This window comes from Dromiciops gliroides, chromosome 4, assembly GCF_019393635.1.
Source record: "Dromiciops gliroides isolate mDroGli1 chromosome 4, mDroGli1.pri, whole genome shotgun sequence".
Lineage (NCBI taxonomy): Eukaryota > Metazoa > Chordata > Mammalia > Microbiotheria > Microbiotheriidae > Dromiciops > Dromiciops gliroides.
Window position 1 is genome coordinate 411,610,579 of NC_057864.1, and position 235,517 is coordinate 411,846,095.

Here is a 235,517-nt window from a genome sequence, read left to right on the forward strand (position 1 = left end):
CAGTAGCATCCATTAGACACATTGTATTAAACAATGTAAGACTTGGTTAGATATAACATTTTATTCTTAAAATGTTTAATATTTAATTATTTATTTTTAATATTCTTTAAAAAATTTTTGAGTTCCAAATTCTCTCCCTCTCTCCCACTTCTTCCCTGTTCACTAAGAAGGCAAGCAATGTGATTAGAGACTTTAAATAACAATACATAACAAAACCAGGGTGTATGAATTCCAACCATCTAGATGAAAGAGGAAAACTTCTGTCAATCACCTGAATTTTGCCAAATATCTGAAAGTTATTTTTCACATAGATAACTGGGTATCATGTAAATAGAACCAGAATATAAAAAGCAATTAAAATATTTGCCAGTGTTGTTTGAAACCTGTACTATGGTTCATTAAAAATTATTTGCACTTTTCCCTCTCTTGGTTTCAGCCCCTCCCAGAGTCCCAAACTGAGGCATACTTGGTCAATATAAAAGGGTGCCATGAGTCACTAACTCCTAAATTTGCCATGACTTCTATATTCATTGGTTAGAACTTTATAATTCCAGAGACATTAAAAGTATAACATTGTAATGTCTCACATTACAGTTTTATTATCCTCTCTTTTTAGCAGATATAGAAAATGAGGTAAGGAAAGTTTGAATAGTAAGCCAATATCATAGAATGAAATGATGGCAAAGTAAGGATTTCAGTTCACATGCCCATACCTTACATATTCATCTTATATAGCACCAGCCTTTAGAAACATGTAGTAAATCCATGAGTACTCCTTCCCAACCCCCTCAACTGAATCATCATTGCCACAAGATTGGCAGTCTACATTTATATAACTATGGTTTGCAGAAAGCTTTAAATACATTATCTCATTTGATAGCAATCAGAACCTGTTCAGACTGGTACTCTTTGGTGCTGGGGTCACTGAATGATATTTAATTTGAACAATTTGCAAATTCAAACTCTCAGTTAAAATGAATGAACAAAGTTGGAAAATCTCTCTGTCATCAGTAGGTATGTCTGCAGATGTCTTGACAGAATAAATCAGTGTTTTAAAATTGCGTTAATTTTTTAAAATTTAAAAAATGTAGATAATAGTGTTTATAAAGATTCTGCATAATAAACATTTTCATTTCATTCATATTTACTTCTGAATTGTCTTAAAAATGTTCCTGTATTATATATGTATGTGTGTATATATATACATATGATATATACATGTGTATATATACACATATACATACATGTGTGTATCTATATACAGACACACACATTAAAATGTGGAGCACAATTGCTAGGGTTAGGTTTCTAAAAAGGATCAAGAAAAAAGAAAAATAACCAGATTTTTACATAATTCTCACCACCTACAAAAGTAAAAAACCACAACAGGAAACCACAGTGACCAGCTGCACGCCATTTCCTGTACCTAGGGGTTAGGTTTGCAGATGGGCAAAATCTTGATAACTAGTTACAATAACTAAAACTTTTTTTGAAGTCTTCATATTAAAGTTTCTGTGGCTTGGTTGTGAAGTTTTGTATTTTTGATTGTATAAAAATGCAAAATACCACACACTATAATTTCTTTCCAGAGAAGTTAATGACATACACAATTATAAATTTTACACTGAGAACATATTTTTAAATATATAGCCACATTTTACATAAAATTAAATTTGATTATTATTTCTCAATTAAACAAATGTTTATGGACTACCTACTCTGTAGCCCTCGTGCTGGTTACTGGGGAGAATACAAAGATGTATAAGAAACACAGAGCAATATCATAGATTAATAATGCTTTAGGAATATTAACTGAATTATCATGAAAGGCAGTACGTAGACTGGATAGAAGTTTGGCCTTGGGAGAAGGAAAACCTGGGTTCAATTTCTGCTTCTAACACAGGCTAGCTGAATAACCATGGTCAAAATACTTAACCACTAACACTGTAAGTTACAAATTAGTTGTTCATCTGCAAAGGTGAAGAGTTTCCACACTAGGAATTTCCCAGACTTCTAAAATCATAGGCCATGTGAGGTTAAGAGCTGTTACACTAAATCTTCAGCCTAAATTATTACTTGAACATTCCCAAATAGATAAATCTCTATGTAATCTAAATATGTACTTGTATGTGTAAATGTGTATGCATATAATTATAAAATCTGGATTTGTTAGTTCATGGTAGAGGGAACTCCTCTGTGTGTGTGTGTGTGTGTGTGTGTGTGTGTGTGTGTGTGTGTGTGTGCTTTTCTCTGTGTATATGGTTAAAAGGAGGAAGTTAAATCCAATCTGGGACTAAAGCATACCTTTTGGCTAAACCAAGTTCATTACCATCCATTATTGTACTCTAAGCATAGTAATTCAGAAAGGCTGTGGAAGCTTACATACATATTGGTTTAATCAAAGAAGTATACAGCTAAATTTAAACTTAATTGCTAAAGATTGGGTTCTTAGTTACTTTATTCCTTTTATAAGTTAAAATCCATTCATGAAATGATTACTTACATCTGGGATTAAAAATTGATATGTTGGTCTCAGTCATTGGAGGAAGCTTTCTTTATTAATTTTATAATATTTCCACATATAGCAATTATTAGAAGCAAAGTTGTATACACAAACAACTCCATCAATATCTGGTTAATTACTTAATGGCACATCTATTGTTAAGTTAATTCCCCTTTAAAACTTTTTGCTACCATGTGATTTATTTATAAACTGAAATTCAAGTTGTCATTTTACTCCGCTTTCTTTAATATGGGAACTAGAGCTTAAAATAACTCTCAGGAAATATACACTGATTAACAAGAGATCAAAAGTTTCCTGGTATCACAATGCATTCCAAAGTGAGCTATGGAATTTATATAAAATTTTTTTCATATCTAGTTGCTGAAATTATATTTTTAAAAGATACTAATGAATTCTTAAGTTTCTCTTAGAAAATACAAATGTAAAATTATTGAAACTATGTAACAGTGGATTTCTATCACTTTATTTCTAACTACCAGTCTAGCTTGCTGATAACCTAATGGAAAATAATCATGGTACTATGAGATAGTATAACATTATGGATAAGGTGCTGTAAATCAAGTCAGGAAGACCTGGTTTTGAATCCTAACTCAAGTACTTATTAGATGTGTGACCCTAGAAAAGTGACTCAGTTTGTTCATTTGTGAAATGAGAGTAATAATGGCTACTGCTTCAAAGGGTTGTAAGGATCACACTATATAATATTTGGAAAGTGTTTTGCAAACTTTAAAGTACTATAGAAATGTCAGCTAGTATTACTATCATGCATTAAGACAATTATTTCACTTAACTTAGTGTCATTCATATATATATATAAAGCCACCTTTTTCCAAACAAAAAGATTATTTGTATCATGTGAATGTCTGTCTGTTCTTTGAGTCAAATAGGCAGAGTTGGCCATAGGTATAAATGTACCTCTGATGTCTGCTTGTCCCTCCTGACCTAAGAACTGGGTATGATTGGGGGGCAACTCTCACAAAAATCTATCTTATATGTGTCCCCATTTAGGAAGAACCCACAAACTTCAGTATCTAGCTTTATCTGCTTCCCTAAAAGGATCCTGAGCTCCCCTAAAACCATTCAGGTTAACAGGAATGTTTCAAAAGGGAAAAAAGTTTTATTTATACAACAACAGACTATTATGAGAGAACAATGACAATCAAGAAAACCCATCCTCCTTACCTATTCCTTCCGTTAGGGATTTCTATCTTGCAGTCATTAGAGAGTCAGTCTCTCCCTGGACTCATAAAATCCACATGACTTACAGTACTAGTGAAGGGCAAGGTCCAAGTTTACTATTGCATCTGTAACTCTATGCTTCATAATTCCTTGGTTCTGGTTTTTTAGTCCTTATTTCTTAGTTCCTTAACCTGCCCATTTGGTCTTTCTCCTTCCTGCAGAGTACCACTGGCTACATACCTCTGGTAGACTTGAATCTAATATGTATTCAATGACCTTCAGTGCAAGACTCTTTCCAGGTTCAGGTGTTTTTTATTAGCATCTTTCTCTTTCTCATCACAATTCCTACCGTCTACTTGATGCCTCTAGTTCTCAGTAATGTCTCTCTATCTGTGCCTGCAACACGCATGTTTCTCTCTTTTATAAAGCATTCTAATCTTGTTTACCCCAGCATTCTATTCTATTTCATGCAAGGGATGAGTAATTTACCTGATTCCTACCTGATCCCTACATAAAAGAAAGCTGACTTTAACAATTATTTGACAAAACCAAGTTAAAGATTAATGCTTTAAATAAGACCCAACTCTTTAAAATCAACTTGGAATCTTTCCTTCCATTATTTTGAACCTCTAATTATTTGATATAAATTAGATTACAGTTTGTGAAAGAGGAAGAAGTTTGTTAAGTCTAAGAACATCAAAGATGAGGCCTTTGTCAGGATTTAAAGATATGGTTAGTATGTATCCATTCCCATTGATACTTAGAGGTGATTGACAAAATTACCTTGATGGAAGTGGGAAGTACTTTAACCTGGATATTGTTGACTATCACCGCTTACTGAAGATTACTATTCTAAGTGGTCTTGGCAATGACCAAATCCCTATTACAGAATGAATGAGCAGGGTCCCAAATTAGGGATGAGGATATATCCACCTATCCAGAAGATCAAAGTCCCAAACAATGGTCTTATTCTTTAAACTGGTTAAATTGCCTTCCTCCTAGTCATACTCTTAGCATTTCTGTGTACAAAGCACCTAACTTCTCTAACTACGTGAGGGAGATGGCATATATATTATTCTCATTTGGAGAGAAGAAAAAAAGACTCAGAAAGGTAAGTGTGTTGCCTATGGTCACAGACTATAAGTGATAGAGTAGGAACTAGAAACCATACCTTCCTACTCTATATTCCTTTCCACTATACTACCAAGCCAACATGGACACACCAAGTTTTAAAAACATTTGATTACGATGTTACAAGTGTTTGTTGAATGAATGGATGAAATAATGAATGCGTGAAAAGCATTTTCTAAGCATTTAATTTGTGTCAAGCAACATGCTAAGGCCAAGGGATACAACTATAAAAGCAAGACAGTCCTTGCCTAGTACTTTACAATCTAATGTGGGGAAACTAAGCATATATGGGAGTGGTAGCCAGATAAGAAAGTTATTATGGACTGAGAAGTCACAAAGATGACAAGTGAAATCTTAGAGTAGTACATTAACATAACCTTTGAGTTTATAGACAAAGGTGAAAAGCAGGATGGGAGATAAGGTAGCTATGGAACCACAGGGCATAAAATAACAGGAGGGAGAATGAGGTCCTGGGAGAACAGAGTCAGAAGGCCTAGCTCCTCCTGGTCTTGGCTTCTGGGGGTAGGTTATAAAAGATGGTGTAATAGCAGCAGCAAGAACTGCAAGGGGGAAGATGATTGAGGCAAAGAAGTTTCAAGGAGAGAGGAGGCAAATGGCTCACTCAGCTCCTGCTTCCCTGACATGAGCTGGTTGATTGCTTTTAATTTCATTCTCTCTCTTTTTTTTTTATTTTTTTAATGAGGCAATTGGGGTTAAGTGACTTGCCCAGGGTCACACAGCTAGTAAGTGTTAAGTGTCTGAGGCCGGATTTGAACTCAGGTACTCCTGACTCCAGGGCCGGTGCTCTATCCACTGCGCCATCTAGCTGCCCCTAATTTCATTCTCTATTAAAAACTGTCCTTGGGGGCGCCTAGGTGGTGCAGTGGATAGAGCACCAGCCCTGGAGTCAGGAGTACCTGAGTTCAAATCCGGCCTCAGACACTTAACACTTACTAGCTGTGTGACCCTGGGCAAGTCACTTAACCCCAATTGCCTCACTTAAAAAACAAACAAACAAACAAAAAACTGTCCTTGGTTTCCTTTAAACAAGATATAATTTGGTGAAGAACTTGAGGAAAGGCATTTTTTTCCTTCTGCAGCCTTTTAATAGTCCTGTAAAACAATTTTAAAAAGAATGGTCAAAACTTCATTTTCTTGAAGCAATTTTCAAAATTGGTACAATTTCAACATACTGTCAAGGCAACAGAGATCTTAATATGGAACATCTTACTGATATTTATCGAGGAAACAAATACCTAAAATAACTTTGTAGTCATAGAAATTATATCAACATTCATGTCTTTTTTTTTTTTAATTTTGGCAGGGCAATGAGGATTAAGTGACTTGCCCAAGGTCACACAGCTAGTAAGTGTCAAGTGTCTGAGGCTGGATTTGAACTCAGGTCCTCCTGAATCCAGGGCCAGTACTTTATCCACTGCACCACCTAGCTGCCCCTCATTCATGTCATTTTAAAATGAAACTTAAGGGAGACTTTCATCTATGAAACATGCAGGTTGTTTCATAAAATAGCTTTTGTAAAAATCATCTTTATTCTCAGATGTGTAATTAATTCATATTTTTACCACACTATGTAACATCATGTGTAATTCCTTCTTTAAACATCATAAAATAACATTTATTGCTCAACCTGGGATATTATGCTTGCTATAACTTGGATTTTAGCCATTATCTCTAACCTGAAGTTGATTGCATTTCATAGAGAGAGAAATAACAAATGAATATGCAATAGATAGAAAATGTACACTTTCTAGTATAAAAAGATAATGTTATTAAACTATTATCCATGAAATGTTAACTTTTTCCTCTCAGAAAGGTAATGGGTATGTTCAAAACAATTTTTTTAAATTATTTATTGAGCATCAGCTATATATGAAACACATTAAGAGAATATAAATCTGTATAACTCATAATTCCTGCCCTGTATGAGTTCATAATCTAGTAAGAAAAATTAAAATGCACTTAAATAACTAAAATAAAAAGCACAAGGGGTTGGACGAGATGATCTGAATATTCTCCTTCAGTCTTAACAGTTTATGATCTATGAACAAAGTACTTTGGGAATTCAGAAGACGGAAAGAATAATTCCATTCAGTCACAACAATTAGGGAACACTTTATGGAAGAGATGGCATTTGATCCTGGACCTTGAAGGATAGCTATGATTTACAATGGTAGAGACTGAAAGAAAGAGCATTGTAGACAAAAGAATGACATAAGAAAAGAACAGAGATTGTGTTTGGTAAATGGTGAGTAGATTAGTTTGATTTTTAAATAAAGGAAAAGTAGGGTAGTGTGGCTGTCATCCACCAGCCTGTAGGTGATTCTTTGCCTTTCTAAAGGACTTCAGTACTTTGATTATAGTTTTCTTTCCATCTCTACCCCTTAACTCATAAGTGAAGGCTTCAACATAAATACTGATACTCTCTAGAACACACTAGCCTCCCAGTTCATCAACCTTCTCAAATCTGTATCTACCTCGACTCTATCTTAACCATCCACAGGGGTGGAGGAGATACCTCAGATTTGACCAACACTGAAAACCTTAGGAATACAGAAGGCATTTTCATCATTGCTGCCAAATAAAGGAAGTCATGGGCTTAGAAGAGAAATGCAGATTTGGAAAATGAATAGCTGGTTATGAAGATGGCTCCTGAAAATGAGTTTTAGACTTATGTATGGATCACATCTTAAAATACAGAGAAGCAGAATGGGATAGGGGATAGAGTGCTGGCCATGGAACCAGGAGGATCAGATTTTAAGTCCTGCCTGTAACAATACTTGTTGTGTGACCCTAAGCAAGACTCCCAGTTCCCCTGGGCAACTATCTAAGATTATAAAATGCTAAAAAGTAATGAAGCTAAGAAGGTAATGCTTTGGTAGAGGAAATTTCCTCATCTGGGAATTCCCTATATTAATGAAATCACAAATCTTGTTCCTATGCTTATAATAAAATATAAGAATGATGGACTTGGGCCACATCTTACAATATAGGAATTTCATCCTCGAGGAAAGAGATGTCATACATGTGACGAGAGTGAATGAGAAAGCATTTTCTTGTAGTTTTACAAAACCAAATGGAAACACTTAAAACTGAAAAGGTAGAGGGAGAATGTGTGTATCTATTTTAAAAAAAGAAAACATTGGAAGAATAATAGCAATAGAGATGCCTACAAATTCTCAGTATACAGAAATCAAACAATAAAACCTATGGCCTCAGATTTCTATAAACAAATGTACACAAGATGGGTAACAATAAAGGTGAATTAGAGTTCCTAACACCAGGAAGCAAATTTGGTACCAAAGATAGCACTGAGACTGGGCAGGAGAGTGCCCATGACTAGCATATAGCTCTGATAGGGTTCACATCATATATCATGGGTCAGTATAAGAAATAAAATGGGAATTTGGGAGGAGTTTTGCACAGATGACACAAGAAAGCCAACAGACAACACAGAAAAGTTTAGAAACTCAGAAATGCATAAAATATATATATAATATTGAATAATATCAACCCAAATTTTACAATAAACACCCCATAAAAAAAAAAGAAAAAGTTCAAACTTCTTCTCTGTTATAAAGGGAAAGCCAAAAAATGTTACAAAATTTTCCTGATCATGGGGGGGGCACACCTCTAACCCCCTCAATGTGGAAGGGATAACTGTATTCTTATTCAAAAGAACAGAATAGTTAAAGAAGGATGGTACTGATGGGTATTGGGAGCAAGGACAGAGGGTTAAGTGGATAATATTGTATATTCAAAAGATAGACCCTATGAGGAAATCCAAGAACCAAAGAGGGGAAGCATGGTGGATACCATTTGAGTGGAGATAAATGGAGGGAGAAACAGAAGTGATACTGTCAACAGAATACATGACCTGGACAGAATGAAGAAATAGATGAAAAGCTTGGGGAAAAGATAACAAACCTGGCACAGAGGTATGATATAGTAGTGATTGGGGGATTCCAATTATCTCCCTATATCCTGGAATCCACTGTCTGACAAAAGATTTGCTGATGAAAATTCCCTTAGTGAGTTTCACTCTTTAAAAGATGGAGAAATCCACAAAGGGGAAATTCTATTCTGGACCTGATTCTCACTGACATAGAGTTAGCTTGGTGCAGTGGAAAGAAAGCTGGACTTTGAGTTAGAAGACTGGGCTAGGAATTCTGGTTCTACCACTTGTGAGGCCCTGGGCAAGTTACTTATCCTCTCAGCCTGATCTTCTCCATCTATTAAAGGAGAGGGTTGCACAAGAATACCTCTGAGGTCACTTTCTGTCCTAAATCTATGATCCTATTTGGTTGCTGGTGTGAAGAACCTTGGGGAAAATGACCATTTCATCTAAGTTTTAGTGATAGAGGAGAAAAATGCCAAGTTTGACATGCACCCTAGATTTTAGAAGAATGGGTTTCAAAGGATTCGGCAAAAAGGATAAGATACCTGGACTAAAATTCAACAGAGAAAATCAATTCAAAAGAAATAGGAAGCTCTCAAAAATGAAATTCTAAGGACACAAGAAGAAAAAAACCTTAATGAAGAAGAAAGTGAATAGGTGTCCAAAGAGTTCAATTTGATTGCACAGAGAACTCATGGACTAAATCTGAGTTTTGAAAGACGTATTCGGAAGATGAAAACAATGACAAGTATGTGTATCTGGATGGATACAGAGGCAGTGTATCTTCCTTTAAGAAAAGTTTCTGAATTGTCAAAGATTACAGTGAACTAAGGAGGTAGACAAAGCTAAGAAAAACAGAGAAGGTATTTTAGCTATGTTGCAGAAGAGGATTAAAAAGAAGTAGAAATGCCACTGTACTGGATGGAGTGATCGATCATAACAGATGACAAAGAGAAGGCAGGGCTACTGACCTTTCAGATCATCCTCACTGGCAGTGAAAATCAAAGCAAAATGAAAGTAGTTTGGAAAATATAGAACAAAAATGACTAATATTAAGTTGATACCTAAGATAAGTAGGTAGATAGTAAATAAGTATGTAACTACTCTTGATTAAATAAGTTCAAGTTACCAAGACCAGAAGAAATATAAATATAAATATATGTGTGTATGTATGTGTATATACATATATAATATATATAGATGCATATACACATACACACATATATCTCAGAGTACTTAAATAATAGGCAGATGTGATTGCTGAGCCAATGGCAATGACCTTGGAAAGATCTTGGAGAATAGAAGAGGTGATTCAGGTTTGAAGAAAGGGAGATGTTTTCCCAGTTTTTAAAAAGAGAAAGTGAGTGGGGTCTGTTTACTATAAGCCAGTGAACTTGACTTCTATTCCTGGAAAAATTCTAGAATGAATTATCACAAAGGATCTAGAAAAGGCAAAGATTATCATGAGTCAGGCATACCTTCATCAAGAATAGGTCATGCTAGATTAACTGACCTCATTTCTTCTTTGGCAGGGTTTCTAGACTAGTAGACCAGGGAAATCTTCTGAATATCATTTATCTAGAGCTTAATAAAATATCTGACAGATTCATGCTATTTTTGTTTACACGATGGAGAAATGCTAGCTAGACAATAGTACTATCAGGGAGACTAAAAATTTGTTGAATGGTTAGATCCAAAGAGTAATGGATTCATGGTTCAATGTCAACTTGGAAGGAAATCTCTAGGGGAGTATCCCGAGGATCTGTGTTTGGTTATGCTTATCTATAACTTAGATAAAAGTGTGCCTAGGAAGACACACACAAAATGTAGTGTGTCTATGAAACTGACAATGAAACAATCAAACTAATAATAAAAACACTGGATAGTAAAGTCAGGATACAAAAATGTTGACAGGCTAGAACTTTGAGATAAACAACAAGATGGAGTTTAATAGGATTAAATGGAAATACTTTAAAACAAATCAGCTTCACAAGTACAAGATTGGTGAGACATGATTAGATAGCAGTTTAGCTGGAAAGAATCTAGAGATTTTAGTGGACTACAAGCTTTAGTTTAGTCAACATTGTGAAATGATGACCAAAAAGAAACGTACATTAAGAGAGCCATAGGGGAGGCAGCTAGGTGGCGCAATGGATAGAGCACTGGCCCTGGATTCAGAAGGACCTGAGTTCAAATTTGGCCTCAGACACTTAACAATTACAAGCTGTGTGACCCTGGGCAAGTCACTTAATCCCAATTGCCTAAAAAAAAAAAAAAAAAAAGAGAGAGCCATAGTGTCATGTTCAATTCTGGGCATCACATCCAGCACTAAACACAATGCCTGGTACATAGAATGTACTTAATAAACTGACTGGCTTTTTAGGAAGGATATTAAGCTGGAGAGTATAGGATAGGTTGACCAGAATAGAGAATGACTTTGAGATTATTCCATATGATAATCAGGAATATATACCTGGGAGAAGATTTATGGGAATATGATAGTCCTTAAAATAATTGAAAATTGATAGTGTGAAAGAGGGACTAAAACTATTTTGTTTGGCCCCAGAGGATAGAACTAGGAACAATGGGTATAAGTTTAAAGGGACAGATTTAGGCTTGAAACCAGGAAAAATTTCCTAATGATTAGAGTTATCTCAAAGTGGAATGGATTATCTTGGAAGGAAGTGGGTTCCATCTAGGAATTTATTGATAAATGTTTAACAACCAGATCTTTAAAAAAAATGTATGTATAACACACTTTTTTTTTGTGGGGCAATTTGGGGTTAAGTGACCCTTTTTGGGTATTCTTGTTTTTGTACAGTCTAAACCAAGTGGCTGGCTTCTGAGAGCCCTTTCAGCTTTGGGATTCTGTGAATCACCTTCATGAGAATGGCAATATAAGTATTAAAATGTGTTGCAGTCACTCTCTTTGCCTAGCATCCTTGTCATCAAGAAGGGCTCTCAGAGGTCACTGAATTCAGCTTGCACTTGAACAAGAATATTTAAACGAGAATATACCTCTGGGAATTGAAACCAGAATCCTGGTCTCCTTAGTACTATACTCTGACCAACTAAGGTTTAAAAAAAAATACACATTAATATGCTTCAGTGGCAAGGTTGATGTGATACACATGAAAAAAATATTTTAATAGTGGTGTATGAGATACATTAGAAGAGAGAGAGGCTGGTACATAGAAGGTAAAAGAATTGACTGTAGTCCTGACATCAAGTAAGCAGGATCTGATTAAAGGCTTTTGAGAATGGAGATCGAACATTAATTATGAACTTTAGTGGTTTGAGTATGGGAAAGGAACAGTATTGGTTTGTTGATTACCTGTGCTGAGTAAGAGATAGAGGTACATTCACCCTTGATGCTCGCGTTTCCGGTACTGCAGCAAAAGACATCTTCAAAGTTATAAAAGAGTGACTTACTGTTCCCATAGCACCAATAGCAAAGAATACTTTTATTTTACAAGATTTCATCTTCTCTCTCCCTTAAAAAAAAATTATATATATATATACATATATACACACACACACACACACACACACACACACACACACATATATATATATATATATATATATGGGCAGCTAGGTGGTGCAGTGGATAGAGCATCAGCCCTGGAGTCAGGAGGATCTGAGTTCAAATCTGGCCTCAGACACTTAACACTCACTAGCTTTGTGACCCTGGGCAAGTCACTTAACCCCAATTGCCTCACCAAACATATATATAAAATCTCATGCCAATACCAATTGGCAGAATAGAAACTAGTCTCTTCTACTACTGTCTACCTAACAGAAGTAACAGGGTCTGCTTTCGTGCTCTTGGCATGTTTTGGTTTGGGCAGAGCTGCAACATGGGCTGAGCTGCTATTCCTTCCAAAGCACTCTAGAACATGAGACTCCCAGAGTACTTCATGCTGGGTCACAAGAATTAGATTAAGCGGTGTAGGGTGGGGTATATGGATTTGGAAGAAGGATGACAACTGTCTGTAGAACAGCATGGAATCATTCATGGAGGGTATCTGCAGGTAACAGCCCTGTGGATCTAGTGGCAGGGAGCAGGGTTATAGAGCAGCCAAGGGAAAAGCTGGAAAGCCAATGTAAGTGAAAGTTGTTGTAATTATTCCTCTTTATTATTTGTGTCTACTTCATCTGCTTGAAGGTCTTTTTTAAAAAATGAGAATGTGGTGTGACCCTGGGCAAGTCACTTAACCCCCATTGCCCCACAAAAAAAAAAAATGAGAATGTGGCTAAATGCTGATCTGCCATCTCTGAGTTTCTTATATACCTCTTATTCCTGACCAATAAAGTGTTCAGTTTATCATTCTTCCTTACCCTCTTTCCTCCTCTGCTCAGGTTAAGTCAGTCAGTCAGTCAGTCAATCAAATCAGCATTTACTGAGCACTTATTATATGCTAGCCACTGTATTAAGTACTGAGAATACAAATACAAACAAGAAAGATAGTGCCTGCCCTTGAGGAGCTTACTTTCTAATGGAAGAAGACAATGTATAAAAAGGACACTGAAAAGTGTGGGAGAAAGTACCCCAGCTTGGGCATAGTGGAGAAAGAAATCTGGAGAGTCAGAAGTGGTGCTCCGAGAAGAACAAAGGAGCAAAGATGACTGACCTGGACCCTGGACATATTCTGGGAGGAACCAGCCAGTCATAGTTTTGGAGAGAAGTTCCAAGAAAGCTGCCATGATATGGTGGATAAAGCCATTTAGAAGTAGAGCCTATCCAAGAATGAAGGATTTAGTCAATGAAGGGTAGGTATCCATCAACATACTTTCATTTAACCCTTGACGGACAACCATGCTTTATTTCCAAATGCTGGATTCAATTTTTATTACCATTTACATTTAAAACAAACAATTCTGAATACAAATGGTTGGTGTATTTGTTTCAAGACATTCTTTAAGTGGCATATTTCATAGTCTTAGAAGAAAAAATTTATACTCATTGTTCACCTGGAACTGGATACCTACAGCAGCTTGTGAGAATTGGGGCAAGTGTGAGGTTTGTTGTATTTGGACTTGGGGCTGGCTGCCAATATTTTCTCAGCCAATATTTCTGAGACTTTTACAACATTTGCAGTGCTAGTGGTTATGGCTGCATGAGAACAGCAGTGGTAGAAGATAACCAATGTTGTGGCAATGAAGCACAGGTATTATTATCTTTTTTTATGGAAAGAACAAAGTTTTAAGATATTATACATATATATTTTTTAAAAAGATGATAATTTGTGGAAGTTGAGGCACTTTGCTGCTCTCCTATATGATGTGACTTGATGTATATTGAAAAGACTCCCCACCCAAAATATCTCCCCTACATCATTCCATAAGGACTTGCCAAGGATGCTAGAGAGTAGGCCTGTGATTGCATTGATTCCCTCGGCCAATCTAGGCTGACATCTTATCTGCAATACATAGTCTTAAGAGTTGCCTACAGGGGGTGGCTAGGTGGTGCAGTGGATAAAGCACCGGCCCTGGATTCTGGAGTACCTGGGTTCAAATCTGGCCTCAGACACTTGACACTTACTAGCTGTGTGACCCTGTGCAAGTCACTTAACCCCCATTGCCCCACCAAAAAAAATAAAAAGAGTTGCCTACATAGCCCTTTTTATAGTAGCCCCAAACTGGAAACAACTGATCTTCTCTTGTTGGGAAATGGTTAAACAAATCATAATATAAAAATGTAATGGAATATTATGGTGCCACAAAAAGGACAAAATGGACAATTTCAGAGGAAAGTGAGAAGACTTCTATGAGTTGATACAGAGCGACATGTAAGACTAGGAGAACTTATACTGTAACAACATTATAAAACCAACAACTTTGAAAAGCTTTAGAATTCTGATCAATACAATTGATAAACTATGACTCCAAAGGATTGAAGACAAAACACACTACTCATCTACCAGAAAGCTGATAGACTTAAAATGAAGAATAGGATGTACATTTTTGGATATAGTCAGTGTGGGAATTTGTTTTGTGGGACTATGAATATTTATTATGAGGTTTAGAGGTTCAGAGAAACTTTTTATTCACAATTTTGCTTAGGGCAAGTCTTATACTCCACAATAATTTTTAAAGAAATGTACCTTTAAAAAAATAGAATCTTAAAATGATTTTGAATACATATCAGATAATGCAAGCATTTTCCAATTCATTGAAAAAATAGCAATTTTCCCCAACTTACATCTCCTATTTCATTGTCCACTGCTTATACCTACTCCCTTGGAGCTATGTGCTCCTTGGTGTGGCTAGTCCTTTCCATGGAAACATATCACAATCCCTATAAGGAAGAGCACAGAATACTATATTGGTAAACTTTGCTTATCCACAATGTAAATATTTTCCTTTTGTAATGTGGGACTGAAATGCCTGTCCTTTATGATAGACACCCAGTGTAGTTTTAGGCTTTCAGTGATTAGAGAGGATTGCTGTTGTTTATTGGAGAAGTCTCAAACTTGGACCTGGACCTAGTGATTGCATTAGAGGGCCTTGCTAAAAGGAACAGGGAAATGTCACCTGGAAAGTAAGAACCATAGGGAAAAAGAAGAAAAAAAACAACATGAAAAAGTGACTTGGTTCATATTACAATGAGTCTGGGTCTAATCCTGAGCTGCCATGAAGGGAGGTGGGGGCAAGCTGTGGGCTGTGGTTGGAGAGGTGAGATAGAAAGGTGAGGTGAGACCTCTGAATATTAGTATCACCGAATCCCCAAATCCAAGGATCCTAATGTCTCTAGAACTCAGTGGAGAGGTTAACAGATCTCTATGTCAGTCATTGAGAACATATTAAGAGGAGATGGGTATTGATTGACAATTAGTTTTCCCTGGGAGGTTTCTCCCTTCATCACTCCAATCTGGGGAGTTGGGAAAGCAGAGAATGACTGTACAACTTAAATTGCTTTCTCTACAGTGTTATTTCTAATACACTAAACATCTTAATCAAATGCTTTAGCTATTGGATTTATGGCATTTGTATGGTCTGCTAATAGAGAATTTTGTACTGGTTGGGGCTTGTCCTGCATAAATGGTTATTCAAAATGGTCACATAAAACTTGGGAATATAGCAAGGGCTTCAGAGCCAGAATTATCAGAGATTTCAGTGTTATACTTTTTTTGAGTCAGAGTCCCTTAGGCAGTTGGATGTTGGACATCACATCTCTCTGGCAACTCCTGCGGTGGCACTGGTGCCAAACTGTATTGGCTCTGCCTCTCCTTTGGATCCACCAATGTCACGGAGAGGGAAAATCTGCTTCATGGGCAACAGCTTGTTTTCCATATTGATCTGCCCAGGCCAGCGCCCTGGAGAGGGCACTCCAGCTACTCCTCATGGGGTAGATACAACATGGGATGCAGCAGTTACTGGTTATAAGTCACTCAGGAGCTCTGGCTCCTGTATTGGATTGCACAGCCACACTGTTGCCTGTGGCTCTTCAAGGCATTGATCCATGGTCATCCAGGACTGGTGGAAGCCTACTACTACTACTACATTTTTTGTTTAAAGTTCATTTAATAGTCTGAAAACTTCTACATGTCCTTTACTAGATGAATATTATGTTTAGTTTCTAGTATGAAGGTTTCCATTATTTGACTTACTTTATACAGAAGAGTTTGGAAAATGGCACTTGATAATTAATATCTAGCATATTATGGGCATCCAATAAATATAACATTGTATAAACCTGGTCATCTTATGCTGACTCTCCTCCATCATACTTTGATTTAGGATTTAGTGATTCCAAAGTTCCTTCCTTTGAGAAGGAAGTAATATGTTACAATTATTCATACACATTATATATATTTGATCCTAAAATATTAAAATCAATTAGAATAAAACTGAAAACAGGAAAATCTCATCAGGCATCACCTGCTGTCTTTATGCAACTACAAGACAGAGCTGTCATTCAAACACATTCCTTGTAGCCATAATTATACATGCAGGAATTAATATTGTTCATAGCATCATTTTTGGAGGTGAAAAATGATACCACCCTTTGAATCCATACTGATTATGAAGGAACCACTATAGATCATATAGATGGAGAAGGCCTTCTAGGATATGGGGACATAGAGATCTGTATCTAAAAAAATTCCTACACAAAGGGCTTTCAAATTAATTTTTAATTTATTTGTTATTATTATTATTAATGTGACAAAAGTCAATAAACAGTAACATTTCCCTATACAAAGAACAGAAAATGAGAACTGAGTGAAAAATCTCAAATTGCCATTTTGTACAGTTTTATTTTTTGCATATTTTAAACTTAACATGGTAGTTCCAACATTGCCGCATTTGTCTGTTTATATCCCTGCCTGAACTTTTTTCTACTCACTCCTGTTTCAAAAGACTTTTTATATCATTGATTGAGAGTACCAGAAAGAAATTCAGCAGGGCACAATTTTGTGCTGTTGACTAAAGATCAGAAGTTGGGAAGATAATTAAGGGGGTTGTAACTTAAGATATGCTTTTGTGATAAAATAATGGAATTTGGCAGATGCCCAGGGGCCCCACCTGATTGATTTAGTATTGTTTGAATTGGGTGAAAATGAGAAACTAAGTATCTACTTAAGGATGATTGGATGGAGGTCATACAGGGCTGGCCCTGAGTGAGGTGTTGGTGTACTACTGAAATCAGCAAGAGACCACTCTCAACCAATCAGCTTGAAGGCCTCCCCTTTGGGGGAGGGAGTTAGGAACTAGGAAATAGATGCTCACCCACAGAAGAATTCTCTTTTTGGTGAGGAGGAAAGAACGTGAAGGCAGATGGAGAACAGGGGGGAGCCCTCTTAGTTGTTCAGACACCAGCTTGGTGGTGAGAGATTTCAGGTGGGCTGCAAGGAAAGGAAATTGCTTTCTTTCTCTCTGGCTATACCAAATTAGATCTGAGCTAGGATTTCCATGCTATAAGGAATCTGTTCTCAATCTCTCTCTCTCTTCACTAGCTTATAATATATATTTTAATAATTTTTTTTTTGGCGGGGCAATTGGGGTTAAGTGACTTGCCCAGGGTCACACAGCTAGTAAGTGTTAAGTGTCTGAAGCCGGATTTGAACTTAGGTACTCCTGAATCCAGGGCCAGTGCTCTATTCACTGCGCCACCTAGCTGCCCCTTAATAAATCTTTAAAAGCTTAAACTCTTGCTGAATTTATCAGTGATTTTAGCTAGCTTCCCCCCAAGACTGGGGGGGGGCAAATTAGAACCCATAATTTAGATTTTAAACAACATACTTCTCTTTACATATGTATAAGGTATCACACATTCTATTATTAGAAAGAAGTTGTTGTTCCTCATTAATTTTCAAAGAGGACCAATGACATCACAATGTTGGAATATGGGTGATGTCTTGTTTTGCTCATGAATTGGATTTGTGAGTGCAAAGTTATCCAGAGTCATTGAAGTCCAGTGGCAGGACAAAAAAAATCCAGATGACTAGCAATAGGCTGGGATGCAATAGATGACCTTTACATCTTCAATGTATGACCGAGGTGCCTGCCTCAGGTACTTTCATGGCTATTGGAACAAATTGTTCTCATCTGTCCATTCTGCCAGGGGAAGTCTTCAGATGCTTGGGGTACACATCCCCCTAACTCACTGATGGGTTTGAGGTCTGCCAGTTTCCCCCAACCTGGTATAGCCCCTTTGCCAAGATAATTTTACTGGGCTGTGGCCATTGCACATGCTAGTTTCTTTTTTTTTTTTTGGTGGGGCAGTGGGGGTTAAGTGACTTGCCCAGGGTCACACAGCTAGTAAGTGTCAAGTGTCTGAGGCCAGATTTGAACTCAGGTACTCCTGAATCCAGGGCCAGCACTTTAACCACTGCACCATCTAGCTGCCCCACATGCTAGTTTCTTGAAGCCACAGGTGAAAGTTGGGTAAGAGATAGATACCAAAGGTGGATAAGTAGCTCTGAAAAAGGCTCAATCTTCCCTGAGCACCCCATACACCAAAAGAGAAGTAGAAGGTTCTTCATATACTCTATTATGATAATTCTCTGTCAACTCAGGTATTTTTCCTAAATAAATAATTCTGGCTTCCTTAGGTTGGGACTAGGCAGAGGAGGTGGATTTTTGTTTTGTTTTGTTTTGTTTTGACAGATTAGCTCCCACATGCTCAAAATACTGTGCCCTCAAAATTCTAGATTCAAGTTTTATAGATTTGATTCTTAGCTTGATATAAGGCCATCCTCATATCTAGTAGGCGTGTTTCAAGAAAAGGATCTCTAGCCCTTTTAGGACCTGTGAATATGTAGATGACTTGTATTGTTATAGGATTAAAACATCTTAAAATTTGACCATTAAATTCTCTTTCCTTCAAGGATCCAAGATTTCACCAGCTTGCCTATTCCTTCTGCTAACACAGATCACTGTTGCATCTTCACATCCCATCCAGCCATCTAGTGGTCCACCCAGGTCATCTTGACATCTGCCAGCTACACTGTTTCTCTCCACCTGGCTTCCTACCCTAGACATCTGGAATTCATGTCCTGCATCTCTGGGGAAGTTAATCTATTCACTTCTGAAGCTCTTGCTGTGTTTTAAGATAATAGCATTTGGTAGACCAAGGGTCCGACTTGATTGACTCAGTAGTGTTTGAATTGGGTGTGAATGAGGAACTACTAAGTACCCACTTAAAGGTGATTAGATTTTAGCCAACGCTGAGGTCAGTGTGTCCTCAGAGGCTATGGACTGTGACATCAAGTGTTCTTAGAGGCTATGGACTACGACATCAATAGTAGATGGCTCTCAGCCAATCAACTTGAAGAACCTCCCATTTCTGGGAGGAGGACAGGAAGTAGGAAGAGGGTGCTGGCAGACAGAATCTGCCTCTTTTGGTTCGAGACATCAGCGTGGTGGCAATCTGTTCTCAATCTTTCTCTCTACTATCTTATATCTTTTAATAAGCCCTTAAAAGCCTAAACTCTTGGTGAATTTATCAGTGATTTTAGCCAGTTTCCCCCCAAAACTTGGGGAGGGGGGGACAGATGAGAACCCACAATTAGATTTTTAAACAACACATTGCTCTAGCCCTGGCTATCTTGATTGGTGAATGACTGAGTGCCCAAAAAGTACACTTAGCCCACCGTATTTACTAGTTGGCTTCAGATTCTAGAATAGCATGTTTGCAAACTCTGTGGTCGCAGGACCCCTTTATAATAGCTCAATAATTATTGAGGACTTGGCAAAGAACTAGAAATTGAGGGGATGCCCCTCAACTGGGAAATGGCCAAACAAGTTGTGGTATAGGATTGTGAAGGAATACTATTGTACTATATGAAATGATGAGCTGGCTGATTTTAGAAAAATATGAAAAGACTTGCATGAAATATCATGAAGAGTGAAATAATCAGAACCAAGAGAATGTTGTACACAGTAACAGCAATATTGTTTAAAGAACAACTGTGAATGAGTAAATCATTCCAAGTCTTATCAAATCATCTACAAAGGACCTATGAAGGAAGATACTATCTACCTTCAGAGAAAGAACTGATAAATAGAAGTATGTAGAGTATGGTTTTGTGTGTGTGTGTGTGTGTGTACATGTGTGCATATGCACGCATGTGAAATGGTGCCCTTCTCTAGTGTGGGGTGGAGAGAGAAGGAGGGAAACAGTTAAAATATAACAAAAAATAAAATAAATTTTAAAAATAATTACCGAGGACCCCTCAAAGAGCTTTGTTTATGTGCGTCCTATGTATCAATATTGACCATATAAAAGTAGTTTTGACCACATATACCCCCTGAGTTTCAGAGATTTTCAGGGATCCATAGACCACACTTAGAGAACTCTCTGCTCCAGAGTATGTTTCACCTTCACATCCATCAGACCATTCAGCCTTCAACCTGGGCACCTTGCTTGCCATATGCCTGGGGGCTAACCTTTCCTTATTTTAGAGACAATAATCAAATCAATATAGTTCCTGGGCTTCAGGAAAGGGTAGCAATAGACAGAACTATATATACATCAATTAATCAGCCCAATGGTTCCCCTAACTCCCTTTCACATCCTCTACTCTGCAATGGGTGTCTTTCTCATTAGAATGTAAATTCTTTGAGGGCAGGATGTCTTTCTTTTACATTTGTATCCTCTTCACATCACTATGCCAGGCAGATTGTAAACACTTAACGGAGGCTTTTTCATTCATTCAATAATTTACTCGTTCATTCATCACAACTCCGCTACAACTTATAAGAAGGTTTTTACTGTGGCTGAAATATTCATCAACCTGTGCCAACATAATGATGAGTATTTCTAGTATGCTGACCATAGCTAGGTTGGCTCTCAGGTGATTTAATAATAGATAGTATTTATACAGTGCCTACTCTGAGCCAGGCACTATACTAAGCTCTTTACAAACATTATTTCATTTTATCCTCACAACAACCTAGGGAGATAGGTGCTATTATTACCCCCATTTTACAGTTGGGGAAACAGGCAAACAGAGGTTCAGTGACTTGCCCTAATTCTCACATCTGGTAAGTGTCTGAGGTTAGATTTGAACTCAGTTCTTCCTAACTCCAGCACCAGTGTTCTATCCATTGTACCACCTACCTGCTGATATACACTGGCACCAGGCCATAGTTTTTCCCTTTCCAACACTGTAGCACCTGTTACAGCTTATGATCCACTAACAGTCATCTTTGAGAATGTCATCACTTTCATGTTAAAATAAGGTATTGGTGTTAAACTTTAGTGGAAGATTAGATTTAGATGAATTTTAATTATGGTTAGAAAATTCAATGTACACTAAAATGATAAAATCATATTCACTCAATAAATCTTGATGAATTTTAAGAATTTTATTGAATAGGAAACATTGGTTTAAAAAACCCCTACCATAATCTCTTATATCATATTTACATGGCAATACTCAATTAGCAATTAAGACCTATTAATGAAATGTTATTTACTTAAATACTGCTAAAATGAAAACTTTATTATCTAGCAATTTCTGAAACATTAAATGTCATTTTAAATTTTGTTCTCATTTTCTACTCATAATATCAGTAGCCATATTTTTGAGATAGTCATTTATCATAAGAGTACAATTCATAATTTTGAATAAATCTTATACCACAAACTGAGTAATGTTTATAAATATTTGGAAGTGTTTACTGATGTGAGATTTCATAGGTTGTATGTTTTTTAACTGGAAGTAGTTAAATTATTCATATCAGCATTTTTTTTGGGTGGTAGCAAAGAACTAGAAACAAAAGAAATTATCATCAATGGGGAACGGCTAAACAAATGTGGTAAATCAATGAAAGATTACTTTGTCATAAAAAATGACAAGTATTAAGAATTCAGAAAAGCACTGGAAGATATGAATTGATGCAGAGCCAAGTAGAAGGAAGTAAATAATATACACAATTACTACAACAATGTAAATGAAAAGTGAAACAAAAAAAAAAAAACAAAAGCAGTCCCATGTAAAGAAGCTTGGACCCTGAGAAGAGTTCAGAAAATGCATTCCTTTGTTTGTAGTGGTTGGGGACAATGGGTGTGGAACATTGCATATATTAACAAATACAGCTTGATTGATTGAGTTTACTGAAATGCTTTTTTTTCTCTTTTTAATTCTTTGTTACAAGGAATGGTTCACTGGGTAGAGGAAAGGGAAGGAAAAAGAAACAAAGATTAATAGAAATAGGTACATTGTCAGATGCTTATTTAACATCTCTTTATATAATCATGATTGTATTATTTTAATTGTTAATATGACCTGATAAGTTTATAGTTTTCCTAATTGGACCAATTCTATATCCCTGGTATAAATACAAAGAATACAAAGTGATCATAAGGTATAATATTTTTTAACATGTTGATGCAGTTAATTTGCTAATATTTTATTTAATTTTTTCATCAATATTCATTATTAATATTAGGCTATAGTTCCCCCCCCACACACACACACATTTTTTTCTTCCCTGGTTTAGGCATCAAGACTATGTTTGTATAACATAATGAATTTAGCACGATGTTTTCCTTTCCAATTTTTGCAGTTATGTAACATTGGGGTTATTATTTAAAGAATGCACTTGTAAATCTATCTGGTTTGGGGATTTTAGGGGAGTAAAGTTCATTTGTGGCTTATTCAATAGGGTTCTTTCCCCCATAATTAAATTGGGTTGTTTAAATTATTTATTTCTTGTTCTGTTAACTGGGGCATTTTATTTTTGAAAACATAATCAACTTCATTTAATCAGTTTTGTTGATATGTAGTTGGAGAAATAATTTTGATTTGAGAATTTCTTTTTTGTTGTTTAGTTGGAAGTTTTGATTTGTTTCTTTTCTAGCATTTTTCATTGTGTGCCTAATACACTGATTTATTTTTTCTCTCTTTTGTTTATGAAATGTTATATAATCCCCTATTTTGGCTATATACCCAAAGTCAATCTGTCAACTCATTGTTGTAATTTTCTCTGATGAAGTTGTCTATTGTGTCTATGATTTTTTTCTTTGACCCACCAATTGTTTAATATTAAATTACTTTATTTCCATTTAAGTTTGATTTTTTTCTTTCTATTTTTGTTGATTATAATTGTTATTGCATTATGGTTTGTAAAGTATATCTTTAGTCTTATTTATTTTCTACATTTGTTTGTAAGATTTTTATGTTCTTGCATGGTATAATTTTTGAAAATGTGTCATCCTTAGCTGAGGAACATGTATATATATTTTTTGTAATTGCCAGAGATTTACATATTTAATTTTTCTAAAATTTTATTCAGGTCCTTAGCTCTTTCTTATTTATCTTTTGGTTAGACTTGTCTAGGTCTGATAAGGTTGTGTTAAGGACTCCAATTATTATGGTTTTACTAGCTATTTCTCTATAAATTTTTTCCCTTCAAGTAATTAGATGCTATGCCTTATATGTGTATATTACACATACATATTGTGCATTTGTATATTATTTCATTGTTTGTGGCATATCTAAGCAGAGTTTCCTGATTTACCTCTTTTAACTATGCCCATTTTTACTGTTGCCTTGACTCAGATGATTGCTTATCTTACAGGTTTGTATAGTGTTTCTTTTGCTTCACAGTTTATTAATTTCTTTTGACCTGGTGTTAATTTGTGGTCCACAAACAGATTTTGAGGGGTCTATGAACTTGGATGGGGGAAAAACATTCTATTTTTTAGTTACATTAACCTCTAATTGAAAATTCAACACTTTTTTTCAATTACAAATTTTTTAAAAAATCAATTAACAAACATTTATTAAGTGCCTACTACGTACTAGGCACTATGCTAAGCACCTAAAAGGGATCCATAGGCTTTACCAGTTTGCCATGACATAAAAAGTTGAGAGCTCCTGCTTTAGACCAGGCAGGCAAGGCTTCTTAAACTTTTTTCTACTTGAGACCCCTTTTAGGCAGAGAAATTTTTACGTGACCCTAGGTATATAGGCATACAAATCAAACATTTACTACCAAATTTTCATAACCCCCACATTCAGTTACATGACCCCAGTGACCCACTGTTTAAGAAGCTTTTATTTAGACAATAAAAACAGAACAAAACCAATCTTAGTTATGGTTTTTTTTTGTTGTTGTTTTGTTTTTTTTTTTTAGGCAATGGGGGTTAAGTGACTTGCCCATGGTCACACAGCTAGTAAGTGTCAAGTGTCTGAGGCTGGATTTGAACTCAGGTACTCCTGAATCCAGGGCCGGTGCTTTAACCACTGCACCATCTAGCTGCCCCTTAGTTATGGTTTTTAAGAAACATACTAATTTAAAAATTACTTCATCTTTTTTTTTGGTCATTGGTGGTTTATTTAACACAAATAAAAATGTGCAAATTTTTACTCATTTTCTTCACTCCTCAGTCTAGCATTTGGATTGGTAATCTTGATTGGCTAGCTGAGCTGCTCTCTCAACTATGACTTTCCTATTCTTTGAGGAAACATTGTGAGCAATTTCAGCACAGTAAGATTTGTTGCACATCAGCAGCACTTCTAGCTCTTTGACGCTGTGCACCAGAAACTTTCTGAATCCACTAGGTAACATGTGTTTTGTCTTCTTATTGCTTCCATAACCAATATTGGGCATCAAGTTCTGGCCCTTGAATCGTCTTCGCACTCTGTTGCCAATGCCTCTTGGTTTACGCCAGTTTCTCTTGATCTTGACATATCAGTCTGACTGGTGTCAGATGAACTTCTTGGTCCTCTTCTTGATGGTTTTGGGCTTCATGAGCGGTCTGAGGGCAGGCATGGTGTTGGTAAAGAGAGAGCTGCCCCTCCTTGGGAAGCACTGAGGAAAAGAGCTACTTCTTTATCTTTAATAATAATAGCTAACATTTACATAACACTTACTATGTGCCAGGCTAAGTACTTTACAATCATGTGATTTGATCCTCACAACAATCTCAGGAGGTAGATTCTATTATTTGTCCCCATTTACAGATGAGGAAACTGAGGCAGAGGTTAAATGACTTGCCCAAGATAACACAACTAGCAAGATATTTATCTGAGGCTGCATTTGAAATCAGGTCTTCCTGACTCCAGGCCCAGTGCATTCTAGTCTGTCTTTTAAATTACATTTTCCAGGTCAATTGTTTGATACAAGATACTTTAAACTTTCTTCTCTTTCCCCGCCCCCAATATTTTGATTTTTGTATTTCATGCTGTTTAATGGATTCAGCGAGTTCTGTTTGGTCCATTCTAATTTTCAGGGACTTGGATACATGGGTAGGGGTTTACATCTTGTGTTCTAAACTACTGAATCTCTTTCCAAGTCATTCCTCCAGTTATTTCATTTATAATTTCCTTTATCTCATGCTTCATTTCTTTTAGGTTTTCTCTTAGTGCTTATAGTCAGATCATTCTTCTCTCTGAGGCTCTATGGAATTACTCTCTCTTACTGGGTTTGCTGCTTGAGCCTCTTTGGAACCATATGTCTTCATATTATTTGCTGTCTTCTTCTGTTTACTCTTATCTTCAACATCAATTACTGATTTGGGACTTTGTACCAGGGCTAGGCCTTAGCACCTCTTGTGCTCTTGGATGAGTTATCAGGACTTGTTTGTTCTTGATCTTGATTTTCTGGGTTTTTATCATTTGCTTCCTCTTGCCCTGATATATCTGGGCTTAGAGTGCTGCCAAATTTCAAGCTTTCCTGGGTCCTCTTGGTTAGCACTGGGCACTGAAGTATTTAAGGCTCTCTGGGGCATCACAGATCAGAGTAATGAAAATTTCTGTTGTCCCTGGGGCACCTGGTCTGAATACTGCTGGCTTTCCACCCTAGAGCTTCATCATCTGGGGAACAGCATGCTTCAGGATTCAGTTGCCCCTGTCTGTGTTATCTGTAAGTTTGCAGTGACAGAGTCTTTGTTAACCTATGCTTAGGATGGCTTTTCTTATGAGATTTCTGCTGCTGGTGCCTGCCGGTGTCTGGATATCATTTTAAAGCAATCAAATGGGAAAAAAAAAGAGAAGAAAAAGAAAGAAAGCAGTCTGAGAGCTTAATGTAGGTTCTCTTTGGATTTCTAAGTTATTATTTGATGCCTTTTGGGGTAGGGCGGCTTGAATATGTGTGAGATCTGGGCTTCTCTATGACTGTTCATCTTAATTAGGATTCAAAAGTAGGAATTCTAAGATGTGGAAGAATGGAGGGAGAACATTCCAGGCCCCCCCCCCAAAAATTGTGTATAAGGATACTATGATGATGGTAGATGGAATGTAAACATTGGATTTTAACTAGTATGCTAGTTTGGTTAGACAATACAATCTTTACATAATAATAACTAGCACTTACATAGTGCTTTACAAATATTATATCATTTTATCCTCACAACAACCCTGGAAGGTAGGCGATATTGTATATAACACATTATTATTTATAATAAATTAGTATTATTATGCTCCTTAATGCATATGGAGTCATGTGAAACAAGTTTGGATTGGTGCCAAATTTTAAATAGCAGACTGAGAAGTTTAAATAGGGAGCCACTGAAGGCTTTTGAGGAGAAAGGATATGTTCAAAGTTATATTGGAAACAGAGAGACCAATTAGGAAGCTGTTACAATAGGACTGGTAGGCAAGAGAAGATTTCTTGAGTATGTTTTAAGAAGTACAATGAAAAAGCAGAGATAGACAGAGTCCCTATATTTTACCTCATATTTGGTATCATTATTAGTATGGTAACATATTATCATCTAAGAAATATTAAAGATTAATCATTGGTAGAAAATTATTAAACATTGAAAAACTGCAAGACCTATAGGTGGAAGATGTCCCTATTCCTGTAGATGTTTTCTGATTTTGGAGTTATAGGTATGCCATAAGTTACAAGTAGCTTTAATAAACCTGATGATAAACTGATGTTATTGTGGGACTGTACATCCCATATTTTTCTGTTTGTAATTTATTTGTATGCATATTAGTTTCAACATATACACATACAGAGTTTATATACATAAATCAATTCTAATCAGTCAGAAAAAATGTATTGTGGAGTTGTACATTTATCTTGTATCAAAGATTTTTGTGCCAAATTTTCTGACTCTATGGCCTGACAGTTATGAAAATTTAATCTCAAATTAGAGAAACAAACCAACCATTTACCTCCTTCTCCAAAGGATACTATACTTAGTAATGCAACTTTACCAGACAGAATTCATCTGATAGTGCTGTTGACAGGGTGAGGGTAGGATGCAGTTTGATTGTCCAGAGCCCCATTTGGGACTGTAACACTTACCATAATAAAAACCTAGGCTCTAAAGAATTTTGGAGTACTTAAAGCCACAGAGTGCTAGAACATGAAGGTGCCGGTTAAACCCAGATGCTTTTCTGCAAGTCACCACATTTTAATTTTGAGAAAGGAGACTAGAGATCTATTGAAGAATTCATTCCCCATGGCACCCGTTCAACACCTCAGGCCTCTCTGTTGAAAAGCTCCCTTATATAGCTGTACTGTACTAGTGCAGTTGAAAAGAAAACCCAGGACAAAAAACAGCAGGGATGATAAAATGCTCTCTCTGCACACTCTCCACTCCCCAAAAAGATAGAATCCCATCAGTCCAGAGACATAAACTATTTCTAGGCTAGAGAAGAATAAGTAATAGTGAAAATAAGGAGGGTCTGTCAAAAAAAAAAAAAACAAACCCAAACCTTTCATTGTTATTATTACTCACGATATGCTAAAAATCAATGTTTTCTGTTCAAACAAACATTTAATCTCAAATTGGAGAAACAATCAGAGCGGTGGAAGCCTGCTGTAATGAGTTTTGTTGCAAAACTTTTCTCCCCTTTTAAAAAAAGCATAAAAAAGAACAAAGTACTCCTGAAATTAATTATAGGTTTTTAAGTCCACTAGAAAACGTAAATGTTTTCCAAATTGTGCTAACACAGCATCTAGAAGGCCAAGAGAGACACATCTTTATTATTTTAACTTTGGGGCTTGACTACCGGCCGGTAAAGGATTTGCAGATACGAATTGCCGTAAGATGTATAGTAGGTAGACAAAAAGGTATTTGAAGATCTCCTCCCTCCCACCATATGCACGGGACAAGTGGGAGACTGAAAAAATACGGGGAAGCAGCGAGAAGGGTGGGATCTAAAAACAAGGAGAGGGAGGTTGTTGTTTTTTTTCCTCCCCTAAACATTATTATAGAGAGACACTGGACTGGCAGAGCAAAATCATTCCTCTTCCCCTGAGGAAAGAACTTTGAAAAGGTCACCCTTGATAGGACTCCAACAGCCAGGCAGCCTTTAGCTGTAAATTTCAAAAATAAACAGATGACTCCAGCGGGGGAAGGGAGGGAGAGTGAAAGGGGTCTACTCCCTCCCTTTCTCATCTTCATCTCCTTTTCATTCATTCATTCATTCATTCCCCTTCTCAATTCCTGCGGTTGACACCGACATCCCAACGCCGGCACCCTTGGCACCCGCCCCAGTGCCAACGTTAGGGAGCGGTAGAAGCAAAGCCCACCCGGGCTGGGACGAGGGGCGAGCTCGTGACCGAGGGGGTAGGAGGAGGAGGGGAGGGGGAGGAGGAGGAGGAGGCACCTCCCGCCCTCCCGCCCGCTCGCTGCCAGCAGCACCTAGTGGACAGAGCGCGTAGGTACCGGGTGCGCGCGGCCAGGCGGGGAGGTGACTGTAAGGCGGGCGCGCGCCGAAGGGGGGGAGCGGTGGCGGGCGCACGGGCGCGCGCGCGCACGGTGAGGGCCGAGAAAGCGCGAGCCAGAGCGCGTGTGCGGCTGTGTGTATGTGTATGCGTGAGAGACACACCGGAGGAGGGAGACACACACACATACACAGAGGCGCACACACCGGGGCAAAAAGGGGTGGGGAGGGAGGGGGAAAAGGGAAAAGGAAAAAGGAAAAGGAAGGGGGAGAAAGAAAAAAAGGCAGGCACTCGATGCACCCAGGCGGGTGAAAGAAGAAAGCCGGCGAAGGCGAAGGCAGCGGCACCAGCTCCGGCGAGACCGGCGCGCGGACGTCGGACCCGCAGCCCAGCCCGGAGCTCGGAACCCCTCGGAGCCGGAGCCCGTCGGGCCGCCCCCCCCCCCCCGGCTCTCGTTCTTTTATTCGACTATTTTCTTTTCTCATTCCCCCCCCCCTCCCCTCGCGGAGGGCGAGGCGCGAGCTTTCCCCGCGGGACGGACCCCCCCCCCCGCCCCCGGCGAAGGATCGGCCCCGCGGGAGGCGCTACTTGAGGGGGGTGGCCCCGAGACCCCGGCAGGGGCGGGGGGCGACGGGGAAGGCAGGCCCGGCCCGGCCCCCCGGGGAGGAGGCGACAGCCCGCAGCGCTTAGCGGCGGCGGCGGTGGCGGTGGCGGCGTTGTTGTTGGCCAGAGCGGCTCGGGGCTTGGGAGAGCCAGGCGAGGGAGGATGTCGTCGGCCGGCAGCCGGGAGGAGGAGCGGCGGAAACTGGCCGATATCATCAACCACTGGAACGCGAACCGGCTGGACCTGTTCGAGATCAGCCAGCCCACCGAGGTGAGTGCCCCCCGAGCCGGAGCCCCGCGCCCCCGGGCTCCCCCGCAGGCCGCGCCGCCGCCGGAGCCCGGCCCCCTGCGCCCGCGCGCCTCCTTCCCTCGCTCACGCCGCTCGCCCCTGCCGCCTCCCTGCGCCGGGAAGCCCCGGCCGCCCTGCCCGGCCTGGGGGGCGGGGACTCCGCGCCCCCCTTCCCTCCCCCGTCAGGAAACTGACTCCCCGCACACCTCCCTGGGAACCGGCCCGGGTTCCCCCCCCTCCCGCAGCCAACCACCCGAGTTTCACCTTTTCCTTACCCCTCCCCTCTGCTCGAAACCTGCCCCTCCGCCCCCCATTTCTAGACCTCAGTAACCTGACATTGTTTTCCCCTTTTCTCCTGAGAATCCGACCCGGGTGTCACCCACCCCTGAAAGTGACCCACGGTTCTTCTCTGTTTATCCCTTTGTCAAAAGGACTAAAGATCTATAGAATTCACCTGCTCCCCCCCCTCCCCCAGCTAATCCCTAGATATTTCCCATTCTCTGCCCCACCCATGAAAAGGCCGTGGTGCCCCCCCCAACTCTCCACATTCTCCTCGATTTTCTTCTCTGTACCTGACATGTGGGATGGTCCTCCTTTACTCCATCTCCTGCTAGCTCTAGCTCTAGCTCTAACCGGTCTGTTTCTATATGTACCTGCACCTTTAGAAAAATTTTTCTTCAGTTTTGCTAATTTTCTTCTCTTCCTTTCTGTTTGTGTCTCTCCTTGGCACCGGAAAGGGCACCCTGCTTTATCCCATTTTTGAGAAACTCGTACGTGTACCCCCCATCCCCATCTCTTTCTCTTTGCCCTCCCTCCCTCCCCCCAATCCCCAGTTGCTGGAATTAGAGGAGCTTACAAGTTAACGGGAATCATGCCTGTAGATCAGAAAGGTGGGTCCTCGGGGCTGGACTTCTAGGCTTGGAACGTCTGCCTAGTCCGGGGTTGTGGAAAGCTGAGTTTAGGAAGTGAAAGATAAACCAGATCCCTTTTCTACCATCTCATGAGAAAAAAGGGAATTGCCAACCTGCCAACAAGTATTTCAATCAGAAATACTATTCTGATTGATGCAACGAAACAGGTCGTACAGAATGGTTTTTTTTTTTTAAGCAATTAAGGTGAAAGAAAGAGGTAAAAGACTAACCCAAGGGAAGGATTCTTAACCTTCCGCCCCACCAAGTGGAAAGTTTTTTTGGAAGTCGTGAAGAATTGATTAAACCTCTCTTAGCTACAGCCTGTTAGCTGTTAGAGTGTACTTAACCAACTTTCTGAAATTCCTATTCCATGTCACTTTAAAAGGGCGTGATAGTGGAGAGAGTATTTTGCCTCAGTAGGTTTGAAAACTTCGAGGTTGCCAACGGTTAGTGTAAAGTAAATACCATGATTTTTAGTTATGAGAGTTTAGAGATAGCTTTTAAAAAAGAGAGAGCCTGTAACTTTTTTTTAATGGAAAAGGTGTGGTTTTCTTTGTTCTCAATTGAATGCTTTTAGGTTGCCAGAGAAATGCGTAACACTGACTCCGCCTCTCCCCCTCCCCCCCATCTTTTGGCAGGTCAAAGTGTATAGTTTGATAGAAAGTATGGGGGGAGGGTTTGGTAGGTAGAAGTTATGTTCCTGTTGTCCATGACTGCATAGTTCTTGCTCATAGGGTGGAGGCCGATCATGTGCATGTTCCCAGAGAAAAGAAGGAAATTAACACTTGTTTTTGGCCTAGCCCTGAATGAGGTTGTTTATTAATAAAGAACACTGAAAGAGACTCATGTACAGCTGTTTTAGTCACAAAGTCATTAAAATTGAGGTTAATTTGGGGGTTATGATTAGAAAAAGGTAACTGGACCTCCCAACCAGGTTATATTTGTAAATTAGACTTGATTTAATGACACACTTATTCAAATGAACTGGAATAGTTAATTTGAAAATAGAACTTAAGGCCTTAAAAGTTTGAGTCCTCAGAATATTTTTGTTATCTATGCAAGTGCACTCATTGCACATATAGTATGTTTGATCTGTTGGGAAATTTTAACAGGTTGTCTTTTCTTGAACTTAGAATTGGAAGACTTTAGACATGATTATTATCTGAATCTTAGGTTAAAAAACTATATATTTGAGAAACTGGCAATTTTTCCTCTCTGCACTAGTCTTTTAAAATATATTTCATTTTATGATATTTATTGTTAGCTTTTACAGTCTCTTGGATGTGATCCTTTTGCTTCAGCTTAGCCTTACGCTACAAAATGTTTACATGAGAATCTGTTGTTTTATTTATGTGTAAGAAAATGTTGCAGTTTTTTTTTCTTATTGACACCAAAATGAATTTTTCTAAATTTGTTAGTACTGGAGTCCAAAAGACTTAGATGGATGACAGCAGCATAGGGATTAGCAATTAGCATTTTTCAGACCCATCTTTTTATTGTGTCTTTGAACTGAGTACTTTTATTAAAGTGATAGTGCATCTCAGACTAATGTGTTTCATTAACTTACATGGACAACACCTGTACAATTACAGGTTAGTTTTCCAAATAAACTAGCAACTTAATATAAACTAACGCTGATTATAAATGTTTTTTTAAAGATGACAGCATAAAATCATTTTCTGTATTAAGACATTTAATTAAGAAATTAGGGGACCTCCTGAAGGTCACACAAGGTAGCAGAACTGAATTCTGAACTCAAACCTTCTGACTCCAAATTTGATACTCTATAAACTTTGTACAAGGTTTGTTAGTAAAATTAATATAACTTAAAAGTTTCATTTTTGTTTGAGAAGTTAGTTTTTCAATTTCAAAGTTACTATGCAGCTTAAGTGATTACTAATTTATATTGAGAATTTAGTTTATAGGAAATTAAGTGAGAATTTTTCTTTAGCAATTTTATAACATCAAAAACGAGAATGAAATTTTGTAACTCATACTAAATGTTTTAAAGGCAATGCACTTAACACAATTTTTGTTTTGAAAACAATTCATTCAGCAAACTAAATTGCAAACCAGCAAGCATTCATTAGGCTGTTTGGTACTTTTAAAAGTAAAAGTGCTTTGCCTTTTTGGTGTTCTATCTTTTTCTTAGGGAGAAATCTTGAAGAAAATGGTTATATGGGTAATTAATTGGATCAAGGCATACAACTTAAGGACTAGTCTGTTTACTACAGGAAAATGGGACTCTTTCTAGACTAATATTGTTTATCTCCCTTGCTTCCCATTTTTCCTTGTTTTTTGAAATATTGGCTTTATTTCACAGAATCTAAATCATATACTTGAATATTGGAATTAGGAATTTATATAATGATCATTTGGTAAACTTAAATTTTTCTTAGTTCAGTTTTGTCATTACAGTGTTTGTAGATATTTTGGCCCCAACATCTTAAACCTATTAGTAAGGTTTAACGGATTATGCTTAAATTTGTTGAGTACTTAAGTACCTAATATTTTATAAGAAGTTGACCAGTCTTAAAATATACACATGCACTTTTTATAGAGATAGGCTTTAGTATTCTACATCAGCAAAGTAGTAGGTCATAATACTCATTTTATAAAATATTTTCTTTAGCACCAGAAGTTCAGATCCAGTTCATCCAGAGTAGCTGAAAATTACCATTATCAGTGATGGCTATTCAGTGTTGTGTTGGTGATCTCAGTTCATTCTCTAGTGGTTGTTGTTGTTTAGTCCTTTTTCATTTGTGTCAGACTTCATGGTCCCATTTGGGGTTTTCTTCACAAAGATGCTGGAATTGTTTGCCATTTCCTTCTCCAGCTCATTTTACAGATAAGGAAACTGAGGCAAACAGGGTTAAGTGACTTGTCCAAGGTCACACAGTGTCTAGCAGACAGATAGGTTTGTCAAAAATGTACTACATGGTATTTTAGGATTTACTGAGAAGGCTATATAAAATAAGGAAGCATTTATTATTCCTGTATAGCCTAGGGCCATTCTTGCTGTTTCAAGTTTAATGTCTAGTGTATTTGGTGGCAAAAATCTTATAATAATATTGGTTATTTATATTTAGTGAATTAGGCAAACCGAGGGTTAGGTTAGCTTGCTTGGGGGTGTTTCCTTAGAGTTTCTATAATCTTTGAGAAAATGGCGTTCTCAGCTTTTAGCATTGCATTTTCTAGTCTGAAGGAATTTGTTATTCTCCTTTGTATTTATAAAGTCAGTCATGGAAAGATATTTTAGGAATAAGTAAGTTGACTTATAATTATATTATCAGGCAGTTTGGGGACTTTAATGGATGGTTTTCCTAATTTAAATAAGGAATGATAATAATTAAAATGAATTAATATCTTGACTGCTGTATAAAGCCAGAACTCAGCAAACATTATTGATCATTCTAAATGTTTTTCTTGTTGACCCTTTCTTATGTGTAATTAGTTATGTAAATTTAAGACATTTCTCTTTTGAATTCTTACCATACTGGTAAATTTATTTTGGAAGGTTCTTGATATTCATTTTTTCTCTTGTTGATGAATCTGGAGCCTTAGAAAAGTTTGCATATACATGTCTTATGGAATATTCCCTAGGAGAAGCCACAATGTACTCCTTTAGAATTTTAATTTTAATTTAGAAAATCAGTGCCTAGGCAGGTGTAAGATTTTTGGTTTGGTGTTTGTTTTTACTAGTAGATTTATGTACAAAAAAGTTGCACTTTAAAACTTATTCTAATTAAATATTCTTCTTGGTGGTTGAGTATTCAAGCTTGAATGTAATTTTACCATAATTAAGTAAACTTGTCCCATTTTATGCATTAAATTTGGAAAACTAACCCAATCAAACTGAGTACCTGGCTCAATACTGATATTTTTACAGCTGAATATTTTGTATTGCAATGCTGATTATGCATTAAAGGAAGTAACATGATGAGTCACATAACCCATAGAGGAGGTGTGTGAAAAATAACTTAGGGTTTTGTCAGCTGAGGTGGAGTAGGAAGCCCTAAAGTGAGGTAATTTGAGTGACTTAACAAAGCTGAATTTAGCTTTTAGACTATCCTAAGGCAATGACAGTTTTATAACATAGAGATTCCCTGAATTTGAAACTGTTTGAAAAAATGAAGTACTTTCAACTGTTACTTGTGAAGAGCCCCAATTATTTATTTATTTATTTTTGACAGACCATTCCCCTTCCCTTTTTTGGCTAATGAATGGAACCTCATGTGGTTATAAATTCTTCATATTCATTTTGACTCTCGAAATGTTTTACTTTTGTTTACATGTTATTTGTATACAGTTAAGATGTATGGGGTATTCTTAGTGGACTGGCACCTCTGTTATGAAGGTTTGCTGAGCCCTTTTCAGGGCTGTTCATCCACCTTTTTGTCCACCTCTCACCCAACTCTGACCTGTGGCTCCAAGAAGCTATAGTATGCACAGCAGCAATATCCTTCTAAAACTCTCCCTCAGCTGAGGGACTAAACCAGGTTGAGGGTAACTGATGGGCTTCAGATGTGTTAGTGAGTTAGGGTGATGTCTGTTCTGAGCACGTAAAGACTTCCCTAACAGAATGGGCAAATGAGAACAATTTGTTCCAAGGGCCATGAAGGTGACTGAAACAAACTTTGTGGAGCTTGGTCAGACATTTAAGATTCGAAGGTCATCCACTTCATCCTAAGCATCTTGACTTTGGTCTTGCCACTGGACTTCTATGACTCTGGAAGAGAGTGAGGCTGACTTGGACAACTCTGCCTTACTTAAATCTAATTCATGCACAAGTCAAGACATCATTCTATGATGTCCTCTTCAAAACAGGAACAACATTAGTATACAGTGTACAACTCATGTATTAATGTTTATTTCGTCATGTAATATTAGATGAAAGGTTATGCCCAGTTGTTTTTCAATTAATTAAAAAAAACTTTAAAAAGAATGTCTAATGTGAAATTATTAAATAGAATGAGAATTCAGCCAAAGGAGAAAGGTAGATACCTTTACCATAATAAAAGTCATAGACTTTATTAGAACTAACTTTTTTCATTACCACTAACAGTGGTAATGAAGGAAAATCTGCTCATTTTCATTCTTGAAATATGGAGAATATATGAGACTCCTGGAGATTAATCTGTCACTAAGCATGCATTAAGTACCTACTAAGTTTCAGGTGTTTATGCTAATCTTTAAAGAAAAGGCAGAGGGCAGTCCCTGTCTTCAAGGAGCATACATTCTAATGCGGGAGACAACATGCAACGGCTATATCTACATCAAGCTATATTTAGGATAAATAGAAAAATAATCAACTGAGAGAAAGCATTAGATTTAAGAGAGATAGGGGAGGGGGCAGCTAGGTGGCACAGTGGATAAAGCACCGGCCCTGGATTCAGGAGGACCTGAGTTTAAATCTGGCCTCAGTCACTTGACACTTACTAGCTGTGTGACCCTGGGCAAGTCACTTAACCCTCATTGCCTCACAAAAAAAGAAAAAAGAAAAGAAAAAGAGAGATCTGGAAAGGCTTCCTTTTGAAGGTGGGATTTTAGCTGGTGTCTTAAGAAAGCCAGAAAAATCAGAAGGTGGAGATGAGGAGGAAGAGCCTTTCAGACACATGTAATAGCCGTTGAGACTATGGGGAGCTAAGAAATAGAGTGCCTTGTAAGAGGAATAGCCAGGAGGGCAGTGTCACTGGATCATTGAATACAGCAGGGGAGGGGGTGTAAGAAACTTGGAAGTAGATTATGAAGGTTTCAGCTCCAGGGGATTTTATATTTGATTCTGGAGGTGATAGGTAGCTCCTAGGGTTTACTGAATAAGGGTTTTAGTCCCCCTGTGCTTTAGGAAAATCATTTTAGTGGTTGAATGGAGGATGAACTGGAGTTGAGGAAAAACTTGTGACTGGGAAACCAATCATCAGACTATCAGGAGAGAAGGGAACAATCAGGAGATGTTCCAGTAGTGAAATCAATATATCTTGGCAATAGATTAGATATAGAGGGTGACTCCTAGGTTATAAGCCTGGGGGACTTGTTAGCATGCTAGTGTTCTCCAAGTCATAGAGAATTTTGAAGGGGAAAGGATAATGCAAGAAAAAGTTAAGTAATTAGCGGAATAAGGAAGGAAGAACTAACACTTAATGCTATTTATTGAGCATTTTTTAATCTATAAAATATATTACTGCTTGATACTTATTGAAGAGAAACTATAAAATCTATTTGTATGACTTTAGATGAAAGTAATGTTTGAAATACTGGACAATATCAGTTTGTTAAATTGACAAATTTGAGTGTGATGTAAAAAAACTTTGAATAGACTAACATCTGTACTAGAGAATTTTTTTAAAAGGGCATGATTAATTTCCTGTAGTTAAAAGTTAGGTGTGATTTTGTAATTGAAAAGTTTTAGGGTTGGGCCAAGCTATTCTTTTCTTTTTTTGCAGGGCAGTTGGGGTTAAGTGACTTGCCCAGGGTCACACAGCTAGTAAGTGATGAGTGTCTGAGGCTGGATTTGAACTCAGGTCCTCCTGAATCCAGGGCCAGTGCTCCACTGTGCCACCTAGCGGCCCCTGTGCCAAGCTATTCTTTGTTTTGATATTTATTTGCTGTTTCAGTTTCTGGGATAACACTTATTAAGATTGAAATGATCTGAAATTGGGCTATTATAAATGAATGCTCATAGGGCAGTGTTGTCAGCTTTTTTTTTTTAAGAGACATTAAGCATCAACTGCCTAGGGTGTTATGTTGGGAGTACAAATTTGGGAGGGACTTCAGTTTTTGGGAGCTTAGATTCTAAAGAGATGCAAGTATTGTACATAAGTAATTGATAAAAGGAACTGTTAAAGAAGTATTATGAGAAGTTTGAGGAGGGAAAGATTGCTTTGATGCTGGGGTTGAGGAAAGGGAATATCTGAGAAGACCTCATGGATGAGGCATTTGAATTAGGCCTTGAGGGTAGACAGTGGGACTTCAAAGGGTAGAGCTGGGAAAAGAAATCCTGCAGTATGAGCATGGTAATGGAGAATAGACCAGTTAGAGTTTGGCAAACATGACCTTTGTACATTGGAAAATTGAACCCAATTATTCAGGTCTGGGTGTGTTAACTAACTAATCTAGCAGAGTCTTGAGAATCGGTGATGTAGGCTCAGACAGAATCTGCACATGTGTTAGTTGACAGGCAGGTGTGAGCATTCTGCCAAAGCAGAAGGATTTCTGCTCATGTGCAGAAGCTTTCACTTACGACTTCTTGTGTTATACAGCTGAACTGGAGCAAACAGATGTTTGACAGCCAGCTGGGTGTCTGGTTGCATAAACCAAATCACCTGGCTGAGCCTTTATTTTATTAAAAAGCAAAACAAAACTGTGGACTTGATCTGGCCACAGCAAATTTCAAACCTCATTCCGAAGCATATATTTTAATTTTGCCTAACTGAGAAAATGTAACACGGAGTAAGGAGAAACGTTTAGAAGTTTATAAACGTGGAAAGTATTTCCTTAACTATAAACAATGTTTATGAGAATTTCAGGGATTATTTGAGGTTTCCTTTTTAATTTGCAACTATCATGAATGAAAAATGTTTTGAGTTGAAATTGAATATTTTAGCTATGATTGGCAAGTATCCCAATTTATTTCTCATATGGAAAAACTTCTATTAGTTATAGAAAAAGGAGATTTATACACCTATCATTATCAAAATCATTCAAGTCGAGTTAACTAGGCACTTATTAAGTGCCTGCTATTTTCCAGGCATTGTGTTTAGTGCTTCTGATAGAATGAAAGTCAGAAACAGTCCCTGCCCTCAAGTAAGCCACAATATAATGGAGTTGTGAAACAAATGTACAAAACAATTTATGCACAAACAAGATATATACAAGATAAATTGTAGATAATCTCAAGGAGAAGGCACTACTGGCCTTGACAGGTATCTGAAAGAAAGGCTTCTTGCAGAAGGTGGGATTTTTAGCTATGGTTTGAAGGAAGTCAGAGAAGTTAGGAGCCAGAGATTTCAAGGACAGTGATCTTTTGAAGGTTTGGCATTGGAGGTGGGGGGGGGCAGTCAGTGAAAAGGCACGGTCAGGAGATGGAGTGATCTTAGGGAAAAGCACCATTGTCTCTGGATCATAATGTATGTGGAGGGGAGTATGGTGTAAGCAGACTGGAAAGGTGGGACAGGACCAGGTCTTGAAGGCTTTAAAACAAGAATTTATATTTGATCATTGAAGCAATTGGAAGCCACTGGCTTTAATAAATAAGAAAGGTGACATGGTTAGACCATGATCACCCTGAGAACTGATGTGTAACTGAGGTGCTTGTTCTTGACATATGCTGTTAACATTTTGTGAGACATCTGTCCAGGATGAAGGATGTGTTGTAGTTATAAAATAGATTTTTTTTTATCACAATACTTTTCTGTCCTACTCAGACAGTGGACTCACAAGTTTGACTTCAGGTCTTTGCTTCATAAATTACAGTATCTTAGATCTAGAGCTGAAAGGGACCTCAGAGTCTTTCTGGTTAAACGCCCTTCATTTTACAGATAGGGAACTCCATCTAGGGAGGTTAAGTAACTTATACCCAGCAAAAAATAAGCAGAAAGCTTCTGAGGAAGGATTTGAACTTAGGTTTTCTGACTCTACAGTGAATGCTTTTTCCACTCTACAACTCTACCTTTGTCTTCTTGGGCTTTTTGCATTTTTTTTCTTCTACATCCTAGAATTAGAGAACTATAAAACTGGGCAAGCAGGGAACCTTAGAGATTATACTTAGCCCAACCTTCTCATTAACAGATGAGGAAACTGGGACCTAGAAAAACTGAATAACTTGCTCAAGGTCACTAAGACACTGCATGCTAGAGGTAGGTAGTAGGGACTTTAATAAGACTGATTGAGGGTTATATAATCAGATTTTCTTATACTCTAGCAAGCCTTCTTTCAATATATTGGGTTTTGAAGGAGGATAGTCTAGGAGTGTCATGAGCAAAGAATTAGATCAAGGAGTGTGGGACTGTACAGAAAGTCAGTATTTGAGTTTTGGCCATAGAATACAGGTTAGGAAATGTTTAAGGAGTTTGGACATTAGTTGTAGGTAGTGGGGAGCTATTGAAGGATTCTGGGCATTTGATTGACACGATCAGACTTTTGTGCTGTAAAAAGTTTGGTCTAACAGGTGCATAGACTGGAGCGGGGGTGTAGAGAGAACTTATGGAGCTCGATTAGTTAAGCTATTCTTATTTTACAGATAAGGAAACTGACTCCAAGAATTAAGTGACTTCAGTAAGGGCAGTAATGTTTGAAGAACTGAATGACAACTATTCTCAACAATATAATGATCCAAGACAATCCCAAAGGACTATTGCTGAAACATAGTATCCACCTCCAAAGGAAGAACCAATATTGATTGAACAGACTGAAGCATGCTATTTTTCACTTTTCCGTTTTTTTATTTTATTCAAGTTTTCTTATACAAAATGATGATGTGGTAATGTTTATAATGTGCATAATTGCATATGTATAACCTATATCTTATTGCTTATCCCCTTAGGGAGGGGGGAGGGAAGGAAGGATAGGATTTGTTACTCAGAACTTTAAATAAACGTTTATTATAATTTTTAAAAAAAAGAATTAAGTGCCTTGCCAAGGGTCACATAACTAGTGAGTGTCTGAGTCAGGATTTGAAGTCAGGTTTTCATGACACTTGGAAATGAGAGGTAATGAAGCCCACTGAGATGGTGACCCAGGGCATGGAATGGAAAGATATTAAAGAGAGAAAATCTATACCACTTAGTACCCAATTTCATGTGGAAGAGAAAGGAAAGGGAGAAGTTTAAAATGACACCAAGGTTGTAAGTTTGGATAAGTATGCTGTGGTGCTTTTGGTAAAAGTTGTAGAGTTAGAGAAACGCTCTTTAAGAGGAAAGAGAATCGGGTTTTAGATGTGTTGAAGTGGAAGTGCAATATGTAACATTCCTATATAGAAGCCCATTTTTTCAGTAGGCACTTGAAAATTCCCCTTCCCTGTGTAAAGAACTGGGGGGGGGGGATGTTTGGTACAATCCAATAAATACTTTCTGTGTTCTTAGTATGTGAAAGCAGACACAAAAGCAAAATAAAAAATAGTCCCTGACCCTAACATGCTTACTTTCTACTAGGTTAGAGATAATAGATATGGGAGTTAATCCCCACAGAAGTGATGATCCTTTGAAGTGGATGAGGTCACCAAGGGAGGACAGACTTCTTAGAGAAGACTTAAAGAGCATGAGAAAGGAAACTGAGGCAGCAAAATCAATAATGGTGGTCATAGGAGAATTGCTGTAGGCCAAAAAAAGGTGAGGGGTTTTCCAGAAGAAAAGGATCTTCAACTTAATTGCTGCAGAGATGAAAATGAGGAATTTGAGAGAGTAATTTCAGTAAATAGAAGGTGGATTGGTGTGGAGGGAGTCAAGTTAGACTTTTATCTTTGAGATATTCTCAGTGTTGACAGAATCTCAAGAGTTTTGAAAGGGCCTTTAGAGGTTTTGAGCTTAAATGTAGGATTTTAAATTTCTCCTTATTAAGTTTCATCTTATTAGATTTGGCCCCTTACAGAGTTCTAGAATCTCAAGAGTTGAAAGAAATCTCAGAGGCTTTCTCTAGCTCAACTGGTACCTAAACTCAACAACATAACTGACAATGGATTAACGTTTTTTTGTGACCACTTCTCCTTTGAATTCTGTAACCTAAGGATCCTTAACAAAGAAAACTGAAAATATAGCAAACAATTATTTGAAAAATATGAATTTAAAAAGCATGAATGGACATAAGTACTAAAAAGCTATTAACACTTATTGTGTTTGTTTTATATATATACATATTTTAAATGATTTGTTATAAAAATGTTAAACTTATGCACAACTACTTAGACATTACCTCTGGCCTGGACTAGGTTCCTAATTGATTTTTCTGCCTCCAGTTTCTTTTCTCCTCACTAATTCATCCTCTACATGGCTATCAAATTGACATTCCTAAAGGTCTTACCTTTATTTGAGATGCTTGATTAGTTCCCTCTCATCTCCAAGATAAAATATAAACTCCTTGGTTTGGCTTTTAATTTCCTGTAAAATCTGGGTGTAAATGACCTTTCCAGGTATATTGTACATTACACACTCTCCTTTGAACCAAACTAGCTTGCTTGTTGGGCAGTTAGGTGGTATAGTGGATAGATTCCTGGGCCTGGAGTCCTGAAGATTCCTTTTCCTGAGTTCAAATATGGCCTCAACACTAGCTGTGTGACCCTTGGCAAGTCACTTAACCCTGTTTGCCTCAGTTCCTTATCTGCAAAATGAGCTGGAGAAGGAAATAGCAAACCACTCCAGTATCTTTGCCAAGAAAACCCCAGATGGGGTCATGAAGAGTGGGACACGATTGAATAACAATGTTTGCTTCTTATTCCCTGTTTCTATACAATATTATCTCCTTTTCCCATGCCTTAAGAAAGGCTGTCCATCATGCCTGGAATACAGTCCTCATTTTTGCCTCTTAAAATCCAACCCCTAATTTCTTCAAAGCATAGCTTCCTACAGGAAATCTTTCCTGATTCTCTTGTCTTCAGTTGTTAAGTGTCCCACACCTCCTTGTGTGTCTACTTTCTACATATTTTGTATTTAGTATTTTGTGTACATGTTTTACCCAATAGGCTGAAAGCTCCTGGAGTGCAGGTGTGTGTGTGTGTGTGTGTGTGTGTGTGTGTGTGTCTGTCCGTCTCCAGTACTTAACTACATAATAGGTACTTAATAAATATCTGGTAAAAGACTGAATAAACTTTGCAAGTATTTACATTTTTTTTAATGAATTTTTTTGGGGGGCAGGGCAATGGGGATTAAGTGACTTGCCCAGTGTCACACAGCTAGTAAGTGTTGTATCTGAGCCCGGATTTGAACTCCTGAATCCAAAGCCAGTGCTTTATCCACTGTACCACCTAGCTGCCCCCACAAGCATTTACATTTAATGTCAGTGCATAAAGTACTACTAATTTTTCAGCCCGAGGGGGGAGGGGCAGATCTCTGTCAGGATTCTTTGTCCATTCATTCTTCTACACTTTTTTCCTCTTACTAGGCATGGTAAGATTGTATTCTGTTCTTGGTTCCAGTTCTGATTTTTTTCATTTTCATTTCGTAACAGTCTTTCTAAAATTTTTTCTTCTTTATGTTGCTAGTCTTAATTATATTATATTCTAAGTACCGTAATTTATGTAAACATTTCCCTGTTCTTGAACATTTAGGTTGCTTCCAGTTTTTTATAATTACAAAGTAATACTATTGGGAAAATTATTCTACAGATTGCTCTTGTGATTTTTTTCAGCTTCTTTGAGTTGTTACCTCTATGAGTATGTCAGCTCTATATCTAGCCTTTCTCATCACTTCTAGTTCTCAGCTTCCTGTGGAACATTTCCACATGAATGTTTCAAACTCAACATGTCCAAACCAGAACTGAGGGTGCCACCATTCTACTGATCACCCATGCTAAAGAGTTATATTTGTCCTTATTCTCTCCCTCACCTTTCATAGGCAGTGTCGCAAAAGTTCTGTCAAATTAAATGCACAGCATCTCTCACATCTGTCCCTTTTTTCATCCCTTATATGGCCACTGCTTTATCAGTTCTTCTCAGGACTATTGTAGCAGCCTACTCTTGTCTTCTTCCATTCTCTTTCCTCTCTGAACTATCTTTTTTTTTAAAAAACTTTTGAACATTTTGAATGCATCTATCTATCTATCTATCTATCTATCTATCTATCTATCTATCTATCTATCTATCTATCTATCTATTCATTCATTTATTTTTGCAGGGCTATGGGGGTTAAGTGACTTGCCCAGGGTCACACAGCTAGTAAGCGTCAAGTATCTGAGGCCGGATTTGTACTCAGGTACTCCTGAATCCAGGGCTGGTGCTTTATCCACTGCGCCACCTAGCTGCCCCCCCTCTCTGAACTATCTTACACATTGCTGTTACAGTCTTCTGGAGGCACAGATCTGACTTTTACTCCTTTATCCAAGAATCTTCAATGGCTCACTATTGCCTTTAAGATAAAATACAGAACTCTTTGGTTAGTCATTGAAAGCCTTTCACAAGTACCTCTCTAGCCTCATTGTACCTCATTTCCCCCGCCCCCATTGTACAGTTTAACCAATTTGGCTTGCCTGCTGTTCTCTGTACTCCTCTCCTTTCCTGTATGCCTTTCCACAGGATGTTAGCCATGCCTGAAATTTACTACCTTCTCACCTCAGCCGCTTAGAAAACTTGGCTTCCTTCCAAGATTATCATTTGTGCCATTTCCAGCAGAAAGCTTTTCTTGATGGCCTTCTTTGTTTTTATTTTTGTCCTTTTTTTGTGTGTTGATGTGCAGATTTTTAAAATGTAGTTTTAAAATCTTGTCTCTAATAACTCCTATTTGTTGAGTAGAAAAAAATTGTTGAAATGGGTGGATTTTCTACATATAGCATTATCTTACTTTAAAATAATTAGCCCTTTTCATTTGCAATGTTAATCCCTCTAATATTTCTTTTCTATATTATTGTAAGCAATTAACAAGTATTCTTTAAAACACTTATTATTGCAGGTACTGTACTTGGTGCTGGGGATACAGACAAGAATAAAATAGTTCCAGCCTTCAAGGAGCTTGCATTCCACAGTGGGCAGAAAACATGTACACAGTTATATATGAGATGTATAAATTTTGGGGCGGAAGGAAGCATTAGTAGTTAGGAGAGGGAAAATCAGGGAAGGCCTCATATCAGAGACAGTGTGAGTTAGTGTATAGACTTGGGGTTAGGAAGACCTGGTTTCACACATATTCTACTTCAGCCACTTATGTTAATCTGTGACTCAGTTTCCTTACCTATAAAATGAGGTATTGGACTGGATGACTTCCAAGATTCTAAGCTCTAAATCTCTATTTAGATCTTGCCATCATGTATAAGAGTTAGCATTTGAATTAAACTTTGACAGAAACTAAGGATTCTAAGAGACAATTGCTCATTTTTTCTATGCTATGCCAAATGAAAATGACTGTTCTTGTTTTGTACCTGTTAGTGGAAATGTATCTAATGTTTTTCCATTGCATATTATGCTTACTTTTGGTTCACTAGATATTTTTTATGCTGTTAAGGAAGCACTTAATATATTTTTAGTGGATTCTTAAAAATACTCTTAAAATGAACTGTGAACTAATCTAGCCATTTTGGAGAGCAATCTGGAATTATGCCAAAAGAGTTATAAAACTATATAAATCCTTTGACCCAATAATACCACTACTAGATCTGTTTCCGAAGTAGATCAGGGAAAAAGGAAAAGAACCTATATGTTCTAAAATGTTTATAGCAGCTCTCTTTGTGGTGGCAAAGAACTGGAAATTGGAGAATGGCTAAACAAATCGTGGTATATGATTTTGATGAAATACTACTGTACTATAAGAAATGATGAGTTTGATGATCTTAGAAAAACACGGATAGACTTGGATAAAATAATGAAGAGCAAAAGGAGTAGAACCAAGAAAACATTGTGCACAGTAATGGAAATTTTGTTGGAAGAGTAAATGTGAATGACTAAACTATTTTGAGTTACATGAATATTCAAATCAACTACAAATGACCTATTAAGGGAGATGCTATATACCTCCAGAGAAAGAACTGATATTTGGAACTATATAGTTTTACATATATATCTGTGTTGAATGTTGACTTTCTCTAGTGCAGGGTTGGAAGGGAGGGAAATAGTTTGGAACTTAAATGTAACCCTAAAAAAATCTAAAATAAATATGAAAAAAATACTCTTAAAATGAGTGGAAATAGTCACATTGTCTTGGGCTCATAAAATCTGTGATTGAATACATGTTCTGTCACTGCCTTCTGTGTGACCTTTGGCAAGTCACTTAACCTTGGGGGGGGCGGGTCTTAGTTCCCTCATCTGTAAAATAAGTAGTTTGGATAACATGATAACATCTTTCTTTTAATTAAATTTTTTTTCAGCTTTACTATTTTATGATTCTGTAGGTACATGGATTATGAAAAAGTTTCTGTTCTTGATAGGGATAGGGACTGAATTTGTTATTTCATTGGTGGAGGAACTCCAGGTGAGGAACTTCTTTGTGGGGGCCAAATTTAATATATGAAGCTCACATAAATATTGGGGTCCCAGAGATAATGAGGGACCTCTAGGTTTAAAGCTCTCTCCCCTCCGAAACTGCCTTTTTATAGATATTTCTCCCAGGCCCAAAGAAAGGAACCTTACAGCCTCTGTTCCACAGATGAATCAGATTTTATTAAGGAGAATAAGTAAACAGCAAAGGTGAAATTAATAAAATCAAAGACAAGGAAATAGAGGAGAAGAAATACGGATAATCCTCTTAGTTCTAACCTAAGTCTGTTCAAAAGAGCAGAGTAACTTACCACCTGGAGCTTGTAGCTTCAATGGAAAGCACACAGGCTTGAATGACTGCTGCTGCTCCTGCTTGTGCCACCGGAAGGGCAGAAGAGAGAGAGCTCCGGAAGAGACTCAGACTCCCCCTCAGCGAGAGTCTAATCTTCCTCCTCCAAAAGGGGAGGTCCTTCAAAAACTGCCTATGGAGAGAGGTTTCTTCTTCTGACATCAGTAGCATACATAACTATAGGGTGGGCCAGGGGTGGCCCCTCCCAAATGAGTCAGCCAAATTCTAATAATTTTACCACATCTTCCTATGGAAGGGGCCTTTTCTGCAATTTATAGTGTAGGGAACCTGTTTAGGATTATATTGGTTTGCTCTGAATAGGGGGTATTGAGTAATGAGGGGACCTTGAACCCAGATAGTATTGGTTCCAGGGTCAGTTAGAGATAGATAGAGATCCATTATGTTATGCTACCTCATATAAATGATGGCATTTTATAGAATGTATCTCAAAAGTCTCATTTTTATCAACGTAAATATTATTGCTTTCATACTTTTGTAGACATCATAAATTGTAGTTCATCCCCGGTCCTTCACCTAACCAACCATCACTTGGTGGCCATCCTGATGAGTCAGTCTGTAAACTTACTAAGTCTAGTTCCCAGACAAATCTTTTTTGCTGGATCCATACTGGAAACCTTACTAATCTGCCCTGATCTGTTACAGCTTACATTTAGATGTTAGAACCTTCAAGGACCCTGGGTTACTCTGTGTACATTGTGGTCAGGTGCTGGAGTAGGTTTTGGTTTTTTGTTTGTTTTTTGGAGTAGGGTTTTTTTTTTTCAGGGCAATGAGGGTTAAGTGACTTGCCCAGGGTCACACAGCTAGTAAGTGTCAAGTGTCTGAGGCTGGATTTGAACTCAGGTACTCCCGCTTTACCACTGCGCCATCTAGGTGCCCATGGAGTAGGTTTTAATGAAGGTTAGACTTAGTGGTATTTTAGTTATGAGTGATAGAAGAGATTTTAGAGATTATCTTTTACAAATGAGGAAACTGAGTCTATAGCTAATTAGTGGAAGAACTAGGACTGGAGACCAGATTCAACTGATTTCCAGCCACTTTACATCATACCTGGAAGCTTCTGTTGTTTTTAATCCGTTCAGTGTTTACATAGAATTCTCTTATGAGAACACATAAGTTCTTTTCTTTCTAACTTTCTTTTTCTTTTCTTTCCTTTTTTTGGGGGGGGGGAATGAGGGTTAAGTGACTTGCCCAGGGTCACACAGCTAGTAAGTGTCAAGTGTCTGAGGCTGGATTTGAACTCAGGCCCTCCTGAATCCAGGGACAGTGCTTTATCTACTGTGCCACCTAGCTGCCCCCCAACTTTGTTATTTTATAACAAAAGAAACTGATACTCAGAGAGGTTAAGTGATATTCAGGCTTGGCTTCATCTCATAGCCTGAATGTCTTTGGGCAAATGCCTTCTGATCCTGTTTCTTCTTCTAGAGAGCTGTGCTCTGTCTATTTCACTGTGTTATCTCAAAACATTTGTTGCCAGGCTCAAATTAGATTGATATAAAAAGTGCTTTATGAACTGTAAGGTATTATGTGAAATGTAAAAGTATTACTTATTGCAATGATTTTTCAGTTCTAGAACCCTTTAAGGACCTATGTGCAAGGCTCTGTAGATAGCGAGATGAAAATCAGTTTTTCAAGGAACTTATTTTCAATTGTTTAAAAAAAAAAAGCTTCTTTTCCTCTTATTTGCTAAGTGCCTGTTTTTAAGCACAAATTATAATATAGTTCTATGCATATAAAGATGTGAAGATCTTGGAACAGAATCAGTCTATGTAAGAGTTCATTTTAGAATTCATTTAGAGTTGTCTCAACCTTTGTTGAGTGACCACTTTTGCTTTAAATAATGAAGACATCTCACTAGAAATATTTGCTATGCTTAGTTTACAATTCTTTAAGCCATGGTTGTATTTCTCCCTATCTCCCTTACTGGAATAGCTTTTAAAATGTACATTCATGTACTTGTCAATTAATATGATAAGGATTTACAAATGTAAAGCTGAATTCTTTCCAAGTTGGAAATATGACTCATCAAAAATTTTATAGTGAAGGTTAAATTTCCAGATATTTCTGAGATCGATTCATTTGTTTATGTTTTAAAACACTGGGGTGATATTTTTGCTTTCATTTGTAAGATGCAGGGTTTGTTTGGGTTTTTGGTTTTGTTTTGTTTTTTACAATTGAAAAGGGGGTACAACTTAGCTGAAATGGAAGGATTCATTCATCCTACTATTCTCATTCAGGACCTGACCTAGACCACTACTACCTAGTGTCTCTTTCTAATGCAAAGAACAATGATGTCTTATGTTTTACAAGTAATTTAGTGGTTGTTTGTGTTGGTGTTGTTTAAATGTTGGTTAATGGCTATGAGGCACTTGCTTCCCCTTAGGTCCCCCAAACTAGCTCTAACTTGTGCCAAAACATTGTGTCTTTTGGTGGCTGTGAGAGTAGCCTTTTTGTTTGTTTTTCTTCCCTCCTAGTTTCAAGACTCTTTCACCACCAGATGTTATCCATCTTCCTGAAATATACTTTAACTTGGCAGCCAAATTAGATCTCAGTAAATTTGGGAAATCTTCAGACAAGAAGCCATCGATAGAGATAAGAATGTTTTCAAAAGGGCAAACAAGGATTTAAAATAAAAAATACTGAAAAATAAAGAACTTATTAATGATTAACCACTTCATTAAGACTATTGGCATTAATGATTTATGATTGACTTAAGGCAGTATGAAGGGAGTTAACTTTTTCAGCTAGTTTTAGTCACTTTACAGTTTAAGTAAATTTTAGTCTTGTTAATCATCCTGAATGTAAGTTATTTTGACTTTTTCAATTGTTTAATTGTTACAGTTATTTTGATCACTTGTGAAGGATGTAGAAACTTTTCCTGGCATAATGAAGAAAATACTGATATTTTGTTAGAATTTCTATTGCTGAGTGTGAATTTTTGAATGATTCACTTGTTCTTCAGTCAGGCAAGTACTTTTATTCAAGGAGATGAGCATGCTGGGAGTACCATGGACAGTGTTAACCATGTTAAATGCTTAGGCATCTCTTTTTAATTCATTTTTGTTAAAGTTTACAAGTGGCCTTTTGTTTAGTCTACTGTAGTATGTTCTGACTGCCAAGTCTTAGCTTGCTGATTGAACTTTTTTTGATTTTACACATTTTTCATTGCTATTTCAAAAAAATGATATTTAGATATTATGAAGAAAAGCTTAATGGGTAATTTCAAATCTTCTCATTCATACTGTTTCAAGATCTCTTTTCTCTCCTTTAAAGCAATATTTTTAAAAGGCCTGGCTTGAAGTTAAAGTTAAACTTTAGTTAGAGAGTTAAATTTTTTTGATGTGTTTTAGTGCATGAGCAATACTACAGAGGCAGGATAATACTATAGGAATTAATTTGCATTAATTAAATTATTATCTTTTACTGTATGTTATGTGTTCTACAAAAGATAAATGTTTTGTGTTGGTACATTTAACTTTTAGATGCAAGAAGAATATACCTCTGTATGTTAGGTTTTTTTTAATTCATGTTTTCCAGTTTTATGGGCTAATATTGCATCCACATGAATTAAGAATTTGAAAAATTTTGTTGGGAAATAACCTGTGATAGGAAAATGAGAAATTAGAGAGTATGGGGGGGGCAATGAGGGTTAAGTGACTTGCCCAGGGTCACACAGCTAGTGTCAAGTGTATGAGGCCAGATTTGAACTCAGGTCCTCTTGAATCCAGGGCCTTTGCTTTATCTACTGGAGAGTATCTTTTGAAAAAGCAAATATAATTGAAATTGGTGGCATTACATAGTGGAGTGGATAGAGTCTAAATCTTTAAGCCAATAAGACCTGGATTCATGTACCTTCTCTGACATATTAGCTTTGTAATCTTGGTCAAATTACTTAGCTCAGTGCTCCTAGGCAAATCTCTTAACATAACTAGTTATTGCTTGCTGCTATGCATATGGTGGCAGTTTTGCATATTGATGAAATCAAATGTCATTAGTCTTACAATCAAAATTAATAGTTTACATTTTTCAAAGATAAATATTGTTAACATCTCTCAGGATAAAAGGTGGCCTCCATTGCCAGAGTTTTATTAGTTTTCATTATAAAATACTATTGCTTGTATATGTATGGAGATATAGTATGTAACACATACACATGAAATTTCACATATGGTGTTTTAAGATTTGCAATGTAGTTTCCTTACAAAAGCCTGTGTGAGGTGTTATTATCCCTATTTTATAGAAACCTAGATATAAGAAGGTGCCTTGTCCACACAGCCAGTAAATACCTGAACCGGTATTTGAACCTGAATCTACCCACCCCAAGCCCAGTATTCTTCCCACTATGAAGTAATGAATAAAAATTGTATTTATTAAATATGTAGAAAACATTATACTGAGCAAGTAATAAAGTAATATCTGTTCTCAAGCATCTCAAATTCTAAAAGGAGGGCACAACATACTAAAGTTTCAGCCCAAACAAGTACATTGAAAAGGTTCTGTGGTCCTTGGGACACAGCAGCAAAAAGGTGGTAATTAATATTCTCTAATATAATTTCCACAGATAAAATTATACCCATTTCTGATGTTGAACCATTTAATTTTCTTTTCCTGGAGTTTGATAATTGTGGTTTTTAAGGAGCTTAAGGGCTACAGCACCAGAAGTGGTTGTTAGGTCTTATCTCCACAGATGATGATGCTCCGGATTGAGCTGGTAGCATTACTGTTGGATTTGGGGGGTACTGTCAGTCATGAGATTTTTGCATATACTTTCCTATAGGTGTCAGTCGGTCATCTTGATGGGAATGAGGAAGGTGGGAATCTCTTATCCACACTCAACTCAATGATGGATTTAGAGTTTGGCTTGGAAGGAGGATTTGATGGGTTTTTGGGACACTGCTATTCCTAAGGCTTTGGTGTTTAAGGAGAGATAGTAGTGGCAGAGGTTTGACTTGCCTGGTAGATGCTGCCTCCTGGCCCTCACCTCGGTGCCTTGCTGCTTTAGCAAGTCTTCTCCATAGGGTTGCTTCCCTGGATGATGATTTGGAGGGGAGGGAGTAATCTCTTGGCTGGGATGGAAGCAGGTCTGGGGGATATATTCCGAGGAAAGGTGATTTTTTTTTTTTTATGTGTGTCTGTGTGTGTTTCTCTTTGTATGTTAAATCATATGATTAAACTCAAATACTGATATTTCTTACTAAGTATTAACCATAGTACCATATTTAATTTTTTGACATTATATTTATTGCCTACCTTTGAAGCTAGGAGCAGTTAATAGAAGAGAAATGAGCATTTGAATGGCATTTGTTACAGGTATGAATGTTTTTAAAAATTAACTGGACCTTTGCTTAGATGAGTGGGGGATGGGGCGGGGTGGGTTGGCACATTTATTGAGAAGGTCTGGAGGTGAAGACTAGCTGTGGCTTTGCTAAAGAGTCATTATGGGATGACCAGTAAAGTAACACTTTGAAAGCAGAATAAATTTTTAAAAGGTTATTTGGAAAAAAAACCATTTCCTACACATAATAATAGTAATAGCTAGCATTTATTTTATGGTTTGAGGTTTGCAAAATACTTTACTTGTTATCCCATTTGATCCTCGACAATAGCCCTGTGAGGTCAGTGCTATTATCTTTTTACAGATAAGGAAACTGAGTCTGAGATAGTGTTAAGTGACTTACCAAGGATCACAGAGATGAAGTGATGCTATTAAATTTTCATTTTAGTGAGTAACTTGTATTTTTTTTCTCCTGTATTAGTATCAGTCAGAAATGTAGTGATCATGTATGTTTAGGATTCTCTGAAGATTTTTTTCATTGAAAATTTTAAATCCTTTTGCTATGTTCACCAGTTCTCCTGAAGTCACACACCCACTCCCTGACACCCTAACACACATATACATCCCTTTTTCAAATACTAATTTACAAGTAAGGTATGTTGCTTTGGCAGCTTGCCTGATGTTAGATCATTTTCACTTCACTCCTTTCCTTCACTAAAAACAAATTTAAAAAGTAAGAAATGTAGGATGTGTCCTTTTGCTTCTTATGATAGAGTGTCTTCCCCATAGAATATAAGCTCCTTGAAAGATTGTCTCACTTTTTGGTATCTGTATCCCTAGAGATAGGATGGGATTCCTGTTGGCCCACTCTGATTGATTGCTTTAACCTTACAAGAATATGCAGGGGAAAAAAGACATAAGAAGCCTAAAAGCTGTGGAATTCTATTAAACCTTTTTGAAACAAAGATATTGGAAGTGTGTAAAGAATATAGCACAAACCATTGCAAAACTCCAGTCTTTTGAGACCACCTACTGGGAATAAGCTCTAGAGACTTAAACTTTTAAAATTAACTTGCACAAGAACTTTTTTTTAAAAGGTAAGAGATGATCTTCCTGCTACTTTTTCTCTGGTCCCATATCTGCAGCGGTTTGAGATAGTTTCACTATTTCACATATCCCACTGTCACCTCAAATCTTAATGGGTTAGAAACTAAGCTGTCATCTTTTTTTTTTTTTTTTTTTGGTGGGGCAATGAGGGTTAAGTGACTTGCCCAGGGTCACACAGCTAGTAAGTGTTAAGTGTCTGAGGTCAGATTTGAACTCAGGTCCTCCTGAATCCAGGGCTGGTGCTTTATCCACTGTGCCACCTAGCTGCCCCCAAGCTGTCGTCTTTTCCCTTCAAGCCTACTTAGCTCAATTTACTCAGCTTCCATTTGGTTACTTTTTTTTTTTTTACTCTGTTCATTGAATAGAAAATCCACTTCCTCTCCCCATACTGGAAAAGAAAAACAAAACCAAACTCATGTAACAAAAGGAAAACTGTCAAGCAGTAGCCATTTCATCCCCCTTCCCAACCCCCAAAAACGTCTCATTCTTCATTATAAATCTATCACCTCTCTATCAGGATGGTATGTTTCCTCACAAGTCTCTTGGAATCATGGGTGGGTCATTGTCCATCCATGGTAATATCATAATTTATTCAGCCATTCCGCAACTGATGGGCCCCCTCTTAGTTTTTAGTTCTGTTACTCCAAAAAGAGCTGCTGTAAATATTTTTGTACATATGGATTCTTTTTTCCTCTTTCTTTAATATTTTCGGTGCTTTAGCCTAGTTGGGATATTGTTGAGTCAAAGGTTATACACAGTTTATCAACTTTTTCTGGGCATAGTTCCAAATTTCTTTCCAGAGTGGCTTCACCAGTTTATGGAGATCCACCAATAATACGTTAATGTACATGTATTCCCACAGCATTTGTCATTTCCAACTTTACTGATCTTATGGGTGTGAGGTGGAGCCTCAGAGTTGCTTTAATGTGCATTTCTTTAATTATTAGTGATTAGGGTTGTTTTTTTGTTTGGGGGGCAATGAGGGTTAAGTGACTTGCCCAGGGTCACACAGCTGGTGTCAAGTGTCAAGGCTGGATTTGAACTCAGGTCCTCCTGAATCCAGGGCTGGTGCTTTATCCACTGCACCACCTAGCTGCCCTCCTCTGTAGCATTTTTTATGGAGCTGTTAATAGGGTGGATTTCTTTCTTTAAAAAGTACTTTTGTTTACCTATTATGTGTCTTTCTACATGGTCACACTTTATTTGTTGGGAACAGGGTAGGTAAATGAGGGTTTTTTCTTACCTACATTGAGTTTTTCAGATAACTGATGAAATATTTTATGTCTCTTATATTGAGTAATTTAGGTCAGCTTTTCAAAATGGGCATAGTTTGAATTTCTATTGAAAACTGCCCATTGATATTTCAAAACTGGGGGTGGCAGGACTTAGGGTTCAGGACAGACTAGCCCTAGATGTAGAGAACAGGTATGTAGAAATAGTGGTTGAATGCATGGGAGCTAATGAGGTAACCAGGATTCAGTGTAGAGAGAGAGGACCCTGGACAGCAGAGCCTTAGGGGGTACCATGCATAGTTGTGGGGCCTCAGGTGAAATGGCTGATGATTCAGCAAAGGACATTAAGAAGGTATGATGAAACAGATGGGAGAAGAGAGACCAGTGTCTGGAAAGCACTGAGAGTGTAGACAGAAGAAGAGTAATTTCTGATGTGCTCAGCAGAAAGGTCAAGACGCAGGAGGATTGCAATGAACTAAGGACACCTCCATAAATAAAATTAGATGTTGGTGTAGGTGTTCAGTGAAGGCTATTTTCTTAATCAGTATTAAAAACAAAAGTTAATTGATAGTTTGAGGAAAGACTCAAAAGAGAAAATAGTTATATCTAAGTTATTCATGGAAGGTAAAGGGAATGACCTCTACTAATGTACTTTTTTTTTTTTTGTGAGGCAATTGGGTTTAAGTGACTTGCCCAGGGTCACACAGCTAGTAAGTGTTAAGTGTCTGAGGCCAGATTTGAACTTGGGTCCTCCTGAGTCCAAGGCCAGTGCTCTATCCACTGTGCCACCTAGCTGCCCCTGACTAATATACTTTTTGTGTGTCTCACCCTGTATGGAGATGATCTTGGAATCTTGAAGGTTTCAAGTTATGGACCCAATGACTGAAGGTTAGGTAAATTTGGAGAGGCACCTCCACTTTTTAAATTTTCTTGGAGGGTTTGGAGGGTTTTCACTCTGCTTCTCTAGAGATCATACATAGCATCATAAGTTTAGAGGCAAAAGAGACCTAGCCCAAATTAGTCAAGTACAGATGAGGTAACTGAGGCTCAAAGTAGTTAAATGACTTGCTCAAGATCACACTTGTAGGAAGCAAAGATATTCAAATTAAGGTCTATTGACATAGAAAATTAATGATTGTTCAATTATATCATGCTCTGCCAAAGTTAATGAAATTCCAGGTCCTTGAATTATTGAAGCATATAAAGAGCAATGGCATGAAAGTTCCTTGAAAAAAAGTTGTATTGTGAATTGTAGTAAGTAGTATAATATCTTGAATAGGATCACATTTCCGATATTATTTGGCATGTCATGAAGGGTTAGGAAACATGCCCTTGTGAGTGCTGGTGGAAAAACCCACCCTAAAACAACAAGCACCAAAAAAACAAACAAACAACAAAAAACCCCAACACCCCAACCCATAATTAAAGCATTAAATTAGTTGATGTTTATTTTTTTTTTAGCAAGCTCAAGTAACCATTTATAAATACAGTATTCAGTTAACATAATCAGTAATGGCATTAACACTCCAGATTCATTATTTCATTGATAGCAACCCAGTTTATTTGTGTATTTTCCTTTCTTGGGTATAACCAAAATGTTCGATTTTGAATATTTAATTTGAAGGGTGGTAGTTAAATGCACAAACTTTGTCAATCTAGGAATACTAATACCTGGGATTAGTATGGCACTTAAACTCTTAGGAGCTGAACTTTTTTTTGAAACATCTCTTTTTTCTCTTTTTTGCAGAATCATTGTGAGGTGGGTATAGGGATACTGTATATTACCCACAGATAAAGTTCTGAGGTTCAGTGAAATTCTTGTCTTTCTTCCAGCTTAGTGAAGCCAAAACTAAAATACGTCTTCTGAGTTCCAGCCCAGCATTTATATATTAGGCCTCATAATCTCATCTTCACATTCTTAGATTCCTCTTAAATTGTTTCCTTTCAGAAAGGTTACGTAGGTAGATAATACCAAAAGAACTGATTTTATATTACTAAAAACCAAATATTTTTGGTAATGGTTCAAAAGCATTAATGTTAATGAAAGGCATTAATTATATCTCTGGGTTGGCTTTTTATGTCTTCTATGGCCTATTTTTTTCCTCTGCTGCATGTGAGTAATGGCAGTGCCATGCTATGAGATCACCTCTTTTGAATCCTTTGTAGATGCAAGATTGCCCCCACTCACCTAGCACAAAGCTGTGCACATACTACATATTCCAGTAATTGGTTGAATGAATGAGTAGTCTAAGTTAGTAGAGTCTTATTGACACTCACAGCTCTGCTGACGTTGCTTGATTCTAGTTTGGACTGAGAGAAAGCTAACACTCTCCCAAGCAGTTCTGGGAAGTTTTGGGAAGACTCATGTCTGTCCCAGTGGAGCTCTTGGAACATAATTTTCTTATTCAGCTTGATAAGAGTGTTTGACTTGGAGTTAGGGACACCTGGATTTGAAACCTGCCATCTAACAATTATTATCTATGTGACTTCTCTGAATATTGATGATGTTGATGGCTAGGATTTATATTACAGCACATTCACATTTTATCCTCACAACAATCCTGGGAGGTAGGTGCTATGATTATCCTCATTTTACAGATAAGAGAACTGAGGCAAACAAAGTCAAGTGACTTGCCCATGAGAGAGAGAGAGAGAGAGAGAGAGAGAGAGAGAGAGAGAGAGAGAGAGAGAGAGAGAGAGAGAGAGAGAGAGAGATGGATGGAGATGGAGATGGAGATATGTATCTCCAAAAACATATATGTGTGTATAAACTTTATATCCTAAGTGTCAGTTATTATTATGATGCTGGTGCTTCTGGGTTTTTTTTTGAGCTGATGCTTAACATTGTATGACCATGGGCTAGTTATGTTTGCCTCCATTTCCTCCGCTGTAAAATGGGAATAATAAATACCTACTAATGCAGGGTTGATGCAAAGATCAAATGAGATTATATTTGTAAAGCATATAGCAAAGTACCCAGTATGGTCAATATATAAATGCTTATTCCCTTCCCTTCTTCATACCATGGTATTAAAAGCCTTCTAATGTTTTAGCATCATTACTGTAATGGAGCCTGTAAAATTTCTGGGGTTTTGTTTGTAGTTTATGTAACATGGTTATTAGTATCATCATATAGTATATACCTAACAAATTATTTGACTTTTATCTACTTGGTAATATTTGAGAACTTAATTGTTTTCATGATCTGTTTCTGTAATCATTTTAGGTTAGTTTTTGTTGGATATTTTTCACTGTTATTTGAGTACTTTTTAAAAATTAAGTTTTTATTGATATTTTCTGTTTCTTTCATCACCATAGTATCCTGTGTATCCTTCCCTTTTCCCCTCCCAGAGAGCCATTCCATATGTATAGCACAACTGATTGATAGACTGAAAAAGTCTGAAACCCTTTGCAGTGTGTATAACACCTTTGTATCTCCCTCTATGACAAAGGGTAGGTTGGAGATAATCTTCTTGTCTCTTCATTCAAACCCCACTTGATTGTTATACTTTTTACATTCACTTTTGATTTCCTGGTGTGCCATTCTTTCCATTTACATTGTTGTAGTTACTGTATATATTTTCTTGGTCCTGCTTACCTTACTCTGCATTAGTTAATATAGATCTTTACATGCTTCTTTGTACTTATCATATATCATTTCTTACAACATAGTAATCTTTCACTTGATTCATGCAATGCAGTTTGCTTAGACATTGTTTCCAATTCTTAACTATCAACACAAAGAGTGTTGTTATAAATATTGGAGTCTATGGGAACTTGTTTCTTCTCAGTGGCTTCCTTGGGAGTATAAGGTTAGTAAATGAGTTGCTAGTTCTGTGGGCATGGTTATTTTAATCGCTTTGTTTGCATAATTCAAAAATCTTTCAAAAATATTGATACCATTTCACAGCTCTTCCAGCAATGTATTAGTTTGCCTATCATTTCACACCTCTGAAATATAGTGTTGCCATTTTGCCAATTTGCAGGGTATGAGGTGAAGCATTTCTCTCTCCCTTTTTTTTTTTTTTTTTGGTGAGGCAATGAAGGTTAAGTGACTTGTCCAGGGTCACACAGCTAGTAAGTATCAAGTGTCTGAGGCTGAATTTGAACTCAGCTCCTCCTGAATCCAGGGTCGATGCTTTATCCACTGCACCACCTAGTTGCCCCCTGAAGCATTTCTCTTATGAGTAATTTGGAGCATTTTTTTCTCCATGTGGTTGTGAATACTTTGTAAATCTTGTGAGAACTGTTTGTTCATATCCTTTGATCATTTGTCTCTTGGCATGGCTATTAGTCTCATATCTTTATTATTTATTTATATATCTTAGATACCAAGACCTTATTAGAGAAATTTGATACAAAGAGTTTTTTTCCCCTTTCAACCATGTCCATTCTTATTTTTAGGTGCATTAACGTTGGTTGTGCAGAAGCATTTTAGGTTCAAATTCTTTTTTTTTTCTGTTGTAAACATAATAATTATGATCCTTAAGTTTATTTTAATCTTTTTTTTTTAAGGTGGCCCTTTCCCTACTGGCTCCCATTTCCTCATTCCTGATCTCCTCATTTGACATTCTCTTTCTCTCCTCCCTACAGCTAGTCCTGTTCCTTAGTTTTTAAATTTCATTTTTTGCACCTCTTTCCAAAAAGGATTTCTCTCTCTCTTCATTATCTATCCTTTCTTTCTGTTTACCCTAAACCCTCATTTTCTGATTCATGATTCCTGTAATTATATGATCTTTCTTTTCTCAGTATTTTTTCATGCAATCAAAGCTTTGTAAACTATCCATTCAAGGCTCTTCCTTCTTTAGGTGCTTTCTGCTGCTACCTTGTAGGGCTAATCACTTAGATTTCCCTTTTCCATGGTACGTCATTTTCAGAACAATGACAGTTATTGGTGTCAGAAAGCATATTTTCTCATGGTAGGGTCCTTCCTCCACCAAATCTCCCTTCACCACTCATCTCTTTTCACTAATAGGAAATTTTGTCTGCAGAACCTTCTCCCACCTCCAAAGTGAGATCTCTTCCCCCTTCCCTTCTTTTCAATCTTTCCCCTTCTTCCTCACCCTCTTCTTTACCCTCTTTCTGAGATTACAGAAGTCACCTCCCTCTCATTGCTAGCCTTTCATTTGACACTGTCACAACACTCCTATTTTCCTGCTCTCCTCTTCCCCTTTTTTATATCCTCCCACATTGTAATGTAGTCCCACAAAAGAAGCATTCACCTGGAGTCAGGATGTTACTCGCTTCTATTTGTAATAACCTCCTGTCTGCCTCTTCACTGTTACCATTGCCAGATTTCCATCTTCATCCTTGTCTACTTGAGTATATTTAGAAAGAAGTTTCTTACTGATGTTTCTTTTTGTCACTCTGTTGCTGTTACTGCCTTGTCTGATGCATTTACTTACTCTTCTTGTAATTGTGTTGTTTGTAGTGTTCAGGAGGCAAATAATTGCTTCAGTTCAGGTTTTCTTTTGAAAAATGTTTCAAACTCTTCTTTATTATTGACCAGCCTCTCTGTGTGTGTGTGTGTGTGTGTGTGTGTGTGTGTCTTGTATGGTTAAACTCAGATTTGCAGGAATAGGTCCTGTTGTGAACTCTCCTTTATTTATCAGAATGTAGGGCTTGTGAAATTGGAATGTTTGTTTTAGTGGAAATTATATCACATCCGTTTGAGGTTCATACCTTAAAATGAAGTAGGTTCAGGAGCCAAGATGGCGGAGGAAAGGCAGTGAGCTCTGGAGCTCATGACACGATTGCTCCAAAAAACATTCAAATAACGCCATAGGAAAATGCCTGGAGCAGCAAAACTCACAGAAGAATGTGCTGAAATCTTCTAACCAAGAACGGCTTGGAAGGTCAGAAGGAGGGAGCTGCTGTGCTGATACAGGAGTCCAGCCCAACCCCACAGTCACCCTGACACAGATCCAGTCCCAGGAAGGCCTCACCAGAGAAGGAGACCCCCAGAGCCTCTGAATCAGCTGAAGCACCAGTGTCGTCTGGAACTAAGCTCACAGTCTGGTGAGTGGGCTGAGCCCTGGGCAGGGGGGAGACTACCGGGGTTTATGGTGGTACTGAGGCAGAACTTGGATTTTTTGCCCCTGTCAAGAACCAGGAGGTAGGCTTGAGTAGCAGTGGCCCAGGTGGGGGAGGGGCACGGCACAGGCTCGTAGGAGCTAATCACCACAACACACAAAGCTGGTTGATTAGCAAGTTGGTCTGGGGTCATCTACGGGCCAGGCAAGTGAAGAACCTGATCCTCCTTAAATCATACCACCTGGGACTTCTTAAGCTTGGGATACTGCAGCCTGGAAACAGTGCCCCACTTTAAGGAGACAGAGCAAGGTTAGGACAATACAAAGTTTCTTCAGTAACAAGGAAGACCAAGGGGCACCCTCAGAGGAAGATGTCAACATCAGGGCCCCTATATCTAAAGCTTCCAAGAAAAATATGAATCGGTCTCAGGCCATAGAGGTGCTCAAAAAGGACTTTGAAGATAAAGTTAGAGAGGTAGAGAGAAAAATGGAAAGAGAAATGAGGGTGATGCAGGAAAGACATGAGGAAAAAGTCAACAGCTTGAAAAGTCAAATTGGCCAAATGGAAAAGGAGGTACAAAAGCTCTCTGATGAAAATAATTGCCTAAGAATGAGGATTGAACAAATGGAAGCCAGTGACTTTATGAGAAACCAAGACACAATAAAAGCAAATCCAAATGAATAAAAAAATAGAGGGCAATGTGAAATATCTTCTGGGAAAAACTGCTGACCTGGAAAATAGGTCCAGGAGAGAGAATTTGAAAATTACTGGTCTACCTGAAAACCATGATCAAGGAAAGAGCTTAGACACCATCTTCCAAGATATCCTCAGGGGAAATTGCCCTGAAATTCTAGAAGAAGCAGCAGAAATAGAAATTGAAAGAATCCACCGATCACCTCCAGAAAGAGATCCCCAAAAGGAAAACTCCTAGGAATATTATAGCCAAATTCCAGAGCTCTCAGGTCAAGGAGAAAATATTGCAAGCTGCCAAAAAGAAAGAATGAAGTACTGTGGAGCCCCAGTCAGGATAGCACAAGATCTAGCACCTTCTACATTAAAGGACCCAGAGGGCATGGAATATGATATTCCAGAGGGTAAAGGAAATGGGATTACAACCAAGAATCACCTACCCAACAAAGCTCAGCATAATCTTTCAGCAGAAAAAATGGGACTTTAATGAAAAAGAAGACTTTCATATATTTGTGATGAAAAGACCTGAACTGAATGGCAAATGTGACTTTCAAATGCAAGACCCTAGAGAAACATAAAAAATTGGAGCTGGGGGACATACGTGGCTTCTTACAGTGGGCGACTGTCTTGTGTCTGCGGCTGGGTTTTGGCTGGGATCCCCCTGGGTCCAGGGGTGATGCTTTGTCCACTAGCTAGGTGTTAAATTGAGGGGTGAAGGGAATGCACTGGGGGAGGGGGAAGGGCAGAAGTGAAATCCTGCGTGAAAGAGGCAGGAAAAGGCTTATGGAGTGGGGGAAGAGATGGGAGAGGAGCAGGGCAGTAAATTAATTTTACACTTATCAGAAAAGGCTTAAAGATCTTAAACTCATTAGAGCTGCCTCAAGGAGGGACTAACAGACACACCCAACTAGGTGGAGTAATCTATTTAATCTGGGCAGTAAATGAGCCTAACACTCATCAGAATTGGCTCAAAGAACCTCAATCTCATTAGAATTGGCTCAAGGAGGGAATAATGTACACACTCAGTTGGGTGGAGTAATCTCTCCAACACTGCAGGAAAATAGGAGGGGAAGGGAATAAAGAGAGAGGGGCAAAAGAAGGAAGGGCAGAGTAGGGGAGGGCACAGACAGAAGGAAATCCCTTTTGAAGAGTGATAGGATGAAAGAAGATGGATAATAGAATAAATATCATGGGGAAGGGAATAGGATGGAAGGGAAACAGTTAACAATAGCAATCATGGAAAAGAGAAAAGGGGGAAAAACTGTACAAAAAAAATTTATAGCAACTCTTGGTGGAGGCTAAGAATTGAGAATCAAGGGAATGTCCATCAATTGAGGAATGATGGAAAAAGCTGGGCTATACGATTGTAGTGAAATGGTCTTGTGCTACAGGAAATGACAAACAGAATGATCCCCGAAAAACCTGGAAAGACTAATGAACATCAATTTATAGTGAAGTGAGCAGAGCTGGGAGGACATTGTGCATAGTGACAGCAGTATTGTTCAATGAGCAATTGTGAATGACTTAACTACTCTCAGCAGTGCAATGATCCAAGACAATCTCAAGGAACTAAAGAGGAAGCTTACTATGCACCCCTATAGAAAGAACTGATAAAAAAAGAACACTTGTAAAAAAAAAAAGAGCACTTGTGGATTGTACATATATAACCTGGTTTCAATCTTGTGGAAGGGGGAGGAAAGGGAGAAAAATTTGGAACTCTAAATCTTATGGAAATGAATGTGGAAGACTATCCTTACATGAAACTGGAAAAAATGAAATAAATGTTGCTTAAAAAAAAATGAAGTAGGTTCATGTCAAACAATAAGCATTTATTAAGCACCTTCTAGGTGCTGGAGATCCATCCTGACAAATGTAAGCCGGTGTTCCTCCTCTACCCCCAAGAGCTTATAGTCTAATTGGGGTAGACACACATAATGTGCATGTAGACACAAAGCAATTTTGAAGTGAAAGCATTAGCAACTGAGGCTTGGGGTGGGTGTGAAAGGAGGACCTTGAGTTGTGCCTTGAAAGACATGAGAGAGAAACCAGAGGCAGACGTGAAGGAGGGAAAGTGCAAAGCCAGAGGCAGAGGCGGCGTTTTATCTAGGAGAAAAAGCAAGGGGGCCAGTCAGACCTGTAAGACTGAGTGAGCTGGAGGGTTAGTAATGTCTAATGAGGCTGGAAAGGTAGATTTGTGAGAAGGGCTTCCAATGCCAAAGGAGTTCATGTTTGATTCCAGAAGCAATGGGGAGCCTTGGAGTTGATTGAGTAGAGGACAGACGTGATTAAACCAGTGCTATAGGAAAATCACTATGGCATCTGTGTGGAGGATTGATTAGGAAAAAAAAAAGAGAGTTAAAACCAGGAGACTAATTTGGAAGCTTTTACAATAATTCAGCACCAGGTGAAGAGGGCTCAGCCTGGGTGGTAGCTGTGTGAGTGAAGAGAAGGCACAAGTATGGTTCCAGTTGCTCATTTTGTTTGTCACTTAAATCTAGTATTATTTTGGGGGGGGGGGGTGAAATTCCTTCTAATGGGCCTAAACAAATAAGACAGACTTACTTATGCATAAAATCATTTCTAAGTAGAATTCTATTTTCTTATCCTTTGACTCATTTCAAAAGTGATATCCATTAATAAACTTAAATTTTCTAAAACTTCATTTTTGTGGGTTTTGGTATAAATGTGCTAGCTTAAAATAATTGTAGAATGCTTATTAATAAGGTATATTACACTAACAGTATGCATGCTATAGCTATTTCAGTGGAGGAGTTGGAGTTCCATTTCTCTGAGCCAGAATATTTCTTGAACATTGAATGAAAAATATAATTAATTGTTCATGTTTATTTTCTTGACTTGCCCTTTTTAGTTATCTAAAGAAAACTCCTTAACTGAGCAATAACAGACCCTCTTCCCTAGCTGTAATTTTCACTATTCTCATTTTGCTCATACATGGAAGTTTTCTGCCCCTTTTGTAACTTCCTGGAATTATAAATCTTCTTACCACCACAACATAACCTTTTTTCCCAGTCCAGTATATTAGACATGATTAATGCAGCTTACTTTTTTGTTTTTCTTTTACCTGGTACTAAATGACACTTCATTCTGTTTTAGTCATTTGAATATTGCAAAGATTGAAACAATTTTGCAAGAAGATGATAGACTGAAGATACCAAATATGCAAACCATTAGAGATATTGAGGAAGAGATTGTGGCTAGTCCTTGAAGTAAATATAGTTCATTCTTATGTAAAAAGTAGCAAGTTGAAAAATATTGCTGCCATTGCTTTATTGAAGTTGGTTAGTCCATCCTCATTTGACTGGGTTTATTGAAAATTGGCCAACCATTAGGGAATGTCATTGGGATTTTCTGTTATCATTTTCAAATGTTTTAACCTGAAAATAGGTGATGCTTTAAGGAGGTAGGAGAGGGAAAAGAAACAGGGAACCTGTTTATCTATACACTGAAAATAGTCATATTAACATTGTAACCTTAACTTATGTGAATTTCAGATATGGCTATGGTTTTTGAGTGTTATCTTTGTATCCTTTTAATGTGTAAGTTGCTGTATATTTCAGCACATGTTAAAAATCTTCCAGTATTTGTGTGATTTATAGGCATATCCATGAAACTGATTTTAAAATTTCCAGGCACTTATTAAAGTAGTGCAGTTACACATTACCTTTTTTGGAGGTAAGTTCTTGTATACATGCTGTTCTAACTTACTTTGATAAACTAGTATTGCAACAATAACATGAGTAAATAAAAAATGAGCAAATAAGATTGTAATCAAATGTGCAAGATCTACCCACTTTTACTACCAGCCCTTCCCTACTTGAAACAAACCTGGGACATTTTCTTGGAAGATAGTAACTTGGTACGTTCATGATAGATAGTCATATCTTATTTTGAACCTTGGGGGACATATTCTCTATTTTAGTACTTCCCCCCTGCCCATTGGCTGTCAAATCCTAACCTTTCATTCCTTTAATCCTCATTTTTCATAACTACTGCCTGCAAGTCCAAATTCTTTTTCTTTCTAATATCTCTTCGTGTACTTTGATCACTACCTTTTTTGGCTCCCCTTCCTCTTTCCTCCCTTTCAGGGGTTCAAGTGATTATTAAATTCTCTCCTTGACCTGTTTTCCCAGTCGGTGGGGTTTTTTTGGTTTGTTTGTTTGTTTTCTTAATATTAGAAAAATTCTCTTTTTTTCAATCTTCTGATAGCAACCTGACATTTCTTGCTGTCATGGATTTTTTTTGTTCCTGTTTCTTCTAGTTTTCAGGGATTTCACTTTCTGTTCTTCCTGACTCCAGGCCTGGCACTCCATCTACTTTGTCACCCAGCTGCCCACCTTTATTCATTTAATTAATACAGGTTTTTAATACAGTTAAAACCCTGAAGACTTCTCAACATTAGGGTTGAAAGTCAATGCCTAGGCAACCAGCTAGTCAAACCAACTCAGCAGAGTTGGGACATGGCAGGGTGATAGAAGCTAGGAGTTGTGGAAGTTTGAGGGGCCAGTTCTCTTAAGTCATACTACAGAGCCAATTTCCAAGTGCACTTGTGGATGGATGACCTCTAGCTAACATTCATCTTCCACAAACCGCTCTTCCCCTTTATCCTCTCCCCTCCACATATATCCAAAACCCAAATAACAATGGGCAGGGACACAGGTTGAGGGGGCGTTGTTGAGTCCTTTTTTTTGGTTGTGTCCTACTCTTTCTGATCCCATTTGGGGTTTTCTTGGCAAAGATACTAGAGTAGTTTGACATTTCCTTCTCTAGCTCATTTGACAGATGAGAAAACTGAGGCAAATAAGGTTAAGTGACTTGCCCAAGGTCACACAGCTAGTAGTTGTCTGAGGCTTGATTTGAACTCAGGTCTTACTGACTCCAGGACAGCCATTTTTTCCACTTTGATGACTTGCTGCTCCAGGTTGAGGGGAATAAATGATTAATACCACTTAAAAAAAAACCTTGAAGCCTCATTTTTATATTACTAAAATTTATGTTTGTAGTGTGAAGGTGAAAAATCATAAAAGCTCACATTATTAAATACATGCAAAATACAATGTACCAAGTTATGGCAGACAGGAAGATATTCTAGCCTCCCCTGCCATGCCTTACTATCTTTATTTGACCTTACCCTTTGATACAGAGCTAGACCTCTGCTCACAGAGGATTAGAAAAGGATAAATCTACAGTAGAAGAAAAAACCAAAGGTGGTCACTAGATTTCTACCCTGGAGGACTGAAAGAATGTTGGTGCCAATGACAGACATTATTATTTCATAATAGTGATTTTATTAAAGTGTAGGTCTGATCACATTACCCAGTTACTGCAGTAGCTCCCTATTTCTTATGTCTGGGATCAAATACAAACTTGTCATTTAGCATTTATATATATCTCTTTACAATTTGTCTTCAGCTCACCTTTTCTGGCTTATTATACACTACTCCCACTCGCACATTCCAGAATCTGACCAAATTACTCACTTGACACTCCCTCTCCTCTCTCCATCCCTTTAGACTGGCCCCATCCCCTCATGTCTCTACCTCCATGCCTGAGGCTTTCCTTGAATTCTCTAGCTACTCTTGCCATTTACTTTGTGTCTATTTTGTATAATGGTGCACATTTCCTGGAGTAGAATGTAAGCTTCTTAAGAGCAGGAACTATTTTATTTCTGTCTTTGTATCTCCAGTCACAACGACGCCTGACATCCAATAGGCACTTAATGCTCATTGATTGATCATATATTTGCCTTCCCTCACTCCTCTTATGTGAAGAAGTTCGCCTTTCTTGCCAAGGCTAACCCCATTATGAGCACAAATGGTCCCATGCCATCTCTTCTCCTGCAGATTGTCTCCTGTCTCACTTCCACCCTCTCACAAATCTTTAATCTCTCCCTGTCTATTGGCTTCTTGCTCCAATCCTGTAAACATTTATTCAGCACCTATTATTTGCCAGGCACTGTGCTAAACATTGGGGATACAATGAATAAAAAGAAGGAAAAGTCCCTGCCCTCCAGTAGCGCACAGTCTCAGGGAGGGAGACAAAAGGAGGCAAGAAAGGGGCAGAGGAGACCAGGGAGTAGTACTTGGGGACAGGACATCTTATTCCTTGGAATTGAAACTAGCCGCAGAGTGGAGTGAGCTAAAACATTCAGTCTCTACCCTCTTATGGGATGAACAGATATAACTCTGAAATTCTATTAAATCATATCAAAACAATTTTTTAAAAAATATAAAAAATGCTTCATGTAACTATACATTATAAAAATCACTGTCAAACTTATTAATCAAAATGTTCAGAGTATTGTGTTTAACTTTTTTGGGGGGGGCGGGGCAGTGAGGGTTAAGTGATTTGCCCAGGGTCACACAGCTAGTAAGTGTCAAGTGTTTGAGCCTGGATTTGAACTCAGGTCCTCCTGAATCCAGGGCCAGTGCTTTATCCACTGCACCACCTAGCTGCCCCTTTTCTTTTTCTTTCTTTTTTTTTTTTTTTTGGGTGAGGTAGTTGGGATTAAGTGACTTGCCCAGGGTCACACAGCTAGTTAGTGTCGAGTGTCTGAGGTCAGATTTGAACTCAGGTTCTCCTGAATCCAGGGCTCATGCTCTATCCACAGCACCACCTAGCTGCCCCTTAAAATAGAAGTTTCTTTTTTTCTTTTGCAGGGCAGTGAGGGTTAAGTGACTTGCCCAGGCTCACCACAGCTAGTAAGTGTCAAGTCTCTGAATCTGGATTTGAACTCAGGTCCTCCAGAATCCAGGGCCGGTGCTTTATTCACTGCACCACCTAGCTGCCCACTAAAACCAATTTTTAAGATGATGTATATATAATTTTTCATTTGGGACTAATTGCCATCTTGAAACAAATGAAGGATTAAATCCACATGCTTTTCTCTGATTCTGAGAAAAATAGCTTAAATATGTATCTGATAAACACATACATATATGAAGTAAAGTAGTTAAACTTTAAAAATTTTGAGTAAAAGGAAAAAAAGTGAGAAACACCTTTTAAATATTCTTAGAAGTTTCTTCACAGCATTTTAGTACTCATATCTTTGTAATATCTTTATAACAAATTTCAGGTGACCAAATATAAGGAGGGCTGCTTTTTATGTGATATTTTTTATTTTCAAAAAGAAGGCTGCAATGGCATTCTTTTTGAAGTACAAGGTCTTTATTTCAAAATTAAAAAAAAATTCCAAGAACCCACACCTAAAGCATTTTAAATTCTAATATGTTCACTGCTCAAACTATGAAAGGAAATATTTGCTTTTTTTGTGTTCGATAAAATCAGATTAAAAGACAACTCTGTGTGTTGGAAATCCCTTTCCCCCCCATGTCCCCCCCCCCCTTTTTTAAATTGAACAAATTATAGAGAGAGAACACCTCAGGAAATTAAGGGTTTCCTGTGTGTTATCAAATGGTCAACTGCTGTTTCTTCCACAGGGGACTGCAGTGGCTGTTACCTGCTTGAAGTAAACTAAGCTTTATTGGAGACTGGGAAAAATGTTTTAAACAGGAGCAGTGAGGTGGAAAGAAAAGTGAATTGACCATAGGTTGTAGTTGAACAATTAAAACTACAGGGGACCTCTTAGATTGCCCTGGTGAGTTTATAATAATTTGTTGATGAATTAATTCATTAATGAGCGAATTCATTTTTAGAACATCGTCTATAGGTGTATATACATATGTGTGTATATAATATATACACATGTATACATATTTTTTAAAATTACCTTTTTTTCTCTCTTTAATTTGTGATTGTCCCACGTTCCCCATCCCTTATTCCCCCCTGCCATTCCAGATTTGAACTCACGTCCAGGCTCAGCACTCACCTAGCTGCCCCTATTTGTAGCTGAGTTAACATTATATTAAAGGAACAAATGAGGAAATACTTTACCCTGATAATAACTGAAAATACTACTTGAGTACAGATATATACCTTTAAGAAGGGAACAAAAAGACTATTGCCACATCTTCCTAAAATGAAATTTCCTTTCATAAAATATATTTTTCACCTTTGCCTTCTATTTTTACATTTTAAGACATTGAAGCTTTTTTTGTGGTGTATTCCTGGTACTGATCATATAAAGTTGTTAGCCTCTCTGCACCAAAATCCTAGCAGGGAAATCTCTTTTCATCAAGAGAAAGTTAAAAATGGAACAGTAATTAGCAGAAATTTGGACAAGTAGAGAGATAAATAAATATCCTGTAATTTCAAAAGGCAAGTTTTCATATTGGTCCAGGTATACTCTAATCTCTCCCTAAATTAGATCTTTTTAAAAAAGGATCTTTAGAGTATAGTTATATACTAAAAATGTATACACTCTCCAAAACAACACTCAAAACTATAACATAAGATTGATCAATTTTAGAGAAACCTGTTTTTTTCCTCTAAAAGTAAATTGCCACACAAAAGTATAAGTAGGAAGTTAAGAGGAGCCTGGAAATTGGGAAATTTGGAGTAGAGCTTTTTATAGCTATGAAGATTAGCCATACAGATTGTCTAACATGACAAAAAAAGAAAATAATGAATGTTAGAGAAGCTGTGGAAAAATTGGAACACTAATGCATTATTGGTGAAGCTGTGAACTGATCCATCCATTCTGTAGAGCAATTTGGAACTATGCCCAAAGAAGTATAAAACTGTGCATATCCTTTGACCCAGCAATACACTATTAGGTCTTTATCCCAAAGAGATCATAAAAAAGGGAAAAGGACACACAGGAACAAAAATATTTATAGCTGTTCTTTTTGTGGTGGCAAGGAGTTAGAAATTGAGGGTATGGGGCAGCTAGGTGGTGCAGGGGATAGAGCACCAGCCCTGAAGTCAGGAGTACCTGAGTTCAAAGCCGACCTCAGACACTTAACACTTATTACCTGTGTGACCCTGGGCAAGTCACTTAACCCCAACTGCCTCACTAAAAAAAAAAAAGAAAGAAATTGAGGGTATGCCCAATCAATTGGGGAATGGCTGAACAAGTTGTGATATATGAATGTAATGGAATACTATTGTACTGTAAGAAATGATGAACAGTTGGATTTCAGAGAAACCTGGAAGGACTTGCATGAACTGATGATGAGTGAAGTGAGCAGAACCAGAACATTATACACAGTATCAACAACATTATGTGTTAATCAACTGTGATAGACTTGACTCTTCTCAGCAATACAGTGGTCCAAGATAGTTCCAAAGGACTCATGACAGAAAACACTCTTCACATCCCGAAAAAAGAATTGTGGAATCTAGAGCAGATTGAACCATACTATTTCTACTTTTTTTTGTTTTTCTTTTTTGAGGTTTTTCCCTTTTGTTCTGATTCTTCTTTCACAGTATGACTAATGCAGAAATATGTTTGTTTGTTTGGGTCTTTTTTTAAATTTATTTTTTTATTTTGGTGAGGCAGTTAGGGTTAGATGACTTGCCTAGGGTCACACAGCTGGTAAGTGACAAGTGTCAGAGGTTGGATTTAAATTCAGGTCCTCCTGAATCCAGGGCCGGTGCTTTATCTACTGCACCACTTAGCCGCCCCCAGAAATATGTTTAATGTGATTGTACATCTATAACCTATATCAGATTGCTTGCTGTCTTGGGGAGAGGGGAGGGAGGGAGAAAAATTTGGAACTAGAAATCTTATAAAAAGAAATGTTGAAAATTGTCTCTACATGTAACTAGAAAATAATAAAATACTTTTGTGATTAAAAAAAAAGATTAGCCATAGAATGGTTTCTTCAATTCCCATCACCCCCTTCCCAGTAGCTCTCCCCCCCCCCCCAACCCATTAGAGTTTGGAAACTTAAAAGAACTGTCATCTATAATTCCCTCTAAGAGTTTTAGGGGGTTTTGTACTAGTTTGTGTACAACTTCATTAGTATATTATTCAAAAAAATAATGCCAAATACTAATTTAATGTTTTTTCTGCACAATGTTAAAAATTTTTGTTTTGCTCATTGTGAGGGGGAAAAAACCCCATCCTCTTTTCCAATAATTCTCAGGAACTCAACAGGGATGTGACAAAGGCTCTTTATTTTATTCTCATGAGGAGGTCACCCTGGTGTGCAGCTAGTGGGTGCCCTGAAAGGGGGCTCGAAGGCCCTGTTTTATACCCTAGTCCCTAACATGAATGGACCTTCCCCTTTTTCATTGCTGGTCAGATTACTCAAGGGTTACAATCTATCTGCAAAACTCGCTAATTTGAATGCAGTATTCCCACTCCTCTTCCTTATATGGGCATAACTCAGAAGTGGACCTTATCCTTCCTTATATGGACACAACTCTGGAGCAGACCTTATTGAGACCAGGGCTCCTTGAACCCTGTGATTTTTGTTTTTGTTTTTTTTTTTGGTGAGGCAATTGGGGTTAAGTGACTTGCCCAGAGTCACACAGCTAGTAAGTGTTAAGTGTCTGAGGCCAGATTTGAACTCAGGTCCTCCTGACTCCAGGGCCAGTGCTTTGAACCATGTGATTTTGTTAACCTGAGGGGGAGGAGGGGATCTGAGACCTTTGTCCTACAAACAGGTCAGGAGGAGTATGACTGACTTTATATCCACATTGAGAGGAGACAACTACCCATTTTCTCACACTCATGATAATTATTAATTTTAATTTTCTCAGGCTCAGCATGGTGGTACATGCCTGTAATCCTGTTACTGGAGGAGGTTGAGGCTGGTGGATCTATTGAGTTCAGGAGTTCTGAGCTACAGTAGTGTTTTAAAGCTGATCAAGCATCTGCATTAATTCCACTATCAATATGGTATGGTGAGGGCCACCAGGCTTCCTAAGAGGGCCAAAAAAGAGGAACAAGTTAAATCAATATTGAGATCAAACTTGTGTGTGGCCACTGAACTTCTAACCTGGGTGAGATAAGGAGATCAGATTCAGTCTCCTGGACTCCCAATTCCTTCCCTGCCACAAACAAATCTCTCAAAAAGAAACTTAATAACTTAAAAATTTTTTTTTTAATTTAATAACTTTTGAGGGGGGGGCAGGGCAATGAGGGTTAAGTATTTGCCTAGGGTCACACAGCTAATAAGTGCCAAGTATCTGATGCTATATTTGAACTCAGGTTCTCCTGAATCCTGGGCTGCTGCTTTATCTACTGCACCACCTAGCTGCCCCCTTAATAACTTTTTAAAGGGTAGTTTAAAAAGCCACCTCATCCATCTGTAAGTGAAAAGAGTTTTATTTAAATTTAATAGGTGAAATTAGATATACATATTTACAAAGCATAGTCCCTTTTGGAAAAAGGACTCCTGGAGATTTCCCCCCAGAATGATGTCTCCAGAATTTTGATGTAGGGGTGGGAGCTTTGATGGGCTTTCCATGAGTTTCTGTGTCTAAGGTAAGAATAGAGGTCTCCAATACAGCTCCCCCCACCCCAATCATAATAGCAAGGTTTGTATTCTAATTTGTTAATTGTTCTAGTGGACAGGGAGATGTTGATTTCAAAGAGATATGATTTTATGTACCTTAGTGCCTCAGACAGTCAAGTCAGTTAACATTTATTAAGTTGCCACTACTATGTGCCAGCCACTATGCTGAGTGATGAGGATACAAAGAGAGGTAAAAGACAGTCCCAGTCCTAAGGAGCTCACATTCTAATAGAGCCCTATTAGAGTATTCAGTGGCAGAGGAGGAGCCAACCTGCATTGAAAAGAGGGAATTTACATATTTGGAGTTTGCAATATCAGTGAATCCCAGGTTGTTAGCTCAAAAAAACCCAAAACAAAAATACTAAACACCAAGTAGTAAGTATTCTAAATATTTAATAATGATACTTCTATTGAACAACCCATCACTAGGTCAGATTTAATCGAGAGTTTCTAATATGAAGTTGTTCTCCTAATATGTAGGACTTACTTTAGTAAGATGTTTCCTGTCCTATTACTAAACACCAAATTAATAAATAATGTAAATGAGTAGATTACTAAAAGGCAATTGAACTCAGGAATTGAAAAGACAATGAAGAGAACAGATAATGAAACATACTTCCCACTTCTCATAGGAGAATCTGAGGACTTCTGAGAAAGACGCTTATGTAAATGGTCAGTTGTCACTGTATTATATTTTTAAACTTAATTTTCTTTGATAGAAGGGAGGATCTGATGGTGGTGAGAAGTAAATTGTGAAATCAAGAGAAAAAAATCAATAAAACTTAAAGCAATAACTGGACAATAGACTCTCAAGAGTAATTCTTTTATTTAGGTAATTGATACATTGTTTCACAAGTGTTTGTATATCATTTCAAATCAACAAGCCTTTATTAATTCCCACTGTGTATAGGATAATATGATGTGTTGGAAGTAGCATATGACATGTACACCAATAAGTATACTACAAATTAGAATGTAAGAGAGGTAAAGGAGAGGTACAAAGTGTTCCAAGAAAACGTGGAGTCAATGATTTTTATATTGAGAGCTGAGGTAAGCAACAGGAATGTTTTTTTGGAGAAGAATAGTACCTGATCTGGACCCTACAGGGGAGGAGCAGGCATTAAAGGTGACATACATAGATAGGGGAGAGGTTGAGCTGAGATTAGGGATTAATTAGTACACCAGTTTATCTGGAATGAAGAGTACATGAGGCTGAGTAATAAGAATTAAGGTTGGAAAGTCAGGTTGAAACCCGATTGTGGAGGTCTTTAAATGTCAAGCTATGCTGTAGCCTAATAGGAAGGGGACTGCATTCATGCTAAAGGCTATAGACAAATGAACTAATGTGTTCATTCATAATGTGCTGTAGCTTGCTTTGCCCTTTCCACTTTCAAAGTGAGAACCAGTGTCTCCAAGGATTTTTTCAGTAGAAGAATGAAACTTTATGGATGTCTTTAGATTTTCTTTCCTTCAAAAGATTTCAAAGATCAATTATGATGAATACATAGAGGAGTTGTCTGTCATTAGGTAATCTTGGGCTTTGTATCTTTTTTGGGGGGGGTGGCAATTAGGGTTAAGTGACTTGCCCAGGGTCACACAGCTAATAACTATCAAGTGTTTGAGGTCAGATTTGAACTCAGGTCCTCCTAAATCTAGGGCCAGTGCTTTATCCACTGTGCCACCGAGCTACATGCCCCTCCCCCCGCCCCTGTTTTGTATCTTTCAAAGATTCCTGTCTCCCTAAGAATTGTTTGCTTCTCTTTCCCATGAGGGGCAAATGCCAATACATTTCATTATTCTTCTTTTCTCTTATTTGGGTTGTTTTTTTCTTTTTCTTTTTTTGGTGAGGCAATTGGGGTTAAGTGACTTGCCCAGGGTCACACAACTAGTAAGGGTTAAGTGTCTGAGGCCGGATTTGAACTCAGGTCCTCCCAACTCCAGGGCCAGTGCTCTATCCACTGCGCCACCTAGCTGCCCCTGGGTTGTTTCTTTTTTTCAAAGCATATCTTTATTGTTATTGTTTTTATTTTAGTATCTTTAGTTGTGAGGTTGGGTAGTTTGATATTTGAATAGCCAGAAGTTGTTCTAGATATATGAATATTGAGACAATAGAGTAGAATAAGGCAATACAACTTTAGATGAAAGGTGTTACACAAATATAAAATCCATAGTACTTTAAATTTCTAATTTATCTTATAATTTTTAAAGACTTCACACAGGTTTCTTTCATTGTTTATAAGAACTCTCATAAGGTAAATGGTATTATACCTACTCATAATTTTTTGCACCAGACCAAGTGAGTTAATGGATGAGCTCAGGTTTATTATTGTCCAATACTTGTTGTACTGCTGGTAAATTTTTAATAATTGTTCTTTTCTTTAAACTTCTGGAGCTTAGTAAGGAATTTTGTAAAAACAATCCGTATGACTTTTATGACCCTTGATGAGAGGAATTTTATTAATACTATTATCCAAATGTGATTACAGCCACATTCTTGCCTTTATCTTTTCATTCTTCTTTTCTTTTTCTCTGAAAACATGACTTATAGCTGAATTGATTTGTGTCATCATACCCAAGTTTATTGTGACAGACTTAATAGCCCTGTAGCTACCCTTTTCAAAGTAAAAGCAACCACGTTTTTGTATGAGAATTTTTAAGTTGAGAAGTATCACTTGAGGTTTTTTAAAAATGTGTTTTCCTCAGTATTTCTCTGCACAAATTAAATCATTAGATCATACATTTTGAATGCTGAAATAATAAAACTATCCATATTTGGGCAAATTTGTATGTACAGGACAATAGGAAAGAATAAAAAAATTCTTCTGTAGGTTGAATTCATCTCTTAAGATAAGAAAGTAACCAGTTGTTTACACCAGACCTTTTATGTTTTTAATTTTCTTTTCTTGAATATATTAGAATATATAGAATCACATGTCTCCTGATTATAACATCAAAGAGATACATGCAACCCTAAATTTATTTTTCCGATTAGTACAGCTTCATGTGTTTTATGATTGTGAGAGCCACAGTTTTAAAATGGCTTTGTTTTTTTTTTTTCATGAATCTAGCAAATTAAAAAGGAAATAGTAGAAAATATATAAAACCTTGTTTTGTGACTCAGGACTTTGTTAGCATTCAGTGTAGATCATTTGTTGATAATTTACTGATTTAAGCTCATCCAAGAATAGTGAATGTACATGATAAAATTGCTGTCAAGAACATCATTATTATTAGTTGGAGTGATGTGGCTATTTGTTACAGATAACAGGTATTAAATGGATATCAGATATAAGTGAACACGACAGTTTTTTATTAAATTAAGCTGTGCTGTTGATTGCTGTATTGTCTAGAAAGAAATCACATTTTCAGGAAAAAAGTATCATTTAAGAAAGAATATTGTCACCTTCATTTAATGGTTTACCATCTTCTGAGCATAAATCATCTTCTAATTCTATCACTATACTAACATTTGCTACCTAAAATGTTTTTGTTCAGTTTAAATTTCACTTTCTTTCAAAAATGTGGCTTAATAGCAGTTGGAACATTTTGAAGTTGGGTGGATTTTAGGACACATAGAATCTTAGAGCAAGGATTTAACCTGGTGTCCATGAACTTGGTCTAGTGTTTTTTTTTTCTTTTCTTTTTTCTTTTGTGATGGTGATGGTAGGGGCATTAAAAAATAATAATATTAATGTTTACAAAAAGACTTTATGTTGGGGGCAGTAGTACGTTATTTAACTTTTTTTCCCTCCTCCCTCCTGCCCTGCTCCCCTCCCCATCTCCAATCCAGAATGAAAGAAAAATAAAACTTGTTACAAAAATACATAATCAAGCAAAACCAATTTCCTCATATAACTTGTTCACCTGTTTCTGTTCATTTAATTCTAGATCAGTTCTTATAATTCTTTCCAGGTTTCTCTGAAACCATCTCATTCATCAGTTCTTACACTAAAATGTACTCAACCATTCCCCAGTTTATGGCCACCTCCTCCAATTTCAGTTCTTTGCTAGCTCAAAAACATCCTTAAGAGTTTTTTGATTACTACTAATTCCTCCTTTAATCTATCCTCCCTCTAATTCCCCTCTTATCTCATCTCCCTCTCCCCTCCTATTTTTCTGTTGAGTAAAATATGTTTGTACACAACTCTGTGTGTGTGTCTGTGTGTTCATTCCCTACTTAGTCCAGTTCATGTGAGAGTGAGGTTCAGGTATTAGATATTCCTCCCTTCTTCCATGTTTGTATGGATGTCTACTTACCCAACCTGATTATATAAGATAATTTCCCTTAACCTCCCCTTTATTTTTCCATTCTTCTGTGAAGATCTTTAAGGAAGAATCACTACCAGGCCTTCTGTCTAATTAGACTCCTTGTCTAATTGTAGGACCTTGTATGACCCATGATAAGAATGAGATTCCAAGGGGACACTTGTCATCTCCATTTGTAAGCAATAAAATTTATCCTTGTTTGGTCCCTAGTTCATTTGTGTTTACCCTTTACTTTTTTTTTTTTTTTTTTTTTGGTGAGGCAATTGGGGTTAAGTGACTTGCCCAGGGTCACACAGCTAGTAAATGTCAAGTGTCTCAGGCTGGATTTGAACTCAGGTCCTCCTGACTCCAGGGCCGGTGCTCTATCCACTGCGCCACCTAGCTGCCCTTTACTCTTAACTCTTAATGTTCAAAATTCAGAGTTTCTATGCAGCACTTGTCTTTTCATCAGGAAAGCTTAGAGGTCCTCTATTTCATTAAAGGTTCATTTTTTGCCCCTGTAGGATTATATTTAATTTTTCTGGGTAAATTAATCTTGGTTGTAAGTCTGTATCCTTTGTCTTCTGGAATATTTATAATATTCTAAGCTCTCCACTTCTTCATAGTGGTGGCTGTTAAATCACGTGTGGTCTCTGACTGTGGTTCCTCAGTACTTGAATTGTTTCTGTCTGGTTGCTTTGACTTGGAAGCTCTGGAATTTGGTAGTAATGTTGGTCTGGGAATTTTATATTTTGGGGTTTCCTTCAGGATGTAACTGATCGGTTCTTTCTGTTTCTACTTTTCTGTCTTCTTGCATCTTCTACTTATTGGCCCTAGTTAGTCATCTCTAATTATTTCTAGGTTAAGGCTATCTATCTATCTATCTATCTATCTATCTATCTATCTATCTATCTATCTATCTATCTATCCATCTAATTTTTACTAGTTCCTTCAATTGATAGTTCTATTTTAAGCCACTTTATCATGGTTACACTGTTAGACATGCTCTGGGTTATTAATGTCTTTATTAAATATTTAATTCAACGAACACTAAGTAGCTACTATGGCCTTATCACTGTGCCAAACTTTGGGATACAAAGACAAAAGGGGGAAAAAAGACTTCTGCCAAGGAATTCGCATTCTACTGGCAGATACAAATACATGTACACAGATAAATAAAGACAAGATAATGCCAGCAGGGAATGAGCACTAACAAAGTGGGTTGACTTTTGAAGACTTTAGATGTGAGCTAAGCCTTAAAGGAAAATAAGGATTTTTTTTTTTAAACAGAAAAATGGTTGCATGTGAAACCATGAATCTTTATTATGTACAGTTTGGTTTTTTAAAAAGTGTATTTTGAACAAGATAGTGATAATATTGCCCTGCTTGTCAGCCTGTCCCCTTCTCAACTTCCTTGTACTCTCTCCTGTGTACTTTTACTTATTATTATTATTTTTGTGGGGCCATGAGGGTTAAGTGACTTGCCCAGGGTCACATAGCTAGTAAGTGTCTGAGGTCACATTTGAACTCAGGTCCTCCTGCATCCAGGGCCAGTGCTTTATTCACTGCGCCACCTAGCCGTCTCTCTCCTGTGTACTTTTAAATAAGTGTTTCATTGACACACAAAGCAGAAACAAATACAAGACCCTCCGTGTAACAAATAATTATAATTAAGCAGAGTAAATCCACACAATGGCCATGTCTGAAAATGTGTGTGTTTTTCTACACCTCTCGTCAATTACCAGGTAGGTGACACCTTGGATAGAGTGCTGGGCCCTGAGTCAGGAAGATTCATTTGAGTTGAAATTTGGCCTTAGACACTTACTAGTTGTGGGACCTTGGGCAAACACTTAACCCTCTTTACCTCAGTTTCCTCATCTATAAAATAAGCTGGAAAAGAAATGGCAAACCACTCTTGTATCTTTGTCAAGAAAACCCCAAATGGGGTCATGAAGAGTCCAATATTAGTAAAAACGACTGAACAGCAACAGCAAGTCATCACCTCTGCCAAGAAGCAGAAATCGTGATTTATCACCAATCTTCTGGATTCATGATATGCTGGTCATTGAATTGAATATACTTTTTAAGTGTTGTACAATGCAGTTGTTTAAATTATTTCCCCAGGTTTCTCTGAATTTGTCCCCATTTCCATTTCTTACAATGCAGTGATACTCCACTAAATTCCAGTACCATGTGTTCAGCCACTCCTTAATTGATGGGCACCCAGTTTGTTTCCAGTTCTTTATTACAACAAAGTGCTGCTAGAAATATTTTTTGTACATATAGGTACATATGGGAACTGGAACTGGAATGCAAGTTTGGGGAACATGAGGCTAATTTCACTGAAATGTTAGGGAGATAGAGTGGAGCCAGTATAGAGTAGTTTGGAACGAGAATGTGAAGTGCTTTAAAAACCACCTTTAAGAGTTTGCATTTTCTCATAGAGGTACTAGAGAGCACATGGAGATTTTAGGTCAGAGGAATGACATAGTCAGAATTGTATTTGTAGATGGATTGAAAAAGGGAGAGAAGTGAACAGTGTTCTAGACAGGATGCAGTCAGCTCAGGGAATAATGGTACTCCCTGGTTTATTACAGTTTACTTGTATTAAATGTAGCCTATGTTAGAATTCCTTTTGATGCCCATCATCTAATTAATTTATTCACTTCTAGGTCTTTTCCTCACATAAGCTGTGTTTTAGTTGTGTCCCTTGTTCTTGAGCAGCCAATTTTTGGACCTAGTATAGAACTCTACATTTATTTCTAATGTTTTCTTGTTTGGTTTGGTTCATAGTTCTAGGCAGGTGGGATTTTTTTGGATCCCAGTTCTATTATCAAATTAATTGTCCTTCCAAGTTTAGCCATGAATAGGCTCTCCTTAGCCTCCCACTTTTTTGGTCAGGTCATTATTAAAAATATGAATCATTGTAGGACCAAGGATAGAACCTTTGGCAAGGTACTAGAGATGTCCTTCTAGCTTTTCGCTGACCTAGTAACCATTTGGGTACCTAGTTTAGCCCTTTATGAATCAACTTAATTTTACTGTCATCTTACTCATAACTTCATCTTGGCTCTAAGAATATCAATTACAGTTATACAATTGATCTTATTATAAGGGAGGCAGCAAGATCTACATACTGGCATTTGAGTTCTGCTTCTGACATGTTGGCTGTGTGACAATATGGCTCTTTCAGTGCTCCATCCAACTTTTCAAGATATTTACTTACCTGTATTGTTGTTCTAGGACCTCTTTTTTTCCAGAATCATAGTGCTCTGATTCCTTTTAACAAATAAGTAGAGAATGGTTGGACTAGTTCATAGCTCCACTAACCAAGTCATTAGTGTACCTGTTTTCCCACATCCCCTCCCTGCATTTGTCATTTTCCTTTTCTGTCATCTTAGCACTGTTGTTTTGTTGTTGTTGTTGTTGTTGTTTTGGTGAGGCAATTGGGGTAAGTGACTTGCCCAGGGTCACACAGCTAGTAAGTGTTAAGTGTCTGAGGTTGGATTTGAACTCAGGTCCTCCTGAATCCAGGGCCAATGCTCTATCCATTGTGCTACCTAGCTGCCCCAGCAGTGTTGTTTTTTAAAAAGAATTTTTACGGTAAATTCTTTTTTTAATTTAACACCATCTATTTTCTCTCCTAGCTTTTTGATTGAAAAAGAAAAGATAAAAACAAAACTCTTCTGACAAATATGATTATTCATGTCCATAATATAGCAATTGTATAAATTGTTCTCCTGCCTTTCGTAATTGACTTTCTGTCAGTTCCTAAAATCTCCTTACGTTTCCCTGAAGTCACCATATTTCTGAAATATAGACTAGATTAGAGACATATGTCTTACATTGCAGCCTGTTTTTATACATCACTTGAGAATAGTTTTACATCTTTAAATACAAGAAAACTTTATTTTAGGATGTAAAAACCATTCTTAGCTCCTGAGCAATACAAAAACTAGCTCAACTGTCTTCTGAATCTGTCCTGAGCAGAGTTTGTTGACTAGACAAAAAATAGTTCATTTGAAGGCACAAAAGTCAACCTGGTACCAGGAAGGAAGAGGAAAAGCTTTGTCATACATATCTTCGATTAAAGTCTTAACTATGATAGATAGCCTTATGTGATCTTTTCAATAACCCTGTGAGGCAGGTGCTATTATTATTTATCAGTTTAGGAAACTGAGGCAGGCTGGGTAAGAGATCTGACCAGGCCTCTTCTCTTCTTTGCCACATAGTGCTTCTACCACTTATCGGCTGTGTGACCCTGGACAAGTTGCTTAACCTGTTAGTACCCCCAGGAAACTCTACTGTTAAATTTTTGGGAAAAGTGCCAATCTGCATTAGCAGAGGAAACTCCTCACCAGAACCTCCCTAAACTGATGAAATCACAGAACAGGTCCTTTCCCTCAACTCCGCCCCCCCCCCCCCCCCCCATGCAAGGCACTGTGCTGGATGTGGGGGATATAAAGGCAGACATGAAACAGCTTTTGCTTTCAGGGATTTTACCTTTCTTCTACTTAGGAAAATGAATACATGTGCAGATAGATAAATGTAAACTCTACAGACATTTGTTGAAGTAATTTCATCAGGGTGAGAAGCTCCTGGTGAAAAACTTCTAATAGAGCAGACCTACACCTTCTCTGCACTTTGTTGCTGTTTTAAGGGAGTTCCAAAAATCCTGAGAGATCAGTGACATGTCCAGAGTAACCCAGCTAAGCTAGCATGTGTCAGAGGCAGGTAATTTTGACTCTAAGCCTGACTTTCTCTTCACTCTACATTTAAGTATCCTTTTGTTTTGTGGCGTTTTTTGGGTTTTGTTTTTGTTTTTTGGTGAGGCAATTGGGGTTAAGTGAGTTGCCCAGTGTCACACAGTTAGTAAGTGTTAACTGTCTGAGGTCGGATTTGAACTCAGGTCCTCCTGACTCCAGGGCTGGTGCTCTATCCACTACGCCATCTAGCTGTCCCTAGATATCCTTTTGTAAGTTCTGATTATTAGAGTTCCAGAGATGGTTTACCCAGGATGTGGTACTGTGGACATGCATTTCTGTATTCTTATCATGGTAGTCATCTTCTACCTCAAGTTAATAATATATAATAGGTTCTGCTATGAGAAGTCAAATTGAACATCCAGAAGGTTGGGGGTGAGAAGGAAATGACTTACTTAAGTAAGACTACTCTTGAGTAGGCTTCTCCTTTCCCAACAAAGTTTCCTTTTTTGGTTAGAACCAAGTATAGAATAGGATAAAATAAGAATATTTTAAATTGCAACCAGAATGCTAAAGATGACAGGCATCTAATAGATGTAAATTGTTATACAAATTTGAGTTATTTCCCTCTACCTCATACCTATCATCACTTCCTGGAAAGAGGTGAATTTAAATATTTATTGATTTTGTGTTTTAATATTTAACTCTCCTCTGCAAAATATTCTCATTCTCTTTAGATGACCCTCTTCACCAGCCTGATGTTTTTCTTATTTAGTATTTTATTTTCCCCAAATTACATGTTAAAAATAATTTTTCAACATTTGTTTTTAAAATTTGAGTTCAAAATTCTCCCTCCCTCTTCCACCCCTCCTCACTGAGAAGACAAGCAATTTGATATAGGTTATACATATGTAGTAATGCAAAACATATTTCTGTATTAGTTATGTTATAAAAGAAAACAGACCAAAATAAAAACCCAAGAAAAATTAAGTAAAAAAAGGATATTTCTGTCTTTATTATTATCAGTTCTTTTTCTGGGGATGGACAGCATTTTCACCATAAGTCCTTCAGAGTTCTCTTGGATCATTGTATTTCTGAGAATAGCCAAGTCATTCATCACAGTTGATCATGTTACAGTGCTGCTGTACAACCATCTCCTGGTTCTACTCATTGTACTTTGCATCAGTTCATGTAAGTCTTTGCAGGTTTTTCTGAGAGCATCTAGCTCATCATTTCTTAGAGTATGATAGTTTTCCATCACAATCTTCTCAGCCATTCCCCAAATGATGGACATTTCCCCTACCTCCCACCTCCAATTTCCTATTCTTTGCCACCAGAAAAGAGCTCCTATAAGTATTTTGTACATATAGGTCCCTTTCCTATTAGTTTTTTAATCTCTTTTGGGATACAAATCTAGTAGTGATATTGCTGGGTCAAAGAGTATGCATGGTATTTTAGGCCTTTGGACATACTTCCAAATTGCTCTACATAAAATTTCCCCACATCTCTTCTAACATTTGTCATTTTCCTTTTCTATCCTATTAGCCAATCTAATAAATGTGAGGTAGTACCTCAGAATTAGTTATGATTGCTAACTGTATTTCCTTCCACCCCGTCCCACACACTATTTATTCTGTTCTCTCTTTCTCATTTCACCCTGTCCCTCTTCAAAAGTACTTTGCTTCTGACACTGCCTCCCCCAATCTGCCTTCCTTTCCATGAGACGCCCCTTCTCCTCCCCCTTCCCTTATATGAGCACTGTTCCCCCTCCTTCCTCCCTTCCCTTCCTACTTCCCTGTAGGGTAAGATAGATTTTATACCCAGTTGCTAACTGCCTACTTTTTTTTTTTTTTGGTGAGGCAATTAGGGTTAAGTGACTTGCCCTGGGTCACACAGCTAGTAAGTGTCAAGTGTCTGAGGCCAGATTTGAACACAGGTCCTACTGACTCCAGGGCTGGTGGTCTATCCACTGTGCCACCTAGCTGCCCCTAACTGCCTACTTTTTAAAGGTGGGTAGTGCAGGGGTGAAGGAGGGAGGGGAAGGTTAATATAATTTAAGATTTTACCAGACTTAAGTGATTAATTAGTTCTGCATTTGATTCACTTTAGCAATGGGTTTATAGATTTGAATGATTTCCATTTATAGCTATGAAAATTATAGTTTACATTTATATAATATTTTAAGGATTACATAGCACTTTTTCCCTTTTGTATTTGGGATAGAGATGTTGCAAATATTATTATTGTCCCTATTTTAAGTGTGTGACCTTGAGTAAGTCATTTCATCTCTGTTTGCCTTGGTTTTCTCAACTACAAAATCAGGATAAAAATAGCATCTACCTCCTAGGAGCAAATGAGATATTTACAAAATGCTTTGCATAGTGCCTGGCACATAGTAGACAGTATATAAATGCCAGCTGTGATGGATATGATGATGTGTAATCTGGACTGCAATCCCTCAGCATTTGAATTCTTTCTGACTGCTTACTGTATTTTTTTTTTCTCCTTGAACAAGAAGCTTTGGCTATGATGATATTCCTGGGATTTTTAAATTTTTATATTTGTTTTAGGAGGTAACAGGTAGATTCTTTTTATTTCCACTTTTCTTTCTGATTCTAAGAGATCCCAGGCAGTTTACTTTTAAGATTTCTTGAAATGTAATGACTAAGTTCCTTGGTCATGGCCTTCAGGTCATCCAAGTAGCTCAGTGGATATAGCACCATGCCTGGAATCAAGAAGACTTATCTTCCTGAGTTCATTCTGGCCTCAGACACTTCTTAGCTGTGTGACCCTGGGCAAGTCACTTAACCCTGTTTACCTCAGTTTCCTCATCTGTCAAATGAGCTGGAGAAGGAAATGGTAAACTACTTCAGTATCTTTGCCAAAAAAAACCCCAAATGGGATCACAAAGAGTTGGGCAAGATTGAAATGACTGAACAACAACAATGAATCAGGTGGTCTGGTGGTCCACTGATTCGTAGGTTTTCCCTATTTCATGTTCTTAAGGTCAGGGTTTTGTTTTTGTTTTTTTTATTCTGAGATAACTACTTAAATTTTCTTCAATTTTCTCAGTCTTTTGATCCTATTATAATATTTCTTATTGTCTCTTGGAGTTATTATCTCTTATTTAGTTCTTTCAACTTTTAAGAATTTCTAATTTATTTTGGGTTGAGCAAGGTTTTGTATTTCTCATTGGTTAGTCTTCTTGACCCCTTTTGGGTGTTTTCTTGAATAGATTTGCCATTTCCTCCTCTAGCTCATTTTACAGATGAGAAAACTAAGGCAAATGGGGTTTTGTATTTTGTACAAGTCCATTTCTTTTACCAAGGTGTTAATTCCCTTTCCATTTCTCTCTTCTGTAGCTCTTATTTCTTTTCCAATGTTTTTTCCCTAATACTCTCATTTATAAAAACATTTTTAAACTTTTAAAAAACACTTTTAAAACCGAGTGGCACTACATATGTGATCTCATTAAATTACAAAGTGTAGTGAAGTACTATTTGTTTCAAAGGGAAGTTATTATCTAATAAAATATTATATAATTTGTGTCAAACATTTACGAGGTGTAAGGCATTCTACTAGGCCCTGAGAATACAAAATTGAAAAATGGTGGTGCCTGATTTCAAGGAAGCTAGAGTGTGTGATATTTAAAATCTAAATTGTGGGTTCTAATTCCTGCCCCCCCCAGTCTTGGGGGGAAGCTGGCTAAAATCACTGATGAATTCAGTAAGAATTTAGGCCTTTAAAGATTTATTTAAATATATATTATATATTATAAGTTAGTGAAGAGAAAGAGATTGAGAACAGATTCCTTATAGCATGGAAATCCTAGCTCAGATCTAATTCAATATAGCCAGAGAGAAAGAAAGCAATTTCTTTTCCTAGCAGCCCATGTGAAATATCTTACCATCAAGCCGGCGTCTGAATGACTAAAAGGGCCCCAAACTGTTCTCCATCTGCCACCATGCTCATTTCCCAGATGAAGAGGCTGATCTTCAATGGCTTCTCCCAGAAACTGTCTGTGAAACAGGAAGCAGGGCTGTCTACACACAAAGCTCCAAGATAATTGGCTGGTAGCTCTGATTGACAAATCCCACAGGTGTGGGAAATAGATGTAACTTCTGGACTCTAAAGTCACATGGTCTCTAAATCACATGCTTTCTCTTCATGGCGGAGCTTCCCTACAGTATCTCTCCAGCAGGGGTGCCATTCCAATTCTTACAAGTGTAATAGTTGGGAATACAAAATGCAGGCAGATAAGTTGATAGAAGATAGAAAATGGTGGAACCAAAGCAGAAATTCCAAGTAATCAAGGATAATTTGATGACCTCTTATTGGTGATATGGGACGTTTAGAGAGGAAGAAATCAAAGGAGGCTTCATGAAGGAGATTATATCTGAACTAAGCTTTGAAGAAAGAAACTAGAAGGCAATATTGTGAGCAGAAAGATCATTGGGTTTTCTATCAGAAAACCTAGTTTCAAATTCTGGATCTGCTAAATAGCAGGAAGTTGGCCAATAAGACCTCTAAGGTCTTGAGCCTGTCTAGCTATGGTTCTATGACCTATGTGGTCTCTAGCAAGTGTCTGTTAATTATATTTGTATTCCCAGTGCCTGGAACACAGGTGCTCAATACATACTTCTTGATTAAATTGTTTCTTTTTTTCATCTTTAAAATAAAGCCATACAGTTTTTCAAAGCTCTAACTCCTATGAGTTGAGGCAAGGGGGTAAGGTGTGTGGAAATGCAGCCATTGAAAAAAGAAGAATGAGATTCACAACTAGTAATTTTTTTGTTTTGTTTTGTTTGTTTTTTGGGTTTGGGGGGGGGCGGGGATTGTGAAGCAAGTGGAGTTAAGTGACTTGTCCAGGGTCACACAGCTAGTAAGTGTCTGAGGTCAGATTTGAACTCAGGTCCTCCTGAGTCCAGGGCCGGTGCTCTATCCACTGCGCCACCTAGCTGCACCACAACTAGCAATTTGATTTGGCTCTAACTTATAATGTGAAATAAAATTGGAAAAGTTTATTGGACATCACTGAAGGGTTTTAAATACCAGACTGTTTTATATTTTGGCCCCAATCCCTATCCTTGATTTTCAGTCCCATGCCATAAATTGCCTATTAGAAATTTCAACCTGGTTGTCCTGGAGAAAACTTGTACCCAACATATCTAAAATGGAATTATTGTTCTTCCTAAACCCCCTACCCTCTTCTGAATTTTCTTGTTTCTGTCAAAGAGGCACCACCATTCTTCCAGTGTGTCAAGTTCATCATCTTAGAATTATCCTCATCTCCTCACTCTTCTGCCCCTCACTGCCCCCATCCCCCTTCAGTTGCCCAACCTTACCATTCCTTACCTAACCAGTATCTTTTACATCCAACTTCTTCTTTGCACTCCTACAGTTACTGTCTTAGGTTTTAGGCCTTCATCACTTCTCACCTACATTATTACAACTTTTAGGTATCTTTTCCTCACTATTCTAGTCCGTTGGACACGCTACTACCAAAGCAATTATCCTTCAGCACAGATTTGCTCCTGTGACTGCGTACCCAACAAACTTCAGTGACTTCCTGTTGACTGTGGAATAGAATCCAAACTTAGCTTTTAAAACCCTGACCACCTTGGCCCCAACTCCTGCCCCTGACACTGCACTAACTGGTCCTCAATAAGGACTTGCTGCTTGATTAATGATTCTGTAGGCAGTAAGGCGCTGAAAGTGAGAATGGTGTTTTCAGACTTGGATATTAAGAACGGACACTACAGGGTATCTTAGTTCCATGGAGTTTAAGCCCAGCACAACTGCAAATGGAAAGTGTGGAACTAGGCGAGAAGTCCAAGTGCTGCCCTCTATAAAGAAAAGCTTTGGGAGGAATTTGTGCTCTTCCCTGCAATCAGAGAGGAGATGTTAATAATCAAAGTTGGGATAAAAGTATCAGTGAGGGTTCAGTTGAGGTTAAAGGACATGTTTCTTGCAGTATTTAGGAAGCTGGTGAGAAAGAACCATAGTTGGGAATTGTTTAGCCATACGGGAACAGTGGAAAGACAAGGAGGCAAGGGATTGAATATGCCAACACAGTATTTTGTTCAAGACGCTATTGTCTTATATATAAAATTAGAGGTAATTTTTTTTTAAACAATATAAAATTAATTTTTAAACAAAATTTTAATTAAAAAAATTTTTTTTTAAATTTTTAAACAAAATTTTTTAAACAATATAAAATTAATTTTTAAACAATATAAAATTAGAGGTAATTTTTTTTTAACGGGGCAATGGGGATTAAGTGACTTGCCCAGGGTCACACAGCTAGCAAGTGTCAAGTGTCTGAGGCCAGATTTGAACTCAGGTACTCCTGAATCCAGGGCTGGTGCTTTATTCACTGTGCTACCTAGATGCCCCAGTAAAAAATTTTTTAAAAAATAGTAATATGTAAAAGGTGAGGTTTTTGATGAAGCCAGGGAAACCTAGAGGTAGAGATGTGGAGGGAGCACATTTCAGCCATGGGAAACTGTTAAGGAAAGTGCACTTAATGGGGGTGTGTGTCTAGAGAGAGCTTAGACAGAAAAGAGTCTTGAAGTAGGAGAGGTTAACAGGGAAGTGAATGGCAAAGTTCAGAATCTTGACTAACAGAGATGACAATGAGAAACACTTTTGGATTTCTTGATTGTTGATTCTATTGATGCTCTCCGCTACTCCGTGTGATCTCAAACAGATTACCTGACCTCCTTCCTGTATCAGGGAGTGGCGATTCATAGCACACGAGAGAAATCATTGATGTTCTTTAATGCTATGCTGGCTGTATCAATCATAGACGATGGGCTTGAAACCAGCCATATCATGGATAGTTTTGGACTTGGAGACTGTAGTGCTGAAAGGTTTCAAGTCTTACTCCAGATCATACTATCCTTGTGATTATTATTACCAAGTCATTCAACCTCAGAGCCTCAAGTTTCTTCTGAAAAATGGGTACCTACTTCACAGTTTTTTAGGAAGGTACTTTAGGAATGGTGTAAAAAAGGAATAGTTTACTGGATTTACATGAACTCCTTTGTTTTGTATCCTCCTACTTCCTGCCTCCTCTTCCTTTCCCACAGGAACTCAGTAATCTTTGACCATAGAAAGTCACCAAACTCACCTAAGGCTGCTATTCTTCTTCTTTCCCTGGGCCCCAGTGAAAACTCATTTTCTGAATGCTGTCTGTCTTATCTTGTGTATCTTATGCGAATTCAAACTAGGCTGAGGGTGACCAATGTATTTTTCCCTCATTTTAATTGTACTTACTAGTGCAGTTTTTAAGCTTTAATAATTGTTTGAAAAGAAGATTCTCATTCAACCAACATTTATTAAGCACCTACCAAGCTTTGGATTTGGGGTTTTTGTTTTGTTTTGATTTTGGCATTTAAAAAATCCTTTTCCTAAAAAAGCTTATACTCTCTTGAGTTGAGGTGGGGCAGGCTGGGCAGAACCCATGTGATACTCTGTAGAATATATCTTTCTGTAAGATAATTTTGATGTTTGTGTAGTATCTTGGTATAGGAAAACGAGAAATGAACTGTAAACCTTGGAGACTTGGATTTCTATGTATGACTTTGACCCAGCAGTCCCAAATAGTGGGTACATGTCCCGAAGAAGTCAAAGACAAATGCAAAGGTCCAATACATACGGAAATAATTATACAACACACTCCAGGGTAGCAGAGAACTGAAAGCATGAGTTGGTATACATCAGCTGAGGAATGGCTGAAAAACTGTGCTATATAGATGTAGCAAAATCGTTGTGCAGTAAAAATTGACATGAATTCCATATATGTTTTCTCTCCCTTTAGAATGGGAGCTCCTTGAGAACATGGATTGTTACTTTTTCTTTTTCTGCTTCAGTTTTCTCTCTACTCTAGTCCAACATCCACTCAGCTGCCAATGTGATTTTCCTAAAGTTCAGGTCTGACCATGTCGGCCTTTTCTACTCATCATAAACACCAGTGGTTCTCTATCACCTTTGAGATCAAATATAAAATCTTCTGGCATTAAAAGCCTTTCATGACTTCCCCTCTGTTTCTATCCCTTCCCTCTACTCTAGTCTCCTTTATATCTCCCCACATACTCTTTCATTCTGTGACATTGGCCTCCTTGCCACTCTTCTAAAAAGTTAATTCCATCTCCTGGGTCCTTACATAAACATTCACAGCCCACCATGGCAGGAATGTGCTCCTTCCCCATCTCTACCTCTTGGTTTCCCTGACTTCCTTTAAGACCCTTCTAAAAAGCTCACCTCTTACAGGAAGTCTTTCCCATTTCTCTTTAATTCTGGTATCTTTTTTGTATTGATTAGCTCCAATTTATCCTGTATTGTGTACGTAGCTGGTTTCTTCATAGTTGTTTTCATGTTGTCTTTTTCCCCATTAGACTATAAATCCCAGGACTGCCTTTTGCCTTTTTTTGTATCCCCAGCCTTTAGAACAGTGCCTAGCACTTAATAGGCACTTAATACATTTTTATTAGCTATTTGTATCCACTGTGTTTTGCACACAGCAAAATAAATGCTTTATTCTGCTGTTTTAGTCATTTTTTCTATTCCTGTTTGCTCATTTGTAAAATTAGAATTTATAAGATCCCTCTGAGCTTTAGAAATTCTGTTTTTGTGGAGTTTTCTGAACTGTATTGTACTCCATCCTCAGATATTCCCTCTGAGTAAAATTGTTAGAATCAGCATTGTGAAATAGCATTTGCTTCACCTAGATTGGTGAGTGTTGTTTTGGCGCCATCTCTGGGTGGAAAAGGTGAATTGACAGACTACATCTTAAATTCAAGAATCTTTTGTACTGATCAAATATAAATCCCTCTAAGTGCAGTCATAACATTGTAGAATATAGAGTGGTGGACTTGGCAGTCTTCAGTTTGAATCTCTCATTGGCATCTGTTTGACTTTGTCCATGGACAAGTCTTTTTAAACTTTTTTTTCCCCTTATCTCTAGAAATGGTGATAATGTTCATAGATTAAGAGCTAGAAGGGATTTTAGAGGTCACTGAGTCCAGTCTCTTAATGTTACAGATCAGGAAACTGAGGCTTAAGTTTGTCTTGAGGGAGAATTTGAATCCATGTTTTCATAACTCCGATGCCATATCTACTACTATAGCTGCCTCTTAAAAGTATTTAAATCATTAAGGTCTCATGAGAACCATGTAAGTTAATATATATAAAGGGGTTGTGAACTTTAAAGTTCTATGAAATGTATAAGTGTCATTATTTGAGCATTGTCTTTTCATTTAGAAGCAGTGTGGTAAAGTGGATAAGGATTTTTCCACCTTTGTATTAGGAAAGCCTGGGTTTAAGTTCTGCCTCCAATGCACAGTAGCTGTGTGATCTTGGCAAATCTCTCCTTGATTTTAGCATGTCAGACACATAGCTCAGTTGCCAATGTGTGGGAGTTCTGGCGAAGAGAGCACTGGGTCTTCCTTCTCCTCCCCCCGGCGTGCCCCCCCCCCAATGCCACTTTTTTTTTTGTTTTTTTGTTTTGTTTTGTTTTTTGGGGTTTTTTGGTGAGGCAATTGGGGTTAAGTGAGTTGCCTAGGGTCACACAGCTAGTAAGTGTTAAGTGTCTGAGGCCGGATTTGAACTCAGGTCTTCCTGAATCCAGGGCCGGTGCTCTATCCACTGTGCCACCTAGCTGCCCCCCCAAATGCCACTTTTAAGGAAAAGCAGAGAAGCATAAACATCAATCCCTGCTCTCTTTAAGGAATTTGAAAGTGTGCATAGGGGGAGGGGGAAGTTAATAATGACACAAGGCTATACAAGCTGCATTATGAGGCACTATATGGTTAATTGTGAGATTATTACTATAAAGATCTTTGGGCTTGAGTTACCCAGGAAGCCATCCCAGTATCACCAGAGGGATGGAGCTTGACTTGGGCCTTGAAAGATCCAAAGAATTTGCATTCGAATGCCAAATAAGGGAAGCACAAGTACACACTAGGAAAGCATGGTTGTTCAGCACAACAGTTTGGTCAGTTGGGACAAACGATTGATATAGGAGAATAGTGAAATATAAGGTTGGATGGGTAGGTAGGGTTGAATTTTTTGCAAAACTTTTCCTAGACAAGGAATTTGGTCTTTGTCTTGTAGGCTTTTTAGGTGTCTTTAAAGAGATCTGAGCTGGGGAGGGGAATGACTTAAGCAAATCAGTGTTTCAGAAAAATCAATATGGAAATTGTGTGCAAGATAGGAAAAGATAAAAGGCAGGGAGAATTATGCTTTTCCTGTAATTTGGAATTATTTTTAATAGTATTATACTAATTATTTCCTTCTCAGTTTAGTAACTAAGGTTTGAATGGCAACCCAGAATCACTAGAGTATTCTGAATTATTTTCTGAATTAAAGAAGAGATTAAATTGTATTTATGGTTTTTATGTCCATTGAATTTATTAAAGCTCAATTCTTTGTAAGTCATATAAGTGACATAATGTCTTACTAACTAGACACATTTAATTCAGGAAATATCTATTGAGCTTTTACAGTTTATAAAGCACCATGTTAAGTAGTAATTTGAGGTAAACAAGAGTTTAGGAGAATTCACAGTAGTATTAAATTTCATTGAAATCAAGATTAAAAAACAAGGGGCTCTGTCCCTGCCTTTTTTTTTTCTCCTATCAGGAAAAAAAGCCACTAAATTTTTTTCTAAATATTTTAAATTTTCTTATTCATATTTTAACTTTTCTTACTCATTTTTATTCCTAATGTTTAGCATATTTTCTTCCACATAATATGATCTTAATACATATATTTTGAATAGCTGTGAAGGAGCTAGATTATTGAGGACAGTTTTCACAAATAGAATTCTTCAAGTGTTTATGAAAGAGAACAATCACCAATCATTGCTCAGTTAGCTTTGCAGTAATCCAAATTCAGCAGATAAATTCTGAGAAAACTATGTATTAAGACATTACTAGTAGATGATTGGTGGAGGTAAAAAAAAATTATTTTTGACTCTCCTGTCAAATCCAACAAGGATTAGCCTGGGTTTGTTGGGTCCTAAACAGTACCTAGACCATTGGTTATAAGTAGTAGAGACAGATTTTTGCTTGAACTAGGGGAAAGTTTCCTTACAGCTATCTAAAAATGGTATGATTTACCTTGAAAAAGGAGTATGTTCCCCATTTGTAGCTCTTCAGAGGTGAGTTGAACCATGAGCCATGGCGGGAGGTACCCATTGAATTCTTATTCTGGGGTTTGTTGACAGCCTTTTTTTTTTTTTTTTTATTGAAGTTCAACATACATTCTTTATGGTTCTGCAGAACCTTTTGTGTTCATCCTTAGTAACCTGCCCTTTTATGGATAACTGCCTTTGCCTTCCTGCTTTTTCCACATTATCTGCTCCCCTCTCCCCAAAAATGAAAATTACTAATACAAGAAGAATTTAGAAAGTTTGAGCCTTGTATCTCCATGCTATTTGTTAGTCAACCAGAGTGTATTTGGAGTAAAAACAGCCTCTTTGAATGTCCATTTAAACATCTTTTAGTACTAAGATATTTCTGATTTTAATGAAACATAGTTATTCTATGGAGAACTCTTTCCTTTACCAACATTCAAATAATGATTCTCAGGGTAAATGTCCCCCTTCACCCTTCAGTAACAGAAACATTTTTGTTTTTTAGGATCTGGAATTCCATGGAGTAATGAGATTTTACTTTCAAGATAAAGCTGCTGGAAACTTTGCAACAAAATGCATCCGGGTCTCCAGCACTGCTACAACTCAAGATGTCATAGAAACTCTTGCAGAGAAATTTCGACCTGACATGAGAATGTTGTCATCTCCTAAATATTCACTCTATGAAGTGCATGTCAGTGGAGGTTAGTGTATCTGGATTGGGTCCTTTTTGTTAAAAATATATCTCAGAATTGATTGTCTTTCCTTTTGTTGAAACATATTGGCACCCTGGAAAACAACCCACATACCCACGGTAATTAATGGTGTAGGTATATACTAATTTATTTTACTTTGCATTCATTTAAATAAATATTTATTAAGCACTATTTTAAGCTGAGAGCTTAGAAATAAAGAAATTCAACAAACTAAATAAATAAAAAAGGAAAGAAAAATAAAGAGAAATGATTGATTTTATGTTTTATGTACTGAAGACTTTGTAGGGGAGATATGACATGTAAAAACATTATTCTTATACAGAATTATTTGTCCTTCATTCTCAAAGAGGACCACTACATCAGGGTGATGTCATGATTTGCAGTGAATTGGATTTAAGTGAGGCAGGTCTGTGCAAGGTTACCAACCTCACTCTCTCCTCCAGAGCCAACTGCGTCCAGTGGCAAGATATATATCAGGACTGGAGATGGCCCCAGATGTCTAAGGCAATTGGGGTTAAGTGACTTGCCCAGGGTTACACTGCTACTTAAGTGTCTGAGGTGAGATTTGATCTCAGCTTTTCCCAACTTCAGGGCCAGCACTGTATCCACTAAGCCACCTAGCTGCCCCTCTTATACAGAATAGACTATGGCAAATATATATAAAGTACACACATATTCTTAACATTCTAAGAAGAGTGATGTCTCGACCTAGAGCAGCAGGGGGTTTGGGAGTGCTGAAAAAAGCCATGGGTGCTAGGTCTATCTTGAAGTTTGGTTAGAATTTCGAAAGGTGGAGATTAGAGGGGTTTAAGATTGAGAAAACCTACTCTAGGGTTGTTTAATAGTAACATTATGGTATGTATTTCTATTAGGAGTAGACTTTTTTCCTATTAAGTCATTTTTCCAGACAAGTAACATAGATAACCTGCTTTGTCTAGAAAGTCACATTGTGGTTAGGAACACTTAAGTTCAGATTCTGCCTCTGATACATATTAGCCATGTGACCTTGAGCAAGTCATTTAACCTTTAAGTGTACTCAAACAATTCTCTGAAAGACTATAAGGTTCAGAAGATGTGCTGATTTGCATTGGAAGAGGGAGTTTCCTCACTGAGTTCCCTATGCCATTAAAATACAGATATGAACAATAAATAACATGACTTATCCGTGTTTGGCCTACTCCTCACCTATACGAATGATAGGTTACCCGTTTTTGTAAGTTCATGCTTACAAGTAAATAATAACCCTTAGTTTGTAATAATATTTGTAATAGTTGAACATGAGAGTGACATAAGGGTTAAGCTTTGAAGTAAAATTTCAGTAGTCTCAGGTAATATGTTTTCACCTTCCAAGGTAAAATATTTCAAGCAATAATATTATAACATCTGTTTTTACAAATAACTTGATATTTCTTACCCATTTGAAATACCTATAAGTAATTTATAGATTTAAATGCCAATAATGTTCTAGGTTAGGTGACATTGGTATTAACTTCTCTAACTTACTATCTAACTTACTTAAAGCCAAGAAAAGATCATTCTCACCAGCAAAATTTTTAGCATGTCAAATGGTTCAACATCAGAAATAGTGTTATATATTTGTTTTTCTGCTGAACCTTGAAGGTTCATTGGGCCTTTCCATTTGATTTGCAGTCCCCCATTTGGATGTGAGCTTAATATCGGGGACTGACTTGCTTTTCTGTTGGAGTAGCTGTACCTAGCATTTATATAGTACATTGAAGTTTGTGAAATGCTTTACATATATCACCCATTTTATCCTCACAGGAACCTTGGGAAGTGGGTGTTATAATTCTTCTCATTTTATATTTGAAAAATATATATATATATATATATATATATATATATATATATATATATATATATATATATATATATATATATATATGATAACCCATAGTCACACAAGCTAGTAAGTGTCTTAAGTCTGAACTTAGGTCTTCCCAATCCAAGTCTAGTGGTGTATTGCTTTACACATAGTAAGCACTTAATAAGTGCACATTCATTCATTTAGATTTTGTTTTACTGCTACAAATAAGGTATGATAGGTACATACTAACCACTCTCCAAAGACAAGGAGCAGTACCTGAAATTAAATAAGAGGATCACAGAACCTTTGAGTTTGAGGAGACTAAAGCAATTATCTAGTCAAACCTATATGTAAAAAAGAAGTGGTCATCTAGTCTTTGCTCGAACCCCTCTCTGAAAGAGCAGTTCTTCGGCCTTTTGGACAGAAATCTAAGTGACTCTTCACAACTTCCATCAGTTGCTCTTGTTTTTCTCCTGAGTCCAAATCTAATCCTGCTCCCACTTGACAGCTTTTCAGATACTTGAAAGATGATTCTCATGTTCCCTCTGTCAGTCTTTTCCCCGACTAAATAGCCCCAAATCCCTTCATCTGGTTGTACGTGACTTAATCTTAAGTACCTTTGCAATGACTTCCCCTCCTTCCTGTGGTTTTTGTCCGCTTCCTAAAATGTGACTTTCTGATCTGAACATAATTATCTAGATGGGATCTAAGACTTAATGAGCTTCTTTTGGCTGCTTTACTATACTTTACTCACTCATATTGAGCTTGTATTCCATTAGCCTTCACGTCATGAAAATAGGACTGAAAATCCTGATGCAAAGATATAAGTTGTTAAAATATAATTAAAATCTTGCAAGCCCGTTTAGCAGCAGCAGCAGTGATTAATATTCATAAGGTGTTTAAGGCATTTTACATCTGACACAGTTATTTGTCCCTTACAACAACTCTGTGGTAGAACTCTTATCACCATCCACATCACCCCCATTTTACAGCTACTAAGTGTGTGAGGCAGGATTAAAAATCAGGTCTTCCCGACTTTTTTTTTTTCCCAGCAACAAACATTTATTTTATTTTCCAGTTACATGTAAGGGTAGTTTTCATAAGATTTAGAGTTCCAAATTTTTCTCCCTCCCTCCCTCCCTTTCCTCCCCACTGATCGCAATCAGGTTATATATGTACAATCCACAAGTGTTCTTTTTATCAGTTCTTTCTATAGGAGTGCATAGTAAGCTTCCTCGTTAGTTCCTTGAGATTGTCTTGGATCATTGCACTGCTGAGAGTAGTTAAGTCATTCACAATTGCTCATTGAACAATACTGCTGTCACTATGCACAATGTCCTCCCAGCTCTGCTCACTTCACTATAAATTGATGTTCATTAGTCTTTCCAGGTTTTTCGGGGATCATTCTGTTTGTCATTTCCTGTAGCACAAGACCATTTCACTACAATCGTATAGCCCAGCTTTTTCCATCATTCCTCAATTGATGGACATTCCCTTGATTCTCAATTCTTAGCCTCCACCAAGAGTTGCTATAAATTTTTTTTGTACAGTTTTTCCCCCTTTTCTCTTTTCCATGATTGCTATTGTTAACTGTTTCCCTTCCATCCTATTCCCTTCCCCATGATATTTATTCTATTATCCATCTTCTTTCATCCTATCACTCTTCAAAAGGGATTTGCTTCTGTCTGTGCCCTCCCCTACTCTGCCCTTCCTTCTTTTGCCCCTCTCTCTTTATCCCCTTCCCCTCCTATTTTCCTGCAGTGTTGGAGAGATTACTCAACCCAACTGAGTGTGTACATTATTCCCTCCTTGAGCCAATTCTAATGAGATTGAGGTTCTTTGAGCCAATTCTGATGAGTGTTAGGCTCATTTATTTACTGCCCAGATTAAATAGATTACTCCACCTAGTTGGGTGTGTCTGTTAGTCCCTCCTTGAGGCAGCTCTAATGAGTTTAAGATCTTTGAGCCTTTTCTGATGAGTATAAAATTAATTTACTGCCCTGCTCCTCTCCCATCTCTTCCCCCACTCCATAAGCCTTTTCCTGCCTCTTTCACGCAGGATTTCACCTCTGCCCTTCCCCTTCCCCCAGTGCATTCCCTTCACCCTTCAATTCAACCCTAAAGATATCATCATCTAACTAAGTGACACAGTGGACAAAGCACCACCTCTGGACCCAGGGGGATCCCAGCCAAAACCCGGCCTCAGACACAAGACAGTTGCTCACTATACAAACCCATGTATGTCCCCCAGCTCCAACTTTTTATGTTTCTCTAGGGTCTTGCACTTGAAAGTCACATTTGCCATTCAGTTCAGGTCTTTTCATCACAAATATATGAAAGTCTTCTTTTTCATTAAAGTCCCATTTTTTCTGTTGAAAGATTATGCTGAGTTTTGTTGGGTAGGTGATTCTTGGTTGTAATCCCATTTCCTTTACCCTCTGGAATATCATATTCCATGCCCTCTGGGTCCTTTAATGTAGAAGGTGCTAGATCTTGTGCTATCCTGACTGGGGCTCCACAGTACTTCATTCTTTCTTTTTGGCAGCTTGCAATATTTTCTCCTTGACCTGAGAGCTCTGGAATTTGGCTATAATATTCCTAGGAGTTTTCCTTTTGGGGATCTCTTTCTGGAGGTGATCGGTGGATTCTTTCAATTTCTATTTCTGCTGCTTCTTCTAGAATTTCAGGGCAATTTCCCCTGAGGATATCTTGGAAGATGGTGTCTAAGCTCTTTCCTTGATCATGGTTTTCAGGTAGACCAGTAATTTTCAAATTCTCTCTCCTGGACCTATTTTCCAGGTCAGCAGTTTTTCCCAGAAGATATTTCACATTGCCCTCTATTTTTTTATTCATTTGGATTTGCTTTTATTGTGTCTTGGTTTCTCATAAAGTCACTGGCTTCCATTTGTTCAATCCTCATTCTTAGGCAATTATTTTCATCAGAGAGCTTTTGTACCTCCTTTTCCATTTGGCCAATTTGACTTTTCAAGCTGTTGACTTTTTCCTCATGTCTTTCCTGCATCACCCTCATTTCTCTTTCCATTTTTCTCTCTACCTCTCTAACTTTATCTTCAAAGTCCTTTTTGAGCACCTCTATGGCCTGAGACCGATTCATATTTTTCTTGGAAGCTTTAGATATAGGGGCCCTGATGTTGACATCTTCCTCTGAGGGTGCCCCTTGGTCTTCCTTGTTACTGAAGAAACTTTGTATTGTCCTAACCTTGCTCTGTCTCCTTAAAGTGGGGCACTGTTTCCAGGCTGCAGTATCCCAAGCTTAAGAAGTCCCAGGTGGTATGATTTAAGGAGGATCAGGTTCTTCACTTGCCTGGCCCGTAGATGACCCCAGACCAACTTGCTAATCAACCAGCTTTGTGTGTTGTGGTGATTAGCTCCGACGAGCCTGTGCCGTGCCCCTCCCCCACCTGGGCCACTGCTACTCAAGCCTACCTCCTGGTTCTTGACAGGGGCAAAAAATCCAAGTTCTGCCTCAGTACCACCATAAACCCCGGTAGTCTCCCCCCTGCCCAGGGCTCAGCCCACTCACCAGACTGTGAGCTTAGTTCCAGACGACACTGGTGCTTCAGCTGATTCAGAGGCTCTGGGGGTCTCCTTCTCTGGTGAGGCCTTCCTGGGACTGGATCTGTGTCAGGGTGACTGTGGGGTTGGGCTTGACTCCTATATCAGCACAGCAGTTCTCTCCTTCTGACCTTCCAAGCCGTTCTTGGTTAGATGATTTCAGCACATTCTTCTGTGAGTTTTGCTGCTCCAGGCATTTTCCTGTGGCGTTATTTGGATATTTTTGGAGTGATTGTGTCATGAGTTCGGGAGCTCACTCAGGTCTTCTTGACTTTTAATTCTAGCATTCTATCTACCATTACCACCTAGTCGTTTCTAATGGGCTATTCCAAGGATACATCTACATTTTTAAAATTTCATTTGTTATAAATTAGGAGTTTTGGGTTATTTCTTTCCTTCCTTCCTTCAATTGAGGTTAAGTGACTTGCCCAAGGTCACACTGCTAGTAACTATCAAGTGTCTGAGGCCAGATTTGAACTCAGAGCCTCCTGAATCCAGGGCTGGTGCTCTATCCACTGCCCCACCTAGCTACCCTATAAATACACGCTTTTTATTCACATTCACAATTACATCCTAGTTCAGGTCTTCCTCATTTATTATTCAAAAAACATTTTAGGTTCTTTCCCCCCTGCCCCATTCTATTACATTATGCATAATCACTTAAGTAATCTTTGTTAAGTATATTTTCTATCCCATTACTCCCCTGTTCCAGAAGCTTGTTGCCTTTGAACAAAATTTAATGCTTCAGCTTACTGTAATAACTTCCTATATCAGTACTCTGTGTTTAAATAAATGCCCTTTCTAGTCTCTCTCAAGATGGGGGGGGGGGGGGGAAGGAACGGGGACGGCAGTCACACAGCTAGTAAGTGTCTGAGACTGGATTTGAACTCAGGTCTTCTTGACTCCAGGGCTGGTGCTCAATCCACTATGCCACCTAGTCATCCTGTAGCCTCTTGTTAAATTGAGGTTTGTTCATGACTCTCTCTGTGCCTCTTTTCATGTTATTTGCCTAGAAACCTCCACTTGGACACATCTGTTTATCACTTCTTTAAGATTTGGCTCAAAACTCATTTTCTCTGGGAAGCTTTTTACTCTGTGATGAAGCTCAATTAGCTTTTTGCTTCTTTACATTACATTTGTACTGCAATTCATTATCATGTATTTGCTTTCATTTTCTAGTTTGTCTTAACTTTCCAACTACTGTCATTTTCCTTTATATTTGACGTAGCCTTGGGTATAGTAGGAATTTAAATATTTCAGTCATTTTGTAAGCACTGCAGATATTTAAGACTAAAATAAAGGTATTATTATCTGTTCACATTAAATAACCATAATCTTTTTTTAAAAATCTTTTCATGTTTTGAAGAAGAAAGAAGATTGGATATAGATGAGAAGCCTCTAGTTGTACAGTTAAATTGGAACAAAGATGATCGGGAGGGCAGATTTGTGCTCAAGAATGAAAATGATGCCATTCCTCCTAAGGTAGGAGTCCTCCATCATTTTATATAATAATAATTTTAAAGTCCAGAGCCAGATCTTATCAAGGTTTCCATAGTAAGTAAAAACTCATGAAGCAAAATCATTTTCAACAAAGTGGTATTTGATTTTTTTTTTTTGCAATTAAAAATGATTGCTTCATTTCTTCCTTTACTCTCTTTTTTACTTCTAGAACACATACAAAAGCAGTAGATTAAGTGCTGGATTTGAAGTAAAAGGAGTGTGGTTCAAATCCCAGCTCTTTTGTACCATTCTTCCCTCTTTAATGATATTGAAAGTATGATGATAATAAAATAATGCTTTTGTATGGGGAAAAAAGCATTAGCCTTGTAGTTGGGAGATCTGGAATAGAATTCTAGTTGTATGATTGTGAACAAGTCATTTCCGTGTGTTTTTATCCTCATCTCAAAGATTTGGGCTAAAATATATGCTAAAAACACTTTGGAAATCTCAAATTGAATATTGGGAGAAGTTGTTATACACCCACAGTTGTGTGCACACACATACATATGCAGATACACACACAGTGCAAGTTTTCCAGTTATTTGGACTATTCTCAGTTACACTTTTATCTAAATATGACTTAGTTAAATATGTTTATTAGGGCATTTAATCACTGTTACTCCCAATTTTGAAGGTGAAAAAGTTGTGTTGACTTACTCAAGTAGCAAACTCTATTGGTTCATCGAGCTGGTATTTGTACCCAAGTTTTCTCATTTTAAGTGCAGTACTCCTCCATCAATGTTAAAACTATACTTTAGGGGGCAGCTAGGTGATGCAGTGGATAAAGCACAGGCCCTGGATCCAGGAGGACCTGAGTTCAAATCCTGCCTCAGACACTTGACACTTACTAGCTAAGTGACCCTGGGCAGGTCACTTAACCCTCATTGTCCTGCCCCCCCCCCCCCCAAACAAACAAACAAACAAAAAAACCCCACTATAATTTAAATTGACTTCCAGGTCTCCCAACCATGTTTCTACTATACCCTGCTACTTTCTTAAAGGTAACCAGTGAGCAGGAATTATATGCAGGTTGATTTTGTAGATTGTTGAGAGATTAGATTAGATTTTTTTTTTTAATTCTGTGGTATAAAGATCTTTTCTACAGGAAAACAATACAACCTAACACTTAGAGCCATTAAAAAACAGCTGCCTTGACTAATATGTTCCTGTCTATGAGGATAATCTAGAAGGTTCAAAGACCAATTGTTGGGTTGCTTTTGTTAGGGATTTTTTTGCATTCCCTTCCTTTTAAATTGAAATAATGGTACCTATACTTCCTATTATATAAGATGATCAAAATCTTTTTTACTTTGTGTATAAGCATATAGGATCTATTATAATTTTTAACTTAGATGTAACCAAAAAAAAATTTAGATTTTAACACTTTGAAAACCACTTCATATGTTCCCCTTTCTATATTGACTTTCTCACGTGGAAATATAGCTCCAAAATAAAACTTCACTGATTTCAGTTTTCACAATTATTATAGTCAGAATTTTTACAACCATTTTTTCCCCAGAAGGCTCAGAGTAATGGGCCTGAGAAACAAGAAAAAGAAGGTGTGATCCAGAATTTTAAAAGAACTCTTTCAAAGAAAGAAAAAAAGGAAAAAAAGAAGCGAGAGAAAGAGGCATTGCGACAGATGTCTGATAAAGATGATAGGCCTTTGCATGGAGATGACATGTAAGTTCATTGTTGAGACAACCTAAATACTTTGCTTTTACAAACCAAAAGATTTCACCCTGATTAAAAGATAAATAATGATATAATAGTAACTACTCATGAAGTACTTGTTGATTGTATAGCAGCAAAAGTTTATAGTGTCAAGAATTTTCTCTTGACATGCCCCTCTCTACTATTTCATTTTATTTCATCTGTGTGAAATGATACAGTATAACTTCTGTAAAAGTCATTCCTCATATACTCCAGTACCATTATTCATCTAAACAGACTCTTATGACTGCAGGAAAATTAAAGTGGATATAAGAGGGGTTGCTGTTTAATCATAAAAGTTGACTTTTAGAAACCTAATCTGTCTTTTATACTTGTTTAGAGATGACTAATTCCTTTTCTACATGTTTTCTGTTTTCAGTTTGGAGTAGTCTTTTTGTGAAAACACAGTAGGTAATTAATAAGCTATGCTTTAAGTTATATTAATTTTTAAAGGATCATTATCTCCTCTCTTATCGACATACTAGTCTATTATTCTTAGGTGCTGTTTAGTAGAGAGCAGACTTACTATTCAAATAATAAATTACAGTATCAAGAAAAATCTGTGGTCTCAGGATATCTTTTATTTAGTATTTTGCTCTGGAAAACAAAACAATTCAGACTGTCAGTGTTAATATGTTTCTTTCCTGACAAGTGAGAATTCTCGCCTGGCAGCTGAGGTGTATAAAGATATGCCTGAAACCAGTTTTACACGCACAATATCAAATCCTGAAGTGGTCATGAAACGTCGGAGACAGCAGAAACTAGAAAAGAGAATGCAAGAGTTCCGAAGCTCAGACGGCCGGCCTGATTCAGGTAACATTTCTTAACTTAAGATTCCCACTTAGGGGCTACATGATAACCTACGATATCAGTATTTGTTCATTTTAGGTTATGTGGGTATTTATAGGTTAATATGTGATATAAACCTATATCAGGGAAATAAGTCATGTGGGATTTCAGGGCACGAGTGCCACCCCCACCCTCCCCCTCCACCCCCCCATCAATTTCCCCTATAACTGAGGTTAATGGGCAAATTAATCACTCAGTTGTATGTTCAGAGAAGTGTTTTCTCCCCTCCCCCAAAGCAGAGTTGTGAAAGGGCAATTGCTGCATGCCAAAATTTGAATAAGTGAAAACATTCTCTAAGTGTGAACTATAGAGGGAAGAAAACATTAATTACCTCTATTTTCCCCTAAAGGAGAAATGGACTACCTGTATTTCAGGAGGTATATAGCAAGATAGTTATAAAAATAGGGACATTGAGTATAAGAACCCCATCCCCAAAATGAGGCATGACGAAAATGATATTACAACATAGTATACTTTTTGATAACTTTTCATCAGGGAACTAAAATAAAAAGAATTTAGTCAGATTGTGGTGTGAACCCTTGGTCCTCAAAACTTGTGTCTGGGCACGTTCTACCAAGCTAGATAGCCTTTGAGCATGGATTTGCTAATGGACTCAGTAATTTAAGTGCCAACTTTGCCAAATTCTGAGGTTCATCCCCAGCTGGTCAATAGGTGATAAAATGTGGGGCTGTAACTCACAGTCCCCCTTTGCTAGATAGTATGTGTGTTTATGTGTGTGTGAATTATGAGAATGACATGGTGTTGTGATCTCTTGGTAGATAGAATACTTTTACTGATAAAACCTTGGATCTCTTGAAGTTACAGAAATAAATTGATGATAAAAAGCTTTATTTGCTGAGAAAATCCTTTAGATAATCACTGAGGCCTTATCCAACCTTACTCCTACCTTCTCCCTTACTCCCAACATGCACATACATTTCTCTCCCCTCTCACCCTAATTCCATAACTCTTAAGATTCTAATTTATGAGATGTCAGCCCACTTAATTGAAAAACATCTAATGAGCACCATCTAGTGGCAAAATTGATGTTTAGATGGGCCAAAATTAATCATGGAGCTACAACAGTTCTTTGATGTCATTTAGTCTAATTCTTTCATTTTATAAAAGAGGGAACTGAGGACAAGTGATTTTTCCAGAGTCACAAATCAGCCCTAGCACCATAGTTTTCTGTTTCCTAATGCAGGACAATCATAGTTTCTTCAACAGTTTTGGCTCTATAGACCTTGAATTCACAAGGATATGACCTAGACAAATTTGTTAATTCAAGTGATAAGCAGTAAGTTCACTTAAATATCCTTCTTTAGGTATACTATATTGTTTATTTTAGTTTCCCTTTGTAATAATGATTACCTTTGGAGATATCCTTTTTCTAGCTCTTGGATTCCTTTTCTAAGTTAATTTGTTTTGCTATGATTGGCTGATTAGGTGCTTTTTCAGAATTGTGGTTAAAGAGGAAAAGGAGTAAGATAAAAGTATGTGTGGTAGTTAATTGCTATTTGATCTTAGGGCAAAGAAAGGAAGCCCGAAATCATTCAATATTTTCTGTCCAGTCACCTCAATTTAATTATAAATCAACTTTATGAACACAAATGTATTGGTTTAGAACCAATCTTGAATTTACCCAGTGTTGTACAAAGGACAGGTAAAATAACTTCAACAGAGGTAAAATATAGACGGTCATTTATATTCTCTTTCCCTTAAGGCTGCTGAGGGAATCTATAAATATCATTTTTGTACTGACAGATAATCAGATAAAATTGGGAAATTTGAATGGACAAAGAAACAAATATTTTAATAAGTAGAACTGATGATTAAAACAGATATACATAAATCTAGTTTGAGTACTAAATGCCTAAGAAAAATAAATAGGATGCCACCTAAAGCTCTACATTGATTTGGATTTATCCTGATATGAAATGTATATTTTATAAAATTTAAAGCAGTGTTTCTGTAGTTCCAGTAAACTTAGCAAGGCATTTTAAAACAAAGCAAACTTTAAAGCAACTTGCTTAATTCTTTAAAGTGAAAACCTGATTCATTGAAAGTCTACCACAAAATAAACTCATGTTAAATAAAAGAAAAACAAAGTTCTTAAACATTCAACATTCTTCCCAGTTGTAAAACATTTGCTGCTGATAAAGCAATAATTATTTTCATTATGTAAGTTATCATTATATATATTTTTTATGTTGTGTTGTTTTTTTTTAGTGAGGCAATTGGGGTTAAGTGACTTGCCCAGGGTCACACAGCTATTAAGTGTTAAGTGTCTGAGGTCGGATTTGAACTCAGGTACTCCTGAATCCAGGGGCAGTGCTTTATCCACTGCGCCATCTAGCTGCCCCACTTATCATTATATTTAGAATAAAATTGCTCAGAAAATACAGAATTTCAAAACTTAGCATTATCTGTTCTATGATACCATTAGTAATGTACTTTGGTAAAAATAATTATAATACATCTCACTGCAAAGGTTTGCTGAAGTTTTTCAAAACATGAAATGTATCACCATTACAAAAATTTGAGAACTTTTAGAATAATGGGTTTTGGGGTTTGTTTTATATTCTTAAACTTAATTTTTTTTACAGGTGGAACCCTGAGGATTTATGCAGATAGTTTAAAACCAAACATCCCATATAAGACAATCTTACTGTCGACCACGGATACTGCAGATTTTGCTGTGGTTGAAGCTTTAGAGAAATATGGTTTGGAAAAAGAGAACCCCAAGGATTACTGTGTTGCCCGTGTAAGTAACCACATTTGTCAGCACTGGTAACAAAAAAATGGTGAAGCCTTGCATTTAAAGTTTAAAGATGTTTTAAAGTTGCTTTAAACAACTTGACATGCATTTCTGGATAATTGGAATTTGGCATTCTAATTATGTTTATGGATGCTATTAAAGGATTGTTTTCTCTCATGACTTTTATTACAGGGTCTAAAATATCTAGAGATTTCATTTTCCTTATTCAAATAAATTAGTGGCTTCCAAATATCCAATGTTTGTTGTGTCATACCTTATTCTTAATTTCTAGAAGTATATCTGTAACCCTTTTAATTGAAGGATCTAACCAGAAGCTTGTACAGTATATTCGGGATGATATATTGCTGAGTGATGATATGCAACTTTTCAATGCTGAGTCACAGACTAGCTGTAAAAAATTCTAATAATCATCAGTCAGTCAGTGAGAGTTGACTTCTCCATTTTCCTAGAGTAGGATTTCACAGTTAAGTATGCAAAGCATTTTCCAGACATCCTATTCTTGGTTCCAGTGTTATTGTTGTAGGATTTGAAGAGAAAAGGAATTGATAAAATAAGAAAACTGAGTAAAAGTAAAAAATAAGAATATGATACCAGTGGCATTCTTTTTGTTTCTTTGTGCTGTCTCGATTTTGAAAAGTGTGTCTTGTTGGAAGAAAGCGAAGTATCTTTTGGGAAGACTTAAATGACTGATCTTTCCTTACCCATGATTGACCTTTGCTTAGCCAATTAACTGGCTTTAAATTTTTTGCACCATGGAAAGGCCTTCACAATGTTATATAATTATAATGAGAAAATCATGCCTTTTCCTGAAATGCAAATTAGAAGACCAACATCCCTTAAATCAGTGTTTAACCTTTGTTGCTGCTGCTGCTGGTTTTATGGTCATTTTTTAGTTTTCATTTTATACAGTGATTTTTTTTTTATGTCCATTAAAAAAAATGTAACAATTCAACAGCTTCTTAAGTATTTCCTATGTGTGGAGTACTATACTAAGGTTTATAAAAAGTTTTCAAAGATAGTAATTATTTTTACTATGATCCCTTTATCACCTTCAGTTGCTAAGTTTGAGATGTGTTGCATATATGCACAGTAAATCACTCCGAGTATACTTAAAAATGGCATTTGGGTGGGTTTTATTTTGAAATAGTTCTTTAGTTATACTAAATTACCTAATTTATACAACTAAAATTGGAAGGAAAGGGTTTTTGTGTTGTTTTTTTATTGATAACCTTTCATATGACTTATCTGTTAAGCTTTATTTACTTTACACCTGTTACTAGTTCCTCTGGGTCTAAATCCAAGCAGTCTATGAAACAGTGACCTTCGCACATGATGGAGACGTGATTAAAACGGGCACTGACCTTTGGGTCAAAGACTGTTAAAAGGTGTAAAGCTTGGAGAAATATGGTTTTCTGCTGTTGTGGACAGATTGTAAAATGTCTCCACAAAATGGCAGTCTTGGTTAAGGAGGTGGCCCTGGGAACACTTGAGAAGAGGAAAAAAGGTAGGAGGAGTGTGTATTTGGTTCTGCAAAGGATATCCACGCATTACGTGAGAATATTGCTTCCTAAGGGGAGCAAACCAGTTTAAAAAAGCATGATCTAAGTACTTTGTCAGCAAAAACAAACATGAAGATTATTTTGTAATTTCATTGCTCATCTTTTTAGTAGTAAATTATATTAACAATTGGCAAATGTAAAAAAATTTGCATGGCGCTACAAAAATGAGGACCAACTATGTGTGTTTTGGAGATTGATGGAAGTAGCAAGGATATATTCCTAGAAATAGAACTAAAGCAAGAAAATAATCTGTTGGATATTATGGGCATCATTTTTATTTCCTTAGAAACTTTGCTTGTATAAGTTTCAAAATATTCTCTTCTTTTGGGCTTGTGTCTTGCATTTCCCAGTTGTCTTACTAGCACTTTGTGACTAGATTCATTTTGTTTGCTTATTCTTCTAGCTCACTTTTGGACTTTGCACTTAGTTAGTGCTGGCACCTGAGTACTTCTGGGGGAATGTTTTGGCTGAGTTTTTGTCCTCTTGCGTCATTCTTCTTAGCTCTGATAGTTTCTGACCCAGGTTTGGGCCTGAGCAAGACCTGTTGGCTTGTCCGTTTTAGGAAGTTTGATGCTGGACTTAGCAGCCCACTGAGACGTCCTGCAGGTTCAGAGCTAAGTCCAGCAGCAAAATTCTTTTTTGGTTTTTTTCTTTCTTTCTTTCATGTGTGGCAATTGGGGTTAAGTGACTTGCCCAGGGTCAGACAGCTAGTAAGTGTCAAGTGTCTGAGGCCGGATTTGAACTCTGGTCCTCCTGAATCCAGGGCCAGTGCGCAATCCACTGCGCCACCTAGCTGCCCCATAGCTCTTGTTTTGATCATGGTTTTGAGGTAGCCCAATAATATTCAAATCATCTCTCCTGGATGTTTCCCAGGTTAGCTGTATTTTTCAAGAAGATATTTCACATTGCCCTCTTTTTTTATTCATTTGGATTTCCTTTATTGTGTCTTGGTTTCTCATAAAGTCACATTTGTTCAGTCCTAATTCTTAGGCAATTATTTTCTTCAGAGAGCTTTTCCATTTTGCTTTTAAAGCTGTTGACTTTTTTCTTATGACTTTCCTGCATCACTCTCATTTTTTCCTCTATTTCTCTTACTTTTTGAGCTCCTCTATGGCCTGAGACCAATTCATATTTTTCTTGGAAGCTTTGGATGTAGGAGCCCTGATGTTGCTATCCTCTTCTGAGGGTGCGCCTCGATCTTCCTTGTCACGAAAGGAACTTTATATGGTCTGCATCTTTCTCCATCTGCTCATCTTGCCCATCTTTTACTTGACTTTTAACTTCTTCTTAAAGTGGCGCACTGCTTCTAGACTGTACTGTCCCAAGTTTCAGGGGGTCCCAGGTGGTACAGTTTAAGGAGAGGCACATTCTACACTTACCTGGCCTGTGCTCTGGGCTGAGAATAACCTCCGGCCTACTTGCTCTTCAACCAGAAAACAAAATTTCTGTTTTGCTGAGTTGATAGCTCCCAGTGTTTGAGATGAGATTCAAAATCAGGTCTTCCTGATTGCAAAATCCCATGCTCTAATCTGCTGCCCTGTTCTCTGCCTAGCTGCCTTTAATATACTTCCCTGTTGGTTGAGACTAGTAACACTACTAAATGTGAATTCAACTCAAACCTCTGGTCACCCATGTGCTGTATGAGGAGTTAGAAAGGGTAAGAGCCAATGCAAATAAAGATAAGGAAGAACAATAGGACCTGTAGAAATATTTTTTAATTGACTAGCCTAATTTGGGGGGCTAAAGCTGACTGGAGGACTAATCTGGGGACTTTTTTACTATTTGGCTGACTTCGTTAATTTAATATGGGCCATTTATAAAGTTCCACCACACTGCTCCCAAACTGATAGACTAAAGATTAAGAAGCCTCTAACTAAATAATCAAAGCAGAGTTTATTTATGAGATACTATTTCAAATTAGGAATACAGGGAAATAAAGTGTACAACCTGACTGCTTTCCTGTGGTCTCTCGCCCTTGCTGTGCTTCGAACTTCTGGAATACAATAAGGGCCTTAGCCGCCTCCGGCTTCAGGGCAAGTTACACTTTCCCTGGTTTGTATTAAGGCCCCTATCCTTGTCAGCCTGGTCTCTCCTTTTCTGAACTCTCCTCCGTCCTTGTCCGGGCTCCCCTCTAGTCAGCCTCTCTCCTAGTCCTTCCTCGAGTCTCCTTCCTCTATTCCGTCTCCTCCATCCGACCCCCCTGAGTCTAACTCCCAGGTCTATATATACCTTTTCTTCTCTCCACTCAAATCTCGGGGCTTCCTTCGCCACCACTGACCAAGCTTATCCGCCAGCCAGGGCTGCGGCTGGTGGTGGGGGCGGGGTGCGCTCCAAGTTTCATGTGCCTCAGCACAGGCTATCCGGGATCTGCTCAGGTCAGAGGGAGCTGGGGGCTTTTTTTTTCCCCCAGCTGTCTGACCTGGCGTCTTGTATAGCCCACGGGGCTTTTTTTGCTCAGCTGAAGCTGAGGAGGAGGGGGAGAGACCCTGAGGGCCTAAGGCTTTCTAATCTCAGCCTAAAGGTAGGGTCCCCAAATCAAAATAAATTTCCACAGACCAAATGAAGCGTTCATAGAAGAGAAGGTCCATGCTAGAGGAGAAACCTTGAGATTGGAGGAGTCAGTTCTCAGGTTATCTGAAAGAGAGGAGAAGATTAACTTTTTTGGGGGAAAACATGTCTACTTTCTGATAGCCTTTTTTTTTTTTTTTTTTTTTTTTTTTGGTGGGGCTATGGGGGTTAAGTGATTTGCCCAGGTCACACAGTTAGTAAGTGTCAAGTGTCTGAGGCCAGATTTGAACTCAGGTACTCCTGAATCTAGGACCAGTGCTTTATCCACTACACCACCTAGCTGCCCCCTAGCCATTAAAAAAAAAAAAACAACTTTAATAATTTTCTTAGTGGGATATTTCTGTTTCTTACATCACTATAGTATCCCATGTATACCCCCGCCTCCCACTCCCCATCCCATAGGAAAGATAATGTCCTTTTTGGAGAAGAAAAGGGGTGGGAGGAAGTGTGAGCACAACTGATCAATACATTGAAACCATGTGCAATGTGTAACTCCTGTGGACCCCCTGTCTTCTTATAACTTTAAATTTGAGTACCATAGGATCTTTATATTTTTGTTACATTTACTTTTGATTCTTTTGGTGTGTTCTTTCCCTTTAAATTGTTGTAGTTAGTATGGATATTTTTTCTTGATTCGGCTTTCTTCACTCTGCATTATTTCATATAGATCTTTAGATGTATTCACCACATTTCTTTACAGCATTTTAATATTAAATTACATTCTTATTCCACAATTTCTTTAGCCATTTTCCAATTGATCAGCATCTACTTTATTTCCAGTTTTTAGCTATCAGATGGATAATGAAAAGAGTGAGAGAAACCCCTTTGGGAAAGGGGTGCAGAAAAAAAATGAAATTATAAAACTAGAAATGGGAATATTAAACAAGAAGATGGGATCAAGGATGAGGGGAAGAGAGTCCATGGCAAAAGGTCCACCTTATTAAAAGAGTTAAAGTAAAAATGTCTTTGGTAAAAAGAGGTCACGAGTGGAAAATTTAAGAAGCTTTGGCCTAAATGATGTCTCCATGCTTTATCATCAGTGCATAATTTCTGTCTTGGAGAAGTTTGATGAGGTCATGGGGATCAGAGAAAATGGCTGGTCTGCCATCTTGTTGGCTCATGTAACCCAGAAAGTCTGTATCTTTATTAGAATAATAAGTACTTTCATAGAGATCAACTTTGAAGGTTTGAGAAAGAAACAAGGAAGTTTTTTGTAAATATTTTGCTAATAACTTCTATAAAGTCACTGACACATACCTGAAATTTATAGTAAGCATTGAATGAAATGAATGAAAAACAATTTATTAAGATCTTACTATGTGTAATTCCAGCTCATTTAACTGATTCTGCTGCTAATTAAGTGGCCTGCCTTGTCAAGAGGCCAGCTTCTTTAACTCAACTCCTTCCATTTCCCTCAGCAAATTACCAATCCCTCAGACAACCCCTCCTTCCAATCCTCAAACTCTGTTGATAAATTCTTTCTTTATTGATTTCAAATTGTCACTTTTAGTTTAAAAAAAAAATCCAGATTCTCCCCAAAATCTCTATATTTATTTCCTCATAATAAGAGAAATAAAAATTGAAACAATTCTTGGGATTTATCTCAGACTCAACACATTGCAAAATATGACCCAAAAAAGGAAAATGACAGTTGTTGGAGTTGAGAATTAGTATTGGTTTCTGGCCAATGTTTTTAAAATAATTCTTTGATTTGGGGGGCAGCTAGGTGGCGCAGTGGATGAAGCACCAGCCCTGGATTTAACCCTCACTATGTGTGTGTATGTGTGTGTGAAAGAGAGAATGATTTGGCTTTTAGTCAGATTTTAACATTGAATTGTAATATTGATGACCATCTGATTTACTTACTTTTTGAGGCCATTACTGCTCTTCACTTTTTTTTTTTAAGTGGGAATTAGGGTTAAGTGACTTGCCCAGGGTCACACAGCTAGTAAGTGTTAAGTGTCTGAGGCCGGATTTGAACTCAGGTACTCCTGACTCCAGGGCCGGTGCTCTATCCACTGTGCCACCTAGCTGCCCCTGCTCTTCACTTTTTAAAGTGAGAAGTGAAATGAGAATCAAATAGTGTGTATTGTTTCCTTTAGTAAGACTCCTGTTTACCAGAAGATAAGCCACACTAAATATAAGATTCTAATTCTTGTCCATTGCAGTTAAGTAATTTTGCTGGTAGATCTTCACAGCTATTTTTCTCATAGGTTATGCTTCCTCCTGGAGCCCAACATTCAGATGAAAAAGGTGCTAAAGAGGTTATCTTGGATGATGATGAATGCCCTCTACAAATCTTCAGGGAATGGCCAAGTGACAAAGGTAAATAAGGTTTTTCTTTTTGCTGTTAGCAGTTTAGTTTGTATTATAAACTATTAAATTACTTTTTATTCTGGACCATGAGGCACTGTTTGGAGGTCCAGAGTGAGGTCACTAGCAGTTGGGGACATCAGTGAAAGCTTAATATAACAGTTGGAGGTGAGTAAGAAGTGAATTCCAGGTTTGGGTAACTGACAGCACATAGGCAGAAAGACAGATGAAGGGTTATGTAAAAGGAGCCAAGAGGGCCACTTTGGCTAGATTGTGGATTATATCCTGTAAAGTTGGTGAGATAGGTGGGGGTCAGGTTGTGCAAGGCTTTAGAATTTAAACAGAAGAATTTATATAGTAGGTGAATACTTGGAATTTTAAGTTCTTTCTCTCATCTGGTATAATGGGGGGGGGTAGGCATGTATAATGTGTTTGGAGTATATCATGTTAATATGATAATAATAGCTAGCCTATGTAGAGCACATTAAGGTTTGCCAAGTGCTTTACATTTTATCTGATTTGACCCTCACAGCAAGCCTGTGCAATTTGTTGTTCAGTCATGTTTGACTCATCATGACCCCATTTGGGGTTTTCTTGGCAAAGAGACTAAAGTGGTTTGCCTTTATAGATAAGGAAACTGAGGCAAGCAGGGTTAAGTGACTTGCTCAGGGTCACACAGCTAGTAAGTGTCTTAGGCCATATTTGAACTCATGAAGATGAGTCTTCCTGACTTCAGGCCTGGCATTCTATCCACTGAGCCACCTAGCTACCCTAAAAATTGTTGTTTCTCTTTGAGAAAGGTGTTATTATTATCCTTATTTAGCAGATGGCAACAACGGAATTGATAGTAAGAGAGTAAGTAACTGGCCCTGGGTCCTGTAGTTGGTAAGCATTTGAGACAGGATTTCAACTCAGACCTTCTTGACTCTGAGCTACCTAGCTGCTATCTATTGTCTTATCTTCTTGGAAACCAGGAATTGAAACAAAGGTAGCCAACAAAGGTATCAAGTCCACAAAGGATATTTGAGTTTCGTGAGTGACCCTTGAAGAAAATGTCCAGAAAAACCTTCTATTACAAATTACATAAAATAATATCATAAGAAAACTGTCTTCTCATAGATTTTCTTTTCTTTTTTCTTTTCTTTTTTTTTTTTTTTTTGCGGGGCAGTGAGGGTTAAGTGACTTGCCCAGGGTCACAAAACTAGTTAGTATCAAGTGTCTGAGGCCAGATTTGAACTCGGGTCCTTCTGAATCCAGGGCCAGTGCTTTTTCCATTGCACCACCTAACCGTTCCCCATAGATTTTCAATAATTCTGAGTTATTCAAAATTGATGACACATTTTGGGAAAACTAAATTATCATATTCTATAATAAAAAAGAACCCAATAGGAGCAGCTAGATGGCGCAGTGGATAAAGCACTGGCTTTGGATTTAGGAGGACCCGAGTTCAAATCTGGTCTCAGACACTTGACACATACTAGCTGTGTGACCCTGGGTAAGTCACTTAACCCTCATTGCCCCACAAAAATAAAGAAAAGAAAAGGAAAAAAGAACCTAATAACATGAATACAAAGACTAGGGTTCCAGTCATGTTCTGCCATTAACTCATTGTGTATAACTTGGGGAGGTCATTATTTAACTAGACTTTAAATTTCCATATAGTTTTGAAATTCTGTGAAATGCTTGAGTGATATTAATGTATTAAAACTAATTAAAGAAATCAGATGACTAATTTTTCTAATTTAACATTTTCCTAGACATATTATTTTTTTGTTTTGTTTTATTTTTGTGGAGCAGTGAGGGTGAAGTGACTTGTCCAGGGTCACACAGCTAGTATCACATGTCTGAGTTGTATTTGCACTCAGGTCCTCCTGAATCCAGGATTGGTGCTTTATCTACTGTGCCACCTAGCTTCCCCATTCCTAGATATATTATTGACTAAGGTTGTTAATTTCATTTTAAATAGTTTAAATATATTAGAACTTGAAAATTGTTTTAAAAGCTCAAACTAACATTTAAAAAATGTAATGTCTAATCAGTGAACGTGATAAATGAAAGTAAAGAGTTTTTCAGTGTGAAGTACTTGGAAAGTTATACTAGGGTTTTTGGACATCAGCTTTCATGGTATATTATCGAGAGTGTTCTAAAACTTAATGAATTTTATACTTTTTCCCCTAGGAATTTTAGTCTTTCAATTGAAGAGGAGGCCACCTGATTATGTCCCAAAGAAATTGAAGAAGCAAATTGATGGAAAACCACTAAAAGGGAAGGAAAGAGCTGACGGGTCTGGCTATGGCTCTTCCCTCCCACCTGAAAAACTGCCCTACTTGGTAGAATTAAGCCCAGGTAAGGGCTCTGACTTACACAAATGTGCTTATCATAACCTTTTCTGTACATTTGCTCAGTCTTTTGACTGTCAAGTTAGTTTTTAATGTGTGTTATATCAAAAGTTGTGTCTATGGGGTCAAACTGAAGTTTTCACAAGAAGATAGTGATGCTTTCTTATTTCTCAGTATTTGTAGGGATTTTGTTGTAATGCATTAAAATAACATTTGTGTGGTACTAGGAAACAGAAGACTATTTCCCATGGATAATTATAGGACATTTATTAAGTCAAATTTTTTGTTGCAAATGCCTACTTGAAAAGTTAATAAAACAGCTTTTTTTTTCAGGCAAACTAAAAAACATATCCAGTATAATTTTTATTTGTATAAATAATTCCTAAAATATGTATAATATTTTGGGTTGAATATAGGTTCTGGGATGTGCAGGAGCCTGTTTTAACTGGTTTGTTAGCGCATGAGACCATTTATGCTTCAGAAATCCACAATTACAAAAAGTCAGGGCTTGATTTATTGTTTTATAGATTATCTAAACTTAAGAAAATGATAGATTAAAATATGTCCTATATTTTGCCCCCCTTTCCCAAGCAAATCTGTTAAATGCTGTTTCCCATTAATAGGCCACATTTAAAAAATAATGTCTTTGAGAGTTAAAGTTGGAAGGGAAAGTCTTTTAGATATTTACTGAAAAATTAAGCTCTTTTGTAAACCTGATTTTATACTAATGGTATTTTGGAAAATATGTGTTCCTTATGTGGATTACTTTGCATTTATCCAATTTATATTTTAAAGAAAAAGTGTTCCCAGTATAGTACTTTTATGAAATGTAGATATTTAGGCCCAAGAAATTGCAATGGAAAGGTCTTGGTTTTTGTTTTTTCTCTTTAATGATCTGCTAGCTATTTTCATGCTCTTCTGCTTACCACTTTAAAAAACTAACACTATGTCACAGGGTTGCTACATGGTTGAAAATTACATTCTCTGTTTTATATGCCTACAATGTAACATATAAATATAGTTGTCATTTTGATACATATATACACATACATAGACACATAAGCATATATGGGCCATTTAACAAAACTTCTTTCTTCCATATTTGGTTCTAAAAGTTTTATTCTAGAAGCACCATGAATTGTTAGTGCTGAATTACTTTTTATATGAAAGCTAACTGAGGCTAAGAACTATGTCTCATGTTCTGGGTTTCATACATTTATTACCAAAGCAGTCTGGATTTGACTGAGTTGTTGATCCAGTATATGGATTCTGTGTTTGATTTGGAAATCTTCTGATGCTAGGTTACTGAATATTTATATATATATATATATAGGATACTGCTTGTTTCCTACTAATAGTTTTAATACATTAGAACCAAAAAGCTAATGTGATATGATTCTGACTGCTCATTTATCATGCTTTTCCTTTGGTACTGTTTTCCCCCAAACCTTATTTCACCTTAGTTTCGTGTCTCTTCCCCCCCCCCCCCCCAAATTAATTAAAGGTATTAGTTTAGAGAGACATACTTATAACCTATATTATTGCTCTAGGCAGTAACTTACACTATCTAGTTTTTTCGTTATGAACAGATTAGGTTTTAAAATATGTGTGTGCACATGTGTGTATATACACACACACATGTGTGGTAATTGATGTTTTGTCCTAAAATTTTTCTTTTAGTAACTTTCATGTTAGTTTGGTTTTATTTGGATTCTTTGAAACTATGCCTGAACATTTCTGTTTGGAGCATACTTTTAAGTCAGCTCTTAATCATCTGAGCTAATAGAGGGGGTATATTTCTGTTTGTCTTTTGGAGTTTTATATATATTTTGTGGAATCACTCTTTATTTCTTTAAAAAACAACCCTTATATTGAAGCTGTTTCTATCTCTAGAGCCTAACCCTGCCCAAGTCCATGTTCATTGTTGACAATGTGCTAATCTAAAACTGGGGGTGGGAGCATTTGACTATGGCCGATTTTAAGAGTGTTTTTATGGTGTGGACAGTTCAGTGTACTGTTTACTACTACTTTAAATATGATCAAAATTTTGGTGCAGCTTAGAATGAACATCTCACTTTAGTGATATTGCTTCCTAGTTCATCAAGTAATAAGATGTATATATGAATACAATCAAGTAAGAAAGTAACTTTTGATGATAATTTCATGTAATATGCTTTGCTACAACTGTAGACTTCCTATACAGGTAGAGGTTTATAACTGCATAGAAAAAACAACTTTCTTTTAAGAAGGAATCACTTGTTGGTCTATTAACCCTTATGATGCTTGCTCCCTTATAAAGCTTCTGAGTTACTACTTTGTTTCCATGAGGCATACGGTCTACTCAGATACATTTAAACGCCTGTGGCCAGATAGAAAATTTAGATTTTGTTTAGGTTTTGTTGCATGGATTAGGTGGGTGGCAGAATAAGGAATTATTTCTCTTCTGGTTTGGGATCAAAATATATTCATTGGACAGCTAACTGTTGAAAAAATAGTAAGAGAACTCTTATGTGATAAACTAACTGTTGCTTTCCTGTATTGCTTAGTGACTGACCAATTGTCTGAGTGTTTGCTTTAATAGCTTGCCTGTTGGTTTCTACAACACCATTAGAAACAGTTCATCCACTGATTTTTTGGAGCACTGTTGTTTCAATCCTTGCAATTCTGAAAATTGGTGGGGGCAAAATGCACTTTTTCATCCTATAAAATTGAATTTAAGTGTTGTCTCACTACAGTTTCACCCTTTCCTGTCTTTTCTTTTTTCTTCCCCCTTCTGCATGTACTGCATGGTATCTGTCCTGCTGATGCTGCCTTCACCTGGGTCCTGTGCATGTGTTCTTAACCCCAGGCAGAAGGAATCACTTTGCCTACTACAGCTATCACACTTATGAAGGTAATTGAATGTTTAATACTACTTTTAACTATATCACTAACCAAAAATCTTGGACAGTGTACTGAAGTGGATAGAAAAAATGTTTTGTAATCACTTTTAGAAGTTAGTTACATGCTTTTTATTTAGCTTTGAGTCATAACTTTTTTATTTTTATCTGACTAGAACTTGATTGGCATCTGTATGTTCTTGGTCAGCTCTCTTAACCATTCTGGACCAATTTGCTCATCCATAAAATGGAGGGGTTGGACTTACTGACTGGTCTGTAAGGTTCCTTCTAGCTCTAGAGTATAATGGAATTTCATTATTCAAAGAGACTGTTTTGCTTCCCAGGGATGATTAGTTAGCTGAGGAGCAAAGTGTTGCAGTGGTTTGAAGGCAATTCTTGTAATCAGAAAAATATTTGGGTTTAGATCCTGCTTTTCTGGTACTTATTAGCTCTGTGACCCTGGGCAAGTCACAAAGTGACTCTTAATTTTCTCATCCATAAAATCAGGGTAACGATGCCTGTTTTACTTATAGGGTTGTGACTCAAACAAGATTGTGTAATGCACTTGGCAAACTTTAATGTGTTATATATAAATGTCACTTGTTTGTTGTAATTAAAGATTTGGGAGCTATCTTATTTGTTACTTACGGAAAATAGAATGTAATAAAGTAATCAGATTAAAGCTATCTTTCCTTAAATTATTCTACTAGAGTTAATATGAGTTATATATTGATTCTTCCAACTGAGTTACCTAAAATGTTTTGGAAGATGGGTGTAGCACTGCCTGCCTACTTTTTAAAGTGTTGTGAGGGAAGCACTTTTAAATTACTTTCTACTTGTGAGTTATGTTTATTTGTTGAAGAAATAATGATCTTTTTAGCTTTTGTGTTTATTGTTTATAAAGGCAAACAAAAAGGCAGTACTTTCATCTGTACTATTCTCACACTTGCTTAAAGTAGCAGTTGGAAAAGTAAATTAAAGACTGGGGAAAGGTTGTCAGAGAACTCGAAGTCCAAGCTAATGGGAGTTGAATGGCAAAGTACTTCTCATAACCTTCCTCTCTTACATCCCTACTTGCTCCCCTTATAATTTCTTTGTAGGAAATAGTTGTTTTACATAATTTGGTGATACAGAATCATTCTCTTTGCTTTTATTTTAAAAGTGCTTTAGACAAATAAGTCTAAGTAGTAGTAGATGGGAAATAATTCGTAAAAGGTGAGTAGCAAATGACTAGCTAGTACTTATTTCTTAGATTATTTCAAGCTTCTTTTGTAAGTTGTCCCCAAATATGAGGATAAGAATATATTTTGTGATTTAAGGAAAGAAAAATATTAACATTAAAATCCATTAGGTCTTGGATTTTAGAATCTGAGCTATTATAAATGAACAAAGTATAGCACTACAGCACTCTGTGGGTTTCTATATTTGAGATAGTAGAAAAAGGAAAGAGAATGGGGAGAAGAAATATTGCGTGTTTCTCTAACTTTACAACTCTTACTGTATGGATCTATGGATTTTAAAGACAGTAGATCATCCTGTCTATTCTAACACCTATTTCACTGGTGAAGTTAAATGATTTTCCCAAGGTTATTTAGGTGGTAGTATTAGAATGTGGACTGGAATCTAAGTTACCTGACTAAAAATTCAAGTATGTATTTTTCTAAAAGCTCACCTTTTACAGGGAATTCCAAGTGAAGAAACTCTTCTACCTTGCCAAGGCAGTTCCACACTTAATCTTCAACTTTAGTTTTAGATAGTAAAAATTCCAAACATCTCAATAGGCGTTTTCATATTATGTCTTCACATTTAAAGTATGTATGTCCCATGTTTTCAACACTTGGTCTACTTTTTCATCTTTATTTTTTTGGTTTTGTTTTTGTGTTGTTTTTTTTTCTGGGGCAATGGGGGTTAAGTGACTTGCCCAGAGTCACACAGCTAGTAAGTGTCAAGTGTCTGAGGCCAGATTTGAACTTAGGTCCTCCTGAATCCAGGGCCAGTGCTTTATCCACTGCGCCACCTAGCCACCCCCATCTTTATTTTTAATGTTTTCTTTATTTTCTCTGTGTGTATTTATGCTTTTGTGTTTGATTTTTTTAGTAGGTTAATTAGTTTAGTAGGTTAATTTTTCCAACAACCTATTTTTATTCAGGAGTCCAGGAAAACTGTTAACAGCCTGAATCTTTGTTCTTTGACCATTAAATCTTGATGACAGTTTCAGTACTTTCTAGGAAAAAAGTCAGACATCAAACCAAAGTCTCCATCTTTTTTTCCATCACAACATTCTGAGATCTTACAATTAAGTTGAGTGCATTCCCACCAGTGATGTCATTTTCAACCCATCCATACCTCCTCATCTTCTGTAACAGTTGTCTATACTATCTTATAAATTCTTTTCAGTAGGCCTTCATAACATGCGTCTTTCTGTTGGTTTCTTAATATGCTGTGGATGCTAGTGCAGCACATACCTGTCTATCCTTCACTGCTACTACTTTAATGATGTGCCTCCATTACATACATGTTTGAAGCCACCTATTATTGGAAGTATATAGAGTTCAGATTTGGCCTCAGACACTTAACCAGCTGTTTGGCCTTGGGCAAGTCTTATTTTGTGGCAGTTTTTTTCATCTGTAAAACGAGCTAGAGAAGTCAAACCACTCCAGTATCTTTGTGAAGAAAACTGCATATGGGATCACAAAGAGTTGGACATAACTGAAAAACAATTTATACCTATGGAAGTGCTTCCATTGTTCTTTGGGTTGCTTCCAATTTTGATTCTTTGGAAATTTTCCATGACTTCCAACCATTTTGAATCACTGGAAGAATATTGTTATTATAAATGTAGTATTTTACTTTCAGGAGAAATTTGGGGGTTTGAAGGCATTCTTTTCCTAAGTACAATCTAGCTTTCTTTTCTTACTCCTGGTCAATTCTGACTTGTTCATTGCGTCTCTTCACTGACTGTCCAAGGCATATGTATAATAAATTGTTTTCACTTTGACTTCTCTTATAGATTTCAGTAACAAAAATAGTTATTGACGAAACTGTAGTGTGTCTTTAAATCTCATTTAAAAATACTGTATACTAGTACTTGATATATTGTACACATTGTCATCTGTAAGTAAGCATCTGGAGGACCTCATTTTCTATAGGGAATCATTTTTATATGTGGACTCTCTGTCTTAGACATCATCTGTAACAATGGCAAACACTTTTTACATGCGTGTATACATAGCTTGGTTTTGTGCCTCACTTGATATTAAATAGAATTATTGAACAGTTATTTCCATTCTCTATCAGAGAATTTTTTTATGATCTTAAGAAATGTAAAGAAAAATCTCCTCACTGACAAATTCTTTTAGGCTGTCTTTTCCTCTGCTCACTCAAATGCTTTTTCATAATTGGTTCAATAAATAAAATGCCACCTTTTGTTCTCTGTATATTCGAGTCGTTTTTGTGACTTACAGATGTGGACTATTATGGAATATGGCTTGCCAAACCATGCATATTCCCGTCTCATATTTGCACATCTTCATATGTATTCAGGTTTTTCTTTTGGACACTCTGTAGAGGTCAGATATTGGGCTAGTAGTTATTAATGTCATTTCTATCATCTTTTTTCAGTAGTAATGCTCTCCATAATGCTCATATCTTATATTTCCTTCTTTTAAATATTCTAACCTTATCATTCCCCACCTTCAGAAATGTTCCCTCCAACATGTAACTCCTTTGTGTATTGGTCTTGTCTAGCTTCTCTTCCTGTTTTAGTGTTTTTGAGCACTATTTCTACTTAATGTAGTATTTCAGGGGTTCCAGTAGTTTCCAGGTATTAAAGTATATTTTGATTTATCTTGAGAATTTCCCTTCTTTCTTCATGCTTTGCAATAAACACTCATATGCAAGCAACAGTCATCTTCATGATGATTTTTCATTTGCTTATACTTGTTCCAAGTGAACTTTAAAGTGTGTGTGCGTGGGGGAGGGGGGTATGTATTTGGCCATATCTTGGAATCCTTTCCACTTTTCTTCCTTCCTTCCTTCCTTCCTCCCTTTTGTCCCTCTCTCCCTCCCTCCTTTTCTTCCTCACCTTCTTCCTTTTGTTTTTTAAAATATTAAAAATATTTTCTCTTTATCCCATCCACTCCTTTCCATTTCTTGAGAAAGCAAGCCATTTAATATAGCTTATACATGTGAGGTTATGCAAAACATTTCCATATTAGTCATATTGCAAAAGAAAACACAGATCAGAAGAAAAATGAAGTTCAAAAAGTGTGCTTCAATCTTCATCCAAACCCCCTCAGTCCTTTCTCTGGAGGTGGATAACATTTTTTCCATCATAATTCTTCAGAACTGTCTAACTTAAAATAGTTGATCATTGTATAATATTGCTTTTCTTTTGTACAGTGTTCTCTTGGTTTTTCTCTCACCATTCTACATCAGTTCATTTAAGTCTTTCCAGGTTTTTCAGAAATCCACCCATCATTTCTTATAGCACAGTAGTATTCCATCACAATCATATATCACGACTTGTTCAGCCATTCCTCAATTAGTGATAATTGTGCCCCCCCCCGCCCCCGCCCCCCCCTTTCCAATTCTTTGCCACCACAAAAAGAGCTGATACTATAAATATTTTTTGTATATGTGGGTCCTTTTCCTTTTTCTTTGATCTCTTTGGATACAAGACCTAGTAGTGCTATTTCTGGGTCAAAAGGTAACCACAGATTTATAGCTCTTTGGGCATTGTTCCAAGTCACTCTCCAGAATGGTTAGATCAGTTCACTACTCCACCAGCAATACATTATTAGTGTCTCAATTTTCCCACGTTCCCTGTAGCAATTGTCCTTTTCTGTCATATTAGCCCATCTGGTAGGTGCGAGAACAAAGTATAAACCATCTTTCTATTTACCTTCAACTTCCTTTTCCTTTTCCTTTTGGGTTTTGTTCATGGTGAGAGAGGAAACTTGTTGGTTATTGGAAAAGAAGCTCACATTTAGAATAGCAACACCTAAATTGATTTTGTTTGTAGGTAGTCCAAAAATCTGGTTGATTAAAACCTTCTGGCCCCCATTTTTGCAATATTCACTACATAGGCATAAGGGCTGTTCTCTTTTGTTGTTGCTGTTATTGTCATGGATAAAGAATTCAAAACTTAGTGACCAACTTAGTGTAGTAGTCATCTTTTCCATACCTAGTCAGACCTATCCTCAAACAATAGACCAAAGCTATAACTTTCTGTATCATAGAAACTGCTGAAGCTTGTACTCTGTTGGTATAGCCTTCAGTAATCCAGGATCATCTGTAAGACATATATAAGCCCACTGTTGGTGGAGGTGTGAAAAGATCCAACCATTCTGGAGAGCAATTTGGAACTATGCCCAAAGGGCTGTAGAACTGTGCATACCCTTTGATCCAGCAATAGCACTGCTAGGTTTATATCCCAAAGACATCCTCAAAAGAGAAAAAGACCTATATGTACAAAAATATTTATAGCAGTGCTTTTTGTGGAAATCAAAGGAATGCTCATTCATTGGGGAATGGCTAAACAAACTGGTATATGGTGGTGATGGAATATTATTGTGCTATAAGAAATGACAAGCAGGATGATTTCAGAAAGGCCTTAAAAGACATGTATGAAATTATGTATAGTGAAGTGAGCAGAACCAAGAGAACATTGTGCACAGAGACAGCAATATTGTTTGATGAAGAACTGTGAATGACTTGACTGTTCTTAATAATACAATGATCCAAAACAATCCCAAAGGACTATTGATGAAACATACTATCCACCTCCAAAGAAAGAATTGATATTGATGGAACAGACTGAAGCAGCTATTTTTCACTTTCTTTCATTTTTTTCTTCAAGTTTTCTTGTTCAAAATGACAAATATGGTAATGTTTTATATAATTGTACATGTGTAACCCATATCTGATTGCTTGCTGCCTCAGGAAGGGGAGAGGAAAGAAAAGGGATAAAAATTGGAACGCAAAACTATAAATAAAAATGCCCACCACAAAATAAATAAATAAACACTCAAACAAATTAAAAAAAAGACATAAGCACTGGAATAGAGCTTTTGTCGAGAGCTTTTATTTGTATTTGGTAGTGTTATCATAGGCTTTTAGATGAAGATTTTTTTTTTCCTTTTCCTGACACAGATGGTTCTGACTCCAGAGATAAGCCAAAGCTCTACCGTCTACAACTAAGTGTCACTGAAGTTGGAACAGAAAAATTTGATGACAACTCCATTCAGGTAAGCAAAGTTATTGACAGCTTTACCAGTTGATTTGAAATTCTGACATAAAGAAAAAAGATTGTTATAGCCTTCCAGTGTTACTTAAATGTTACTTTTTATTGGTAAGTACTATGCAGAATAAAATCTATAATTTTATTTTCACTACCATGAAATTGCCCAATTCCTACTATACTGATATATTTAGAGACTAGATTCAATTTTATAACCAGAGTTTTGTTCATCCTGCTATATTTCAATTATTGGCTTGGTTTCATTATTCATTCATTCATTCATTTTTTTGCCGGGGGTGGGGGGGTGTGTGTGTGTGAGATAATTAGGGTTAAGTGACTTGCCCAGGGTCACACAGCTAGTAAGTGTCAAGTGTCTGAGGCTGGATTTGAACTCAGGTCCTCCTGAATCCAAGGCCAGTGTTTTATCTACTGTGCCACCTAGCTGCCCTTGGTTTCATAATTAATTAAAGTATCATAATGTATAATTGAATTAGAACAGAAACATTTTAATCTTGATTGTAATTTATGTAGAAATATGAATTATAATACATTTAGTATGAATATGTATTGAAAATAAGACTTACACAAAAGTTGTTTTCTTTTTTTTTTCTTTTGGTAAGGCAATTGGGGTTAAGTGACTTGCCCAGGGTCACACAGCTAGTAAGTGTTAAGTGTCTGAGGCCGGATTTGAACTCAGGTCCTCCTGACTCCAGGACCAGTGCTCTATCCACTGTGCCACCTAGCTACCCCCTCTTTTTTTTTTTTTTTAAAGTTGTTTGTTTTCAAGAGTAAATAAAAATGAATTTACTTTGCTATATTCCTTGTTGAAAATTCAGAAGTGTAACTATATCACCCTCAATATAATATTTAGTATAAAGAAAAATAGTTTATTAGCTTTTTTAAACACATTTTTTTCCATGTGATTTAAATTTCTTTAATTTATTTTTAATTTTAGTTGTTTGGTCCAGGAATTCAGCCTCACCATTGTGACCTAACAAATATGGATGGAGTTGTTACAGTTACTCCGAGAAGTATTGATGCAGAGACCTATGTTGAAGGGCAACGCATCTCAGAGACAACTATGTTACAGAGTGGCATGAAGGTTCAATTTGGAACATCTCATGTATTTAAATTTGTAGACCCCAGTCAAGATCATATCATTACCAAAAGATCTATGGATGGAGGCCTAATGGTTAAAGGTCCAAGACACAAACCTGGGTAAATATCTTAAACTTTTAGAATTTTAATACTTCTTGTACATTCCTATTAATGATAGAATTGTTTTTTGTAAGGTACAATTTGTTTAGGGTTAAAAATTGTGAGTGTATATGTGTGTTATGCTCTTATTATATCTAATTCATTGGACTGATATTCATCATTTCATTCCAAAGACGATTCTATTAATCTACCATCAATCAAATATACTTTTACACATTTTTCTAATAGTGGTAATAGATTTTTCCTAATTGATACTTCTTTTTTCTCTAATGTCTCTTGTGATCAATTTCATGCTTTTATGAGAAAACTGACTAGAGCTAGAGGTATAAGCCATGAAACTCAGTTCTTCAGTATGTGAAGCAGAATAATTTATATTGGTTTAGACTGTGCAACCATGGACCACCCACTCCCACCACCATATATTTTTTTAGTTTAAACTTTAGTTAGTAAAGTTAATGGATTCAAGCAAAATGGTTTATTTTATTTAAACATAATTCATAGGCATAGAAAATTACAGTACCACTGTACATTTAGAAAATGTTTATTAGGAAAACTATGCTGCTTAAGTTTTTTCTAGTTTATATCCTGCTTGAGTTTCTTAGGAATGTATTTTCAAAAGTAAATCCTGTAATGTTGATTATTTAAAATACTTTAGCTCCACCTTGTGCTTTTTTTCTGGACTTGCCCTCTCTCTCTTATTTGAGGCAGTGAAGTGACTTGCCCAGGGTCACAAAACTAGTAAGTATCAAGTGTCTGAGGTCGGATTTGAACTCAGGTCCTCCTGAATCCAGGGTTGGTGCTTTATCCACTGCGCCACCTAGCTGCCCTCTGGACTTGCTCTTGTTTCCATTTCTATGGATGGAGGCCTAATGGTTAAAGGTCCAAGACCTGGGTAAATATCTTAAACTTTTAGAATTTTAATACTTCTTGTACATTCCTATTAATGATAGAATTGTTTTTTGTAAGGTACAATTTGTTTAGGGTTTAGAAAGACTTTTCTAAAATTTTAGTCCAAGTTATGGTGATTTGAGGTAAATGTTCTAGCTATATTTTTCATAGCCTTCATAGTGGTTTTTTATGGAATATTAGAGCTGCAACAGAAGTTTCTAACAAACTATATAGTATAAATAAGTTATGGGAAATAGGAAAGCACATAGAAGATTATATAATTAGGCCATCTCTTTTGAATTCAGTGAGTAATAACTGGAATTTTTCTAGGATGCCATTAAGTTAGAAGGCAATTTCTCTCAGAAATATTAAGATGCACTAATTAACTAATGTATTTTTCATCTTGTAGTTCATTATATCAAACATATACAAATATATAAATGTTATTCATTTGATAGTTTTTTTCTCTATTTAGAATTTTATTTTCCAAATTATATGTAAAAACAAATTTTGACATCAATTTTTTAAAACTTTGTGTTCCAACTTCTCTTCCTCCCTCCCTTCCCACCTCCCTCCCCCAAGAACTCAAGCAGTTCAATATAAGTTATACATGAGTAATCATGGAAAACATCTCCACATTAGCTAGGTTGTGAGAGAAAAATAGATAAAAACAAAATTCCGATTAAGGAACTGTTAGAAAAATTATGCTTCAGTCTGTTTTCAGTTCTTTCTCTGTAGATGGATTTCAATTTTCATAAGTTCTTCAGAGTTAGATTGGATCATTACATTGCTGAAAATAACCACATCCTTCCCAGCAGATCATCTTACACTATTGCTGTTCTTTTTTTTTGTTGTTTGTTTTTTGTTTTTTGCGGGGTACTGGGGGTTAAGTGTCTTTCCCAGGGTCACACAGTGTCAAGTGTCTGAGGCCGGATCTGAACTCAGGTCCTCCTGAATCCAGGGCCGGTGCTTTATCCACTGCGCCACCTAGCCGCCCCCTGTTGCTGTTCTTTTGTATACAATACATTTCACTCTGCTTCAGTTCATGTAGGTCTTTGCAGGTTTTTCTGATAGCAACCTGTTCATCATAACTTTTAGAGAGTACCTTAAAGTTGACAAAGAATTTTCTTCACAATAGCCCAGCAAAGTAGGTACCATACATTTTGCCATTATAGTCAATCATCATAACTGTTTCTATCCCATTCCCTTCCCATGATATTTACTCTATTTTCTACCTTCTTTTACCCTATTCATCCTCAAAAGTGTTTTGTTTCTGACTGTCCCCTCACCCCACTCTGCCCTCCCTTCTTTCACCCTTCCCTCCTTATCCTCTTCCCCTCCTACTTTCCTGTAGGGTTAAATAGATTACTCCTCCCAATTGGGTGTGTGTGTTATTCCCTCCTTGAGCCAACTCTGATGAGGTTAAGGTCTTTGAACTGATTCTGTGTTCTAAATTTTCTTCCTCCTTCGTCAACCCTCCCTATGAAATCAAGCAATTCAATATAAATCATACATGTGCAGTTATGTAGAACATTTTCACCTTCCTTGAAAGTGTTTTGCTTTTTATTGCTCCCTCCCCAAATCTGTCCTTTCTTCTCTCCCCTGCCCCATTTCCTTCCCTTCCCACTTTCCCTCAGGGAAAAACATATTGCTATACCCACTTGAGTATGTATGTTATTTTCTCTTTGAGCCAATTCTGATGATAGTAAGGTTTACTCCACTCCCCTACTCCTTCCCCGACTCCTCCATAAGCTTTTTCTTATTTCTTTTATGTGAGCTACTTTTCCCCAGTCTACCTCTCCCTTTCCCTTTCTTTCAGTGCATTCCTCTTACCCCTTAACTTTATTTTAAAGATGTCTTCATGGGTTAGCTAGGTGACACAGTGGACAAAGCAGCAGCCCTGGACCCAGGAGGCCCTGAGCCTAAATCTTGCCCCAGACATAAGACATCCCACCCTGCCTGCCCCACAAAAAACAAGGATAAACAAAAAATAAATGCTTTACAGATACCATCCTTTCATATTCAGTTCAGACCTATATCCTCTGTCTAAGTGTATTCCTTTAAGCTGCCCTAATACTGAGAAAGTTCTTATGAATTAGAAGTATTATCTTCCCATGTAAGAAGGTAAACATTTTAATCTTTTACTATCCCTCATGATTCTTTTTTTTTTTTTAAGTGAGGCAATTGGGGTTAAGTGACTTGCCCAGAGTCACACAGCTAGTAAGTGTTAAGTGTCTGAGGCCAGATTTTTACTTGGGTACTCCTGACTCCAGGGCTGGTGCTCTATCCACTGCACCACCTAGTTGCCCCATCCCTCATGATTCTTTTTCCTGTTTACCTTTTTTTGCTTCTCTAGGGTCTTGTATTTGAAAATCAGATTTTTCTATTCAGTTCAGGTCTTTTCGTCCCAAATGCCTAAAAGTCCTCTTTTTTCATTGAAGTCCCATTTTTTTTCCTCTCAAAGATTATACGCAGTTTTGCTGGGTATATGATTTTTGGCTTTAGTCCCAGTTCCTTTGCCCTCTGGAATATCATATTCCTTACCCTCTGGTCTTTTAATGTAGATACAGCTAAATCTTGTTTTATCCTTATTGTAGCTCCACAGTATTTGAATTCTTTTTTTCTAGCTGCTTGCAATATTTTCTCCTTGACCTGGGAGGTCTGGAAATTGGAAATAATATTTCTGCAGGTTTTCCTTTTCGGATCTCTTTCAGTAGGTGATCAATGGAGTCTTTCAATTTCTATTTTACCTTCTGCTTCTAGAATATCAGAGCAATTTTCCCTGACAATTTCTTGGAAGATGCTGTCTAAACTCTTATTTTGGTCATGGTTTTCAGGCAGTCCAATGATTTTTTCTTTTTCCTTTTTTTTAAAGTTTTCAACATATATTTTTATTTTTTATTCATTTTTTTGGGGGGGGTGAGGCAATTGGGGTTAAGTGACTTGCCCAGGGTCACACAACTAGTAAGTGTTAAGTGGCTGAGGCCAGATTTGAACTCAGGTCCTCCTGAATTCAGGGCCTGTGCTTTATCTACTGTGCCACCTAGCTGCCCCATAACATATGTTTTTATATGATTTCTAGTTTCATATTTTTCTCTCTCCCTTCCCTCCCTCCCCACGTCCCTAAGACAGCAAATAATTTGATGTAGGTTATATGTGTACAATCACATTAAACATATTTCCGCATTAGTCATGTTATGAGAGAAGAATCAGAGCAAAAAAGAAAAACAACAACAAAAACAATAGAAATAGTATTGTTCGATCTGCATCCAGATTCAACAGTTCTATTTTTTTCTGGATTTGGAGAGCATTTTCTATCATGAGTCCTTTGGGACTATCTAGTCCAATGATTTTCACATGATCTCTCCTGTATCTATTTTCCAGGTCGGCTGTTTTTTCCAAGGAGATATTTCATATTGCCCTCTATTTTTTTATTCATTTGTATTTGCTTTACTGTGTTGTGGTTTCTCATAAAGTCACTAGCTTCCATTTTTTCAATCCTAATTCTTAGGCAATTATTTTCTTCTGAGAGCTTTTGTATCTCCTTTTCCATTTGGCTTTTCAAGCTGTTGCCTTTTTTTAATGTCTCTCCTGCATCACTTTCATTTCTCTTTCCATTCTTTCCTCCACCTCTCCAAATCTTCCTTCTATGTCTCTTACTTTCTCTTCAAAGTCCCTTTTGAGAGCTTCCATGGCCTGAGACCACTTCCTATTTTTCTTGGAAGCTTTGGATGTAGGGGCTCTGAGGTGGTTATCCTCTTCTGAGGGTGCACCTCGATCTTCCTTGTCACTGAAGAAGCTTTCTATAGTTCTCAACTTTCTTTGCTTGCTCAGCTTGCCATCTTTTACTTCACTTTTAACTCCCTCTTACAGTGGGGCCTACTTCTAAGCCGCACTGTCCTGAGCTTCAGAGGTCCCAGGCGTTTCGGTTTAAGGGAAGGCAGGTTTTTCTCTGCCTGGCCTGTTCTCTGGCCTGAAGATAACCTCGAGCCACCTTGTGCTAATTAACCGGCTGGCAGAACTGTGTGTGCTGTGCCCCTCCCCCACCTGGGCCTCCTGGTTCCCTGCTGGGGCGGGATCGCCAAATTCTTCCTTAGGCCCCTCAGACACCCCTCTATCTCCCCTGTCCCCCAGCCAGCCGTTCAGCTCTCTCACCCAACTGTAAGCTTAGTTCCAGAAGACGCTCCTGCTGCTGCTGAGGAGGCTTGGGTAAATTTCTCTAGTGCAGCCTGCCTGAGGACTGTGTCGATGCAATTGCAGGGCTGGGCTTTCTTTTCTCGCCGCCCAGCACGGCCCCTTCTAAGCTGTCTTTGGCTGGAAAATAATCTAAGTCTGTCTTTTTGTGGGTTTTGCTGCTCCAGGGGTTATTTATTGCTGTTTTTGGGTAATTGTGTCAGGAGCTCTGTGTATTTAATGTCTTTTCCTCCATCTCGGCTTCTCTCCTGTAAGTCTCGATAATTTTCTATAATGTAAATAGTAGCTACATAAAACTTTCTTTTTAATCTAGAGTCATACAGTTGCTGAACTCTTATTGTTGCTTTCTTGTCCACTCTTACCTTGCTCATTGTACTGTACTTAATCCTTCAGAGCATTTTAAAAACTATTATGAAAAAGAGGTTTCCTTTAGGGATACTTACTGTTGTCACTCTCTCAAGAAAAATGTATTCTTTCCTCTCATCCAGGCTACCTGGATTTATTGAAGTGTTTGGCTGTAAGAGCTGTAGATTGCATTTCTCACTTTTCCAAGTCCTTTTATCCAGATAATGATTTCTACTTGCATTTGTTTCTGTACCTGTGTCTACTAAAGTAATGATGGATTTAGATTCTCGGCTCCCTTCCCCCATATGTCCTTTTATCTCTGTTTCTACCGCAAACCACTATCCTTCCTTTTCACTCAAATCATTCATTATTTAAAAAAAAACACTCAATAACTTTGCAAATGGTACATCAAAACTAACATTCTTTTTACCTCTTCCATTCGATGTGGGTTATCGGGATATAAATTCTTTGACACATTTTATTATTTGATTACTCAGTGAAATAGCGAAGAAATATTGCTAAGTGGAGTCATGAGAGGAAAGACCACTAAACTTGGAGCCACAAGATTTGGGTTCTGATCTTGGCTCTCTCCTTAATCTTTAATCTCCTTAATCTCCAAATCACTTAACCATTGAGCTTTAATTTTCTTATCTATAAAATAGAACTTATGATTATGCTTGCTAATAAGTAGGTTATTGTGAGAATCAGATGCACAACTGTCTAGATTTTAACATACTGTTAACTATAACTCATTATTAGTATTATTATTGTTGTTGTTGTTAATTATTTTAAATAGCCTTGCACCTGATGGAGGATGTTACTCATGAAGTATATGAATTTGGGCTGAAGAAACTGATCATATTCACAGTAGGTTCCTGCAACCGTGGATGATGACTGTAGTTGCCATATAGGAATAGGGGCAGGGATAAAGAACTAGCTAGGCCTCTGATATCATTGGTGTTGGAACTCCCACATGAGGAAACAACCAATGTAGGTCAGCACTTTTTTAACAACTTAAAATATTACAGTTGCCTAGAACATTTAGAGGTTAAGCAACATGTCTCTGTTCATAGAACCTTTATGTATTAAAGGATGGGATTCAAGCCTATGTCTTCATTTGAGTCAAGTTCTATCCATTACATCCTTTCCTGAGGCTTCGTGTTACATACAGAAGTATGGGATTTTTAGTATAAAGACACCTCACCCAACATCTAGATCAGACCGTGTCAAAAAGAATCTTTAATACAGTATACCCCAAAATGGTCAAGACCATTTATGGACTTCCAAAAGAGAGGAAACCCATGACTTCTAAAGGAGCCCATTCTGCTTTTAGAGGGACCAGATTCTGAAGAAGTCTTTTTGATTTTTTTTTTCAATTAATTAAGTCTAAATTTTCCTCTTTGCAACTTACATCCATTGTTCTTGGTTCTGCCTTTTGCAGCCAAACAGAATAAATCTAAACCATCTTATATATGTTATTCATGTACTTGAAAATAGTTGTCATGCCCCCCTGGGTCTCCTCTTTTCTAGGCTGAACGTCTGATCTCGCTGTACCATAGGCTTAAGACCCCTCACTATCATGGTCAGCCCCTGGATAACTTCCTGCTTATTAATCTCTTTAAAACAAATTTTTATTGCATTGTACATTCAATTAATGGGCATTTATTTTCTCTCCCACCCCTCCCAATGGGGGGAATGGGACAGAGGGTGGGCAGGAAGAAAACTTTATGCATAGTTAAACACAACAAATTTCCACAGTGGCCATTCCTAAAAATAAGGGTCTCTTTCATCTTGTTTCCATCACCTCACTGTAAGGAGACAGGTGGCATTGGTTGGTTTTTGCATTGATTGGAGTTCTTCTGATAGATCAGAACTCTAATCGTCGATGTATTAACCAAACTTTTTCAAAGGTGTTTTTTGTTTATAATATTGGTGCCCAGAACTGAATACAAAACTGAATTTCCTCTTGCTGTCTATACCATGATATTGTCTGAAAATATACCTTCTATTTCTGCCTCTGTTAATCATTACCCAATTGTTCTCTCCATTGCTTCCCTGCTCTATAGTTCCTGAATTTCCTGTTGCCCCCTCCCCTCTTCTCCTTCCTCTCACCCCCTTTATCTTCTGCTTTATAATATACCCTTCCAGACCTTTATTGTAGTTATGGGCTTCATTCTACCAAGTCTCAATGATACCTCTGTGATCAAATTAACCTTGAATTAAGTTTTCTAGGCCATTTTGCTTGTTATTCATATTTTGCATTTGATGATTAACATTAGAGTCCTTCATAGTTATTATTAACTCTTGTAAAACTTAAGAGTTGTCTGTTCTGCTATTCTTTGTACATGTAGCTATTTTCATTGATACATAGCTTGGGAATACATACTTTTTCTGCCCTCTCCCATACCTCTTAATTAGATTTGCAAGATTCCAACATGCCTTACTATCCAATATAGGAATGCATTTCAAGCCATTGTCCTGAAAAACAGATCCTATTTCCAATATCAACTTTTGTCTGTTCCTTTCCCAAGTCTGTTTTTGGAAGCCCTTTCTTTCCATGGATGTAAGTGTCGAAAATAATGTGTCTGTGCCACTAAGGTCTTCACTTCCTTGCCCAAGACTTCATAATTTTTAGAAATATTTTCTGCGTTACTTTTGAGTATAATTTGTGTCCACGTGAATCACCAGAAGTGTGCAGTAAATGATCTCATTTGACAAATCTTGTGGAAAATTGGATATAAGACTTGGAAGAACAGCATGACCTCACTGCTGTCAGATTAATTTAAAAAGAAAAAAACAAACAAGGGGCAGCTAGGTGGCGCAGTGAATAAAGCACCAACCCTGGGTTCAGGAGGACCTGAGTTCAAATCCAGCCTCAGACACTTGACACTTACTAGCTATGTAACCCTGGGCAAGTCACTTAACCCCCATTGCCCTGCAAAAAACAAAAACTAAAACAGAAAAACAAGCAAACAAACATTCTCATCAGGGAGTCACCAACCACCACTAATCATGTCTTCTTCCTCAGACCTTTACTGCATATTTTCTTACTTCATGGCATCTGTGTATCCACATTATTATTCTTTGGAGAATAAGCAGCTTCTTCAGACAATTCATCTACTTCCTTTCTTGGAAAGGGCCATATAAATTGTTAATGAGCTTTCTATCCATTAACACTCTTCTTAAGTGTAACATTTAATTTAGACTAATCTTCCTTTGGAAATTTCCTTTAAAAACAGTACTAGGATGATAGAGCTAGAAGGAATGTTAGCATCTAATCAAGGACTTCTTAACAGAGAATTCATTAACGTGGTTTTTAAAGATTTTGATAACCATTTATAATTAGTTTCCTTGTAATAATATGGAGCTTCCTTTGTGCATTTACAAAAGTTTTTCAGAAAAAAGTCTATAGACTTCACCAGCAACAAAGGAGACACAAAAGGGGTTAAGAGTCAGTAATCTTTTTTTAAATTTTTTTTTTTCAGTACTCTTTTATAACTTAGGATCACAGGAGAGCAAGAAGACTGAGGATCTGAACCCAGGTCCTCTGATTCCCAAATTCAGTATTCTTTGCATTGCATTCTGATGTAGCCTGCTTTGTTTGACAAATGAATTGAGATTAGACAAGGCTTTACTTTATTACTTTGGCCTGGCCATTTAGGCTAAAGTTGAAAAAACTTACCATTCCTATCTTTTGATTGGTTTTTAGTTGGATTTCATTCCTTTGACTAAGTCCCTGTGATAGAAAACATGTTTTCTTTGTTTTCAATTTTTGTCTGTTATGATCAGTTTATGTTCAAATAATTGGACTATAATAAACACATCTGTGTTAATTTTTTGAACTAATTTTATTCATTAACTTCAGCTCAGAAATTTAGTTATTTTGAGATAGTCTACAAATAATTTTAGATACTGCCAACCTACTTTTTAAAAGGAGAGTTTAGCTGATGACAGGTCTGGGTTTCTGACTTTTGAATGTTCTCTTTAATGCCTTATTTATACTCTAATTAGTGATTGCATAAGTTCATATGATGTAGGGCAGTGAGTATTGAGAGCCTATTTGGTTGACCTATTGTTAAATGGGCAGTATATTATTAATCTTCCTTTAATACTATTTTTCTTTGTAATTGTAGGTTTTTCATAGGATTTAAGCAGCCAGGAGGAACCTTAGAGATTATCTTATCCAACCCCATTATTTTATAGAAGAAATAACTAGTACCTGAAGAGGTTAAGTGTCTTACATGTGGTCAGAAAAGTAGAAGAGCCAGATCTTTGCTTTTTTTTTTTTTTTTTTTTTTTTTTTTTTTTTTTTTTTTTAGTGAGGCAATTGGGGTTAAGTGACTTGCCCAGGGTCACACAGCTAGTAAGTGTTGTGTCTGAAGCTGGATTTGAACTCAGGTACTCCCGACTCCAAGGCCAGTGCTCTATCCATTGCGCCACCTAGTTGCCCCCTGCTTTTTCTTTAGACCTAAATGTTAGTGATAGCCACCTCATTTCTTCCCATTGTTATTTCTCTGATGTGCTGTTTATTTGGTGACTTTACATACTTCCAAGAAATAGCCTTTTTCCTTCTTATGCAATTTGTAAAGTATTTTAATACAGTGGATATTATTTAATGGAAGGAGTACTGGACCATAGGCAGGAGACCTGGTTTTGAGTTTTGCTTTCATAATTGAAGGTAAGACTGAATAGGTTATTTAACCCCCTCAGTTCCTTTACCTTTAAAATGGGTACGGTGCTTGAACAATCATTAGCTTAGCACTATTGTGAAGAAAATGTTTTTTAAGCTTTATAGTGGTGTGACTGAGTTGCTATTTAAATATCCTTTTTGATGTCCCTTATTTTGTTATAAGGGACAGTTCACAATGAGTTAAAAACATAAAAACTATAATAGATATTCTTGATCTAAGCCAAGATAGGAACAGAAACCTAAAAAAAAAGTGTGTTCATGTGTTTATATGAGTTCTACTTTTGTGTTGTGGAGAAGCCATTATGCATTATTTTAAAGTTATTAATGCAATGTGGATTTCTAATTTTTCCCTCATAGAATTGTCCAGGAGACGACTTTTGATCTGGAAGGAGATATTCATAGTGGAACAGCAATGCCAACAAGCAAGGTAACTGAATATCTACTGTGTAGTAGTACAGTGATGCATTTGGTCAAAATTAAGCTGTTGAGATATTTAAACCTGTTTAGGTAAGACTTCTTTGTTGTTGTTGATTTTTTCTGGACTTAAGATTTCACTGGTGTAATGAACTCACTTTACCAATATATATCTGCAAACGTTCTGTAACTTACAATCATAGAGCAGGGGCCCTAAGAAGTTAAATGACCTCTATAGTCACATGGCTAGTATGTGGTATGGGGCTGCTCTTCTGATTCTGAAACTTCCCTATCTATTGTATCTCCCACCTCCTTCTACATAAAACTTATGGTGTATAAAAGCTAAAATCCTAATGACTTCCTTTCTGAAATACCAACAGTTCATGGTATCTGTAAGATTTAAAAAAAAAATGTTCAGTCTTACCTTGCCTCTGTGTGAGGGACCATCTTGCAGTTGCTTATTACTATATTCTATGACTTATCATAGGAGTAAGATAATAAATTTAGTCTATAGTAATAAACAGATGTCACCCATTCCATTCCGAATACTGTGCAGCATTGTAAATGGCCTTCTTTTGGCCAGTAGAGTCACTCTAGTCCATCTCAGTAATGTTCCCTGAATCTTTTTGACCTCTTTTACATTTGTAGAAATTATTAGTAGCATCACATTAGATTATATACTTTCTCTTTGACAGTTATAGATACATGAGAAATTTGTTTTATAATATTTGATTACAATTAAGTGGTTGGTGATAGTTTGCCTTGTTGATAGAATGTTTAAAAGCATTTTGCAGCAGCATGTTGAGTTCACGGAGGCAGACAACTTTGTTTTCCTGACACTTTCAAATTCAGATTTAAATAGAAGATAATATGAATCATTTTTACATAAAAATGTAACTCTTCTGTGTTGGTTTTTACTCCCCAACATAGAACCATATGTAACAAACTCTACTCATATTTGTTTCACCCTCTAATAAATTGTCATGAGAGAATTTTATTGGATTTGTATAAAATACTACTGCTAAGATTTGCCGTAATATTTTTCTTAATAAGTCATTTGTGTATAGAAATGAATTAAATGCACTATAGTTTTCTAGAGAAATGAATTTGTAAGTTTTTGCTTTGAGAGAGATACTCGATGATACTATGACAGAATGTTTTGTTTTCACCATGTTTTCAGTGGTATAAATATCAAGGTACTATGCCATTAAAATCTTTGTCTTCAGTTTTATTCCTAAATTCATTTAGCAATTATTTGTATTCATAGTACATGGAAGAGTGGAAATTAGCCATAGAGCAGAGTAAGTGGTATAAATGATGTCTGAACACATGGGGTACAGTAAAACTTTATTATTATAAATTTGGCTAGATTTTGGTAGCTCAGTTATATCCATATCTCATAAATAACTCCTGAATCCCAGCCTCCATCATATATTCATCCTCTCTTGCCTTCCCGTTCAAGTGCCACCCTCTCCCACCGCTGTTGTGATTTCAGAACGGGGACAGTGAAACTGAGTGAGTCCCTGATATCCTGGTTGTGTGAGACCGCACCATTAAGATATGGAAGGGCTGCCATTTCCAGTACATTTTATGTCCTGTTTAAGTGGTGTGGTGATGCCTTTTTATTTGGTTTAAGTTTAGGCTCTGACACTATACATATAGCTCACTCTAACTGGATAGAAGACATATGGTAAACTTGAATTGGATGTTTTATCGTTTTTGTTTTTGTTTTTTAACAATGATGCTTGTCTATCATAGGAGTTTGTTCATTTGTCCAGTGCTAAAATGTTATTTGCAACTTTTTATTAATATAGCTAATTCTCTTTGATATTTATTGAGTCATTAGAAACATGATTTTTGGTGACACTTAAATGTACTAAATGCGATTGGTAAAATCCTGCTTATTAGGTACACAGTTTTAACAGAAACTGTATTTTCCCTATATTTATTTAAGGACATAAAATAAGGCTGGGAAGAACCAATTTTAGTACTAAATAGTACTAAATACAGGTTAGTGCCCTGAGCCTTAGTTAGCAGGATTTTTGAAGCCCTCTGAAGAAAACAACTGAGCCCCCCTTTATAATTGCACTTACCTGGGAGGATATACCTTGATTTTAAAATATACCTATATATCTATATTTCTTTTAGAAAAGGATGACTAGAGTCATCTAGTCATTGGGGAAAAACAGTAGCCCTGCTTTTAATGTTTTGCACGAAAGAGTAGCTCTTGGGGCTTTAAAATTCCTGGTAGCATTTGGTCAGGAGCTGCAGCAAGTTGTTTTATTATGTTTTGAATGGCTAGTGTGCTCTTAGATATGTCCTGTCACTGTGGTCAGAACACCTGCTGCATTGCTGTATTATTTTTCTGGTCTGCATTCCCTACCTCTGCATTCCCTCCCTTGTCCTTCCCCTTTTGGCAGCCTTGAATCAATTCTTTACTCCTAATGATGAACATAAAGCTTGGTTGGTCTGCGTGGTCTGTTAAACTCACTCTTGTTTTCCTCTTTGACTTAGAGTACCACCAGACTGGACAGCGACAGGATATCATCAGCATCTAGCACAGCAGAACGAGGGATGGTGAAGCCAATGATCAGAGTAGAACAGCAACAAGACTATAGAAGACAAGACAGCAGGTAGGTAATTTATAGCCCATTATAATTACTAAAAAGGAACCAGTTCATTTCTTCCAGAAAGGCTTGAGATTTGAGTTCAGAGAAATTTATTTACCTTCTCCACCCCGCTACATCCCCCAATTAAATGTTAAAGACAGTATATTTGTTAGAATTCTGCTGGAGCCAAAAAAAATTCCCCTGATTAATAATTCCTTTCTCAATTAGTAAACTAAACTCCAAATTCACATTTTAAATTCATGCTGTTCTTAAGGGGTTACTGTGTAGAAGTGTCTTAAAAATTAACAACAGCTCATGTATGAAATCAAAATCCTGCAGTGTTTATTCCTAGAGAAAACTGTATGTTTAAAATAAATCCATTTAAACTGTAAAAGAAACCCTTTAATTTGTGAAATCATGAAACTAAATGATTTTTAAATATTTAAAAATTAACTTTTGTTAATAGCTTCTGATTGTTATATTGTCAGTACGATATGCCTTCTAGCTTGAGGTAGAAAGACATGAAATTGCAGGCTGATTCTTTTTTTTTTTTAATCTAGTACTGCAGATGTCTCATTTTATGAACAAAGACTTAAGCATTTGTTATTTCTTTCCTCTTAATTTCTAAAACATTTGTGACAGCTTGGTTAAGAGGGTAAAATATATTTCAGGGTGATTGAAAAACAATTTTTATTGGAAAGATAATACCTTAAACATAGCAGTTGGATTAGAGGGTGTGGATTTTGAATACTGATTAGTATAAACTGCAGCATTGCTACTCAAGAGCTTTGGATGATTCTAAGTCAGGAAGAGGGTAGCATGTATTTATTCAACCAATACACTGAGCTCCTAATTAGTAATTAATGGATAATGATAAAGAATGAGTTTAGCTCCTTACCCCAAAGCAGCATACAAATCTATTAGAGTGGATAAGATATGCAGCATAAATATTTGTGTTTCCTTCACTCTTTATAGTGGGGAAATCATAATTCTGTTTATGACATTTGACCATGTTTTCATCATGCCTTTTTGGTATAAGCAGAGTGTGAGTTCAAATGAATGACTTACCCAAGGTCACAAGTCAATGCTTGAAGATGAAGCTACATTTCAATTTCTCTTCTCCCAGTAGAGGGCACTGCAGACTGCAAGATTATTGTATTGGATTCAGAAAGTAAACAGTAAATTAATAAAATAGATTCACTTGGGATCAGAGTAGGTCTTTATACTTTAGTTTTTTTTGGTTGACTTTTATATGGAATATTTCATAATTATACTACTTAAGTATTTTAGGTGCCTTTTTATCTGTAAAATGAGAGGTTTAGACTAGGTGACCTCAAAAGCTCCTTCCAACCTTTAAATCTATTTTCCTTTGATTTTTGGTTTTATAAATATGATAAAATACCTGTGCAGATTGATAAATTCTTAGTAGAAACATTTCTATTTATTTCTATTCACAACTTTACTGAAAGATTACACTAAGCTAGAGTATTGCTGAATAGAAATTGCATATTATCATAGGCCAACATTAATATAAAATAGGCTTTTAAAGTTAGTCAGAAGTAAAATTATAATTCCTATTTGTATCACAACATTTATATAGTATAGAACAATTGAGTTTTGGAGACTTGCATTCATCTCTGGTGCCCCCAAAGAAAGTAGCTATCATGATTAACTTTTTGCTTTTGTTTTTGTTCATTTCTTTTGCTCTCTATACATACTCATTTGTTCTCTGTGTAACATTTTATAATTAATGTAACTCATCGTAATTGATATTTAACTTTAATGACTGATTCCTTTGCAAACAACAAAATAAAACTATCACAATTCTAAAAACCTCATCAAAAAAGAAAATCAATTTCTTTATTTTCTGTTCAAGACTTGTAATCACTGGTTGTACACTGTACAATTTCTTTTTTGTTACCTCTTTCATAATACTGCTGATGAGTGCCATCACTTTTCCATTATATTATTTAAATTCTTTCCTGTCAATTGTATATATTGTCATGTGAAGTCATTGTATGTGATATTTTGCCTTAAATGTTTTTCTTAGTTAATAAGAGGCTGCCATGGGGGCAAGGTTGGTGTTCAAATGGTGGATTGTTCCAGAAATGACCCATATGTAAAAGAAAAGCCATTAATAAAACTTATTTATAAATATACTCATATCCTCTGTTGGATCATGTAGAGTAAAACCAAAGATTTGAATTAAATTTAATGACTTACCATTTTAAAACATAGCAAACTTTTGTTTAGGTAAATTAGTTTTAATAGTGGTAGCAATATATTTGAGGTTTCATTCTGTTTTTCTTTATAGCTTTCTCCACACCCAGCTCCATTTTTTTATTGCTTTTTGTTGCCACTGTTGTTAAAAGCAATATGTTAAAATTGGCAGAAGGTTTAATATGTTACTGTCCTTCGTCTTTACCCATGACAAAAAATGGAATATCAGTTCTTTTGGGGTGAGGGTGGGGAGATGAAAATCCTATTTTTCACTAAACCTTTTTAATAGTGAAAGACCAGGAGACCTAGTTTCAAAGCCTATCTATCACTACCTTTGGGATTTTGAACAAAAATCTAGGCTTCAAGTTCTTCATCTATAAAATGAAAGAATTGAATTAGTTAGTTTTTCAGGTCATTTCTGGTTCTTATTCTATGAACATGAGGCAAACCAGAGTAGAAATATTATAGCACTGGAAGTTCTTTAACTAATCTACTTTTTTGGTAAATTTAAGCAATATTTTTTTCTCAGATTTTTGACATTTTCTATCACTATGAAAAATTAGCCATTTCTCTAAATAATTGATATATGAAAACATGTCTAAATAACTAAAATTCTGTGTATTAATACTCATGTCACTTTAATATTTTGTTGAATATGAAGATCATTTATTCCAGAAAGTAAGCATTGATTTTTTTTCTTTGTGGCAGTATTTAAATCTCTGGTTTTTAAATCCTTGTTTTCATTTTACATAGACTTTTTTAATGAATTTTTTTGGAGGGCAGTGATGTGGTGGGGGTGGGAGGGAGGGACGATGTTAGAAATTTGTGATTAAATTATTGTTAGGAGCTACTGTGGCAGAACTTTTTGCCTTTCTTGCAGTAGAACAACTCCTTTGCAGTTTATAGTCTTAGTTACCTGGTTGCATTGATAGGTTAAGTAACTTGTGGTCACATAGCTGTTACATGTCAGAGGTAGGGCATGATCCTTGGTCTTCCTGATTCCAAGGTAACTCCTATCCCCTCTGCCATCTTTAGTATAAAGCACAGAATTACTATGTACTATCTTATTTCTAGCTGGGCTGTCATTGTCATTTTGCATTACATAATAAATCTAGAGTTTTAGAAATTCCATGTTGAATTTTTTTTTTCTTCTGACTTGTCAGCTTAACTAGAATTTTAAAACTATTAGCTTTCTGAAGTAAAATACAGCCAACCAATGGCATGGTTCAATTTTTCGCATGAATGTTGGAAATTTGACTTGTTTATATTTAGTTTATTATGAATCTGTTCTAATCCTTGTGCAACTGGTAGGGGAATTGAGGAAATGTATAACATAGTGCAGTTGTGAGAAGATAAACAAAGTACATGTTTACTTTTATAATATTTGTATTATTTGCAGTACAGATAGTTTATTTACTATGTGAGAATTCCATAGCAAGAATTTGTTGGAACACAGTGTATATTTTAAGTATTAATCTTAAAAGGGTTCTGTGGCACGCTCTTCCCAAAGCATATTTACTTATTGCTTATTTCTCTAACTGAATCTATATGAGCTGTCAGATGTGCTTTAAAAGTACCATAGAAGAACTTCCATTCCAGCTAAATCATAAGAGTTTTCTTGCTCCTCAAAAATATATGTTTGTGTGTGTATGAACATCTTTGCATCATAATTTCATTATGATAATTTCTTTATGAGCTAATGGGTTATTGAGAGAGACACCACTTTAAAGAAGGCTTCCTGAAATAGTTTAATTCAAGGGAAGTTCCAGGTATCAGTGTTTTATGGGGAGGTGAAAGGGGAGAATTCATCTGATTTTTGTGTGTGTATGTGTTTCTCTCTCTCTCTCTGTCTGTCTCTGTCTTTGTCTCTGTCTCTGTCTCTCTCCAACCCCCCAATTAGGAGAAAGCCTAAATCAGCCATGCATGAAGGAAAAAATTGGAATTCACTTTCAAAGATCAAAGATCCCTGTTTCTCTAGGAACAGGATTCAACAACTTTTTTCAAGAAACAAATGTAGCTTAAAGTAAAAATCTGTTCTTAGGGCTTTGACTTTACACATAACTTTCAATTTTATATAAATGCATTTCTCAATCTGTTTCAAAACATGGTTCATTCTTCTCCCCGTGGTCTTTTATGGGTTGTGTTAATTGTTACTTGAGCCACAGATATGACAGGTGCAAGCCACCTTCTTCTTGGTACTTTATAAGAGATGTTCATCAATAATGCAGGAGCATGTTTCAGGTCTCTCCTGTGACCTTTTGTTGTTATGGGACTGTACAACTGGAATGAAACTTCGATGAAGAAAAGTAACAAGATAGCTTTGGACTCCATTACCACAATTTCTGAATAAGTTACAAACGAAAGCAGGATATTATTAGTACTCTGCCTTTCTCAACTTTGGACAAATGTATAAGAATTCAAAAGTTATACCATTCAAGAAATCTACTTCATTTGACAGTGATATTGGTTTTAATGATGTGAATTGGTTTGTTGAATGTCTCCTTTTTTCCTTTAGAACTCAGGATGCCCCTGGTCCTGAATTGATACTTCCAGCAAGCATAGAATTCAGGGAAAGTTGTAAGTATTTTCAAATCCCAGTTTGTATATTAATTATTCTCCTTTCCTACTTTTGATAGTTATTTCTTAATCTTTTCACAGCTGAAGATTCATTTTTATCAGCTATTATAAATTATACAAATAGCTCTACAGTACATTTTAAGCTGTCACCTACATATGTGTTATATATGGCATGTCGGTATGTACTATCAAGCCAATACAGACCTGAAATCAGCCCTACAGAGCGCACTCATAAAGTCATTGCAATAGTTAACAAGATGGTGAGCATGATGGAAGGAGTTATTCAGGTGAGTGTCAATCTGCTGAATGTAGGCATTTCTTTTCCCTTTGGAGGGAATCTTTTAAGATTATTTTTGGAAGAAAAATATTAAAGTTATAGTGTGCAAGGTGATAAACCTGTTTTTCTTTGATTTAATTTTATAACTTTTAAAGGAAGAGGAGTTTTTTATTGTTCTTTCATTCTGTCCCCCACAATTAAGCAAATTTTACGAATTTATTAGGCAGATTCTGAGTTCACAGTGGTACTAAATATAAGATACTTTTTAAAGTACATTATTTGTTGAGACTATTTTGTCAGGTTCCTATCTCTTCCTTTATCTCCTATAGCTAGAGGAGGAGCTAGCTATAGTAACTCTCCTCCCCTCCAGCCCCCCCCCTTTAATGCTGAGTTATAATTTATGTACAAATTATTTCATTAGATAATTTTCAACAACTAAGGAAAAACACCAAAAACAAAGAAGGCAGCTATTGTTAGACTACGTAAGATGTTTAGATATCCCATGCTCACTGTTAGACCAGTGAACACAGCCTTATGTTTTAAGTTATATAGTAGTCCAAACCCGCTTGAATTTATGGGAAGTTTTGCATTTTTAAGCTTTGAAATTTATAATTAAACAAATTGACAATATATAGAATTAGTTTGGAAAGTTGTCATTAATGTTCCTTTTTCTTAAGAATAGTACTGGTTCATATCACTACAGGTTATGTTGGCGGCATATTATATAATAATTCCATGCTTGTTTTTTGGCACAGTAATTTGAATTCCTTACCTAGGGGGTGATGGCTAAAATTATTAAAGAATGATCACTGAATTATTTTTTATCCCGTAGAGAATTAGATTTGTGTAGGAGGGACTTTGATAATTATTAGTGAATTTGTATAGTTTTTTCTGATTCTTAAGCATGCTTGAGTTTTAAAATTAGAGGTTAGTTTTTAAAATGTGGTCTAGATGTATTGGCTGACAATTTCCTTACCTGAACCTGGAAGTAATTTTTTTTTTTAACTAACAACTTCACTTGATCATCATAGCATTCATTCTCTTAACATTGGGTTGTTTTTCTTTGTTTGTTTGTTTGTTTTTAAGGAAATGTGGTTTTACTTTTTATTTGTCCTTTGAAACCATTGCTTATCTCCAATTCCTTTCGTATTTTCAAAAGTTCACTTCAAAACAAGAAGCTCTGCTGATAACTGAATACTTTTGAATGGGCTCTTCCCTGTGCATTTTGAACTAGAAAATAAAATTATATGAAAACAACTTTTTTGTATCTTTGGCTCTAGTTGCACAAATGGAACTGGCAGAACGGCAACTGAAAAGGGTCTGCTCATAGCAGATTATTTGTTCTAAAATTTTGAGACTGCTGTTTGGAGTTTATCCATTTGGAAATTTTAAAAACTTGTTGCTATGGCATTTATAGCTTGTATATACTTCAAAATTCATCTTTATTACTTTGTTCAAATAGTTCATTATGTTCTTTCCCATTTGTCATTTTCTTTAGAATTGGGCAATCAACTTGTGTAGACTTAAGGTATCCTTGCACAAGTAGATTAAATGAACTTTCTTCATGGATTTTTTGAAGAACTATTTTAGTAGTATATTCTTTAATGAGTGTTAATTGCAGGACCTACCTCATATGCATTCATCATCAATTATATGTTCTCCAGATTGAGCATTCACTTCATTGTTATAGTATTAAGAGCCTGAAATAAACTATTTGCAGCATGTACTTGTTCAGCTGCCTCCAAACCACAGATGACATTGTAATTTGGGAATAACTGAGCATAGAAGTGTTTTGTCTTTATGTTGCACCTTCATATTAGTGTTTATGATTTTTAAAACTATCATGATTGTTTACAAGTTTCTTTCTCTCGTTCTGCTTGATTTCCCTTCTTCTGTTTTTCTCCAGGAGGTAGACCAGGTTGATCAGGTAGGATATACTGCTGGGAACTGATCCTAGCTATGTTGGCTTAGCTGAGTTTCTCATGCTGCTTCCATATCAAAATACAATACTACAACAGCTGGACTGAACAGTTCATAACACTCATTCAGCAACTGGAACATGCAGTACTAAAATCCTTTTTTGACTGTGCAACTTTTATCAGCATTCCATAATTTCTGCTTAATGCACTTCAGTGTGGATATGAAATGACCAAAGTTCTTTTTCTTACCTTTGTTTATCTTTGGTTCCTATTCTTTGGATCTCATCTGAGGTTGCCTGGCCTGGCATATGTGGTCGGGAGATGGGGAGATAGATCAGTACTTGATACTGAGTTGCATGGTGTCAAAACCAGTAACTGAAAGTATCAGGGTGGTGGTGGGTAACAGTGAACATGTGCGTGAGCACAGACAGATCACCAGATAGTGCGTATAGCTAAACCTGGCATTGCAATATACAAAAGAATCATCCCATAGTTATAGCAATCCAGAAATTATATAATCATGTCAAACACAACAAGGAATTTCATACTTTTCATTGTTTTAAATTCAAATTTATCTGCAAGTATCTGGTATCTGAGTTATTGGTGAAATGGGAAAGGTACTGGTCTATCTTAAAAAGCTTTATAAAGAGCTCTTACCCCTTACCCTCCTTTTTTTCTTTTGGTGGGATAGGAAAATTTTTCTTCTCTTTCTACTTATGTTTGTTCTATCTATAGAAGCAGAAGAATATTGCAGGGGCACTTGCCTTCTGGATGGCAAATGCATCAGAATTACTCAACTTTATTAAGCAGGACCGTGATCTCAGCCGAATCACTCTGGATGCCCAGGATATTTTAGCACACTTGGTTCAAATGGCATTCAAGTAAGATCAAGAAATTTTTTCCCCCAAAACTTGTGCTGTGTGTGCGTGTGTGTGTGAGTGTTCATTCATATTCCTGAAGCACCTTTAATATAGTATCTAATTTATATTTTCTTTTTTGTTCCTTTCTTTACATATGTATTACTTAAAGGATTTATATTATATACACACATACACACTTTAAGGCAAATATCAAGGAAAGCAAAATTTCAAATATTGGGGAAAACAGGCTTATTTATTTATTTATGCCAGGTTGTGATTTCATCAGTATAGGGAACTCATGGTAAAGAAATACCTCGGGGACAGCTAAGTGGAGCAGGCACCGGCCCTGGATTCAGGAGGACCTGAGTTCAAATATGGCCTCAGACACTTGACACTTACTAGCTGCTTGACCCTGGGCAAGTCACTTAACCCTCATTGCTCCACCTCTCCCCTGTAAAAAAACAAAGCCTTTTTCCCTCCCCACTGCAGACTGGCAAGTGTTCTGTAACTAATACCGTTATACCTTCAACATTGTGATTTCCCATTGTGGTTTTGATATATTGTCATTTGGCATAAGAAATTAAATGGGAATTTTAGTGAAGCAGTTTTGTGAAGCAGCAGATGACAGAAAAGGTTTAGAAAATTAGAAATGCATAAAATATTTGTATAGTAATGTATGATATTAATATATTTTGTCTTTTAATGCCATAATAATTTTGAATTCTCTGGTATGAAGAGTGCCAAAAAATTTCATGTGGATTTTCCAGATTGTAGAGGTGCTGCACCCCTAAACCCCAGGATGTAGAGGGGATAGCTGTAGTCATAGATTTGTTTGGAGCACTAAAAGGAGGTAAAGAGTTTTGTTCAAGTCATGCAGCTAATGTTAATGTATCAGAGATGGGACTTTAGCCTAATATTTCCTGATTCTGAGGCCAGTTTTTCTTTTGACACTAAGATTTTATACATTTTTTTATGGAGGATAGATTGGATATAGCAGAAAGAATGGAAACTAGGAAACCAATTAGGAGGCTCTTGCAAGAGTCTAGTGAGACAAAAAGGTCCTGATCTTTTGTGAGTAGAGGGAAGGGAACAAATGCAGGAGATGTTGTGGAAGTAGATATAATAACATTGAGAAATTTATTGGATATGGCACTAAGAGAAAATGAAGAGTTCAACCACAGGAGAGAAGAGTTCTTAGGATAGAGCTGTGGTGTGCACATCCAGTTAGGGGGCATGAGGTAGATGAGGATCAAGCAAAGGAGAATGGTTAGATAGGTAGAAGAATCCACAGAATCACAGAACTGGAGAGTTGGAAGGGATTTCAGCGGCCATGTAGGTGAACCCCTTCCTGAAGTAATTCCCAGCATCTGTTTAAAGACCTCCAAGAAGGTGGAACTCTGCTACCCATCATGCCAATCAGTTTTCTGTGAGACTTAGACCCATTGGGTCCAATGCTATTGCTAGAATTAAGAGAAAATTAGTAACTTTGAAGAGAACAGTTTCAGTTGTTTTAGGAATATAGAATTAGGAGGTAGTTGAGAATTTGGGAAACTGAAAGGATGCTGATTTCCATTATAGAAAAAGGGAAGATGAGAAGAGGGTTGGGTTTGGGGGGGAAGGATCACAGCTTATCGCTGCTTGTCCATTCCATGGTTGATCATTTTTTCCCATCTTAAAATGAAAGGAGAGAGAGGATCTCTAATTTACTGGTCCATGGCCTGGAGCATAATCTGCCCTACTGTGGTATTCTGGGAGACAGGATGTGGGGACCCTTGGTGGGATAGGGTGGGGGACTAATGAGAGTGTTACCAATGTGCTTGTGCACCTATTTCAGGTACCTGGGTTGGGTTGGGTTGGGTTCTAACTGCCATAAGGGTCTGATTATTAATTCAGCCCCTGAAGCTACTACCTATTGATGGGGGTCAGGCTGAGGAAATATTAAAAGTAGTTACTCTTGTTGAGATAATAGCAGGGGGTACCAACCCCTTGGATCAATTCACAACCCTGTTTTGAGTTCCATGACCTCTGTTATAGAATGGAAAATAGTGGCATGTATTTGGCTTCCATTTAGGGAAATCAGATTTTGGGCTTAATTGTTTGTAAATTATGTTTATTTATGTTTGTATTTTCAGTTCCAGCATGACTTATCCTTTTTTTATACAGTATGAAATTGTATATTTTTTTCAGATATTTGGTCCATTGTCTTCAGTCTGAACTCAATAACTACATGCCAGCCTTTCTGGATGATCCTGAAGAAAATAATCTGCAAAGACCTAAAATAGGTTAGAATGCTGATTTTTAAAAATAGATATTTTCTTGTTATCCCTTAAATATTTATGTGGTTTTTAATTTTTGGCACCTATGAAATATTTGTAAATCTCAGAAATGGATAACATGTATGATATGCACTTGTCTGGATTTGAACTCAATATTGAATGTAGAAAAATCTGTTTTTCATTTTTAATGTAGTCAGGTCTTTCAGATCTTTTGAACTTTTTTTAAGTGCTTAACAATGGATCCCTGAAGGATCCATTTTCAGATATTTTTTGTCATACAGATTGAAGATTGGCCACCAAGTTTGAAAATTTTTTTGGCTTTATCTCATAAAAGAAACTACTGAGATGTAACATGATTGCATTTTGCATCATTACAGGGAGTTCCCATGTGGATAAAATCACAGATTCTTGAAATAGTGTATAGATATTAGTTATTTTTGGATTACTTTAATTTTACACATTGGGATAAACATGGGAGTCTGGGAAAATGTACTGAAATCAACCAGTGTTATGATTGACATTTTTTGAGTTAACTTTTTAATTATTTCCATATTCTTTGCTTGAAGAAGGATTCATTCATAACAATCTCTTTGTCTTCTTATATCTATGAACAGATGATGTCTTGCATACACTCACTGGAGCTATGTCATTGTTACGAAGATGTAGAGTAAATGCTGCCTTGACAATTCAACTCTTCTCTCAACTCTTTCATTTTATTAATATGTGGCTGTTTAACAGACTCGTTACTGACCCAGATTCAGGGTTGTGTTCTCATTACTGGGGAGCTATTATTCGTCAGCAGTTGGGGCATATTGAGGCATGGGCAGAGAAACAAGGCCTAGAGCTCGCTGCTGACTGCCATCTTAGCAGAATTGTACAGGTAAAGGTTGGGATTCGGGGTGCTTTTTTCTGGGGGGGGGTGAGGCAATTGGGGTTAAGTGACTTTCCTAGGGTCACACAGCTAGTTAAGTGTTAAGTGTCTGAGGTCGGATTTGAACTCAGGTCCTCCTGACTCCAGGGCCGGTGCTCTATCTCCACTGTGCCACCTAGCTGCCCCTCGGGGTGCTTTTTGTAGTTTCTGGGAGACACTGGACAGGATTGTGTTGCTAAAAGCAATCTACTTTGCAGTATTGCTGTTATTTTGTATACAGTACATTTGACATTGCATCAGCTCATGATTGCATCCGGCTCATGATTTTTTTAATAGTAAATTACATTTATATAGTACTTTAAAGAGAGAGAGAAATCTATGAGGTTAATTCTTGCAACAATGGTAATAGATAACATTTATATAGTGCCTTATACCTGACAAATAATTTTCTTCACAATAGTCCAGCAAAGTAAGTAGTGTAGGTTTTTTCATCCATCGATTCTCATCATTGTCATCAATCAATCCCCATCGTTATCGTCATCAATCTATCGGTCAAGCAATCGATCATCATTTTCTGTTATTCCAAAGCACTCTACTTTAAAAGATTTTCATGTATACCTTTTGTCTAAGTGTTGAGTAAGAGCAAATAGAAAGTGCTGCTGAATCCTGTCATTATGTCCGGTAACATCTAGTAAGATTTTTAGCATTGAAAATTTGTACTTTAGGATGGAACAGTCTCTTGAAATATCTTGTAAATTACCAAAGCAAATCATTCTCTTGGCTTGAATTCTGCTACAAGGAACGGACTTAAGCATTAGAGAGATGAGAGTCTCTTACATTTACAATTACTAACGACAAAAAGACAACATTTTACCCTGAGTTACTTGAACTGAAATATAAACTTTTCAATGGCAATGTGCATATTGGATTTATTATCTTTTATGTTTTTCAACCCCGTTTTAAATGTAATGGCAAAGAGGTGAACCAGGTATAGGTGGGGAAAGTGAAAAAATTTTAAACTTGGTAAGCTGGTATATATGTCTATATTTTTTTCTGATATTTCCTTGACTCAAATGGTTGTAGGAAATACGTAACTGTTTATTTTGATTCTGTTAATGGAGGATTTGGGGGCATTTTAGAGGCTGACATGACTGTTTTACACTAGAAAGGAGGAAAAGATTTAATAAATAAAAAGCAGATTAAGGGGGAGATGTTTTAATGATTTAAGAAAGAACGTTTTGTGAAAATTATAACACTAGTGCATTGTTGGTGGAGTTGTGAACTAATCCAACCATTCTGGAGAGCAATTTGGAACTATACCCAAAGAGCTATAAAACTGCATACCCTTTGATCCAGCAATAACACTGCTTGGTCTGTAGCCTAAAGAGATAAAAAAGGGAAAAGGACCCACCTGTGCAAAAATTTTTATAGCAGTTCTTTTTCATGGTGGCAAAGGATTGGAAATTGAGGGGATTCCCGTCAATTGGAAACAAGTTGTGGGGCATGAAAGTAATGGAATACTTAACTGTGCTACCAGAAGAAATGAGCAGATGGCTTTCAGGAAAACCTGGAAAGACTTGCGTGAAGTGATGCTGATTGAAGTGAGCAGAACCAGGAGAACATCATACATAGTAACAGCAACAGTGTGATGACCAGCTGTGATAGACTTACCTCTTCTCAGTAATACAATGATCCAAGACAATTGCAAAAGACTCATGATGAAAAATGCTCTTCACATTCAGAAAAAAGAACTGTGGAGTCTAAATGCATATTGAAGCATTCTGTTTTCACCTTTTTGGTTACTTTTTAGTTTCTTGTGGTTTTTCCCTTTTGTTCTGATTCTTCTTTCACAACATGACTAATATGGAAATATGTTTAACATGATTGTACATATATATAACTTATCTGATTGCTTCCTTCTTGGGGAGGGAGATGGAAAGGAGGGAGAAAAATTTGGAACTAAAAATCCTATAAAAATGAATGTTGAAAACTATGTTTACGTGTAATTGGGAGGGGGATACTATTAAGTGGAAAAAAAGTTTAAAATTTTTTTAGAAATTCATAGTCTGTATGAATTGAAGTTTGCTTAAATGTATTCCTAAAGACCTCTATGCATAAAACGTTTTAGTCTAGAGAGGTCCCTCTTTTTAGAGGTAATGAAAGTGCAAATCTTTGTCTTATTCTTCCCTGCAATTCAAATTAACCTGGGAATTTTTATTTTTATTTTTTAATTTGGAAGCTGAAGTATGGTGACATTTGATTCCATTGGTGTTTGGAACTCCTGACAAGGAAACTTCCTTTATCAATGCAGATAAGCATTGATTCTGCAAATTATAATCTTACAGAATTATCCTGATTTTGAGGCCAGTTCTTTATGAATTATATTATTTTATATCTTTACTGTATTTATCATATCAATATTTTACTATATTAATTTCTAAGATGATGATTTATACCATAAGTCTTAGTAACAGTGGAAATCTTTTGCTTTTCAGGCAACCACACTACTTACCATGGATAAGTATTCACCTGAGGACATTCCAAATATTAACAGTACCTGCTTTAAGCTGAATTCACTACAGCTTCAAGCCTTATTACAAAATTACCATTGTGCACCAGATGAACCTTTTATTCCATCAGTAAGTATTTCTTGCAAAATATGAAATATTTTTGAACACAAATTTGCAGTACAAGAATATAGTATTATAAAATGCTTATGTTTTTGGAAAAAATAATTTGTTAAATATTTCATCTTTTAGATCTATTGGAATTACATGACATAGAACTTCAGTCTTTTTCTGAGTTTTGTATAGACTTAGAATGTGCCTTCAGAATGATTTTAGCGGACATATTTTTGTAGGAAAATATGAAGTGGTTATGTGTGTATATGTGTACACATATGCATTTGCATATGTGCAGCAATGCCCACAGTTGAGACGTTTTTCTTTTTCTTTTCTGTTTTTGTTTTTTGGTGAGGCAGTCGGGGTTAAATGACTTGCCCAGGGTCACACAGCTAGTAAGTGTCAAGTGTCTGAGGCCATGTTTGAATGCAGGTCGGAAAAGGATGAAACAGTGCTTCATTATCAAAATTTAAAAATACCCTTTTGTAGTTTTAGTACCTGTGTGTAAGGTTTATTTGTGTGTAAGGTTTATTAGTAGCTTAACAGATCTAAAATTCTTTTGCTTTTTTTTCCATCTTCCATAGCAAATCTTCAGATTTTGTAAAGGAATATATAGAATATATTAGGAAAAAAGGATATAAAGAAATTTTCATATATTATTAAACCTAATCTGAAGCACTTCAATAGTGTCCATCATTTCTCTTCTGCCTATATGTAATATAGCTTTATAACACTTTTACTTTACTAAAATTTTAGTTTCCTTACAAAAATTTTACATTTTAAACTGTGATTCTAATTTAGTTTGCTTCTTTTCCATTTAGGATCTCATAGAAAATGTTGTAGCTGTTGCTGAAAATACAGCTGATGAATTAGCACGTAGTGATGGGAGAGAAGTGCAATTAGAAGAAGATCCTGATCTTCAGCTACCTTTTCTTCTGCCTGAAGATGGCTATTCTTGTGATGTTGTCCGAAATGTTCCAAATGGGTTACAGGAATTTTTGGATCCGCTGTGTCAGAGAGGTGAATGAGTAATCAACACTGTTTATGTTTAAGCCCCAACATTAGCTAATACTAAGGGTAGCTAAAGTATCTTAGCTAGTGTTAGATAAAGTATCAACAAACATGAACTTGGATGGACTTGTAGAAATAGTGGGAAATAGAAGGGCCTGGCATAATAAGGTCCACAGGGTAATGGAAATTCAGACACAACTTTAATGACTGAATAACAGCAAAATATCTCAACATTGGCAGTACACTGGAAAGTGTCCCAATTCTGAAGTCAGAAGCCCTGGGTCTCATGTCACTTTTGATGTTTCATAACTTGTGTGACCATGGGCAAGTCATTTCATCTCACTTTGGCCTCAATTTCCTTATCCATGATGTGTAGGAGTTGGACTGATTGGGCACTGAGGCCTGACCCAGATCTATGATCCTATAGCCACAGTTTTCAGAAAACAATCACTTTTAATATTTGCTTTTGTTGTGAACTTAATATTAGTTTGCAATGACAAGTTGGGCTTGTTTTGCCTTTGGTCTTTTAATAAAATTGCCACCTACCTTGTTTATTTTGTATTAGAAGGGCAGCTAGGTGGCACAGTGGATAAAGCACTGGCCCTGGATTCAGGAGGACCTGAGTTTAAATCTCAACTCAGACACTTGACACTTACTAGCTGTGTGACCTTGGGCAAGTCACTTAACCCTCAGTGCTCTGCCCCCCCCCCCCCCCCCCCCGTTACATATTTTGTATTGGAAGTTTTGTTTACCTGTGTTTATGTTCCACTTGTTAGGAATAGGTCTTATCTCTTTTTTATACGTGTGTGTGTGTGTGTGTGTGTGTGTGTACATATATCTATATACATATGTGTGTGTGTGTGTGTGTATGTATATGTATGGTGATAGCTGTTTTATTTTTCTGTGCTTTCTGCTCTTATTCTCATTAAGCACTGTATTAATTCCTTTGTTAGTAATTTCTTAGTGCTTAGTGTAGAATAAAGGTTCTTCATATTTTTCTATGTAATAGTCACCTATGACAGCTGGGAAGGGCCAAGGCAAGACCCCTTCTTAGAAGGATGGGGTTTTTTGTTTTGTTTTGTTTTTTTGACAGGCAATGAGGGTTAAGTGACTTGCCCAGGGTCACACAGCTAATAAGTGTCAAGTGTCTGAGACTGGATTTGAACTCAGGTCCTCCTGAATCCAAGGCTGGTGCTTTTATCCACTATGCCACCTACCTGCCCCCAGTGCTTTGGTCTTAATTATTCTTGGTAATTAAGTTTAAAATTAATTGAATAGACATTAGCCAGCTCTGGATTTTGAGCTTATTTTAGACTTTAAACAATAGGTGTTGTTTTTTGTCTAACAGTTGCATACATAGACTTACAAAAATGAGGTTGTTATATAATTTATGTAGTTAAAGTGAAGCTTATGTTTGTTATTCTGAAACACATATAGTAATAGCCAATATTGATTTTTCCATTCTGACTACCTAAAACAAGGATTTCTTAACTTTTTATATTTCGTGTCTTGACCCCTTTAAAGGAGAGGCTAAATTTCAATTAGAGGCTAGTGAAAATTACTTCTTTAATTTTTTTCCAATTTAAGTTCATGGGTCAGCTGAAATTTAACAATTAGTCTAGAACATTGCCATGAATTCAGAACTCGTTGCTTGACTTTTATTTTACATTCAGTTCTAATAGTATTAGTCTTTTATTCCAGCCAACAGTAGACTAAAGGCAAAGTGATAATCCTTACATATAAGCTTTTTAACAATGTGTAATAGTCTAATCTCTATTGATATTTATTTGTGTGTTGTATACCTGCCTGATCTCTTTGACTAAATTATAGGTTGCTTGACAGTAAGACAGTTTTATTTCATCATAGAATCCTCCGATGTTTGCCACTTAATTGTGGTACTTTTTAAATGTTTATTGATTTGTATTTGTGTCTCTATGGCCTAGCACAGTTCCTTATATAAATGTTTAACATTGCAAATAAGACCAACCTCAAACATTAATTTTCTATGTACGCAGTGGATAAAGCACTGCCCCTGGGAGCCAGGAAGACCTGAGTTCAAATTTGGCAAGTCATTTAATCCTCATTGCCCCGCAAAAACAAAACAAAACAAAAACCAAAAAATTAAAAATTTTTTTCTATGTAGCAAATTTATATTTGTTAGATTCCATAGTGATGGATTTCATCACCTTGTACTTGAATATACTCAGCTAGAGAGAGAATTATATTGTTAATAGATTTATATGGCTAATCCCCACCTAAAAAATACCTTAGAATATATGTGTATCAATAACTTCATGTCCATATATGAAAAATTGCCCTTTCAGTATTAACATTCTTGCAAATTGGATTTCATAGACAGGTCAAGTCACACTGTGATAGAGGTCAGTTTATGAAGAACCGGGTGTTAAGAAATATAAACAATGATGTCACTAAAATAAACCGAATTGAATTAATAGAAAAATGGGTGATGTCTTTAAAGCAATTTTAAATCCACATATATCTTTTACCCTAGCATATTTCCCTCAAAATACCTTTTAAACTCAACTTAAGTGTTTATATTTTCAGAATTTTCTTCAAATCTTATCTGTTGCAGTTAATTTAATCTCAGCCAAAATAAAGTACTACATCATTTCCAAAACTTATGAAGAATATAATGCTTCCTAGATATGAGAATTATTTTCTCACTCACCAGAAAATAAGTTCAGCTATTTGTAAATAATCCATCATGCTTTCAGCATAGAGAAAATCATATGATTTTTTCACATTTCTTTTATTTAAGTAAGTATCAAATTTAATGCATGTACAGTATTGAAAATATAAGTAGTCTCATTATGGCATAGCCAATGAGAAATATCGAAATACCGACTTGTGTGAATATTTTTCATTGTTTACCCATCAGTTCTCCTGAATGTCTTATGACATAATGAATTTGCTTAATATTCTTTTTTTTGGCATTAGTAGGCGATTACATATGTGATGAACAATGAGAAACATGTAGTTCATTGTACAGAGGCTTAAAAGGCTCACAGAAGATTAGGTGGTTTTTTTAGTGACATCATTGTTTATATTTCTTAACACTAAGTTCTTCATAAACTGATTAAAGAAATACAATACTGTCTCAATTTACATTCCTCTTATAGTTCTACTCAGTTTTGTGATATGACAGAGGACAAGTACAGGCTCATCACACATATACAGTCCTTAAACATGTAAAATACAGAGCAGCTAGGTGGCACAGTGGATAAAGCACCGGCCCTGGATTCAGGAGGACCTGAGTTCATATCCAGCCTCAGACACTTGACACTTAACTAGCTGTGTGACCTTGGGCAAGTCGATCAACCCCAGTTGCCTCACCAGAAACAAACAAAACAAAACAAAAAACCATGTAAAGTACAAGTATATTTTCATGATTGTTTAAGTCCTGTCAGGATAATGTTAAATTTTGTTAAATACCTCAGAAATAATATTTTCAAATTATACAAGTATTTAAATAATTTGGTTATATGGTGACTTTCTTACAATAGATAGAGGAAGAACCAAAACTTAGGTTTTATTTCAGGGAAAATCTGAACTGGGGCAAATACTAGTTGCCTAGTTGTAATTCTCTGAAAAGGTAACTAAGGGGGCAGCTAGGTGGTGCAGTGGATAAAGCACAGGCCCTGGATTCTTCAAATCCAGCTTCAGACACTTGACACTTACTAGCTGTGTGACTCTGGGCAAGTCACTTAGCCTCGCAAAAAAACCAGAAAAACAGAACAAAAGTAACTAAAAGATTTTGCTGTAGTAAAATTCGTTGTACTCATTTTAAATGGATATATTTCTCTTGATATTTTTCTTTAATTTACTAATTATCACTTGTTTCTTGGAAGTGATTTACTTTCTGATTAAATAAAAAAAAGGCACAGGTTTGTTAGAAAATTACCACTTTGTATGCCAACAAGGTCCAAAAGCCCAAGTCTTATGGCTGCTTTACTGCTTAGAAAGAATCAGAATTGTTGTTCTTTGGTATTTATTATTCTGTAGTAAATCGTTTTATCTAGAGAATACAAAATTATTGAAAATTGAATGACTAATTTAGAATTTTTTATATTATTGTTCTTTGACATCCAGGAAGACATTTAGATTTCTCCAAATGGATTTAGTAGCAACTTTTTTTTTTCAAAATAATGAACTATGAACTACTCCAGTAAATTGAAGGCTTCATTAATTTTGTAGACTTTGTTTTACTTATTGAGTATAGGGGATCTAGTACAGCATCTCATTTTGAATCTATCTATATTGTTTTGCTCAATAGAAAGAATAAAACAAATGAAATACTGCTATATAATAATAGCAAGAATTTGGCTACTTCACTCTCAGTAAGGCTCATGTTTCTTCACATGGCATAATTTCTTATTTCTTTTCAATCTGTTCTGCTTTTAGGGTTTTGTAGGCTATTGCCTCATCCACGTTCACCAGGCACTTGGACAATATACTTTGAAGGAGCAGATTATGAAAGTCACTTCATGCGGGAAAATACTGAACTGGCAAGTATTTTGGATAACTTATGTAGGACTTGAGAATAATAAAATGTCCCTAGGATCGAAAAAAAAACCACATGAAAATCGTTCTTTTTCCTAAAGTTATCATACTTTTAGTAGAGAGCAATTTAATAGCTTTTAAAAATCACCTTTGGGGGCATCTAGGTGGCACAGTGGATAGAGCACGGACCCTGGAGTCAGGAGTACTTGAGTTCAAATCTGGCCTCAGATACTTAACACTTACTAGCTGTGTGACCCTGGGCAAGTCACTTAACCCTCATTGCTTCACTTTAAAAAAAAAACAAATCACCTTTGAATAGTTTTTTTAATGCTAAGAGTTTTAAAAGCACTGTTTGGGGTGTATATTTGCCCTTTTTTATGTTTATCACCATATTTACATATCACATTCTTTTAAATAGGAAAAATTCATGGAAACTAATACATTTTTTTTTTATTTTTTTAGTGAGGTAATTGGGGTTAAGTGACTTGCCCAGGGTCACACAGCTAGTAAGTGTTAAGTGTCTGAGGCCAGATTTGAACTCAGGTACTCCTGACTCCAGGGCCAGTGCTCTATCCACTGCGCCACCTAGCCACCCCAATACATTATTTATAATCTTCCTGACTGCGTATTAGACTTTTGGATGGCTTTAGTAAGATTAGGAGGTTTTGGCTTATGTTTGGCCTAAATTTGCCCATTTTGCAACCTCCCCCCATTGTTCTTGATTCTCTTCTATAGGACCAAGCAAAGCGAGGTTTAACACTTTCATAACAGGCTTTTAAATACTTGAAAGCAGCTATCAAGTTCACTGAGTTGCTTTTTTTCTAAGAACTTGCCCAATTCCATCAGCTGATCCTCATTTCACATAAATTCAACCCCTTCCATTATTCTAACTGGCCATCTGAATACTTTCCATCTTATCAATGCCTTTGATACAACACTGAAGATGTCAATGAGACTATCATCTCTTCATAGAAGCTATGCTTCTTAATGTACTTAATTGTATTTTTGCCCTCCTTATCACACTATTCACTCATACTGTGCTTGTATTCTCTTAAAACTTCAGCTCTTTTTTTCCACACAAATTGTTATCAGTCTTGTACTAGTCTTGTACTTTTCAAATCACATTTGTTTAACCCAAGTATAAGACTTTACATTTTTCTGTATTAAGGGATAAACAATGTTTTTAAGAAACAAGTTCTTAGATGTTTAGGGGTATAGATTAGAATGGAAACTATCAAAGAAGAAATGGAATTTTGTTATAGTTTACAAACACTTTATAATTGTGATTACATTTATTTAGTACATTTAAAATGTTTGTTGTCTGCAGGGATTTATGCCTACCCTCTTTTTCTTCCATTTATCTCAGAATATGGCTTAGCGGTTTGATTTCAGTTGCTTGCAATTTTGAAATATTAGTATATGCATAACAACCCATTTATTTGATATCCTTTAGACGCAGCCTCTAAGAAAAGAACCAGAAATAATTACTGTGACACTTAAGAAGCAAAATGGAATGGGTCTTAGTATTGTTGCTGCAAAGGTAGGAAAACAATATTAATATTTCTCTTATAGTCTGTTCTTGAAACTTTTAGTTAACTGATGGATCAAAGTTGAATATGTGGGAAGATTTAAGAGTCTAAAGGGAAAATACATGTTGAGTTGGTGTTGGGGAGGGGGCCTGGAAAGAATTGGCATTACCTTGATGAAACTACTGGAATCCAACAAATTTAATCGTCCTGTAGGTTAAAGTTTGGTTAATGCAAGTGGCCCAATGAAATTGATCAGCTAATGGATAAAACTTAGCCAGCACTTGATTGTACATAGCAGGGATGGTCCTAGAGCAGAGATTAGATACTTTTTAGCTGCTTTGGGACTGAGAGGCACAAGTGTAGCACCCCATTATTTGTGTAGGACAGAAGCTGAACCCAAGGACATGCCTTTGTATAATTCCCAGACAACAGAATACTTTTTCCCAACTCATTTTGCTAACAGTTAAGTGCAATGTGAGAGTTACTTTAACCAAAATAAAACAAGGTTGTGATGGTTTGAGCCAAATACAGGAAAAAATGTGAGTTTGTTCTACAATATTTTGTACCTTGTGGATCCTTATAAAATTATGTCTAACTATGATAAAGTACTCATTTGGAGCTATTTAAGAACTGAGCAATAAAGATAATAAATAATGCCTCAGCAAGTCAGTTTATAGTAATAATATGTTTATGTTATTTTCAATAGTATAATCTTTTTGTTCAACCCGGCTAAATTATATTCTATCATATATATATTAAAAGCTTTTAAGTTATTGGTTTGTATGTTTTTTTGAATCAGTGACAGGAACTTTGACTATGTTGCCCAAGCATTATATATTTAGCAAAGTGTTTAAAACATGTCTTTGTTTACTCACCACATATTTTAGAATGAAATTAGTATAGAAATCAAATTCCCTTACAACAAACTTTCAATATTCTATTCTGTTATAAATTTATAATGCTGTATAGTGATGGAAACAAATGGATTATCAGCTACAATTTGCAAATTCTGTTAGACCATTACAAGTATTTTAATATTGTTTATTTACAGCAAGTACAACATTTTTAGGGATAGCTAGGTGCCTCCAATCTCAGACACTTACTAGCTCTGTGACCCTGGACAAGTCACCTAACCCAGTTTACCTAAGTTCCTCTTCTGTAAAATGAACTGGAAAAGGAAATGGCAAACCACTCCAGTATCTTTGCCAAGAAAACTACAAAATGGGATCAGAGAGTTGGATATGACTCAAATGACTGAACCACCACCACCACCACAAGAACAACAGCAACAACATTTCACCTGTATCAAAGAAATATATTTCAGTTTGTGAAATAGTATGTGGTAATTTAAATCTTCAACTACACTATACTCACTGTGCCAAATTAGATGTTGGATCATTCTCACTGGCAACTGACTTAGTTAATGATGTAGAAAAACTTTTGTTCTGACACCTTTAATTTTAAAAATTACCACCAATTACCTATTGAAAAAAAAAGTATGTTTTAGAATTACATCAATTATCTGTGGTGACTTGGTGAGTCCTGCTATGTTACTTTTGAAATTTATAATTCCATGACATAACCCATTTAAGAATTTAGACAATTCTTTGGCGTTGAGCTGGCACAGAATGGCACAGTTCTATACCTATTTACAAAGGTTACAGAAACGGAAAGCTAGCTTTGGGAACTGCCTATGTGAACAACTCCTGGTTTAACTAAGTAATGGAATTTTCAGCCAGATTCTGAATGAATTCCTTGCCATTCTGTTATCTATGATACTCAATTCAGTCAGTTTTTCTTCTTGGTAGTTCTTTCCTTTGATTAGTGTGGCCATGGTGGTAGGGAATGCCTCTAAAACATGGTGCAAAGGTTAAAACAAAAATAATATTATCCTTATAGTCCTGTGTGTGTAATTAATTGCCCTTGTATTGATTCCCTCAGCTTTTTACTTTTCTTTTTAAAATAAAGTTGTTCCATTATGTTAATGTTCTCTGGAAAAAAAAAAATCACCAAAGCAATTTTGTAAGAAAGCTTTTGTTTTGGGGTCTGACCTTGATGTAGAGTAAAATTCTACTGAAGAAACCTCTTTTATCATCGGACACCAGGAACTATTATGTAGCTTACGTTTTAGAGAATTGTCTAGGTAGGACTACCAAGAAATGAAGCACTATGCCTGCAGTCATGGTGCTAGCATGTGGCAGAGGCGGGGCTTAAACTAAGATCTTGCTGATTCTAATGCCAGTCTCGCTGTACTAGCTCTTCTTCCTCTGTAAAATTGAGATTATAATTATAGCTACCTCACAGACTTTCATGAAGATCAAATGTGCTTTTCAGACATTAGAGCATTATAGAAATGTTAGCTGTTATTGGCTGCTATTCCTACTCATCTACAACCATCCTGCCTCTCGAGATTCTAACTGATGCTAGTCATGGGCGTGTACCTCAGAGAGATCAAAAGGATAGAGGTCCTATATTTACCAAAATAGTCGTATTAGCAAAAATTAGAAACTAAAAAGACCATATTTTGGACAGCAACTGAACAAATAGGTCTAGGAATATAATATTGTTGAAGATAGAGAATCATGAGAAGACTTATAGGAATGGGTAAATGGGTAAAGAAAGCTGAACTCTGATAACACTACATGATGAATATAATAATGGAAATGAAAAGAATCCTGAAATGCAGCTTAAACTGCTTAAACTCAGTGACAAATAATGGTTTCAAAAGATATTTGAAAAAACAGCTCCCTATTCTCATCTGTAAAGGGATTTTGAATGTTGTCTACTTGTAACAGATAGTCACTTGGTTGGTTTTGCTTATTCTTTGTTTCAAGAGAGGGTTTTATTGGGGTTGAGCTGTATATCAACAAATGACTACTATGTATTTAAAAAAAGATACCAAAATATAAAATGAAAAATATGTGAACCATGAGGTTCTATTATTAGTAATACTTGTCTGACTTTTTCTATTAATTTGAAACTCTTAAATAATATGTTGCAAATTCTTTCTAAATACAACCTCTATAACAGAATAAATTGTGACATAATGAGGTTATTGTAAGAATTACATTGTTGATGAACAATAGCAATTAAGACTAATTACAAAACTATTTTTCATTTTTAAAAAATTAATCAAAACACTACAGTTAAGTCCTAGTGGTATGAAATAAACACCAAAACCCTTGCAAATTAACTGTGCTTAGAGGATTTTGGAGAAGTAGGAGAAAGGTTAGTTGAACAAAATATATGGTTCAATACTAGATAATTGGCCTACTTTGATTGAAGAAAAAATATTCTTTGTCTCCAGTCTTGGATGCTGGCTGTTTATTTAACAATATACACATAGTAAAGATGAAGGGAATACAAAAGAATGCAAGACATGAACTTTATTTCTGAAGAGTTTCTAATTTTGATCATTAGGAAAAGCAAATGTAAAAAGACTTGAGTGATTGAAAGGGAAGTGCCTTAGTGAATGATACCCTGCATAGTAATTCCCCTAGGAGTTCAAAGAACCAAGTGTACTGGAGTAGTTGTGGTGAAGACCAGGAAAATATGGAACTTGATCAGGACCATTAAGTATAGGATAAGAATGATTGGAAGGGTATTGAAGGTTTATTCAGTGGAGATAGGATAGAATAGAAAATGAGTAAAACATAGTCAGGTAATTAGTGAGGAGACCACTGAAATATATTTGAAGTTTATTATAAGAGCATTGGTAAGAAATTAGGTCAAGACAAGTTACATAAGGCCAAATTTTAGAGAGCCTTCAGTGACAATAACCCATGGTGCTTTTTTTGAGCATGAGGGCCCCCCTCTTAATTCAAAATTTGGCCAACTTCCATATGATAGTAGCTACAATATTAGTATTAGTATCAGTTAGTTGGAAAAATACATGACAAAAAGTACTGCAGATTCAATGCTTTTAATGAATTTTAGTTATTAACCACAGTGGCAATTACATATATTTTTAAATGCATTTTTGAGTTACAAAAGTTGTGGGGGGTTTTTCCTGACAATGAGCTATATTGTTATTGAGAAATATATCTCAAAATGACATGTTGATTCTCCAAGCCATTCTGTAGCTTTCAGGTTGGAAACCACTGGTTTATACTTTTATTTTATAGACAATCCTGAGGGACTTTGTCGTCGTTGTCCTTCTTGTTGTTGTTGTTGTTGTTGTTTTGTTTTGTTTTGTTTTTTTGGGGGTGGGGCAGTGAAGGTTAAGTGACTTGCCCAGGGTCACACAGCTAGTGTCAAGTGTCTGAGGCCGGATTTGAACTCGGGTCTTCCTGAATCCAGGGCAGGTGCTTTGTCCACTGAGTTACCTAGCTGCCCCTGTTGTTGTTTTTAAGACGCTAATGAAATAAGATTGGATTGGGGGCTATTATCTAGAAATAATATTGTAGGATAAGATGAAGTAAATAGAAGCTGAGCCATGGTCATTGTTACAGATGGTGTTTAGTTTATCAGGTTATCTGGAAGTGGTCTGTTTTGGTATATAAGATCATCGGTGGTCCAGTTTCAAATGATCCTAATAACTGGGGTGACTGGAACAAACTTCATCCCCATGAAAATCCTCAGGTGAGAAATGGGCTAAATCTTTTCCAATACCACCTTGGACCAATCCTAGCAAAGTTAATTACAACAAAAATACACTGATGTTTTAGGGTTTTGAACAGCCTCAATACATGAATGGTGGTGAGTCCTTTCTATCATAAACTTATTTTTAAGATGTTTGGTTACTTTGGTTTCTGATCCTTTTACCATTCATAATAAAGTTTAGAATGCATGGCTAATACTTTGGTATATACCACTAGAGACCTGAAATTTGTTAGTATTATATAGCTATACACATTGGAGCTAGGCTTTGAACACAGAATTCCTAACTACAAATCTAGCAATTTTTCCATTGTGCCATATCAGCACCTCTGTAGAATCTAGGAGGATTAAATGCCAGTTAGCTATCAATTATTCTTTTATTACTTCTGTAATTGAAAAAGCAGTTTAGGTTTTAGATGTTTATTTCAATATGTCCAAATTACTAATACTTTTGACTTCCATTTCTATCATTATTTCCCAATTAATTAGTAAATGTTATGAGCTCTTTTACACAAACCCAGATGAGACTGATTATCAACTAAATATGCATTATACATACATTATTGATCCTCTTTATCATTACTTCCAGACCAATAAAAAATATAACTTTTGGGTCATTATCTCACTTCCTGTCATTTTTGTGTAGCCACATTAGCTGACCACATTAATTATATACTATTGTTCCAGCTACCAGTGTAGATATTATTGTATCATTAGGACTTCTTTCTTCTCAGAACTATGTGATTCCCTTAAAATAATTTGAGAAAAAGGTGATTTTTAATGAGGCCAGATACTGGTATAATCTCCATTCCGGCTAGTTACTTTTGTCAAGAAAAAGTAATGGAGGGCTTTAACCTAAATCAGTAATCCTGGGCAGTTGCTTTACAAGTAAATGGATGTTGTCAGCCATGTGAAGGACTTTGAGGAAGGTAGTAATGGCTTAGTACAACTCGGGTCAAGAGCTAACATTCTCATATCACTGACATTGACCCGGCCCCTATGTGTTTTTTCTTTGCTGGGGAGAGACGGTTTGGTAGTTTGTTGGTTTGGTTTAGTTTGGTTTATTTTTAGAACAGCCCTTAATAGTGCAGCAACACCTCTGCTACTTATAAAAGAGCATATAAGTATATAGAGTTGTAGAGAAGCGGCTGGGACCACTGAGAGAAGTTAATATATCCGCGTTACAGTGATTCTATATTCAGAGATGATATTTCAAGGTATTTCTTTTTAGGCCAGTTCCCTGTCCACTACAATACGCTGCCTTTCAGAAATGGCATTTTTATTCATATTTTTTCATTTTGACTTCTCCATTTCCCTGTGTGTATCACTTTTGCAGCATATATATAAAATTAATTTTATCATCAAACACTGTTTTCAAACTTCCAGTGTTTTCTTATAGATGACATATGATAAATTACAGCAATCCTTCAACTAAATTTTTTAATTGTCCTTTTATTTCAATTTAAAAGCTACCCTGTTTATCAGTTTTATTGCCATGCCACTTCTTCTCTTGTGTCACAGTTTTTTCCTTAGTAAAGCCTACTGTAGCTAAATTGTCTCTCCAAGTAACATAACTGGATGTTTGTGTTTCGGTTGATACAGGGGGAAGGGAAGGGGAATGTCCCAGAGCCAAGGTTTGTTTGGTTGGTTGGAATTATTTGCTTTTGTTTTGTTTTGCTTTTGAAGTTTATGCAATACTTTAGTTGCTTTAACCCTAGAAGACGTTTTGATGTTAAAAGTTGCCTGACTCCCATCCACATTGTGGTTAAGTTTTATGAAATCCAGATGATTTGGAAACAGCGTGTATATGCAGTTTACTTTTTAAAAATATCACTTTGCTACTTCTCATACATCTGTGGCCCAGCACATTCTCATTGTCAGATTTGGGGAAGGGTCGAGAGAGAAAGAGAGTGTTTGTTTCTTTCTACTAATGGCCCCATTTTAAAAGTTTAATTAAGTTTTAAGTAAATGAAAGTCAGAGCAGTCTGACAGATTACGTAAGAGTCTGAATATTGTATTGGTTCTAGCTAGTGTTGATAAATGCCATACAGTGTCATAGTATGTAGCTCTGAACTCTGTTGATGGGTGTCTTGGAAAATCCAGCAGATTGTTCTGTTGGTTGCTGTTGAACCTAAGAGAATAGACGGGGAGACTTTCTCTTTTCAATCAAGAATCAGACCTAGAGAACAAAATGTGGTTTTCTGTTGTTGGAAGAACAGAGTCCATGGTGAGTTGGTTCAGCGTGCTGTTGTGGATATTTTTCTGTAGTTGAAACTGACTTTTAGAGAGTGCTTTTTCTTCCTCAGTAACTTGTTTAAGCTTGCCAATAATTAACTTTCTCATGAAACAACTCTTTAATGTTGTAAGAAGTTGTTTGTTAGTCAAAAGTTTGTTACAGTGTATAAAATTTAAAATCTAGAGGAAAACCGCAGGGGTGTTTTTTGTATGCTTTTATGTGAGAAAATGTCATTGCTTTTAAATATAGCCCTATAAAAATTGGCTTAATAATGGCATTATGGATAATGTTTTTTATGAACGTATGCACAGATTCTTAAATCTTTTTGCCTTTTGAGATGACTCCCCAAAGGCATATTTTCGATTGTTTTTAATAATGCGAAAATAAAATCACTTTCAAAAGTATCATTAATTTCTTGAAAAATTTAATTTTGGAGACTTGAGGAAATATCCTAATTTAAAATGTATATTGAATTTTATTTTAGATCCTGTTTTATTTTAGATCCTGTAGCTTAAGAGATTTTAAAAAGGAGCCTTTTATCTTCTACTGGAAAATTATGACAGAAGAAACTTTTAATGTAGGTACATCTAACTGTGTGGAGAGCAGTGAACCTTTGAAGCATTTGAATTTTCCCCTTTCCTTTTTTTCAGTTCCTAATCATAAAGATACGTTAAAGATGTCCAAGTATTTGAAGTCAAGAAGTGCTAAAATTCCTTAAAAAGGTGAAAGCCTGGAATTATATTTTATAGAAATAATTCTCAATGAGTTTTCTAAAATAAAGAGAAACTAATTCTTTTGAAAAAGTTATTTCTGTTTTGAAAATTCATTTTTACTCCTAGTGTTTTGTTACCAGGTTGGTCTTTAGTGTCACCTCTTAAAATGATTGCCACATTGTCTTTTGCCTAGATACATAAATATCTCATTTGAGTTACAAGCAACCTTATGGATTGTCTAATCAACCTTCACTCCCTCTCCTCCATTTTTATTAATAAGGAAACAGAGAGAGGTTAGGTAATTTTAGTGGCCTAGCAAGTTAGTAAATAAAGCTAGGAGAGAGGAACTCTGGGCTCATCACTCTAGTACAGTCAGGACTCTTTCCAGGACAATGGGCTGTTGTCATCAATGACCTGAAGTTTATAGCAGAGCAAGAGACAAGTTACCCCAGGTTGTTGAAAACTAGGTTTATATTACAATTAGCATCATGAAGCAACTTGCATAACTCAAAATTCAGCAGACATTTATTATTTTGGGGGGTGGGGCAGTGAGGGTTAAGTGACTTGCCCAGGGTCACACAGTTAGTAAGTGTCAAGTGTCTGAGGCTGGATTTGAACTCAGGTCCTCCTGAATCCAGGGCCAGTGCTTTATCCACTGCACCACCTAGCTGCCCCCCACCATTAGTTTTTATGAGAAGAAAAAGCTAAAATTTCTAAAATTCTCATAACCAGAAGCTTAGCTGTTAAGGACAATCAACTAATAGTTTGTAAATGTACAAAATTCCACTCTTAATAGGATATCAGTCCTATGCTTGGCTCATGAGAAACAAATAACATGCTGTAATTGTGCCTGACTGTTATTTCTACTAGACATTTTTGGCATCATTTTTATGGAATCTGAATTAGCCAAGCTTAGTCCTTGGAATTTTTAAAATAGTATTAGGAATCAAAGATGCCTCTATGAATTATGCTAATGAAAGAGTTAAGCTATGAGGAAAAGAATAAACGAATTCACACCTGTTTCATTTTAAGTATTCTTGTGTACATAGGTCATTTCAGCTCACCCATTGTTTCAAGACCTCTAAATCTAGTGTGCTAAATGTGTTGCCATACATGAACACAATAGGGTTGAGTTAATGCTGTTTGGGCAGATGTTTCTTTCTTCCGGGGTTTTTTTTTGGGGGGGTGTTGTTGTTGGGTGTTTTTTTAAATGTGTTTTAGTCTGATGTTTTTCAAGCTGTTAGTCACATCCCACTCCCACACTCACTCATTAAATGCTACTGGCTTGTTCACTGTGTGGGTTACTAAACTGATTCCCACTTGTTCGCTATCTAAGACAGACAACTAATACTTATTAACAATCAAGAAAGGAATACTGGAAAAAAGAAAGCCTCTTTGCTTGCTGGCATTTTCTTTGTGGTATTTCCTCAGCAGAGCATTTAGAACAGGTAAGTCTTTGTAAATGTTAGTCTTTCTCTTCCAACTTTATTTAGGAAGAGAAAATGAACAGCACACCTTGGTGGTTAATTAAGTTTTGTTTTGTTTTGTTTTTGCTTTGCTACCTTTGATTTTCTTGTCTTCCAATATTGAAGCATATACTTGCAAGCTAATTGGTTTCTGCTATTTTCTTTTACTTTATTTTAGAGATGGTGTAGATAGTGTTCAACTGAAAGTAAAACTATCTCAGCCAACAATATAATTTAGACTTACAGTGCTTAGTAAGTCACCCAAATATTGGTTTAAATGTCTGCATTTTAAAAAATATTTATTTAAATGTTAACATGTAGAGTAAAGAGAGCTGGCTTAGGAGTAGTAAGATTATTCTCAGAGTTCTTCAAGCAAAGGCTGGATGATTAAAAACAAGGTATAGATCTTGTAGCAACAATTTCTGCGTAAGTAAAGGATGGAGTAGATGTCTGAAATTCTTTTTAACTCCCAACTGTATTGTATGAACTCTGCTGTACCTTATTAGTAACTTGAAAGACTAGATTATTCATATGTATAGTTAGTAAAAGAATGTGGGGACTCAACTTTTATATGTAAAGTAGGTAGAAACTTTGATATGCTGTATTAATGTCAAGGTTATTGTTATTAATACTTGCTTGGAAATTCTCAGAAATTAATAGTTTTGCTGAAGAAAAATGTGTTGATAAACAATCATTTGAAAGTATTACTTCTTAATTAAGATACTCTCTACCTATTTTCAGTCCCAAAGTCCAAGATGCTGCATTTTAAAATGTGCAACTTGCTCATCTGACGTGATCAATTAAACATAAGATTAAGTAGATACGGTGAACAAATTTACCTGAAGGTCTGCTACCAGACATCACTGAGATTTGACATTCAAACAATTTGCCTTTTAAAAGTTCATGCGTATGTTTTCATCTTTCGTTGTCTTATGCCACCTAAAGATCTCAACTCCATAATCTCAAAACCTACATCAACAGAACACATACTCTCACAGGGTTCCTATCTAGCTTTGTGAATAAACTCAGTAAAGGAGCTATTTTTTGTTACCCATGGAACAACCAACCTGATGCTGATTTGGAGAGGCCCATTGATAAGTTAGCCACAAGATAATGACTCTTTTTTGACTGTAGAAACCCTTGAAAACCAATTAGTAGTTGAAGTAGAGGATTTATGATCTTTGCCATGCAGGAAGTTGTCATCAATATTGCCTCTTAGGGAATACTGATTTTAAAGTAAAAATGTTTTAAACATTTTGTTTATATCAACTTTCATGTGTCCCTCTTCAGAAAACAGAGCTTGGGTCATTATAAGATCAGAGAGACAGAGAGAATCTATCTGTCTATGTGTCTGTCTATCTGTCTGTCTGTGTGTTGCTGTGTGAATTTTATTAAACTATTCAAAGGTGTTTTTCTGATGATGAATTTGTTTTATCATAACATTACATGTTCATTACTTCTTTTGTAGTAGGAAAGATAACTGACATGCTTAAGCGAGACCAGTGATTCTTAATTTGTGGTCCATAAACTTTTATTAAAAAATAGATATTTTGACAATTATATTCCAATAGCATTTGATTGCTTTGTAGCCTTATGTATCATATATTTAAAAACATTATTCTGAGAACAGGTTCATAAGTTTTACCAGATTGCCAAAAGAAAGGGTTCCATGACAAACAAAAGGTTAAGAACATCTGATCTAGACATTAACCAAAGAGTAGAATATAAGAGTTTTGTCTTTCACAGAACAAACTTGAAGAACTTTAATTATCATCATTTAATATTTTTAAATCTTTATTTGAACAACAAGGAACTAGATATTCAGAACATTTTTCTTTAATGTGGCTCTCGTTTAGTAATTTAAGGTAAATGTTCATTCTTATTTTGTTCTTAAGTACTGTGATAAAAAGTTGTTAGAGCATAGATGATTTTACCTTGAGATAAAATTAACGTAAAATCTCATACATTTAAAAGGGAAATTATCTGTGGAGGAGATTGAGAAGGGAGGAAGTTTATTTTCACATTTAAATAAATACCCATTCAAATTAGTGGTGCTACATATGAACCAGAAAATCTCTCGTATCCTACATTAGACATGGTGGGACATTCAACCGTTGGAGTTTTTCTGATTCAGGTTATGTAAGGCATATTTATAGCTATTGAGGAATGCCATTTATATGTTCTCTTTTTTTTTAACCCATTAAGGCACCTTTATGGACAATTCAAGGTTTTTTCGCATTTTACTTATTATATACTATATGCCAGATACTGTGCTAAGTGCTTTTACACATATCATTTCATTTGATCCTCACAACAACCTTGGGAGTCGGGTATTGTTATTTACCCCCATTTTATACTTGAGGAAACTGAGGCAAATAGATCAAGTGATAGACCCAGGGTCACATAGCCAGCAAGTATCTGAGGCTGGAGTTGAACTAGTCTTGCTGATTTTAGGCCTACCATTCTACCCATTTTGCTACCTAGCTGCCTTTAATTATTTTTTAATTCCTATTCTATAAGAAAATAATATTTTTCAAAATCTTTTGGTAGAATTTCTTTCAGATTAAATTTACTAAACGTGACACATTAGGTCTTATTCATATACTGGAATGCTTAGGTTACAATGATGATTTTTGCCAAATTTGCTTTCCAAATAAGTCATTGGTTATGTTGTCAATGGGTGTGTGGATGTGTATCTCTATGTGTCTGTGTGTATGTCTCTGCGTTTGCGTGTGTTATTTACTATATCTTCTGTGACTCAGGACAAGTCATTTTAACCTCTTAGTGTTAGAAGTAGCTAATGGAGTAATGGTTAGAGCACTGGGCCTGGAGTCAAGAAGACCAGAATTGAAATCTGGTATCAGATACTTACTTGCTGTGTGACCCTGGGCAAATCATTTAGTCTCTGTTTATCTCATGTAAAATGGGGATGGTAATAATACCTTTCTCACAGGGACGTGGTGAGGATTAAATGAGATAACAGATGTAAATGCTTATACCATGACAATAGCCTACTGATTGGTCTCCCTGCCTCAAGTTTTTTCCCACTTCATCTTTCCCAAAGCTATTGAATCGATCTTCCTAAAGCACAGAACTGACCTGTCAACCCTCATTTAGTCAATTCAATTGACTTCTTGTTAGCTCCAGGATCAAATATAAAATATAGCATTCAAAGCCCTCAGAATGTGCAGTCTTCGATCTTATTTACCCCACTCCCCATTGCTTTCAGGAAGCTCACAGACTAATAGATGAGAGAGCATGTTCCCAGCACTAGCTCTTACACACTCTCTTGCTCATTTGCTCTGTCTCTCTCAAAAAACTAACACATATAAATAAATTAGTAATACTACAATTAATATTAACACAATAATTCATATAATTACTTGGTAGTCTCAGTAGGAAGACACTGAGTTTAAGGATGACTGAGAGGATTCTTGCAGAAGGTGAGAATCCAGCTGAGGCTTAAAGGAAGTCAATGAAACTAAAAGGCAGAAATGAACACAGAGAATTCCAGCAATGGGATTCAGCTAATGAAAGTGCTTAGAGGAGGCAGATGTCATTGGACCACAGAGTATATTGGAGAGTCGGCTGTAAGAATACTTTTTACATATATTTTGGAAAATAAAATTCTATTCAGAATTAAGATGACTGGATAGGGACAGGAAGTAAAAGCAATCTTTGAGGAAAGACCTCGACTGCCAAGCTGAGGACTTTATGTAGATCCCAGAGGTGATTGAGTGGTGATATGATCCGGCCTGCCCCTTAAGGAAGATCAATTTGACAGCCAAGTGGAGATTGGATTGGAGTGGGGAGAGATTTGAGTCAGGAAGACCAGTCAGCATGCTGTTGCAGTAATTCAGGTATGAGATGATGCAGGCCCATGTTAGGGTATTGGCAGTGTTAGAAGAAAGATGCTAAGAAGGTAAAGTTGATAGAACTTGGCAATAGCTTATTGAAAAGTGAGAGTGATGAGTGGAGGATGATAACTAGTTTAGAACCTGAGTGCCTTGATAGTAATAGAGAAGTTAGGAATAGGTGAAAGTTTGAGGAGAAATAAGAGTTTAGTTTTGGACATGGTAAATTTGTCTATAGGACATCAAGTTTGAGATGTCTCATGAGATGTGAGGCCAGAAGCTGGGATCTTGAGAAGATAGGACCGGATAAGTAGATGTGAGAATTGTCAGCATAAAGATGATAATTTGAAGTCTTCAGAACTGATGAGATCACCAAGTGAAGTAGTATAATTATTTCTTCCACATCACAACTTTCCCTCTCATGGTTTCAATATATCAAAGGTTGGCGTTAAATGGGATTGGAGTGGGGGAGTTTCACAGAAGCCACAAACACACAAAGGCACACAGAAAAAGTTTAGAACTCAAATGCATAAAATACATGTATAGTAAGTAATGTATAATATCAATACATTTTATCTTTTAATACCATAATAATTCAGGCTTCTTCTCTGGTAGGAAGGGAAGGCCAAAATATTTTATGCCAATTTTCCAGATCCTGGGAAGTGGGAAGTAAAAGGGTGGGTGGAAAGGGTCCCTGACCACCCTCAGTGTGGAAAGGATAGCTGTATAGAAGGAAAACAGAAGAATAGAGACCTAGTGGCAAGGAGAGGGGTGGGTGTAGTCGTGTGTGAGACTTGTATCATGACATTTACCTTTGACAGATACCCTACATGGATACTGAGTTGGGCCTTAGAATTGAATAAGAGTAACAAAGAAAGGTATATTGCATTTGGGAAACTAAGTGTAGTGCATTTAGTGAAATCTGTGAGAAATGCATGTTCTCTTGAGAAATAATATTGTATTATATCATGAATCAAAGGAGCATCATGATCACTAAATCAAAAGGGATCTATTTGTCAGTCACTCAAGATACAGATACAAAGAATATTTTTTTGAAGGAGTATGCATTCTATTGGGGAACAAATATATACAGAATATATATTTATACAATAAATGCAAGGGAATGAAATTCCAGGTGAGTAGAGAGAACACTTGACAGTTTGGGCAATCAGGAATTGTTTCATGTCAAAGGTGGTGCTTGAGCTGCATCTTGAAGAAAGTGGATAATTCTCTGATGTGAATGTAAGGAGAAATGAGGAACAGTTATGTGTGAAGGGGGAATGGGAAATTGATTGTCATTTGTAAGAAAGAAGGCTTCTTTAGCCCCCCCCCCCCCCCCCCCCCCCCGAGAGAGTGTAATGCTGAAGGGAAAGCTCCGTCCGGGCTTGGTTGTGAAGGATTTTTAAAACCAAAGAAATCTGGACTTTAAGCTTAAAATTGCACTAAGACTTTGGAATATTCTGTGTGTCTTCTTAGAGACCATATGGAGTGAATGGAGCTTATTTAATAGCAAAGGGTTATGGTCAGATTTGTACTGAAGGAAAATCAGTTTTGTAGCTGTGTGGAATAGAGAGCAGAAAGACTAATTGGGAGATCTTTGCAATATTCTAGGTGAAAGGTCATCACTAACTGAACTTAGGTGGTGCTTATATGAGTAGAGAAAAGGGTTTGATGTGAAAGATATTGTCAAAGTAGAAATTGCAAGATTTGGCAACAGACATTGAATGTAAGTAGAGCTTAGGATTATACTTAGAATTTCATCGGTCTAGGGAACTGCCATATGAGGAAACTTATTTCAGGTTGGCACCTTCTATCTTTTGGGGGAGTGGGTGGGACAATGAGGGTTAAGTGACTTGCCCAGGGTCACACAGCTAGTAAGTATCAAGTGTCCGTGGCCATATTTGAACTCGGGTCCTCCTGAATCCAGGGCTGGTGTTTTATCCACTGTGCCACCGAGCTGCCCCCACCTTCTCTGTCATTTTAGAGAGTTTCCTAGGTTAAATTGATTGGCCAGAATTTGAGGTCTCCAAAGCCAGTTCTCTATCCACTATACTATGCTGCCTCTTAAGGTAGAGCTCTCTAGTAGTCCCACATTTAACAGTGAGTGAATAGCACCAAATTCCTATCTTATACTGATATGCTAGAAATGCTGTATGCAGAAGATCCATTTCCTGGTACCACTTGAGAGACCCAAATCATTCTGATCTTGTCACAGCTCGTTACTGGTGGGAATTCACCAGTGACCCATGAGGTTTTAGGACGGTATCTGTAAGATTTTAGTTGTTTGGGAATTCTGCCCAAGGCATGGGGTAAACTCCTGAAGCTAAGTGCTAACACAAGGCTAATGGCCAACAAATTCCATAAGGGAAAATTGAAAAGAACTTTGAAGAGCATAACTAATTACCAAAATTGCCTGTGACTCAAATAGCTATGGAGAATATGCTTTATAGATGTAAATACATTGCCAGTGATGTATGCAAGAAATTTCCTAAGCTATTATTAAGAGAGGTGGTATGATCAGAAAAAGAAACCAGTCATGTAATACGAAGAGGGAGTGATTGATAGACAGCCCACCAGCATCCAGGAAATGTTAAAAGACTTAGAGGAACTTTGTTATATAGGCAGAAAGTCTGTGGGGGCTATATGCAAGCATGTCGATGAGAATTGTATATGGTGAAAAGGTGTGGATGTCATCTGTACCAGTCAATGTGCTTCAAGCAAAATAAGGAAGTGCTTCTCAGTAATGACTATGACTTGTCAGAACTGTGGTTTTCAAATCAGTGAAGAGAAGGAGTAGAAGAGTGAAAAAATGTTAAACATTTAATCCCTTAGTGCAATTTTAAAATACAGCAAAAATATACAGAAATTTTGTTTAACACTGTGGCATAAAAGTCATAATTTCTATGACTTTGCCACATACAAAGTACTTTGTCTAAAACTTTTATTGACCGAATTTCTGACATTATGTATCTTAAAAGGTAAATGATGTAATTGCCTAGCTCTGTGAAATTACCAGTCCCTTTATTTATAATTTAATACAAATTTTATCCTGAGATCTTGTCTAAATAGAAAAGTACGTATAATGGAAACTTTGAAATTGTCTTTTATAGTTTTCTCTAAACTCAGAAATCAGTTGAGAGGTTTGGGAGATTTAATTACACTCTAATTACTTATTCCTTTGCAAGCAACCAGTTATTAAGTTAAATGCTTTATTGCTTCAGTGAGTCTGTGATCTCATCAACATGGATACTCTGCATCATTTCAGATCTCTACCTATTTCTTTCATCTTTCATGATTGTCATCCTTAGCCTCTAAAGAAATTATAATTTAAAGGCTTTCTTTTATGAGTGGAGAAAATGAAGGAAAACTAAGAAAAACATGCTGTCCTTGGGAATTTATTATTTTGTCATGAACATAGGACAGGTCTTAACCAATTCTGAGATTCAATAAATGTGCATTAATAACTATAATAGAAAATGAGACTCACGCATAAAGGAAGTACAAAGTGCTATTCTAGCTCCCAGGGGAAAGGGAAGAAAATCCTTCAGTTTCAGCTAACTCCACAGAGATGTCTGAAAACTGGATCTACTCCTTGGGTAATTGTGGTGGTTAAGCCTGAAGATTAGGATCACTTCTTCAAGTTCAGTGGCATGAGTAAATTCAGTTCTCAGTAATGCTGATCTAAATCACTGGTAATTTAGAGTCACAGAATCTCAATTATTATTTAAATTTCATAATCAGAAATGAAACAGACATTTACAACTACTGAAAATAATTGGATATTTTATTATTTTTATTTTAATAAATGTCAGTTTGCGAATTGCAGATTTTTAACTGATGAATGCTAAGCAAAGAACCTCTTGTTTGGGAAGAAATCATTTGATATAATTGACCTATAACATAGTCTTTTAATTTTCATGTGTTCTGTGAATTGAATATGGAAAGGTTTGTTGTAGAATATTTCTCCTTATTTTCTGTTCAGTATAACATGAATTTATTTATTTAAATAAATTTTTTGGTAAGAATTTTGTAGCACAGGCTGTGAGATCATTGTAATGTGCCTAGAGAATCCCAGAACCACAGCAGGATTCACCTTTCATTCTCTTGATCAATATTTATTGAGCACTTATATGGCACAATCCATGTATGTGTGAGCTGCCACATCTAGATATGATCATTTGTAACTTAGATGAAATGAGTTATATTGTTAATATGAAAGTTCTTAATTAGAATTTATATAATACTAATGCCCTAGTGACTACTGTCAAAGAACACCTATTAAACTATAGAGAAATTGTGATGTGATTCAATAGAGGGAGAACACATAAGAACAAAAGCATAGATCTTTGAAATAGTGAAATGGGGGGGGGCAGCACAGTGGGGAGATTTCCAGGCCTGGAGTCAGGGAGACCTGAGTTCAAATTTGGCCTCAGACACTTACTAGTTCTGTGACCCTGAGCAAGTCACTTAACCCTGTTTGCCTCACAGTTCCTCATCTGCAAAATGAGCTGGAAGAGGAAATGGCAAACTACTTCACTATCTCTGCCCAAAAAAACCACTCTCAAATGTGGTCATAATGGTCTGATTCAAACAATGGAACAACATCAAAAATGTGGCATCATCTTGTTTTATCATAAGATTAAAGATTTAGACCTAGAAAGGATCTTCGAAGCCATCTAATCCAATGCTCCTATTTTACAAATGAAACTGGCTCTGTCAACTTTGCCTTTAGAAATATGAGTATTTACATGTGATTAACTCTCTATATAACTCTAAACCAGTCTGTTTTCCCTGTTAGCTGTATAGTATTTAATAAATGGAAGTCAGAAAACATAAACTGGATTACTATGTAAATGGCATTAATAAATAATACAAAATTGATATTTTCCTGCCATGAAAATGGAATTTTATAGATTATGTAAAAGTAATAATCAGAAAAACGAACAAGCACTCACATTTATCTCCCTATATTTCATTGTTCATGCATAGGACAACTGAATCTTAGCAGGTTTATTCTGGTAAATGTTTAACAACTGGCATGGGGATGTGCACACTGCAGTAATAACATTTTCTCCATCATGTTTAGTCTGAACAATCAATAAAACAGTGAATCAAACCCTGATTTGTAGACATTTTCTGATTTCCAAGTTGTAAATAAATGCTCACACTGATGGTGTAAACAATTTATTCTCCTAACCCTTTATGAGCTGGCTTAGGTCTCTAGCTCTGGATATTTGCATCTGGGTGCTAGACTTAGCTGCATGCTGTGTTTCAGGGGCTATAATTATTTTCTTATTAAATTCCAGGTGCTTTTTTCAGTTCTGGTGATGCAAAGAAAAGTTAGCTTATGTTTAATTGGTGAAACATTATATAACTTGTATAAGTATATCAAATACATAAACGAGATTGTTTGGGCTTGGGGGTAAGGAGAGTATAAGCAGCTGTAGGAGATTAGGTTAAGCCTTCACAATAGTAATAAAAGAAAGTGAAGATATTTTCTGGTTAAAAAATTAAAATGAAATTCATATAGATCATAGTATTTCTAAATGTCTTCCTGGAATCATAATAGCTTTCATTTCTGCAGCATGTCTTTAATACTTCAGTACCTACATTTTACAAAGCATTTTGCTCACAATAACCCTTTAGTTACATAGTAGAAGTGTTGTCTTTTGCTGGTGAGAAAACTGAGGTTCTTAGAGGTCACAAAGCTAATAATTAGCAGTGCTGAGTTCCATGGAATAGGCCCTTGACTCCCTGTGTTTTTTCCACTATTGAACATTTCAGAGCATTCTTAAATTGTTGACATATTATTAATTGACCTATATTTAAAGTGTTGCCACTTTGGGGGGGTTGGGGGTTTTTCGGGGCAATAGGGGTTAAGTGACTTGCCATGGGTCACACAGCTAGTAAGTGTCAAGTTTCTGAGGCCAGATTTGAACTCAGGTACTCCTGAATCCAGGGCTGGTGCTTTATCCACTGCGCCACCTAACTACCCCCACTTTGTTTTAAAATGTTAGGGAGATGGTTGCGATCTTGTGGAGGGGGGAGGAAAGGGAGGGAGGGAGAAAAATTTGGAACTCTAAATCTTATGAAAATGAATGTTGAAAACTACCTTTGGGGCAGCTAGGTGGTGCAGTGGATAGAGCACTGGCCCTGGAGTCAGGAGTACCTGAGTTCAAATCCAGTCTCAGACACTTAATACTTAACTAGCTGTGTGACCCTGGACAAGTCACTTAACCCCAATTGCCTCACTAAAAAAAAAAAAACTACCCTTACGTGTAACTGGAAAATAAAATAAATGTTTGTTGCTAAAAAAAAAATGTTAGGGAGAAACTCTTTTTCTGCTACTTTTTTGATTTTGCAAAGTGAGGAGTTCAATACTATGTAAATAAGATATTTATTTCAAATCTTCACTTAACATTTAAAAGCTTTTTCTTTTAAGTATACTAAATCTATTTCTAGACATACATTTTTAAAAACAGTGTATATTATCTCTCTCCATAGGGTGCAGGTCAAGATAAACTTGGGATTTATGTGAAGTCTGTTGTAAAAGGAGGTGCTGCAGATGTGGTTAGTAAAAATTTTAAATTAAAATTTTTCAGGATGTCAGAAGTTTTACTAATAAAAGCAAATTGTTTGTAACTAATCATTATTTTTAACAGTTGATTAAAACATAAAATAAGATTCTCCCCCTTTTCTATAACTTATAAATAGGATGGACGTCTGGCTGCAGGTGATCAACTGCTTAGTGTGGATGGTCGGAGTTTAGTAGGACTGTCCCAAGAAAGGTATTACTTATTTTTGTTAGAATATTAAAAAAACATAAGTAGAATTCATTGTTAACTTTGGCATTGTGCACCAAAATATGTTCATGAGACCATTCTTGAAGATATTTTATATAGTATTCTGTATCCTCTGTTTAATGTTTCTAATATAATAGGAAGGCTTCTAAATAAATGTAGTTTTGAAACTGGCATAGTTTCTTTCAAAAAGGCTAGTTATTACAATTTTAAACAAATTTCTAATGGTAGTAAATGGTTCACTTGGAAAAATAGAATGAGCAATTGGCTATTGATATAAGGTAAACGTGTAAGGAATCACCTGGAAAAGTAGATGTACCTACGTATTTACTACTGTTAGCCATTGGGCATATTCTTGAGATACCACAATATTGATGTGATCTTAAATAAGTTCTTCCACTTCCATTATTCTCATTCAGGGCAGCAGAGCTCATGACAAGAACAGGTTCTGTGGTGACATTAGAAGTTGCAAAACAAGGAGCAATTTACCACGGCTTGGCTACTCTACTCAATCAGCCTTCTCCCATGATGCAAAGAGGTAAGAATTAGGCATGGAAAATGGAACGTGTCCCTTGTATGTGTTGTTTCCTTAGAGTAAGTGTACATGGCTTAAAAAAAATAGACTTTAATCCAGTTGCACATTACATTGTTTTATATGTTGTAGTTAAACTGGATTATTTGTTATACCTTGTGCATGCTCAGCACCTTTCCTTTGTCTCTACCTTTTCTTATACATTTATTCTTGAAATGCTTCATTTCCCTATCACAGTTGAGATCTTACCTATTCCCAGATCCTGAAGTTTGCAATGCTCTCATTCTTTTTTTTTTAGTGAGGCAATTGGGGTTAAAGGACTTGCCTAGGGTCACACAGCTAGTAAGTGTTAAGTGTCTGAGGCCAGATTTGAACTCGGGTACTCATGACTCCAGGGCCAGCGCTCTATCCACTGCGCCACCTAGCTGCCCCTCATTCCCTCATTCTTTTGAAAAAAAAAAATATATATATATATATATAGAGAGAGAGAGAGGATATTCAGCATAGATTCCAAATGAAATAGGAAATGCCTTTAGATGGTAAGGTCCTTCACATGCTCCTGTTTTAGGTAGCACTGAGTGTTTGTCATTAAGCTTTGTAACACTGTACACCTCTTAGAAATCCACAACTATTCAAGAGTTTGGGTTAACTATCCATACAGGAAAAGCAAGTAGATGGAAAATACCTACTTTCTGTGTGTGTGTGTGTGTGTGTTATGATACCCAGTTAAAGGGCAATTTATAGAGCTAGACAATCATACATACATACATGTACACACACATTGGACAGACACTGTAGGTGGATGAATTGGGTCAAGAATTGAGAGGAAGAAAGTGGGTGGTGTACTCTTTGTATAGCAGTTTCATTGACCCCCAAATTGCTTCCTGAAAGTAAAATCATTTTCTTGAAAAATTTTTCTTTGCCTTCTGCCTTTAGATATACATTTCCTAGTATATCCCTCTACCCACGACCTCCTAGAGTGTAATTCTTTATAGCAAAGACTAAAAAATAGAAGGGGGAAACAATTGAGTAAAACTAACATATCAAAATAATCTGATGATATATTCCGTGTTCTGAACCTATAACCCCCTCCAACCCCTACTACCACCTCTGCAAAGAATCAGGAAATGCCCCCTCATATCTTTTCTTGGGGACAAGCTTGGTCATTATAATTTCACAGCATTCCAACCAGGGTTGTTTTTTTCCTTGATTAATCTCTTAAGAATCAAAGATTAGCATGGCTCAAGTAACAAGAGAACTGCATATTGCCAGTGGTAATTTGACACTGGTTTTTTTTGTTCAATCATGTCTTACTTTTTGTGAACCCATTTGGGTGGTTTTTTTTTTTTGGAAAAGATACTGGAGTGGCTTGTCATTTTCTTCTGCAGTTCATTTTACAGATGAGGAAACTGAGGCAAATAGGGTTAAGTGACTTGCCCAGGGTCACACAGCTAGTGTCTGAGGCCGTATTTGAACTTAGGTCTTCCTGGCTCCAGTCCTGGCACTCTATCTACTCTGCCCCCTTGATGCCCACAGAAGAAGCCACATAACCAAGAACAAATACAAAGGGATAATACTTCAAGAAGGCTTAAGTCTCCATGCTTAGCTCAGGCTAACAAACTTCCAAGGACAATAAGTGGTTCTGACATTGTTTAAAGGTAAATTTGGAACAAATAAAAGAAGGAAAGACTAGGTTATTTGCTTGGTAATGTGTGGTATAATGTTCAATTTGATAGAAAAAGCAAAAATGTTTTACTCTTTGCTATGCAAAGATCACTCCGTTATGCCAGAGGTGCTCAACTTATATCTGTGGTATGAACCTCTCTGGAGAAGCCTATGAGCCCCTTTTCAGAAAAACCGTATAATTCCTCTCCCCACATACACACTCATGTTCGTGGACCCTCTGAAATCTATCTGCATTTCCTACTCAATAAAATGTTCAACTCTTTGCCCTGTCATTCAAGGTTCAATTCATCTAGCTTCCTACTGTTTGTGTAGCCTACTCTTCCCCTTAACGTGATCTGTGAATCCAATTGTGATCCTCTCCATTTTGTGTTTAGTGTAGACCTTCATTCCCACTCTCAATATTTCCATCTGTTTTGACTTACCTCAGATATGATGCTTTCTAAGAAGTCATGCCTCTACACTGAAGTGAAGGTTATTGCGATCTCAGTTTTTTGGACAGTACTTTGCGTTGGTTTCTTCAAGTTTTTGAAAGCCTGCCATGTGGAAAGAGGGATTATACCTATTTATTTTAGAAGGCACAAGTAGAACCAGCAAGTAGAAATTAGAAGGAAGTATATTCTGTCCTAAAGGAGAATAAGCTCTCTTTTGAGGTTGTATTATTTCATTAAATGCCAATATTAGCCTTTTTATTCACATAACTTTTCTGAGAGGTTTAGTGGGGAAAGTGCTGAATTTGGAGTCAAAAGACCTGGCTTTGAATCAGTTAGCAGGCATTTATTAAGCACCTAATATGTGTGAGGCACTAGAAATACAAAGACAAAAATGAAACAATCTATACCCTTAAGAAGCTTACATTCTATTGAGGGAAACCGGCTAAAAAGAAAAGGGGAAAAATCCTTTTTTTTTTTAAAATAAAGAAACTAGCAGTACAGGGAAGTTAGGTAGCACAGTGGATAAAGTACCGGCCCTAGATTCAAGAGGACCTGAGTTCAAATCTGGCCTCAGACACTTGACACTTATTAGCTGTGTGACTCTGGGCAAGTCACTTAACCCTCATTGCCCCGCCAAAAAAAAAGAAAGAAACTTGCAGTACTAGGGCATCCATAAAGTTGTTGTCAGACAAGCTCCAAGATGTACTTCAGAGCCCAGGTGCCCAATACCAAGGAACTCTTGGCATATGCAGGCCTAGTTTTGATCCTAAAGAATCAGGTTCTCTATTTTTGCCCCAACCTTGGAACAAAAGGTCAAGAAAATATCCCAGGCAAAGCTCAGGTGTCATTTATTTGTCATCTATCAAGTTTGTCAACTTGTGATAATAGGGTCTTTTTCCACAGAAATACTGATTAACAATAGGAGTATCAGGTAGAAGACAATTTGTGTTTCTTCCACCACAGAAACTCCTTATGATGAAAGGAGTCACAGGTTTGGGTATGCATGAACAACTGTGGTTCTCTTGGCTCAGCACTGTATGAGACCAAAGACTTTGCACACCTGAGAATGTTATATGTGTGAATTATTATAGCTCTTAGCCCCAGGATATGCTATATCTCAACTGAATTAAGGGTAGAAAGATTTTTTTGTTCATTCGTTTGCAGCCCTCTTCTTTTTGAGGGAATGTGGTCATGGGAAGTATACCTCTTTTTAGAATCATTTTTTCCAAACCTTTCAAAATCTGTTTTCCTCAAAGTTTTAAATGAAATGTCTGACTATGCCTTGTGGTAATAGGCCTTATGCCTATTTGGTTATCTGGAAAATTGACTTTTCTCAGTGACACCAGATAAATAAGATCATCAGTGTTTTTTAAAACTTTGAAAGATTTTGTGTATTCTGTATGAAAAGACTGAGAGGAAACTCAGTCTTTTCATACAGAATATACAGCATAGTGGATAGAGGATTCACTTTAGGGATAGAAAGCCCTGCTTTCAAGTCCTGATAACAGCTTTAGAATAGATCTTAACATTCCACTTCTTCAGGTAGCTCTCTTAAGATTGCAAATGAAACAAAGTTCCTGACCTGCATGAGTGGAAGGAGTTTCCCCAGTGAGATTTTCCCATACCATTGAAGTCTAACCTTTGGGTTTAGATTCTGCATGGTCCCCAGCCTCCAATGAAAGCCCTGGTTAGCTCCTGTACTCAGTATAACTATCTTTCTACACATTAGGTTTACCTAGTCCCCTGTCTTCCTCCTTTCCTTATCAAAAAAACAAACAAACTTTTTTTTTTAACTAGTCAAAAAAATTATTTTCCTTTTCAGAAGCTAAGAAGAATCTTTATATGAAGTCCTGCAAAACATTTTAAAGAGAATTTTTAAGACGAAAAGGAGGAACCCCTTGTAAAGAAAGGAAAGATAGCTATTTTAAATGCCCCTTTTTATTATAGTTTCAGATCGACGAGGCTCAGGTAAACCCCGACCAAAGAGCGAAGGTTTTGAGCTATATAACAATTCAGCGCAGAATGGGTCACCTGAGAGTCCTCAGCTGCCTTGGACAGAGTATAGTGAACCAAAGAAGCTCCCAGGAGATGACAGGCTAATGAAGAACAGAGCTGATCACCGTTCTAGCCCTAATGTAGCAAGTAAGACAAATTAAACTTGTTTTTTAATCTCCTCCTAGGAATTTGATGTGTTTGTTCTTATGCATGGATATGCATAAATATAGTTTGAACTAATGTTTTAAAGTATATAAATTAAACTGTAAATATTATGTGGTGAACTGTACCCTGAAAAATTTGCCAGAAGTACATCAAAACTGTAAAATGTTGATTAACCTACAGAGAGTTAATCCTAAGTGTAGGAAAGCCTAAGGGTGTCATAGTTTGGAATAAACTATGAGGACCCTTCCAAAATTTTACGTTGTTTGGGCAAGACTGTATGATGAAGTGCTGTGGACACAGTACGTGCTCAGCAAATGCATCTGCTTAAGTGGAATGGGGGCTTATGTCAGCAATTAAAATTATGTGTTGTCTTTCTTCCTAAGATTGACTGGCTGCCTAGCTTCCAACAGTCCTAATGATGCCATTGTGTTCAGCCTATCCTCCCTTCTCTATGAGTACCTATTTTAAAATAATGGGGTTTTGTGAAAAGTTAGCTTTGCTCATTGAATATTAAGATTTAAATGTATGAATATATTGAGACTCTCTTTTTCTAACTGCCTCCAACAGATCAACCTCCTAGTCCTGGAGGGAAAAATACATATGCCACTGGAACTTCAGCTAAGATAACATCTGTTTCTACTGGAAATCTCTGCACAGAGGTCAGAAGGAAGAAGTTAAACAATTTTTCTTATTCTTATACCTGGTTGGGACCACTGATTACTAGTTATCAAATAGTTCTAAAAATTATAATTTAATGTTAAGTATCATTATTTAAATAATTATTTTTCTGTACTCCAATAACTAGTTATCAGATTTTGAGCACTTAGATCTTTAGATTTAAAATGTATTAAATTTAAAATTTTAGGATTCCATGCCATAATGGCAAGGCAAATTTTATTGTTCTGAGATATTTTCAAATCTCTAGGATGAAACCTGTTTCTAAGTATAATTAGAAATAAAGTCTTCTGGGACAGCTAGGTGGCGCAGTGGATAGAGCACTGGCCCTGGAGGCAGGAGGACCTGAGTTCAAATCTGATCTCAGACACTTAGCACTTACTAGCTGTGTGACCCTGGGCAAGTCACTTAACCCCAATTGCCTCACTAAAAAACAAACAAGAAATAAAGTCGTCTTTCTGAACATGGCTGCATGTTGACTTTTCCTTTCTGTTACAGGAGCAGACACCACCACCAAGACCTGAAGCTTATCCCATCCCAACTCAAACATATACCAGAGAGTACTTTACGTTCCCAGCTTCTAAATCCCAGGATCGTATGGTTCCTGTTCAGAATCAGTGGACCAATTATGATGAAAAGCAACAGATCCAGACAGATAATAATCATTCGGGAATCATAATTCAGGTTGGAAATTAATTATTCAGCTGACTTTCTAAAACTTACTTGGTTATGAGACATTTTAGGACTGCAAATAGGTTGGTAAAAGCCTGTAATTTGTTATTTGGTAAAATGGAACATAATCCTAGGGATAAAGTTGGATTGGGGAGATTTTTTTAAAAACAAAATCAGTTATTTATATAGTAAGTGTTGGATACTAGATGGCATATAACAAACCTGTCAGGTTTATAAAGCACTTTTGCACATTATCCCACCTGATCCTTCCAGCAATCCTATTAGAATACTATATTTATTATTAGTTCTAGTTTAGAGATGAGGTAGCTAAAGCTGAGAGATATTGTTAATGACTGCTGGTATGTCACTTGTGAATGTCAGAATTAGGTTTTGAGCTTACATTTTTCTTGATTCTAATTCTAAAAGGCTTTAAAGATACTTTTTTATTGCTGTCTTTTCTTTTTACATCCCCATTTCTGAATGTATCCCTTGACCCAGCAAGGCATCCCATGGAACAAAAAATAAAACAAAGCAGTAATAAAAAAACAGTTCAGCAAAACTAAGGAACACATTTGACAAGTCTGCCAAGCCCAGCTTTATTATACCAATGTGTAGTAAATTCAACTTTTTTTCTTGGCATTAAGTTTACTTAATTTAAATATTAAGTGAATATTAGGTAATCCCTTTTTACTTTGAGAAGTGAAAATGTCATGAGTTTTAAAATTTCCTTTCAGAACTCCTATTCATGTTCTTTTGAACATTGGGGTTCTACAGAATAGTTTAAGGAATGCTGCTCTACAACAGAAGAATAAAATGAAATGAGAAATTAATGGAGGTAGTAGCCAACTAGTCCAGTCCTTTCCTGAGAAATAATACAACTTACAGCATAACAAGTAAAGATTTATCTACCTTTTGCTTGAAGACCTTCAGTGTACTAGATCGTTTCTGAACTTCACTTGTTCCTTAATGTAGCCTAAGATTGCATTACCTTTTTTGGCTTCAGTATCACAATGACGAGTCATATCAAACTTACTGTTCATTTTAAAAACAAAAAAACCAACCTCTTTTTCAGGAAAATTGTTACATGGCCATGATTTCTCCATGTTGTACCTTAAAAAACAAAAAGATGATTTTTAAAAAAATTCTAAGAATTAGGTTTTACATTTATCTTTTCCCAATTTTTCCTCTATCACGCCTATCTCTTTAACTCTTTTAGGAATTCTTGTTGGTCTTGTGTCAAATTGGCATTTTTCTTGGGATTTCACTTGGAGCTATTTTTTGATGTTGTTATCTTCTGATTTTGTCTTCCCTGCTGCTTTAGTCACTTTTTATGATCAAATTCTTTTTTGTTGTGTGCTCATTTTCCCAGCCTGTTTCTTGACTTCTACCTTTATGGTAAAGTTGGGCTCTGCTCACCTAGAGGTGGGGAGATACTGTTCCAAGCTTTAGACTTTTTTGTGCTGCTGTTTTCAGAGCTAATTCTGGGGATCTGCAAGTATTTGGTTCTGTGATCTGGGGAAAGGTGTGATCACTGCTCTTCTGGTCTGTGTTCTGGTCCTTACCCAAGAATGGCTCCTGATCCCCTGCAGCCATGAGTGCTAATACTCCTCTTGAGCCTTTGACTTTGACCAGATCCCCATGTTCCCTACCACCACAAGCACTAGTGTTCCTTGCTGCCCTCGAATTGTGACCCAGAACTGTGTATGGGCAATAGAATTACCAAACAGTACCAAGCTCTGCACCCAGGCCAATAAAGGGGTCTCCTGGAATCTCTTTCTGACCAGCTGTCCAACCCCCAGAGACCATGTCTGATGAGAGCAGCTGAACCTGCTATTCCTGCTATTGCAGCCACCTCCAAAGCTTCCACCTCTAGTGTGCTGTTGTGTGTATGCTCCAGGCCAGTGCCCACTGAGGTCATAGACCTCTCTTGCTGACCTCCTGTGTTGTCTTAGATTAGAAAAATGTCTCACCCCAACCTTTTGTTGGACCTGCCATTCCAGAATTCAATCTGAGGCATTATTTTAGAGTTATGTGGAAGCAAATATTGGAGAGAGTTTGGCTGGGTTGCTGCCTCTACTCTACATCTTGGCACTGTCTTTACTTAGTCTTTTTTTTTTTTTTTTTTTGGCGGGGCAATGGGGATTAAGTGACTTGCCCAGGGTCACAAAGCTAGTAAGTGTCAAGTGTCTGAGGCCGGATTTGAACTCAGGTACTCCTGAATCCAGGGCCGGTGCTTTATCCATTGCGCCACCTAGATGCCCCCCTTACTTAGTCTTAAAGAATTAATTAAGGCAAGGGGCAGCATAATCAGTACAATAAATTCAGAGACAAGAATTGAACCAGTCTTCTGGCTATAAGACCAGTTCTTTATCTTTTTTTTACGTGGTCCCTCTCTACCATTCAAGTAACATTCTCATAAAAAAAAAAAAAGATAGATGGTCCATTACTAATAGAGTCTAGAGTTTTGCCAAGAATTACTGTCAAGGTCACTGACCTATGTCTCCTTTGCTCCCTCTAATTTTATTTTTTTGAAAATCAAGACCATTTAATCTTCAGTTCTTTACAGTACCTTCCCATTTTTCATGATAAAGCTAACCCTTCTACATATGAATTTGATCCCATCCCCTCCCAAGTGAAAAGGGGTGGGGCTGGGGTAATCTTTTTAAAATCTGAGTATTAATATTAATCAAATAAAATGTTATTGTTTAAAGCACTTTGCACAATTATTATTAATGGCAAATGAAGCATAAAATTGAAATTTGTGTGCTTGCTAATAGAATTATTTAGTACTCTCATAAAGAATGACCAGCAGAGATTATAATTTAAAGATAGATGGACTTTTTGAGGAATTAACCCATTGTAGAGCAGTTTCTAATTTAATTAAGGTTTGGTTTTATTACTTTGGTCCATTGGGGAAAATCTCATGAAACAGAATTCTACATTTTAATACACTTTGAAGATAAAGAAATCTAGTAAGGGTCATGGACAAGATCAGTGGAGATGTAGAGTTGGGAGATTAATGGAGGTATGCAAGGTAGCATCACTGAAGCTCACCAGCTGTGGAAAAGGTGTATCGTTGAGTCGTTCTGAGTATGATGTTTAAAATCTAAATGTGTGGTCGCCTTAAATTAGAAGCTTTAGCACCAGTCTTAGGGCATTAAACATTTATTAAAGCATACCACGTATTCACATGGAGTTCAGAAAGTTAAGAAAAGGCCTATCTAGCCTAGAGTTCCAGCCTGGTCGGGTTCTTCCTCAAGTGCTGCCACGAGTCTGCTTCAACCATGAACCCCCCAGCAAACTGAGCATGGAAGCTTTTGATAGGTCTGGAACAGAGGCGGTCCTTACACACTGCTTCAAGCTGATTGGTAGGCGTCATCCAAATCCATTGGTTCACTGGACTTGAAGGTGGTCTCAGATTAAGTTCAAAGTCCTTAGCTTCTGAGAACAATACCTTCTTAAGGGCCAGCCAGGTGTGCTTACAATCTAGTTAACTTGAAGTAGGCTAATCAGCAGTCAGTCACTCTCACTTAATTCAGTCAGTTTAGATTAATCTCCAGGTGGGTCCTTGAGTATCTGCCAAATTCCATTATTTTATCACATGAGAAAGAGGTAAAATATTACCAGATAATTGATTATAACAACTTTCACCTTCTGAAAAATGCATACATTTCCCATAGGAAAGGATGGGCTCCTTTTCATATTTTCTTCAAATTGGCAATACCTGTTCTACCCATGGGCAAGTTCTCTAGAACAGCAATAGAATAGGCCTAGTTGCTTTCTGATTCTGCCTTCTAGATTTTGAGGTCTTATATATGATAACTATATAGACTGTACCAAGTCCTGGGACATTTCAGAACTTCCTAAATTAGGTCTACAATTGTCAAAACTACATGCTCAGGATATTTGGATGAATGGACAACCTGTAGAGCTTGTTTTCAGTACTTTTCTTGGGAGAAGTATTGCAAATGAATGATGGACTGGGTCCAGGATTAAACGGGAGTAATATAGCAGGCTAGATTCTATTTGGGAAATTGCTCAGTGCTTTTCATGATCTCTGAGCTTCTACCTAAAACAAAACCCATTATTCTTTTTAGTAATTGTGTATCACTGGCAGTCAAAGAATATTACAGTTTCCAAAGAAGCAAAATAGTGGCTCGTTCAAAGAGATGACCAGTGTAAGCATAATGATCTGTTTTTAACTCTTTGTTAAAATGCATTAAGTGTAACTTTTCTTTTTTCCAGCGTGTTACTCGTTCCCAAGAAGAACTAAGAGATGATCAAGTTTACCAGCCAGAGTGTCATCGCCAAGATTCAGACTATTTAGAAAGGAAGTCTGACAGTGACATGTGGATGAATCAGAGCTCTTCAGTGGAATCTAGCACGTCCAGCCAAGAATTCCTGAACCATTCTTCTAAGTCTGTTACCCCAGCTTCTACTTTAACCAAAAGTGGCCCTGGCCGCTGGAAAACACCAGCCGCTCTTCAGCCAACCCCAGTAGCTATTTCCCAGCCTATTAGAACAGACCTTCCTCCTCCTCCCCCACCTCCTCCCGTACACTACGCAGCTGACTTTGAGGGGGTTCCAATGGATTTGCCTCTCCCTCCCCCTCCTCCTCTGCACCAGGTAGGTCCTCAGTCTGCTCCTGCGGCAGCTGCAGAACGTAAAAAGAGAGAGGAACACCAAAGGTGGTATGAAAAGGAAAAGGCTCGTTTAGAGGAAGAGAGAGAGAGGAAACGAAGAGAACAGGAAAGAAAGCTGGGGCAAATGCGCACTCAGCCCCTAAACCCCACCCAGCTTCCTCCTGTACCTGTCCAGCAGATAAAGCCAGAAAAGCCATCTACATTACAGAGACCCCAAGAAACAGTCATCCGGGAGCTGCAGCCCCAGCAGCAGCCACGGACAATTGAGCGGAGAGATCTGCAGTACATCACAATCAGCAAAGAAGAACTTTCTTCTAGTGATAGCTTGTCCCCTGACCCATGGAAACGGGACGCCAAGGAAAAGCTGGAGAAGCAGCAGCAAATGCACATCGTAGACATGCTAAGTAAAGAGATTCAGGATCTTCAAAACAAACCAGATCGTACAGCAGAAGAAAATGACCGCTTGCGAAAACTCATGTTGGAGTGGCAGTTCCAGAAGAGGCTCCAAGAATCAAAGCAGAAGGATGAAGATGATGAGGATGAGGAAGATGATGATGTAGACACCATGTTAATAATGCAGCGCCTAGAGGCTGAAAGAAGAACCAGGGTAAAGGGGAAAAATCCTTTGGGTGTGCGTATCTGGGATCTCTCTCTCTACTTACCTTCTTCATCTCTGTGTATGTGTTATGGCTGTCTATAAATTCATGAACACAGTATAGGACCAGGTTTAAAAAAAAGACTGGTCTAACAGGTTCAGTTAATGCTTACCAGATCGAATATTTTGTAAAACTGACGTGAAGAACAGGTTATAGTGACTAACCCAGTGAAATTAATTTGAAAAGTTTGAGGGGGAAAAAAGAAAAAATACTTAGCAAATATTAGATGTCTATATCAGCAAATTAGATGCCCCTCTTTTTTTAATCAGAGAGTTGATGAATTATTCTTTTCACCCTACTGTTGAGTAAGCAAAAAAGAAAGGTATTTTTTACTGACTTTTAGTGGCATTGAATAAATGAAAGAAAGTAAAAACATTTATAATTCCCTACTTTGTAGCCAAGCACTGTGCTCAGTGTACTCAGAGTACTCAGAATGGAAATACAAAAGAGAGAAAATCACCTGCCTTCAGTGAGTTTATATTCTAATGGAGAAGAAAATACATATGGAGAAGTGTAGTGGTCCCTAGGAAAGAGTTTTGGTCTGGGAAGTCACAGTAGTTGGTGAGAACCAGAGGGCAGTTGTTTCCAAATACAAATGATTATGTTTAGAATTTATAGTGATGTTTAAATTTGCTAAGTCCTTAACTTGGTATTTAACAGAAACCTTTATTGTTTGGCCATAATATTTAAAAGACAGGAGTTTGTTTAAATCAGTAATCAGATTTTATTTGAGATATAAACCAAAGACCAATTCAATGGTTTGCTCATCTTTTTTTTTTTTCCCCTCTAGTCTTACTGGTACTCTCAAAAGAATAAGAATAAAAATTCAATTTTTCTTATCAGATTGTTTAATGTAAACACCCTTTAAGTTGTTAAAAATGCCAAAATTCAGCTAAATTCAAGGTACTTGTTTTTTTCAGTGAGATAAAAAAGTCCCTAATAGTCTTATTTCCAGGGCTACTTTGATGTCATTCCTTATAGCAATTTGCAAAAGTTTATACTGAATATTTTTATTTAGTATTATTTGTGTTGTGATTATAGTGAGGTAAGACAGCTAAGACTGGATCTTTCACAGATTAGTTTGTCTTTTGATTATAACTCCAGTTCATATAATTGGACTGCTGTTGCTAAACGTTGGGCCCAGTCTAGAGTGATAACTGTTAGAGGATGGTTTACAATGCACTGTGTATAGATAATATTTATAAATTATAAACTGTGGCTCAAGTGGGCACATGTATATATGTACATACAAGCATATGTATATAGGTTTCTATTTCAGGCTATTTCTTTTTCTTTTTCTTTTTTTAATTTGGAATATACTTTATCCAGTAAATTGAATCCAAATTTCCATCTACATATATCCCAAAAGTTAATTTTAGGCATTTGTTGGATTCTTAAATATTGAGCCTAGTTTTTGCTTTGAAATTTGTTTATTAAACTTATTTAAGAATGATTAATAAATCTTTAAACATATTCTGTGGTTATTAGTGATGCTAACTTTCTGATATTTTATTTCCTAAAGTTATTCTAGGTTTTCTTGATTATTTTTCTCCCCTTTGAATTAATTGATGATTAATAGATTTTTGACATTAGATTGATAATTAGATAAAACTATGATGAATGTAAGTCTTCTTTTGCTTTAGTTTCATTCAATGTTTTTATTTCTGATCATAAAACTGTTATTTATTGTTTAAAAATATTCCTAATTTTAATATTTCTTACTACTTTCTTTCTAAATAATCAAAGTAGTCAGATGCATGAATGTAATTTTACTTGCAGTTAGTCATTTCTCAGAGCACTACCTCTTCATTATTGGTGGTCCAACTGAAGTTAATTTAAAGTATCTTGGGTATTATATATCATATGTTTGGATTTCAAATTAAGAAAATTTTTCACTAATATTTTTAGAGTATTTCTTTAATTTGCCTCATACTTACATTATTTTTAATAAGGTCTCTAGTAAGAAACTATCAGGGCTGCTGCTTTCAAATTTCTCTAATGAAAAAGTTTAAATGTATACTACTTGGTAGTCTGCATTGTCCTCATAGTGCTATACATTAGTCAACGGTTCTTTACTTTTTTTCTCTTATGTTCTTCGAAAACAGATGAAGTAAGAAATCAGCAGAAATGCCTTTGGGCACAATAGGAATCTAAACGTAACTTTTTTTTTCACACTTCATCTTTCTTTTTTTCCCTTCTCTATTACCTGCAGCAGACTGCTATGCCAGCAATCTCTGTTCTAGATTTGGTATGTTCCTGTTTCTTTCCCTTCAGTACTTTTTTCCCTGTCTTTATTTTCTTTAGTGATGGTAGTCTTATGTTTTTAAGTAGATTCAATGTGTGGGTGTTTTGTTTTTAATCTTTTTAGGAGATATTCTAGAACAGGATATATAGTCCAGTAAATCACTTAGAAGTATGCATTTTAAATGTCCTTATACTTAGCCATTCTTTGCTTTGTTTAAAGTATTATATTTTGTTTATGGATTTGAATTGTTTTCAGCTTCAATCTTATTATGGTCTATGTTTGATTTTTATTTGAATTTTTGCAGTATATATTGCTATTCTAAATCTACCATTAGAATTGTTTTAGAAAATCTGAACACTTGGGAAAAAACTTTAGTATGGAAAATTTATCTACTTTTTTAATATTAGAAATAGATTTTTAATGGGGAAAAGTAAATATTTAAAATAAAGGAAACTTGCTTGAGTTTTTAATACAAAACTGAAATAGGATTTGACTAAATTTGTCAATTGAGATATTTTAACCCATTAATAGAGTGCTGTGGTCTTAATGAAACACTTATTTTGGTTTTTTTTCCCCCTCAGTAATGTCTTGGGCTTTTTAGTTCATCTTAACAGCCATGCCAGTTTAATGAAATGGACTAAAAATAATGCTTTATTGATTTTTCTCTCAAAAAAAACCCCATCCACTCTGACATCCCAATAATTGGTATTTCAACAATTTAATATTAACATTGGAGAAATTTGGTTTATTATTGGGTTTCCATTCAGGCAGGCATTTCACTAGCATGGGATTTGAAAATTTGGCTGTCTCTGTATTAATTTGAAATTTTTTAAAAAAACAATCAGTGAAGTGAAACCATAATCAAACCATTTATTTATATATCTTTGAATTGAGGTTTTGTTTTTTTTTAATCTTAGCCACATTTTTGTTAATCTATAACAAACACCTAATTGGTTGGCTGTCAGTATAAAATTGCATTGGTTATCTATGTCTTGATGACTTGGATTACTACCAAGGATCTAGAATTTGCTTCTTAGCTTTGTAAATTCAGAAATGCAATTTTATCCATTCATTTAAGTGTTATTAATGATTTGGGAAATCAACTAACTGGAAAGGCTGCTCTAATAAAAGCCTTCCAATATCCCTCGAATGCTCTTCCTACTCACTTCAATCTTTTAGAATCCCTAGCTTCAAAGTGCACCTCAGAAGCCACATTTTACATAAGAGTCCTTTCCTGATCCTCCCCTACCTACTCCATGTCATTTGGGACAAGCATAATTTCATGTGAAACTAACATAGAAGAATGTTCTCATCTTTATTTCTTTCCAGTTCTTGTATCACAAGATTGTGTTTACTGTGTGTTAGGTACTTGTGTTAAGGCTAGGAATACAAATACAAATACAAATTTGAGATAGTCCCTTCCCTCAAGAAGCATTTTCCCCCCATGGGGTGCCTGTAATACTGGTGCTTGTCTGTCTTCCACGGAATTCTCTCCCCCACCCAACCACTCCCTCCCCTTTTGTTATGAACAGAGGAAAACTGTTATATTTTTTAGGAAGTATGTTTTGTAGAAATGCCTTATACGTTAACATTCTAGGAAACATATGCCCTAAGACCATATAAAAATAACTGACCTTTAAAAGATTTAAAAATAGCTAAATATAAGTTAAATAGCTAAATGTAATTTTTTTCCTAGTGTTTTTAAAGATTTCATGAACCATTAACTGGACTTTTGTTTAGAAGTTACCAAAGACTTTTAAGAAACACCTAAGAATGCAATATGTCGTATTCTACTGAGTTTTTATTATGGTTACTTTGCATCACCAGATATTTCAAGCATTCCATAGCTATCTTTCACAATAAAAATTAAGTCAACAAGCATTAATTAAAATGCCTTTGTGTGCCAAGTATGATACTATGCTATGCACTTGGGGTACAAGCAAATGCAGAAACATTCCCTGCCCTCAAGAACCTCACATTTTAATGTGAGAGACCACATGGAAGCAACTATGTATAAACTGGAAATGATCTTGGAGGGAAGGCACTAGAATTAAAGAGGTCTTAGAAAGATGTCTTGCAGAACATCATATTTTATCAGAAACTTGAAGGAAGCCAGAAGGTAGAAGTAAAAAGGGAGGGAATTGGAGGCATAGACAACTGCCAGTGAAAATGTAGGCAGGAGGGGCAGCTAGATGGTGCAGTGGACAGAACATTGGCCCTGGAGTCAGGAGGACCTGAGTTCAAATCCGGCCTCAGACACTTAACACTTACTAGCTGTGTGACCCTGGGCAAGTCACTTAACCCCAATTGCCTCACTAAAAAAAAAAAAAGAAAATGTAGGCAGGATATAGGAGGGAAATAGCAAGGAGGCCCAAGCACCCGACTGGTTGACTACATAGAGGGCCAGCACTGTAAAAGAAAATGGAAAGGTAGGAAGGCAAAGTGACGAGAGATTTTTAAAAGCCAAGAAAAGGCATTTTCAAGGGACAGCTTTTATTCTCTTGCACATCTGATAGAATGTAAGTAAACTCCTCTAAGAGACTTGGAGTAGGCAGTGAGTGCCTAGTGCTGCCTCAATAAATGCTGGTGTTTGGGGTGTGATCTGAGCAAGGACATACACCAGGAGTTTAAGGGGATTTTCTTGTGCAGGTTTGTTGTGTGATTCATACTGTGGTATTGACACATGATTTTTGAAGCAGCTTGATTAGAGTGGAACTGAATAACCACCTAGGTACTTTTAAAGTTCTTATTTCATTAATTTGCAATAATTGACACCTGATACTATCCCCTTTAACAATAGCTATTTTTGAATATTATTTCCAGTTAGTGAAAACACACATACACATACATATATACGTTGATTTTCTTGACTCATAGAGCTCAAAAACTGGTCCTAAAGCCACTATCATTTCTCACATTGCTGAAAAAGAAAATTTTATAAAAGTGTGATGACATTGGCATCAAAGAAATAGGTAGGTCAAGAAAAAGGGAGTGAGCCACAAAAATTCATCTAGAAAAAGGTTATATTTCATATTTATATATATTGGTAGGAAAACCTATAGATGTAAAAGGATATTAGAATTAATGTCCCTACACTTATGTTACAAAGTCATGACATTTAAAAAAGGACTCTTTGATAAGTCATGATTATACACCATAGTATAGTGGCTATTAGCATTTTATGGTACAAAAATTATAATGAATCCTCAGTTTGCATTACTTTGACTTAAGGCTCATTTTCCAGGAACCAAAATATGCTGTAAAGTCAAGGAATGTTTGTATCTTTATATCTTGATAACAACACTGGATTTTGTTTTGGTATCTCCAAAAATTTTCTTGGTTTTCCATTTAGCAGATGTTATTATCCAAGTTACTGTTTTGAAAAGAATACTGGTTTTAAAGCTGAGAACCCTGTATTCAAATCCCCCTAATTCAGTTGCTAACTGTGTGACCTTGAACAAGTCATTATAACATCTCTGTACTTCAGTTTCCTTGTCTGTAAGATGAGTATTATAATAGCACCAATCTCACAAACTGATTGTAAGGATCAAGTCAGTCCAAAAGAGATTGCTTTGCGAATCATAACATACTATTACTATCAACATTAATGAGACATAGCATAAAGTGGATATAACCTCTTTTTGCCCGAGAAATTTTTATACCATGTTGTACCCATGACCTTTTATTGTTGCCAAATTTTTGTCACCCCCACGTTCAGTTATGTGACTCCATATGGGGTCACAACCCACAGTTTAAGAAGCTACTATCTATACCACACTGCTTCTTAATCTTATTTGACCCTGCAGGATTAGTTGGGAGCCATTTCTAAGGTAGTTCTCAAAATGACACCAATTATGAAACTGATTTTGATAACATGGAACTGTTTGTATATTCTGTTTAAAAATCATAAAGACTTTTTTTGCTATCTAATCAATTCTAAAGTCTTTTTTCCATTATTGTTCTTATCCTTTATATTATAAGTAGTTTCTCTCATCATATTTCTTTATATGTGCCTTAAACTGATTAAGAATGAGCTAGGAAATTTGCTATTAGATGTCTCTTACATATAATAGGCAGTTTAAAACAGATATACAATCTGCACTTTAAGTTGAAAGATATTTGGGTATGACTCAACTGTCAACATGAATCATTCATTTGCATGCACTATCCCACGTTCTCCTTAAGCATTTGGGATAAATCATGAGATATCACTTTTCTCATGGAAACTCTTTAAATTATCTAGAAGGGGCTGTGTTTTAGGGTAAGAATAAATACAGGTGAAAAGGTGAACAGGAAATGTATTAAGTAGAATCACTTTATCTTAGTTAGATATGCTTATTTTAATCATCATTATTGAACAGTACAAGAAGTTAAGTTGCCTTCTACAAACTGTCATTCAAATTAGAAAAAAATGAAGGCCATTTGGGAAAGAACAAGTATTTTCCTATTTATGGATATTTGTCAATACCATTTTTAAATCTATACTTATTGTGAGAATTAGAGATTTGTTTTTTATTTCATAATTCTGCACCTGAAATTAACAAAAACAGCTTAGTAACTATCTCTTGACCTTTATTTTGTATAAACTGATAGTTCCCAAAGTCAATTTTGTCATTTTTCACATTACCAAAAAGAATGATGCTAAATATGACATTAAAATTAAGAAAAATCATGTTTTCAGGCAATAATAATATTTAGTTGGAAGAGAGAAGAAAAGAGCACCCTGATAGAAAAAACTCATTACCTCCAGCTTTTCTTAAGAAAAAACCACAAATAATAAACGGTTTAACAGAATTTCTGCAAATAAATTATAAATAAATAAATAATTGTAAATAAATACCTGAGTTATACAAATAATTTGCCATTTTAAATATGTAATCTTGGTTAATGTTGATTCAGATTTTTCTAGAGCCAGGTCATAAGAACAAAAATTATGTTTCCTCATAGTGATATAATATCCAAGATTTGTTTGATGCTGTTGGCCAGTGTCTTCCCTCTTGGCTGTCTTGGGTTAAGAAGAGAAACCATAAAGTTTTCCAGCCTAATGTCCAGAAGATTTTGTATCTCATGGTTAATGTGTTGCTTATAACAAAATAAGCTATTTAAGTTTTGTTCTCTTTTAAAATCTATGAGACACCAATATTCACATGGGAAAAAAAGATTCTCTCTACTTTCTTACAACTTGAAAATTCAGCAGTAATATAAGGCAACACTCCCCAAGTGTGAGCTGATCCAGATTAAGATGTAATTGGAAAATATTTAACAAAATAAATTACAATGCAATAGAACATAGATGTGGTTTTCTAACTCATTATGCAGTCCACAGGGATCTTTATGTATGGTTTAGAGACCCTTCTTTCTATTTGAATTTGATACTGCTCATATAAGAGACCATTTATTTAGATTAAAGATCTCAAAAATACCTTCTCTTACAAAAGGAACTTGCTTGTCATAACTAAGAAGTGACTTAGATTCTCAGTGTCCCAGATAATCAAGACTACTATTTGTAGACAAGTCGCTGATGTGCTTTGGTGGAAGGAATCTCTTCATTGGGAATTCACTATACTGATGAAATCCCAGGACCCTCTGCACACATCTTCCTCACTCCATCCCACCCCCAAGCAAATTACTTTTTGGGGGCATACTCAAGGCCAATATCAACAATAGATATGTATATTTTTGAGCTAAACAATTTTTTTAAATGACCTTATCACCTGGAAACTGTTCAGATGACAAAGAACATGCTGCAGAACCCAAAATATCAAAATGACTTATACTTTGTTGAAAAATAAGCTAATTATGATTTTTTAAATGAACTTGAACCCTATTATATAATTCCCAAGTATTCTCCTAGGAATAGTTATAATATCTTCTAATAACGGAACCCCCTTCCCCCATTTTCATTGTTCCTATAAAATTCCCTTTTTCCTGCATTTTAATACCGTGGATAATCAATATAGTATTTTCTTTTTAATGAGGATTTCCATGCTATTATCTTGAAGGACAAGACAAAGTTCTTCATACAAGTTACCATATTCACCTAGCCTTCTTGATAGAGATATTTATCTTCTCTAATCATTTTGCCCTCTTTCAGTCTTTAACAGTGCTTACACAGTGGCAGCTAGGTGGCGCATTGGATAAAGCACCGGCCCTGGATTCATGAAGACCTGAGTTCAAATCCAGCCTCAGATACTTGATACTTAATATCTGTGTGAACCTGGGCAGGTCATTTAACCCTCATTGCCCCACAAAAACAAAACAAAAATGCTTACTCACAGACTAACATTGTAAGACCTGAAAAGTCAGTTTTCCCAATAATTTTTGGGTCTATGTCCACTGAGGCATGAGCTATTGTCATCTACTCTCTTTGACATTCATTTTTGTCTGTGATTAGGAATAGACAATCATTTAATTCAGTGTTTTCAATAAGATTGTTTCTAGTATTGCTCATTAAAATGAGGTGGTGCTGATATTCAAGGGCATTTGAGGAATGGCTCTAACCTTTTGGTTCTTGGGGAAGAAATGGAAAGTGTCACAGTATATGTAGGAGTGGATAGGTTTTAATCTGAATCACTGGTGACAATTCCCACATTACCATGATCTGTTAGAGAATTAAAATGTAAAAAGTGTCGTTAAAGGTTAATTTATTACTCTCCTTTTTAAAGTATTTTCAGCCAGATCGCAGTAGTCTGAAGAAGAGGAAGATTTTTTTAAATCATACTACATATCTAGAAGTTGAGATTTAAAATTTTACTATTGATAATTTCATTAATAACTGAGTCTGTTTTAGCATTATAGTGTTTCACCAGATACCAGAACATCATTACCATCAAAAAGACCGTTAACTAGGTGGCACAGTGGATAAATCACCAGCCCTGGATTCAGGAGTACCTGAATTCAAATCCTGCTTCAGACACTTGACACTTACTAGCTGTGTGACCCTGGGCAAGTCACTTAACCCCCGTTGCCCTGCAAAAACAAAAAACAAACAAACAAAAAAAGACTTAACTATTGGTTAATAGTTTACTCACTTTAATGCCAACAACTCTAACAACTGAACAACATTTGAACATTCCTTTATATATTTTAGTGTAACAGAGCCAAGTGGTCAGATACCACATGTTAAGTTTAAAAATACAAAAAAAGAATTAAACAACCATATCTAACTATATCTGCATATTTGTTGCAAAAAATGAGAATATGTTTACATGTCTTTTTACCTTTCTAGGGCTTAGTTTCCTTAGGTGTAAAAGAGAGTTGGACTGAATGACTTAGAGAGGTCCTTTTAATTTCTGTATCTACTATCCTATAAATATTGGCATCATTTTAAACAAACTCTATACGAATATATATATATATATATATGCATACATATAGATAGAGAGGTTAATTCATTTCCTTTATCCTGAAACCTCAAATTCAAGGAAGTGTAATCCTAAATTAAGTCTTCTGTTGACTGTGCCTAAGCTGATGTTTAAAGGGAAAAGACTGAATTTTTTTGGCATTAAAAAGACACTTGTGGCAAAAGGTGTTATCACAAAGCTGGAAAAATGTTCCAAAAATGCTTCTCATGGCATATTTTTAGCGATCAACTCTATATGTATGATTGTGTGTATCCACATACTTGATTTTGAATAGAGAATGATTTTTGATTTTCAGAGTAGAAATCATTGGGAAAACGATTTAATTAATGGAAATTCTATTATACTTATGAGAATGCATGCATTCCACAGTGAGGGACGCCTGTATTCACATTTGTCTTTATAGGGATTTCTTGATATAAACATTTACATTTTGACAAAAGAAATATTTGTAAGTGTTTAAATAGTAATGTAAAGAAAAAATATTGGATTTCCTATTTGTTGGGTTTTGCAAACTAGCATACTTAATTGGGCTTTTAAAATGTATTGCTTTCATGTGATTGGAAAGCATCGTGTACATGGGGAGGGATATATGTATAAGTAATAAAACCTCAGTGAAGTAGTCCTAAGATCACTAAATTTTAGAGGTGAAAGGGACATTGGAGATTATTTATCCCAACTCCCTCCATTCTTTTACAGAGGAGGAAACAGGCCACATGAGTTACCCGTGGTCACACACCTAGTAAGGGGGCAAGACTTGGATTAAAAAGATTTATTCTAAATTCGTTTTTGTTGTTGCTGCTGTTATTTTTTCTGGTATGCCATACCACTTAAAAATTTTAAGTTAGTCCAATTTTAGGTTTTTGCATTTATCATAAAAAAAATTAATATCCCAAAAGATTTTGGAGACAGACACCTTGTGTTCAGTAATCCAATGCTGAAGAGCATCAGTATTTTAGAGCATTAGAGTAGAAGTCATACAACTTGTTTTCTGATCTCAGCTCTATAATACCCAGCTTGATGTGAGCTTGGGGAAATTGCTTTTAATCTCTGAGTACTTATTTAATACTATATGAAATTTTTTATAATTTTCTTCCTCACTGCTATTGATTTTTCTATTACCAGACAAGAAAATTTGTGATTATGAGAATAAAGTTTCAGGCATTATTTGAAATGATCTAAATTATCTAAAATTATTTACTGCTGCCGTCCTGTCTCACTGATTTTAACCTGGTATGTTTTTTCTGACTATTGCTTGCGTATGTGATATATCTTAATTATGGGCTTCTTAAATCTTGTCCTGAAGCAGTTGGTTTCACACGAATTAAAGTGAAATCTTTGTTAGTTACAGGATGAAGAACGTAGACGTCAGCAACAGTTAGAAGAGATACGTAAACGGGAAGCAGAAGACAGGGCCAGACAGGAGGAAGATCGTAGGCGCCAAGAGGAGGAGCGAGCAAAGCGGGATGCTGAAGAAAAGGTTATGGTCCTCTGAGGGCCCAAACATCAATGTTTGGCTTGGGCAAAGGGAAATAGAAATGCCATATCCCTAAGATGTACATGACAAAAACAGGGCCTGGATCCCCAACTTTTATTATTGGACCTAGTCTGGCTCTACCTACCTCTCTTCTGAACTTTGTCTCCAAGCTCCTTTATCTCTCTCAAGCACTTGAACTCCAATACTTGATCTGTTCAGCAAGGGGCCTCTGTCTAAAGAATCCATTTATCCTGGGCTTATAACCCATATCTGACACTAAGTAGCATGTTGTTGTTATGGTGATATTTGTTTGAACATGAAAAAGTTTAATTTACTAAGTTAACTCAATCCTAATTAATGCTGGAGATCTTATTCTATTCAAAACAAAACAATGACTTACAGAAAATTGAAAGGGAAAGATTTAATTTTAGAATGTTAACCTGCTTAGTCTGCTCCAAAAAAAAAGTATTTGTTGATTACAAAGTGTTAGCTGTCTCACTCAAGCAACCCTTTCCTTGGAATTCCATTTTGAAGTAGCACAGAATTTTAGCAGATAGTCTCAGGAAATGGGAATCTTACATTGTCCAGATGTTGGTTTCTTTGCATCTTGTGTTCTTATGAGTGAGCTTAATATTAAAATATTAAGTATCTCTTCCTTTTGCTGAGGCCCTTTAATGTAAGAGAGGTTCTAACCACCATGTTTTGCACTGTTTGGTTTGTTCTAAGATCACTGCTTGTTGCTGTATGTGATTTTGGAGAAGCTGTTTTCTTTGTCTCTTTCCTTCTAAGAAGCCTCTGATTCTCACAACTTCATATGGGGAAAACTCAATATCTATGATCATTCACCATTTCTTCATTAATGCAATGAAGTATATTAGTAGGAAGTACAAAATAAAGTAATTCTCAGGAAATATTTTGTCAAAATGGAATCTCTTAAAACATGAAGCAGTCAAAAAAAATTGTTGGAAAATTCATTTAAAATAGAGTTGGAGAAAATACCATAAGGAACCATACTTCTTTATTGAAATAGATGATTCTTGTCTGTTATAAGCCTTTACTCTTTCTTAACATTTATGATAAATGCTTTGCGGTGGATCCAAACAGCTTGTGGGATATTCTCAAAGAGATCAAGCATTCAAGACTAGTTTTTATTGTAATCAATTTATGTTTGTAAATGGAAACTGAAGGTCATTATAAGAACTACCGACCTAAGGAATTCAGACTTGCAAAACCAGAACCAGTCAGCATTCTGGATATTTTGTGGTCTTATGCTAATCCATGGAATTCCCTTTTCTGGCTGTTTTTAAGGGATTGAGTTTTTTCAGATCAGTGCTAACTCGACTATCTTGTATTCTTCAAGACTCAAAAAAAAAAAATCTTCAGTAAAACCTGTACAACTGCCAAGAGCTTCATCTGCTTTAGGTACAAAGTTGTAATAATAGTTTAGAGATTTGCCAAAAGATAGTCTGTAGTTTTAGCATCAAAATACTACACAATCAGAGAGGAAAGGACAAATTGTATTGAACAAGACTTTGTCTTTGATTTCTGAAAATGCATCCTCAAACTTCCCTAACTATGTTGACTACAATTGTGTTTTAGCAACTACTGCTATATTTGATGATGGGTCAGTGAAACTGGAAGTTGGAAGTATGTTATACTGAGGTTGTCCAAAATCAATGGCTTTGCTTTGTTATAGAAGAAAGATTGTTATTTGTTGGTTAGAATAAAGTTTGTGTCATGCAATTAATATCTGCTCGAGATATCGTTATCTCAGAAACTATCTGGAATTTTGCTACAAATTAACCTGCATCTTGGTTAAGTAAAAAATGACAGCTAGTGAATATTTAACCGAGTTCCCCCTTGAATGTTGTTGGAACAGCCTGTCTTCATAATATTGGCATGTAACAAACCAAGTTATTAGAATTCTTAGTGATTGCCTAAATGTATAGATATAACGCTGAATTTTATCATTTCTCTAGGAATATTTTGCCCTATGAGGATAAGATAAAAAAAAATCTTTGCTGTATTCTTTCCTTAACATGAGTTTTTCAGTTCCTACAGATATTATTGCTTATTAGGAATGAGGAGAGGATGTTGTATTAAAGGGAACATCAGAGATTGGCATATATTTTTTGAGAGATAATCTAACCAGAACTTAAAAGATATTTAGACATTGAAGCATTTTTCTGCATCATGAATGAAGAACAGGCAAAAAATGGAAAAGGGAGCTATAAATTTTATTCCCATGCCAAAGGAACCCCCAAACTTAGGAGTCTTTTGTAAAAATGAGTTTGGAAAGTGTTTGGTTTTCCATTATTTAGTATTGAAAAGTTTTTCAAGCTAAGGAATACAACTTTTGTTTCAAAAATAATCTACACACTCCTTCCCTATTTCACCTTCACTTGTCCTTCTTTGAAACTTTTGTCAATCTTTAAGAAAATGTGCTATTATATTTTTTATTGTGAAAATAGCTAATTTCATTAACACACACTGTCAATTACAGTCTGTGCAGATGTATGTCCAAAAAAATGTATCATGTGTGTCAGCATATTCAGATTTCTTGTTCCTGTTGCTATTGATGCCTAACTTTCATTGTCTGTCTATTAGGGAGTACATTAAGTTTTGAAATATGAATTAAGAACTATGGGAAGCATGTGCTGTTTACTTGGGGGACATGCCTTTTCAATTCACATTTTTCAATTAATTGCCCTTTGAAAACCAGGAGGTAAGCTAGATGATTAAATTTTAAGAAATGTATTTCCAAAGAATAGTTATAAATCTGAATTTACTTGGGCTTGCTTCATGGAAAATATCTTACAAAAGTAGCTTAGAAGTGGTCACCTCCTTAAATGTCCTTTATTAGGACCCTAACTCTATAGCCTATTTATAGGGGTTTTTTTCCTAGGTTGTTTGGGTTTTTTTTTTAAATAAACATTTTTTTAAATAAACATTTACAGCAGTAGCAGGTAAGTTAATATTTATGCTTTAGTCAGAAATGGTCTCTTGCAAATGAATAAAAGCAAGAGTGACAGAATAATCATAGATGGGGCTAGATGGGGCTGTGCCGGGCCTTTAGTCCTCCCCACCCTTTCAGAATGAAGACATTCCATTCTATTTCAGAGAACAAGATCTCCAGGATGATCTGAACATTTTTATCATTAGCACGTTGTTTACATTACTAAATGGATTCAGCTTGGTTGTAGAATGGGTTTGGATGGTTTAAAAAAAAATCCCCTGTAAAGCCGTAGTTGGGTCTACTTCATGTTTCTTCCTTGTCTGATCTTTTCACCTTTGTTTATTCCCGCCCACAGAGGCGACAGGAGGAAGGGTATTACAACCGTTTGGAAGCTGAAAGGCGCCGACAGCATGACGAGGCCGAGCGGAGGCTGCTGGAGCCTGATGAGCCTGGTCTGTACAGACCGCCACTTCCACGGGACTATGAACTCCCCCCCCCACCCCCTTCATCCAATGCTCCTCCTCCCCCACCTCAACGAAACGCCTCTTACCTCAAAACACAGGTCCTCTCCCCCGACACGGTATACACTGCCAAGTTTGTTGCGTACAGTGAGGAGGAGGAGGAGGAGGACTCCAGTCTAGCAGGTCAGCATAAGTACTCCTGCACGAGAAAATCTTACGGGGACTTCCCTCCTGCCGCCCTTAAGCCACAGCAGCCCTGTCAGCCGCGCCCAGTCTCCGACGGCATCTATCTTTCCAACTCATTCCAGCCACCCTCGGTCAATGCCAACAGTACTGCTTACAAAACAGGCCAGCCCCCTCCCCCACCAAAAAAACCAAGTTTCTACCATCCCAGCAAATCAAAAGGTAGAGATAAGAAACAAAACTGAAAACCCAAATCCTTTTCCTCTCTACATAGTTGAAATCTCTCTGCGTTCTTCCCACTGTGATAATGTAGATATAGATGATCACATTTTGTGATTTTTGATTTCACCTGATCACTGGGCTCAGCATGGTGATCTCCCTCTAACTTCAAATGTAATGTCTGTGTGAATTTTCCCTTTTGTAAATGTTTCAGTTCTATCCAATTCCTTTTGTACTTGAAAAATTCACATCTTTGATCAAGTGAAGACAATCAATCCTTCTCAATTACTCCATAATCTGTTTGAAGTACTGTTGGTCTTGGCTTTCATTTTCTACCTCTTTAAATAATTGTGATGTTTGGTGAAATGAGCACCTCATTCAAGCATTTTGGTGACATAAAGATATACTTTGTTTGCCAGTACTGCAGGCATTAGTATTAAGCTTTTCACTTCACTCAAGGTTAAAAGGACTCTTCATTCTGGATGAAATGCCAGATGATGACTCTTTTATGCTTTTGGAAACTCGTGCATAAAACCGTGCAGGGATTTTCTTGGCACTTTGTTAGCTAGGTAAACAGGAATCTGTCCCCACACCAATTCAGCCACAACAGGGCATCAGAAAACCTCTTCCTCATTGAATAGTGTTTTTTTTACTTGTCTCTTCCCTAACTCGTCTCTTTTCTCAGTCATATCTTTTTAGTCTTAGTCCGTGGCAGCAGTAGTCACAAGACCTTACTAGAGATGTAGTTGCATTTAATAGAACACTTGTAGTTGATTGTAGAGCACTACCATACTTCTAACTGTACCAAGACCTGGAAGCTCTCAAAAACACAAAAGTACAAAGTTTAAAGAAAATTTTAACTGTTTTGTCTTGAAAAAATGATTTTTGTCTGAAGGATTCAGACATCAGTTATTTAGTTTGGTTTTGCCACCTAAAGGAAAGTGGGATTCTGATGATAAATTTTCTTAGATATAAAGAATTTTTTTCACATAAGTTATGAGACTTTTCTAAACAGTATAATGTATTGGTAGCCAATATGAAGTCTCTTACAAAGCCAAAGAATTAACTTCAAAATTAAGAAATTTATTTTTGTTTTTAATTACCTCAGACACAATTCATTTAATTCACTATAACTGTGGCTTCTACTAATATAAATCAATCTTGGACAAATTCATCCTGAATTTTTCTAATTGTTACTAGGATCTTATCTAAGGATTCAAAATCTAGTCAAAATAAATTTTCAGGTATTTCAAGTATTTAAAATAAATTTTCTTTTGGATTTTTTAAGTTCTTAACCCAGCATTCATATATATCATATATACATATGTGTGTATGTATATATGTGTATGTGTGTATATATAGAGACACAGACATAAATAACATTTTAAATAAGAGAACACTAGATTCATCGAATTACAAACAAAATTGTTTCATTAGTACCACAGATTAACTTGGAGTTTTGGTACCACTTAAGGAATATTGTAGTTAGATTTCTCCATTTAATCCTATTAGTTTTTAGTTATACCACTAATCCTTATTTTATTTCACACTTAAAATATCACATAGGAGCAGGTTATGTCCTGCATCTGATTGCTCGAGCTTCTCTGAAGACTCCCTTCGTAAAGTACAGTCGGCTTGCCCCAGTTGCAGAATGCCTTGTGCTCCCACCTTGTCACCTCTCCATCTCACTAATGTCATGATGTAGATCTTTGCAGCTGTCTTGTCTGTTATTTGTGCTCACTTTGCCAAAAGCACGCTTCTGCAATTTTCACTCGGTTCCTTCCACTGGATAGTTTGCAGAATGAAGTTTCAAAGAGGGTTTCCAGCATAACTACTGGGAACTTTTTATTTTATGAAATTAATTGCAATTATTAGCTCTATAAATTGATTTGTGTCAAGTACAGAATCACTTTGTATATTCACCTTACAACATGAAATGTGTTGTTACTTACCTAGAAGGTGAAAGTATTGAAGAATTGACATTTCTATCAGTGGAAGAAACCAACAGTGCTTCTCAATCAAGGCTCACAAGATATAACAAACACAATATTCTGAAAAAGAAGTTACTTAGTTGAAACAATTTGGAAAGGTGATATTGGCATGGTATTCCTAACAGCTTGTTGAAATTTGAGATACCTTGACCTCAATTGGTCAATACAGTATTTAAAATTGAATTGAATAAGTGTTTAGTCTTTTGGGTCTTTGATGAGGATGGTTTGCTACCCAGTAATTCTAAGAGAATTGAACTAAATAAGAAATAAAGATGCAGTGCTGGAAAACTGGTAATTAAGGAAGAACTGAATTTTTCCCTCCTAAAATAAGAATAACCAATGAATGTTCTGGCAAACCAGTCTTTTATTTTAAGTAGGAGATGCATATTAAGATTTCTCCATTTTTGTGCAATACATCCAAGCAACAATAAATTTAATTAACAAAAATAAGAAAAATTTGGTGACAATTAATCTGCTCTTTCAATACCTTTTATGGTTAATACTGGATGTCTCAAGTATACCAATTATACTGAGGTTATATATTTTGCCTTGCCATTGTTTTCTTTTTCCTAATGTATTTCTGGTATTGAATATTTTTGTTGGGATATATACATACACATATATAACCTAGTTAATTTTGTATAAAAGTACTTTATAAGCTCAGTGTTTATTGTAAAATTAGAAACTTGAAGTCATAGGCTTTTTGTTTTTTGGGGGGTTTTGGGGTTGTTTGGGTTTTTTTTGTTGGGGTTTTTTTTTTAACCTACATATAGGTATTTATTAAGAAAATTAATGTCGAGATGGTACATTTCTGTTAGCTTTTGTTGATTTCCCATTAAATAACTTTGAGGGAAAGTTACATGTAATTTTAATTTTTTTAGTTTATATATGTATATGTGTTCAGTGAATAATACTTAAATTCTCATATATTCCTTTAATTGAAGAACTTGAAGCCCTTTACAAGTATAACTATTAAGAACCTGGCTTGGGGGCAGCTAGGTGGCGCAGTGAATAGAGCACCGGCCCTGGAGTCAGGAGTACCTGAGTTCAAATTCGGCCTCACACTTAACACTTACTAGCTGTGTGACCCTGGGCAAGTCACTTAACCCCAATTGCCTCACTAAAAAAAAAAAAAAGAAAAGAACCTGTCTTGTACTTAGTAGTACCACAATTATAAACACATGCAAGGTTGCTTAGCCAAAGTTAATTTTTAAGAGAACTCTCTAATAATACTTGGATTGTTCACATGACCAGAACATGTAAATTTGGAAATCGTGTTTGATGAACTATTCAAATGGGCCAGGTCCAGGGCCCCTTTTTTGTTCAGTAATTCCAAGATCTGGTTATTTCTGAGCCATTGCATCTTTATTATAAAAATACTGTGGCGGGGGGGGGGGGGCGCAATAATGTGTATTTCTTAACCCTTTCGTGTATGTGTTTATTTATCTCTCTATATTTTCATTTGCAAAAGGACCAAACTCTTACACTGGGTCTACTGGAGCAGTTGTTGGAGTCCATGAGGTTTATAGGGATCCAAGAGAGAAACGATCTAAAAGGTGAAATGTTGTAGTTTTCCCAAAAGGGAAATGTCTTCTGTGACATTGAGTTTGCCCTTGAAATCCTTTCCCTACATTTTTGTGAAGCTGACTGACTGAAATTTTTTAAGATACAAGACATGTCATATCATATATGACGTCTTTCATTGATTCCGTTATCAAGTTAATTTTGCTTTTTGTGTATGTCTTGTATCACAGGTTTCTTTCTACTATGTTTTATTCATATAAACCCTTTATTGAAATCATATATTGACTTATACAGTATTTTCAAATAATTTTAGACAAATTCTCATGTCAGACTCCCCAGACAGAACTCTGTAGGAGAATAAGTAGACAGTAGTTGTTCCCTCCATTTACTCTAGAGAACAGTAACTAGTTATCACCCAGATCAGGTTGTCCCTGATGTATACAGACAGAAAAACAGGGAGCACTGATGCCATTGTCAAAGAAACTTAAACAACTGGCAGTTGGTTGGCATTTGTTAAGTACCTGTTATGTGCCAGACAAAGAAAGGTAACAACAGTCCCACCTCTCCAGGGGCTCACAGTCTAATGGCCACAGTATGTGATCAGCTGTGTACAAAGAAGCTATAGACAGATCGAATTGGGAGTAGACTCAAGGGGAAAGGATTAGGATTAAGGAGGACAGGAAAAAGCTTCTTGCAGAAGGCTGGACCTTAGTTGACAGGAGGCCAAGAAAGCCAGACTATGGAGAGGAGATGAAGAGAGCCGCAGGCATGAGGAACAGGCAGCAAAAATGCGCAGGGTCTTGAGATGGGGTGTCATGAGCGAGAAGCAACAGGAAGGTGTCTGGAGGCGAGAGTAAATTCTAAGGAGACTGCAAAAATAGATTGGAAGGGGCCAGATTATGCAGGGCTTTAACAGATCTGGACAATATTTTCTCTTTGGAGCCATATACTTTTAATCATACCAACTGGCAATGTAAGTGTGCCTAGATTTGATGGGGGAAGTCATAGACAGTATCCCTCTAGAAGAGTGGTTCTTAGAAATTCACCCAAAGGTCTTTTGGGTTTTATAAATCATGTCTAATATATAATGACCTTTCAATTAAGCCGTCTAACCTTGCAGGGTTTACCTGGTTGTTAAAATTAGTTACTTGACTTATTTGAAGATTAATTCCACCTATAGTTCAGATTTTACCTTGAGACTGGAGTGAAAAAGGAATAGAGAGCAATAAAACATCATCTTTCTGTGTTTTGTTCTTTTTATGGGCTTGAATACAGCCCAAATAGTCTTTTTTAGGATCATTTCCCCACTGAAGAGCTATTTACTTTGCAACAAAAATCAAAGTTCTGATTCCTTGAAATTCTGCTTGGTCCCCCAGAATTTAAGTTTTAACTGATAATATTAAGAACTGAACCATTTTGTTAAGTGCCTGAGACTTAATATTATTTTTTTTCCTTTTTAGCCAAGATGCAGATTTACCTGGAGTTTCTGGAGCCCCTGAAAATTTGACATTCAAGGAGCGTCAGCGTCTCTTTTCTCAGGGCCAAGATGTATCCAATAAAGTAAAGGCATCTAGGAAATTAACAGAACTGGAAAATGAACTGAATACAAAATAAGAGTAGAGGGGGCAGATAGTTGGGGTGGTGGGAGGCAGGCACCTTATTGGATTTAGCTGGAAGTTCTCTAAGTATTTAAGATATATAGGAGTGGGAAGGGAGGACAAAAGACGAAGGGGAGGAGTCTTATTTTTTGTAAATTAATTTTATGATTCCTCCATTTCTTAAACTGTTAATTGAGGATTAGAGATGTTGCAATATGTGGAAGATTGATTATTTACCAAGAATCCTGTGGTTTATACTATAAAAGCACTGTAAAAATATATTTTAATGATATGAATCACATGAAGGTAACTATCTTTTTTTTTTTAAAGAGAGAATAGTTCTTTACCTTGCCCCCTTCTGTAACTGAACATGTAGCATATGTCAAAGAAGTTCTGTTTCTTGGTCTTTTGTAACATTTTGTTTTAGCTGCTGAGCAGAGAGAGAGAGAGAGAGAGAGAGAGAGAGAAGATAGCTTGAACTGCCCAAACTATTCTGTGCACTATCTGTTGAAGCTTACACATTGTTTTACAGGAGAATTTATCTCTGATATAATTTCATCTCAGAAGAGATAACCTACTAGTGTTTAATGTATATCACATGCTATTTATGAGCTGCTACCAGGCATATTATCTTGGTTGTGTCTAAGGGACACTAATGAGAGTACACTTAGCCCTTATTATAGTCATTATTCTCTGTGTAGTAATTTAAAATAAAGCATTTTCGACTTAAAGTTATTTTAAGCAAAATGAATGCACACCTGAAAAATCATTCCACCTCATGTCAAAAGCAAATGTCCCCTGATATATACCAGGTATTTAATTTACAAGTGAAATCCAGAAATAAGAAAGTTGTGAAGGTAGTCACTTGGAATATTTTATTCTTAGTTCTTTTTTTTTTTTATGTCAGAATAGGTTTAGGATAAGAAGCAAAAGATAGTAAATTGCTGTCATGGTGTTCTCACAGCTTAGGACCAAATTTTTTTAGTTTTTAAATGAATTCTTCACAGGATATATAATACATGACATGCATCAGTGTTCTTCCTGTGGATATGAATGAAGTAAACAAGAAGAAGGGAAGATTAGAGTGTAAAATTTCAAACACCAACTATTGTTGGAAAGGTAAAAATTATGCAAATGAAATGGATTTATTTTGTGTTTCTAGAAAACCTTCACATACACTGAGAAGGAAGAAATTTTAAGTATATCGTCTTCATGCCCAGCACCTGTCATACCCTATTACATTGTTTTATGTACTGTAAAAACAAAAATAAGACAGACTTTGGCAGTTCAAGCTATTTTTTCATACTATGATAGCCTTATTTAATTTTAAATTGTTATTGTATTTCATCACTGTCATTTCTTCAGCCATGGGATATATGGCTGATGTTGGGAATAAGGAGTTTTAATGTGTGATGTTAAAATGATATATATTGTGATTCAAAACAAATTTTCTATGTGACAAAATCCTGATGTGGGTTTTATATGATTTTTCTGTACCATATTGTTCTCTTATAAATATATAGTAGGGGAAAATGCACACTTCCATATTTAAAGGGTAGAGATTTTCACTGCCTTAGAAAATGAATCACTTTTAATGAGTTGTATGATAAATGAAAATGAATGAAAAATTTGGGTGTAAATATTTTTTACATCTTTCTGTTTCTGATTTTAAAGTGTGCTTTTGCCATTTCACCTGTTCAATATGAAGTAAGAAAGTAAACTGGTTCAAAGTGTCTATGAAGGATTTGCATGCTTACCCTGGCTGAAAAAAACCAGGAAAAGCAAGCCCCTCCCAAACGTCTTGAGAACACTAGCAGCCTAAAAGTGACTAAAAATTCAGCACTTTTCTTTCAAGGAAAATTAAATGCTGTGGATGAATTAACATGTTTTCCTCTCGATACCTAAAAAGATGAGTGAAAACAAAACCTTGATATAAATATCTGTTTATACATACTATAAGAATAAGACTATATGCAAGTATGGATCTAGAAACAATAAATGGTTTAAAAGTGGATTTGGCCATCATTGGGCATTCAAATAAAATGTGAATATATATGTAAAAGTGCTTTGCATAATTGCTTATGCATTATTATGGAAAAAAGCATCAAAACTGCTGTAGTTTCCCATTTCTACTGTATTTCACTTGCAACCTATTTTTAATAAACTTTGTATGTATTTAAGTGTTGTATTTTGTTAAATTTAGATGCTACTTGGAGTTGTGATGTTTAAAATCTAAATGTGGGTCCTAATCTGCCCCTCACTCCAGTTTGGGGGGGAGCTGGCTAAAATCACTGATAAATTCAGCAAGAGTTTAGGCTTTTAAGGATTTATTAAAGTGTATTAGAAGTTAGTGAAGAGAGAGTCAGTATAACCAGAGAGAAACCCTTGCTTTTCCTAGCAGCCCATGGGAAGTCCCTCACCACGCCAAAGTCCTGGACGGAAAGGGAGACCCCTCCTTTTCTCCATCTGCCACCACCAAGCCAGTTCCAGATGAAAAGAGGAAAATCCAGCAAGCCAGCCTCACCTTCCTACTTCCTGTCTCCCTCCTCAAAAAGGGAGGTCCTTCAGGCTGATTGGTTGAGGGTCGTCTCCTGCTGGTGTCAGTAGTCCACAGCCTCTGAGAACAACACCCTACTCAGGGCCAGCCAGGTGTGGTCTTGATTTAATCATTCTTAAGTAGGTTCTGTCAGTTTCTCAGTCTCACACAATTCAATCAGTTGTAAATCAGTCTTCAGGTGGGGCCCCTGAGCATCTGCCAAATTCCATTTTATCACAGAGTCCTTTCTGCATTTTGTTGTGGAATACTAAGTGCTGTCATAGGATATAGTAACATCTAATATTTGTGTAAAAAACATTCTACACAATTTATTTCATTTAGTCCTCACAACTCTAATACCATGGGCAAATGCCCATTTGAAAAATGAGCAAACTGAATTCCAAAAAGGCTATTATTTTGCTCATGATTCAGTCAAACTCTACAAACATTACCCATTATGATAAACCCTTAGAATACAGGGATAAAGAACCCATATTTTTCAGGGAAATGACAAGGGAGAGCAAGGTGGAGGGAGAGATAAAGCTTTGGCTCTGGGGGTCAGGTAGGTGGTGCAGTTGATAAAACACCTGCTCTGGATTCAGGAGGACCTGGGTTCAAATTTGACCTCAGACATTTGACATTTACAATCTGTATGAACCTGGGCAAGTCCCTTAACTCTCATTGCCCCACCCAAAAAAAAAACCCAACTAAACTCAATTGGTTCTCTTCCTGGATTCTCTGCCCTGTTCTCTCTCTCTTTTTTTTTTTTTTTTTTAGTGAGGCAATTAGGGTTAAGTGACTTGCCCAGGGTCACACAGCTAGTAAGTGTTAAGTGTCTGAGGTCAGATTTGAACTAAGGTACTTCTGACTCCAGGGCTGGTGCTCTATCCACTGCGCCACCTAGCTGCCCCTGCCCTGTTCTCTTGATCTAATTCTATAGATCTAGAGACTTTGCCTAAGAAAAGGAATCACTTTTAGTGAGTCATGTGATAAATATAAATGAGGGAAAATTAGAGATGTAATTTTTTTTGTATATTTCAAGTTTCGTACTTCAAAGTGCATTTTTGTCATTTTATCTGTTGAGTGTGAAGCAAAAGGGGGGTAAAGGTAAACTGGTTCAAAGTGGATATGAGAAGGGAGCAGCTAGGTGGCACAGTAGATAAAGCATTGGCTCTGGGGGCAGGTAGGTGGTGCAGTTGATAAAACACCTGTCCTGGTTTCAGGAGGACCTGAGTTCAAATCCTGCCTCAAATACTTGACACTTACTGGCTGTGTTACCCTAGGCAAGTCACTTAACCCTCATTGCCATGAAAAAAAGGAATAAAAGTGGATATGAGGGAGCCTACCAGGAGTAGGTCCCATAAGCAGTTTTTGACCAGAATAAGTGCTCTTTCCTTCCATTCCTTTCTATACTCCTATTTAAAATACACTTTAGAAAAGTAGCAACAAATTGAAATAGAAATGGAGGACCACTAGTCTACATAAGGTCTCTGCAGTGGCTGCATGTTGACTTAGTTTTAAAATGTAATGTTATCTATATTGTATTTTTATTTATTTTGGTAACTTTCCCAGTTTATATTTTAATCTGAGTTGGACTGGCACTCGTGGGCCTCATGTGTCCACAAGTTGCATGTTTGACGCTTGTGCTTTAGAATAGATTTTTTTTTTTAATTTTTAGGGCAGGTCTTTCTTAGCTCTTCTTTTCTTTTTGTATTTCCTAATATTCTTGCCCATCTAATTTTCTATTATTAACTCTCATTACTCCCTTGTGAATTGTTGAGGACTAAATTCAAAATCCCTTGCCTCTCTCTCCTAAATCCATCTTACATATATCATGATGCTTTCCCTGCCTCTGTCCCTTTTCCTTTTCCTTCAGTGTCATGGATGTGAAGAGTTTTATTCTGCTGGGTCATCCTGGAATCTTTTGAGAGCTGTGGGTGCTTCTTTCAATTAATTAGGTCTTCTACTTCTACTTCCTACAATTAACCCCGGGGAACGTTTTAGATTATTGAGTCATTAAAAGCCATCCCTACCGTTGCCCCTGGGATTCTCAGAATAAAAATATGCACATTTTAAAGTGAGTTCTATGAGAACCAGGGTCTTTCCCCCTGTCCAGAAAAACATGAGGTGACTTTTCTGAGGTTTCTATGGTCAGATTGGCATCCCGGAAGTTGTTTCTATTCATAGACCGCCTTTAAGTCATGTCAATCAATGGATTTGAATGCAACCAGCCACTTAGCTTGGAGCTGTGTGTGGGGACTGCCCCTCTTCTGATTCTTGTTTTCTCTCTCTCTCTCTCTCTCTCTCTCTCTCTCTCTCTCTCTCTCACTCTCTCTCTCTCTCACTCTCACTCTCACTCTCTCCTCTCTCTGGTTGTTTTTTAGTTGTCTTTCTGTAGGAGTGGATATATGTAGGCATACATTTGTTTAAATAATTTTTTCTGGTATTTCAAGAATACTTTCCAATGGCCCAATAATTACTTGAGGTAGGAATCACAGCCAAGTGGTAGTATAGAATTTCCTGAATACTTTGAATGCGAATGAAATTTTTATTTCTAATGCATAAAATTCTCCCCAAAATTGAACTTTTTTCCAGAACAGTATCTCCATAAAGATAAGATACAGTAAATACTCAAAAGACTTGTTGAGTTTAATCTAACATCTGTGACCAATTCAAAATTTTGCCAGCAGGTTATTTCATACGCAGCCCCTCAAGTGGTGACAGAGTTTTCTGTCGTCTTTGCCAATTTTCCGAATGTGAGGTGAAATTCCATGTTTAATTTTCAGTTTTCATAGTGACTTAGTGATTTCACATTTGCTTATTGATATTTTTGCCATTCTTCTGAAAACATCTCTTGATCACTTAACTCTGGAAAATGGCTCCTGGCCTTTTGTTTTTGTGTCTGTTTCCTATGTCTTGGATATCAGAATTTCACTAATATTTGATAGAAATATTCTTCACAACATTTTTTTCATCTCTAGGCATTGATTTTATTTGTCTAAAATAAATTTTGTCTTGTCTTTAAGCCTTTTTTTATATTCTCCCTTGACCCCATGTCCTAGCTACAAGTCAGCTTACCACCATCAGGAGCATCCTTCCCCTTCTCCTACCTTTCCACAACGCACCCCCCCTCCCCCCGACATACATACACACACACACACACACACACACACACTCATCAACCCTATGTCTAACCCAAACCAATCATCCTTACTATCTGCCTTTCCTCTACAAGTCCTTGACATTTGGCCTATTCATTCTCTATGATGCCGAACCCTTAAGCCTTAAGTATTAAGTATTTCCATCTACCCCAAATAGAGTGTATTCTCTTTAGGAACAAGAACTGTCCCTTGGTTTAACATAGTGTTTAAACATAATAAGTGGTTAGTGAGTGATTTTTTTAAATTCAGTCATTCTTTAATTCACTTCTTTCCCTAGAGTTAGTCTTGAAATATATATCTCCTTCCATTTTCTTCATTTTTTCATGTTGTGATCCTTATAGCATAAGATGCTGGTTTAAACCAGTTTTCTTCAAAACTTAGTTTTCCTAACAATTCTTGGTAAATGTGGAGGTTTCTCCCACCTCCAGAAATATAAATTTCTGAATTTTTCAGATGGGTTTTTTTTATTCTTGTTGTTGCTTGTCTAATCTGCTCCATTAATATACTTTTTACTATATTTTAATGAGTATCAAATAATTTTGATCATTACTGTTTTATAATACAGCTTGCAGTTTTGTAATCCTTTTGGGGGTAATTTTTTATTATTTCTGTTTTTTTGTTTTGGTTTGGTTTTTTTGCGGGGCAATGGGAGTTAAGTGACTTGCCCAGGGTCACAAAGCTAGTAAGTGTCAAGTGTCTGAGGCCGGATTTGAACTCAGGTACTCCTGAATCCAGGGCCGGTGCTTAATCCACTTCACCTAGCCGCCCCCTATTATTTCTTTTCAGGTTATAGACCTTTTGTTCCCCCCCCAAAAAAAATTGTTACTTTATCTAATTCTATAACGCTTCCCCTTGTTATTTATTAGTCTAGCACTAATAAGTAAATTAATCTGAGTAGTTTCATAATTGTAATTTGGACACAACATAATAATGAGCACAAGGATTTTTTTTTTACATTTTCTCTTCATTATCAACATGAAAAGCAACAAACTTGAGAATTTCAATACATAAAGGATACAAAGGTTTGTACATGAAACTTAATATCAAGTACAGTTTTTTAAGTATTTATTAAATTTCACTTGACAGTAATACAAAACTTAGCTACTTATGTGTCCCTTGCTGTGTTTTCTTCTGCTTTCTTCTGTATGCATTTAAAATTTTTTATTAATACTATTGTCTCTTTTCCTTTTTTTTTTTTTTTTTGCAGGGCAATGAAGGTTAAGCGACTTGCTCAGGGTCACACAGCTAGTAAGTGTCCATTGTCTGAGGCCAGATTTGAACTCAGGTCCTCCTGAATCCAAGACCAGTGTTTAATCCACTGTACCACCTAGCTGCCCCCCCCCCATTCCTTTTAACTAATAAGTCAAATCCACACATTGACCATGTATGAAAATATACATCTCATTTTACATACCTACTTCATTCCTTTCCTGGTTAAGAGGTTGAGAGTGTATTTCATCATCTGTCTCCTAGTCATTGCTTTGATTCTGGTTCTTAAATTTTCTTTGCAGTTACTATATAAATTGGCCTGGTTTTTCTTGCTTCATCTGGATCAGTTCATACATGTTCCCAGATATTTCATCATTTCTTATAATATTCTATCACATACCCTTACCCCATTTGTGTAGCCACTTTCCAAATAATAGACATTCATTTCTAAGAATAGCTGCAAAAATTAATTTATGAATGCAATGAACCATGTTGAGATGGAATTTATTGAATTTATTCTGAATAAATGAACAGAACCAGAATAATCTATACAGTGACTCCATTATAAAGGAAAACTACTGTTTGGAACAATCCAAAATCCAGAAGGCTGATAATGAATCATTTCTTGGCAGAGAAATGATGGAGTGAAGGTGCAGAACGAGACATTTTTATTCATGGCTAATGTGTAGATTGGTTCTATTTCTCTATACTTATTTGTTACAAAGGGGAGGGGATTATAGAGGGAAGTGATAGTAATATTTTTTAAAAAGAAAAGTTACTGAAACTTTTTTTTAATAGAAAAGAGCAGAAAGAAGCCCCTATGAAAACACATAAGTAGGGCACTGTTGGAACTACCAAGTTAACTTCAGTGTGTAACAGAACTCCCTGTCATGATGGCCTTATAAAGAAACACATAACAAGAATAGCACAGGTTGAGCCCCTATGGATGGGGTTGAAATCTGCATTGCTGGTGAGGACTCCTGAATTGATGCAAGCACAGATTCATTTGAATTTACTCGAAATAAAATGAAACCAAAGCTGTATATAATAGTTTCGCGGTACCATACGTCAGTAAATCAACAACCTATTTACTAAAAACTACTGTTCTGGGGGGCAGCTAGGTGGCACAGTGGATAAAGCACCGGCCCTGGATTTAGGAGTACCTGAGTTCAAATCTGACCTCAGACACTTTGACACTTGCTAGCTGTGTGACCCTGGGAAAATCACTTAACCCCCATTGCCCCACAAAAACAAACAAAAAAACACTGTTCTGGTAAAAGAAATGGGGGGCAGTTAGGTGGTATAGTGGATAAAGTATTGACCCTGGATTCAGGAGGACCTGAGTTCAAATCTGGCCTCAGACACTTGACATTTAATAGCTCTATGACCCTGGGTAAGTCACTTAACCCTCATTGCCCCACCCCCCCCACCCCCCCAAAAAAAACCAACTACTGTTCTGGGTATTGAGGATATAAAGATACTATTTCTCATACTTATTCGGGGTAGGGAAGAGGAAAAATCAAGGAAAGAGGGAAAGGACTGGTATGTACAAAAATTTGTACAGCAAGCGACTCTGTGTGAAAACTAAGGTAACATCCATCAGTTGGGGAATGGTTAAACCAATGATGGCTTATTACTGTAATGCAATACTATTGTGCTATTAAGAAATTAGGATGGAAGAGTTTTGTGAACTGATGCAAAATAAGAAAAACCAAGAGAACAATTTATACAATATTTTAAAGAAAAACAACTTTTGGGGGGCAGCTAGGTGGTGCAGTGGATAAAGCACTGGCCCTGGATTCAGGAGGACCTGAGTTCAAATTTGACCTCAGACATGACACTTACTAGCTGTGTGATCCTGGGCAAGTCACTTAACCCTCATTGCCCTGCAAAAACAAAACAAAACAAAAAAACTTTGAAAGACTTAGAGATTCTTACCAACACAATAACTAACCATTATTTTAGAGGACATCCTGACAAAGGTGATAGTTTAAGGGTGCAGAACAAAGCATTTTTGGATGTGGGTAATGCAGGAATTGGTTTTGTTCTACTTTGCATATTTTTACACTGGTGTTTTTCTCAAGGGCAGAGAGAAAATATGTGCTCATTGAAAAAAAATTAAATTCTAATGGTGACAAGTACATATATAGGTATGTTGTTCAATCATTTTTCAGTTGTGTCCAACTCTGTGACCCCTTTTGGGGTCTTCTTGGCAAAGATAGTAGAGCAGTTTGCCATTTTCCTTCTCCAGTTCATTTTACAGATGAACAACTAAGGCAAATGGAGTTAAGTGACTTGCCCAGGGTCACATAGCTAGGAAGTGTCTGAGGACAGATTTGAAGCTGCCCCAACATAGGTCTAAATTGTATATTTATAGTGTATAAATTCAAATTCAGGAGAGCTTCAGAGAGAAGACATCCGCAGTGGGGGGCGTGGGACGGGGCAGAGATCAGGCAGGACAATGCGGAAGGAAAAGGAGGAAGTATATTTCAGGCCAGCCAGCACAAAGGCATGTTCATGTGGTACCATGATTAATAATAGTACAGGCTGACAAGGCTCACAGAAGGGTTTCCTGCTACTTAATGTGAGAGCTTGTGCTGTTGTAGCCGCTGTTCTAAAATGTCTGAGACGTTGTGAGGGTTGGGATGCTTCTTTTGAAGGAGCTGCAATTTTATCTGTGTTGATGTGCCATATACGCCCCTCTGCCCAGTGGTTTTTCATCTGTGGGGATTCACATCCAGATTTTTGCATATGTGTGCTAGAGCCTCTACACACCAAGAGTCTCCCTGTTATTCCAAAATCATACGATTTTTAAAAAGGGGGAGGGCAGCTAGGTGGCACAGTGGATATAAAGCATTGGTCCTGGATTCAGGAGGATCTGAGTTTAAATCTGGCCTCAGACACTTGACACTAGCTGTGTGACCCTAGGCAAATCACTTAACCCTCATTGCCTCACCCCCCCAAAAAAAATCACATGATTATCTCAATGGTAGAAAAAAAGCCTTTGACAATACAACACTCAATTATACTAAAAACCTAACAAGTATAGGCATAGAGGGACATTTTTAAATATAAAAATGATCTATCAAAAAGCAAAAGCAAGCATCAGATGCAGTGGGTATACTCCAGAATTTTTTCAATACATACAAGAGCAGGACATAGGAAGGAAGACTCTATGTGTATCCAGAGAAAGAATTGATAAGTAGAAGTATGTATAGAATAATTTTACATATAGATACCTATTTGTGTCTAGGGCGGGGGGGGGGGGGATGGAAGAAAAAAGAAAGGTGGTGTAGCTCTTTCCATGCTTCTCTGTATTCATAAAACAGCATTTCTTACAGTAATGTTTCATTTAATTCATGATGAGGGGACCTGTGTCTAGAGATGATCATCCAGGGTGAGGAGTTATCAGGGGCAGCTAGGTGGCACAGTGGGTAACCCTTACACACACAAACATATAAAACACCCAGAACCAGGCCCCGATAGATAAATGTTCAAACAGTTCCCCAAACAAGAATCGATACAACCATTTTGGAAAGCTCTTTGAAATGATGCAAACAAAGTGACTAAAATGTTTGTGCCCTTTGAGCCAGAGCTTCCATTACTGGGGTTGTACCCCAAAGAAGTCACTGGGAGGAAGAAAGACTATAGAAGCATGTTTTGTGATAGCCAAAAATTGTCGATTGAGTACCGAATGTACACACCTTTGGACTGGCTGTCCTCCATTCCTGAAGTGTACTTCCTTCTTAACCTCCACCACAGTCCTCCTTTTCCTTCTGCATTGTTCTTCCTGATCTCCCTCTCCCACCAGATGCCTTCTCTCCCAAACTACCAAGAATTTGAATTTGTTCACCATAAATATGTAGTATATAACTGTATGGGAGCAGCTAGTGAATAGAGTGCTGAGCCTGGAATCACACATACATATACACACATCAAGAGTGAATGTAGGAGGGGCAGCTAGGTGGCTCAGAAGATAGAGCACAGGCCCTGGATTCAGGAATACCTGAGTTCAAATCCAGCCTCAAACACTTGACACTAGCTGTGTGACCCTGGGCAAGTCACTTCATTGCCCCGCCAAAAAAAGAAAAAAGAAAAGTGAATGTAGGGGCAGTCAGGTGGCACAGTTGATATAAAGCACCAGCCCTGGATTCAGGAGTACCTGAATTCAAATCCGGCCTCAGACACTTGACACTTACTAGCTGTGTGACCCTGGGCAAGTCACTTAACCTTCATTGCCCTACCCCTCTCCCCCCCAAAAAGTGAATGTAACAAAATTATAAAGAACAGGAATGCCTTGAAAGAAGAGATATGAAAAGACACTCCTGACCCACCCTTTTGTAAAGGTGGGAAGTCCCCAAGTGTTGAACATTGCACATATTTTTAGACTTTTTCCATATATCCATCTGTTTTCATCTTTTTTCTTAAAAATATTTGTTAAGGGCAGCTGGGTGGCGCAGTGGATAAAGCACCGGCCTTGGATTCAGGAGGACCTGAGTTCAAATGCGGCCTCAGACACTTGATACTTACTAGGTGTGTGACCCTGGGCAAATCATTTAACCCTCATTGCCCTGCAAAAAAAAAAAAAAAGTTAAATGGGATAGCTCTCTGGGAGGGATATTAGGAGAAGCTATAGTAATGTAAAAAAACAAAAGACAGCAATAAAAATCTTTTTTTAAGTGTAAAGCGGTCCTGGAGACCAAAAACAAAACAAACAAACAAAAAAACCAGTGAGTCCCGCTTATTATGTGGAAAGAGACCTGTAATGTCAAACTCGGTCACTTCCCTTAATGTGGGCTAGAGTTTGGAGTAGGGGTGAGGGTGGGTCAGCTAGGGAAGGCTGCCCCTATGATTTAAAAGTTTTTGAGAGATTAATTTTTAATTTTAGAGAATTGGTTGGGGCACCTGAGGTGAAACGACAGGGTCACTCAGCCGGCAAGTGCAATAAACAAGACTTGAACCCAAGAGCGCAAGCCGACTGGGTATACTTCACCCAGCTACCTCTCAAATTGGGGCTATTGTGTTAGTTAACGAAGAACAGATGTTCAAGGTACGTGCCCATCGCTTTCGAGCGTCCTAGTCCCAACAAAAGAAGCGTCATGAGTTTGGAGGGCGAGCAGGTAGCGGGGCTCGGAGGCATCCTCGAGGTGGTCGGAGCGCGCTGGGTCAGGTGGTTTCTGAACCGCCCCTTTGCCCCCCTGAGTCAGTTTCAAAGACAGCAGCCGCAGCCCTGGGGTAGCGGGCAGACGTCCGGGAGGCATTATGCCAGTCAAGGGCTTCAACTGGAGCTTCATCACCAACCAGCGGATTCAGCAGCTGCAGAGTCAAGTTCGGGTGAGTCTGAGCTGCTCAGGGGTCATGTCCCAGGGCCTTTGTCCCTTGCCAGGCTGGTGATTGGAAATATTCCGTCCAGGAGGTGCGCCCTCCCCTCCAGCCGCCAGACAGGTCCTCGACCATACGTGCCTGGCTGAAGCCATTCTTAGGCATAGAATCAAAGAATGTCAGAGGGCCTCTAATCCATCTCTTTCATTTTACAGAGGCCCAGAGAAGTCACTAGCCAAAGTCATACAGCTAATACAAGGCAATGCCAAGAGTAGAACTTCTCCTCAACTAGGATTTGCAGGATTTGATTCTGGAACCTTTGGCTCTGGATTTGGAACCTGTTGGGTTGGAGGGCGTGGGGAGAGTTTGATTCAAACAAACAAGCCCTCAGCATATGTAAAGTACTTTGCCAACCTTGCAGCACTACTTATATGAATGCCAGTTGTTGCTATTACTGTTAACTTGCTACCCTCAATCTCTCTTCTACTTCCTCTTTCACCCCCCCCCCCAATCAGGTACCACCTAATCTGTCTCTCTTTGCTGCCAACTTTTTTTAAGTTTCAAATTAGAACATTTCCAGTTAGTGAAAAGACAGACAAAATTGAGTTCTGTGGAGCCTTTTGAGAATATTACAAGAAATGCTCTTTTCCTACCTATGAGCTATAGGACATTGCTTCCTTCGGAAACTGGTCAACCCTTAACTACCCTCAGCAATACAATGATCCAAGACAATCCTAAAGGACTAATGATGAAGCATTCTCTCTGCCTCCAGAGAAAGAACTGATATTGACTGAACACAGACTGAAGCATGATCCAAGACAACCCTAAAGGACTAATGATGAAGCATTCTCTCCACCTCCAGAGAAAGAACTGATATTGATTGAACACAGACTAAAGCATGCTTTTTTCCACTCCTTTTATTCAAGTTTTCTTATACAAAATAACTAATATGGTCATGTTTTACATAATTGCCCCTGTGTAAGCTATATCTGATTGCTTAGCACCTCAGGGAGGGGGCAGGGAAAGGAGGTAAAGAGGGATAAGATTTGAAACTCAAAACTTTAAATAAAAATGTTTATTATTTTTTAAATGACAATTAAAAAAGAAAAGAAATTGGTCAACCTATATCAGCCAGTACAGAAATGAGAAGGACCCTTAGCAATCTGGCCTCAATATAACATATAGATTCTAGATCATACACTATCTATGCCTTTTGTTCTGGCTTTCTGTTATAGCTATATTAAACTCCCATCCGTGCAAAAGACAGTCCCAAACAGTAATTGGCCCTGCTGTATTCACTTTTTTTTTTTTTTTTAGGCAATGGGGGTTAAGTGACTTGCCCAGGGTCACACAGCTAGTAAGTGTCAAGTGTCTGAGGCCGGATTTGAACTCAGGTACTCCTGAATCCAGGGCCGGTGCTTTAACCACTGTGCCATCTAGTGTGTATTCACTTTTAAAACACTGGTAGCTACTGGAGAAAACAAACCTCACTGCCAACTTCTTTTTTGTTTTGTTTTGTTTTTTTGTTTGTTTGTTTGTTTTTTTGCGGAGCAATGAGGGTTAAGTGACTTGCCCAGGGTCACACAGCTAGTAAGTGTCAAGTGTCTGAAGCTGGATTTGAACTCAGGTACTCCTGAATCCAGGGCCGGTGCTTTACCCACTGCACCACCCAGCTGCCCCCTCAACTTCTTAAAAGGGGAGTCTAAATTTATAATATTGTTTCCTCTTCACCACTTACAAGTTTCCTGTAAACATATGTTTGTGTCTTTTGACAGAATCCAGAAATCAACATTTGGAATTCTCAGATCTGTGTCTCAGTCTATTTGAGGCAACCAGGTGGTACAGTGAAAGAACCTAGAATCAGGGACTTTATAAGCAATCAGGAAGACCCGAGTTCAAATCCAGATTCAGACACTTACTAGTTATGTGACCCTGGACAAGTCTCTTAACCTTTGTTTTCTTCACAGCACCTACCTTGACAGGTTGTTGTGAGGCTCCAACAATATGATATTTGTAAAGTGCTTAGCACAGTGCCTGTCATATAGTAGGCAACATATAAATGCTTATTCTCTTCCTTTGACCCCAAATGCCCCCCCCCAAGCATGAATACATTCGTAGTTGTCTTTTTGGACATCTTCATTTGGAAGCCCCGCTGATACCACAAACACAATGTAGTAACTAGAAAGTAAAATCAGCATTTTCTCTGCCAAACCAGCTACTTCTCTAATCTTCCCCATCTCTTAATGTCACCAACATTGCCCACTCACCTGGGCTACAAACCTCTGCATCTTTGATTTTTCCCACACCCCAGAAGCTATCTGGCTATCTGGGGATTTGACCCATTCTCAGAGTGCCTCTAATGGTGTCTCCCCACGAGGAAACACTGGGGAGCCTTCTTTCTCCTTCCAAGAGAGTCATGATAACGTTGAATGGAAGTGCCTTAGACCATGAAGCATATGTGGACGTTATGCAACTGGTTCATCAATTTATCACTTGGTGAATAGGAACTATTGGGGGTGGCAGCTAGGTGGCACAGTGGATAAAGCACTGGCCCTGGATTCAGGAGGACCTGAGTTCAAATCTGGCCTCAGACACTTGACACTTACTAGCTGTGTGACCCTGGGCAAGTCACTTAACCCTCATTGCCCTGGGGGAAAAAAAAAAAAGAACAGAACCACCAGATATGGTTCTGGCATATTAGACTTCCACAAATCCACAACTGCAATAGGGAAAGAGCCTGGGATTTCACCAGCATGGTCACACTGCCTTGGAATTGCTTTTTCATCTCTTCAGACTTGGGATATATTTCATCTCGTAAACTATACAATTCTGCTCTTTCTTTCCCACCATGTTACCTTTTATTCCTAACTGCCTGATGGGCCACTGATGGATCAGATTGCATTGCCCTTTTTGACAACTGAATGGTCAGTCTTCTGTGTGTTTCTGATCTGATCTTATTTAGGAAATATACTTTTTTTAAAAAAATTTTTGATGGTGCAGTGGATAGAGCACCGGCCCTGGAGTCAGGAGGACCTGAGTTCAAATCCAGCCTCAGACACTTAACACTTACTAGCTGTGTGACCCTGAGCAAGTCACTTAACCCCCATTGCCTCACTAAAAAAAAAAAAAAAAAAAAAAAATGGTGGGGCAATGGTGGTTAAGTGACTTGCCCAGGATCACACATCTGGTAAGTGCCAAGTGTTTCAGGCTGAATTTGAACTCAAGTCCTCCTGAATCCAGGGCCGGTGTTTTATCCACTGCACCACCTAGCTGCCCCTAGGAAATATAATTGAATGGTTTCATGTTCTTTTTCCCTTTCTCCCTTTTCTTAGCTGCTGCTTTGGGGAAAGCAGGTGTTCTTAGAGATGTAACAATCAAGGGCTGCTTTCAGGGCATGCATGTTTCCCCTTTTATACTGTCAGGGAAAAAAAGTGAACATTTCTCAATATTAAGCAGATTCACCCTAAAGATCTTTGTGCCCAACTGAGCAAGAAATCATATAAATTAATTATAGAAAATACCTACTAGAAGAAGAGTGGTATTTGTTGCAATAGAGCTATGCAGATTGATATATTAAGTTAGGTCTTTAAAAGACACATTCAGAAGATGGAACTTGGGACAGTGACAGAGGTTGAATACGAAAGAATGGTGGGATTCTGGGCTAAAATACTTCCATTAGGATGGCGACTTAAGAAGGCCTAGTCGAACCCAGATCTAATGAATACTCCATCAGCGATTTAAACGGACTCCAAATAAAACCAAAAGGAAGCAGCTTCTGGTCCAGGGATTCACAAATCAACAGCCAGAAACCTGTGGACACTCCATGCAGAACATGTTAAGGGGGCCTGAAACAATTATGACCTCTAAAAACTGAGCCTACAACCAATAGGCTTGGCACATCCGAGCCATAGCAAAGGATAAAGCTAGTCCTCCCTGTGGGGAATATTTAGGGAGATGAAGAGGCCCAGTGCCCAGGGAGCCTGTCTTGCACAATACCTCTGCGAGATCTGAAGCCTGCCTGACCTTCATATGTTATCTGATTAGAGTCTGTCAGGGCTGCATCAAGGGACAAAACCAACTTCAGATTGGGAATTGCAGAAGAAGGAAATAGAGACAGGACCTGATGCCAGCACCCATCTTGGGTCACCAGGAATCAGACACCAGAGATCAATGGCAAATGGAAGGGCCTGTTCTCAGCTCCTCCATCCAGAAGTGTGTGTCCAAACTGCAGAGGGAAGAGGAATTAGTGCCCCCACACATCACATCCAAGAGGGTGGGATGGGATGGAGCCTGGATCTGGCCCAAGACTTGCTAAAGCTCAGAATGTCCTGAGGTTGGTGAGGAAACCTATGGAAAACAGAAAGGGATTATTGGCATCAGTATGGAGAAAATAGGAGGATCAATAAAGAGAGGATACTGATAATAGATAACAGAAAGAAGGGACTCTCGTTTTTGCTTTTGTTTTTTTTGCAGGGCAATGGGGGTTAAGTGACTTTCCCAGGGTCACACAGCTAGTAAGTGTCAAGTGTCTGAGGCCAGATCTGAACTCAGGTACTCCTGAATCCAGGGCCGGTGCTTTATCCACTGCGCCACCTAGCCGCCCCGGGACTCTCATTTTTTAAAACGGTGTTTCCATTTTCTCTCTGCCAAAAGAGAATGATCTTTTGGACTGAGAGGAATAGAACAAAAATAGCAAGAAGTTGATACCCAGGGTAAGTCGAAAAGATAGAAAAACAGCACCTAGCTATCCTTTAGTTCGCTTAACCTGGTCCAAATGAACTTCATCCCAGGGTGCTAAAAGAAATAGTAAAAATGATTGCTGAGCAGTGATATGCTTCTCTCTCTCTCTCTCTCCCTCCCCTCCCCCCAAAAAGCAGAGCAACCAATCATTCTTTGAGTTTCCTTATGGAGAAAGTCAATGTGCAACCTGATGGTCACCATAAAAGGTGGAAATGATGATGACCTTGTAGGGAAATGACCATTCCATTTTCAGATTTGTGGCAGAGAAAGAAGAAAGTCAGCAATCGCCTGATATGATAGGACTATAGCTTGGAGTGGATGAATCATTGAGAATGGATGATGGAAAGCAAACAAAACATCTCAGTTCAACCCTTAATTTGCTTCCATTTTCCCTGGCAAAGAAAATTATATTTCGACTCAAAAAGATAGAACAAAAGATAGCTAATAGGAAGTTAATACCAATTAAGTAAGGAGCTAGTTTTAAATGCCTTCCTACATTTGATGAGTTCCAGGCACCAGGCCCACACAAACTATATCCTTGGATGTTGAAAGAACTGGCAGGTGTGATTAATAAGCCTTTGCCAGTGTTCTTTGAAAGATCAAAAAGAACAAGGGTGGTATCTCAGCTCTAGAGAAGAGCTGAAGTCTTGATTTTCAGATATGGAAAAAGAATGGAGTCTGGACCCTATAAAAGTCAATGATCTTGACCTTAGGGGCTAGAATACTTTATGAAAAGGAAATGGCAGCCACAAAGAGCCAACTTGCTTCAGAAGCAAGTAATGACAGACTCACCTTTTACCCCCATTTTTGACATGGTTATGAGACTAGTATGATCAGGGAATGCTATAGATAGAATTTACCAAAATTTATTCTAAGCATTTCACAATGTCTCTCAGGCTATTTTTGTACAAAAGATAGTGAAAGTTGTGTTAAACAATAGAATATATTTGGGTAGATTTAAGAAATGGATGGATGGCCCAAAGAGGAGTCATGGATAACTTGATGTCAATTTAAGTGGTCTCCAGGAGAGTCCCCTAGGAATGTGCACTGCTATGCCTCTCTTGGATCCCACTGAAAAGGATACACTGGAAACACCAAAAGAATCTCTTTCAAATATAGTTTCTCCTACATAAGGATGCTTGGTCAGCTCAAGGACTATTTTACTCCTCATTTTTGTATTCCCCAAAGAACTCTGTACCTTCTACACTTAGGTTGTATATAAGGGCCAGTTGATGGTGGTTGAAGGAACAAGGCTTTTTATCTTGTTAATAATAAAAATTTCAATATACACATTTTCTAATCGCAAAAGTTCTGTCTCATCATATTTATAATGTTCTTTTTTTTTTTTTTTTTTGCAAAGCAATGAGGGTCAAGTGACTTGCCCAGGGTCACACAGCTAGTAAGTGTCAAGTGTCTAAGGCTGGATTTGAACTCAGGTCCTCCTGAATCCAGGGCTGTACCACCAAGCTGCCCCCTTGTTTTATAATGTTCTTAAATAAAAGAGGTCCAACATCCCACAGCAGATACTTGAAAAAGAGTTTGGGAAAAGAAAATTTGACTCAAAAATAAATTCTCAAAGTGTTATATCTATAGCCAGTGTCATTTTGTTTGACTTGCTCCCATGTAACCTACTTATTAAAAGGAAGGATTCTAATGTGAGTTGGGGGAGGGAGGGAAAGGGAAAGAGTCATTTAATTGGGAAATGACAATGATGAGGAAGGAAGGAAGAAAGAAAGGAAGGGAGAAGAAGAGGGAAGAAGGAATGAAGGAAAAGAAAAGAAGATAAAAGAACAAAGATCTGAAAGAGGAGAAGCTGAATGGAAAAAGTGAAGTTTTGAGTTGAGTTCATTCTCCGTCTTGGAGCCATGTGGACTTTCCAGAATCAGGTACTTTTTGAGGTCTGGTCTGTGATCCTGTGCTCTTCCCTACAAAGACTTTGAAATGCAGTGCCTACATTACTGCTTGGGGCCTTGCAGATAGTTGCTATGCTGATCAGATCTGGTTTGTTGAAATGATCCAACTGTCCCTCAGAGAAAACATATCTCAGTATGTGGACTCACAGCATATAAAAATATGGTGACTCTAAGAGCAATGGGTTCCTGATATTTTTTTTAAAAAGTTAATCAACTAATCAGCCCTTCGGGTATTCCACAAATGTGTGAGGTGCTAGAGATACAAAGAATGAAACACACAATACCCTCTGTGCAGTGGCCATTGTACGGTATTTAAGAAATATATTAGAATTTCATATATTGAAATTATTTATTCTTGAAATTGTCTATTCTCTCTCTATGCTGCTTCTTTCCCTACCCCTGGCAATAGTTTTTCTGTAGACTAGGGTTTGATTTTTGGGCTTCCAGACAGGTCCTTTCTAACAAGGGCCAACTTCTATCAGGATCAACGCCATGGCTGTTATCAACCTCAACTGTTCTTCCCTAGCCAAAGCCTTGAGACTGTGGTCATTGGCTGATATTAAAATAGCAGGAAAACAGTTATAGCAGTAACAGAAAAAGCAGCAATTGAATGGACTTGGGCCATAGGAGATGGTCACAGTAGGTAGTGTGGAGCCAGAACCAGAGACCATGGAATATAGGGAAAGGCAAAATATGTATTGGAGGAACAAGGCTTAGTCAGAAGCAAACTTCAGCCCAGAAACCTTCATTGTCAACCCCAAAAAAGCCCAGAGATTCAGACCTGATGGGTGAGACTGAGCAATCATCTGGCCCAAAGGAGTTTATTTGAAACCTTCCATACATTCTGTGTTCTGTACAACAATAAAAATGAGTGTCATTGAATGAAACTGCTGTTATTTTAAAACAACCAAAGTAAATGATCTCTTGGTGATGTTTCCTTTCTGGGTCCTTGGTTTTAGGCCAAAGAAGAAAGAATAGTTGAGCTCGAAACTGAAAATGCTGTTCTTCATCTGAAACTGGCTGAGGTAACCATATTTTTTTTTTAGCCCAATGATTTTAAATTAAAAAGAAAATTTTTTTGTCTTTTGTTTTTACATCACCTTTATTTCTCAGTATGTCCCCAAATCCTTCCAGTACTTCTAAAAAATAGAGGAGAAAAACAATCCTGCAAGTCTAACCAACATATTGGTCAAGTCCAACAGTAGATGCAGTGTACCATAGCTATAGTCATCACCTCTGCAGAGAAAGGAAAGAGGTGCTTTTTTACATTTCTTCTTTGATTATTGGGATTGCCCACATTTATTTAGATTTTTGTTGTCATTCTCTCCATTTATATTGTTGTAATTGTATATATTTTATTGATACTTTGTATCAGTTATGCAAATCTTCTCATGTCTCCCTGTATTTTTTTTTTAGGGCAATGAGGGTTAAGTGACTTGCCCAGTAAGTGTCAAGTGTCTGAGGCCAGATTTGAACTCAGGTCCTCCTGAATCCAGGGCCGGTGCTTTATCCACTGTGCCACCTAGCTGCCCCCTTGTCTCCCTGTATTCTTTTTTTTTTTTTAATTTTTGGTGAGGCAATTGGGTTTAAGTGACTTGCCCAGGGTCACATGGCTAGTAAGTGTCAAGTATCTGAGGCTGGATTTGAACTCAGGTCCTTCTGAATCCGGGGCCAGTGCTTTATCCACTGCGCTACCTAGATGCCCCTCCCTGTATTCTTAATGGTCATTGTTTCATATGGTACAATGATATCATATTCATGGACCACCATCTCTTTAGATATTGCCTAATAGACTGTTATCTACTTTGTCTCTTGTACTTTGCAGTTTCAAAAAGTACTGCTAGAAATATTTTGGTGTATGCTGTACTGTACTTAGCCAATATGCTTTTAATAATGCATCTTATTTAGACCCAGGCTTACTGATTTAGTTTTAAATCAGTTTTCAACCTATCAGTTGATAGGCTAGAATTTGAGGTGACTCTCAGTCCTTACCTTATCTCTCATCCAATGAATTGGTTAAAATACCAGCTTTTAGAAAATCAGAGTTTAATTCTTGTCCCATTCTTGTCTTTATTCTTGTAAGAACTTGAGTCATTCCCTGATTATAAGTTAGGTGCTAGTCTGAATGACGGACTGATATATTGGAACATTTGTATAATATATTAGTACAAAGACTACCAAATGTTTCATTTTGTGAATTTCCTAAAGGCTTCCAGGATCATTCTGCATCATCTCAATACATAAAACAAAAACAAAATTAATTCCCTAACTTTCTTTACAGCTACTGTTCTCAAAGCCTGGAAGAGAGAGCACAAACAAAGAAGTCACTCCAAACATTAGAAGAGAGAGATTTACTCCAGTCTCATAGACTGCCACTGTTACTACAAAAATGTTTGCATGCCCCAGATTTAGTCTTTAAATCTCTAACACACCCTCAGAATACTCATGACACTCTTGAATAAGTTTCAGTTAGAATAGAACAAACCCAAGTTGTGTCTGAAATTTCAGGCTCTACTTCCCATCACTTCTATCAACATCCCTCCCACCATTATCTGCTTTCTGCTACACACAATACTACCTCTCTAAGCTCTGGACATTTTCACTGGCTGTCCTTCATTCCTGCAATGCTCTCCCTTCTCATCTCTACCTCCTAGCATTCTGAGCTTTTCTTCAAGACTCAGCTTTTTCCACTACCCCAGCTCCTTCTTATCGACCTCTTCTCTGGAGCCCCTTTGCATAGACAGACATTGTCATGCTGGGGAACACTTGTTTTCATGGAGGGCAGCATTGTGTAATGGAAAGAGTATTAGGTATTGGGTCAGACCATCTGGGTTTGAATTTAATGCCTGTGTGACTTTGGCCAAGGCACATAATCAGCATCATTTCCTCATTTATGTCAAGCTTTAAGTTTTATAAAATGCTTTATACAACTTATACTCATTTTATACTCACACAGCCCTGAGAACTATGTGCTGTTATTGTTCCCATTCTGTAGACAAGAACACTGAAGCTGAGAGAGGTTAAATAAGTTTCCCAGGACCACACGGCAAATAAGAATATGAGGCAGGATTTGAATTCGAGTCATCTTGATTTCAAGACCAGTGCTATTATCTGCCTGTATAACCACCTCTGTAGACCTCTGCTTTCTCTTCTTTAAAATGTAAGGATTGTACTGAATGAGTTCTGAGGCCCCTTCCAGCACTAAATCCTCTAATTTTAGGTTCTTTCTCCCTAGGGAGACTGTAAATTCTTTGAGGGCATCACGTCCTTTTTTCTATTTCTTTATCTATGAAATAAATAAGTTGAACTGTGTGCCCTTTAAGGATCTTACAACACTAAAATTCTGTGATTCTACAATTATACTTCTATGCTATGATATACCTTGCGTATCATAATCACTGATATTTGTTAACTGCTTGAACAATCTAATCTCTCCAAATTCTGAGTCTCCCTTTATCGTATTCCTTTGTTTAACTGCTTTTTATAATTCTCAATATTTCTTCCAGTCATGTATGAACAGGCTCTCCAAAGAATCAATTGATGGCCCTTCTTATTTATGTCATTGCTTTAAGTCTATTTGTAGTGAATACACTGAGGTGTATGGGAGTGTTCTAGGAGGACTAGGACCTCTGGTGTAGGGCTCACTGAGCCCTTCTCAGGGCTGTTCAGCTACCTTTAGCATCCATCTGGCACCAAACTCTCACCTGTGGCTCCACGAAGCTCTAGCATGTGCAGTGGCCCCACGCTGGCAAAACTTTCTCAGCAGATGGGCTAAATCAGGTGGAAGGTAACCAGCAGACCTCAAACCCATTGGTGAGTTAGGGGGTGTCTACCCCAAGCACGTGAAGACTTCCCCCACCAGAATGGACAGATGAGAACAACTCATTCCAATGGCCATGAAGGCAGCTGAAACAGATGCTTTGGAAGTCTTAGAGCTTGGTCAGACGTGGAAAATGTCAAGGTCATCCACTATATCCCAGGCCATTGCTCATCCTCTTGACTTTTATTTTTTTTTTGCAGGGCAATGAGGGTTAAGTGACTTGCCCAAGGTCACACAGCTAGTAAGTGTCAAGTGTCTGAGACCAGATTTGAACTCAAGTCCTCCTGAATCCAGGGTTGGTGCTTTATCCATTGCGCCACCTAGCTGCCCCACCATCCTCTTGACTTTTGTCCTTCCACTGGACTTCCATGACTCCAGAAGAGAGAGTGAAGCTGACAACTTTGCCCTGCCCAACACTGCCTCACTCAAATCTAATTCATGCACAAGTCAAGACATCAGTCGATTTGTCACTGGTCCTCTTTTAAAAACAAAGGACAGGGGGCGGCTAGGTGGTGCAGTGGATAAAGCACCGGCCTTGGATTCAGGAGTTCCTGAGTTCAAATCCGGCCTCAGACACTTGACACTTACTGGCTGTGTGACCCTGGGCAAGTCACTTAACCCCCATTGCCCCGCAAAACAAAAAAACAAACAAACAAAAAAAACAAAGGACAAACAAAAACAAAAGGACTATAACATCCCATAGCTTAAGACAACTGTAGCCTTCTTCTTGAAACAGGGCCAAAGTTCAGTCTGGTGGTTAAATAAATGAAATTTACTGTGTTTATTGAGGTTAGAATTCAGTAAACATGTATTAATTGTTTTCATATGAAAGGGATGGTGCATAGAAAGGAATGCTCATGGTGACTTTAAGGAAAGTAAATAAAGGATAGCACAGCCGGAGAATGGATTCAATCCTCTATTTTCAAGGATGGAAGAAGATTACAGCCTTAGACAATGATAGTGAAACTACAGAACTCCCTTACCTTCTTCTACCCAGTGATTCAAAGAAATCTAAATTGCCATCTACCAATATCTAATCTGCCACTTGGTTATTGAAGGGGGCATTGAAAGAAAATGTTGTAATGAAAAGGTATCAGGATTCTCCCTCTATTTTCCTCTCTGCTCTTTTTGATAGCATTCATTTCTTGAATATCAGATTGCTTTTGCTACCTTCAAGGTGTCAAATGAAATTAAATCTGTGTCTTTAGGATGACCTTCAAAGTAAACAAATTGAATTAGATGAAATTACTGTCTGATTGATTTCATTCTTGTCGCTAGAAGTGTCATTATTTCCCGGCCTATTCGCTGTTGTTCTGACACAATGAAAGTGACGCCTTGAATTCTGAAACCCCTTCCTTCCAAGGGCTTAATGTATTATTTCACTTCTCATCACATCTGTGTGAGATAAGCATCATCCCTAATTCTTTTTGACAGATGGGGAATCAGGAAACAAGTCAGATGATTTACCTGTGGTTATAGAAATGTAGATCTAAGATAAAGACCTCTTCTCTAATGGGCTTCCCATCTTAATTAAATTTGGAAGAGTCATATCAATTCATCATGTATTGTATATAAATAATGTGTGAAGTAAATTCAATAGCAAATCAAATTGCGTTTGGGGAACATAGGAAAGGATAAGAAACATATCAGTGGATTATTGAGCCAGAATGAACAAAATTCAGGCTGTTATTCATTAAGAGACTGCCATTTACATGGTACAGCTATCAACAGTGGAAAATGTTTTTTTTTTCCTTACAAGTGTGGCAAATGCTGCCATAAAATAATCCATGGAGGTCCAGATGTCCTGCAAAATTTTGGAAACTGCTTTCTGTAGCTATTTTATTTTCTGGCCACTTTGACTGGAGTAATTAAAATAATAAGCATATTTCCTTTTATAGATACAGTTTTCTCTAGGAAATTCCAACTGTAGGACACTGGAAATTGTAGCTTCATTTTCTTTTCCTGCCTAACCTTTTCTAATAGGGGTTCCCCCCCCCTTTTCTTAGAAAGTCATGTATGTGCCTATAGGAATATCCTTAGAACTCTTCTATTAATGACACTAGCAACTACTTTTAGTAAGCAGAGGGAACATCTGATTTAATCTTGAAATTCAGCTGTTGAAAAAAATTCTTCATCACACTTGTCATGAAATCATGCATGAGCTTACCACATGTGTTGGGAATTTCTTACTATTTTTAATTTTTTAAAAAATTCTAAACTTAACACCAAATAAAATCACATTAGGGACACCAAGTAAAACAGAAAAAGGAGGATTCTGTATGAAAACATGAACATCTATTATATACCATTTGTTTTTCCTTTTAAGTATTTAATAAATTCAACATTTAATTTCCAAATCAGGCCTACATATATGTTAATCCTTTCTTTCTTTCTTCTTTTTTTTTTTGGTGAGGCAATTGGGGTTAAGTGACTTGCTCAGGGTCACACAGCTAGTAAGTGTCAAGGGTCTGAGATCGGATTTGAACTCCGGTCCTCCTGAATCCAGGGCCGGTGCTCTATCCACTGCGCCACCTAGCTGCCCCCTATATATGTTAATCCTTCTGGTCTTCCTTCTTTTCTTTTATGAACCTTTAAAAAAAAAATGCTTCAGTTACCCTCCTTTTTTCTTTTTTTCTTTTTGGCAGCTCTATCATTATTTCTCCCCTTCTACTACCCTCCCCACTCCCATTTGAAATTTTAAAAAGAAAGAAAAAATCCTTCTAACAAATATGCTTCAAATACACATGTGTGTATATGAAAACAAATCCCTACATGGTTGTATCTTTTTTTTTTTTTTGTAGGGCAATGAGGGTTAAGTGTCTTGCTCAGGGTCACACAGCTAGTAAGTGTCAAGTATCTGAGGCCAGATTTGAACTTAGGTACTCCTGAATCCAGGGCCAGTGCTTTATCCACTACACCAACTAGCTGCCCCCTACATGGTTGTATCTTAAGATATATAGCTTATGTTGCATCTTGAGTCCATCACCTCTGTCAGGAGGTGGGTAAAGATTCTTCATTACCATTCTTCTGGAATCATGCTTAAATATTCTTTTTTTTTTTTTTTTTGGTGAGGCAATTGGGGTTAAGTGACTTGCCCAGGGTCACACAGCTAGTAAGTGTTAAGCATCTGAGGCCGGATTTGAATTCAGGTCCTCCTGACTCCAGGGCTGGTGCTCTATCCACTGCGCCACCTAGCTGCCCCTTAAATATTCTATTGATTAGAGTTCTGCTCACTTCACCTGGCATCAGTTCATGCATCATTCCAAGGTTACTCTGAAACCAACCATGTGAGGTTGACATCTTGTTTAACTAAACCTTTAAGATTGGCTGGATTTTGGTTTAACAAATCAATTGTCTGTTATTTCCATCAAAGGATCCAAAAAGTAAAAAAAAAAAAAAAATGGCACTCAGTGATCAACTGAGTGGCATACTTTATTCTATAACCCTTGATATGAGTAAACAGTATGATATGACAGATCCTGCCCCCCCAAAGAAAGCTAATGAAATTTTGAGACTACACTAACAAAGGCAAAGCTTCTATGAATTTCATGATAATCCCGCTATACTCTGTCCTAGTCATACCATGTCTGAAATACTGTGTTCCATTTAGAGTGCCACTGTTTAGGAAAGATATGGGTAAATTGAAGATATCATTCTCTTTTGAATGCAAAGGAGAGCAACGAGAATAGTGAGAAATTTTCAAAAGAGGAAACACTAATTGTCCAAAATATAGCATAGTAAAATGAAAGAACACTGACTCTAGAATCAGAAATCTTAGCTTCAAATTCCATTTCAACCTTCCTGGGGCTTGGTTTCCTCATTTTATAGTTGAGATGGCTGACAAGATAATCTCAAGTTCTTTCA

At 36.9% G+C, this 235,517-nt stretch overlaps 1 protein-coding gene and 1 pseudogene across 27 annotated transcripts; one reads left to right on the forward strand and one right to left on the reverse strand.

Annotated features, from left to right (window-relative positions):
- Positions 1 to 24,571: 24,571 nt before the first annotated feature.
- On the reverse strand, positions 24,572 to 24,980 carry LOC122752612 (annotated as a pseudogene).
- A 4,495-nt stretch (positions 24,981 to 29,475) lies between these two features.
- On the forward strand, positions 29,476 to 211,115 carry AFDN (afadin, adherens junction formation factor). Of its 27 annotated transcripts, none has more exons than XM_043999451.1 (35): positions 29,476 to 29,706; positions 92,426 to 92,621; positions 99,401 to 99,516; positions 101,054 to 101,217; positions 101,900 to 102,060; positions 104,703 to 104,860; positions 111,216 to 111,327; positions 113,494 to 113,661; positions 116,503 to 116,547; positions 122,687 to 122,781; positions 123,730 to 123,992; positions 134,467 to 134,536; positions 137,038 to 137,156; positions 141,868 to 141,929; positions 142,011 to 142,216; positions 144,113 to 144,133; positions 144,861 to 145,006; positions 147,173 to 147,267; positions 147,876 to 148,141; positions 150,628 to 150,771; positions 151,575 to 151,773; positions 156,187 to 156,290; positions 157,739 to 157,825; positions 177,187 to 177,252; positions 177,397 to 177,470; positions 177,902 to 178,020; positions 182,079 to 182,273; positions 182,859 to 182,950; positions 183,465 to 183,650; positions 187,884 to 188,912; positions 191,150 to 191,185; positions 199,889 to 200,023; positions 203,332 to 203,842; positions 207,302 to 207,386; positions 208,815 to 211,115. In XM_043999451.1, exons 1-35 carry the CDS (start codon positions 29,599 to 29,601, stop codon positions 208,966 to 208,968), a joined length of 5,787 nt encoding a protein of 1,928 aa, XP_043855386.1. In that variant the 5' UTR covers positions 29,476 to 29,598; the 3' UTR covers positions 208,969 to 211,115. The 27 variants fall into 27 exon arrangements, with proteins under 27 accessions (XP_043855386.1, XP_043855388.1, XP_043855409.1 ...); XM_043999453.1 differs by having other exon boundaries at positions 203,332 to 203,620; XM_043999474.1 differs by having other exon boundaries at positions 203,332 to 203,428.
- The last annotated feature ends 24,402 nt before the right edge of the window (positions 211,116 to 235,517 follow it).

Bases quoted from the DNA above. Each gene is read 5' to 3' on its own strand.
- AFDN (XM_043999451.1), top strand. From the start codon at position 29,599: ATGTCGTCGGCCGGCAGCCGGGAGGAGGAGCGGCGGAAACTGGCCGAT. The intron at 104,861-111,215 runs GTAAGTAACCAC...TTTTTCTCATAG, and splicing joins AGGATTACTGTGTTGCCCGT to GTTATGCTTCCTCCTGGAGC. The intron at 142,217-144,112 runs GTGAGTGTCAAT...GTTTTTCTCCAG, and splicing joins TGATGGAAGGAGTTATTCAG to GAGGTAGACCAGGTTGATCA.